Source organism: Equus asinus, chromosome 29, assembly GCF_041296235.1.
Source record: "Equus asinus isolate D_3611 breed Donkey chromosome 29, EquAss-T2T_v2, whole genome shotgun sequence".
Classification (NCBI taxonomy): Eukaryota; Metazoa; Chordata; class Mammalia; order Perissodactyla; family Equidae; genus Equus; species Equus asinus.
In genome coordinates, this window is record NC_091818.1 from 32,271,468 (window position 1) to 32,517,724 (window position 246,257).

The following is a 246,257-nucleotide window of genomic DNA, read 5'->3' on the forward strand; positions in this document are numbered from 1 at the left end:
AAGACATTGCTGTGGAAAAGATATCATTCTCAGATTTGCAGGTAAATTATTTTGAGTTTATTTTAGATGACTGAAGGATGCCCTTTTTTGAGAGGAAGATTCAGGAGAGTTATTGCATATATAAACCTTTACCCTAAATACTGATGTCAGAACTCAGGCGTACTTTCAGAGGTCAAAAGTTCACACAAACATTCTCAGATAACAGCACCAGATGTTATGGTTTTGACTGTTACAGACAGACTGTGTGCATTTTGGGCCACGCAGACCCAACTCACTTTAGAATTTGGCTCTTCATCTTTTCTGGACGCGCTCTAACCTAAACATATAAAGCAGTTGTTTCCAACATGTGGAAACATGTAATTATAATCATAACTAACTCTATAAAGTAGTTCCCGAATGGAGTGAAATTTACCTGCCAGAGAGCACTGAGGGCTTTCAGATCACAGCAGAGGTGTGACTTGAACCACACCTTGAAGGACAGGAAGGAATGGGAGGGTCAGCATCAGCAAAGGTCCTGGGGAAGAAAGGTTCAAGTTCTGTCCAGGGTCTGGAGAGTGCCTCGGGCTTGTCTCTGTAGTGGGATCTCTGAAGAGTAGTCATGAGAGGGAAGTTCAGAAAGGTGGGGGAGGGTCCGACTGCAGAGGGTCTGGAGTTACCTTCTTAAATTTTGGGCCCTTGGTAAGGACTCAATAAATACTTGCTAATTCAACTATCAATCCAGCGTAGCAGAGATCTATTTAGACTAAGTGGAAGGAAATAGTTCTTCAAGAGAAGACATGATTTTTCACATTGGCCAATAGTTATTGAGCACTTCCTTTGTTCCAAACATTTTGTCTAGATGCCAGGAAGATATGGCATCGAGCTAGACAACAGCCTTATTCTCTAGAGCTTATATTTTAGAGAAAGTGAGGGTAACAGACAGTAAGAAGCTGAATAACTAAATTACTATTAAGACCATCTTAGATAGTGATAGGTGTTAGGAAGACAAGAAAATGATGGACAGTAACTTGGAGGACCAGGGATGTTTTAGACACGGTACTCAGAGGATCTTTGAGGAGGTGACATGACCAAGTTGATGCTCTGAAGGAACCTCAAACAGAATTATTCCTACACAGAAGGGTCCACAGGTTTCTTCAGTTCTCCATGAGCTTCTCCTGTCTGACCACACCTTCAACGCTAGCCCTGGAGGTAGCTTTGCTTGGGCCTTCCTCACTTCTGCAAGGGTAACCTGTCTTACGTAGTCTAGTTGGGTGACTTTAGGCTGGCCCATCATCCTGCTACAATTTTCTTCTTTTTTATTTCTGAAACAGAGAGGATGGACCAGTTCTTTCAAGTTCCTTTGAGTTCTAGCATCTGATAATTTCTACCGCTGCATCTCATGTTCAAAAATGCAGAAAAGATACTGGAACTATTGTCAAGGGGCCACTGGATACTTTTAGTTATCCTAGAATTTAGAATTTGGGTGATATCCCAGGTAGAATATCCAACAGCTAGGTTCTAGGGCTCTGTGGTGATATGGTAAACTGGCCGTCAGCGTCTATGCCATCTCCTCCTGGAATGCTGATGGTACACTCCAGAAGTTGGATTTTTTTTTTTCCTTTAATGATACTTCCAGACTTCCTCACAGCCAGGCTTCTGGGTGGGAGTTCGGTTCTGCCAATTAGATGCCGTTGGTAGAGATTTGGAAGGCGAAAGTGAGACATGGCTGTCTCCCGGCTGTGACCAGCACTGGCCTGGAAGTTCTGGGCTTTTCTGCAGAGGCAGCTTCCTTGTGTCTAGCAAGGACACTGGCGTGAGGTCAGAGAGAAGCGCTGCTTCCTGATCCCTGGCCCCAGCAACAGTGCAGCTTCGTGTCCAACAGCAGCTCCCCAGGGGGCAGTGCTGCTATGGAAAGCTGTCCCAAGGCCTCGCCTGGAGCCCCCTCCTCCAGCCCTTACACGGGTTTCCTGAGCACCTAATTCCCGTCGAACATCTCCTTAAAGAGCTGGAGACATTTCTCTTTCCATCAACTGAGCCCTTACTGATGGAGGCTCTAACCTATGTTCAGAAAAAGGAAAAACCCTTTCTCACCATGGCTATTCAAGTTTTTAATCTATTACTTCTTTATTTCCAAATCAGTGGAAGACCCATAGTTCCCAAGTGTGTTAGTCAGGGTTCTCCAGAGAAATAGCACTGAGGGCTTGGAGGTCACCTTAGAGGTGTGACTCTATTTATATCTATATATAACATATAGAATGAAAGATATAAATAGACATTTATTATGAGGAATTGGCTCATACGATTATGGAACTGGGGTGATAGCTGAGAAATCCCATGATCTGCCATCTGGAAGCTGGAGGCCCAGGAAAGCCAGTGGTGTAGTTCTGGTTCGAACCTGAAGGCCTGAGGACCAGGGGAGCCAATGGTAGTCCCAATCTAGAGTCCCCTCCATCACCAGAAGCGCTGATGTCTGAGGGCGGGAGAAGAGGGATGTTTCAGCTCAGAGAGAGCAAATTCACCCTTCCTCTACATTTTTGTTCTGTTCATGCTCAAAGGATTGGATGATGCCCACCCACATTGGTGAGGGATGCTGCTTTACTCAGTTCACCAATTCAGATGCTAATCTCTTCTGGAAACACCCTCACAGACACACCCAGAAACAGCATTTTATCAGCTGTCTGGGCATCCCTTAGCCCAGTCAAGTTGACACGTAAAATTAGCCATCACATCAAGAACTACCGCTCCCTACATGAAGAACTTCTGTCTGTCCACCCCATGACTCTCAGAAATAAATATCCATTTAGCAAAAGCATAAACAGAGTTCAGGCATATTTATATTGGAACTGTTTGCCCTGCATTCAGACACATTACTGGGCAGAGGGGTTAACAACCAGAATTTATAACATTAGCTGAGAAATGCCACTGACTGACAAATAAACATTTGAGACACAAAATGCATTTTGTGAAACCAATGACTCCCATATTTAGACATAAAACCAGGCCTTTCAAGGATTATGAAGGAATGATTTTTTTCCCCTCTTCTTCCCTTTTTGAAGAAAACCATTGGTTTTCACCCAGCTTGGGCTGATGTTTACTTGGTCTTTTTTCTTTTCTCATTTACTTTCTGAAGATTTCAGAAGAATACAACCATAACATATTTACTAAAATTTTCATGAAACTTTAAAATATATACCAATGAATTTTCTTTTGGCCACAAAAGTCTCCATCTCTTTAGAAGGTGATAATAGAAGAGAATACCAGAAGCCAAATGCATTCTTGTTAAGACTCATCAGAGAGAAGCTTCAGAGGGTACGGGGCAATACAGTCCATTCAACTCTTCCATTTTATACAGAAAACGGTCTCCTAAGACCATATACATTCAAAATCAATGCATCTAAACTGACTGCATTATTTACGCAGACAGATCACTTCCTCACCCCCATTTCCATGTTTATGCGGCCTGTAATGAAGGGACCTTTTGGAGGGCAAGACCCTTTGTTTAATAATTACACAGGACTAGGACATTAAGAGAAATGTGGTAGCATCATGTAGCTTTGGGTCAAGAGCCTCGAAATTAAATGGAAGGGAAATGAACACAAAGGAAAAGAAAAGAATAAGAAAGTGTCACTCAAAGAGTTCACCTGGAAATTTACTGTAGATGAGAGGAATTTAGGGCCTCTGGCACAGCAAAGCTTTCTTCTCTGTTTTAGGTACAAAATGAGCCACAGAGCAAGAGTTCAATGAATGCTAATACCCTTCTCCATTTTCTCCATTATCTTCCTGTCTTTTCCCTAACTCTTTAAGCTTTCTATGAAACAAAAATTTGTATTTTCTGCTTGGCTTGATGTCCCTTCTAAGTCTCTGAAGGCAGATCCAGTAGTCACAGACAGACATTTCTTCCAGTTAGAGAGTAGAAGCTTCGATGCCCACTCTCCTTGAGCTCTCCTTGACCGCATGACTGTAGACCAATGGCCAGCAAAGGGCTGAGCTGAAACTTCTTGTTCTAATGGAACAGGCTCACCAAAAGAGAACAATGACCTAAGATGTATTGCCAGGCAACCGGATTCTTGGTTAGTCGCTAGCCTCTGAATATTCTTTCCAACGGCCAAGAGCTGTTGTGTCCTGGACTCCTGAAGTAGAACAGTCATAGGGTGAAATTACACCACCAGGGCTTCACTCCTGTAGGCTAACGTACATTTGCAACTTCCCACATGAGGCTCACATCAGACATCCACTCTCTGAATTACTTCCTTAAGAAGATGCCTCTCCTGGCCGAGAACCTGAATGAGAGAAAGGAGGATCCAGGGGAAAAAAACCCTAGGAAGAATGTTTTTGAAAGATCTTGTTGGAAAGTCATGTGGCTTGGCATATGGGTGCTGAGCCACAGTAGAGGAGAAAGTGCTGGAGTGTCAGGGTTAAATGAAACACATCGGTTCTGTTTCAGTAATTTCTTCACCTTTTTTTTTTCTTTTTCAAATGGATATGGCAAATGGGTTCTGAAGAAATGCTGAGCCCTTGCAATTTCCACCTATGGCTACATTTTATCTAACTTTAATAAAAGCATCAGCAAATAAGTAGGAATGTCCATGACACTTCCTCGTCTATGCAAACCTCATAAAAAGTTTGTTGTTCACAGACAGCTTCTTACTGAGGAGTGGATGGGGGGATGCGGGAGACGGAAGGACAGGAGGAGAAAGGGCAGAAAGAAGGACAAAACCTCTTGAAGTAAATTCAGACAATTAAAACTCCCCCACATGGGCACCAACATTAGGAAAGATTTCAATCGAATAAATTAATAATCTTAAGCTAATAAACCTTGACACAGAGCCTCTGAAATCAAGGTCTCTGGAAAATTCAGACAGGAAAAGTTCTGGAGATGGCATCACTGCTTTTGGCAGAGGGCTGGAAAATTGAAATCAAATGCTGCCCAGCCAGGCAACTTCTAAGCAATTTCAAATAAGTACAGTCATAATTCATCTCCAGTCAAACAATGGGAGACTTTAATAAGAGCAACAGGAAAAGTTCTAGAAGGAAAGAACACTTCTAATTTCCATTGTTCTGCAAACACTCCCTCTCCAGCAGTGATTTTTTTTCCCCCACAGTTACTAAGTGGGAGTCTGATTATTGGAACATGAGAAAAGGTAAACCACGTTCTTTTATTCCAGAAGAGGAGAAAAGTGATTATTTAATTCTTACATAATTCTGGGCAGATGTTATGCAGGTGAACTTGTTTGGGTGATTTAGCAGAATTCACACTTTGTCAGCCTCCTACCGAAGCAGTTGGAAAACATCCATGTGATGAGAGAATGCTCGCGGGAGCCCCAGCTCTCGTCTTGGCTTTGAGACTTGCTTGCAGGATGTACTGTGCAAAGCATTTAACCTCTTCATGTTGCAAAAGGGGCATCTGCAAAATGGGCCTGGTGGGGGGGGGTTCTGAAACTATTTATACAAGCCTCAATGTTGCTACAAAGGTACTAAACGTCTAAAATGCTATGTCACCCACAGAAATTTTGTTACACACACAATAACAACCATTATACCTGAGCATCTACAGTCATGATTGCAACCCGGACTTGATCTGACTAATCACTTAATGTTTACTAAGACTTCTCCCTCTCTTAAAAGTTCTAGGACTCTACTAGGACACTGAGAGCTGTCTGAGAAAAAATGGTATAGAATAGGGCTTTTTGCTTTTTTATGCTTTTTAGTTTGAAATAATTATAGACTCACAAGAAATTAGAAAAATACTAGAGAGGCTCCTTACACCCAGCTCCCCTCAGCGTTCCCCACTTGTAACACGTTATATAACTATAGTACATTATCAAAACCAGGAAACAGACATTGGCATGATACCATTCACTAGATACTATTAACTAGATTCAGACCTTACTGGGATTAGAACAGATTTTAAAAAACAATTTGGACACAATAAGAGGCAACTTGAATGATTTGCATGAAATTTATTCTTGGAGGTAACTTGGTAGAGGGAATTTGACTTTGCTGTCATCAGATCTAGATATTTTGGGCAAATTATTTGTCACCGACCCTCAGTTTGATCTGATCTGTAAAATAGGAATAATAATGCTACCCAGGTAAATTCTGGCTTATTTTTTTTTTGCTTGGGCTAGTCCTATCTCATAACCAACATCCCTGACAAAGCCACATCCTCAAAAGCTAGGAAGTGAGGAGTTTCAACTCGGGGATGGTCTTAACGCTACTTCTCGTAGAAGCAGCTCCCTACCCCAAGAAAGTGACTTGAAAACTTTCAGGCCACACTGCTCCATGAAGCCATGTTCCACCCAGCAATCTAGCTGGCCTGGACTCTGCTCCTGTGGGCTGATGCCCAGGCTGGAGTTGAGGGCTGAGCGAGACTGACATCCCTTTTGCTTCCCTCCCCTGGCTCTGAGGTGGACCCTGGAACCACCCTAAGGCTTTGACGCTGGAAGTCAAAGAGGAGGAGTGATCAGGCAGTCCCTAATTGTAGGTTTTCTTCCTGCCTTCCTGACTACCTGCCACCCTGTGCAGGTGCACAATTTGCACTAATTGTAGCATTGGTCTGGAGGGTAACAATAAAACCCATATGGGCTTCTCCACCTCCTGGTTCTTATTGTGTCTCACAATAATTTGTCTATTATAAGCCAACTGGGCAAGAGCCATCCTTCATTCTCTTTTTGGTACAGTGCCTGCCATGCTTTAATGCCCAATTAATAAAATTACAGTAATAACCCTCCTCTGGCCCAATGTTCTGGAGGCAGCACCGGGCATACCAGGGATTCTGCGTCCCCTGCAGAGGTCCCAGGGTCACTGCAGTGCTGGTTGGGACGTGGGGTGGAGAGAGTCAGAGGGACGTGAGGGTTGTATGGAGGAAGGCACACATACAGGGGCAAGTTGGGGTGGGGATGGGTACACCTCCGCTTAAGGGCAGCCTGAGGGTTTTGCAAAAAGATTCGACCTTGGGGCCAGATTGATTGTTTTATTCAAACCTTGACTCTGCCACTGACCAGCTGCGTGCTAAGGACAAATTCTTTAACTCTCTTTGGCCTCTACGTTCCCATCTGCAAATGCGGATAACACTACCCACCCCTTAGATCATATATCGTGATTACCAAAGGGAAAAAAAAAGTACTTAGGGCCTCAGTATAAATGTACACTTCTTCCCCACCCTAACCTTCTAGAGCTATCCATGCACAATTCACCCTGGAGATGTTCGTTGGTCAACAGTGCCACACTGAGGGCCTACTATAGTTTGTACAGGCTTAGGATTCTGTCCCGCTGACCTTCAACGTTGGGTGTCAAATCGACCCTGGGGAACATAGATGGATGGGGACAGGAATAGCTGTAGGGTGGCGCTACACTGAAGAAAAGCAGGGAGGTCCCCCCCGAGACACAAATTAGCCAGATGCCAAGGCCACAGTCCTGAATGGCAGGTGTTTTTCCTCCAAAGCAGCGGGGAATCGGGGGACGCTGCGGCTGTCTCGGTGCCAAAGGTCGCGTTCACGGCTCTCTTTGGGGTGGCGCGCGGGGTGGCAACGAGGGGCTCGGGGCGCGCGGCCGCCAGGTGGCACCACGGCCCGGGGCTGGGCGCCGCCCGCGGCGGGGCGGGGACACGAAGGGGTTAAGGAGTTGGCGGCGGCGCGGCGGCGGCGCTTCGGGGAAACCCACCGGGGCGCGCGGAGGAGGGAGCGGCCGGGGGCTGCGGAGCCCGGCGCCGCGCCGGGCGGGGGCGCGGCCAATCGGGCGGCGGGCCCGGCGCGCGCGGAGCCAGGCGACATGGAGGGAGGCGCGGCGCCCGGCCGCCCCTGACGCGCCGCTCGTCCCGGTGCTCGGCCAGCCCGAGCCGCCCGGGGCCCCGCGGCGCGGAGATGAGCAGGTCCGCGGCGCTCCTGCTCTGCTTGCTGGGCTGCCACGTCTGGAAGGCGGTGACCAAGACGCTGCGGGAGCCGGGCGCCGGAGCCCAAGGTCGGTGCGCGGGGCCGGCGGCGGCGGGCTTTGTGTCGGCCGGGGCCTGCCGCAGAGGCGGCGGCGGGCGGGAGGCTCCCGGGCCGCATTGTGTCGCGGCGGCCGGAGCCCGACCGTAGTCGCCGGGCCTGCAGCCCACGCGCCGCGCTCCCGAGGGGGCAGCGCCGCCCGCGGCGCCCAGAGGCCGGGGAGATGCTCCCGAGAGGCCGGAGGGGGTGCGGGTGGCACCAGCTGTTGCTGCTTCGGTGGCGCGTTTGGCTGCACCCGAAGATCCTTTCCTTTATGCCGCGGCACCGACACGCGGCTGCATCTCCCCCTTCGCCCCGGCGAGAGGGGCGCCCCGGGGTCGCCGCCGCCCGCTGTCCCCTCGGGGCTCGGGTCCTGGAAGCCCGAGCGCGAAGGCTGCTGCGCTCGGCCCTTTTGTTGTGGCCGGCGAGCGGGTGGCTGCCGCCCCTGGGGTGCCCCCTGCGCCCCGGGACCCCGAGGTCCCCGGCCGCTGCCCGCCACCAGCCTGCCGCAGTTTGGGAAACTTTCGGGGTCTCTGCCTCCTCTCCATCAGACGTCTTTTTCAGGCCTTAAGGCATTTGCTCAGCGACCCAGGAATCACCCCGGAAGGGGAGAAAGCATTGGAACTGAGAGGCCCTAATCACTTAAAAAAAAAAAATAATCATTTCCAGGTCTGTATGTCTCCAGCTCATGCCTTTTGTCTAATCTTTGGCCTCTGCAAATCTGCTTACCAGCCTTGGGAGTAATGTGGTCGCCACTGAGAATGGCCTCAAGCCTGTCTTTTGTTTTTAAAATAAGAATTTATTTGGGGGGAACCCCGAAGCTTCCTTTGCACGCGTTTGTGGAGACAAAATCCAGTGGTTCTGTATTGCCTGCCTTTTCCAAAGGGTGAGTGAGGCGGCCACAGATGAGCATCTGCATCCACCCGGGACACTGCTGCCAGGCCTCCCTCCAGCCTCTCAGGTCCCCTGCGAGGGCTTCCCTGCAGCCCTGTAGACCCCAGACTCCTTACCCGTGTCCACTCCTCTTAAAGTCGGCCCTGCCGATGGAAGGAACCAGGAGCGCTCCATCCCAGCGTCTTCTTGCTCGCCCCAACTTAGGCCCTTTCCTCGTGCCAGCCCCCTCCCCTTCCATCAATGTTCAGAACCCCGGGGGGTACCCAGGAGCAGAGAAGCCTGGATGGACTTCCACCCCTGATGTTGTGACAGGAAAGGGACGTTTTACCCACAGTCTGCGGGGTTTGGTTTGTTACCTACATGTTGAATTGAAGGTTTTCATCTCCATCGCTTGCTGTATCATATGCTGGCATCTCTTTAATGCGTTGGTTTTTTATAGCTCTGGTATAATATGACTATTCTGAATTGTGCATAAATTTAGTAATGTGTGTTATAGAAGGGGGGACACTGAGAAGGTACAAAAGGACCCATATGTCTCTTCATGTAGGAAACAAATGTTTAGGACATTAGATCATCGGTGTTGGATTGAAGCGTCTTTCATTAATACCGGGGCTGCTCTTTGAATCAGCTATTTTAATGAATATGACATTTGTGTTTGAGCAAAGCCACTAATTCCGAAGAACAGTTGAATTTTTTGTTTGGCACTTGAAATAGCAATATATGGAAACATTAAGTTCATACATTTATAAAACAGTGAACGCCTTGGCCTCAACTGAAAAAAAAAAGTTGTGAAAAAACCTACTGGCTTTAGGTTGAAGACCACGCTTTACAGGGATCTTTCTGCTAAAAATCAGATCGGGTAACTGAACTCTCAGAAATGGAGTAATCTGGGAAGTGGTTGAGAAGTGGTCAACCTGTGAGGATTTTTAGGCCATGGCTAGGAGTATTGTGGCATATGGTATGGCTTGAGTGGAAGATCAAATATCTTGAAATAGTCATTCCCCCTAGATTACTTCCTTGATTGGGTAGGATGGCTTTTTAAACAGTTGAATCCAGGAGCGCTACCAGAAGTCAGGGTCTCACTACCTGGCATCTGGGTTTTGAGCTAGTACCATTTTTAAGGGAATGGACAATTGCTCTTTTGACAGTCGAAGGTCGCCCTCACTTCCCTGATTTCTTTAAATCATCTTGACACTTACTGTGTGATGTAGTGTTTTAATTCACGTCTTCTCTACCCCCCTGGATCACGTGCACAATGAAGACAAATGCTATCTCTGATTTCACTTTCCATTTTCCGCAGCAGGTTGTACATTATTTTGCACATAGTCAGTGCTGAGCCGGTGAAGGACTGCAGGTGGGCTAATACTAATAATATGCTATAGTGCAACATGTGGTCTTCATTGTTAGCATGCATTTAATTTAATTTAAGAAAACTTCAGTGATTACCTTCTCCGAAACCCGATTTATAAGAGTTTTGCTTTTCTATGGGAACTGTTGCTTGAATCATACTTTGAATGTGCGTTGTGCACACACAGACATTGTGCGCCCACAGAGTTTAGAAATTACTTAGGAAAAACCGCTTGGAGACCTCAGACACACCAATCATATAGTCTGGTAATCGAATTGGATTCCTGTGACTAGATGACAACTTCTTTATGAAATGAATCTTGATTATGTCTTCTGAGGAAATTAACATCTGCAAAATTTCTTGGCGTTAGTTTGCTCTTTATATATTCAAGATAAAATTTAATGTTTGGCTTCAGATTCTCTCTTCTTACTGTAGCTGCTTTGAATCAGCAAAGGGATTTCAAAGGCAACAGTTTGTTGTCACAGCGAGGCTTGACTTTGTGAATCATGAATTTGGACTTGCTCTAGAATATGATTGCATGTTTTTTTTTTGTTTTTACGATGATTGCATGCTTTTATCAAGTGTTTTTAATCTAAGTTTCTCTAAAATGCTTATAGGATCTAATTTATTCCTGGGAATTTTACAGAAACTTTTATTCAGAAGTATTGCCTAATTTTGACTTTCTCCACCTCTTACAAGCTGTGCGTTGAGGCCAGCCTGATGGGGAGGGGGGGCTCTCCTTGAAGAGCAGTAAGCTGTGCAGATGTATTCTATGGAGATGTATTTGTAAAGACCAGCACTCTCTTTATGTGCCAAAAGAAGGGTGAGAGCTAGGTTAAGGACTTGATGCTCAGACTTCTAGTGTATGATCTTTACTTTGCTGCTCATTATCTAATAGGAAAGTATTTTCCAACGATGTGCTAACTTTGTGTTCATCTCAGAAAAGCTGCAATCTGTCATAACATGGGAGGTGAATGGTTGGCTGTCTCCCTTCTCTCTGAGAGGTCTGTTCTCTGCTAAACTCAAATTTCAGTTATTGGAACGCCGGGGTCAGTTGAAAGACCGTGAAGCGATGTAAGATATCAGGAGGATCAGCCAACAAGCATGACTTATGCTGACAGAATATTAAGAGCATTAACATCTAAATAAACTCATGGGCGCACATCCTGGGAAACCAGAAGACTTGGACTTCCAGAGGCCGCTGGGCTTCACTGCAAGCCAGGTGTGGGAACTCCATGCAAAAGCAACAGCAATGCCTGGGGAATTTCTGGCAAAGTCTTTGAAATGACTTTATGAACTATTTTTTGTATCCTATTTGTACTTGTCCTATAATACTTTGTAATTTACAGCTTATTAGCGTAAAATCCTAACCAAAAGAAGAAAGATACTGCATGGATTTCTAAACTAATGGCTTGCAAATGAGAGTGCTTTCTGAATTTTAATCAACTCTTCATTTTGAACAAATTACTGATACCTCTCTAAATCTAACTGTGTATCTTTGTTATTGTTGGTAAATACTAATTTAGTAACTTTACTAAATACTGCTTAGTGAGAAAGCACATGGAAATAAGTTGGACAGACAACAGACATGTATAATACTGTATATTGAAGGAAAAGTTGGATAAAAAAATATTTCAGAAATCTAGATGGAAGAATTTGTCCTGTGATGAAACCTACCTTTTGTACTTTTTATGAAACATGTCTGATGGAAATTATCATATAGTTCATTAGTGCTATTATAGTTTATATGTCTATATCCTATATCAAGTTACATATTATTTGTTTATATCCAGTTATAGACTAATATTGTAAACAAGTCATTTTCACTTGATTTCACCAAATATGACATCAGACCTTTTAAAGACCATAGTTCTGGCTAAATTGTTCAGTTCCAGCAAACATGGAACTGAATGTATTTTAAATGTATTTTTAAAAGTTAAGCTTCAGCACTCCAGATAGACTATTAATTGTATGGAATAATTATTTTTTAAAGAAATTCTACAGTGTGACCCAGTAGTATGCCCTACATTAAGAAAAGCATTATTTTTGTAAAGTCAGACTTGTAGATAGGAAGAATTTGAGGCAATTACCTACTTTGGAGAGGGCTTTGTGTAAGAAGTTCTCATGAAACAAACAGTTCCATCAGCATATTTAAGATGACCCCACTTTCCTCTGATCGAGCCTCTGAAATTATTTGCCAGCTCCTGTTCCTCTTGGATTCAAGTTAGTCTGCGAACATTTGCTCTTTTTTCTTTAATTTACTCCCTGCAGAATTCATTAATCTCTGCAGATTCCAGTAATTAAACCCTTTTATGTGGAGGACGCCACCTTTTCCATCTCTTGCCTTGACCTGGTGTCTTAGCTCTATTTCTTTGTATCCAACAAGCTACTGGACATCTCCGTTTCAAGCTCCTCATCTTCCACACTCCTTCCCCAACTCAGCATACCTCAAGTTCTCTGTCAACTGGACTCAAAATCTGGGTATCCGCTTAGGTCCTTTCTCTACCGTATAATCCATACAGTCAGAAGTCTTACGGGTGCATTGATAGAGCACATGTATATAGATGTCTTTAGGTCAAAATAGATGCATTTGTATCTGTCAGAAGGATCTTAGAGGTCAAGTTTATACTCCTTGTCCTGGAGAAGAGGAAGCCCAGCTGAAAGAAGTTAAATGACCTGAGGTCATGGTGCTCTCTAGCCACACAGGCCCCGTGGTAAGTATAATAATGGCCCCCAAAGATGTCCATGTCCTAATCCTTTGAATCTATGAATATATTACTTCACGTGGCAGATGGGACTTTGCAGAGGTAATTAAGTTAGGGATCTTCAGATGGGAAGATTATTCTGGATTATCCAGGTGGGCCCAACATAATCACAAGGATCTTTGTAAAACAGAGTCAGGAAGATCGGAGTCAGAAGAGATGTGACAATGGAAGCAGAGAGGGAGAGATTGAAGGTGTTAGACTGATGGCTGTGAAGTCGGAAGAAGGGCCGTGAGCCAAGGAATGCAAGCAGCCTCTAGAAGCTGGACAAGACAAGGAAACGGATTCATCCCTAGAGCTTCCAGAAGGAATGCTGCCTTGTGGACATCTTGACTTTAGTCCAATGATACTGATTTTGGGCTTCTGACCTCCCGAACTGTGAGAAGAGTAAATCTGTGTTGTTTTAAGCTAGAGTCGTGGTAATGTGATAGTAACAATAGAAAACTAACACAGACCCTGACCCCCAAGAACTGTGAAAAGAGATGCTCCCATACCGTCAGGGTCATGGTACAGTCTGGACCACTTTGGGGAACCAAGCTACTGAATTTTTTTTTTTTTTTTAAAGATTTTATTTTTTCCTTTTTCTCCCCAAAGCCCCCTGGTATATAGCTGTGTATTCTTCGTTGTGGGTTCTTCTAGTTGTGGCATGTGGGACGCTGCCTCAGCGTGGTCTGATGAGCAGTGCCATGTCCGCGCCCAGGATTCGAACTAACGAAACACTGGGCCGCCTGCAGCGGAGCGCGCGAACTTAACCACTCGGCCACGGGGCCAGCCCCCCAAGCTACTGAATTTAACATCTGGAGAAATGCATGGAGTTTTTGCATCTGTGTAACAAAATTTTGCAAATTGGAGCCATGTTGGGGATCCTTGGGGAAGGCCTCAGAGAGCTCCACTACCACCACCAAAAAAGCTGTTTGTTTTTCCAGATGAGCCCAGTGGGCTGTGACTTTTATTCGTAAAATAAAACTCTGTGCCTTCCAGAGCTGGGGTTCTTCACACCTGCAGGGACCTGTGGAGCCTACCAAACCTCTCCCAAAAGCCACTTTTAGAAACCTCGCTTTCAAGCTTTGCTCTGACTTTTGTAGAAACATAAATTTTTGTTGTTGTTAGTGCTGCAGAGTTGGTTCTAACTCCCAGCGACCCTGTGCACAGCAGAGCGGAGCCCTGCCCGGTCTTTTTGCGCCATCCCTTCACCTTTGGGCTCTGTATCAGACAATGCCCCGCTGCTGTTCATAGGGTTTTCATGGCCAATTTTTTTGGAAGTGGGTGGCCAGGTCCTTCTTCCTAATCAGTCTGGACACTCTGCTGAAACCTGTCCACCATGGGTGACCCTGCTGGTATTTGAAATACCAGTGGCAGAGCTTTCAGCATCACAGCAACACACAGCCACCACAGTATGACAACTGACAGACAGGTGGTGGGGTTCCCTGACCAGGAAATGAACCCATGCTGTGGGGGTGAGATTGCCAGATGCTAACCTTTAGGCCACCAGGGCTGGCTAGACACGTATCTGTTTGTAACTAGATGAGGTAAAAGAAAGTTGTGATTGGATGTCATCATAAGCCCCCAGTGCCTTGATATAATAAAATGATAAGGGCCCCCCACTCCCCAACTTTGAATGGCCTCCCAGGTGTGAGAGGCTCAACACGCCCTCTGATATTTCTCTGCCTCTCTTAGGCAAATGAGCCCCACCATCTCCAGGTAGGGCTTGTGAACTACTGAAGTCCCCATGCAGTCAGAAGGCAGAAACAGCTTGGAAACACCTGGATAATCCTTGACATTGCACCTGTTGGGGAATACAGGCAGAGTGAAACTACTTGGTCTCCTGCAGTCTCCATGTCACTGGGAGAAAGAGAATTAAGTTCACTGTAGCCCCAGGAGGGAGGGCATGTGACCTTTGGGCAGGTCCCAGGACGGGAGCCGAAGGGGTCACTGGTGATTTGGTGGCGTGACGTGGAATTCAAACCTCACGGGCTGGGAGAAGAAGAAGGTTAATGAAATGTTCTGGCAGGGGTATCCTCCCAAAGAACCGAAATAAAAAGTGGAGAGAAGCTTGAACCTTGTTGATTTCAAGGCTTTGGCCAAAAGGTAGATAAATAATGGAGAAAGGAAGGGAATCACTTAGTTGTGTTAAGGCTGAAGACATTGCCTTGTGTTAAGGTATCATTGGTTGTCACATCTCCTCTGACTTTGAGCTTCCTGCCTCCCTCTTATAAGGATCCTTTTTATGACAGTGGGCTCACCTCCTTAATCCAGAATGATCATCCCATGATATGTCGTAAACATCCATTCATTCATTTCTCTTCATTCTCACTACCATGCATACCTTAGCCCTCATAGGGTGCTTGCTGAAGGCGGCTTGTCTTTATCTCTCTCTGTTATAGTCTTTTCTTTGAACCCAGGCTCTCTTCTATGATGTCCCTCTTCAAACACCATTTTATTCATGTTTCTCTTCTGCAGAAAAATGTTTACTATTTTCCTGTTGCCCCGAGTATGGAGTCGAAATTTACTGAGTCTGGCCCTTACAACCTTCCTGCCTCCCTCGCGTGCCTGTTCCAAGGTTATCTCCTATTCTTCAACAGTTTAAATCATTTTCTCCAGCTAGAACATTCCATCCATCGTCCCCTGGATGACCATTGTACCTCCTCACTTCCCTTCATCTACAGCTATGTGCCTCTTTTCCGCTCTTGAAATCCTAAATATTGAGCATCAGATGTATAAAGACAGTATGCTGAGCACTTATTAGACAAAAACAGTTGGTGTGGAGGGGGACAATATATGTTTGGGTAAACTTGATTACTTAGAAGTCCTTACCCTCTGATATTTTACAATTCAATTGGAAATGAAATGGAAAAAAATAAAGTAGGAAGGACATCACTAAGGTACTTTTTTATGTAGTTCGGCAAGAGTCTCTTGGAGTAAGATGAAACCCACTAACACTTGTATGACTACAAGTCCAGCTGTCAGTTGTCTGTGATGTTAATTTCTAGATATTTCTAGGATTTATCCACAGTGGGACACAGGAGGTTTTATTTCAGAGGGCAGCGCTCCTAGAAAGTTGTAAGTTAAGTAAGAGACGTCCTTTTGGGCATCAAATACTTAAGCAGTGACAGCATTGATTGGACAGTATTGGTGCTACAGTGATTTCCAGTGTCAGGTGAGGCTCTGAATGATGACTACAGAAACAGTTAAGTAAAACTCATAGTACTTAAATAGCACGGGGAGAGAAGATGAGCAAATAGTGACGTAATACGTTCAGCAAATATTTTGAACCTTTAATTTTATATAAAACATATAAACACATACTCAAATATGAGAACTGGCAAGATCTTTTAGGATTGTGGGAAGTCGCAAATGTCATAGGAAGCTGGCTTAGGAAAAGACACCTTGGAAGTGAGTATTGAGTTTATAAAAGATTGGTTTGTTTGATTATTTTATTCCTTTTGTTTTGAGCTGTACCCCACAGGGATACAGAAATGTAAGTTGAATGAGGAAAGACAGCTCTTTCCAAGTCAGATGACCATTTCATTTGCTTGCTTACTTTTTTGAGCTCAGAATTTGAATTGAAAAATTATTGGAATCGTATCAGGGAAAGATTTTTTAATATGATCTTAACGTAATTTTTGACAGAGCTGAACTAAAGACACTGAACACTTTGCTTAAAGCTATCCTCAATCCATAAGGTAAGTCATAGTAGTAAGACTTCTGATTTCAAAACAGTAGTTAGTAGCACAGCCTCAGTGGGTGAGGTTCGCTCTCTTCCTCTTTGTGCTGGTGGGTCTAGAGCTGGTAGTGGTTGGTTTCCTTTGCACCGTACTTATAGCTTTTCTCTCTCCTCTCGGAGAGAAGGGTAGACAGGAAGCATTTTCAAATGGAAATTTATCTTAACAGAATTAAAGCACATGTAACTTGGGTCTTAATGTTTGATTATTAACGACATTTTATTTGCTTATTCTTAATTGTTTGATCATTTATTAATTATTATTTATAGTTTATAGTTGATTTTTAATATCTTATTAACGATTTGGGTGAAAACATTTCAGGGATATTGATCATACTTTCTTATGAAATAAAGCTGAAAAGAGGGGGTGTCTTAGTCCGTTTGGGCTGCGATAAGGGAATACCATAGACTGGGTGGCTTATAAACAACAGATATTTATTTCTCACAGTTCTGGAGGCTTGGAAGTCCAAGATCAAGGTGCCAGCAGATTTGGTGTCTGGTGAGAGGCTGCTTCCTGGGTCATAGATGGCCTCCTTTTTGCTGTGGCTTCACACGGCAGAAAGGGCAGGAGAGCTCTTTTGGGTCTCTTCTTCTTAAGGCACTAATCCCATTCATGAGGGCTCCACCCTTGTGACCCAATCACCTCCCAGGGTTCCACGTCAAATACCATCACATCAGGGATTAGTTTTCAACGTAGGAATTTTGGGGGGGGGACACATTCAGTCTATAGCAGGGGGACCTGCAAATTTTAGATTAAAAAAAATATCTGTGGGTGGTAACTATGAGTTAAAGTTAACAAAATTGCAGAACAGAAGGGAAGGACCCCCCCCTTTTTTTTTAATCAATGGGAAAAAAGACTTAGATCTTTCGGGTGACTATAAGATTAGTCAAGTGAAGAGTGAATAGAGGGGTTGGCCCTGTGGCCAAGTGGTTAAGTCTGTGCACTCCACTTCGGTGGCCCAGGGTTTCACCGGTTTGGATCCTGGGCATGGACATGGCATCACTCATCAGGCCGCACTGAGGCGGCGTCCCACATGCCGCAACTAGAAGGACCCACAACTAAAATATACAACTATGTACCGGGGGGATTTGGGGAGAAAAAGCAGAAAGGAAAAAAAAAAGCTTAGCAGCAGTTGTTAGCTCAGGTGCCAATCTTAAAAAAAAAAAAAGAAAAAGAAAAAGAAAAAGTGAGTAGAAAGTGTGACTTGGTTATCAAAACTGCCAGAGTGATCTGGGGCTGCCTTGATGAATGTGTGGTTTCTAGAAAGCAGATTAGGACATAATCCTGCTGTGTCATGTGCTGGTCTGACCGTACCTGGAGGATTGTATTTGGTTCTAGATACCAGATTTAAGGTTATTCTTGACTCTCTGGAACACATTCCGAGGAGAGCTTGAAATCTTGATGCACGGCTGCAGATTCTGTGGTTATCCATATCGTATGGTTATCCATTCACAACCTTAGCGAGTGCTGGGCTGGACCTGCACGTTCTTATGTTCCCACAGCCTTGGACAGAACCTCATCCTGGCTGGTCATCACAGGCTCAGCCCCACAGTAGCTGAACTGAGTTCCTCAGACGGAGGATCTCCAGGCACTTTGTTGTTTCTTAAAGCAAGGCAGCTAAACGGGTAGCTTCAAAGTCTTGTTTGTGAAAGGTGGTCCAGTTCCAGAGAAAATTTAATCTAGAGGAAAAAAAGATACAGGGAAACCTGTTAGGGAATTTCCAATATTTTAACGGCCCTTGCATTAGTTTTCTATCGCTGCCTTCACAAAATACCCCAAATATAGCAGCTTGAAGCAGCACCCATTATTACCCTACAGTTTCCGTGGGTGGGGTATTTGAGCACAGCATGGCTCTGCTCATCCTCTGCTTAGGGTCTCATGAGGCCCAAATCAAAGCATCTGCAGGGCCATGCTCCTTTTTGGAGGCTCCAGGGAAGAATTCACTTCCAAACTCATTCAAGTTGTAGTCAGAATTCAGTTCCGTGTAGATATAAGGCCGAGGTCCCTGTTTCTTTGCCGGCTGTCTGCCTGGAGTCTTTCTTTTCTCCTTAAGGCCACGTATATTCTTTGTCACCTTATCCCTTCCATTGCTAAACCAGCAACAGCACGTGGATCCTTCTCACACATCACATCTTGCGTTTCTCCGCCTGCTGCATCTCTCTGACCACAACCAGACAAAGTCCTCTGCTTTTAAGGGCTCATGAGATGAGATTGGGGGAAAACCTCCCTGTCTTAAAGCCCATAACCTTAATTACCACTGCAGTCCCTTTTGCCACTTAATGTAACCGTATCTGCAGGTTCCAGGGGTGAGGGCGTGGACATCTTTGGGGGGCTCATTCTGCCTGCCGCAGCCGTAATGTAGAGGATGGGTCACACTGTCTCCCGTGGGCAGAGAGGATGGGGAGGCAGATCTGTCTGCCATGGGGGACGTTGAGGGTGATGCTAAGGGTGTATTCTCTTGGCGAGTACCAAGAAGTGTTCTGGATAAGTGACTTCTCTGTCCCTTCCGTGCCCTGAGACTTTAGAACTCCCTCATGGACTCACATGCGAGGAAAACCTAAGGCAGCTTGTGTGACAACAAGTGCTATATTTAAAGTGGTCCTGAGTTTTAGTATTTGGACCCCGAGAACCTGAAAGTTAAGATTATTTCCATAACTAAGTCCTGTGATTTACTAACTTCTTTGAGTGGTAAGTATTTATGATATCCCTGTTATACGTTATGTTAAATCAGTGTAATAGTGACAGGCACACTCAGCTTCATTCACTTAGACGTGAAGAAAGAAGCATAATGATTAGCTAACATGCATTGGGTGCTTAGTACCTGCCAGGCATGATGCTAAGTATCTCGATGGATTATCTTACTGGATCTTCGCATCAATCCCGCGAGGTGTAAATATGTCTCATTTTATAGAAGAGGAACGTGAGGCACCAAGAAGTTAAGCCATTTACACAAAGTCACAGTCACATCATAAGTGGCAGAGTCCACCGTGTGACAGGAGACAGCCCGGCCCTCACCCTCAGACTATGCTGCCTTGTGACTTGGAGGATTAAGTTATAATTTCATACTATTTTCATCCTCGTGGCATTTTACCAGCATCAATAAAGGGTTTTTAATGGGCCTCATCATTTTTATGAAGAAAGACAAAAATACTCCCTTGTGTGGTCCCTGTTTGCCTTCGAACCCTGGAAAGCAACCCTAAACAGTTATTTACCGAGCGGCTCCAAAGAGCAAAGCTGTGTGCTCGGCGCTCGGCGTTGTGTGGGATCCAGATGTGTAGAAGCGATAAGAAGCTCGCACAAATAACTCTCCTGCCCTCCAGAAGGAGGTCCAGGCAAGCAGGGTGGGGTCTGGGGTTACGCCCAGCTGGATCTTGGGGGAATCTTCTGGCTTGTGTTCAAAGCCCATTAGTATTTGGCAAACTGTGTATGTAACAAGAAAAACTTGTTACAGCCCGGAGAATTGGGGGTAGGGAAGGATGTGGTTATTTGTGAAACAGTCCTGCAGGTCTGTTTGGATTCGTGAAGCCTAATAAGATGCCCTTGTTCTCCTATGGCATCAGGGGAGGGTTTCCTTTACTCTGAAGTAAGTGTGAAATACCAGTATTTATTTGGTATTTGAATTTACTTGCAAAAAAACAACACTGCTTAATTCCTCTTTGCTTATACAATGATCCTGAAAAATCAGTTTTTAAATGGTGTTATTGTGGGACTGTAACATTTTTTCCTGTTGTTTCATGAAGATGTTCAATCATACAAGAAAATTGAAAGAATTCTACAGTGAATGCCTATGCTTACCACTTACATTCTATAATTATTTTACTGTACTTGCTTTATTACTTATCTGTCAGTTCTTTCATCTTCTAGCCAGCCATTAATCCCTCTTATTTTTTGATGCACTTTAAAGTTTGTATCAGATACCAGTGCCGTTTTATCCTAATACTACAGCATGCATATCATTAGTGTTCAATATTTGCATATTGTTTTTCTCATAGGAAAATTTACATACAGGGAAGTACATAAATCTTAAGTGTTGACATATGCATACACCTGTGCAACCCCAGATCCCATCAGGATACAGAATATTACCATGATTCCAGAAAGTTCTCTCATGCCTCTTCTCAGTAAATCTCTGCCCCTACCCTTAAGAGGCAACTGCTGTTCTGATTTTTTCCACCACAGATTACTTTTCTGCCTGTTCTAGAACTTCATATAAATGGAATCATACAGTAAGTACTGCAGCTTTTTTATTCAAGCTAGCATTTTTTGAGTTCCATCCAGTTGTTACTTGTATCAGTAGATTGCTTATTTTTATTGCTAAACAGTATTCCACTGGAGGAATATTCTACACTTTGTTTATCTGTTCTCCTGTTAATAGACACATGTGTTGTTTCTGGTTTTGGCTATTGTAAATTTAGTTACTGTACACGTTTTTATACAGTTGTTGTTTTCGTTGCTCTTGGGCAGATACCTAGGAGCAGAATTGCTGTGTCATAGGATAGGCAAATGTTTAGTTTCATAAGAAACTTGTAGACCTTTTTCCAAATTGGTTGTGTCTTTCTACACTCCCACCAAAGCGTATATGAGAATTTCTGTTGCTCCATATTCTCACCAACATTTGGTGGTGCTAGTCTTTTTAATTTTAGCCATTTTGATGGGCAGATTTATATATATTAGATAGATAGACAGACAGACAACATAGTGCGTACATTTCATTTTCCAGCTATAAATGGCTTTAGTTTTTGGAGAGTGTTGGAGCACTTTTAGAAATCAAAAATGAGGTTTCACCACTATGTTTTTGTTTATTTTCAACCACGTTTTCATGCAGACTGTTATTTGTCTTTGGTATTTTATTAAAATCTATCACGTGATCAGATTATCTCCTCAATGAATATATCATCTCATCATGTAGAACCACTTTATCACATACCTCCCGGATAAACCGTGGTGCCTCTGTGCGTGTGCACATGTGTATTGTATGTTGGGGTGGAGAAGGAATCGGAGAGAAAAAGAAAATAAAAATAACCCTTCTAGAGTCTAATATTTGCATACTGCCAGTGCAAAGCTAGAGGTTGTATAAGACTGTTTCCATGCTTATTCTCTTCTTTCAAGGAAACTTAAATGTATATGCCAGTTGGAAGGTGCAGGAGTTGATACAGTCAAACACGTGCCAGGATCACTTAATGACTTAGCTGCTTCTAAAAGTTGCTTGGGACACTTCATTAACCCTTTTGAACCATTAGTGTGTTGAGTCAGATCTTCAAAGTGTTCTAATAGCCTTTTTAAAAGAAGTTAAGATAAAGTTCTAAACATGTCTATTTACAGAAGTCAGAGTACCAAGAGATGACCTACTGTAAACAGTGAAATTCCTTGAGATTTAAAAAGCTCCCCTAAAGACTGACTATATTGTTTGGAAATTTAGACAAGATATGATTGTTTCCTTATTTCCTCTGCTTGTGCCATTAACCTACACAAAAATACATTTAGCATTTCAAATGAATGTGTGTGTCCATGTGCAAATTTGATGGGACTGAGCTGTTCCAGAGATCGGCGTCTACGATTGGGGAACAAGTGGGTGTTGGAGTCAGGTCCTCTTTTCTCCGTTCTATTTCTTCTCTCATGTGGCCTTTCCTAAACTTTGTTCTATTTTGGAGCCGCCTACTTTTTGAAACTGTATTCATGCAAAGAAGAATGGCACCTGTGTATGGTTTCCCTGCTGTATACAATGTTACCATTTTAGTGAAACTGCTTTCTCCAAGCCCCTTGTCCGGCTTCTTTGGACTTCTACATGGACAGAATTAGTGGCATAAATAGTCCTTCTGCTGTTTATATTAAAATAGAGATTTTATAAAAGGAGAGGATTTTTCCCGAACTTAGAACGTTTGCTTGCTTTGATGCCCATGAGATACGTTTGTTCAGTCTGATTCCTGAATGTGGAACCTCAGAGCCCCACATATATTCAGTGTTGAACGTGACAGAAAGTGCTCCTCTGGGAATTACTGAGCGTTCTATTATTGTGTCGATATTTTTTGATACTAAAGAAATGTAAGAGCCAGCCCAGTGGTGTAGGGGTTAAGTTTGCGTACTCCGCTTTGGCGGCCCGGAGTTCACGGGTTTGTATCCTGGGCAGGGACCTACACACCACTCATCAAGCCATGCTGTGGTGGCATCCCCCATACAAAAGATTGGCACAGATGTTAGCTCAGTGACAGTCTTTCTCAAGCGAAAAGAACATTGGTAACAGATGTTCGCTGAGGGCCAGTCTTCCTTACCAAAAAAAAAAAAGAAAAAAGAAAAGAAAAAAGAAAATCTGTGGTTATTCCTATTTAGGAAAACAGAAGAGCATTAGATAAATGCAAGACTATTATTCTAAATATTGTAATACAGAAGGGTGATATCTGCTTCTTAAGGATGGCATGAAAGAAGTTTCTTGTGTTTAGTGTCCTTTGATTATTTAAAGTATTCCCATCTAGTCAGAGGTTGGAGGTGGTTGCCATTAGATCCCTCCTTTAGAACAAGGTTTTTCACTTTTTGCTTGGCTGATCGAGTTCTTTCTTTGTTACCTACCATCTGCTGTGCATGTTTTTGAATGTGTGATAAAGCATATGGGAAAGGGATAGAAAAGTTAATGCATTCAACTGGTGAGAGTGGAGGACACGGTGTCTGCAGTCTGGTCAAGTTGACAGCCCATCTGCTGGAGCACAGGGAGCCCTTTTAAAATGTGGCTTTTCTCCCCAGGCTCTCTGGGCAGAGCCCCTCAGTCCACGGATTGTCCAAATGTTACTAGTGAGGCTGCAGCAAAATTCAGTCTCTCCTTCTTAAATGACTTCCCGTGGCACACACAGCACAGACTCAGTGCACAGTTTTATGGATACATTTTTTCCTTTACTATAAACCTAGAGACTGCCAATGAAATTAAACTCGGAAAGTGATCCTTTTAGCTCCCTCACCTCTTGGCAGAGCCAACTGTTAAAGTGACTTTTAACGCACACTTTGTATTTTCTTTAGAACTGATCCCTGTGCTGTGACTTAGGTTTTTACTTAGAGTTAAAATTGATAAAAGACTCCTCCTGTGTACTTTCCCCACTACTTTTTGAAACTTTTTTTTCTTAACTATCTTGAACGTTATTTGCCTTTTCAAATTTAAAAATAAAATCATTGCCTGTAATGATGTTTCAGTGTCTTGATGGAGATGTTAGATGTCACATTAAATATTAAACTTATGCATTCTAAATCAATGGATGTTAAAGTACTACGTAAATGCTAAGTAAACGTGAGAAAGGAGTTACTAGCGTTTGGACCAGAGATATTGTTTATGTGCACTCATTAGATAACATTTTGTTAATTAGGTGGGGCTATTCCCTGTTCATAGCTTCCCATTTCTGAGCTCAGAATCCTTAGATGTTTACATGAAAGAATGGACTGGCAAGACTTGAAGTTAGACACTTTTTTTTTTTAAAGGTTGCAGCTTCTTTTAAAGATTTTTATTTTTCCTTTTTCTCCCCAAAGACCCCCAGTACATAGTTGTGTACTTTTAATTGTGGGTCCTTCTAGTTGTGGCGTGTGGGATGCCGCCTCAGTGTGGCATGATGAGCGGTGCCATGTCCGCACTCAGGATCCAAACCAGTGAAACCCTGGGCCATTGAAGCAGAGCGCGGGAACTTAACCGCTTGGCCATGGGGCCGGTCCCAAAGTTAGACACTTCTTAACTTTGTTTTCCTGTTAGCTGCTTCATGGCTGATGAACCACTTTTTATCCATCTATTCACCCATTCATCCATCCATCCAGCCACCCTCCCATCTATCTGTTCATCCATCCTTGCATCCGTCTATCCACCCATCCATCCATCCATCCATCCTTGCATCCATCCATCTGTCCATCCACCCACCCATCTAAGCCATCTACGCACCCACCTATCCATCCATCCATCTACTCACCCACACATCCATCAATTCAACAGAGTCTCTGCTTTCCTTACCTTTCACCACTGAAATGTTGATATTGTTATCTTAAATTTGTATGATCTATCATAGATTTTTAAGTGCTTTCAGATCCATTATCTCTTTTGCTCCTTATAATCCTGAGAGGTATTTGGGAGAGATGTTACTCCTTTTTATACATGAGAACAGAAAAAAGTGGCTCGAAGTTACTTGCTGGTACAGCGTGGAGGTGGTAATCCCACACACCTCCTCCTCTCTGCTCTTAGCACATCTCTCGGTTGCTTTAGGGGCTCACACTCACTGTTTCAGTTGTGATTTCTGCACAGGAACTCTCCATCCGAGCCACCCAGTTCCTGGACAGCCGTCGTGCTGCCCACCAAGCCTAGCTCACATATTTATAGTGAAAGTAGGCATTATCATCACTTAGGGTTCCAAGCTCTGGGGATCCAAAGATAATTAAGACCTAGTCTCTGCTTTTCAAGAACTCAAGCTCCTCTGGGAGAATCACAGATGAACAGAAAGCACTGTAGGTAGGAGCAAAGCCTGCAGGGGTGCAGAGGAGGGAAGGACCGACGGGGCAGCCAGGAGGCTTCACAGGGAAGTGGCTTTTGAGCTGGGGTTTGAAGACTAAGAATTAATCATGCAGTGAAGGGGAGGGAGGCACTCCCTGAGCCACACCACCATCCCTGTGAATCATAGCTTTTTAGGGGACAAGAGAATAATGACGTCACCCACAACCAAGCTTCCTGAGTTTATTTATAAAGCAATAAAGAAAGAACAACAACTTTTTTTTTTTTTTTTTATTGGCAAAATTATCAGTGGAGTTCCTCAGCTTGTTAATAAACTCATGTTTCATACCACGGGGGCATAATGAGTAGTGGGTATTAGTCTAAGTCTGTGAACTGGTTACCATGTCTGATCCATCTAAGTCTCCCAGATCATTATAAATCCTCTTTTCCCATTTATTCTGCTGTTAGTTTAATCTTCAACCAGCTATTCCAACATCAAAGGGTCTGGCTTTTCCAGCGTAACTTTCCTTAACCTCCTCTGCTAATCTCATGTAATTTATATAGGACACAATTAGCTGTCTCGGTTACTGATCTCCTTTACTTTCCTCGTTCCTATTCTTGCTTTTTCATTTGAGTTAATGGAAAGTGTCCACATCACAGCGACCAAAAGGGTACAGAAAGTTCAACCTCTTTAAAGTCAATTTCAGCAGCAAAAGAAATTGTTGGAAATAGCCACTTACACCCACATCTTAGTTTATATAAAGGCTATTGAATGTGCAGTGTTTATCTTTCCAAGTCCTAGAAATGTTCAAGATAAGGAAGCTGATGCTCACTTTGGTCATGATGGGGCCAGGGCGGGGGAAGCGGGGAGCAGGTTTGCTCCCCACTGAAGGAACTAAGGGAAAAGGCTCCTCCAGTGGTCCTCGTGGAGGCCATGGTAGAGACATCTCAGTGTGGGGAGTGACATCTAAGCCATCAGGAGCATCCTTTCCTCCTCTTGTCTTGCAGGAATCAGAAGGGGCAGTGTTGCAGGGAGACCTGAGTTTAAGTGCTATTCATTTATGCACTCACGCATTCATGGATATTTATTGAACCCCTCCTACTACTTGTCAGGCAGTACGAAATAGATCCCTGAGCCCTATTCTTCTAGAGTTTACAATGTGGTAGATGCAGCGGCTATTCAGTTAGCAGGACTGCCGACCCAGATGGAAACAGATGTACTTGGCCCCTTGTGGAACACCTGTCCGTAGCGTGGACTGTGTGCATGCAGTTCTTGTTCTGTGGTTTACACGGCACCAGTCCTGGCCCCTTCTGTCTGGTTCTAATTACATGTCGTTCTTCTAGGTAACGCTCTAAGTGACTTCCTAGCTTGCTATGAAAACACTGGTTTGCTAACGAGTCAATTAACACTTGTCACACAAAAAAAGAAAAAGGCAAAAAATTTTATGATTATATCTAAAATTGAACTTAAGAAATATTTTCTGTTTCCTCCTACCTTATTAGTGTACCTAATTTAAAGTTGACATTCCTTTAGATGGTACATGAAACCAAACTACTTCAAAAAATTAAGGCGTGTAAATAAAGAAGAGGAAAACAGCTCTGTTACTTTAGAGAAAAGGTAAATAAAACCAAAAAATGTTATAAAATGCAATGTAATATAATGAAAGTAGTAGTTGATCACTACCCACCTGAGGCTACTTGCTCATTCTCTGTATTACCTTTGGGTGTGTGGCACCCATGCAGAAAGCCAGCCCATCTTGCTGTTCTGACCACTGCTTCCCAAGCGTCAATGTGGGTATTAACCCCCTGAAGGTCTTGTTAAATGCAGATTCTGGTTTACCTGGCCTGGTGTGGCCCCTCAGATGCTGTAGCTCTTACCAGGCGGTCGGTGGACCACATTGGAAATGGCGAGGCTCTCCCCTGCCCATCGGATCCTCATGTTCAGAGACAGGCGGAGGCAGCCCCAGGAAGCAGAATCTGGCTCCTTTCATATGCCCTCTTATGCTGCCACTTTTTCCTTAGATTTTGAACTTCCCAGTTTGAGAAAGCTACCTAAAAAAATTCATCTGCAACTTATTCAAAGCCTCGCATCAAAGGACATAGCTGGTTTTGTGCATTCCAGTGTTGCGGGGGGACCCAAATGACTTGGAAGGAATTGCATGTCTTTTTCTAGTGTTCACTTGGTTGCTTCATTCATACATTTAAAATGTTTATTATGTACATAATAGAAACTCTCCCTACCCTCAGGGATCCTAATTGTAGGCTTTCGGTTTGGTTATCTGTAATCTGCCTGAAGGCCAGCCCCAGTCGTACTGCATGTATTTCTGACCTGATGAGAACTGTTTCAGGGAGCAGCTGATATTGTCCTGGTTCCAGTTTGCACATGACATTGAGCCACCTTTTTATACTGTTTCTTTTTATTTTATTTTGTTTCAGTTTTTTTGCTGAGGAAGATTCATGCTGAGCTAACATCTGTTGCCAGTCTTTCTCCTTTTGTATGTGAGCCACCACCACAGCATGGCCACTGACAGACGAGTGGTGTATGTCCACGCCTGGGAACTGAACCTGGGCCGCCGAAGTGGTGCACACTGAACTTAACCACTGGGCCACGGGGGCTGGCCCTATACTGTTTCTTTTTAAATGGAGTGTGACTGTGACAAACTGTAAAGCTTGCACATTTGTTTTTTCCTTTTTCTCCCCAAAGCCCCCCAGTACATAGTTGTATATTCTTCGTTGTGGGTCCTTCTAGTTGTGGCATGTGGCACGCTGCCTCAGCTTGGTTTGATGAGCAGTGCCATGTCCGCGCCCAGAATTTGAACTAACGAAACACTGGGCCGCCTGCAGCAAAGCACGCGAACTTAACCACTCGGCCACGGGGCCAGCCCCAAGCTTACACATTTTTATCGGTTTTGTGTTAGTGTGGTTTTTAGTATTGTGCAAATGGAATGTTTATTGCCTGCTTTTGGGGCTTGTTTAAAGAAATAATAGTTGGCTGTTGCTACTCAGAGATGTAGAGTCTCCGAATTTTTTCCATAATTTTTAAATTTTTTAAGGCGTGAAGAATGACTGGCTCTTTGAGTTGCTTTATTCAAAAGCCATGGTGTTTGCACCACACCCTGATAACAGCACAGGCTCTGCCAGCTGCCCCTCGCTGCCTTTCCTCCTTTTCCTGTGTAGAAGATGGTTCCAGCACTGCTGAGGCCGCAGAATTCCTGAGTGACCTTTCTGTAGTTTATCTCCCTGGAGATTCTTGGCTGCCTGCAGGGGCCCAGAAGACCTTAGAGGAGCCAGTAGCATGAGAGGTGTGCGAGTGCTTGTTTTTCTAGATCACAAGGTTTTTATTTTTGTTTTGTGTGTTTAAATGAATAGAGCTGAGAACTCTGGTACCTTATGTCTTGAAGTGTTCATTTCCTCGCCTTCAGAAGGAGCACCACTCGCCCAGAGAAGAGCCAGGGCGCTCAGGAGCAGCTTCATACCCCCTGGGCTGTGGCTCGTTGGTGCTGTAGGGAATCTGGGCTGATGGAGGGAGAAGGAGGGAGAAGAAGTTGGGAAAAGCATCCATTAGTCCTGGCACATAGCATCCAACTTTCAGTCGCGGGCTGTGTAGTCAGCATCTGCTTGCCTGCGGCTTCACCTCGTCATCTTACGCAGATCTTGAGGCCCCTCCCCCCATAAGAACACACCGTGAAATAGCCCCCATGGCCTCATAGCCCCCTCAAACTATTCATTTCTTCCATTCCATTGCCAAAAAAGCTACTCTTTACACTCAGTCTCTCCACTTGATCACTCCCCCATTCATCCCTTTTCTCTGGGCTCTCTCCTTTGGCACCGGTCACCCCATCTCTGTGACATGCTGTCCCAGGTTCTGTGGCCAATAGCCTCTTCTGGCTTGGCTCCTCCTGCTAGGGCTGCCCTTTCTTAGTCTCCTTTGGGTCCCTCCTTTGCTTCCCCTGAGAGGAAGATGAGACCTAAGATTCCACTTCTGGACGACCCCGAGCATCCTCTCTACAGTGGGGCTTCAGTTTCCAGCTGTCTTCTTTCTGGACTCCCAGGTCTCCATCCCCAGTCCAGACCTGTCTCCTGAACACTGGCCTCTGCTTGAGCTGTTTGTTGATGTCTTCACTCGTGGAGTCTAGCACTCTGGGTTTGCAGTGCCTTTGCACGAGCCACTCCTCCTGCCTAGAACACTTTTGCCCAACTAACTCATCTTCACTCTTTCTAAAGGAGCAGGCGTCATCCCCTTTGGGAATTCATCTCTGGTCCCCCTCTTCCTCCCCAGGTCTGTGTATGCTATTTATTTAACAAATATTTATGGAGTGCTTCCGTATTCCAGGCATTGGTCGAGGTGCTGAGGGGACAGCAGAAAACTCTGTCCCAATACTTCTTGCCTTGTATGGAGCAGTTGTGTGCACACGTCCGTAATCCATCTGCCTCTCCCTGAGGCCGAGCTGCCTCCCACACCTCTGGTCCGCAGTCAGTGTTTGCTGAAAGAGCAAATCCGATTATGCCAATTTCCCTCCTTCTCTTTGCTCCCTTTTCTTCTGTGCGTCTTTCCTCCCTCTCTCGCAGGAGCAAAACCAGGAAATAGAACTTCATAATTACAAGATTAGCCAGATAAAATTTCATCACTGTTTCTGCTTTCTACATAGAGTTGGTTGAAGTTTTGTGTGTGTGAGTGTGCTGCAAAGTGTGAGGTGAATGCTTCCTTTGTTTGATAAATTTGCTCAGCTGCGCCCAACGACACAAGTTGCACTTCTGCTGTGTCCTTTGTTCAGAGCCCAAGAACGCGGATCTTTGAAAAGTCACTGGGAGAGAGGGATATTCTGCTTATATCTTATTCTAGGAGCCCCTATGCCGATGGATACAAAGCACTTTGTTGGGAAACAAACACAGGGTTTTCAAATGTCTTTATCTTGTAATACTACCATCCCTTTCTCCTGAAAATAAACAACACAGAGCAACAGAACTAGATAATTTTTGCAGGGGGCTATTACTGGTAGAGTTACCAGATAAAATACAAGACACTCAGTTAAGTGGCATTTCAGATAAACAATGAATAAAGTTTTAGTACAAGTATTCCCGAATATTGCACGGGACATAATGACACTAAATAGTTATTTGTCGTTCATCTGAAATTCAAACGTAACTGAGCGTCTGGTGATGTTTCAGAGGGACACCCCAGTAGATGGTGAGAGCTGCTACCTCTGCCAGCTTTCATCTCAGCCCCACTTTTGGACGCTCCTCAACCATAAGCTGGAGGCAAAATGGGAAGAAAAGGCTCGCTTCTTCCTTGTACCTCCTTCAACCTGGAAGTGGGACACCAGGTGTTAAAATATCCAGTTGGAAAGATGAGATCACAAATGGCAGCCCAGCCTTCCATCCCTGAGGTTGCTTGCCTGAAATGGAAGTTGTCTGATAGGTAAATATATTCAGTTTCATTCAGCGGTAAATTATTGAGTATTCCATTTGTAAGGCAGAGTTGGGGGAATCATGTCCTCCTTCAAGATTCTCACAGTCTTGGGAGGAACAAAAGCATTCCCAGTGGGGCTCAACCCTGGATGGACCTTGTAATTACCTGGGAGCATTTTAAAGCAACACCGATGGTCAGGATGCGTGGCAGAGGTTCTGACTCGGGTCTGGTGGGGCCTGACCATGGGTCATTTTTCCAAAGCTCTTCCTCTGATTCTGGTATGCAGCCAGCATGGAGACCTGCTGAGTTTCAGCACTGTGTATTATCTTGAAGTATTCTGAGTGCCACTGGGGAGGAGGTATGGTCAGTGAGGGAACCTTTGCTTATGGAGTAAATACAGGGCAGGTTTCCTTCTGGGCCAGGACTCAAAGGGGGGCTTCTAAGCTCTTTCAGTAGTGGCCCAAATGATCAGAATCCCATGCATGTGCCAATTGCATTTTTAAAAGCACTGGTAAGAGGGACTGGAGAGGGTCAGACTTGGCATACTGGAGTGCCTCAAATTGGAGTTAAAACTTGGGAGCTGTATTCCTGCTTATTTTCCATTCACCCTTCATGCTTTGCAGCGTGTTGATGTAGTTTTAGTGTAATAGTTAAAATGGTGAATGTGAAACGGAGTATAATTAGCTGTAAGTACTGACTGATAGAAGCCTGTCCCAGTGACACTTGCTCCCAGTTGCACAACAAAAGGCAGCGCCAGGCAGCGATCAGACCCTTTTCCAATCAGGGTGCCACCTGATTAGGTTAACAAATTGGTCCTGTTGCTCAGTCTCGAGGCGCGACTCCCAGGGCAGAGCGGGCTGGTGTGGCTTGGAGATCACCTACGTTTGTAGCCCCAAGTCAGTGTCTCAAAGTGTCATGAGGACCTCCTGCATCTGAATCCTGGGGTGCTTGTTGAATATGCAGATTCCTGGGCCCTGCCTCCTAACTAGGGGATCAGGATCTCTAGGGGTGGGCCCACGAATCCAGTCAGTGACCCCTGTGGTTCAGATACTGGGGTCAAGGGGTTAGTCCAAGCAGCATTTTGACAGTGGCAGACTCTGAAGTCAGATGGGGATAGAAGCCGACCCTTATTATTATTATTGTTACTGTTATTGTTATTTGTGCAGACCTCCCTCTGTTTGGGGCAGTGGTGTCTGACCTCGTCACCTTTGCAGAAGGGTCCCTCTGCTGCTGTGATGTGCCTGGGGATACCACGGGCATCCTCAAGTTCCAGGTGTCTCCTGGGTCTGATTATCTCCAGCTCTGCGCGGTAGCTAATGACTTGGGCACAGCTTGCGTTTCTGCTCTGTTACAGTGGTATCACTTTCCTCTCTTTGATACTTTCTTCCTATTGCTTTGAAAGCATTTTCTTTTTTCTCATGAGCAGACTCTTCCACCTTTAACTCATAAGTAGTTTGGATCTTCCGATAAATCTTCCTTAATGTATACTAAACTAAAAATAGAACAGTGGCTAGGGCCAGCAAGAGAAAAAAATGAAGGAAACTCTTGAAGAAAGTTTTTAAAATTTATCTTGTGAAGCCTCTTTCTTTTTTGCTAATTTGGATTTTGTAGTGATTTAGGCAGAGAATGGCCTCTAAAATATATCCTCCAGTCAGCAGAAAACAGGATTTATTACACGAAGTAGCAGGGTAAACCAGCAGTTCTCAATTAGGACTTTTTCTGAGCTAACCAGAGGTGTTTTGATACCAAAAATGGAATATTTGGAGATTTTCCCCAGTTGGTACTGGAAAATATTATCGTTTAAAATTTTTCCTTCAATGAATTTTCTAGTCCATGCTTCTTATCTCTACTAGAAGTTTTCATAAGATGAGTTCTATCTTACGCCAAATTGTAAATTTATTTTAAGTTCGATACACCTAGATATCAGTGTAGATTTCACTATTGCTTCTAGGTGTTCTGCCACCTGGGAAGTTTGTGCTCTACTAGGATAAGCAAGCTTGCAGATTTGAAAGCATTAGGCTTTATTTTTGAGTGCCTTTTTTCACACTGAAAATATTGATATGGTTATGAATTAGATCCACCCCCCTCCTTCTCCAACTCATAATCCTCCTCGTTATTTTAGCCCCATCTCAGCTGTCATCTCCTCTGAATGGCATTCTCTTGGCTCGCTTTATCACTTTGGACAACCTCCATTGTCTCGCCTGCCATGCTTTCTTAGGTAGGTGCTCATCCAAGTATACTTACTATTAAGACTTGCGGAAAAGTTTACCCTAACTTCACTGTCCGGACTGAAAACCCGTTTATTGCGTGCACAACTGTGTACACGAGTCTGTGCAAGAGGCTGTAGAGAGGCTCACCGGTCCTAGCCGTCTTCCTGATAGGGTACCGACTCACGCTGTTGAGGTACGTCCCATGTGTGATTTGCTGGTTGCTACATGTGGGGGTTGGGGACGAAGGCAAGGATGGGCACTAACGTGGGCGGCCGGGCCTTGGGTACGGCGGGTTCAGCATTTGCACTCTGCTTGCCCAGACCGAGTTCCAAGTTCTGCAGCACATAGGACTTCGTGGTGTTACTGAGGCAGAAAGTTCAGTATTATGGGCCTTGAGCCTGGCAGCTGAGCGAGGCCTCCTTCTTAGCTTTGAGGGAGGCCAGTGCCTCTCCTGTGTCCGCATCCTTCTGTCCTTCCTGGCCTTTGCTTATGTACAAGCAGCAACAGTATCCCTTCCTGCCTCTAACTGAAAATTAACTCTTGAGTATCCAGGAGTCTGTACTGATATGAATGAATGAGTGAGTAAGTGAATGAAAGGAGAAGAGACAAATCTCCTATACAGAAAAATCCCAAATAACTGATGTGGATACTCAGCCCTCAAGGAGGGGGAACTTGACCCCAACCCCTTAAGTGTGGGCTGTGCATAGTGAACTTCCTTTCAAAGAGGCTCGTGTGGAAAGAGGGGAAAAGTAACTTGGCAGTGGAGAAACTTGACAAACAGGCAGGGAATCAAGGTCAACATCAACAATAATAAGCCACGTTGATAGTACGTCCTGGCAGCATTTCGTCTTGTTCTAACTCAGAACAAGACGTGACAAGAATGGCGCTCTACCTCTGGGGTCTTCCTCCCCAAACCCATCATCCCGGTCTAACCATGAGGAAAACATCAGAAAAACCCAAATTGAGGGGCATTCTACAAAATACCTGACCTGTACTCCTCAAAACTGTCAAAATCATCAAGAACAAGGAAAGTGTGAGGAACCATCGCAGCCAACAGGAGCCTGAGGAGATATGACAATGAAGTGTGACGTGGTTTCCTGGATGGCATCCTGGGACAGAAAAGGACATTAGGACTAAGGACATCTAAATAAACCGTGGGCTTTGGTTAATGATGTATCAATATTGGTTCATTACTTGTAACAAATATACCATTCTAATATAAGACGTTAATAATAAGAAAACTGGGTGGGGAGTAGATGGGAACACCCTGCACTATCTTTGCAACTTTTCTGTAAATCTAAAACTGTTCTAGGGGCCGGCCCCGTGGCGCAGCGGTTAAGTGCACACATTCCGCTTCAGTGGCCCAGGGTTCCCTGGTTTGGATCCGGGGTGAGGACATGGCACTGTTTGGCACGCCATGCTGTGGTAGGCGTCCCACATATAAAGTAGAGGAAGATGGGCATGGATGTTAGCTCAGGGCCGGTCTTCCTCAGCAAAAAGAGGAGGATTGGCAGCAGATGTTAGCTCAGGGCTAATCTTCCTAAAAAAAAAAAATTAAAACTGTTCTAAAATTAAAGCTTCGTTAAAACGGTCCCAGGGAGGGAGGTACCTGTTGGTGCCAGGAATGGAAGTGAAGCGGTTTTAAAAGGTGATACTTATTAGCTAAAAATATAAGTTTTATAGGAGAAAATATATGCCATATTTGAATTTGAGGGCTCAATACTATCAGAGTATATTCTCCACAAATGTCATTGGTCTCCTTTATTTTGATTTCAGGTAAAATGTTTATAAAATATTAGGTCTCTATTGTGAATTTATTCATTTATGGGCATTGACAAATATAATAAAGGCAAAAAATGTTGAAACATCATTAGTCAACAGAAGCAAAAGCAGTACCATAATTAGTGACTTTGCTAATTGCTGTTTATTAACTGGCATTCATTTTTTAGTCTGATGCACACATCATAAGTACTTTTTATTTTTATGCCTATTGTGAAAGAGCATACAAAATAGTGCCTTTTCTCCTCAACTCTTCCCCGTCTGAATTAGAACAAGATGAAAATACTAGTGTTTGGAGAGAGACCAGTTTTAAGAATACAGAACTATTAACATTTCCCCTGTTCTAAGTTTGTTTATTTGTTTGTTTGTTTATTTATTTTAAGGATGACTGGCCCTGAACTAACATCTGTTGCCAATCTTCCTCTTTTTGCTTGAGGAAGATTGTCCCTGAGCTAACATCTGTGCCCATCTTCCTCTATTTTACGTGGGATGCCGCCACAACATGGCTCGATGAGCGGTGCTAGGTCCGCACCCGGGATCCGAACCTGTGAACCCTGGGCCGCCAAAGCGGACTTCGTGAACTTAACCACTATGCCACCGGGCTGGCCCCCTATTTATTTTTTGAGTATGTGACGTCTAGGTGAGCACTTAGTTTCTGGAGCTCTGATGCTTTCAGGATCAGAACTTACTCTTCTGAATCAGAACTCAGGATCAATTCCAAAGTGACTGTTTCAATGAATTTGTTTAATTGGACTGTTTATATGATAGGCCTACTAAAACAAAGTGTTTTGTTTTTTAAATAGAAGTTTATTTAAAGCCAGGATAAGTGAGCCATAACAATCTTGGAAGAGGGTTTTCGTTTGTTTGGTTTTTTTCCGTACTGCTAATTAAAGTGCTGTTTTTTGGGTTTTCTTTTTTCCTATTTTCCAAAGGCCTTTGATGTATTTAAACTAAAGATACTCTTTGGATACCCTGTTCAGTTGAAGCCACCAAAAAAGGGAGCTGGTGATAGGAACTATCGTTTAGAAATACCGGCAAAGTTTAAGATTCTAGTACGAAGCTGTAGCTCGAATGTCATTTGCTTGCATCTCTTCCTTAGGAGTTCATCCTCTAATTATTCCTACTCTGACTCCCTGAAACACAGACCTGAATTTTTTGTGTAGAGACCACATCAAGTAATCTCACTGAAGGAAATGTACTGTATCAGATAACTCTGGATTCTAGGAAAAGAAGAAAATTAACTTTATTAATAGTCGACATTTACTGTGTTAAGCGTATTACATGTAGCTTTTTGCTTCAAATACTAATGAAAGTCTACCCTGCCCCTCTTTCTGCTGGAAGAACCCTGGTTTTGTTCAGGCATTAGGGTAAGTGGGCTCAGCCTCAGGGCTGGGGTTGTTCTGGCACAGGACCCAGTTCTGGGGGTGAGAGGACGTCCCGGGCTGCTGGGGGCTTCTGGGAAGTTTTTGCTTCCTGAAAAGTGGTAGGCACGTGAGGAGGGGGAGCCGTGTCGCCCCTTCCCTTCCTTTCTGCTTGGACACTGTGGTGATGACCCATGCTCCAGCTATGAGACTTTTGACTAGGAAGTGACAAAAAGCCAGTGTGCTGAGGATGGTTCAGAGAACCCCTGGAAAGAACCCGAGTTGGGTACGACACCACTGAACGGCTGAGCCCGGCCAGCAACTGCTGCCTCCAGACTTCCTGTGCCTTGAGAAATATAAACCCCTATTCATCAAACCACGCTAGCCAGGTTTTCTACTTGCAACCAAAAGCATTCTTACCTGATGCTGCTATGTGACCCCAATTTTACACGTGAGCAAAGGAAGAGGGGAAGCAAATTTCTTAGGGTTGTGTGACCCTAAGTGTCAGAGGTGACACTTGAACACAAGTACTTAACCGTGCATGGGTGCCTTTACTCCAAGACAGGGCTTCGAACCTTTCTCAAGATGGGTGTACCTGGAGCACACCTGATCATAAATGTATCTGGGAAATTTCTTCTGGAACCTGAGCTCTCTCCTGTCCAGGGCTGTGGCGGCAGCTTTCCAAATCATTGATGTTCTGCTAGCACACTGAACGAATCTGCTCGGGCTGCTGTGACAAAATACCGTATGCTGAGTCGCTTAAACAACAGAAATTTGTTTCTCACAGCTTCGGAGACTGGAAGTCCAAGATCAAGAGGCTGGCTATTCGTCCTGTAGACAGCTGTCTTCTCACTGTCCTCACCTGGTGGAGAGGGAAGCAGGGGAAGACAGAGAGCTGTGTCTCTCTTCCTTTTCTTATAAAACCACCAATCCTGTCAGATTAGGACCCACCCTTAAGACCTCATTTAAATGTGGCCGGCCTTGGAGGTGAGGTCTCCAACGTACGAATTTGGGGGGACATGATTCAGTCCATAGCACACACCCATATGATGACCCTACAGAAAAACGGCAAGAATTCTAGCCAAGCCCAGTGCTGGCAGGTTGTCTCTGAGCTTAACATTTTGAAATCCAGCTGTGGTCCTGCACCCAGACTCAGACTTTTTCGGAGCAGCTCGGCCACCCCTCTGGAACATCCCTCTTCAGATTGCCCAGTGCTGGGACCCCAGGACTTCAGCTCTCAGGGTAGCTGGCACAGGGGGTTAAAAATTGTGTCTTCATGAAGAAAAATCAAGGGGAGGTTTTATTTCCAGTGTTAATTTCCCGCCTTGCCCGTGGGTGTGGGGCGTAGACCTTTCGAGCAGTTAGTCTGAGGGTGTCCCTGGAGGAGACGGCATGGTCTGTTCAGAGAGAACCCGGGGCAGAGCTCAGGTGCATTGTAGGAGAGAATAAGTAGACATGATTCCGTCAATCTCCACCATCATTGGAAAATTCAGCCCCAGACAGTGATCCCCAAACAGTGAACTTGAGAGCTGGTTTCTTATCCAGTTTATGTATCCCCCCATAATCATTGCATACATAGTATCTTTGAGTAGAGAAAGTATGTTGGTCCTGTGAGCGTTCTAACACTTTACATTTAATGGGCATTTCATTAACTGAAACCATGTTTTTATAGAGCTGAACATAATGGGAGGGCATGGACAGTGTGTCCTTGATTCTGGTCAGACCCAAGCACATCATGGGCCCACGTTGATTATAAAACGTGTCCATTTCAGAAATATTAAAATGGAGTAGAAAAGCTACATCTTAAAATCAAAGAAATACACGTGACACAGGTGTTTTCAGTCCGCAGAAAATGTTTCTGCATGTGGCTCTGCCCTCTTGCAGACTCCACAGTCCCCATATGCTGGCAACCGCTGGTCTTCGCCTGTTGGGTCCAAGTCTTCTCCTTGCACGTGGAGGGCAAATGTATTTTACTGATAAATTACCTTCTTTGATCCTCCTTTTCTTTTTTTGGGGCAGGGAGGTGGTTCTTTTTCAGCCCAGCCTTGTCTCACAAGGGACATACACAAAACGCCAGTGACCCCAGTCAATGTGGCTGACAAATGCTCCCCAGGTGCTGGCCTCGTATCCTTGTTTGTTTCTGTGGTTTTCCGTCTCTCTCAACTCTGTTTTGGGGGTACCACGCTCTGAGCAATATCCTCTTCATGATTACTCCCTTCTTCCTCGGAATACTGCATTGTTGACACGTGTAAATCTAAGATGTCACAGTTGTCACTCGTCAGGGCCTCTGACACCAGATGCTGTATCATGTTCCGATTCTTGAGTTAGAATCTGAGGGCAATTGCAGAGATTGAAAGAATTTCTCTCTATCACCAGTCAAGGTAAATAAAGTTTAAACAAGTCAGAAACTTGAGTCTAGTAGAAGATAAAAATGAACCTAGACCTTTATTAGCAATCATAGGAGTTTATTCTTAATTGCCTCCTTCACTTTTTAATCTATATTAGAGAAAAAACCAGTATATCTATATAAACACACTTCTACTCCATCTTGATGGAGGCAAAAATAAAGTGTAGTTGTATACACTGTTTGCTTTTGTTGAAAATTAACACACAAAGAATGTGTTCTGGAGTCTAAGACAAATGAAAAAAGGTTGACAATACCCTGTCACTTTCAGGCTATGAATCAAACAAGTTTAGCATTTTATTTTTCAAATCTCAACATTATTGTCATATAGAAGCACACATCTTATAAATATTTAATTGCTGTTTACAGTTGAATAATCTCCTTTGGTCCACGTTTTGTTTTCCTTTTGTTTGAAAATCCTGATGAGATATTTTAGGATCATGATTTTTTGTTTATATTTTTTCAGCAGCAAAACCTTTCCATTAAGCAAATAGATTTTTTAAAGCAGCGTTTTTTACTGTAAGTCTGTTATTATTTTTTCTTTTTACCTGCTGACCCCCTTTACCTGTTTCACTCACCCCTGCCTCTGGCGACCACCAGTCTGTTCTCTGTATCTATGAGCTTGGTTTGTTTTGTTTTGTTTTATTTCTTCAGATTCCACATATAAGTGACATCATATGGTATTTGTCTTTCTGTCTGACTTATTTCACTTAGCATAATGCCCTCAAGGTCCATCCACATTGTCACAAATGGCAAGATTTCATTGTTTTTATATGGCTGAGTAATATTCCATTTGTGTGTGTTGTGTGTATGTATGTATGTTTTTATATATATATATATATGTATATATATCTCCACAATTTTTTATCCATTCGTTCATTGATGGACACTTAGATTGTGTAAGCTTATTATTGTTTAACTTATTTTGCAATTGATGTATAATTGAAATATAACATTTTATTAGTTATAGGTGTACAACCTAATGATTTGATACATGTATACATTGCGAAATGATTACCACAATAAATTTAGTTGACATCCGTCATCACATATAGTTACAAGTTTTTTTTCTTGTGATGAGAACTTTTGAGATTTACTCTCTTAGCAGCTTTCGAATATACACTGCAGTCTTGTTAACTATAGTCACCATGTGTACATTACGTCCCCAGGACTCACGCATCTTATAACTGGAAGTTGTACCATTTGACCACCTTCACCCATTTTGCCCCCCTCCCCCTGGCAATCACCAGACTGGTTTATTATTGGTTTAAATTTACATTATTTTCTCCTTTTAAAATAAATGAGAGCACTGTTGTCGCCATGTGAAAGCTTCAATCTATTTTTATGCGTATCCTGAAGCAGGATTTTGCAGAATCCCTGATGTGCCACGGAAGGCACTTTGGGAAGCCATGTTCCTGGGCAGTGGGTTCTGAATTATACAGGCTTCTAGGAACGGTTCTGTGGCATAAATGTATTCAGCCATTTTCGGAAGGCAGACAGCACATTCAAAAGTGTTTTGAACAAACGCATAAAGATACATGCACCCCTATGTTCATTGCAGCATTATTCAAAATAGCCAAGACTTGGAAGCAACCTAGGTGCCCATCAAGGGACGAATGGATAAAGAAGCTGTGGTATTTACACATGATGCACTACTACTCAGCCATAAGAAATGATGAAATCCAGCCATTTGTGACAACATGGATGGACCTTGAGGGTATTATGCTGAGTGAAATAAGTCAGAGGGAGAAAGGTCAAATATATGATCTCACTCATAAGTAGAAGATAAAAACAATGACAAACAAACACATAGCAACAGAGATTGGATTAGTGGTTACAGAGGGTAAGACGGGAGGGAGGAAGGCAAAAGGGGTGATTAGCCACGAATGTGTGGTGATGGATTGTAATTAGTCTTTGGGTGGTGAACATGATGTAATCTACAAAGAACTTGAAATATATTTTGATGTACACCTGAAAGTTATGTGATATTATAATCCAATGTGACTGCAATATAAAAAAAAAATGTTTTGAAAACACAAGATGACATGGTAGAAATGGCTTCAGACCTGCATTAGAAGGCCTGGGTTTTCACAGCTCCAGTTAGGTGCCACCATCAAGAAAATGACCTGTGTTTAACCCCCAGTTCCCGAGGTGTATTTGCGCACCACTTTTCCCCAACCCAAAGAGCTGTGATGTCCAATGAACACAGTTTGGGAAACACCATTTTGAGGATTTAAAGTCTTACTTTTGTTTGGCCTCTTTAAATATATCTTGAGTGTTCTATAAATGCACTGTTGCACTTGGTTAATCTTAGTTCCCTCTTCCAGTAGATTATAAACGAAAGTAAGGTTAATAACTTTAATAGTTAACCACCAAAAGTTTCATGCATTGAAGTTTTTGTAAATCAGTTATTTAAGGTTTACGAGATGCTAGCCCCAGATCTGATTTCTAGAGCAATGTTGATGCTAGGAGTATTTACCAGCCAGTAAATAGCATGCAAGGAAATGATCGTGTCTCCTCTTTGATCACAGAACCAAGTTCTAAAACCCAAGGTGAAAGGATATTTCCCATTTTTCTAGAGCTGTATTTCTCATTAAAAGTAGGGAGAGGGGGCTGGCCTGGTGGTGCAGCGGTTAAGTTGGCACGTTCCGCTTCAGTGGCCCGGGGATCTCTGGTGCAGCCATGGCACCACTTCGCAAGCCATGCTGTAGTAGGTGTCCCACATATAAAGTAGAGGAAGATGGGCATGGATGTTAGCTCAGGGCCGGTCTTCCTCAGCAAAAAGAGGAGGATTGGCAGCAGATGTTAGCTCAGGGCTAATCTTCAAAAAAAAAAAAGTGGGGAGGGGCTATAGAAAAATCTTATTGCTGTGAAACCACTCCTCAAAAGCTCCTACCAAGAGAAACCTTAGTCTTGCTGAGGCCAAAATAATGGAGCTGTAACATCTGGGTGAGTTAATTTGTATGGCTGTGTTTAGGACTGGGAACATACTGGAAAATCAGGAGCTGTAGATCTGGGAGGAGGGACTCCCCGAGAGAAGGGGCTTTCGATATTCAGGAGGCAGATTTGAAAACCTGGCTCAGGACTCTGGTAAGAAGGCTGATGATGAAAACTTGAGCTTTGAGATGGAGACCCCAGAAAGCAGAAGAACAGTGACCGGAGAGGTTGATAAGCTGTATGAGGAGCCAAGGCAGAGAGTTTTAAAAGCATGTGGCCCCCAGTCCCAGACCCCAGGAGCCGCGAGCCCCAGAAGGAAGGTGATGCCTACCACTCGTGGACAGAGTTCTCCCGGGAGCTGAGGATGGAGTTTAGGGGCTGTCAGGAGAGCGGTGGGGACTGCTGGAAGGAGATTTATATGGTGACTGGCCCTCCTTGTCTTATGGGGTGGTTGTGAGGACAAAATGACAAATGTGTGGTGTGTAGCTCTGTGGTCAGCTCTGTGTTGAGGATGTTCATGGGAGAGTTTGATGCGTTGCTTGGAATATCCCCTAATAGATTCTGTTCACTTTTTCTAGCCATAAGTACTGTAAGGTTGCAGAATGACTCCCAACTGTTGCTTCCTACCCAGACCCAGGCAGGTCAGCTGAAACTCGTTGCTCCCAGCCTGCTCGTTCCTCAGATGAACTTTGAAGAAGCCCTTGTGAAGGAGAGCAGGGGGAGGGGACAAATGGAGTCAAATCGCAGAGGAGACTGAACGGAGCAGTTGGGATGCTGAGGACCCACTGCAAGCCTGGGCAGTGAGTCCCTGGGACTGGGTTGGTACTGGAAAGGCGAGAGTTATGAGTTAGTTAATGACACAGCTATTTCAGGTTAAGTTCTGTCTAGCACAGGAAGATTTTACGCAGCCGTGGACCCCATAATGACATTTCAGTCAATGACAGACCGCATGTACAACGCTGGTCCCCTAAGATTAGGACCGTAGAGCCTAGGTGTGTGGTAGCCTGTGCCATTTGGTTTGTGTAAATACACTCTGATGTTCGCACAACGAAATCGCCTACTGACCTATTCCTCAGAATGTGTCCCCAATCGTTTGGCAACCCATGAGGACTGTATTTGTATCATCACTTCCATGCGATAAGATTGGGAAACCATTTATATATCATACAACAGAGAGCTGTGTGCTAGCAGCCCCCACATCGCGATCTGTCCTTCTGTGGGAGAATGTCGCCCTATCTCTACTGGAGCCCAGCCGGCATTGAGAAATATAAAAACTCTCTGGCTTAAAAAGAATAAAAGGGAACCGTTGGGAACCCCTGAAACTGAGGAAATCCCAGGTAAACCAACTTTTATCTCTCATGTCCTGGAAAGGAAAATACCAGATTAATGCTTGGTTATGTCTCTAAAACGTTGGGCTTAAAATACGTATTTATACACAATGGACTACTACTCAGCCATAAGAGATGATGAAATCCAGCCATTTGTGACAACATGGATGGACCTTGAGAGTATTATGCTGAGTGAAATAAGTCAGAGGGAGAAAGTCAAATACCTTATGATCTCACTCATCAGTAGAAGATAAAAACGACAAAAAACAAAAAAACCCACATAGCATTGGAGATTGGACTGGTGGTTACCATTGGGGAAAGGGGGGAGGGCAAAAGGGGTGATTAGGCTCACATGTGAGGGGATGCACTATAATTAGTGTTCGGGTGGTGAACATGATATAATGTATCCAGAATTTGAAATATGATGTACATCTGAAAAAAATAAAAATTAAAAAAAAAATACACATGCCTCAAAAATGCTAGGACTAGTTTTTAGGTGTTCTAGATACTAACACTTGAGCACTTGAATCTTAATTGTGTTTTTTAAAAGTATAAAATCAGTGCTGTAATGAGTATATATTTGGTTTTTGAGTGTGGGGTATTCCAGGTACCAACCAAAGCCTCGTGCCCCGTGGGGATACGGAATGGCTCCTGGAAGCAGGAGACGATGGAGGAGTGTGTTTCTAGAGCTGTTTTATAATATTCAGATGTTGGTGGTTCCATGTTTAGGTGGTCTGGAGTGCCTGTTTCTTAGTCTTTTGCTCTTATACGACATCTGAGGATGACTTCTTTGGTGTCTACCTGCTCCCTTTCATAGGCGGGAGATACTTCCAGGACTGTCTGGGAGGGACAAGGTGACTTGGTAGAAGGGCCCTCTGGATTTGCGTTAGAAGACCTGAGACTTCCAACTTCTGGCTCCTCCAACTTTCTAGTCCTGTGAACTTGAGGCGAGTACTCACCTTTTGCAGACCTCGGTTCTTCGTTTGCAGGTCGGGCCTGATAACGCTTCCTAGTCCACAGGAATATCGTTCTGTTCCAGGGAGGTCGTGCGTGTGAAAACAGGCTTTACACACCGCCACGGGTTCTTAATGAGTGCTTCTCGGGCATCAGTGGAGAAGGTTAATAAAAGATTGCCTGTGGGTGGCATTTACATTTGTGCCAGAAGGAATTAACAAAAAGCTTTTGATTGGTGTGCTGCTCTTGTTCGTTATTAGGGTGATCTAATTAATAATGACTGAAAGAAGTTTTTGTGCTAATCTGTGGAATCTGAATGTCTGTCAACTCTCTCCCCTGGACTATTATGTAGAAGCTTTTCTGCTTTTTCTCTTTCACCTCCCTTTGCCCATTCCATGGCTCCCAAAGAAAGGGCTTTGCGTACCTTTAAAAATATTAGGGAATCGTGATTCTGACAATATAGTAAAATAATTCAATTTGGAATAGACTGAAGTTTATTGTTTATACCAACCATCCCTGACGGGAAACATGTTTACCAAGCAGATTAAACCTATGACACTATGTTTAGTGAGTTGCGTTGCCATCCTGTGCAATAAAGAAAGTGCTTGTCGGGGCTGGCCCTGTGGCCGAGTGGTTAAGTTCGCGTGGTCCGCTGCAGGCGGCCCAGTGTTTCATTGGTTCGAATCCTGGGCGTGGACATGGCACTGCTCATCAAGCCACGCTGAGGCAGCGTCCCACATGCCACAACTAGAAGGACCCACAACGAAGAATATACAACTATGTACTGGGGGGCTTTGGGGAGAAAAAGGAAAACAATAAAATCTTTTTTAAAAAAAAAAAAGAAAGTGCTTGTCTTCAATGCATCCTGCAACAGAACTCTTTAGATTGCAAGTAAAAAGAAACACGTCTCAAAGTTGGCTTAAAAGACAAAGGGAGTATTGGTTTATGAAACTAAAAAGCCAAAAGGTGCAGTGCTGGCATCAGGCAAATCTTGATCTGACTTAGCAATACCACTAAAGGTCCTGGTTTCTTTTCTGCATCTGCTTGGCTTCCCATGATGCCAACGCCGTCCTAGGGATCTCCCCTTGTGATCCTCAGATGGCTTCTAGTAGGTCATATGGCCGTATGTACCCCCGTTCCCAGCATCCCCAGAAAAAGCTCTGCCATTGTTCTTACTGGATCTGCTCAGCTCACGTGCCCGGGAAGAAATCACAGTGGCAAAAACAAATGAGCTGTGCTGATTGCGTTAATCCACATCATGGATATCACCCCTGGAGCCAGATTGAACCCCCACTGGAAATCAGGGGCTCTCAGTCAACAGAGGGCTCCCTGTAGCCCCCATCTGTTCATTATGGCCAGTTGGTCAGGATGCCCATTGATAAACTCTCAGTTATTAGTTCCAATTAGTATACCTATTTTAAACTCATAAATGAATATCTGTTAAAAAAATAATAGAATCTGTACTTGGCTTTCGGCATTGCTCTGTCCTCTAGCATCAAGATTCCCAGCCTCTCTTTCCGCATTGCTGCACTCCAGGGCTTCCTTCCACCTGGAACCGTGTCGGAATCTCTCGGGTGCTGTGACTCATGGCAGCAGTGGTTCTGCCAATGCTCCTTATTTGTTACATGACCAAGGGCAAAATTACTTAACCTCTGAGCCACTGGTTCTTTGTGTAATTTACCCTCTTTACAGGGTTGTTTTGACTATTTTCCGAGATAACGTATCTGTCACAAGGAGCAGCTCCGTGATAGACATGTGGTTTCTGATCTCTACCCTGATAGAGGCCAAGACTGCTGGTGCCCTGGGGGATACCTGCAGTTGCTAGATAACTAAAATTTGGGGTGGCAATGCTTGCCAAAGTCTGAGCTGTTGGAAAACCAGGTTGCCAAATCCCCGGGGCTAGATAGCGATTGGAGACAAAAATTGGTGAGAAATCAAGGAAGCTGATGAAGGAAGAGTAATGACCTGAACCGAGAGGGAGCAGCCAGACTTCTGCACTACCGCTGCGCCAGAAGAGCCCAGCTCAGGCTCATTCTGTTCCATGAGAGGGGAAAGGTCCTTAAAGAGCAAGTGGCTCCAGCCGTGCTCGGGGCATCCGTGTTCCTGTACTGAGAGGGTTGAACTCCAGGGTATCTGCTTAGTCTTGTTCAGAAAAGCTCAGTTCCTGATGAAACCAGTAACTTAATATCTGTTTTTTAAAAGATTTTTCTTTTTTTTTTTTGCTTTAAAGTTTGGCCCTGAGCTAACGTCTGTTGCCAATTTTCTTTTTCTTCTCCTTCTTCTCCTCAAAGCCGCCCAGTGCATAGTTGGATATTCTAGTTGTGGGTCCTTCCAGTTGTACTATTGTGGGATGCTGCCTCAGCATGGCTTGATGAGCGGTGCTGGGTCCACGCCCAGGATCTGATCTGGCAAAACCCCGGGTTGCTGAAGCGGAGCATGTGGACTTAACCACTGGGCCACGGGGCTGGTCCCTAAAAGATTTTCTTCAAGGGTGCAAAAGTATTGGTTGATTTAAGCAGTGTATACATAGGCATCCCTATCTGGCAGTTCTGAGGCAAGTTTTCTTACTGAGATAGAGAGAATGGTCAATTAGGTCATCCTTGCTATCCTCATAGAAATAATAATAGTGGCTAGCACCTGATGAGTACTTAGCGTATGCCAGGCACCGCTCTAAGCATGGTGTGTGCATTGACTTGTTACTGCCTTAACACCCTGTGAAACAAGTGGCCTAGGAAGGAGAGGGAACTTGCTCCAGGTTACTCAGCTGGCAAGGGGCACAGCTGGGATTTGAAGCTGAGTATTCTGGTTCCAGAGCTTTCGGCCACCATACTATACAGCCATGTGCTGCATAACAACATTTGCATCAGTGACAGACCGCATATATGACAGTGGTCCCCTCAGATTAGTACCATAGAGTCTAGGTGTATAGTAGGCTGTCCCATCTAGGTTTGTGTAAGGATACCCTATGATGTTCACACAATAATGGAATTGCCTAGCGACGCATTTCTCAGAACGTATCCCCGTCGTTAAGCGACGCACAACTGTGCTACTTTATAGTGATTTAATCTCAATTTTTTCAAGGCAATGCTGAAACTTAGAGCTCGCGTTGATTTTTGATGGGAACTCGAGAGAGATGGTTGATCATTTCATAGACATTTGTTGCCACATTTTAGTGGTGGAAAAAACCACCATGTGTGGCTGTGTCCTCCTGACCGAAAAAACCAAGAATAGTAGGATGCTCTCCCTCCCCACCGAGGCAGCCGTTGGAGACCTATTTTTAGTTACTTTCAGAGCCTGTTTCAACAAACGAACTATGAATGAAGCCGCGGGTTACGCGGGAGGCAGGAAGAACAGAAGTAAGTCCAGTTGACTCATATGCGTTATTAATGGAAGAATCTCATCCTGCCCAGCAGATAAATGAAAGGGTAATTAGCTGCAGTGGAAAACGATGCTTTTACTGAACAGTTCATCATAGATTTCCTAATCCTGAGCCTCCTTAGAGTATTTACAATAGGATTTGATCTAGGTATGACTAATTGGTACTAGATTGAAGTCAGAAATGTGGTTTACGTGTAGTAAATAATAATTGTGTAAAAACGAATATGCGAAGATAGAATGATGGGACTGTGGGAGCAATTTCTCCGTACTTTCTGTGACTCATCTTCACGCAGGTCAGAGTGAAACAGCATTTACCTACAGCGTTCACACTCAGCATCCGCCCCTGTCATTCCCTTGCTGGCCTGATTGGGCACAGAAGCAGAGCTCTGCCATGAGTGAAGATGAGCATGTCGTTTGGAGATGAGAAGAAGAAACAGGATACCCGTTCAGGGATTTAGCTAGTCTTAAAGTTTAATTCTGCTCAGTGGCTCCCACAGAACCCAGTAAGCTTTTGGAAACTCTGAGTTCCAGCAGAGTATAGAAAACCCCTGACATAGGCTAGAAGTGTTTGGGGTACACAGTGTTGAGGGTGGAAGGGCCTGGAAATGGGGCAAAGAGAAGATGGAACTGAGCCAGGCTTGGAAGGGCGGTGGGGTTTGGATGGACGGAACAGAGAGGGAAAGACAGGAGGAGGCTGGAGCCAATGCACAGCCGCACCAGGGAGTGTCTGGGCCCCTGAAATGGAGATGGAGGGAGGGGAATGCCCCAAGAGGAGTAGGGAATGAGGCTGGCTGGGTCAGAGTCTGCAGGGTCTGCAAGCCAAAGGAAGCAGCTGAGACTCAATGCAGGCCAGTTAACTCCTGCAGGATCTTGAGCAGAGAGGTGATCTGGTGAGACCTCTTGAAAGAAATAAAAGGCAGTTTCTGTTATGAATCAGACAGGCATCCTTAGTTGACCTGCTGTAGATTTGGGCCTCATAAGCGCTCCAAGCTTGCCAGCTTCACGGTGTCCTGTATGGAACACGGGTTGGTGCCCGAGGCTGGGTGCCGATGCACAGCTGGCACGCTCCCCTAGTCCGCTGCCCGGTGCTGCCCTGGGAGCTGAGCGCTGGTTTAGAGAATTTCCTTCTCCAACTGTTATCACCAGTTGAACTTGGTTGTAATCAGGTGATTTTAATCAAATATTCCATAAGCCATGTAAGTGTGAAAAGAGAGCTATCTCTTTGTGAGACTCAATTGAAGTTTTGAAAAGATTCAATAACGGCCAGCTACTGAAGAACGATTTGAGTGTAACAACTGTAAAAAAGATGGGAAGGAGTCAGTCCTTAAAAGTTAGAAGGATTCTGCCTGATTGCTTTTCAGCTGTCTTTAAAAGTTCTCTCTCTGCTTAAAGAGAAGCTAGAAATCATAGCCAGTGCTTTAAGTGTGTAGATTTCGCAAGAGAGGCGACATGGGACTCCGAAAGCTGTTGGGGAAGGAGGAAAAGAGTGGAGAACACATCTTGTCACTTAGTTTTAACCAGTTTCTTCCTTTTCGTTATTGGTCCTTAGACAGATGTGTTATGTGATGTGCCTCCTGGTTTTCTCAAGTCTCATCGCTTCCATTGCCTTCCCGTGGTGTTCTGAGTCCCCGGATTCAGGGACAAGTGCTGGAGGGAAGAAATCAGCACAGGTGTTTTTACTCACAGAGTGATTCAAAGTGTAAAGCCCTTTATTTAGTCCGGGTTGGTCTGCCTGCGATTCGTTATTAAATCCATGACTAAATTGTGGTTCCTGTCCTGACAGCGAGGATATTGATGGGCTGGTTTTGGTTTTTGTTCTTTTCTGTGGACTCCTTTTTTTTTCCCCTCACCCTCACATCTAAGGCTTTAATAGCCAGTGGTGGTTAAGTAGATTTTAAGATTGTCGATAGGAAACCTCTTAACCGTTCCTTGGGTAGAGCTGTGTGTAATGTGAGCAAAACCACCACTGAAAACAAACCGTAAATCTCAACTGGGTGTGCATGATAGATGGGTAATGCGTGAGGCCAGAGGTTGACCAGAGTTAATGCCCCCAGAAATGCTTTAATGCAGTGCAAAGATTGCTGATCGCCAGGAGACTAGGATTAAGATTTGGAATATTAACAGTATGTTATGCTATCTCAATAAAATATATTTGGTTACAATATATAAAGAAAGTTTCCCCCAAAGAAGAGAGAGGATGGATCTCTTATAGAGTGTGTCATTTGAAGACTGGAGAAGGCTCTGTGTTGCACTGGGATGGTTTACCATTCTCGCCCTGCTTGGGGTAGATGCCTCTGCTTAAATAACTTGATCTTCTCTGAGAAAAAGATGGAGAAGAAGAGGAAGTTGGGTCCCAGCTGGGCATGTAACAAGTAGATGCCTAGGTGTTAAATTCCTTGTTAATCCGAATCAGACGTTATGCATGTCAATTTCCTTCCCAAATCTTACACATTTGGATCTGGAGATTAAGACTCAGATTTATCTTGCTGTCAGTCGCTGGGCTTGCCACCCATTTATGAGTTTCAAGAATTCTAGCTAAAAGTTACGTAGTAGTGCTCTTGCAAGATTGACTAACCACCAGCCTTCCCATTTTTGGTGTCCATTTTGAAATGGTTTCTGTGCTCTGTGGACTTTTTCATTGTTATATTTTTAGTAGTATTGAAAGTAGGGGCTTTTCCTGGCAAGTAGGTGGCTGTTACTTTTAAAATGCACTGTTTAAGGATTTTTTTAAACTGTGGAAACTAGACTAGGTACTGTATCACACTGGAATCTTAGTACCATGTTTTTACTACCACCTATATTAGTTCCCACTTACTTTAAGTAAAAGGGTAGAAGATATCATGGTCCCTTTCACAAGACTGTTCTGATTATGGAGGTGTGTGCATTGGGTTGTTTTAGCCTGATACTGTTATGCATTTGAATCCTATAGTTAGCTCTCCTTTTTCTAGTTCTATATGGCCCACCAGGTAAATTTCTGATTGTAAGTTAGCTTCTTGGGTTGGTCTGCTTTCAAAGGAGAGAACGTACTGGTTATCTGATGAGGGTATTACCATCTTAAGGTGAGGTGTATTTTTTCTTTTTTTGAGGAAGATTAGCCCTGAGCTAACATCTGCTGCCAATCCTCCTCTTTTTGCTGAGGAAGACTGGCCCTGAGCTAACATCCGTGCCCATCTTCCTCTACTTTATATGTGGGACGCCTACCACAGCATGGCTTGCCAAGTGGTACCATGTCCGCACCGGGATCCGAACTGGCAAACCCCTGGCCGCCGAAGCAGAACATGCGAACTTAAGCGCTGCACCACGGGCCGGCCCCAGGAGAGGTGTATTTTTCATTGCAAACGAAGACTTTGCATTTTGTTTTCAATGTTAAACAATGGCTTTGTTTATCAGTCTCTATCAGCCTGGTAAAGGTGAGTCTGTCTGGAGGCAAGATCTCCATCAGGGCTGAAGACCAGATCCAGACACTGAGATGAATATACTACCAGAATGACCTCCCTCTGGGAGACCACTTGGTGGACAGCTTACTTGCTACTTCTGGAAGGCTCTACCATCCTCATGCTTTTCGTCTGAAACATTAGTAGTTACTATTAAACGGTTTTGGTAATGGTGACTGATAGTATGAACTAGGGATCAGTGCATTTGAGTGAATACGGTATGCTATTGGATAACTTAAAGGTAATCAGCCGTATCTCCAAGTTTAGGTGAATAAATAGCCTTAATCTTAAGGCTCTCCCCTTTAAATCGACAGTTCACCTTATCTAACATGGATGGAACATGATGGAAGAAAATTAAAATAAGCGTCCTCTTTTTTAATGCACTTAAACTAAGTAAGACTAGTTTGAGTGTTGGAAAGCATTCTGGAAAAGAAAACCTGGTAGCGAACCAAATAGAAATCTCTTGGCAGCTGACTCTCCCTCCAGCTGTATTCAGTTATTGAACAGCTGTCAAAGAAAGCAAAGCATTATTTGTCCATTTAGAACAATTTCAGAAAGCTGTTTTTAACCCCCAGTGGTATTTTTCTGCAGCCTTCTAATCTCTGCAAAGGTTTTAAAAGATCTAAAAACCCACGCTTGTATCAGGCCTGAGGTTACCGCTGGAGCATAAAGAGAGACAGTTAGTGTTCATGTGAAAAGAATTATAACCATTAGAGTTTTATTTCCTGCAAAATTTTGCACCATGGCACATAATCATATGTAGCTGTCTTGGCTCATAGTCAGCAACAGTATCTACTATTTGTTTCGCAACCTCATAATAAATAAGATAAGATAAAAATCAGAGCTATATTTATTCCTTGCATAACTACAGAGCTGGAAACAACTATCTGGTCAATTTCTATTCTAACCATTTCATCTTATAGAGGGGCTGGGTCTGTGTTGTTTTATGAGCCTGTAATGATTTGAAATGTAGTCGACATGGTCTTTCTTTTAGACTCGCACAAACTTCTGATATTGAAGCATCAATTTTTTTCTCTCTGTTTTCATTAAAGAGTTTAGGGAGGATGGGGCTGGCCCGGTGGTGTAGTGGTTAAGTTCACGTGCTCTGCTTCGGCGGCCCAGGGTTCACATGTTCGGATTGCGGGCACGGACCTACGCACTGCTTATAAAGCCATGCTGTGGCAAGGGTTCCAGGTATAAAGTAGAGGAAGATGGGCACAGATGTTAGCTCAGGGCCTATCTTCCTCAAAAAAAAAGCAGGTTTAGGTTTCTGACTAGGAACGTTAGTGTTTGAATATATTGAAATTTTAGACTTAGAAAAATTCAAAATGTTTGCATTTTCGGTTTTCTTTGTGGTTTAATGTTTGCCAAGAGGGTTTTTATTTTAGTAACAGTTGTACAAAATTGTGAATCTGCTATTTGTGAAACTGGGTCATAGTTTTAGTGGAAAAAGAGTAAAGCAGACGTGTTAGGTGGCCTCTAAGACTCAAAGCTGAAACTGTGGCTTTCTCATTGTTCAGTGTTTGTAAGAAGTCATTGTGACAAGTGTCCTTTTAGGAAGATGAGAGGGCAGACAGCCCCCCTGGAAAGAAGACCTTGTTTATTAAGCCCCTTGGACATAGGTTTCTGTGTATTTTCATTAAATCACGACCTGGGTTCTGCCAGAGTTTCAGATGACCCTAAAGAATAAATTGTCCTACAGGTAAAAATATGAGCTACTTTATCTCTCATTTAAGGCATTTGCTATTGTATTTTGAATATTCTAAAGAGTATATATTAATCTGCATTACCTTTGCCAAATAGCAAAGGAAGCTACAGCGATAAGGAGATGCTTTTACATGGTGGCCTTCTTGAGTCAGGCCACAAAATCATCAATTGTAAAATAAACCAGTATGATTGTGACAGGGCCGTGACTTCGGACGCCAAGATCAACACAAATATCTGCCCACGTTCCATCACCATTAAACTCTCTTTTTAAACACATTATCTAGAAACCATTGGATTTAGACAAAAGTTGGCTGACTTACCTAAACTCTTTCATACCTTTCACTGATAATTTTCGGTGCATCCACTGCACAATAGTATTCTAAGTATTTAGGTGGAACAAGGAGGAGATGATTGCTTATGGGCATAATTGCTGTATGGCCTAAAATGGTCTATCTAAAATAAAAGTGTGAGTATGTTTACCTGCTGTTTTCATTTCTTTAATTAAAAGGGCGACAGATGGTGAAGAATGTTATAAAAAAAATTCTTATGTGTGTTCTGTGCCTTCCTTGAGTTCTTGGATTAAGGAATTGTTTTGCTTTTATTGGTTTTCCCACTCCCACTCCCCTTTGGAGAAAGGGTCTTCTCCACATGAGTTCCAAATCCCTGGCCATGTCTTAATTTTTTTTTTTTGAGGAAGATTAGCCCTGAGCTAACTGCTGCCAATCCTCCCCTTTTTGCTAAGGAAGACTGGCCCTGAGCTAACATCCGTGCCCATCTTCCTCTACTTTATACACAGGACGCCTATCACAGCATGGCTTTTGCCAAGCGGTGCCATGTCCACACCCGGGATCCGAACCGGCGAACCCCAGGCCGCAGAGGAGCGGAACGTGGGAACTTAACCACTGCGCCACGGGGCTGGCCCCTTAATTTTTAAGTAGGGGAGATGCATCTTATTTCTTTTGTGGCGAACATGGGCTTTCCATTGGAATGAACAAGAGGTGGAAGAGAGAGGCCGAGATTCTGTGACTCAGTTAAATACACCTCCCATCGACAGGCTTGAATATAGAAATGGGCATGTGTGCTGTGCTTCCAGAAGTCTCTTCACCATCCTTTTGAGTCTGGCTATATCCCTCTGGACATGTGACTCACACATCAGCCTTCCTGGTGGTTCTCTGAACCCCCTGAGGGTCTCCTTTGTGCTGAAGTGAGAGTGGGAGTGGACATCCCACTGGTGACTTAATGGCTCTCCTTGTTCTTCTCTCCCTTTCATCCCCTCGGAAGCCTTTCATGGCTCTCAAACCACCGAGAGACCTCTGCCTTTTCCTCTTCTGACTGTCGAAATCAGAATGCCCCTCCTTTCCCAGGAGCAGTCTGGGACTGCTTCACCTTTTGCTTTTTTGCACGAGAGACAGTCCGCGCATGACCCTGAAATAGTAAGAGTTTCTAGAAACCTGCAGTGTGTGGGCGGGATGCTGCGCTCCCACGGTGGCCACGCGCAGACCGCTGGAAAGTCTTCAAGGGATGGGAAGAGAATTACAATATTAAGCACACCTACAGGGGTGTGAAGGAAGGGAAATGAAGCACTCGAACACAGGAAAAAGAAGACTGCATACACCTCCCAACTCCTAAAAGATAACTGACCACATTGCTACTCTGAAACCCCCGAGAGGAGGCAGCTGTGGTACTGGATGGGGGTTTGGCCTGAGATTCCTGTCCTCCAGGGTCCTGGGGGAGCTTCTTGGGTGACACGGACTGTTTGGAAAAAGGGGAATGGAGTTCTCTGCAAGAGGCCGGAGTTAACTCCCTTTTTCGTGTTTCGACCTGCTACCCACAGAGAGGCAACCTGTTTTATGACCCTTTTCTGTGTGGCAGTGGGACCTGGTCCCTGATCTGAGTAGCTGCTCCCATCCCGGAAGGACCGAGCTAGACCTCAGCTTCACCCGCAGGACGCCCTCATCCCTTTCCTCCTCCAGATTCATTAGCTCTGGGAATTGAGGAGGGGGAGTCTCGAGCTCCCAGTGTCCTACCTAAAACAAATTTACTCATGTCGCTTTCCTGCTAAGAAAGCTTCAGTGTCCCCCCTCACGGAGATCATTTGTCTTAGACTGCATACCTCTAGCAATAAAATGGAGCATATGCCCCTAGTATGTGTATATTTATTTATAAATTACATTATGTCATATGTATCCGTATAAAATATTAGTACAACCAGATTTCCGTTTTGGATAGAAACGTATATAAGTGGTTTTCACACCTCACTTTAGTGACCACAGACTTGCGGGATAAATGCAGACCTTATCTAAGGCTTTGGGGTCCTCTGCTGCAGACAACCCTGGCTCTCTCGCCCTACGCTTTTGCTCTGCTCTCCTCCTCCAGATAATTCGTGCAGCTCTCTTCTGGTCTCCCCCAGCCCTGCCTGCCCTTGGGCCTCCCCGTTTCCCATGTGCCTTTCTCTCTCCACACCCTTCGCTTTATCTGGCATAACCTTCCTCTCTCCTGCTTCCTTGAATCTTCCGGGCCTGTTTTCCGTCCCTGCACAACTGTCGACACCTTCTTATTTTTCGTCAGCTTCCCCCAGAAGATATCTATTTAGACGGCCCTCCTGCTAGACACCGAGTATCCCAAGGGTTGGTTGAATGTTTCCTCCCTGTGTCACCCAGGCCTACTTCAGGACCCCTGATGGGCAGAACATCTTTGCTTTTACATGGTGTCAGAATGCATGAGTCTGTCTGCAGAATAAATTCCTAAAAGTCGAATTGCTTGTCAAAGCCTATATGCGTTTGTGACTTTGATGGATTTTGCCAAATTGCCCTCCGGAGGGGTTATGCTAATTTGTGCCCCCACCAGGAATGGATGTTGAGGGCCCATTTTGACACAGTTATGTCAACACATTGTATCATCAAGCATTTCGATTTTTGCCAGTCAGATAGGTGACAAGTGGTATCTCACAGATAGAGCTTTCTCTGTCATTCTGCTTAAACCTTCCCTCTTGTTGGGGATTGGAAAGGAAAGTCTTTGTGTCTTAGGAAGTGAAAAGGCCCCTTTGGATGGAGATGTCCATCCTGCCTCCGTTACTATGTCAGCACCTAGAAGGCTGGTCCTAAGAGCTGACATGCTGCTTAGAATTGAAGGAGCCAAATGCAGCGGATCATGTAGAGGATGCTCTTGTCATGAGAGCAGGGCCTGGGAGACATTCACTTAACAAATGCTAGCTTTGCAGTTCGGAAGGAGCCCAAAGCATGTCCTTGCAACGCATGGAGAGTAAATGACCTGGTGAGGAAGGAAGTCATCCTCTGGGGTGGTGCCTGTGCATTCCAGAGGCAGCCCAGATGGTCTAAACAGAAAATATGGCTTCTCAATAAACCAAGGAGTACCTGTCATTCAAAACTGGCAAATACTTGTGCAATGATACTCATAGCATTATTTATAGTAATAAAAAACTGGAAACAGAGGCCCCATGGCCCAGTGGTTAAGTTTGGCATGCTCCACTTCAGCTCGAGGGGTTCAGATCCTGGATGTGGATCTACACTGCTTGTTTAGCCATGCTGTGCCAGCAACCCATGTACAAAATAGAAGAGGATTGGCACAGATGTTAGCATAGGGCGAATCTTCCTCATCAAAAAAAAAAAAAAAACCAAATTGGATATAGCTTACAAGTCCAAAATAGGAATAATTATATGACATATCCATAAGATGGAATGTTATGTAATCTTTAGCATAAGTTTTTTGTGACAAGGAAAAATATTTATATGCTAAATTTAAGTTAAAAGTGTAAAAAAGGTACATGTAATATAACCTTCTTTCTATATAAAGAAAAGTAGCAAAAAAAAAAAAACCAAAACCTGAAGGGAGTTATGCCAAAATGTTAGATTTAGTTGCCTCTGGGAGGTGGAGTTGTATGTGTGTGGGGTTTTTCTCTTTCTGCTTTTTGATATTTTTTCTGTATTCGTTTCCTACTTTACATTGATGGTCAAGGGGGAAAAAGGTTAAAATTTCAGCTAGCTCCAGCCCCTCCGTGTCCCCAGTAAAAAGGACATCAGACCTTCTTAAGGCCTAAGCTTGGGACTGAGGGGGACACCAGGTTAGTCTCCGGGAAATAGAGACGGGTGGCCAGTATGAGCAGGGGCTCAGCAATCCTGATTAGTTAGAATAAACTCTTTTAGTTGAGAGGGGTGTTTCCTGAGACCTTTGTGAATAGTCTTTGCAGGAAGTCTGTTAGGATAATGGGATAATGTGGTATTAAAAGGTGATTTCTCCAGGGCTCTGTCACGAGCGCTCTCTACAGAGGAGAAATTCAGTCACAGAGAAGGAAGCCCTGCCATTTCGTATAATGATGACGGGAACACCAGCTGACACATTGGCAGGCAGGCTGTGTGCCAGGCATGAATCCAAACGCTCTGTGCTTAGCACACCGTATAATTCACATGCGAAGTACCATGTTTTAAATATTGTTACTGTTCCCATTTTGCAGATGGAGAAACTGAGACAGAGATTAGATAACTAATTCACCCTGGTCACACAGCTAGTAAATGGCAGAGCCGCATAGCTCCAGAGTAGAAACCACTCTGCCTTTCTTTGTTAAGTGGGTCTGATGGATCAGAACAGACCGAAGGGCAGGGGCACCTTAGGAGGCGATGGAAATGTTCTTTATTTCTATGATTGTGGTGGTGGTTACATGGGTGCATACATTTGTCACAGTTCATCCAACTACACTTGTGATGAGTGAACTTTTTTCATCTAAAGTATACCTCAATAAAATTAATTTAAAAAAGGGGGGGGGCCCTGTGGGTGACTTCTTTCCCTAATTCCATAGTAGAGCTGAGAATTTATCATTGTGATGTGAGGAAGACAAGGCCAATCGTCAGCACATCTGCTGATTCCAGAAGAAGAGGGGAGAGGGAGAGGGGCCCAGACGCAGCTGGTGCAGCCTCTTCCTGCGCTGCAGCCTTGCAGGCTGGGCGGTGGGGCAGCTGCTGGGAGCAGTGAGCCTGCTTCTGTCCTGTCCTGTCCTATCTGGGCTCATTAGGGAGGAGAGGAGCATCACACAGGTGCTTGTGAGGAAGGCGGGCCATTCCGGGGCCACGCTCCCCCTATGTGGGGTTGGGATGAAGCGTCTTGATCTTCCCCAGGGGTGAGGAGAGCTGCCAGGTCCCTTGAACTCTTTCCCCAGAAATCCCTTGATCCTCACAGACAGCTCCCGGCCATGTGAAGCCTGTGGTAGTTGGCCTGATGGGCCCAGGAACAGTCCTCCTTGCACAGTGAGCACAATTCACAGCCCAGACAAATTTCGGTTCTCTCCACGTCACTGGCCCTAGAAAGCCTTGCAAATAGACAAAACTACAGAAGTCACAGTCTGCAAATATCCAGGTTGACTATATTTTTAAAAACGAGCGTTTGGTTAATCAGCTGAATTAAAGAATTCTAAAACATGCCAACTAGATTTCACTCCTCTTTTTTTTTTTGGCCAATCACATCAAGATCTGAGCGATGATGATGGTGTGCATTCAGGCCTTGTTTATATACCCTTGGATGTGGCCTCCTGTTTTGAAATCCTTTGCAATCACAGGGCGGTGGTTTGTCCTGCCATACACCCTCCGATCAGACTCTTGGCAGCCGCCCCTCCACATCGTTGGATTTTGGCAGCGGCTTCTCTGAGTCTGATCAGGGAAGCACATTGTCAACAGGAAATATCTGCCAGAGAGACAGAGAAGACTCAGGAAAGACAATGGGAAGAGAGGTCAGATCCTGCCGTGTCGCCGTGTTCAGCTCTGTGGACCGAAGATAGAGGATGGGAGCAATTCCTACTTGCTCCGAGTGTGGACTCTCCGAAGTTCGGCTGTGTTCTGACAGGAAACGAATCGTCGGTTCTTGGACAATGAGGAGGCTGGCTCTCCTCGGACCACACGCTCCTGCAGGTCCTGAAGTGCCTCCCATGAAGACATCGCATTTTATTTTTTCCAAATGAAGGATGGCCTTGTGAATAGGGAATGGGGTTATGCACCGGGAGGGCCGTATTTTTCTTTACCTTTGGAATGTTTATTTACACCCCTTCATTTTCCTTTAAGTTTGGACATGCTTTATTATAAAAGACGTGGGAATAGACGAAAGCACAGAAGTTAAAATCGACAAACGCCCAGGTCTCCTGTGTTTTAAAAATGGTCAGTTCCTTTATTATAATAAAGTTAACTTGTTAATGTGTTATCTAGTTGTTTTAGAGGCAGGCTATGGTTCAGATATGGTCGTCTCCAAATTCTTGCTAGGCTGGGTCTTTAGGAAGGATGCTAAATGTTAATCTTTGACTCCCAAGGCCCCAGTTACGACAGCGAGGAGAGAGAAGTTACAGAAGGGACATTTTAGGTCAAGGGAAGGAGAGATCTAACATCCAGAGCTGTCCAGTCATGGAATAAGCTGCTGCCCGCACAGGGAAGTTAGTGGTGGACACTGGAGGCATCTCAGCCGCAGAGGCTGGACTTCTCCCTCCTGAGGCTGCTGGGATCTCCCCGATTCCCTCCAGTTGCTGAGACCTGGAACAGAGAGAAGGTGCTACCGCTTCAGAGCAGTGTGGTGGAGCTGCTCCCGCAGTTCAGAGTAGGAATTCCAAATGTGTTTCCACGGAGCAAGAAACTCGTTCTAATCCAGAGCTGCTAGACTCCAGGAGGCTGGAGCTGGTTCCTGAGACCAGTATTCTGTTCCTGGCATGCCGGCAGAGGCAGAGCTCACGCCAGGATGAAATCAGAGCTCTGCTTACCTCATCAAGAACGTCTCGTTCGAATATAATAAAAGTACTGAACTCAGAACAGGCGTTGATGGACGTTCTGGTGCCAAATTTAAAAGAAAAAGTCAAAGTCCAATTTGCAGAGGCCACTTCTGTGAACCTCGGCCTGAGTGGCACAGCCCTCCAGGTGTGGAGAGGCAGGTGAGAGTCTCAGAGGAGATGGAGCTCCAGGCCACCCTGCTGTCCCGGACCAGAGCAGGCTCCACGTTCACCTGGCTCTAGCATAGCATTTTAAAGAGGGTGCTAAGGCCAAAAAGGTACTGGAAACCTCCCCACATCCCTACAGCAGACTAATTTCCTAGCTCAGTGCCAAGGTGGCAGTGAGGCACTTTGGGGTGACGGTGACATGTGGTTAAGAGCATCGCCTCCTTACCTAACCTTGCTGCTTTGGAACTTGGAGCATACTCTCTTTTTCATTCTTCTTTCAAGCTCACTGTTCTAAGCAGGGGACTCTCTCTCTCCTCTTTTGGTGACCTTCTCATCTGCTCAGATTTGAAAGGCAGTGTCTGGAACGTGACACGCAGGCAGCTTTGGTATAATAGCAAGTGTACCAGGCTTAGCAGACACGAGCCAAGGTTTCAGTCTGAGCCCCCAGAGCAGCGTTTTAGAGCTTGTTTAACAGGAGTCCCCGGATGAATGGAGACTAAGCCGTATTTACTACTCATTTTTAATGGCAGGAGGGAGATGGCATCTATTTCGAGGAGGAAACAGAAGCATTTGCACAGAGAAGGCCAAGGTGACTTCACACAGACTGGAGCCTTTAAATGCCATTACCTACTTTTCCAGCAAATGGGTCAAAACTAATTAAAAAGGAATGCAAATTTAATTCTTTTCTATCTTCTCCCTCCATTCCAATTCATTGTGGTGTTAAAGGCAAATGGAAATGTTGGAAACGATACATTGAGATTTTATCTGCACTGGCAGAAAGCGTGCACGTGTCCCGTATAGTGCTTGTAAAAATGCAGTGCCTGCTCCATCTTTTCCAACGGAAATGCTTAGACTCCGAGTGTAAAATAAGTGGCCCGTCTTTGAAAAGGCAGGCAATAACTGGAAACACGTGTTGTTTGGGGGAGTGGGGAGAACGCTGGGGGATGTGATGGCAGGACGAGCAGAGAGGAGGCTCAGGACAGAAGTGGGTCCAGGCAGCCCTTCCTCCCGTCCTCCTCCCTGGGCCCTGCCCCTCCTCTGGGACTCTCCCCTCCCTCGTTCCGATGGTGACAGTGCATCCTGCACAAAGCTGCTTTCCAGACACAGGCAGGTGGAGAGGGAGGGAGAATCTGTGGATGGTCGATGCTTTATAGCAGATCTTTATATAAGAAGAAAGTTTTGTTTTAAAAACAGGCCACTTGGGGAGAACTTGTAGTGTGGGGTTGTAGCTGAGAAGGCGCTGGCTGCCTCTTCTCTGCAGAGCCAGCCCAGGCAGGTCACCGTGTGCTGCACTGCTGGGTCGCAAGACCAGACCAGTTTGCACCTCCACTCTGCCATTTCATGGCATTTGTAAGCTCGTTAGATCTCACTTCCCTTTACTATAAACTGAGGACATTGCCTGCTCTTTGTCATGAGATTGCTCCTAAGATCAGATAATAGAGGGGCCGGCCTGGTGGCGTAGCGGTTAAGTTTGCAGGCTTTGCTTAGGTGCTCTGGCGTTTTCGGATTCAGATCCCGGGTGCAGATCTACACACCACTCATCAAGCCATGCTGTGGCAGTGTCCCACATACAAAATAGAGGAAGATTGGTACAGATGTTAGCTCAGCAACAATCTTCCGCAAGCAAAAAGAGGAAGATTGGCAACAGATGTTAGCTCAGAGCCAATCTTCCTCACCAAAAAAAATAATAATAAATAATAGAACCTATGTGGTCATGTTTTGGAAACTGTAATACCCAGTACATATGTAAGATTTTGTTTTTTTTAAAGATTGGCACCTGGGCTAACAACTGTTGCCAATCTTTTTTTTTTTTTTCTGCTTTATCTCCTCAAACCCCCCCTGTACACAGTTGTATATTTTAGTTGCAGGTCCTTCTGGTTGTGGGATGTGGGACGCCGCCTCAACGTGGCCTGATGAGCGGTGCCATGTCCGTGCCCACGATCCGAACCCTGGGCCGCCGCAGCGGAGCGCTCGAACTTAACCACTCAGCCACGGAGCCGGCCCCAAGATTTTTTTTTAAAAAATCAGTTTTGTGTTACTCTTTCTTACCCAATTTCTCCCTCACCAGATTCTTTCCCTCAGTCCACATCCACCCCTATGCAGGCGTGGCAACAGAAATTGGAAACAGGTCATTCTTTTACATATTTGGTCCTTCAAGGCCAGAAAGAAAGTTTAACTATCCAGTACAATGGCTAGTGAAGTTCAGGTCCCTCTTTGCGTCAAACTGGTGAGTCCTCAACCCAAAGACAACTTATATCTGTTGCTTAAGAATAAACCTCACAGACATGCCAAAATTAGAGATCAGAGTTTAGAAAGTAAACATACCTTGATGTTTTTCTTTACTCCTCATTGCAGATTTACCCTATATTTAAGCAAAGGTGATTTAATAACCAATGAAAGTTTTCTACATTAAACTGTTAGTAGCATTTTCCTGTGTTTTTAATTAATAAAAGCATAGAGAAATACAGATTTCCTTTAAATCCTAAAGCAAGCACTCAAAAATTAGATTCTGCACCTCTAAATATTTTGTTTTTTTATGTGGCTTTAAATTCACACGCTATTGAGTACGTGTCTCATTTTAAACTTGGGCCGTTGTCAGCCATGACTGGGAATACTGTGGTTTGCTTTAGGTAGCTTTTAAATCGTGAATTGCAAGCACATGTTTAGCTTACGTGAATATTGGTAAATATATGCATTAGAAAATAAGATAAACTGGGTTTCTGCTTGCCCTTAATTTGTATTACATTCATGTTTAAGATTTCTATGCCCATTAATTTATTGTTTACAAATTAGATAACAATAAAAAGTGAGCGAGAAGACAGAATGTTCAAGGTTTAAATTAGGACCAGGTTTGCAATAAGAAATAATTGTTCATGTTAAGATTATATTTGTTCTTTTTAAAGTTGAAAAACCAGAGCAGTTATTTATGGAAATATTGTTCAAAATTGACTTTGTCTCGATTACATGTCTGAGCTGTTCTATATCTTTAAAACCTAACTTTCTGCTTTTAGAAACTAAATGTTAGCAGGGGCTGGCCCAGTGGCTTAGTGGTAAAGTTCACGTGCTCCGCAGGTTCGGATCCTGGCGGTGGACCTACGCACCGCTCATCAAGCTATACTGAGGCAGCATCCCAGATGAAACAGAGGAAGACGGGCACAGATGTTAGCTCAGGGACAATGTTCCTCACAAAAAGACCCCCCCAAAAAAAACAAACAAAAAACCTAAATTTGAGCAGATGTTTGGCTATTTACAAGACTTTCTCTTTAGAGCATCTCCCTAACATTTATTAACTTTCACAATGAGGTGACCATTTTGCTTTCTGCTAATTACGGTACATGCCCCTTCTAAGTAAATCCTGTGTACTCTGATTGTGTACTTGAACGTGGAGTACAGTGTGTTGCATTTGGATTGTGTAGGTAACAACCAATGATTCTGAAAGATAAATGCGTGAGTATGGACAGCGTGAGAAAGACAAAAATGTCTAATGCTTTCCAATAATTCCGAGTTTTCATTTGCCTCCATGCTCCTAAGTAAGCACTAAATCTTCTCTGGCTGATTGGGAAGGAAACATCACAGTGTTGGAAGAATATATTCATATTTTTGTGGTGGTGGATGATACTGTTTTGGGGTCTTCCTCAAGTCCTTTCCTCTTTTAGGGTGAAATCTTAGCTATTTAATCCTGTGTATGAGCCATTAGCTCAAAGCTTTTTTGAGCCCCACATGTGTCCCACCAAGGTCGTGGGTTCAGCCCCCATATGGCCCGTTTCTATGGCATCCCACCAAACCAGGCAGGCGAGTGGGAAGTTGAAGAATTTGTGCTGATTCACAACTTCCTGAAAAACAGGCCAAAGTATTTGCCTGTTGAGAATGTGTGGGTGGTGTCATCCTTACGCTCCTGGATCAGCACATGGAAGCAGGAAACAAGATTCCCCAACTGAGACCACCCCAACAGTCCCTGGATTGGAGTTTGTGTCTGCACCCAGAGAATGTCACACCCCAGGCCTTGAAAGGATCCTGAGGCTCACTCCAGGATTTCTGTGACCTGATGGAAGGTCTTGTTCTGCGAAGCTTGACCTGGCAGAGTGTTAGCCGTGATGGATGTTTGCTGAATTTAGTTCCCATGAGAAGTAGATATGACCTAATTGAGCAGAAGAGTGGGAATCAGAAGTAATGGCTGGTTCTGTATGTGCAGTTTATTATGTTAAGGATGCAGGTTTCTGCCGCTGCCCTCATTTCTGTTTTCTGGGTCATCCTTGAAAGTCTTCACCCCAAATCGGATGGTCTTGACAATCAACTTCGAAAGAACATATCCTAAAAAAGCTACATAAATTACTCTAAATTTACTCATCTTGCTGACAGGATGATTTAAACCTTTTTCCTCTGCATGGTTTTAATATTTTAATGTGACTTTTTCAAAGGAGAAGTAAGAATACTTTACCTGTCGTAGCCTCAGTGAAACCCCTAAACTTAAATCCTTAACTTGAAATCTTTTTGAATCAAATGATTTGGGTAAATGTGCTTCTGAGTAGGAAGAGAGGAGCCAGCCCCAGCAAGAAATGTACAGTCAAGTTTCACACTCAGGTGATACCCATGATGTATTCATCATTTTATCCGTGGACTGTGCTCCGCTTGGGTGGGTCCTTTGCAGGCTAATGTCCTTGCTGTCAGACCCTTCCCTTGTGATGTTTTAGTATCCGTTCCACTAAGCCTCTGCCCAGGCCGCTGTCTTTACCTGTGTTGAGAGGGGGTCAGTTCAAGTTCAGGTTTACCCTTCTTCCTCTTTCTCTCCCCACTCTCATGCACACGCATACGTGCACCAGCCAGCCTGTCTCTGTGATCTTCGGACTGGACTTCACAAGGAGTCTCTTCATTATTCCTTCTGCCTATGGTCTCCCTCTGTTGCAGTCCATTTTGTATATTGTTTTAGGATTCACTCTTCTGCTCAGAAATCTTCAGTGATCCTCAATTGTTGAAAGTCTGCAATTTCTCATTCGCTGCCCTGATCCGTTTGGTCCTTTTACAGCTGTCACAGAGTCTGGAAGGTAACTCAGGTTCATCAGGTCCAATGCTGAGTCCTCTATTATGGCTCCCTGATGCGTCATTTTCCCCTCGCACTGCTTAGTATATTCTGTGATGTGGAACCTACTGTTTGTTCATGCAGCCGAGACATTTAGGAAGTTCTTCCTCATAGCAGGTGTAACTATAACTAGTTCTGTACCAGTACTCTGCTCACGGCTTATCCTCAGCCAGGAAAAGCCTTGAGTTGTCTACAGTTTTAAGACGTAGATTTTATTATTATTCAGGTGTGGTGAGGCCAGCAGGTCAAGAGGTGATTGCTATTGAAAAGATAATTTGTTATACTCACAGTTCGCAAGAGGAAGGGGCATGGCATGCCATGGGGGGCCACATGGGGAGGCACCAGGGTCAGTTAGGAGGCAGAGGGAGTGAGGGGAAAATGTGGGCAAGAGCCTTTGTTGTGGTTTTCTTGGGAAGGAATGGGTGGGGAAGAGTAAGCAAGCTAGGCAGCGTTAGGATTGGCTGGTTTGAATAATTTCAGTGGTCTCTGGGGCATAGGGGCTGTCCCTGGTTGTCTGATATCTGGTCCTGGGGTGATTAGGGCAGGTGGACAGTAGCCTGGAATGTGAGGGCCCCAGAAGGTTGGGGCTGTGAGCTCTGGATCAACTCGTCTGCATGTGAAGATGTGCTCACAGGTGAGCCCTCACACATAATAGTTTGCTGTCTCTAGAAATTAACTAGCTCTAGGACCGACAGTGCCTACAGGGTCAGCAAATGCCCAAGATATCAAAGCATCAGAAATACAGAATAAAAAGCCATGATTCATACACCTACTCACCCTTCCAGTCCCATCTCTGTTACAAACTAGCTATGTAACCTTGAATGAGAACCTCAGGTTCCTTAACTGTAAAGAAAGATTAAAGATTACAGTACAGCCAGGAGCCCACTGTTTCTTCTTTGTGGGGATGAAGCCTCTGACACATTCTCCTACTTTCCCCCCGTTCCCAGGTCCTTTTGGTTCGTAGTCCCAGTGGGAAGGTACACTGTCAGCCCTAGGAGCTGCCCGGGTCCGTGTGGAGTAAGCCAGCACTCTCTTCCTGGCTGGTGTGCGAGGAAGGCTGGTGAGCAGAGGGCCACCCTGGAACTTTACTTTTAATCTCTTTCACATGTGGGCTTTTCTGCCCACACTTGTATTCCCAACTCCTTTGGCCGGTGGACTCTCTTTGGGATGTCATTGTTGGCCCTGCCACTCTAGTAACTTGAGTTCTTGGTCTGAGCCAGATGATTGCTCGGTATAGCATATATGTCTGTGACCCATTTGACAGGTGACATTTACTAACGCCTTTGTGAAGGAGAGCTAAAAATAGGATTGACTTCTAAGTATAAGACAAAATATGGCAGACCTTCTGTACTGCAACTTGGAAAAATAAATTTCCATTTTATGTTGCAGAATTATTAATCCAGTTGGCAGTAAAGAGGAGTATGGAACTGTTATTTTTCAAGGCAAGAGAGGAAAATAAAATCCCTTTGTTGACATCGATCCCAGTACATGAGCTTATTTATAAGGTTGAAAGGCGAAATGTTAATCTATTTGGCACAAATTAAGAACCATTCTATAGACTTAAACGGTGTGGAAAATACTGTATGTTAGTGTTCACTATAGAGGCGAATCACAAGGACTAGTACTTTTTTGTTCAGAATAGTCATATTTTTTTCCCCTTGGATGAAGCAGGAAATTTACATTGTGTTGTGAAAAGTTTTAAATTTCTTAGAAAACCCCTATAAATTGGATTTCGTAAATATTGGTGTTAATCAGAACAATGTAAGGCTTTGTTACATGTAGGAGTGAGCATAGTTTATAGTGCTGTTTCATGAATACAGAATTAATTCAAACAGATGTAAAAAGCAGAAATGGTATTTCACTAAACAAATGTACATTTTCAAATGTTAAATGAATAGCAACTAGCAACCTAATTAGCATATAATTTTAATTCTAATCATCAGTTATTGCATGTGATGAACTAAATATGGCTTTTCAACTCTTAATTTAAAAGGGAACTAAAATGATCAGTGCTGTAAAAACAAACAAAACGCCTACTAATGCTTGGAGTAGAAAACCCTCGGGTTCTGCTTCTCCCTGTTGTCCTGTGGGGAGGGCCGGGCCCATGTGGAACATACTGGAATGGCCATGTGACACTAGTGCAGCAGAGTGGCTGGTAGGTGGGATGTGAAGAATGAGAGTGATAAGAATTTGCCAAAGGAAAAGGGCAACTTTGGTCATCTCTGATCAAGGGTTCTTTAAGAATTTGAAAATCTGGGGTAAAAAAGAACCTTCATAAACCAAAAGGCATTACGCAAAACTTGAGATTGTCTTGTCTCTGTTGCTTTTTTCTCTGACTCTCCTGGCCCTTCTCCCAGGACCCTAGCCCACTCCTTTCCTGCCTCAGTACCTTCATAAATCCTGGACTTCCTTGGGTTTGTTGGTGGCTGTCAAGAACTGTGAAGGGTCTTATATTCTGCCCTACTTGTAAGCTAGTAAGTCAGCCTGCTAGGTTTTATAGATGCTAGTAGAAGACATGATACTTCCGGGTCAGAGATGAAGGACTGTTTATTACTCACAGCAGTAGCAGTAGCCAGAGTATCAGCATTCTTGCCCTAGTTCCCTGCACCCCATTTGCCACAGGGCAACTCAGAGAGGGCCAGATGATACCCGCACATGCAATGGGAAGTTACAGGAGAGAAACCCTAAACTTAGGGAGCCCAAATCTTTTATAATGGGCAATACGCATGCCTGCCTGTGATGTTGCAATTTATAAGGAGAAATAATATGGTTTGGTCTTGTCCTGTTTCTTGCATAGAGCTCCTAAAACCCTTGGAAGATCCCAAACAATGAGAGTGATAAAAGTTTTTCTTGTAATGTTAATGAGGGGACTTTTGGGTGGGGGCTGGTCACCAGAGGAACCAGCTGCCTCATGAGAGGGTTGAAACTTTCAGTCCTACCCTCTGACCTCCAGGGAGGGGAGGGAGAAGGGCTGGAGGTTGAATCCATCACCAATGGCCAATGATTTGCTCAGTCATGACTGTGAGATGACCCTTCCATAAAAAACCCAAAAGGCAGGGTTTGGAGAGCTTCCAGGTTGGTGAACACATGGAGGTGCTGAGAGAATGGTGCACCCGGGAAGGGCATGGAAGCTCCGTGCCCTTTCCCCATGCCTTTCCCTGTGCATCTCTTCCATCTAGCTGTTCCTGAGTTACATTCCTTTATAATAAACCAGTAATCTGGTAAGTAAAATGTTTCTCTGAGTTCTGTGAGCCACTCTAGCAAATTAAATCCAAAGAGGGGATCCTAGGAACCTCCTCTCTAGCGAGTTGGTCAGAAGCACAGGTGACAACCTGGACTTGCAACTGGCATTTGCAGTGGGAGGGGGGGAGTCTTGTAAGACTGAGCCCTTAGCCCGTGGCATCTGATACTCTCTCCAGGTAGAGAGTGTCACAATTGAGTTGAATTGTAGGACACCCAGCTGGTATCTGAGAATTTCTGGGTGGTATGGGAAACCCCCCCACGCCCCCACCCCGCACACGCTCATTGGAATTGTGGTCAGACTTTTACTGCCCTTCGCTTCAGAGGGAGACACTATCTGTCTTGCATGGCTGTTCACTAAACAAACATCCTTGAAGAGATAGTCGCCTACAAAGGGTAGTCAGCGCCTCGCTCACAAGGTGTGCAGAAATACAGGAGACTCGTGGACAGTTCTCTCCTAACGGTGACTGCTCCTATTCGTCCAGCTCCCGACGTCCTTGGGAATTGTCAGTGGTGGATGTGAAAGCGAAACGAGACTCTTCCATGACCTGTGGTCAGGTGTGGTCAGCTCCTCCGCTGGACCTTTTCAGGAGGTCTTTTGTAAACTTTCTGAAGACCCTTGGTGATCTTCATTTAAGAGTCAAATGTTGGGAAACTATAGGCTAATTATAAAAATGGCAACAGTTATTAAACCTCACTGTGTGCTGTGCTTTATGCTAAGCACTTACACTGGTCATCTCACGATAGCTGTCTGAGATGATTATGGGGGTCATCACCTCCATTTTTTACAGACGAGAAACTCTAGTGAAGAGCATTAAGCAGTTAGTGGAGAAATGAGACTCAAAGCCTTGTGCTCTGAAAAGCGTATTGTCTTTCCTTTTTAATTTCTCTTTCCATTGAGAGGCTTTTGGAGGGGGGAGTGTTTTGAGATTTTGTTTCACCAGGTAAATTTAGAGGAATGCTGGCAAGGAGGCAAGATCGAGAAAGACCTTGTGCCAGCAGACCCCTTACGTCATTGCCAGTCCTCCAGCAAATCTTACAGTGTTTTCAAAGCAATTGGTGTCCCTCTTTGACGGATGAAGAAATGGAGGCTCAAGGAGACTGATGGACTTGACTGAGACCACACAACAAATAAGTGAGGAGCCTGGAAGCCAACCCCAGACTATTTGGCCATGAAAGTGCATTCTGTACACACTCCCCAGTGGTCATGGGTGTCGTATCAAAGACCCTAAAATGCCCTAAAGTATTTAAGCTTCTTCTGAAATAGAAAAGAAAAAAAAAAGTTTTTTTTAAAGATTTTATTTTTCCTTTTTCTCCCCGAAGCCCCCCGGTACATAGTTGTGTATTTCTAGTTGCGGGTCCTTCTAGTTGTGGCATGTGGGATGCCGCCTCAGCACGGCTTGATGAGCAGTGCCATGTCTGCACCCAGGATCCGAACCGGCGAAACCCTGGGCCACCCAAGCGGAGCGCGCGAACTTAACCACTGGGCCATAGTGCCGGCCCTGAAAAGAAAAATTTAATAATAGATTCCATGTAGCTTGTTAAAAATCTCTGTCTCTCTGAAAAGATAAGCAGATATGTGTAATTTAATCACTGCATTGATTAAACTTCAGCTGCTTCAAGGAGCTTTATCTTTCTTTCATAAAACTTGAAGTGCCAGCGATCCTCAGACACTTAGGCCATTCACAGACTTCCAGCAAGCCACTTCAGCTCGCCTTTTCTCCTCCTTTCTTGAATTCTAAAAGTCATTGAGTCAGCTTCCTCTCCTGCTTAGCACTTTCCAACTGGTCTCTTCCTAGGGAAAGGAATGACTTGCTAAAAAAAATTTTTTTAAATAATAAACATCTAAGGCTTCTTTATTCAAAATAAGTGTTGTGTATTTTTGCTCTCGACCTGGCCCTAGACAAAAAACTATTAAAAATGCATATCCGCAGATATAAGGAGATCCAGAAACACACACACACAGAATTTTTCCTCCATCAGGTTCCTTTGGCAACCATTCCATTAGCATCTTCCAACAGATCTTTAAAGCTTGGCTAAGGTGTGTATGTTAATTTTATAGACGTGCTTAATATTGCTCATTAACTTCACAGTTCCCAGATTCTTCCAGATTCTCTCAAGGGGACTTTGCGCCTTTGTAAAAATTTTAAAACACCAACAAAATGGGGCCAGCCCAGTGGCACAACGGTTAAGTTTGCACGTTCCACTTCAGCAGGCTGGGGTTCTCTGGTTTGGATCCAAGGTGTGGACCTACACACTGCTTGGCAAGCCATGCTGTGGCAGGCGTCCCATATATAAAGTAGAGGAAGATGGGCACAGATGTTAGCTCAGGGCCAGTCTTCCTCAGCAAAAAGAGGAGGGTTGGCAGATGTTAGCTCAGGGCTAATCTTCCTCAAAAAAAAAAAAAAAACTACCAACAAAACATCAGCCTTTTAAAGCGATTTCTTATAGTGATTTCCTTAGAAATACTTGTGGGTCCTCTCGTTGCCAGTGTTGCATCATCATAATTCTCTTGTTTAATTGTGAAGGATACTGTGTGAAGCTTATAAACACATTTACCGTGTTTACATTTCCATGTTATAGTCATTATATACTTTATCTGAATAACAGGATGATATTGTTAGATTTACATATATGCATTGATTTCTATGGAAAAGTTCTTAAGAGTTGGAACCACAGCTTTCGTTTCCTTAAAGCTGTATTTAGCATCATTTTGGTGTTCAGTAACTCCTTCAATACTTATTTCTTTTGAACGTTAAAGCATTCTTTTATTTTAAATTGGTTTGAATTTTGGGGGGAAGTTACCCCCAAGATAAGTAATCATATTTTCATATATTACTTTAAAGCTGCATCTCAGCGACTTGTGCTGCCACATAATGAGGGTTGGCATTGGGTCACTTTAGTTTGCTGTCAGGTAACTTTTTTAGATGAGATCATAGGAACATTCTGCCATTCATTTTGCTTGAGAACACTTGATTATGTATGCAAATTGTACAGTTGCATCAGGTAAATCCAGCAATAGTTTTCAGATTGTCCGGGGATGTTTACCTAAATAGCCCCTGATTAGTCACAGGAACGTAGCCACTTTATAGTTTCTTTTAAAGCCTGTGGAACCAGCCCCCAAAAGTCTCATTTTGTACCCAGTGCAATAACAGAGAGTGACTTCTGCCGGTTAACTTACGGGTGAATGGATGGACTTAACAGGATCCGTATCCAAAAGTTGTAGGGGGTTTTGGTATTTGGCTATTAACATCTTCTGTTTCCATTATAGAGTGTTTCAAGTAGGGGGGAAAGGCATGTGGTTACTGGAAAAAAAGTAGAAAGTCAGTGTGATACGTGTCTATATCATGTATTCTATATGTATATACACATATATATGTATATCTCATAGCTTCTTTAATTGCGGTACTTCTGTGAATGTTTATTGTCTATTTCAACATTCTTGGCAACTTGGTGATGTTGGTTAGAAAGTATTGTTAATAGAGGATTATGAGTGTGATCCTCGTACAAATTTCTTATGGAGGAGGGAGGAATCCAGTGATTTATGGCCCAGAGATATCCTAGTGGCCCTTCCAAGACAGAAGTTTGTGTATGGGAGGGACAGACCGATGAGGGAGTTGAGGTGAGAGAATGTTCTGTGTGCCGAGCCTGTCGAGACGGTATGATGGGGAAGAAGCTCATCGCACATCCCTACAGAAGGTGGACAGTCAGCAGGAGCAGCTCCAGGAAACAGCGCTCGTTGGCTGCCTGCAAAGGTCTCCTCTCCTCCTCGTTCCAAACTGAAGCTGTAACTGTTGAGCGTGCCACACAGCTGTCTATTCATGAGGTTCAGAGTGTGAGTCAGTGGCCAGAGACTGTAGAACACAAAAAGGCACAAAATGGGATTCTAAGTCCTCAGGAGCTACAGCAGCAGACTTAACTCATGTACCTTTTCAAGTGAGTAGAATTTCAAGTGGAAATACAGAGATCGTAATCCTCCACTGAAAATGAAGGGACACGTTTACAAGCCGAACCCCGCATGGGTGGGAATTCCGTATCAGATATCGTGACCTCAGAGGAACAGGGAGGTTTTAGTCCAGCTTTTGGTACAATTGAGAGCAAAAGTGGTCTAAGTAGAGACTGGCTGCCAAGGGGACCATCGGTGGAACCAGGAGGGACTAGGCCAGCAGCTTGTCCTTCTGAAGTGTGCCTACATTGTCCCTTCTCTTGGTGACAGGACAGAAGTCTTGGTCATTGCGGAAGAACACCAAACTGAATATTACTTTTAGAAAAAATACACACAAGGATTGCCAAATGCTTTAGTGCAGCTAGAAACTGGATGGAAGGGAGTTCTGGAAAGTACAATTTGTAGCAGATTTTATTGAGCTATATTATATATTATATGTAATATAATTATAGTATATAACAAAGTTATATGATATGTAATATAATTTTAATGTATAACATTGCATATTTATATATAATATATTAATTAATACATAATATAATTATATATAATTAACATAGTATATAACCAGCCCTGGTGGTGTAGAGGTTAAGATCCTGCACTTTTACTGTTTTCACGGGTTTCTCAGGGAACCACACCACCCGTCTGTCGGCTGTCATACCACAGTGGCTGCGTGTTGCTGTGATGCTGAAAGCTTTGCCACTGGTATTTCCAATACCAACAGGGTCACCCATGGTGGACAGACTAAGACAGACTAGGAAGAAGGACCTGACCACCCACGTCCAAAAAAATTGGCTATGAAACCCCTAGGAATAGCAGTGGAGCATTGTCTGATACAGTGCCAGAAGGTGAGGGGATGGCGCAGAAAGACCAGGCAGGGTTCCGCTTTCCTGTACGCAGAACTATTAGGAGACAGAATCCACTCCACGGCACCGCCAACAAATATAGTGCATATTAATAGATTATATAATGTATAATATTATATAAGATATCTGCTATTATGCAATGTATCATATAGAGAGATCTTTTAAAATATATATGTATAATCTGCTTGAAGGACATGATTCACTAAATTTTGAGAGAAAATAAAATTGAATAATATAAGATACGTATGTACCATGTGAGACTCGAGAAAATACATTACAAGAAAACTCTAGTGTAACAAAGTCATTCTAATTTCATCATATTGCAAAGTAAAATAAACCTTTCATGTTTATAAAAGAAATAAAGTAAATGGATAGAAAGCTGCCCTGTAGCACGTTGGGCATCCTAGAATGTGCCTGCAGTTGCTGTATAAAGACGTGGGAATTCTGTGAATGTACTGATATTGTAAAATGTCAGCACCAAATACCATGGGGCAAAATCTCTTGGAGCAAGGGTCTAGTAACATTTTTAAAATAACCTCCCATCTGGAAATGTTTTTAAATGATCAAGTAATTTTTTAGCATTTTATTTAAGAGATGGAAAGCCATTGTGATGCTCCTGAATTTGGGGTAAATATAGGTAATCATAGTGCTGGAGGCTGAGTAGATTGAGTCCCTTGTCCGCTGTGTTCCCTGGCAGTGGGCAGCCACAGGGGTTCCTGGCAACGCGGGATAAGTTCCTTTGCTTGATCTGCTGGTGGAAATGGACTTTCTTTCTGCAGGGCCTCTATGGGCAACTCAGCCAATACTGGTTTCCCAACTGGGTGGGTTGCTGTGGAAACCAACAGCTCTAAAAGCCAAAAGGAAAGAAAAAAATTAAAATCCCAGAACAAAGGCCAATTTGAGAGATTATAAAAGGGAATGAAAAACGGTCAGAGGACGCCAAAAACTTCACCGGAACAAACCAAAAAATAAAAAAAGATGGCGACCACAAACTTTACTTTCCCTTCCAAGATGAAGCCAGAGTTTGTCACAATAGCTGTGAAAACGGAGAGGTGGAGTCTGTTCCAGGAGCAGGTGGGAGCTGTTCTAGCTCTGTTCCCAGTGAAAACCACAAAGGACTCCACGATCTGGCGATCCACGTCAGCTCGTGAGTGTAAGAGGGAATTGGAGAATGTTGGTTTTGGAATTTGGATGAGAAGTTATAAAATAAATGCTTTCTGTCATTTGTAGAAATATAACTAAAGGTATAAATTATTACTGGAAGATGAAGGGGGAGAAGAAAGAACAAAACATGCTTTCCACGTGGCCTCTCGGTGTTGGCAGGCAGTTCTGTTAAATCCTGATTGGGGTTCCCGGTGTCCCCATGAAGGATGTACTGTGACTTCTTCCTCTTGTCCCTGCCATTTGCTTGCTCTAAACTTGCTACTTAGTGGTGCCTTTTCTCAAGCCAACAATTTGAAACAGCCTTGTTGCATTTAGTTCTAAATCTGTGCCAGATAGAAAGGAAATGACTAAAAGATAATGCTGGGCTGAAAGATAATGTTTAGTTTGCTACCCACAAAGCAGAAGCTCTCTTTGTACTACTTAAAATGGGCTAGCTCGTGCCCACAGAACCAACTCTTCGTGTTTGCCAAGAGCAAAGGAGCTCTGAATCCTAGCAGAGGAATAATGCCTGAGCACTCGTTTCTTCCTTCTTGACTCTACCGCTGGCTGATGAAAATTTGAGGAGAATGCTTTAGAGGCCGTGGCTGAATTCCTGATCGTGAAATAATTCACTGAGTAAGAGTGTGTAGCACACTCCCGGGGTCTACTCACCATGAGCAGGCAGAATTGGAACCCATGGTAGGTACTGTGTTCATCAGGATTCCCCAGAGAAGCAAAACCAAGAGGATATACAGTCATGCACAGCCTAACAATGTTTCAGTCAACAATGAACCACATAAACAACGATAGTCCCATAAGATCAGTACTATATAACCTAGGTGTGTAGTGGACTATACTATGATGTTCACACAACAATGGAATCGCCTAAAGTCGCATTTCTCAGAATGTATCCGTATCGTTAAGCAGGGAATGACTGCAAATGTATATATAGAAAGAGTTATTGTGAGGAATTGACTCATCGATTATGGAAGCTGACAAGTCTCAAGATCTGCCGGTTGAGTCAGCAAGCTGGAGACCCAGGAGAGCCGATGGTGTAGTTCCAGTCCAAAGGCTGGCAAGCTTGAGACCCAGGAAGGGCCAGTGCTTCAGTGCAAGTGTGAAAGCAGAAAAAAGCTGATGTTCAAAGGCTGTCAGGCAGGAGGAATTCTCTTACCGAGAGAAAGGATAGCCTTTTTGTTCTGTTCACACCTTCAACTGATTGGATGAGGCCCACCCACATTGGCAAGGGTGATCTTTACCCAAAGTCTACTGATTTAAATGTTAATCTTATCCAAAAACACTCTCACAGAAATGCCCAGAATAGTGTTTGACCAAATACCTGGGCATCTCGTGGCCCAGTGAGGTTGACACATAAAATTAGCCATCACAGATACTGAAAAGGAAGGCCAGGGGGTGGGAGGAGAGGCAGGTGGGTGTAATTTTAAGGAGATGGTCCTCAGCCATGTAGTGTCATGCCAGGAAGCAGAGAAACTGAGGAGTGCAGACGCCACTACCCACTCTAGGTAGTTTACCCAGAAAAGACATTTATTAAAGCTTTTAGGTAGCTCACAGCACTCCCGGGAGGACGAGGCTGGCAGCCAGAACAACACTGGGCCACAGGATGAGACTGAGCCCAGAACACCGTCTCCCTCCCCCGCCCTGAGACAGGGCAGCTTGCCCTGCCGCCTCCCAAACCAGATGCCTCCTCCGTGGCCCCAGTGGTCAGAAAAAGCCCCGGCTGCTTTCTGTGGCTGTATTCCAATTCAGAATCCAGCATGAAGGCATCAGGTTAGCAGAGCCAAGGCCCCTTCTGCATCTTAGCTACCAGGGAGGCTGGGAAAACAAGTTTCTGGCTACTGCTTTAGGCCAAACGTGATGTGAGAACATACTCACATGGAGGAAGGCTGTTCAGAAGATGCTGTGTTGGCCACAAGACCCATCTTCCCAAGCTACCCGACCCTCCAGTCTCAGCTTCAATTTTCATCTCTTCCAAGAAGCCTCCTCCAACTTGATAAACCGGAATCAAGGCCAGTATTCCTGCAGCACGTACCCACATAGCCAACCCATTCCAGTTCAACAGTATGGGTACCCCTTTTTAAATCTTTTACTGTCACCTCTGCATCACCTCTATGTCTATAGATACTTCCAGATCTTTTTTCTTTGCTTGTTTTTGTTTTCATTTGTAAACTCCAGAACTCATAAGTCTCTTCTTAGCTATATTTTTTACTCTGTCTTACCCAGTTTCATCCTTTTTGTTCTCTGGCATATGGGTGGGTCTCACCTTCCCCCACCCTGTCCCTCCCCCAAAAACCGGTAAACTCCTTAAAAACTGGAGTCATATCTTTTTTTCTTCTTCTTTTTTGAATCTCCCACAGTACCTACTGTCACACTATACAGTAGCTGATCAATAAATATTTTCTGATCAAGTACAACTGATTAGTTATCTGAATTGATGAGTGCTTCTCAGATGAATTTGGATGGTATCTATTTAAAACAATAATGAATAAGAAGTAAATGGAACAACAATAAAAACCAGGAATGTTTAGGCCATGTACCAGAGGATGTCCAGAAATGCCTGGTAGTCTCAGGGATTCATTCAACATACATTGAGTGGCGGCCCTGTGGCAGACACTGTTCTCTGTCCTTGGGACGCAGGAATAAGGAAGATGAAAGAAACAGACAAAACAGCTCGTTCAAAGCTTCCGTTCTGGAAGAGTCAGACAGTTAATAAACATGTAAATTGTAACATATTAGAATGGATAAGTGTAATACGCGAAAGAAAAAGCAGAGCAAGATAACATCAGAAGTGCAGAGTGAGGTCGCGATGGACATTTTAGGTAGGATGGTCAGAATTGTAAAAAAATTGTTTTTAGATAATCAGAGAAAATTGAATACTTTCTGGGTATGAGATGATATAAAGAGATTGTGATAGGAATTGGGTATGATGATGGCATTTTGGATATGTTTTTTAAAATTCCTTATCTGTTGTAAGCTGAAATATTTGTAGGGAAATAATGTGACCTAATATGATGTCTAGGGTTTGTTTCAGAATGTTCCAGCAAAAAAAGAGAAGGGAGGGAGGGAGGAAGGAAGGGAGGAAGGGATGAAAGCAGGAAGGAAGGAGGAAGGAAGGAAGGAAGAATCAGCTAGTAGGCCAATAATTGAGAAAAGTATGGTAGAAAGTTGATATTTGAAACTTGTTTATTAGTGCAGGGAGTTCCTCATACTGTTCTTTCTACTTTTCTATGTTTTCTAAAATTTCTGTAAGAAAAATTTTTTTAAAATAGCCCGTGGTCAGTAAGGCCGCATTCAGGCGATGACGTCTAAGCAGAGCCTGAAGGAGGTGCAGGAGTGAACTGTGGGGATGGGTATGAGGGGAGAGTGAGCCCAGCAAGGAAACAGTCGGTGCAAAGCATGTTCAGAGCATGCTGGCCTCTCCGTCCCTGAGTGGGGGAAGATGCAGGAAAGGAGGGCAGGGACGTCATTTGGTTGAGGGGAGGAGAACACAGAGAGCCTTTGAAGTCACTATGAGGACCTCACGTGAAGGTCAGATCCATCCGTGAGGCCTGCTGAGACACTGCTTTAGCATTGCACTCGGATGTATTTCCCTTAGGGGTTCCTGGAACCATTTGGATACCCTGGAGTTCTCTACTCAGATTCTGAGACGAGAGTTTGTGATACATTATCCACACTGTCCAATAGCACTTTCTGAGATGATGGCAGTGTTCTCTCTGTGCTGTCCAATACAGCAGCTGCTAGCCACATGTGGCTGCTAGTACTTGAAATGAGCCCAGTGTAACCAAGGAGCTCAATTTCTAATTTAATTTAATTTTAGTTAATTTAAACACAAATGTATGTTCCCACCTGTGGCTAGCGGCTCCTGTACTGGACAGCACAGTGTTGGGGGATGGTTGGCTGTGCTCTGACATCTCCCTCCACGCTGGGTTTCATTCAGGTCAAGCAACCAGGGCATTCCCACCTCAGGGCCTTTGACCCTCTGCCTGCGCCTCTGTGCCTGGCTGGTTCCTGTGTGTCCTCAGGCTTGAGCTTAATGACACCGCCTCAAAAGGCCTTCCCTGACCACCCAGTTGAAAGTAGGTCTCCCCTGCACTGGGCTGTCCTGTGGTACCCAGTTTTCCTTGGAGGCATTCTCCCAGTTCCTAATTAAACTTGGTACTTACTGAATCTTGAAAGCTCCTCAAGGTCGGGGGTCGGATCACCGTTGTCTGTTGTCTACCACATAGTCAGCCTACAATGAGTACCGACTGAAATGGAAATGGAGAAGGAGCAGTGTCAGTATATACAGTTTTCCGTGTTGGGGAGATGAGGGCCCCTCCAACCCATTGTCCCAAGAGGTTGGTGAGTGGGGAATAATTTCTTGAATAAACCTTAACTCGGGTTTTCCAAAAGATGAATAGGAATTAGCAACGTGACAGTCAAGTTGGAGAAAGAAATTTCCTACAAAGATGAGAAGCAGCAGCAGGAAGGAAGAAGGAAATGGGAAAACAAAGGGATGGTGTCTGGGGGCCTGCGGGTGGTGTGTGGGGATCAGATGGGGCCTGATGGTGGAGGACAGTGGACGCCTTAAACTGTGTGCTGCAGGTCAGAGGTGGGCAGATATTTTCTTTAAAGAGCCAAAAATGAATAGTTTAGGCTTTGCAGGCCATATGCTCTCTGTCAAAACTTCTGGATTCCACCATTGTAACGCAAAAACTGCCTTAGACAATATGTGAATGTGTGTGGCTGTGTGCCGATCAAACTTTATTTACGGACACAGAAGTTTGAGTTCCAGGTAATGCTCCTGTGACATGAACTGTTGCTCTTTGCATTTCTTTTTCAATCATTTAAAAGTGTAAAAAGCATTCTTAGCTCCTGGACCATCCAAAAACAGGCAGCCAGCCATGTTGGGTGCTTGGCCATGTTTGGTGGGGGGGCCCTAAAGGGTTCGAAGGGGGACAGGAGGTGGTCAGATGGGTATTTCAGATGGCTCCCTCTGGCTTTAGTGGGATTTCGGGGCAGGCCTGAAGACAGTGGCAGTTTCTGTGAAGAGGCTGAGTAGGGGTCTGGGTGGAAGATGGCAAGGGCCTGAAATAGGGCAGCGTTAACAGGGATGGGAAAGAAAGGCCTGCTCTGAGATACATATTCTGGAATCAAAATGAGCAGAAGTTGGTGATGGATGTGCAGGGTGAGGAGTAAAAGAACGAGGTCCCAGTTTCGATTTAGTGATCAGATGCCCCAGCCTGGCAGGATCTCTAAGCTCTCGCTGGCCAAAGGTAGGTGGCGCATCTTCATGCCTGTTTAGGTCTGGGGCCATTTTTAGGGTCTTCCTTTTACCAGCAAAATGAGAGCAGCCGTTAGTAAGGAGTGCCTTACCTAGTCATAAGATTACTCCCCTGGTAGGAATAATTTTGTTTGCTGGTTGAATGGATAACCTAATTCTAGATGTTAGTCTATAAAAATGATACCGCAGTGGTCTGTGATAATTACCTAACCATACTGTCATCTTCTCCCATCCTATCCTATCCAAAGAAGCAGCTGATTATCTCTTTCAAAGTATACAATTGCAGACCATAAACTAGGCTTTCCGTATTAGAGGAAATTCAAGCGGTAGAATCTAGGATGTTGATTATGGTAAAACTCTCTCTTTCTCTTTTTATTCCAAAATTCTTTAGCTTTCTCCCAGTCTCAACTGCTTTTGGCTCCTCAGAACACAGTGAAGTGAGAGCAGAAACCTTGTAATCCCAACTGTTAATAAATGTTGCATTACCTTAAAATGACACAAATCATCGACGCAGCCCTCCAAAGCTGCTTTCCCACTTGCCCTATCCCAGTGGATTTCTGCTGTGTGAATATAATGAAAGATGAGTTCGTTTATGTTAGAGCTTTGCACACCACCTGGGGACGAGGAAGACCGGGTTAAATAAGAAAACACGTGTGTGGCGTGCGTCCTGCAAATGTGCACTAAGATAACACTAAGATTGGGGGAATAGACTAAATATATTTTGTAATGTCATATCCTTGGTTTTCAGGATGTTGATTTTCTCCCTCTTTTGGCGTTAGTTTTTGCTTCTATAGTATGAGTAGCCAGGTTCCATTTTTGTAGCATTTCTCTTTCTTCTCTGTATGGGGTTTTGAGAGATTTGTTTGGTACAGATCTATAGTACCTACGTGTAAGATTCTTTAGCTGTTCTTTATGGTCATCTAGTCCAGAAATGTATTAAGTCAGTATGTGAAAAAATGGGGGAGAAAATGATTGACCGACTGAACTTTGCTTTAGTATCATAAGATAGCTGGCAAGTTACCAAGACAGAGGTTCTTGAACCAAAAGAAGTTCTTCTCGATGTGGTTGCCCCAATGAAGGAAGAGCTTTCGACATAAAGTTATTACCCCCTGAGAGGGGCGTCCCATCCCTCCACTGTGTTTTATTCCTTTCTCCCCTCCAGCTCCCTTCCTGGCCCCTCCTGGCACCTCGGACCCTATGACCAAATGCTTTCAAGCACAGTCATTGGAATAGTGTAATGGTCATAGCCTGTGTTTGGTTTCCTCTGTCAAGCATTACACCAGATATCTCTGCCTGGATGTTGAGACCTGTTGAGGTCATCCCCAGTTTGTAGATGAGGAAACTGAGACCTGGAGAGGACCAGTAACTTGCCCAAGGCCACATGGCTAGAACTTGATGGAGCTGAGGTTGAAACTTAGGACTCTAGAGGAGGAGCTAGTGGGCAGTTCCCACACGGCCAGCTCTGCCACCTCCTCCCCTCACTGTCGGGCACTCCCCCAGCCAGCCTTGGCCAGCCTCATTGGTGGTCTGTCCTCTGAGCCAGACCACTGTAGCTTCTGTACATGAGCCTCTGTAGGTTCTGTAGACATGAGCCCCCCTTGTCACCTGGTAGTTCTTTGCTATTCCTTGCCCCAAATCCTTCTCCCAAGTCACCAATAGGGCTTTCAGATCTGAGGCGGCTCAAAATGTATGACAAGGAGAGCCTATGAGTGGCCAAGTGGACTTATGTCACTGGGCATCATGCACTCCCTTCACACCTAAGCAAAAGGGGTTTATTGGAGCATGATACACTTCTGATTGTTTTGGAACATCGTTCTGGAGTTGGCGTCCTTTAATTGATATCCACCGTGATGCTGGAGCCAGGTCCACCACCATCTCTTCTTGGGTTATTACAGAGACCTCTTAATTGGATGTGCAGTCTCCAGTCTTGCCTCTCCTGGGTTGGTCCTTCACCCAGAGCCAAATGTTCCTATAGCAAATTGGGTTTCTGTTCCTCTCTGACTTCCCATTGCCCTTGGAATAAAGAGTGATCCTTTAGGTCACTTCTAAAGCCGTGAATGATCTGGCCCCTACTTGCCCCTCTAGCCTTGTCTCTCACTGAGCCTCATATCCCTCACACTCTCTATCCAGCTTTCAGAACCTGTTTCTGTTTCTCCAGGAAGCAAGGCTTTTTCTTGCCCCTGAGCCTTTGCACATGCTGTTCCGTAAGTGCTCCCCTCCTGCCTGCACCAAATGTACCCCAGGCATGGCACTTGCCTGTCCACGCACTTTTCTTTACCACTGTAGTTTGCACAGTTACTCACAATTCTAGGCACAGAGTTACAGCTCAGTCAACATCTCTTTCATGAATAAATGAAAATTATCCATTCCATTTTAATTTTTTACCTTTAATTTGGATCTGTCGCTTTCCCACATTCATTATCTGTTTTTGCCAATATTACTAACTCAACTTCATCAATCTTTTCAAATGTCTACTTTTATTTTTTTCTTCCTCTCACCTTCTCATCTCCCACTCTTTGGGTCCTCCCTTTTAAAGGTATTTTGGACCACTTTTCGGTCTAGTCTTCATAATTACCAGCACAGCGAGCCTGGGTTGCCCATATCCATGTTCGCCAGGACTGTTGAAGAATATGGCTGCAAATCTTAGAGCCTGCAGGCTCTTCTGGGGCAGCCCAGCCTTGTTTGGGCTGTGTTTGCCAGTAATGCTCAGAGGAATAAAAAAAGTATTGTGTGTGTTGCATAATGTCTTAAAGGGATAGAATTCTTCTCTCAATTATGTGTCGGTGTGAGCAAGGAAGAGCCAGAGGAAAGCAGTTTGGGACCAGCAGTGGTTCTGAAGAAAACAGGAAATTGTGTAAAGTTTTCCCTGGTTAAAATGATTCCCATTTTGGATGTAGATTAGATTTTCTTAACCCATACCGCTTTCCACCTCCTATCACAGTTAAAATGGAATCGCTCTTGAAGTGGCCCAATTAATTAACAGTAGTTGTTCTGTGTTGCTTTCTCCTTCTTGCAGAGGTCACGCTGAAGGTCCACATCAGTGACGCCAGCACACATCAGCCTGTCCCAGATGCGCTCATTGAAATTTTCACCAATCAGGTCTCCATTGCCTCTGGTACCTCAGGGACAGATGGCGTCGCCTTCATCAAGTTCCAGTATAAGCTGGGCAGTCAGTTGATTGTCACTGCCACGAAGCATGCCTACGTGCCAAACTCTGCCCCATGGAAGCCAATCCGATTACCTGGTAAGGCGGTCTTTTTTCTCAAAACAGAGCTCGTGGTCGGGCTAGTGGTGGAGTCAGACACAGAAACAATTTTGAAAGTGGAAGTCAGACAATCAGGAAAATACTGGTTTAGTCTGCTTTTGGGGCCTCTTATGTAAAGGAATGGTGGGATCTGGCATGAAGCTGGTCGGGGCTGCACGTTATTCTGCACACACAACGGAATCAAAGGCTTAGAGTGTCTGCTCGCTTCCCCAGTGTTCCGTTTTGTATCTTGTTGATTGTAAGTAGCAGCATGGCATCAGACAGTGCTCTGGAATGGAGCTTCCTCCTTCTGCTTCACGGGCCTGAGATCAGGGCTGTCCGAAGAGGTGGCGGGTGATGGCGAGACTATCTTCCTCTTTTCCCCTTCTTACCTCCTCTCAATTCTTCACTTCCTGCACCTCTGATCACCTGAGGTATGGGTTTTTTTCCAAACACCAAGCAGTTCTCAGATTCTCCAACACTAGCTGGGCATCCTACAGTTTAATTCAGTTCTGAGCCTACCTACCTGGAGGTAGCGTCAGCTCACACAGGTTAGGGGCTCAATTCCACAAGACTGCCTCCCCCACCCCAATTCAGATGCCAATCACAAGTCCAGGTTGGCACCTGTGCTTCTGATTGACCACCTATGGAGCAGAAGTGTCCATGACTTCCTCCTTGGGGTCGATTAAGTTGCTAGAGTGGCTCATAGAACTCAGAGAAACAGTTTACTTATTAGATTACCACTTTATTACAAAGGCTATTCAAAGGAAGAGATGTGTGGTATGTGGGAAAGGGCACACACAGCTTCTGTGTCCTCTCCAGGTGCGCCACCCTCCCAGCACCTCCATGGGTTCACCAACCTGGAAGCTCTCTGAACCCCTCCCTTTTGATTTTTTATAGAGGCTTCATTACATAGGCATGATTGATTAAATCATTGGCCATCGGCATTTGATTCAACCTCCAGCCCCTCTTCCCTCCTCAGTGGTCAGGAGATGGGACCAAAAGTTCTAACCCTCTGATCACATGGTTGACTCCCCTGGCGACCAGCCCCCATCCTTCCATGCTGTCTGAAAATCGCTACATTAACATAACCTCTGGTGTGGTTGAAAGGGGCTTGGTATGAATAACAAAAGACACCTTTATTCCTCTCATCACTGAGGAAATTCCAAGGGTTTTAGGAACTCTGAGCCAGGAATGGGACCAAGACCAAATAGATATATCTTATTATAAATGACATCACATGATCGTGACCATTCACAGCTACAAAGCAGTCTGTCCACAACAAGGGGCAAGGATGGTGCCTGATGTAGATTCAGCTTGGGACGGGGTAGGTAAGTGGGCAGCAGATGGTCCTCTCACCTCACGCACCATCTGGTGCCTGGACCACATCATCTGTCGGCACCAAGGTTGGGTGAGTGGCAAGGATGGGCTTAGAGCTGGAGGAGATGCTGCCTGGGGAGTGGGGGCAGCGTGGGTTTTAGAAACCGACTGACATAGGTTCTGCCTCCCAGTCTGTTCTTGAGTCCCTCTAGCTTCGATGCCAATCTCTAAAAGGGAGCTGATACCACCTCGTAGAGTGGTTCTGATTAAAAAGTAGTTAACATATGTAAACGGCCTTACGAAGCCTAAAACACAGTAGGTGCTCAAGAGATATGTAGCACCTGGCACAGTATTTGTCAAAATCCCAAAGTTAGTGCTCATCTCTGTGCCACTGCATGCTAGACACACCCCATCAGGGTCCCTGCTGTCTTATGAAGCCCCAGCATCTACCCTCATTCACAAAACTCTCTTTACTTCAATGTATAGTTATTAAGTATCTACTGTGTGCCATCACTGCCCTGGGCACTGAGAATACAGCTCTAGAGACACAGAACTTGCCCCTAGGGAGTTTACAGTTTAGTTATAAAGTCAGCCACAGAAGCCTTTTCCATCTAACGGGATAAATGCTCTGATGGATTTCAGTGTCTGTGTATGCAGGGAAGGCTGGAGAGGAACGTTAACCAGTCTAGGTGAGTGAATGGAGGCTTCTTGGAGGGGACAGGGGGAGCTGGGTCTTGAGGATGAATAGATGTTAGCATCAGGAGGTGCTTGTAAAAACATACAGATTCTAGGACTCAACCATTCAATCCGGCTAGGGGGACTCAGGAATCTGCATATTAACGAGCAATTCCACCTTCTCATGGACAAAAGTGTTCACCAAAGTTTGAGACCACTGCTTTATGAGCTATGGAAAGTAGAGTTGATATAGATACAACTAAGGAGATCATTTACAGAAATTTTAGAGAAAGGGGGATAAACCTGGGAGGTATTTAGCAGGCAAAATCCAGAAAGTCTTGAGGAGTGGATGGGAGCAAGGTAAGGGAAAAGATGAGTTAGAAGAAATGTGAACTGAATCTTGGGTTTCTGGCTGGTGATAGAGTGAATAGAACAGAGAGGTGATGGAATTGGGAGACCTGCCACGCTACGGTTCCCTGAAGTTGACCCAACGGATACAGTAGGTTAAAAGAAACCCCCTTCCTCCTCCCTGTGCGCACCCCTCTTCCCAAGCTTGGGGCTCAGGCGAGATGGATGCAGATGCTGAGGAGGTAGAGAAGATGGGAGGAAAGGCATGAGTGTTGGGTCATAGTTGATAACGAGCTTAGGGTAGGGTAGACTGGATTTGAACTGCCTCTGGGACACCACGTGCATTTGGCCTTTAGTTTGAAATGATTTGGGGGTTCAGGGGGTTTCGAGAGGTGTAGTTCAGGGGTCATTAGCAGTGTTGAGGTGAGAATCAAAACCATGCCCTCATCCAAAGAGTGGAGGGAAGTGGGCCTGACACAGAACCCTGAGAAGGCCAACAAAGTAGGAGAGGTGATCTTTATTAGGTTATATCTAAAGAAAATATTTGACCTCCTCTATTTTTCACCTTGAGAAATCACTGGAAACAACCCAGAGATGTTTAAATGGTATCTGGAGACCATAACTCCGCCTTTGCTAGGAGAGTGGCAGTGCAAAGTGTAGTCGATTCTCACTATTCACAGTAGTTATGTTCTATAAAGTCACCGCGACATTGAATTAGTGAATACTGAGTTGATGCTTCTAGGGGAAATGTAGGGTTGTGTTCCTGTGAGCCTCTGGTCACATTTTGTCAACTGATCAATAGATCACCTTGTTTTCTGTGTGCTTCTGTTTAAAGACACTTTATTTAATATGTATTTTTGGTTCATTGACATTGAACTCACAGCTACCAGCACTGTAACTCCTGCCTGAGTGAAGCTGACCTAGCATATGTATTTTCTCCAGAAGGCCCATCCCAGCCTTTCTTCTCTTGGGAACACCAGACAGCTCTCCACTTGGGGGCCATTTTACACAGTGAAATCACCAACAGAAAGCGCAAGGATGCAAGAAACTTGGAGCTAAATAGATCGCACAGAGCACGCGTATAAGATGAGAGCTGAAACAAGAAGGCAGAGCATCGCCTTGGTCAACCTCAGCTGGGAACGTGTGCATCAGAAAACTCAAATTTTTGACCACTCTTTACATACGCATTTAAAGCATCACGAGTATTGATTTGGGGGTTACAAATAAATTTTAGTGAGTAGGCACATTCGCAAATACTGAATCCACAAATAATGAAGATCAACTTTACTTTAATTACATTCACTTCACTGTGTTAACATGATCATTTGATAAAAAGCAACGATTTCCATAATGTCCATTTTCTTAAAGGAGTCAAAAAATGGAAATAATGTGGTTTAATTGAAAGAGTTTTGGATGAGGTGTGAAGACACCTGGGTTCTAGGCCTGCCTGCCCCCAGATAGCCCCACATATGTGGGCCCATCAAGCCTTTCTGGGCCCATTTTTCTCAATTCTAAAACTAAATTAATTAGACTGAATAATTTTCAGGGACCCTCCTGTGTCTTTGAGTATTTTTGTCTGCTCACCTTTTCAACACAACAAAGGTACTCTTAAGTAGACTCTAACAGAAAATGTGACCAAAAGTTAGACTGGTCTGTTGTGAAAAGCAGAGTAAACTATTATTTTCATGCGTATTTTTGGCGGTCAAGACTAACACTTGGTCTTTTGGTGATAATTGGGCAAGGAAGAGAGAAGAGTGGAGAGCCTCTTCTAAAATATGTTAAAAATTTAAAACTAAAAAATCCTTTCTTTACTACACATGCATACATGGTTTTGTTTGCATAAGCATTCTTACAAGATTTTGGAATGGATCTCTTTTTTTTCATCCCTAACAATAGTTCCTGGAAGATGTGCATCCTTTTTCCCTTTCAAGGAAGGAGGTATAGATTGGGGAGGGGAGAACCCCACATAAGGAGAGCGCCCTTTACCTTTGGCAAACAGATAAAACAAATTTAGCTATAGAAAATATAATCCATCCACTGAAGACTATAGTTCCACACCTTAATTATTTCCATCTCCTAGCCATTGCCCTAGCCCAGGCCTTTTGCAATGGGCCAGGACTATTGGAGCAGCCCCTGGCCAGATCAGTCTGCCCCTTCAGAACAGCCTCCATGTGTCTTAAAGACAAACAGTGTCTTAAATACACACACACACACACACACATACAGACACACACAAAACACAACAACCACTCTCCTCCCCTAGCTGCTTCTCCCTTACATATCTCATGATCTAGTCATCCTGGGCAATTCGTCATTCTCTGGAGGAATCTGACATTTCTCCCACTCTGTGTGTGTCCGCACTATTTTTCCTTTACCGTTGTTCTCTTTGCAAGCTTGTCCTCTCTCCTTTAATGTCCAGCGTGGCTGTTTACTGCTCCCTGAAGTCTTCCTGCCTCTCTCAGATGGAGTTAAATGTTCCTTTCTCTCTACTTATCAAAAAAAATAAACACCTGTTTGGTGTGAGGAGACCTGCTCGGTTTGAGGTCTGTGGTACCTCTCACTCCAGGAAGCCCCCCCTGGTGCCTCTGCTGCCACACAGCATACTCTTACAAGAAATCCTTTTTCCTCCTATACAAAATAAAGTTTGAGAAACAGTTTGCTAGCGCCGATGCCTTATGTATGGAAGTCCCAAATGTTGTAGGTGAGAAATGTTTACAAATCACCCTACGATGGTCAGACACATCTCGAGAGACTGATCACAGGTGACGTCAGAGCTCAGAGTCCCCAGACCAGTCAGCGAAAGTTTTCAGGGCCCAGGAAATGCCATTCAGGATCTGTGTGAGCTCTCTAATGGACCAGGGTGGTCCAGGCGTCTGCACTCGGAGAGGCAGAGGGCGAAACACTAGCCTGAGATTGGAGGTGAGGTGTTTCCTGCAGGCAACATTGTTACAACAATCAGTCCTTTCTTCCTGACCATTAGGCACCCAGGGCCATTGGGTGAAGGGATCATTGTTAAAGAAGGTTATGGTTACCTTTGAAATGGTCATGCAGGAGTTCCAGTTCCTCCCTGTAGTCCTGGCTCATGCTCCATATCTGATGCTCCCTCCCCAACCTGCTGTGGATTTCTCTCCCAACTTTGAACACACAAGATGAATTCTTTTTTTATTCTTTTCCTTTTTTTTGTATTTGAGATATAATTCATATACCATAAAATTCACCATTTTAAAGTATGTAATTCATAAGGTTGTACAACCATCACCACTATCTAATCCCAGAATATTTTCTTCACCCCAAAAAACCCCATACCCATGAGCTTTGACTCGCTATATCCCACTCCCCTTAGTCCCTGGCATCCACTCATTTCCTCTCTTTCTTTATGGATTTGCCTGTTTTGGACCCTGCAGATAAGGAGAATCCTACGAAATGTGGCCTTTGTGTCTGGTGTCTTTCAGTTAGCATAATGTTTTCAAGGTGCCTCCATGTGGCAGCATGAATCAATGCTTGATTCCTTTTTATGAGTAAACCATATACTGCTGTATGGATAGACCACATTTTATTTATCTGTTATCAGTTGATGTCTATTGACTTGTTTGCACTTTTTGGCTATTCTGACTGCTGCTGCTATGGACATTTGTGTACAAGCTTTTGTGTGAATATGATTTTCAGTTCTCTCGGAGTGGAATTGCTGGGTCATCTGGTAACTGTTTTTAATATTTTGAGGAACCACCAGATGGTTTTCCATAGCACCAAGGTGATCTTCCTCATGGTGCTGGCCACATTCTACTTCTCATATGACTATTTGTTGTGTGTCCGAGTCCCCTTCTAATGTGGAACCCTTGAAGGCACAGACTGCCTCCAACGCTGATCTTTTCCACAGGATCCAGCAGTGAGCGTGCATAGAGTGGCAGCTCAATAAATTGACCATGTAAGGAGTCTGTGAAAAGAGGGGTCATGTCCAAGGCCAGCTCTCTGGTCTTCTCTGGCACTATGAAGAGCCAGCAGCGCTAAGCAATTGATATTCTTAGCACTTGATATTTCTGGTTCCTGATATCTTCCCAGAAGGCCACTTCACCTCTCTAGCCCTCACTTTCCTCCTGTTTAAAGTTAGAGGCTTGAGTTGGATAAAGTCTAAGGAGCCTTAGAATTTGAGTCTGTGGGGCATAGCAGTGGAGGGCAGACCCCAGAGTTCAAATCCTGGCTCCTTATTCACCAGCTGTGGGACCTTAGACAGGTTAATTCCTTATATATAGACCTGTTTCCTTACCTGTCAAGTGGGCATGTTAATAATACCTATTTCATAGAGTTGTTTTGAGATTTAAATAAATTGCCAAATTAAGGCACTTAGAATAATGTCTGACATGTTAGGAAGGGTTCAGTAATGTTAGAGATTATTATTCCATACTACTTTTATTTGTTTTGTCTTAAATCCATGTTCTACCCAGAAACTTGTAGGTTTTGTGAGTTTTTTAGTCAAAAATCCTCAGGTCCTTAAGTGAGAATTTTAAAATAGCACCAGTTCTGTCATCTTATTGGTTTCCAGAATAGGGCAGAATATTCTTTTATAATGAGGAACACGTTAACCTAAGCACGTATTTTTAAAGTATTTTTTAATGTTAATATCTAACTTTATGTATTACACTCATATAGTGTGTACCTTGATATATTCCTAGTATGAAGAGATTCAGATACTTGTAAAAATTTCTAACAAATGAAAAATGGTTGCCCATTGTAGGGTTAGCCGTTGTTATGAGAGACTGCGGTACTGTGGTGGCATTTTGAAAGTCTTTTGCTAATCCTACTAAAAGGAGAAACTGTTTCCCTTTTCTCTACTCACAGCGCTTCTGACACCAAATAAGTGGAGATTTTTCCTCAAACCAACCAATTCTCCAACTCCCTGGACACCAGCTGAACATCCTACAATTCAAGTCAGTTCTGATACTAACTACCCAGAGTTAGTGTAGAATCCACAGGTTAAGGGCTCAGTCTCACGAGACTGTCCCCCACATCAGACGCAGGTCCCAGGTTGTCACCTGTACTTCTGACCGACTGGCTATAAATCAGGTGTTCCCACGACTCCCTCCTTGGGTTTGATAATTTGCTGTAAGAGCTCACAGAACTCAGGGAAACACTTACATTTTCCAGTTTATTATAAAGGATATTGTAAATGACACAGATGAACAACCAGATGAAGAGGTACACAGGTTGAGATCTGGAAGGGTCCTGAGTGGAGGAGCTTCTGTGCCCATGGAGTTGGGGTGTGCACCCTCCAAGCATGTTGATGTGTTCACCAACCCAGAAGCTCCCCGAACCCCATACTTTTGGGAGGCTCCATCATGTTGGTACAATCGATCATTAACTCAATCTCCAGCCCCTCTCTCCTTCCCAGAGCTCCAAGGAGTTCCAAGCTTCTAATCATGGCTTGGTCTTTCTGGTGACCAAGCCCCAACCTGAAGCCATCCAGGAATCTACCAAGAGTCACCTCATTAGAGAAAAAGATGCTCTGATCCCCCATCACTCATGAAATTACAAGGAATTTAGGAGCTCTGTGTCAGGAACCAGGGGCAGAGACCAAATACACATTTCTTCTTATGTCACAGTACCAAAAATCGATATTGTTGATTGCGTTGAAATCAGAGAAAACAAAGAAGGCAGAGTACTCCCAAAATTAGAGTGGGTATTTGAATTTACCTAACAGAATTCCCTTATATCCATTTTTGTTTCTGCAGTGTTTTCTTCACTGAGCCTTGGCCTGCTTCCAGAACGATCTGCGACCCTAATGGTGTATGAAGATGTGGTCCAAATAGTATCAGGATTCCAAGGTATGTTGAATATTTAAAAAGAGAAGCAACAGTGACTTTTGGGCCGGCTACTAAAATCCTATGAGGGATGGTTTATTGTCAGATGGTGTTGGCAATGAATTTACCCAGAGCTGAACATAACATCTTTTGTCCCTGTGAATGTGCAACACGTTTGAATTTTGGTTAAACTCTCCATTGGCCATGATCTTGTTTCTTACAGGCCCACTTAGCCTTTAAGTGTGTGACAAAGAAGAAGATGCTTCACTGCTCTGTCTGTACCACTTCTCTCTCTTCTCCAAAGGAGAGAATATTCACCTCATGGCCTCAGGGCCAGGACCCTGCCTGGGCCTCACTGACCGGTGGACAGGGTCGCTCTTCAAGGTTCATAAGCATTTGAGGGTATACAATTTCAGTTTTGCGAGATAAAAAGATTCCAGAGATCTGTTGCACAATAACGTAAATATACTTAACACGACCAAACGGTACACTTAAAAATGGTTAAGATCGGGGGCTGGCCCAGTAGCACAGTGGTTCAACTGCTCACGTTCCACTTCTCAGCAGCCTGGGGTTCGCCAGTTCGGATCCCAGGTGCAGACATGGCACTGCTTGACAAAAACCATGCTGTGGTAGGCGTCCCACATATAAAGTAGAGGAACATGGGCACGGATGTTAGCTCAGGGCCAGTCTTCTTCAGCAAAAAGAGGAAGATTGGCAGTAGTTAGCTCAGGGCTAATCTTCCTGAAAAAAAAAAAATGGTTAAGATGGTAAATTTAATATTTTGTGCTTTTTACTACAATAAAAAAAAAAAACACCCTAAAAAAAAAAGGTTCATGGCAATCGAATGTGGCTTTTTCTTCTCTCATCCCAACGCATCTCACGTGCAGTGAGGTGTATAAATGTGACTTCGCCCGCTAACCTCTCTTGCAGAGATACTAGTACAGAAGGCCTCAGGGACCTCCCCTATTTTATGTGGGATGCCACCACAGTGTGGCTTGACTAGTGGTGCTAGGTCTGTACCTGGGATCCAAACCTGCAAAACCCCCAGCTGCCAAAGTAGAGTGAGTGCACTTAACCGCTACACCACTGGGCTGGCCCCTATTCCTTTATTTTAATACCTTTTTACACTAATTGTTCTCTGCGTGTGCCGTCTGCAAAAGAGGTGAACTCCTTCATTCCTTTTTTATTGAGTAGCTGCGGGAACATGCAGAGGTGTACATGCGGCCACTGCTCTTAGAAGATGTGTTTGAAGAGAAAATAAGTAGAAGTGTCTAGCAAAATGTGTGACTCAAGTTGGGGAGAGAAAGCAGGAATAGAAATCCAGATTTTTCTGTCGTCCACACAGTGAAAGCCATAAGCTATCATCTTTTTTCTCCCCCGAGAGAGAGCAGAGCTAGCCGTGAGTCCTCTGCATCCTTTCATACTAGAATCACACCCCAGCCCAAGCCCGTTGGCCTTGGTACTTTCCAATTTTTCTTTGATTAGCTTTGCTATTATTGTTTCACAACTAAATGATAATCATTTCCCCCCCAGTTTTATTGAGGTATAATTGACATGCAAAATATTAGTTTCAGGTGTACAACATAATGATTTGATATCTGTATCTATTGCAAAATGATCATCTCAGTAAGTCTAGGTAACGTCCATCACCACACTTATGAGTTTTTTTCTTATGATAAGAACTTTTAAGATCTACCTCTTAGCAATTTTCAAATATACAATACAGTATTGTTAACTATACTCTCTATGCCGCACATTACATCCCCAGGACTTCTAACTGGAAGTGTGTATCTTTGATCACCTCCACCCATGTCCTCCAGCCCTCACCACCTGCCTCTGGCAACCATCAATCTGTTCAGTTTCTGAGTTCAGTTTCTTTTTGGATTCCACATATAAGAGAGATCATACAGTATTTGTCTTTCTCTATCTGACTTATTTCACTTAATGTCATGCCCTCAACATCCATGTTGTCACAAATGGCTGGATCTCCTTCTTTTTTATGGCTGAATAATATTCCATTGTATATATATATATATATATATATACACATATATATATATATATATACACATATATATATATATATACGTTCCATTGTGTGTGTATATATATATATATATATATATACATTTTCTTTATCCATTCATCCATTGATGGACACTTAGGTTGTTTCCATGTCTTTGCTGTTATAAATAATGCTGCAGTCAACACGGGGGTACAATGATGATTTTCTTGAAATGAGGGAATGATTATGCTTCCTTCTCATGTTCTTCACTAAGCCAGGAACCTTTAGTCTCTTGCTGTTGTTCCACTGGGCTAAATTCTCATAAAGACCTTTGGTTGAAATGATAGATAGCAAGGAACTAACAGTTGTAATGAATGTCCCTGATACCGACAGACTATGCTGGCCCGTTTGTGTCAGGATGTAGATGAGGATGGTCAGAGTATAATTTAGAGCTGACAGCAGCTCTTCAAATATCAGATGGAAACTACGACTCACCTGGCTCACTTCTTGTTGGGTTTGATACCTGCTTTGCATTTCCTGAGGCCTGAGCACGTGGAGCCTGCCAGCTGCTCAGACCTGGCCGGCTTGGAACTCTGCTTGTTCTGCTCACGTCTGTTGTTGCTGTGCCCATGCCCACGTGGCAGGGGGCTGGTGGATATAAAACAGGGAGTTTCACAAACATGTTCCAGCCACTGTATATTGTGTATTCTTTTTCAGTAAGCCTTAAGAACCATTTTTTTTCACAGCCTTGAGGGTTTTGATTTTTTAGTTAAAAAACTGACCACCTACTATGTTACGTGTTGTTGTCAGGGCTGCAGCCGCCGTAATTTTCATCACCTGCTCAGGAATTAGAAATTTCTCTCTTCCTTTTAACTGGTCCTTGCCCTCTGCCTGCCTTTTCCTCAGAGTTAGTCGTCATCTGCCGTCTTACTAGTCGTCCTCATCCTTTGTCTTAGTTTTCTTCTCCTTTCTCCGAATTGCCCATCCTTTCCTCCAGATGTTGGTCCACCAGCATACCTTTTGGTAGAAAGTTCTCAAGTAGCTGGGCAGCTGGGCTTCTGTGGTGTGGGCCTGCCACTGGGTCTTGAAAAACAGAGAAGAGTGAGGCCATAGGGTACAGACCAGAAAGGGACATTGTCCAGTAGAACCCAACCCCCACCTTCCTAGACCCTGACCTTGTGTCCTCTGGGCCTCAGATACACCTTCAGCGAACTCCCTTCCACCTCTTTCCTGAACATTGCCCGCCTTCCTGGTCTGAAATGTCCCTGAGGACACGGCCTTCCCTGCAGTCTTCTCAAGTAGGGAGCTGGGTTTCCATGCAGTGGTCTCTCATTGCTCTGCAGTAACATTTAAATTACTCTGCCTCCTTCCTCCCTCCATCACTGTAGCTCCTTAGAAGGTGGTCGGACCACTTGACACCCGTCTCTTGGTCAACTTTCCTCCTGGACTCAGACTTTAGCTTCTGCTTCCCTGGTTCACGCTGCTCCTGTAATTGTTTATTGAGAATGATAGCATCCACCTGGGTGATGCCCTGCTGGTCCCCTGGCTGCTGTTCCACTCCAGGGGTGCTTTCCCTGTACCCCACCTCAGTCACCCACTTCCAAGTCACTCCGTAGACCTCATCATCCCAGCAAATGCACCCTCCAAATGCAGCCACCACGTTCCCTCATTCCACCCGCTGCCACGGCACACACACTTCTGAGGGCTCCAGTGCCCTGTCCCACCACATCCTTGCCTTCAGGATTGCCCCCCTCCCGTGCCTGAGCACCACAGATACCCTGAACAATCCTCCTCCCCTCTCCCTCTGCCATTTTTGCCTGACTAAAGAACTTCTGACCCTGGTTGACCTCAGCCACTCATGGCCACACCAGAACAGCTGCATGTGGCTGGAGGAAACCTCACAGTTGCATCGACTGGTTGTACATCTGGTCATGACCACGGACCTCAAGGGGGCATCAGCCCTGCGGGATAGAGGACACTTCCTGGTCGTTTGTTTTCTGACTCTTCATACCCGCTCTCCCATCTTCTGACTTCCTGTGTGCACACGCACACACTCACATTCTCTCTCTCTCAGCTAATACATTTCTGCCTGTTTCACTGAGAAACTGACAACCTTCACCTTCTTGTCACCAAGCCCCCAGCCTGTCCTCCACTCCTCGCTGCATTGCAACAAGGTCCTGTTCATTACATGCCCGTCCTTCTATTTGTGCTCCGCATCCCATCTCTCCATTTCCATGATTTTCCCCCTCTCTCCTGCACCACCATTTCCTCCCACTCTGCTGGGGGCAAATGTAAAAGTTCGTGCATCTCTAGAAAATGCTTCCGTGACCGTACTTTGCTCCAGCCACTGCCCTGTCCTCTGCTGTCCTTGTCGGGGCTTGTCTGCACTCCTGTCTCTGCTTGCTCGCCTCTCATTCCCTGCCCCACAAACTCCAGCCCCATTTCCTTCCTCATCGCTGTGTCCAGACTGCCTCGTCAGAGGCTCTTACCACCCTGTGTGGCCAAACCCAAGGACATTTCTCTCTTCATCTCCCTGGACCTCTCCACAGCATTCAGCAGACACCACTGGTCCCTCTTTCATGAGACTGTCCTCCCTTCACTTCTGTGACAGCATGTCCTGATTTTCTCCCTATCTCGTGGTCGCTTCTCTGAACACTCCAATGACTGTCCTGGGCTTATGTTCTTCTTTCCAGTACTCTTGCTAGAAGACCTCGTGGACCCAGGGCTGTAATGCTCCTTAGACGCCGATTACTCCCAATTTCTTACCTCCAGCCCAGACTCTCCACCTGTGGTGGAGGCTCAGAGCTGACTGCTGATTTGATGTCTCCACTTGGATGTCTGATGGGCATCTCAGACTTATGGTATATGCACCGAACTCTTGAGGTCTTTACCCTTCCATCTCGATAAATGATATAAGAACATAGACCTGAGTGCTCCCTCCAACACCCTGGGAGTTATCCTTGATTCTTCTCTGCTCACGTCTACTTCTCTGGCAGAGCCTCTTCTCTCCATCCGTGTGGCCTCCTCATGAATCCAGGATGCCACCATTTCCCCCAAGAGACCTGCAGGAGGTTTTAACTGGTTGTCCCATTCCTGCTCTTGCCAACCCCTCATCGAGACTTCACAAAGTAAAAGCTTTCGAGTTGCCTTGTTTCTGTTCTTCAGTGGTTTCCCCATTGTCCTTGGAATAAAAGCCCAGCTCCTTACACTCAGGGCTGGACAGTCCCCTGGCCCTGAGCCTCTGGTGGCTGCTGCAGTCATCTGGAAAGTAGCTGTTGGTAAGAAGGGACGGAGGTGGCAGTATTTTTAGGCACAGTTTCCCACAGAGCAGATTCCCTGCACCCCCTACCATACGTGACTTTTAGGCCCCACAGTTCTCATTGTCGACTTCCTCCTTCTCCTTCACAGCGCCTTTGACATCCGTTGCACCCACATGTGGATCCCTTCCCAGTCGCTCTCACCCTTGGAGTGATGCTAACCTTAATGAGGTGTTTGTGACGAAAGCTCAAACTACAGCCCACAGCGTCCATTGCTATGGCCACACTTTACCCCATGGTAGCTGCCAGACCTCTTTCTCGCTGTCTGCTCTGCTCCTCACTGTCCCCCCACAAGCGCTGACCCTTAATTATCTCCTCTGGTGGCTCTGAGGGGGTTCGTGAAGGATCTCAGGATCTGTGTTAAACACCTTCTGTAAGTGGTCACCTTCTCCCCGTGGAGCCATTGTGTGTGACCTTCATCTCCCCTTCTTAGACTCCGTGGGTCCAATCGAGCCACAGTGGGCCTGGCCCTCCTAGCCAGGTCATCTGACAGTGATGCACCGTGCACACGTGCGTTCTTTTCTGCTGCCCACGTACTGCCCATTTGTGTTGCCATGGCCCCTGCACTTACTCGGGCCCTGGTGAGTCTCGACTCAGACGACTGCAGTGGCCCCCAACTGGTGCGCTTGTCTCCAGTCTTTGAGTTAGGATTGGAGCTGGACTTGAGAAATTAATCGGACTTCCCACCTCTTGTAGCTCCTCTCCAAAACACGTTGCACTAAACTGCCCGAGCGGCCTTCCTGGAGCAGAACTGTGGTTCCTTCACTCCCTTCAGTGGCTCTCCTTTGCCCGTAGAATAAAACCCAGTCTCCTTACGACGCAGTGCGCACTGGCCTGGTGATCTGGCGTCATCTTCCCTTGTCAGTGTTCTTCCCCTTCAGGTATTGTGTTCCAGCCTAACCGAATTTCTTTTTCTGTTTTCCGTCTGGGATATCCGCCCCATCTTCCAATCTGTCTTCAAGGCCTACTTGGACGTCAAGACCAGCTTCAAGGCCACATCCTCCAGGAGTCTTTTCTGTGTCTTCCCTGGAGATGTGAGTCATGCTGGTGCCTTGCCCTTCAACCTCAGCTGCCAAGGGGCTTAGATCATGTGACTCTCAACTCAGGGGTGACCAGTCCATAGTGTGGCCAGGGGCTGGGACCCACCTGGAAGAGCAAAGCTGAACCCGTCAGCTCTTCTTTTTCTTCCTTTTACTAGGATTCAACTAAGAAAAAGAGGTGAGAATCTCAGCTGAATGGTCATGAAGTACAGCTGGGTCTGTGACCGTGCCAGGCCACCTAGGAGCCCAAGTTAGAAGGGAACAGAAAGTATGAGTAAGAAAAGGGAGCCAGTGATGGCAGGTCAGAGAGAAGCAGACTGGGGAATAGTGGAGTCATGTCGATGGCACAGGATGCAAGTGAAATCCACAAACTCCTGCCGTGTCGTCCCAGAGCTGCCCTGAACCCAGAACCAGGCGCTCCTGTGCCTTCCATGCGCCCTGGCTCCTGTCTTTGGATTCCAGCACATCCCTGTCTCTCTTATGGCCCCTTGGGTCCTTATTAATAACCAGAAGAGGTGCATTAAAACAGCTCTCCAGCTGGGGTCTGTATCTTTTTATGATACCTCCCTTTCTACGAAATTTGCTAGTGTACCTTCTCTCTCCAACTAAAATTTCAAAACCTGAAGGGCAAGGACTATGTCATTTTCACCTTAGCACACCCAAGGCCTGGTCCCACACCTGCCTTATGATAGGTACCCAATGAGCAATTCATTGAATGATTGACTAAACTAATACAAAAAGACGGTCCAAATCCCACCGCTTTTTGCACTTCCCATATAGATTACTCACGCCATGGTCAATTATTTTCTTTGTTGTGGCTGCTAAGAAGAGAACAGTTCACACACACAATGCACACACATACACACAGAGAGAGTAGCTGAATAGCTCTTTCTTCCTCTAAGGAGCAAGAAGCATGGTCATATTATAAGCCCAAGGATGTAAATCATCCAGGTAGTTTTTATTACAGCTAGTGTATCCAATCTATTATATCACTCCCTTCTGTATATAACCAGAAACTAGCTGAGATCCATTTCTCCCTTTCTAAAAAATCACTTGCATTCCAGCTTTTAAAAATTACAGAAATCTTGCTAATTTTGTAACTTCTCCTACTTCATGAGTTTAATAACTGTTAGTGGTACTCTTCCTTGTCTCAGTAGAGTTGAGGCATGGCACTGATAATGCTGGGTGATCTTGTTTCAGAGTTTTCTCACCAGTTGGAAAGAAAGCCATCTGGAGATAATTTTTGGTCTTTGCAGTTCTGTTCAATAAAACCAATATAACACTGCATTTATAAATGATACATTAAATTTTTATTCTCAAACCAGTCAAGTGTATGTGCATTAATTTTTTTCAAGTGGATTCAGAAGAGAAAAATAAATAAATTCTTGTCTGATCGGAAATGTAAGTACTGTAAGCCATTTGAATGTTGCTGTGTTGTTCAGATGTTGTAATATATGAAACTCTCCCGAGAAAAGGTAGGTCCTATGATGACAGTTCAGTGATGAAGCTTAACATGTGTGTTGTCATAGTTTTGGGTGATGCCACTGGTTTCATGTGACACTAAAGTGAAAGATTTGAAAGAATGAAGGCCACGGGTGGGAGACGGAGACCAGGAGAGGATGGGAAGGAGGCCATTGTTCTCGTTAGTTAGACGCTTAAGGCCTCAGTTGAAGTTTTTGTTTTGAAATATTTATAACTAAATAAAATAGAATCGACTCATGGTTAATGAGAGTTTTCCTTGAAAAATGCAAATCCTGCCCACTTGTTTTCTTCCCTGTGGGTAGGGTGTGTATTTTCAATTCTGACCACATACAGCATAATACTATTCTCTCATCAGATAGTGGGATTATGTAGAGTGCCATCAGACATACGAGGTGTACAATAAATGCAAGTTTCCAATGGAACCAGCCTTAGCAGTCAACGATCCTTTCCATTTAAAATAAGGAAAGCAATCATGTTGCTATTGTTGACATTGTTGTATAAAGAAAGTCTGGAACAGCCATATGGTAACAGCATGGCAAAGGGGAAGGGCCAGCTTAGTCATTGGTTAACTACTGAGATTCTTCCCGACATCGGCTGTATCTGAAAATGTGCTCGTTGTCCCAGAATGCTCGCAAATTGCTCTTAAACTTTTCAATAAGATGGTAAGACAGAACGCTTGTCAATTATTTTATAAGAATCATTTCTTTGAGAGTGTTTTGTACTTCGCTGAAGATTACATTCACACCAAAACCTTGTCGGAAGGAATTTGGTGGTGATTCCAAAGTTTACATCTCAAGATGAGGAATTATAAGGTATGGATGGTAATGCTGGAGTTCTTGGAATGTTGGGGACTAGACTGTGGCAGCCAGCCTGCAGCCCTGGCTCCCAAACCACCTAGCAGACCTTCTTGCTGTTTCTGGAGAAACAGGGCATTTTATTGACTAAGAACAACGTGACAGTAAATAGGAAGGTACCATAAAGATGCTCCAGGCTGCTCATGGCCGCACTGTCGTCAGACTAACGAGCACCAGCCAAGTCGGTAGTCTCCATCTTCTGCTGGGCCCCTTTGCTGTTTTCTTCCCTGTCCCCTAGACGGTCCTTTTTCTGTTCCCCAGGGCACCTGCTGTAAGCTCTCCACTGCACCCTTCACACCCCACCCAACCTTCATGCCCTCCTCTTAGTAATGACCTTGCCAGTTGTTTCACAGGGAAAATAGATGCCAGCAGGGAAGGATGCCTCCAGTGGCCTTCTTCCTGCCCCTTTTCTAAGATGATGTTGTGATGTCCCTCCCTCTGGTTCCTCCCCCCCGGCCATGTGCCCCTTCCAGTCACACTCCATCCCATTCTTCATCTCTTCCTCTCCTGGCTCCCTCCATTTGTGCCAAGTCTTCCATCATTCTCTTCTAGTTCTTTCTCGGCTCTCAAAATTATGACATCTTTGCCATTCCAAGAGAAATCCTTCTTAATCCCTATTTCTCCTTCAAGTTCCAGTCTTCTCATTTCCTTTCCCTCCCAAACATTGGAGATGTTGCACGCAGCTTGCATGCCTTCAACTCCTTTTTCCATTGCCTCACGTGTCCTTCAGTTCTCCTGCTGAGTTCGACAGAGACCAAGTTGCCACCTCCTGCACCCAGTGTCCGATCCTTGTCCTCTCTGGCTTCTCCCCAGCCGTGCAAACCTAACCCTTCCTCCTTCTCAAATCTCTCTCTTCCCCATCACTCTTGCCTCCCTTCCCTTATTCATTGCTTCTCAGTCTCCTTCACAGGTTCTTACTTCCCTGCCTTTCTTGAATTCCAAAAATGGCTTTCAACTCCAGCCACCTCTTTTGTTTTGATCCCCTGGGCCACTGTCACTATTTGGAAGCTTATCATTTCTCGCTTGAACCTTTCCTAACAGCCTCCTGGCTGATCACTGTGCCTCTCTGCACCGACAGCTATTACCCCACCCACCCGCTATCAGAACTGGGTAAAAACAAACGTGATGATTTCATTTCCATGCCAGTAATCCCCGTCGACGCCCCTCTGCCGGCTTCCTCAAGTCCAGACTCCTGAGTGGGACACACCATCCCCTTCACAAGCCTCCTCCTCTGGCCCCAGGGCCCATGCAGGCTGCACTGACACACAGGGAAGTCCTCAAGCTTCTCGCACATGCTTGACCTGCTTTCAGATGTGCTGTCTCTTCCCATCTCCCTCCACATGGCCTCAAGACACAGTTCACAGATATCCCCTCTGGAGTTTCTTTTCTCCTGGGCAGGTGGTGGCTCTCTCCTGAAGTTCCTCCCGTACTTTTTAGCATAGCTGTCTTATTTTGGCACTTAAAACACTGTGATAATTAAGCCATTTCCATGACTACTTTCTCTACTCTTGAGTTCCAGGATGCAGAGCCTTTGTCCTTTTCCTCTCCACGTGCTCTGCACCTGTTACAAAGGAGACTTCTGGTACATGTCGCTGGGATCATTGTGAGGATGCTCACAGTATCTTGGGCAATGGTTCTCAGCCAGGGGCAGTTTTGCCCCTCAGGGACATTGGGTAATGTCTGGTGATGTTTTTGGTTGTCACAACTTGAGGGCTGCTACTGGCATCGAGTGGGTGGAGGCCAGGGATGCTGTTAGACATGGCCATGCCACGCCCAGGACAGCCCTCCTCCCCCAACAAAGAATTACCTGGCCCAAAATGTTAAGAGGAACATTCCTGAGATTTGAGGAAACCCTGGTCAGAATTAAGACAGACCATTATTGGGACATAGTGAGTTGCCCAGTATGGCTCATCTTTACATTTAATTCTATAAATATTGTTGAGCACCAACTGTCTACAGGACATGGTGTGATGTGTTTCACAGAATACCTGCTTTCAAGGAGCTTCCGTCTAAAAGGGAGAAGAGGTGGAAAATTATTGCTTGTGCTGCACCTGTTGTGTGCAGGAGGCACTGTGAGGCATCATGCATGTGTGTTCTGATCTAGCATCACAACCACCGCATGATGAGACAAGCATGATCTGTACCCATTTTAAAGGTAAAGAACCTGAAGCCCAAAGTCGGTCAACTAGAAGGTAGCAGAGGAAAGCTTTAAACATCGAGCTAAGTGGCTCCACCGCCCATGTTCTCTTCTCAAGGCGTCTCTGATTAGGGTGTTGTGCAGATATACAGATAAACGTAACAGGCACAGAAGATCAGTGCTGTAAGAGAGATACAGAGACAGCTTGAGGTGGGATCAACAAAGGCTACCTAGAAGAGGGGGCATTTGAGCTGCATCTTGCATGGTGTGTAGGATATGCAAATAGAGATGATGGGGAGATGCTCAGACGTGGAAAAGAGCAGGAGAGCATACGCAGAAGCAGAGAGTCATGCAGACATTCAGAGCCGACTGGCAATAAGTACAACCTCTCTTCTGAGGTGGGCTTGGTGTACGAAGAAGGGATACAGAGGTTAGAACTAAAAGAATTCATTTCTGCCTCTTACAAGCAGAATGACTTTGGGAAAATCACTTAACCTCTCTGGGCCTCAGTTTTCTCCCCCATAAAGAGAGGAGAGAGGTCCTCCTTCACAGGATTGTTGTAAATATTAAGTGAAATAATATGTATGTAAGAACTTTGTCAATTCTAAAGCTCTGAGCTGCACCTCTCACAGGACAGATGGGGTAGTAGTTTGAGGCTATATTGGCCTATAATTGTTGCCGCCGTTGTTAATTTGGTAAGTGGTGGAGCTCCAGTGAAGGCTTCTGGGCAGGGAAAGTGGAATTTTAGAACAATGTGTTGATAGATGAAAAGGAGTAAAGTGAAGCCCAGCGGCCGGTTAGGAGACTTTGCCATAGTTGAGAGAAGGAGTGATGTAGGTAATGCAAGGTGGAGGCAGAAAGGGAGGAAAAGATGCTGCTAGAAATGCTGATGAGGGAAGACTGGCCAGTCCTGGCACCTGAGCGAAGGGAAACTGATGATGACACCCTGGAATCAAACGTGGATGTTCGGGAGAATGGGGTTTTGTTAAGTGGGAGAGAAGGGAGATAATGTCTAAAGTCAGAGTGCCTGATGGGCATCCAAGTCGAGGTGTCTAGAAGGCAGAGGAAATGCAGACATGGAGCTTGGCAGAGAGTCCTGGGCTGGACAGGGAGGTCACAGCTGAGTGGAGGGGAGTCAATAAGGAGAGTCCGGAAACAGCAGAGGCACCTAAAGGCAGCCATTCAGGAGCTGTCGCATCCAGAGGTGGGAAGAAAAAAAGAGTACTGGCAGAGGAGAAAGCGGGCTGACTCTGGAGAGAGCAGAATGCAAGACCACAAATGCCACGAAGGAGGGCATCCTGGGCGGGGGCGGTGAACACTGTGGACCATTGTGACGAGGTCTGCGAGATGAAGGCTGAGAAGTGGTCACGAGGTTTGCAGATTCTGCACTTGCCAGTTAACATTTCCGAGGGCAGCGTGTGTTGTGGGTAAAAAGCCACATCTCGGGGGGTTGGGTGGAAGGAGAGAAGGCATTCGCTTATGGGAATGACAGAGTTAAAGTGATGTTTTCTTGTTATTTTTCTAGATGAGGAAGAAAACGAGTCTATTTGTTGGTTGGGGAGGAAAAGCCTGTAGAGAAAGATTATTGACCAAGGCAAGAAGAGTTGCTTGAGCCGAGTCTTGCAATAAGATAAGCAAACGTTAGGGTGCTTGGGTTGACCTTGGAGGAGAGCAGAGATAGAAGAGATGGAAGAGGGAAGAAAGAGTTTAAAGTGTAGGGAGAGGAAGTGGTGGCCCCAGTGTTTTCAGTCGAGTAGGGTCTGAGCATTTTTGGGATGGCGCTGGAGCCCTGAGTTTGAAAAGAACAGAGAAATTTGAAGCAGCTGCTTTGCGGAATGTGGGAGAGAGGCATCTAGAGGGGACCAACAGACGTGTCCACGCCATCCTCCCATCCCCACCAATCACGTCCCTTTCTGAAATGTGTGGCAATTCAGCATCTTTAGTTCATGAAGATAGGCTTCATGTACCCAGAACATGACCGCTCCCCCAACTCTCACATACACCCACGTTAGATATTATTTACACTGTGGCTTAGAATAGCTTCGACCCTTACACTCCTCTGATGTTTCTTTGGTCATCTCAGCAGGCAGAGGTGTTACCTGTGCTCAGTGCGTGTTTGGTCCCTCAGCAGACAGGTATCCTCGTCATGCTGTCACAGCGTGTGTCACATCAGTTGGGTAGGCCTCATCCCCTTCTAGTAAACCTGCCATGGCATTGCCCGCTGCCACCCACCCCCCACCCACCAGCCATCGCAGGTAGACCCCAGTTGTCTGGCCAGGGACCAAGTTCTCCTGCACAAAAAGGGAAGAGAAGCAGCAGGGGGAGAGAGAGGGCAGGGGCGGGGAGGGAAGAGATGCATCTCCCACTGAAATGCACTATGTGCTAGAAATAAGAGAAGGTGAGAGAGACAGACAAGTGGGCAGACACAGAGGCAGGATGAGACGCCTCGTGGCCCCTGAGAGCTGGGGCGCCGTCTTGGTCTGTCATCCCCAGGTCCAAGACCGGTCCCAAGGAGGCCTAGCCGGGCTGCTATCCTTGAGTTCACTACAAGTCCCCCTTCACCTTTCACAGCCTCCCTTCTCCCTTGGTCAAGTTTGAGTAGGTCTCTGTTCCTTAGAGCCAAAGATCACAGAGATCCCAACTTTCCCATCCCACAGGGCGCTGCTCCGAAGGCTTGGAAGGGCACACGTATCCTGCCCTGTTCAGGGGTAACCAGCCTGGGCTCTGCTTTCTGCCTTCAATGTGCAAGGACAACTGTCACCCTTCAGACACACCATCTTTTCCTTCGTATTAGCACGTTCGTTGTTTCCGCACCATGTGAAACCAGGCCCCACGCGGGGGCCTGTAACTGAAGAACTTCAGTAGCATTGTTTAGACTGAAGAACAGGAAAAATGGAAATAAAATCTCAGAAAGTTCACTGTTGGGCCGGCCCAGTGGGGTTGTGGTTAAGTTCGCACGTCCTGCTTCTACGGCCCAGGGTTTGTGGATTCATATCCTGGGTCGGGACCTACACACCACTCATCAGCCATACTGTGGTGGCATCCCACATACAAAATAGAGGTCGATTGGCACAGATGTTAGCTCAGGGCCAATCTTCCTCACAAAAAAATAAAAATAAAAAAAAGAAAGTTCACTGTTGTTGGAAAAAAATAGGAGCAGTGAATGTTGTTATGGAGTTGGGGTGAGGAGACGACAAAGAAAAGGTTGACTTTGACTTTCTATCTCTGAGGGCAGCATGGAAAAGGAGACCAAAAGAAGCAAACAGCATGTGTGGGGAGAGGCGGGAGGAATCAGGCTAGGGGAGCACGCTGCCCCTAGCCAGGCACGGAGCTCCTGGGAGCACGGGGCGTGTGAACTCTGCAGGCTGAGGGGCTAACAGGAGGAAGACATCAGCATTCTGTGCAGTCACAGGAAGAGAAGGCCAGACTAAGGAGAGCTGGGAGTTAAAAGATACAGATCTGTGGATGCTAGTCCACTTGTTTTAGGGATAAACACAGGACACTGATGGTCTGGAAGGATGGGAGTGGCTAGGTAGTTTCAGTGGAGGTGAGCAGAGTTAGAGTGGTCGGCCATGACTTTGGGCACCTGGCTCCCATGGGCCCTGAAGCTGGGCCTGTGTTTCGTGGAGTAGAGAACCAGTCATTTGAGATCTCTAATAGTGATTTTTAGGAGGTAGGGGTAGCATCGTGACTCTCTACCACCTCGGTTGGACGAGGTCAAGCCAGCCTCCCCCAGACTCAACTCTGTGTTGGCGGTCAGTCCACTGGGCTTCCGTGGCCTCACCTATAGGAAGAGAGATGTGGGCTACTTGATCCTTTAAGCTCTAAAACTGTCTTATTCCAGAACAATTCTAGATAGGCGTATTCCCCCTTAAAAGTTTCTGATCCAGGGTTAAAAGGAACCCTGGAGCAGGCCCGGTGGTATAGCAGTTAAGATCACACGGTTCCACTTCAGTGGACCAGGGTTCGCTGGTTCGGATCCCGGGTGCAGACCTACGCACTGCTTGTCAGGCCATGCTGTGGCAGGTGTCCCACATATAAAGTAGAGGAACACAGGCACAGATGTTAGCTCAGGGCCAATCTTCCTGAAAAAAAACAAAAAAAACCCTGGAGTAGGTATAAAGACTATCAACTCTGCACAGGGCTGTTGTGCCCAGACAGCCGTGGATGGGGGAGAAGGAGCCCCCAGCTGACCGCAGGGAAAACGTGGTCTGCCTCAAGCCTGGCTTAGGAGATGCCGTGACCAGAACATCAGGGCAGACCATCACTTTAGAGGAAACGCTTTAGTTTAATAGGGAGAAAAGTGTACTTTCGTTGGTCCCATTTCTGTTCATTTTTGTCTGTTTTTGCTGGGTTTGTGCAAAAAGGACTTAGCACCTTCACGTCTTGTGACTGTCGCCACAGCCTTAGGTAAAAACAGGCTCAGGTTTTACAATCAAAACAACATCTGGAGCAAAGTGAAACTGTGGATGACGCCACCCGGTAACTGTGCCATGGGGCCCATCAGCTCAGAAGTCCCTCTGCACGGAGGAGTTGAGGTGGGCAAGAGAGCATCACTTCACATCAGCCTCAGGGTCTCAACAGAAAATTGGCGACATAGTATGTCACGAATAGGATGCACCCGCCAGAAGAGACTGGATGCCAGTGGCAGCTTCCACAGAAAGAAAAGAGTTCATTACTGTCGGGCTCTCGTTTGTAATTCTTGTCCAGCCTGCGCCTTATTCTCCTTGCTCTGCTTCCATGTGGTCTGTGGACTTTAACCAGGGCTTATGGACGCGTTTGTTACAGTATCAAAGGGTATCTCTTGCCTTGTTTGTGTAAAACATTAATTGTCATCTACTTGTTTCCCTCACATGGACTTTCTTTCCCAAAATGTTGCCCCTTTTTCATAGGCAAATGCCGTGCAGTGAAAAGACCACTCACAAATAGAACTTGGAAAGCTTTTTGTTAAAAACCTAAATAACATCCTGTGTCAAAACAAAGGCGACAATGGGCTATTATTTCTATCCTCATAATAGCATGTTGTCACATCTCTGTGTCCTGCTGGAATGGGGGCTGGGAGGAGATGGGGGCAGGAGTGGGGGTGGGGGAGGCACGCCGAAACCTTGGAGAAGCACTTCCTGGTTTTGCATTTTCTAAAAACAGAAACTGCTCCTGCTGGAGGTAACTCCGAGGTTGGTTTCTGCAGGTGCCCGGCCGCAGCCCCGCGTTCATTTCCAGAGGAGAGCCCTGAGGCTGCCCGAGAACACGAGCTACAGTGACCTGACGGCTTTTCTCACCGCCGCCAGCTCCCCCGCGGAGGTGGACAGCTTTCCTTATCTGCGAGGCTCAGATGGAAATGGAACAGGTAATGTGAGTCTCTGCCCTGTGCCCCAGAGAAGCAGAGGCTTCTGTGTTTGAATCTTTCCATGTGGCTGGATGTGTTGGTACCAAATGAGAGAGCTGGACTGAAGTTGCAGAAGGGGGTTCTTTCCTCCAAGTTCAGGTGCCTCGAAAGGGTTTTTTTTTAAGGAATTCAGTCTGCACCGCTGCTGAGCTGAATTTTAGTGAATTTGTCTCTTTGAGCCTTTCTGCTAGTGCCAACTGCCTTAAGCACCTGCTCTGAGCTCTCCTTAGGGGAGCTACATATATTCAATTCAGAAAAGTTCTTATAAGTGAAATTGTATTAAGAGTGTAAGATCAGAGTTCAAGCGTTTCTGTGCCTCTGTCCTCAGCCTGGTCCCACTTGCCCCAGAACGTGTGTTTGGTGGAGCAGCCTTCCCAGCTGCCCTTGCCGAGATGCACTGCCCCACCCACCCACGTGTCACGGCTGGGAGGGCAGGGGTGGCACTGGGTCTGATTCCAAGATAGCAAACTGGGGCCGCCCACCCCACCGGCACACGGAGCATGCAGGATGGGGGCTTCTGCTCTCTACATCTGTGTCCATCCTGCATTTTCTCACGTTTTTCCTTGCTCTGATCTCTCTCTCTGCCTTCCACTCAGCAAAGAGTGGTCAGCCTTTGAAGTTGAGTTTGAATCCTCTCCTGGCAGACCTCTGGGTCAGCTCGGTCATTATCACCCTATTCTGGCATGACACACATTGCTCAAAGGTCAGAGAAACTAAAAGCCACCAGCCAGAAGATATATAATAATTCCTTATCAGGAAAGACTGGAGACATGCGCCTTCTGCCTCTGTTCACGTCCAACAGCGCAGTTCATCCGGGTGCTCCACGCTAACGTGGCCCCTGGTCCCTCTGGTGAATGGACAGTGGGATTCTGAAGTTCTGAAGCACTTACTTGTCTCCCCTCCTCTTTTCCCCGACACTGTAGACTAGTCACAACATACACGTGAAATCCAGAGGCTGTTCTGGGTTCACTTCTGCTAGGTGAGTAAGTTATTGCATGTCCCAGGGACACTTTGATTGAATTTCACCTAATTGTCCAGTATTTTACATAAACTGATCATTCCGAAAAAGCTTTGAAACCTGAAACACCTGATCCGTTTTGCAGAATGTTGATCCATGTCTGGTTATGGATCAGGGTGACCTGGTGACCTGTCATTTGCTTTTCTTCTCTCTGTGGTACCTGTTTTCAGAAGTGTTTCTTCTTCCTTTAATTTTTGTGTGATGATGATGTGATTAATATGCCACTCGTTGACCATCGGACAGATGCATGGGAGACATCGTAATTAAACATTACTGGGGAAAAAATATTGGCTTTTAGTTGATATGTACTAGCCTGGGAGAAAAGCACTGTGGTGGGGAAACATGGTAAATGACAATCTGAGACCGTCAGGAAATCTCCATCTAGTCTCCCCAACAAAATGGTGCACCACCATGGAAGTCTAACTTGGAGGAACAACCTCGTTCCTCAGAGCTCGTTAATCTTTCTGTGCCCCACTTCCAAGAGCTCTTGAATAAATTATGAAACCCGAGACGATGGAGAAGAGAACACAAAGACATAGGACTATTGATTTTAGAGGACTTTGTTTTATTTTCAAATCACTCTCTTATTTCAGATGGAAGAGGTAAGGTCTTTGGAAAGTTACATTCAACTTCTTTTCCACTGAAGTAACGGATAAGTTGACCTAGGGAGAATCAGACCTTCTTTGAGTGCTGCCAGGCAAGGTGGCCACCCAGAGGTGCGTTCGCTGGAACCCACGAGGCCGTGGGGGAGTGGCTTCCGTTCCACACCCCAACTTCTCATCGGCTAGGTATCTATCCTGAGTTCCGCTTTGTGCACAGCTTCTCTCCTGCCCCCCACAGATGTTTGCCTCTTGTTTTATAAGGTGCACCCTGAGCTGAGAGCCTGGACCACATGGACCTGTGTGAGATGACAGGTCGTAATTGGAGTTCAAGGACGCTGAACAGAGGCCTCAGATGTGATTGGAAAGTGCTCCGAAGGCTGGTTTCCTTGGAGTGTCCTAAGAGGAGTAGTGTCCGGTTTAGAGGGAGCCTCCAGAGTTGTAAATAGAGGGCCACGTGGAGCATTGGCTGCTTCCTCACTTGCTCGTTCCTGTCCACCCCATGGTTTCCTGGCGTCACGTGGGACAGCCTTCTCACATACACAGGCCAGGGACGCGGTGCCTTCACAGCGTCACACTCTCCCTCTGGTTGCTAAGGAAGCAGAGAACGGTTCTGTGATATTTTCTAGGAGTTTTCAAGGAATTACTTCTCCTAGAAACACCAGGAAGACAGAGGAATCTGTAAAATGACTAAAGTGAGAAATTTCCCTGCAGTCCAGAAAAGTCGGTAGTAGAATACAAAGCCGAACAGAATCCTGGATGCGATCTGAGCAAAACCCCTCCCATTACGAGGGACGAGTCAGAGGCCTCCTAGCGTGGTCCAGCAGGGCTGCCCCCTCATCCTGCTGCTTTTGCTTGACACCTGTCTTTCTTCAGACATCCTGGGAGCCAGGTAACATCAAGAGGGAACAGGCAGGAGAGGCCTCCTTCTGTCTAGAACTCAGCATTTTGTGTGGAGGTACAGTCTCATAACAAGGACTGGAAGGAAAATGATTTAGCCCTTCCAAGCATGACTCATTCCAGAATAAAGAAAGTGGGAGGGTAGAGGGAGAGTCATTTGGAAGCATGGAGGAGGAGCAGGCACTCAGTGGAACACTGAGAAGGGAAAGAGGCCTCAAGAAAGCAGATATAATTGCCTGCAGTGTCTGCAGACAGAACTTTTAAAAGAACGTTACATCTCACGTTCTAAGCTAAGGCATATTGCTTTAAATTAATATACTTTTTTCTGCAATGCTGTGCTTACTTCTGGATGTTTATATCTGAGTCTGTTTCTTTCTGGAGACTTACAGGAAAGCATCTAGTCCAACCTCGATAAGGTTGCAGACAAGAAAAACAGACCCCAGAGGAGTGAAGTCACTTGCCCGAGTATGCCTAAGCAGTTAGTGGCAGATCTCGTCTTCCTGGGCCAGGATGTGCAAGATAATAGGAAGGGAGAATAGAAAGATGATGAGTGGGGACAGTGGAGATGCCGTTTCTAGGAATCAAGAGGCAGAGTTAAGTGGGAGGAAAGGATGGATGATGAGTCTGGAGTGCTTCTCTGTTCCACCCGCTGCCTCCCTGTTCAGACATCCTGCTTCAGGTTAGATGAAAGAAGCAGTGTTACCTAACTGAAAACATGACCTCTAAGTTGTTTATACCAAGTCTAATAATTTCTCTGTAGTTTTAAGTTGTATCTCATCAAGAGAGTCTAACAGAACCTAGAGAGGTACATTGTGGACCTGGCTTTGCTTCCGTGTCACCTTTGGGCAACTGGCACATTTAGGTGTCCATCCGCAAGATATTTTGGCCAGAAATATGCTACATTCTGAGTTTTGGTCTTCTTTACCCTAAAACGAAATAGTCGGACTAAAAGATTTCAGGACTCGAATCTGTGATTTCAACATGGACCTTTTGATGAAATTCCAATCTCCATGCCTTTCCTTTCATTGAAAAACAGAGATGGGTACAAATGATAAAAGGCAGTGCTGTCATTAGCTGCATTTGCTCTGAAGGGTTTAGCTCTAACTTGTTGAAACTTATTCCCTAGATTTGCTTAAATGTTTAAATTTAGTCCTAGATGGAGATTTCCATTAGCTCAGGTAGTTGATGGGTGAGTAAGTAAGTAGCTTAACAAGAAATCCTATAGATTGTGTTCTAATGTAGCTTAAATTTTTTTATCACTGTGTTTTCGTCGTTGTGTTCAAGCAAGGATTTAAAATTATGATGGAATACATTTTGTGGTATTATATTTCACTGGAGAAAAATCTTTCTAAAATGGATTGCTTAAGCATATAAATATAATATCGCTCTCCTAAGCATTCCCTAATTTATCTGTAAAGTAGACAGTCATTAAAGCATTGGCTTAGATAAAAGGCCTCTAATGTAGAATAATTGGTATATTAAATTCCTTTTAAACAGATCAAAGTAACAGTGGCAACTAAAATAACTCATAAATATTTCAAGTCCAACTTTTCAATCGTGTACCTCTAGTAGAAGTACGTTAATATTTTGAAGCCCTCCTTGAAGAAATTCACCTTTCTTTTTTTTTAAGCAGTCTCTAATTTAAAGCATTTGTTTCATTATGGTGATGGGCCAAGAAATTAACACATGCACGGGGCTCACTCTGTATAGGAGTCCATTTCGAGGATTTCCGCATGCCGTTTGGAGGCCCTTTGTGAAAGCACAGTAGTTAGAATTGGCAAACCTGAGCTTGGATCCCAACCCCACCTCACACTGGAGTATGCCCTTAGGCAGCTCCCATTACTGCCCTTTCTGAGCATCAGTTTCTTTGTGTGTGAAATGGGGATTTTACTAGCTTAGAAGGTCGTGGTGAGGACTGTGTGTTTACAGTGCTTTATCCAGCCCCTGGCATAGAAGAGGTACAGTACTCAGTCAATGGTAACTGTTACTATTTTCTTGCAAACGGTTTCCCCAGCCCCACCTAAGTAAGTCCCTTGTGTGCAAGTGATGGAGAATGCTTCTTGCTTGCAGGAAACGGCACCAGGTACGAGCTGACCCCGGTCACAGCTGTCAGCGTCCACTTGCTCAGCAGTGATGGAACCCCGGTGCTGGTGGATGGTCCCATTTATGTCACCGTGCCCCTGGCCACACAGAGCAGTCTGAGGCACAATGCCTATGTCGCAGCGTGGCGGTTTGACCAGAAGCTGGGTAAGCAAGACTAATGTGCTGGCGATCGACTAACAGATGACTTCTTTACTGTTGAATTTTCCTTTCAAGAAGCTTGTGCAGGTCTCTCTTCTGTGAAATTACTAAATGCTGCTGAGGTTTCTGGTGGGTAAAGCTTACTCCGCTGTGCCATTCAGGCACGCTCTTTGGAGTTACTTTTTTTTTCCTTGCACGTTTAAGCTAATTTACTTGAAAAGAATCTTAAAAGGTTATTAGAGCTAAAATGGACTCTCCTAATCTTAATCCTTTTATTCTTAGAATGAATATATGATCTCTCTTAGGCGTGTGGTTTTCTTTTGCTGTTTTCTGAGAAAGGAACAACATGGCCAACATTGTACAAAAAAAGAAAATAAAAATTACCCATAGTCCCACCACCTAGAGAAAATCACTAATAATATTTTGGATTATATCTGGTCATTTTACTCTGCAAGTATGTATTAGCTATCTAGTGCTGTGTAACAAATTGCCCTAAAACTGAGCAGCTTTAGACAACGAGGAATGTCTGTTGTCTCTCTGTTTGGGAGGGTCAGGAATCCAGGCACAGCCTCACTGGGTGGTCTGGCTCAGGGTCTCCAGCAAGGGTGCAGTCGGGCTGTTGGCCAGGGCTCTGCTCGTCTCCAGGTTCAGCCGGGGCTGGTGAGCACGCCTCAGTCCTACTCACACGGCTCTAGGAGGCCGCAGCTCCCTGCTGGCTTTTGGCCAGAGGCCTCAGCTCCTTGCCACATGGGCCTCTCCACGGGGCTGCTCACAACCTGGCAGCTTGTTTCCCCTGGAGCAAGTGATCCAAGAGAAAATAAAAAATAAACTACAAATACAAAAGCCCAAGTGGGCAAAATGAAAGTCACGGTCTTTTATAACCTAACGTCCAAGTGGCACACCATCACTTCTTTCCATTTGCTGTGGTCACAGAGCCCAGCACTGGTACAGTGTGGGGAGGAATCGCACAGGTGTGTGAACACCAGGCAATCATCAGGGCCTTCCACAAAATATATATTTAACAGAAATGGGATTATATGCTATGCACTGTTCTATAACTTGCTTTTAAAAATCATTCATATATCATGAACGTCTTTCCATAGCATTAACTCTTATTAACCACAATGTCAATATTAATGAGTACAAAGGATTCCATTCTTTGGATAGGTCATGATTCAGTTGCTCAGTCAGTCCCCTACAATTAGGAAAACAGTACTGTGCTCACCAATGCTATGATAAATATCTTTGTAGCTAAATCTTTATACACGGCCATGATTATTTCCTGAGGATAAAATTTTAGAAGTGGAATTGCTGAGCTAAAAATGTTCAAAAGTCTAAAGCTTTTAACACGTATTTCCAAATCATCCCCTGGGACATTTTAGAGTTGACACTCATAATAATAACATGGGAGCACACGCCCGTGCTTAGGATTCTGAAGGCACATTGGGTCCTGCATCCCTTTGGTTCCGAGTTCCGTGAAAGTCCAGTCTGAAAATACCGGTTTTCAAAGGACCCAATTCAGAATTTTAAACTGTTAGGCCATGCATAAAGATTATTCAGAGATTTTTGATATCAAATGTGTTTTCAAAGAGACCTAATTCTTTGAGTAGTCAAATTGCAGTTCTAGGAATTTATATTTGGAAATAAATACCTGTAGGGATTTCCGGGGTTTGTGGGGTTTTTGTTTTGTTTGATTTTCCAAATAATTTCTAAGAGACTCCAGAATTATTTGTGTGGAATTCACTGATGTGATCAGATGTACTGCGCTTGGCGATGCGAGCTGGCTCGTGCTGTGGCATTAACATACCCCACGCTGAGTAGACGGGCACTTGATTGCTGGGTGTGTTCTCTACGACTCGGTGGTTTCCTGAGACGTTGTGGTCCTGGTCAGGACAGAGGGAGCCCTGGTCTCCCAGGAGAAAGCAGCTTGAGAGCGTGTGACCGAGAGTGTCTCTGAAGAACGCGGGAATTCTGAAGGGAGGAGAGGACGTGGATAAAGAAGCATGGAGACAAAGTAGGAAGGAGAAGGGAGAAGCTTAAACCTGGGTCTGCAACTTGTACAACTGTAAGTCCCACCTTGGGCAAATCGCTCGTACCTGTTTTCTCTTGTGTACAAGACATGCACTTGCTGAGTCTCCTGTTCTCTTCGTTATTCTTCCTCTCTCCGTTGGCCCTCCTGACTGGCCCCAAACACACCCGGATCAGTGCTCCGGAAATGGCAGCATAGCATGTGGTTAAGAGCAGGGACTCTGGGGCCACACTGGATTGAAATTCCAGCTCTGCTATCCAGAGGCTGTTTAGCCTTGGCCAAGTTACATAACCTCTCTGTGCCATAGTTTTTTCAGCTGTGAAATGGAGGATATTGTTGTTCTGAACAGTGTATTTCTCTGGAGAAACAGAACCAATAGTGTGTGTGTGTGTGTGTGTGTGTGTAGAGAAAGAGAGAGAGAGAGATTTAAGGAATTGGCTTGTGCAGTTGTGGAGGATGGCAAGTCCAAAGTCTACAGGGCAGGCCAGCAGGCTGGAGACCCAGAGAAGAGCTGATGTTGCAGTTTGAGTCCAACGGCAGTCTGCTGGCAGAATTTCCTCTTCCTTGGGGGAGGTCAGCCTTTTTCTTAAGGCCATCAACTGATTAGATGAGGCCCACCCACATTAGGGGGGGTCATCTGCTTTACTCAGGCTACTGATTTAAATGTTAATCTCATCTTAAAAATATCTTCACAGCAACATGCAGACGTGTTTGACCAAATATCTGAGGACCACGGCCTAGCCAGGTTGACGCATAAAATTAACCACCCCAAGGAGTAAACGAATTAATATTTGTTAGAAGCCAAGTGCAGTGCCTGGCACAAACCAGTACACCCTAAGAGTCTATTAATTCAACAAAGGTCTCCCCGTTTCTGTAGGTTTTCCCAGACCGTGCCATCCAAACCACTTTCCCAGCTTCCCCTTAGCCTGGACTTCTTGAAGGGTTATTCTCCATGTGCTGCTTCTATTTCTTGACCCACTGCAGTGCTGTTTCTGCCTCCCACTCTCCCGAAACAAACATCGCTAAGTTCACCAGCGGCTGTGTGATGGTGAAACGGGCGACCTCCTCATCCTCTTCCGTGTCTTTGCAGCCTTTGATGGTTTTCCTTCCTCTGTAGAGTGCCCTCCTTCCGTGGCTCTCTGACTCAGTGTCCCCCTGGGTCCTGCTGTCTGCCCGTCCTTGGCTCTGCCCTCTGCCAGCTCCTGACTTACTTTGCGCGCAGTGTCGGGGGCATCTGTCCCCCTCCCACGCTCCCACAGCTGCCTGTGCGCCCGAGTCTCATTCTCTGATGTGTGTCTCACTGTCTGTTAGACATCTGCTTCCGGATGTTCTCCCGGAAACTCCAGTCCAACGGGCCTAAAACCGAGACTCCTCGACGGCCCTCACCCCAACCTCTCAACCTGTTCAGTTCTGTGTTTCCTCTCTTGGCTGAGGGTATCGTCTACCGGGCCGCTGAAGCAGGAAACTCAGTTATCCCCAGTTTATCCTTTTGCTTCACCTCCCCACCCCGGCCGTGTCTGCTCCCCTGCAAAGCTGTGTTGATGGCAGGTCAGCATTTCTCAAACTCACCCTCTCCTCTCCTTTTCTGTGTTCCCTCTGGCTCAGTTCAGACTCTTCCCTCTTTTCTGGACAATTCCAGCAGCTGACTGCCTCCCGCCTCTCCTTCCCTCCACTAGGTCTTCGGTGTTGCTGCCTGGACTGTCTTTCAAAACCACAGACCGCTTTCCCACGTGAGAATGCCTCAGGGCCACGCGTCGTGAGGCAGTCTACACTCTGCACAGCACACAGGTCTCCTCAGAGCTGGCCCCTGCCTCTCTCTCCTCCTCGTTTGCAGCCACTGTCTCCTGCACACCCTCTGTTGCTGCCACACCACATCGTTTACCCTTCCCTGGATGTCTCCCTCGTAGCTTGTCACACTGTGTAGCAGGACCTCTCCTTTCAAATCCTCTCTCCGTCCCCCGAACAGTCATTTAGCCCCTCCTGGGCCCATCGTACATATTGCAGGGGTACTAAAAGGATGTGAGGACTTGGCCGTGCATATTCATCTTTGCATATTGAACAAGAACAGTTAATACTCAAGAACAGTTCCTGGCACAGGCTAGATGCCGAGCTGAAATGTTTGTTGAATGACTGAATCAGATAAGGATCATTTAGATGTTTTAACAGTCAGGGTCATTTAAGATATTATAATATAACGTTTGTACTTAAGGTGACTATATACATAGAATGTCCCTTTACATATCTGCGTATATGTACGTTTAATAAGAGGATGAGGCTTTGAGCTCTTGTTTGGAGAGAACAATTATACTGGATTTTCTCCATCCTGGAGCTTCCGTCCCTACTGCTGTCACTCTTCCCCTTTTTCCCGCCTCCTCTTTTTTGAAGGAGTGTGTTGGAATATGGATGGATAGGGCTGGGAGTATGAAAGGTTATATTTCTAAAACGATGAAGCTTTCTCCAGGATTCGTGCACATGTATGTCATCACAATATGGCGCAGGTCTACAGAAGCAGCATCCTTGCTCTCCTTTGTTTATTTTGTCTACAGCTCACCAACAACAAAATTTATTTTAAAAAAATTTTTGATGTATGTGGCAGGCTGAGTAATGGCCCCCTAAATATCGCCACATCCTAATGCCCTGGACCCTGGGAATATTACCTTACGTGGTAAAGGGACTCTGCAGATGTGGTGAAGTTAAGAATCTAGAGATGGGGAAATTCTCCTGGATTATCCAGATGGGCCCACTGCATTCACAGTGGTCTTTATAAGAGGGACGCGGGAAGAGTCAGAATCAGAGGAGATGCCCATGTGATGTCAGAAGCAGAGACTGGAGTGATGCACTTAGAAAATGGAGGAAGGGCCGCAAGCCAAGGACTGCAGGCAGCCACTCAAAGCTGAAAAGGGCAAGAGAACAGATTCTCCCTCCAGAGCCTCCAGAAGGAACCGGCCCTGCCGACACCTTGACTTTCGCCCACTGACGCTAATTTTGGACTTTGGACCTCCAGAACAGTAAGAGAATAAATCTGTGTTGTTTTAAGCCCCGAAGTTTGTGGCAATTTATTACAGTAATAGGAAACGAATACAATATAGAAAACCTCTCCAACGGAAGTTATCCAATTCTCTGTTTCCTCTCTGAAAAGAATCCACAGGGCATTGAGCCTTTTGCCATTGGGAATCTTCATTGTGGAATGGATCTACTTCCATTTCAATGGTCTTTTTAATTTAGCATCTACTGTCAAAAATGTAACTGTCAGGGGCCGGCCCAGTGGTGCAGCGGTTAAGTTCACACGTTAAGTTCACACGTTCCTTCACACATTTCTTCGCACCTTCGGCTTTGGCGGCCAATTCGGATCCTGGGTGGGGACATGGCACCGCTTGGCACGCCATGCTGTGGTAGGCGTCCCACATATAAAGTAGAGGAAGATGGACACGGATGTTAGCTCAGGACCAGTCTTCCTCAGCAAAAAAAAAGAGGAAGACTGGCAGCAGATGTTAGCTCAGGGCCAGTCTTCCTCAGCAAAAAGAGGAGGATTGCAGCAGATGTTAGCTCAGGGCTAATTTTCCTCAAAATAAAAAGAAAAAGTAACTGCCAGATTCCTGGTTATAACAGATTGTATGTGTACAGAGAAAAGCCAGCATTTGGATAGACATTCAAAAATAATCAAATGACTTAAAATATGTTTTGTGAAAGCTTTATCTTTAAGATTGGATGGACATTTTAAAGAAACCGTATGTTCTTTAATTTCTTAAACTCACTGGAAACCTACATACTTCATAAGGGTTTCTTTTTTTTATTATATTTAATCAATAATATTATTATTTAAGTAGAAAATTAAATTATTTCAGTTAAGTGAAAAGCTCTAAGACAGTATCATCAGAGCAGGGAAACAAAAGTAGGAACACATGTTAAACATATAACACTGTTTACTAATTAGCTGCTATTTACGATTGATTCGAATATGATAATCACTTCAAAGCAGTTTAACACTTTAAATTATCTACTTTTGGGTTAAATCAAAGTACTTGCAATTCCAAAGTGTTGAACTGCCAGAAAGAGCAATTTGTGACTCCATTAAGAATTTTTCACCTAAATCAGGGTTGGCAAACTACGGCCTGAACGCTGAGAATGGTTTTTACGTTTTTAAATGGTTGAAGAAAGAATCAAAAGAAGAAAAGTATCTCACGACACATGAAAATTATATGAAATTCAAAGGTGGAGTGTCCCTAAATAAAGTTTTGTTGGATGCTATGAACTGAATGTTTGTATCCCTCCCCCCTGCCCCCCCACCAAAATTCCCGTGTGGAAATCCTACCCGCCAGTATGATGGTATTAGGAGGTGTGGCCTTTGGAGGTGACGGGGCCATAAGGGCTCTGGGGTTAGTGCCCTTATGAAAGGGGCCCCAGAGAGCTCCCTTGCCCCTTCCACATCCGTGAACCAAGAAGTGAGCCCTCACCGGACACTGGATTTCTTGGCACCTTGATCTTGGATTTTCCAGCCTCCAGAACTGTGAGAAATAAATTTCTGCTGTTTGTAAGCCACCCAGTCTAGGTTATTTTGTTATCACAGCCAGAACGGACTACGACATTGGAACACACCCACGCCCATTTCTTTTGTATCATCGATGAGTGTTTCTGTGCTACACCGGCGGAGCTGAGTAATTACAACAGAGACTGTATCCCCCAAACTGAAAATACATACTATCTGGCCTATTAGAGGAAGATTTTGTGATCCTGATCTAAAATGGCTTCAAAGGGGAAGCTCTTACCATTCTAGTGTTAGAATGCAAGTATATTCTGCACTCTGCAGGGCCAGCCAGGGGCCGAATCAGTCACAGTCCGTCTTGCTGTCATCCGGGGAGCCCTCGGGCACTTGGCCGGGAGTCACAATTGATGCTCAGGTGATAGCACTTGTTAAAGGGCAGGATTGCAAACTCTGTAAAGAAAGGTGAAACTCTCTTTTAGTTCCAGGACTTCTATTTGAAAGATAAAACCACATTTTAATGATACTTTGAATACTTTTCATCCATGACTGCTGGAAACTGAAAGGTTCCTCTCAGGAGAGAGCCTTCGAGCTGCTCCGTTTCAGACACCATTAGAGGGGGCTCAGCATTTGATGCTGCTGTTTACCACTGTTGTCTCTCTCTCTCTCTCTCTCTTTTTTTTAATGGCTACAAGTGTCTCTTCATTTTTTCTTTAGGAACAGGTGAGGAATTTCCCAGTATAAAAATTAGCATCTCTGTATTTCAACCCACATGGTCACAGAAGGATGACCTACAAGAGTAACATTCTTAGAACATGAGTAAAGCAGGGTTTGTTTAGTATGTTAGAACAGTATGAATTGGCTACTTGTTATGTATGCTTTCAGTAAAGATGATTTTTTTTTTTTAAAGCACAACTTGCATATACTAGAATAGAAACTTTTGCTGCGTTTACATGTCGTGCTGAAACTACCGGGTTAAAATCCCACTTGATTTATGGTGCCAGGGAGGACTCTGTTTAGGGAGTGTAAGCCTTTTCCTTTGAGGAATTAGCAGATTTTTTTTACCTTATGGTCTTCTAATGATGCTGTCTCTTCTGAAAAGTAGTACGGTGCCAGTGCCTGTGTCCCAGGTGTCAAGGTGTGTCTGAGAGGATGAGATTAAGTAGATGTACACTCCTTCCTATCAATCATGTGCAGGGGGCCTGGCTGACCTTTGAAAGAAGCGATTCTCCATCCCCAGTCTGGCAAATGAAGTTCCGTTGGTCCTGGTGAATGCATCTTAGCTGAGGCTTTCTAGAAATAAGAGACGATCATGTCAGCTCACTTTTACAGGCATTTACTCCCTTTAGCCTGTAACTGGGACAGCAGATGGCTGGCTGATATTCCGGGTTGTCAGCCTGCGATCTGACTTGTTGCCCTGGGGAATGGTCACTTGCGAACAAGGAAACCAGGTCAGTGGTTTGAATTTAAAGTGACTGACTGACATTGAGTGGCAAAGAAATCAAGACTTGAGATTCTGTATTTGGTAAGTTTCTGCTGTTGAACAATAACTTATATCGTTCCTTGACTTGAGTACTCTCATTCTAATGAGGTGACTGAAATAAAAGCGTATTCTGAGTGAAGCTACATTGTAGAATCCAGTTTTAACTGCCTTCCTAAAACACAGCCTGCAGAGTGTGTGTGGGTTGCTATAGAAATGGTGGTTACTGAACCAGCTTTTTGTCATGTATGGTGCATATGTATACCCACTCATAATGGCCCGTAGTAGATTTGTCTCCGCTTCCGAGGTTGAACATTGCTGCTGATGCTGTGCTCATTGATCTGGTCCTTTTTGGGTAAGTCATGGCCAGCCTGCCCTTGAACGTGGAGCTTGATTTAAAATAGAGATCTAAGATTTTGTTCCATTTCATTGTTTTTTGTGGGGAGGAAGCGGTGGGAGTTCTTAAAGCACTAAATTATGTTTGTAACTTTAAGAAAATGAAAATAATAATATTATTGGCCTATCTTTTTCTCTATACGTTATCAGCCGCATGTCCAGATGGAAGGTGACATATTGGAATACTGAGGTGGAGTGATTGAATGAACTATATTACATTCTGTGGGGAAAAGTTAGAAGAAAAGAAGGGAATTCATTTCTCTAACAATTAAGTATGTATTTATATATGTGATATTAATTTTAGAACCACATGCATCATCTTTAATTTTTTCAAAAAGAACAGACTCAGTGGTTAAGGGTCTTCAACAAGGAAGGAAGCAGACTTACCTATCTAGTGTCCTGTCAATATATCCTTAAGAAAGATGTTATCTGAAATTGGTCTTCTCGCAGTGAAAGCTGTTTCTTAGAAACAAAGAAATAACTCTCAGGAAAAGAGTCTCTACTTTCTCAGATGTCAAAATTGCCTAGAAAAGTGAATGGGGCTTCTATTAGCTATGTAGGAGGAAAAGAAGGTAATTTACCTGCAAAGAAAGCTGATGGAAGTGATGTAACAGAAAGAAAAGAACACCAAAGGCATAGACTTAATTTTGGTAAATGATGACAGTCCTTGAAAACTTTATCTTGCCAGAGATCTTGGCTGCCAGGTGGCCAACAGACTGTGATTTGTTTTTGCGACACAGATCTGTATCTTTCTGCCACTATGGACCATTTAGCATCACAGTTGCGATGTTCCGCTCTTGTTGTCTGAGTGGAGTGGAGGAGGGCCCGGAACACACGCGTTGCCCATGGGGAGAATGAAGGCAGAGTGATCTCAGAACATGGACATTTGTTTTTCGATGTCGCCTAGCAACTCAAAAAACAATCTTGTAATATCAGTCCATTCCTAAGAATTGGTAAACCCTTTGTGTTGTAGCCCCCTCCAAAAATGAGCATTTTCAGTGAATAAAACCATCTCGTTCGCTCTATCGTAGTTGTGGTTCAGGGCCACTTTTGTTTTGAAACGCTATTCTTGGAGACTTAATTTTGCTGAAGTGTCATTTTATATAGAGCTAGAACTTCCCATGCTGGAGTTTAACTGAAACAATTTTTGGCAGGCTTTACAAATGACTGCTGCCCACTTTGTGGTCTTGAGTGTATAGATCAATATGTTCCTCCCGAAAGAGAATGTGTCTTATGTTACAGTGAACTCTTAAGCGCTTCTGGAGGATTCACTTTGCGGATTATCTGTGGCCAGTTTGTATCCTCCTGCTGGCTTCTCCCATCACCTAGAAGCCTCTGTACCCTCTTGCTTTGCTGCCACTTGGCCTGGATTTTAAGCACCGCATCTAACATGCTCCTTCTAATATCAGCCTGGGTGAAAAATAATTAGAAAGATAAAGCTGCCGTAATTTATTTCGAAACCAAGTACAGTCGTCTCTCTGTATCTGCGGGGGGTTGGTTCCAGGACCCGCTGGGGTACCAGAATCCTCAGATGCTCACGTCCCTTTCTATAAAATGGTGTAATATTTGCATCTAACCTATACACATCCTCCCCTATACTTTAAATCATCTCTAGATGACTTATAATACCTAATACAATGTAAATGCTATGTAAATAGTTGTTACACTGTACTGTTTAGGGAATAAAGACAAGAAAATAAAATCTGTGCATGTTCAGTACAGACCCAACCATCACAGGCCTTTTGATCCCCAGTTGCTTGAATCCATGGATGCAAACCCATGGATACAGACAGCCAACTATATTTTTTAAATGTCTTGTTTTCAGTTACCTCCACTGAAATAGGTAATTAAAAGGTAAAAATATTTTTGATAGATTTGAATATTGCACTGGATGCTATACAGCCAATAATAGGAGTGTGTGGAATATAGGTGGCATGTTGCCCAGCAACTGAGACAGCTTGGACTTGTATCCTGGCTCCTCCTCAAGTTACTAGTTGTGTGATCTTGAGCAAGTCCTTTAGCCTCTCAGGGCCTCAGTTTTCTCATCTATAAAATGGGAATAATAATAGTCATCGTCCCTACGTCAGAGAATTGTTGTGAATGGGGAGCACTTGCAGCAGTGCAAGGGGCTCTGTAAATGTTAGCCATCGTTATTATAATCATCACCGCCCATGTTTAGTTTGTGAATTTTTGGTGGAGCATGATATAAGAGAGAAGGACAGGTATAGTGAAGTCCTCGGGTCTTTAAATTTAATATCCCAGCCTCAGCCAAGGCTGCCACATTGCTGCTATGTGCCAGGTCCCCAATCTGATTGCTCAGTTCCGTGCCCTACTGGTTTGTCCCTATTTTGAATGTTATTGCTGTTCTCTTATTTCCAGATGACCCTCACAGTTCAGAATAGGTAATGCCTTTTAACTGGAGTAGAGTAGGAATCTGAGTCCCTTGGTCTGCAGAGTAAGGGCTGACCAGGGGGCGAGCCCAGCTGGCTGCCTGGCATCTGAACTTGAGTGTCGCTCTGCTCTTCTCCTTTCTTGCAACTCAGCGCCCTTGGTCTTTACGGCGACCTGTGATGTTGTCCTCACTTCACAGGCGAATAAACCAAGGACCGGAACTCGGGATGGACGAAGATCCCAGATGTCCAGGCTTTCCTGAGCAAGATCCCATGTTTCTCAAACCAGGGTCTGTAGACCCGGAGGGCTTCTTCGGGCTCTGGGAATTGTCTGCAAGGATTTTAAAACCTGGGGTTTTGCTTTTGATGATAATCTTCTAAAACTTAACATGAAAAATATTCTGCATCGTCTGGATTCAATACAGAATTATTTTCCAGTTTTACTGAAATATAATTGACGTACTAAGTTTAAGGTGTACAACATAATGGTTTGACTTACATATATTGTGAAATGATTGCCACTTTAGTTAAATGATTTAGTTAAATGATTTAGTTAAATGAGTGTGATTTTAGTTAATATCCATCATCTCACATAAATACAAAAAAAAAGAAAAAAATTTTTTTCCGTTGTGTTGAGAACTCTTAGCATCTACTCTCTTAACAACTTTCATATATACCATTCAGCCGTGTTAACTATAGTCCCCATGTTGTACGTCACATCCCCAGGACTTAGTTATCTTATAACTGGAAGTTTGTACCTTTTGATCACCTTCCTCCAGTTTCCCCTCCCCCCACCCTCTCAATACAGAATTTAAAACCATCAGATCCTTTTATTGCCTGAATTTGCATTTATAGACTATTTGATAGAATAGGACTAAAGGGAACTGAACAGCAGTAGAGGTCGCACATAAAGGACACAACTTCATCACATTGAGGAAAAGTGAAATTGAAGGATGTTGAAAGAGGAACATTTCGTAAGTTCAGCTCGAGAAAGGTCATAGGAGATCCGACTCAGCCATGCTCAGCTCAAAAGAAACCTCAGCCTGGCCATCAATGTCATGTTTATGTTGCAAGGGACAAGTTCCCTTCAGTAATATGTCATCAGGTATGGCATTAAATTGATGTTTTTAATTTGAATATTATTTTGAAATTTTACAGCCTGTTTCTTTTATAAATTCGTTTTGTTTTATAAAGTTAACACATTGTGTGGGAATTTCTTTTTCTTTCTTTCTTTCTTTTTTTTTTTTTTAAAGATTGGCACCTGAGCTAACAACTGTTGCCAATCTTTTTTTATTTCTGCTTTTTTTTTACTCCCCAGATCCCCCCAGTGTATAGTTGTATATTTTAGTTGTGGGTCCTTCTAGTTGTGGCATGTGGGATGCTGCCTCAACGTGGCCTGATGAGCGGTGCCGTGTCCGTGCCCAGGATCTGAACCGGTGAAACCCTGGGCCGCCGAAGCAGAGCGCAAGAACTTAACCACTCAGCCATGGGGCCGGCCTCTGTTTTTCTTTTTAAAGTGGTTTTATACGTTAATCAGGCCTGGAAATCATTGGTATGGAAGATAATCCTGGCCTGGTATCTACTTTAGGCAAAGCCTCATCAATACTCGAGATTTATTTCTGGAAAAATATCCATCACTGGGAAAACCTTTCAGATAGGTCATTTTATCTTTTGGAATAAAATTCTGCCTCTTAGTAGCTCTGCCTCTTGGCCAGTATCACCCTGAGACTGAGCAAGAGGGGCCCCTGCCCTAAGCCCCACAGGTAGAGGGCCTCGCTCTGACGCTCACCCAGCTGTACACTTTCCCCATAGGATCAGGCCTCACTGACCCAAAGGGATGTGGCTCCCTGAAAGCTAAGCTCCCCTCTCTAGAATACCGTCCTGGAATTCCCTGCCCAAATGGGCCTAAGCTGGCTTCCAGGCCCTTTCCTGCAGGTCCATCTCCTGGGGGCAGACCTCTCTGCCCATAACACAGGCCACCTGCACACCCCCAGGCCATAGAAGTGGCCAAGGAGAGGCTGCTGGCTGGGGCCTGAGCTTGGATATGTGAGTTAGCAGTCCACGTCCATGTGCACAAGGCTGAGGATGAGTTGAGAAGGGGGTGGGTCGCAAACCAACAATCCTTGTGCCTCTGTGTTCCAGCAAGTGCTCTGAGGAATCTAAGAACTCTATATTCGACCTCGGTCTTTAGGTTATTATAAAGCTATGACGGGAGAATAGGCACATTTATTTAACAATGCGATCGCTTGCCTTATAACTTTTAAACATTTAGATGTATTGTATCTGGATCTCCATTTATATTCTGGTCTTGGGTTCTGAGAATGTTAGGGGTCGCCCTGTCCTTGGGCAAATCACTGACCTCTGAACCTAATGTTTCTTGCCTCAAAAATGAGATACAGGAGACCTGCCTTTCCAGGCCGTGTAAGACTGAAGAGAGAGAATGCACATAAAGCCCCAGCACATTGCCAGGCGTGTATGAAGTTCTTCACGTCTTGTTCTTTTTGCCCCTTCTCTTGAATCATGCCTTTAAAATTATTTCTATGCAGACACGTGCTTGTAAATACCCAGAACACACACACACAACAAAGCCAGTACACACAACGCAGTTCGTTAGAGGTTCCCACAGAGGCAGCCTTGCTCGCTCTGCAATACAACACAGAGAGGTAGCTGTACCTGGCAGCCCAGCCATTTCTGATGCGCAGTCTGAAGTGTACCTAAATTTCAGGTGAAGAAACATAGGATCACTTGGGAAAAGATTTTTTTGCCTATTCCTTCTCAGCTGAGCTTATTCATTAGCAAAGCAGGTATTACTAGAAACCAGCATTTTTCATCACTCTTCTCAAAGCAACCCCGGAGGTGGGGGGCTACCATCTTTCTTAATGAGAAAGAAGCCCAAACTCAGCACAGGTAAGTGCTCGGGGCACACACATGGCCTCATAGGGAGTGTAGAAGGGGGATGCGAAACACCATTTCCTTCAGACCGCAAATCCCCTTCTTGTCCGAGGATCTCAGATTTTTGTGAATTCCTGCTTCTGTGCCAAGACTTAATGTGGCTTAATAGAATAATGGACTAAATCTGGGAATCCAAAACAACTCATTCTCAGATGTGACTGGTTTGGCCCATACAGTCGATTTGGGGGCATTTGTTTGTTTGTCGTGTTTTAATTTACTGCCAACACTTAAAAATTGAAAGATTTCCCACGGAATTCTGTCTTGGCTTCTCTTTTAAAAATTGAACAGTTTATTCGTTTCAGCAAATATTTATTGGACATCTTCTTTGTGCCAGACTTTACTCTGTTCTAGGCTCTTGGGATAAAGCAGTGAGAAAACAAGTCAGAGAAGGTCACTGTAATTATGAAGCTTTTCTCTAAATGAAGGAGACAGACAGCGAGTCAGTTTACTTCAAATGGCATAGTCCTATAAGGCGATTGAGCAGAGTGATGTCAGAGAGAATGTTTGGCTGGTCAGAGCCTTTGGAGAAGTGACATTTGAGCTGAGATCCTAAAGTCACCTAGGAGCCTAACATGGGAATGTCTCCGGGGCAGAATAACAGTCAAGGCAAAAGTCTTAGGGTTGGAACCAGTTTGGCCACACCGCAGCAGCCAGTTCACTAACCAGCACTGCCCCTTCAAGCAAGGACGCGCAGCATCTGTAAGCATATGAGTTTGCCAACTCTTGGCCTGTAGTCTGACCAGTGACTAGGTTATTTCTTAAATATAGTAGAAATATTTCCAAAGTTGTTTCAGGCACTGGCTGCCCAGTGGATACACCACAGCAACATTGTGGGAAATGACATCAGGGTTTTCTGAAAGAATTGCCACACCCACAACAGTGCAAATCATTGAGAGCTTTGCTACTCGAAGCGTGGTCCGAAGCTGGGGAGTTTGTGGGCACTGCAGAACTGCATGCATCAGAATCCGCATTTCAACAATATCTCTATTGGAACAGGCTCGCTAACAAGCCCTGGATTAAAGCATCCTACCACATCTGTCCAGATGTTTATAAACTTCTCTGTTACGCTATCCTTCACTTGGAGTGAGTTTTCTAATGCGGGGGATTACTGGCTGTGTCACCCCCAATCCTGGCCTGCTTCCCCGACCCAGTCCCTTCTGACATGTAATTACAAGATGGATATTGGATTTAGCGGGTAATGAACAAAACTTCTCTCCGTATGGGCCTAATTAGCCTGAACTCTGATACTACTTTCTGGAAATTTATATATACCTCTTAGAAATTCAAAATTCTCTCATTAAATTTTATTAATGCTATTATGCATCCTAATACTTCTGCCTACTTATTTAAGGCATAAGCTTATAACGCTGCCGGAATCTTTATGGTTTCCCATTATTGCTCTTTCCTGACACTTGTTTCAGTAAGCATTTCATTGCTCAGCTAAAGCTTAAAGGAAAGAAAAAAAATCAGTTGCTTAGAATAAATTTATTTTTAAGAATCTATTTCCCCAAAATTACCCTAAAAATACCCAGGGAACATGTTGGAGCTGAATACAGATTCATTTCTTGTTTTAATTTCTAATAATTCAACATATCTGTGATTTTATGCTTTGAACAGCAGGAGGTCAGTTATAGTGAGCTGCCTTCATTTTATTCTTCTTTAAACTGGCCCTGAAATGTACTTGCCCGAAGCAATAAGAATTCCACCATCTGCACCTAACTCTTGCTCTTCAGTTTGATTGCTTTCAACAAGCATGGTTAGATCATTGACCATCAGGTAAATACTTGGCTATGTAATTAACAAAGAATGTTTCCTCCTCATGGATTTCATGGAAAAAAGAAGGCTACTCCACAATATCATAAAAGTAGAATTTGTCACTGGTGCTGCTATACTGATGAATGTGACTTAGGGCTGATGGGGTCTTATACTGAGATTTCAGGGAGTGACCCCATCCCAGGATCTTGATGCTTCTGTATGTACAGCTGGTAGAAAAGTATGGTGGAGGTGACAGCTTAAGACAATGCAGACAAAAGCCCTGAAAAGTGAGTCATCTGGTTTCTAGAGAAATACAGCATATTCAGGGATCGGGAGAGACCCTCTGATTAAAACTAGCGAGAAGCAGCAGCAGCACTTGCTATGGATCTGAGAGGTGCAGACCTCTTAGGAAGACTGTTCCTCAAACGAGCCAATGCCATGCCATGGTGGTTATTCAGCAAGGTCACCCCAGCCCCAGGCAGGAGATGGTGGTTTTCCATAGTCAACAGCTGAGAAGCAAGACAGTCATCGGTTCCTGCCGTCCACATTCATGCCCACGTCATGCAAATATGTGTCTTACCTCTCCCTGTAAATGTTCCCAAACGTTTCACAGTGAAAATTTAGGTGTAGGAGTAGAAATGGCTGTATTTCACAGTGTGAATATTCAATATTCACCTTTTGATCGGTAGAACTTTTTGGAGATGGGTTTTCTGAGTAGCTATGGAATTTCTTCATGAGTCCCAGCTTACAGACCCAGGAGAACTCACTTCAGCCTCTTTCAGGAAAAATATATGTTAGAAGATGTTAGCTGAGTGAAGTAGAACTCCCAACTTAAGTGCTTAACCAATGAGGCCGTTTATTGTTTACATGACAAAAGAAATGTCAAACAGCCAGCTCTAGGATTGCTCCCATGGCTCCATGAGATCACCAAGGACCTTCAGTTCCTCTGCTGGGCCGTGTCCTCAGTTCACACAGCTAGAACATGGCAAAGCTGGAATTCACGTTCAGGGCTGCCTTATGCTGGGGAAGTTGTTCATGCGGTCCGTTGGCCCTCTATAATGCGGGGCTTTAACCTGCCCACTGTTCTCACGTCTGACATGGTAAGAGATCTCAATGTAAGAGCAGTGACTCATGTCCCTGTACACTGGCCAATGTGCAAGGTGCCAGCTTCAATTTGTAATCTGTTAAAGTGTGAGTTTTCACATACAGTTTCCTTTTCAAAATCAGTAGTGCTCCTGATATCAGGTTTTTCTGCTTGGTGCCAAATGCCAGGATGAGCTAGCGTGGCTGCTGAAATAGGGGATTCCGGGCAGAGTAAGTGTGCCAGGCAGGAACAGCAAGGTGAATCTGAACCTATAGGTCGTATGCGAATTAGATATGTGTTTTGGGCCCGTTTCCATATTTTAGAGTTCTTTCATTTGTTACATTTTTGAACTCACTTTTCTTTATATTTTGCAAATAAAAAGCTGATTTCCTTACTGCTTGGTAACCAGCAAGAAAATGGCACCCTTGGTGATTGCTAAGAGACCCCATCAGATCTCATAGGCGAGCAGAAGGCCTAGCTTGTTCGGCCTGTCAGTTATTGTATGTAACAATCCTGGTAGTTAAATGTGGCTTCCCAGTTAAGAACTCGGGGTACTTCATACACAATGAGACTCGCCAGCTGAATACATAACTTTTCAAAAGATGAGGATGATTTTTCAACAAAGTATTTATTCTTGAAAATATCTCTGAATCTTTCCATTGTGTAAGGTTTAACTCCAGAGAATGAGAATTCAGAGAAAAACTGATCTGAGGGTGTAGGGTTGCAGAAAAAACATACTGAACTTGGGTTCAGGATACCACGGTTCGATATCTGCTTTTGTTCCCCAGTCCCTCACACTGCCTGTGGACGTTATTCCAGACACAGTTCTAATAAGGTAGGTTGTCTAGTTCCCAACAGCAGACTGCCCCAGGGGGGGAGCTGGGGGTTGGTGGCGCTGAGGGAGCAGAGCTGATAACAGAAACACTGCTAACAGCACAGGGGAGGGAGAGAAGAAAGAAGAGAGAAAGGAAGGAAGGGAGGGAGAAGAGACAGAGGAAGGGGGCAGGGAGAAACAAACACGGGTGTCGGTGGGAGTATTTGGTTTAAGAGCAAACAGCTCTGTGTTCCCCAGCAAGGACCTAAGGGCATCAATATTTTAGAACCTGACATTGTAGTTGATCATAATCATGCCCTTGAGTCATCATGAAAAATCAAAATTATACTCAATCTTATAAGGCAGGAGTAAAGGATACTTTTTAGAATTCTAATACTGCCTTTTCAACCTTTGGCGAATAAGACCCAAGTTATATAGACGAAGAGGAGCTTCCGAACGATGTTAGGGAAATGTCCTTGGGGTTCAAAGGCTTTAAAAACTATTTGAAAATGGATGATCTAAAAATTTCGGTAATGTGGAATTTCATTCCCCGTGATGCCAGAGGAACCACTGTGTAACCGTCACACACAGAGTCCCAGGCATAGACACACCACCGGCCTTGGTCAGCCGCCAGTCTACCTCTGATGGAGCTTAACAGCTGGCGCCGCCCCCTGCAGCAGCAGCAGCTGTGCGTGAAGAAGGTGGCAGCCTGGCTGGGCCAGTGGGGCGGGGCACGAGGAAGCACAGGGTCCTGCCTGCACACCTTCACCAGGGGACCCGCCTTGAGACTCTGCATGTCCCAGCAGCTGCCTCGACTGCCTGCTTGTCAAAAGGACCCCAAGAGAGTCAGTATCTCGCCCTCCAAAGGAAGTGATAGGAAGAGGCCGAGAGGGAGTAGTGTGGAGCAAGGAGGGAGGGAAGCACAGGAGAGAAGTGGGTCTGAGGAGGCAGCTGTGCCAGCTGCTCTGCCCTTAGGGGCTGCTGTGTGTCTGCGCGCAGAGGAGACAGGCTTACCAGGACAGCCCTCCAGGCAGCTGTACTGACCCAGGAGGAGGCCAGAGGCCTTGCAGTTGGAGCTTTCCTTGGTCCACACTGCAGGAGCAAGCTGGTCCCTCCCCTGTTCTCCCTGAGCAGTGCCTGAGGCCCCCACTGGGCTGCGAGGGTCCCCCCTCTTGGCACCCTGGTCACAGGCCTGGTGGTCACAGAACCTTAGTCAACAGAAGAGACTCTGCAGGGGTCTGTTTGTTGTGCTGTCTGGATGACCAGGGAAGATTCTCGGCACTAGTTCCCCACCCACGAGTCCAAGGATCTCTTACACGCGCCAGCTCCTCAGGTGGGGGAAACATCCTCATCCCACAGTATCAGGATGTCAGTAATGAGAAGCATATGTTTCTAGTACACAATTCATTAATTCTTGTATTCCTTGTGGCTTATTTCCTCCCACAAAACACAGAAAGCCTGGAAATGACTTTTGCCAATAACAGCATGATTGTTGAAGCCCAAGACTGTGTCACCCTTTATTCACTGAAAATGTGTACATTTTACGGAAAACTTGGGCCAAAATAAATGCCTCTTTCCCAGCTGGCTCTGTTCCCTTGAGTGTGAAAGGGTAGCGTCCCGCTGTTAACCGCGCTTCCGGAAGATCTTTCCTGCCAGCCACACCCGGTTTTTCACACAAGGCCATCTGATATTATTTTTTGGGTTGCATGTCTGGCTTTCACTCCTTCTCAAGTACTGTTAAGTTCCTACGCCAGGGATATTTCTGGGTGCTGAGAAGCAGACAAAAGAAATAGAAGACACCCGGGCCCACACTCACGGAGGAAGTAGGACATAGGACAGCAGGGTGGCAACTTAGCAAGGTATGTTTCTGGAACTCTGATGATGCAGTAACACGTGCCCTGGGAGCGCCAAGACAGGAAGATCCCCGAGTGCTGGCGGAACTCGGGATGAACACGTGATGTGACTTGAATTTTGAAAGATGGGTAGATTTTGGGAAGAGAGAAAAACCATGTGAGGTTGGAGCATCAGTTGCAGGCAGAGTCACAGAGTTGGGTCAAAGTGTGCATTATGAGGACCAACCTGGGAAGAACCAATGTGGGCGAGGGGTGGGGGGTGGGGTTAGGTGCCGAAAAGCTCTAACCAGGCCATGCTTCCATTTACAGGCTTCAGTGGCCCCCATTGTAATGGCATTGGGAGCCCTTCCCAGGCAGATGCTAAACTCCACTCCAGCCCCTGCCCAGCTTCTCCCTCCCTCCTGCCTCCCTGTGCCTCCATCCCTTCCCCAGACATCTTCCATGCCCGATACACTTTGCATGCTTTTGTGCACACTATTTCCGTATGCCCTCCTTCTCTTTCTCTCTGCTCTCTGCTGCCCTCCCACAACCCCCCCCCCCCCCCCCGCCGGGCTGACAGTCCTGCTTGCTCATCAAAGCTCAACTCACCCCGAAGCCTTCTCCGCCCACCCCAGGTGGCAGTCCTTCCTCACCAGCTCCCAAAGCAGCTGTGTGTTCGTGAGCCACCGGCCTTTGTGGCTTCCACCAGCATCACTGCCATGACTGCCTGACCGTGGGCCCTCCAGGCTGGACCTGGCGACTTGTTAGCTGGGTGGTGTGTGTGTGTTCACCCCCCACTAGGCTTGCCCCAGATGTAACTGGGAGGTATTTTCAAAGTCTCTTTCCACTTGATGTGCTGTGTTGTAGAAGGCAGAGGCAACTCAGGCATCGGAGTAGTGTGCTTTACCCTTGAGTGAGCAGGAATCAGGACTCCTACCGGCTTTTTTTCCTCTCTGGGTCCCCGTCAGCCTAACCTAGTATCTGCTCCATTTGAAGAGCAGTGACTCAAGAATCTAATCTGGGGAAAACCGTGAACCAAGGAATGCGTGGCCATTTCCTGGCTGATAGGGGTTGCTATTTGGGAGAGCGTGTGTGGGCGTGGGGTGTGGCGTAAATCGTGAGCTCAACAGGATGGGATCCCCCGGGGGAAAACTGGAAGGCGGTCGCAAACAATCCGTTCTCCACCTTCAGGGAAACTTTCTTGTCAAACATAGAAACCCTTCGGCCGCCTGTGTCAGATGGCCTCTGTTCCTGCTTCCTTGGTAGCCCAGGAGAAGTAAGTGATGCTCTGAATGCCTACATCCTCTCTGGGTTGTTGTTCTTCCGCAGATGAGTCTGAGTTGGGCATCCTTGTTCTCAAACTCATTCTAGAAGCCTTCCAGCTTCTCGGCTAACTTACAGTGAGATCCTCTGGGGCCCGTTGCATGGGAAGCTCAGACCATGCAAGGCGCCTGCTGACGCCCAGCCTCTCCCAGCTTCCTCCTTTGTTCCACGGCTGTCTGAGGAGAGGAGGAGGTGGGCGATGGGAGGCATTGCCTCGGGCACCTTTCCACCCACTATATTTGAATGTTGCTATGGCAACCCATAGGCCCTAGAAGCAGCCCGAAGTATTGTTTCTTGCTTTAGGGGAAAAAAGAAATCCACTGTTGCCACCTCAGCAATGTGTGTGTACGGGAAAGGCGAGTGTAGACTATTTGGTGCACTGTTGCTGGGTTTCGGCCTCCAGTGGGCAGGGGTACACACGTGGCCACTTAGGGGATGGATGATTAGGCAGGGAGCCGAGCAGTGCAGCCCTGTGGGCAGAGCCGGAGCCCTGCGTAAGTGATCGATGTCTCTGTGCTGGGGGACCGCGGCAGGTGTGCCCGCGCCCCTAGAAGGCCTGGCCGGCGCTCTCCCCGGCCTTCTGCTGCCGTCATGGGCCGCAAAGCGGATTCTGTGCAGGTGAGACACGTGACAGCCAAGCGACCTTGGGCAATGGCTCTGCTCCTGGAAACGTCACAAAGAGAAAAGGATCAAACTCTGGAAGATTGATAGGAAATGTGGCAGGGTGGAACGGAAGAAGTAGCATGGGCCTTGAGGACAGACAGACAGACAGACAGACCTAGGTCTGCTCTCGACCACTGGGAGGCCTTGGGAGAGTTACGTAGCTCCCCAGTCTTCAGTGTCCTCATCCAAAAAGGCAAAATAAGTCCGACTTCTAGCGTTGTTGTGAGAATTAAAGATAATGTATATAAACACATCTACTGTGGCTAGCCAGGCGTAGGTTCTCATTGATGTTAAAAACTAGTTGAAAGTAAAACTGAAGGAGAGCGCAGACCTGGACTTATTCGGTGTTTCCTAGCATCGGAACCAACTGGAAGCTCTTTAAAGTAGTCACCTAGGCCAGGCTTATTGGGTCAGAATTTGCAAAGGTGGGACCAGAGAATCTATATGTTTTTTAAAAACTTCCCTAAGTAATTCTGATGTAACCAGGTTCTGATTCCAGATAGGAAATTCATATATTTGCTTAAGGATAAAGAATATAAACAGCACTGAATTTCCCCCCTTTTTTCCACTTCCACCAGCCCTTATCATGCTATCTGTATTCCACATCTAAAGTCCAAATGCTTCTGCTAAAATTATGTGTGTTTGGAAGCAGGGACATTTGATAAAAGTGGTTGGAAGTAGTTTAATCACCAAGGCAAAGGAAAACTAAAGTTGTTCGGCTCTTTCCTGCAGGGAGTTGAAAAGAACCTACAGAGAGCTGTATGCAGGCTCAGATGACAGGTGGACCATCTAGCCTATCTAATGGGTCATAAACATGACATTTAGAGTGACTTGTGCAATACATGTAAGCCTTAAATAGGGGTTTAGCATGCACACAGCTGAAGTTGTTTTCTGCATCCCACAGGAACGTGGCTGAAGAGTGGGCTCGGCCTGGTGCACCAGGAAGGCAGCCAGCTGGTGTGGACATACATCGCCCCTCAGTTGGGGTTCTGGGTGGCAGCCATGTCTCCTCCCAACCCAGGTAACACGAAGCCAGCACCTTTGATGATGGCGTTGATGTCTTTGAGGCTTCAGGCTAAGGATGCTTTTGAGAAAAACTTCCTCAAAACCATCACATCTTACTCCAAAAAGGTGGAAAGGCTAAAAAACCCAAATGATGAAACTAAGGTATTTCCTGGGGGTGGGGGAGTTCTGGTTGGAACTCTCCCATCTAGGACAAGAATAATGCATAGAAAATAGTCTTATCTTATGTCTCTCTTTTGCTCAGACAGCTGCCATAGGAAATGCTTAATCTAAAGCGCTCAGAGGCGGTGCGGACCTCCTCCCTAATTCCTGAAACAGCTGTGGCTTGGCATAGGAGAACGTGTAGGGAAAGGCACTCCACAGAGGGTCCAGCGGAAAGTCACCGTGGGAGGCTTCTTGGGGCAAAAACCTTGATTTGGCATTTCTGAAAGGCTTAAAAGCAAACCAGTTGCTTTGTGTCTAAAAGAGTATTCATCTCCATTTAAGATCTGTGAATTAGCTCATATTCTCCAAAGGGCAACTCAAAGTTTATTTTTTTTAACCTATGTGCCTTAATTTATCCCAGCGACTATTCTAGAATTGTTTTTCAAAATAGTCATCGTAGGAGACTTATTTCTAGTGATGGCTTCGGTTGCTCAAAATGCCTTAGAATCTGCATCACCTGGCCTGCCTTCATGAGTGGAGCTCTTTGTTGGTGGCAAAGCTTTATAATCAGAGAAAAATCTTTGATTTTTCATAGACACAGCTAAAAGTCATGCACATCTGAGTCTGGTGAGTAAAGTAGGTGACTGAGCGAGGTCAAAAAATGTGCTGATTAAAAGGTATCTCTTGTCAACCATGAAGGCAGTTCCAAAATGGGAGTCCAGAATGTTTTACCAACAGAATTGTCACTGGAAGGAACACTGAGACTCCCAAAGTCACTAATTTGATGGAGTCCATTCCTAGAGGGGCGTTGAAAAATCTGTCACATTTACTTTATACTCCCATACTGAGGAAATTTACACTTCACGTCTGTGTTTTAAGAGCATCTATTTCCCTTTATGATATTGTTCCTGAAGCCACATAGGCCTGAGCCGGGTACAGAAATGCCTCAGTCTCCAAATCTGAAATATCTAGAATATGATTAAGAGTAAGGAAGGAGGGAAAAGAAATTCCTGACGTTCCAAAGTCAAGGCCACAAAGCCCATACATTAAAGTTAACTTTGATTTTAGGTATGTTTCAAACAACAATGGCTATCAGTTTTCCCATCGTGTGACAGATTAATAGATACTTTTGTAAAGAGAAGAGAAAGAATTGCTGGGTGTAGGTTCACCGTAGCTTCCTGGCAGTGAGGGAAGAGAGAGAAAAACTATCAAAAGCATACATAGCCAGCTCTGATGGCATTTAACGTAGAAACAGATCTGCTGGTAACCTCACAGCCGTCACTTTTGTCAAACGAATTACAGCGATGCTGTGCTTTCATGAGCCCAAAACCAACAAGAAAGTAATTAGAGTTTTTCTCTTTAATTCCCTGTTTAAGAAGGAAATGAAGTATGGCTGTGAATTTTATAAAGATTTCCGTTGGCAGAAGTTGGAAATAATAACATTTTAAGTACTTAAAGGACCAAACTTCAGTTATTTGGAAATGATTTTTATGTGACTCAGTGACTTCTGCCAAAGCCTTGCCTGTGTCTGACAGGGTTCTCTTTGTATAAAAAATGGTTTCTCTGAACGATTAAGGCAGGATAGAGTTGGCTGTTATTTTTTCAACTTTTGTAAATATTATTTCCACCCTCCTACCTCCTTGAAGTGAATTATATTTGGGAAAGAATGGTGTTATCTTTTGAACTTAAGTAATGTCACTGTTTTAAAAAACTAGTAAACTTCCTCGAATTTATCTAGCTCTTAAGAGATCTTCCTTCAGAAGATTTTTGAAGACCCTTAGAATATCAAAAATCAATAAGTATGTGGGTATATATAGTGTTTAATAATCATATCCATGCTACTCTCACATAATGTAAAACCACATTTCTTCCTTCACAGCTATCAGTGCACTGTCCTAGACACCAATAAGTGCCCCAAAATTATAATTTGGTGAGGTTTTCTTTGTTGCTGTAGACCTGTTGTCAGTGACATTAAGATAGATGCTCACTACTGTTCAACATAAAGAGTCTGTTCCCCCACCTCTTGGAATTCTTTACAATGTGAATTAAAAAGAAATTTTTTTAATTTATCTCTGACCACCTTGTCTGTAAGTTCTGGAGAGGTCTGTGGCCACATAAGATAAGCCATTTTGAAAAGCTATTGTAGAGAAAGATTTTATTTATAAAAACGGAACGGATTTTAGAAACGCTTGACACTTCTGTAGTAAGCTGTGGACTTTGGTTAAGTCATAGTACATTTCTGTCCTATAGCTCAGCTGATTGATTTCGACAGAGTCCTCTCTACGCGGTAATTGACTGCCCAGGGAAAGCGAGAATAAAATGTCGCGATTGTTTTTCCTCCTGCCATAGGAAATTCCCAGATATTCAGTCCATCTCTCTGCTAAGAGTCCCACTCATTATATGATCATGCATCCATTTTCTTTTTAAAAGATCGCATTGAGAATGCTAAACGTGCCACCGAATGCAGCTCTCGTCCTGGCTGAGGAGGGACCCTTGACCCCCTGCATTTAGGGTTTGAGTTTTCAGAGTGCTCCTGGCCACAGCTGCTTCAGTAACGGGCGTGGTGATCCCTTTTCATTGAGTGAAATTATGGTGATGCTACTAGCATATCTCTAAAGGCTGTTTTCATCTGGCCCCTGCTCCACGCCCCGGCCATTAAGAGTAAGAAAAAGATGTTATGTTCTCAGTTAATTATCCCTCTTCTGATTTAAAGGTTTTCACGAATCTAAAATGTCCTTTTCTGACCTTCTAGGTCCCGTTGTCACACAGGACATCACCACGTACCACACGGTGTTCCTTTTGGCCATTTTAGGAGGAATGGCTTTCATTCTTTTGGTTCTGCTGTGTCTCCTTTTGTATTATTGCAGGTAAAGTTTTACTGTTTTGGCAGTATCTTTTTTTAGTTAGGAATTTCTTGTGCAAGCACAGCTGTGGAGGTCCTTTTTTTCTCATGCAACTGTATCTAAGAACTGAACATTGGTCATCTAGGTTGCAAACAAACAAGCAGGATGTCGAAGTCTGCTGTGTATGACCTTTCTTAGAAGGGAAGTTATAAAACACAGTTTGACAGTTGTTATATGATTCATTCAGACTGTTCCTAAGTGCTGATTAAGAAATGATATCTTTAAGACTGGCCCAGTGGCATAGTGGTTAAGTTCTCGGGTTCGGGTCCCGGGCTTGGACCTACACACCACTTGTCCAGCCATGCAGTGGCAGTGTCCCACATACAAAGTAGAGGAAGATTGTCACAGATGTTAGCTCGGGGCCAATCTTCCTCAGCACAAAAAGAGAGAGAGAGAGATGATATTCTCAAGGACAAAGCAGAACTATTCTTCTGTGATGCCTCATCTCTATTGTAGACTCTTGGGTAACCGCTTTTGAATGAGTAACTTGGATGTACTTAGGAAAGCCTGGGGGTGAAATCTGCCGATGGTGCTGCGCGGAATTAAAATGAGGACAAGGGTGTGGAGTGAGGAGGCTTGTGGCTGCCGATGAGTTGTTTTATCTTGTTTCTTCATATGGAAATTGAGAATTAGGATTTTACTGGAAAATTTACTGTTATGAGAATCTTTAACATTTGGGTTTGATTTGTGTCTTTGATCACAGGCGGAAGTGCTTAAAACCTCGTCAACACCATAGAAAACTGCAGCTTCCCACAGCCCTCGAGAGTTCCAAAAGAGATCAGTCAACTTCCATGTCGCACATCAACTTGCTGTTTTCACGTCGGGAGTCGGAATTCCCTGGCCCGCTCTCTGTCACCAGTCATGGCCGCCCGGACGCCCCGGGCAAGAAGGAGCTGATGAGCGGGGTCCATTTAGAAATGATGTCTTCCAACGGCGAGGTGGACATGCACACCCCGATGCTGAAGCTTTCCTACAGTACCTCACAGGAATTCAGCTCTCGGGAGGAACTTCTCTCTCATAAGGAAGAGGACAAAAGCCAAATCTCCTTTGATAACCTGACACCGAGTGGGACGTTGGGAAAAGACTACCGTAAGTCCGTGGAGATCTTTCCCTTAAAGTCCAGGAAATCCATGGAAAGAGAAGGCTATGAGTCCCCTGGCAACAGTGACTACAGGAGGAGTTACAATGCCATGCTCTCACAGCCTTTGTTTGAAAAGCAAGACAGAGATGGTCAGGCCTCCATCAACCACATTTCCACGGGAAGCAAGCTCACCATTCAGGAACATATGTACCCCGCGCCTTCATCTCCTGAAAAAGAACAGCTGCTGGACCGCAGACCTACCGAATGTATGATGTCGCGGTCAGTAGACCACCTGGAAAGACCAACATCTTTCCCTCGGCCCGGCCAGTTGATCTGCTGTAGTTCCGTGGACCAGGTCAACGACAGCGTTTACAGGAAAGTATTACCTGCCTTGGTCATCCCCGCTCACTATATGAAACTCCCAGGGGACCATTCCTATGTGGGCCAGCCCCTGGTCGTTCCAGCTGACCAGCAGCTCGAAATAGAGAGACTGCAGGCTGAGCTCTCCAGTCCTCACGCCGGGATCTTCCCACACCCCTCCTCGCAGATCCAAGCCCAGCCCTTATCTTGCCAGGCAATCTCTCAGCAGCACTTGCAGGATGCAGGGGCACGGGAGTGGAGCCCGCAGAACGCATCCATGTCAGAGTCTCTCTCCATCCCAGCATCCCTGAACGATGCGGCCTTGGCTCAGATGAACAGTGAGGTCCAGCTCCTGACCGAAAAGGCTCTGATGGAACTTGGGGGTGGGAAGCCGCTCCCACACCCCCGGGCCTGGTTCGTCTCCCTGGACGGCAGGTCCAACGCGCACGTTAGACATTCCTACATTGACCTCCAAAGAGCTGGAAGGAACGGAAGTAACGATGCCAGTTTGGATTCTGGTGTGGATATGAATGAACCAAAATCTGCCCGGAAGGGAAGAGGAGACCCCTTGTCTCTCCCGCAGAACCACCCACCCGTCCAGGAGCATCCGCAGAAAGAGCCGAGGGCCACTGACGGCACCGCCTACACGCAGCTCGTGTACCTGGACGACATGGACCAAAGCGGAAGTGAGTGTGGTACCACCGTCTGTACCCCCGACGACAGTGCCCTGCGATGCTTGTTGGACAGCTCCAGCCGGAGGAGCGGCAGCCAGCTGCCCAGCCTGCAGGAGGAGACGACCAAACGAACTGCAGATGTCCCCCCGGAACCATTAGCCAGTCCCGAACAGAGCCGATCTGCTCACGAGGACGAGGAGGACGAAGACGATGACGACGACCAAGGAGAAGACAAGAAGAGCCCCTGGCAGAAGCGGGAGGAGAGACCCCTGATGGCATTTAACATTAAATGAGCTATCGCACAGCCACCCAACAGTGGAATATAACAAAATTGCCAAAAATTCTTTCTTAAGGAAGCGCTTACCTGTTTGCAGAGGAAGTCCAGCAACGGCGACCGTGGGAAGTGGACTTTTCCTGCATTACCATTTGCTGTGTAAATGTTAGAAAGGAGTTCAAGTTATTACTCAGATAAAGGATGTGTTCATGGAGGCCTCACCTCCAGGGAGGTGGCGAACGTAGGTGAACCTAGTGTCTGAATGTCATTCCACGTACTTGACATGCCCACCCCCCCAGGACACTGAAAAACCACAAGTGATGTTGCTGGGTTCTGATGATAACCTCAATTCTCCCTCAGATCCTGGGAACAGACGAAACTCTTTTTGCATTGCTTGAATCGATTTTATCACGATGATGCTCCTGTGAAGTTATTATTGAGAAATTAGCTTGGCACCTAGTGTCTCGAGGTATGCGTTATCTCAACGGAAAGCTATGCATTGCTGCTTCGTGGTCTGTCTTTGCTTCGATTTTCGCTTTGGTTAGGTTGCGTTTGGGGTTTGCTTTTTTAAAAACAGTTTGGTTGTAAAGATTTTCTTCCTTTCTTTTCATCTGTCCTGCTTCTCAGTGGTTTATTTCGGTGTCTCCTTTCAGGAATTCCTAAGTGTCATCTCTTCACATCCAAGCCTTGTAATGAAATCGTACTGAAGTTTTTCTCAGCTAAGAGTCCTTCAATTCTGGTCCCATTAACTCCAAGTGCCTTTTTTACAGTGACAACAGACAGTCCCTCACTTTGTTTTGCTCTGTTTGTTTTTCTTAACTCCTTTAATTGAACTGCCTGGATTTTATAAAGTTATGAGATGATACCCCTTTTTCTTTATATTGCATGCTGCCAAGTGCCCATTTGTGCTCAGAATTCTCATTTTGACGCGGTGTACTCTCTAGTTCTCCTGTGTGACGTGGATTCTGTTTAGCTGAGTAGACTAGAGGACACTTAGAGATGACCGTCCCCTCTCCATCCCTTTGGCCACTAGCCACCATTATGGTTTCATTGGCTGTTTGTATATACGGTTACATATTAACTCTGGAATCCTATGGGCTGACCTTTGCTCACCAGATATGGAGTATGGAGTGAGCAAGTGCACCGAATGTGACTATTAAATAAATCCTATGTACTATCCGAAAGTGCCAGAATGACTCTTCTGTGCATTCTCCTTAAAGAGCTGCTTGGTTATCCAAAAAGGAAAATTCAAAATAAACTCTGAAGAAGAAAAAAACCTGTTTTGTGGTCCTTGTCATTCATTCTGAGCCATTTTTTGTTTCAAAGTTGTTAGTAAGAAGTTCTTATTCATTCCTTAGCAGTCTGAAATGCTGGTTGTTGGGCTTAGATTTAAAGACTGCCACCTAGACACCTAGGAATTTCCAGTAGGGTTAAAATTGTTAAAATCCACCTTCGTGTTTAATTTCATTCAAGAACACGAGGTAGCATTTTGTGGTGTTTCAGAGAGGGAGAAATGTCTGCATTTACAAGAAACTGATGTTTCTTTTATGTTCAGTATTGATCCACCTTGGACCAGCTTCAAAAAAATTTCATTAAAATGACCAGAATCATCCCAGAGGTGTAAAACTGGGCATCGACGTCCTTAATGGAGATGTCAGGACATAGAACAGATTGGTGGAAATAAATTAAGCTGGTGTGTTTACAGCTTCCTTACAAAATCTTTATTTGTGAATTCCATGCAGGCAGAAAACCTATCAAGCTGATTTTTTCGTATTCTAATTTCTCGAATGTTGATGTATTCTGCTTTTAAGCAGGAAAACAGTTGCGAGACACCCCAACAGTGCTGGGGCATCTCAGTGGATGGCAGTCTGGTTTAACAAGTGAGGGACCATTTGGGAGTGAACATTATCACCAACAGGTGGCAGGCGAGCCCTTGCAGACTTCACTAGAGTCCAGGTGAGGGCCATTGGTCAGTTACCCTCCAAAGAAAAAGTAAGTGGCCTCTCCAAGAATACCCAGAGCCAGACATAGGTGACTGGAGGATGCTGGGAGATCCCAGCCCTTACAGCCCTGCCTAAGGTTGCTGCCAATTAAATCACCTCCTTAAAGCATCGGTGTCCAAAAGAGCTTGCGTTACAGTGCTCGTTAGCGGTGAAAAGTAGGTAACAACTTAACTGTCAATACTGATCATGGGAGATTTGGCAGGAAGATTGGGAGGGGGCAGTCTGACTCCTCCTCTTCAAGTGGGACATACCTGGAAAGGACCGAGTAGCCAGCAGTGGTCATAAGACACTGTGTGCCTAGGAAGACAAGGGTTTGTCAAAGGGAAATTGGTTCTGCCAGAGACGAAGCTTAACTCGTTTTACACTCATCCAAAATGAGGCTCAGAGGTTAACATTTTTGCTCACGGTGCCGACGCTGATCACCAGGCTAGAACTGTCTGGAGAGAGCACCGTGACTGCGGATTTTAAACATTTCATTTCTCTTCTCTCTAGCCTAATGAGGGTAAGATATGTCACAGTGGTCCAAATCCAAAGGCATCTTGCTTACGCCACCTAGTGGTGAGCTCCCATCTGCCTAGTAAGGAGACTGATCTGGACCAAAGCTGTTCAGGGCTAGCGCAGGGAAGAGGGGGTGGGTGCCCAGGGATGACTCGGAACTGGTTCTGCCCTCCAGGTGGGATGAGTGAGGAGACGGGGACTGACGTTTGTTGAGTCTCTACCGTGGAAACGATCTATTAGGAACAGTAGTGCATTCAATCCTCAAAATTCATTCTCCTTTGTTTTGCACCTGACTAAACTGAGGCTGAGCGGTTAAGTAATTGAGGTCACTCAGAAGCGGTGCTCTTCTGCTTAAACAACCAGCTCCCTGGCGATGAGTGCATTTAAGTTATAAACGTTCCTGATAAGGGATGTGTAGGACACAACTTAGAAATCATAATAAAATACATGATACTCCACTGTAAGTTCCATTTGACAATTGGTTCCCACAGAATTCTTTCGTTGGCTGTTGTCATAGCCAACCTGTTATTGCAATTGACAGAAGGGTGTAGTTCTGACATGAACATTGATTGATCTTTTTTATATTAATGATTAAGGTGAAACAACGAAGATACATGTCAGAACTTGCAGGCGTTTGTCAATCACGGAGTGACTTCTTTGCTGAATCAGATGATAGTTTTGGAATACAGGAAGAATATTTTCTCAATTTTTTGTGCTATTTGCAATGCAGTGGCTCCAGACATGATATAGTTTTAAGTTTAATCTGCATGATTAACATTTTCTGTCACTTTCTTAAATCTAGACATTCAACAAATCAAGCCTCAATTTGTAGCATGTGCCCATTTCCATGGTATAAATACTCCTGGCATGGCCAATTTCAAGCAACCAGTGTGACATCATTGCACACAAGAGTTGTGAAGAGAGGCACAGTGGCACACAGTTCTATTTCCACCAGATACAATAAAGGTAAGGAACCTCAAGAGCATTGTCAGACTTACAGTTGATCCTCATTATTTATGGATTCCATATTTGTGTATCCGCCTACTTGCTAAAATTTGTAACCCCAAATCAATCATCACTGTGCCTTTGCGGTCATTCACAGACGCCTGCAGAGCAACGTGAAATTTGAGTTGCCCAACAGGCGTGTTCCCAGCTGGGTCTGAACCAGCAATGCTCTGCCTTCTTGTTTCAGCTCTCAAACTGCACACATGTCCCTTTTTTGCTGCCTTTTGAGTGGCACATTTTCTGCATTTTTGTGCTTTTTGTTGTTTAAAATGGCCCCCAAGAGTGAGGCTGCAGTGCTGTGTAGTGTTCCGAAGCGCTGGAAAGCTGTACATGCCTAATGGAGGGACTGTGTGTGTTAGATCAACTTTGTGCAGTCATGAGTTCCGCTGTTGGTGTGAGTGCACTGTTAATGTATCGACAATATGTATTAAATGTCTTTGAACAGAAACACACAAAACAAGGTGATACATTGATCGCTTGATGAAAATGCCATGACCAGAGGCTTGCAGGAACCCAAGGCTGTATTTCTCCTAGAAGCAGCGGTTCTAGCATCGTATTCGCCAATTCACTGCTCAAAGCCACCTTATAGAACATAACTCCAGCAAATAACAAGAACGGACCGTGATAAAAAATTAGGAAGCGATGAGCTTGCAGTAATTCTTAGCTTTGTTTTTTACAGTACTTTTTAAGATTAAACTATTATTAATTTATTTATTTACTATGTTTTTAAACTAAATTATTTAATTGTAAACTTGTAAAATATAATTTTTAATAATGGCTTTGCCTGGCAACTGACTTGCAAAATTCCTGACATTCTGCGTCATCTCTCGTAAGTCCACTCTGGGGTGCCACGAGCTAGAAGGAGGCAGCGTAGGAACAAGGTCTGCCCGACTCTAAACCTGGCCTCTTGCTTTTTGAAGCCTCACGTGGAAACCCTTAATTAGGATAGAAAAATCTAGGTGCAACAGCTCGCCAGGCTTTAGTGTCACTTGGGGTGCAAGATGGGCAGTGTTCGCTGGGGAAAGAACCGTGTACTTTCCCATGGTTCAGGTCTGGCTGCGGAAGTTGGGAGAGTTCCCTAAACCATGTCAGGAGATAAGCAACGTCATTTAAATGACAGAGACCCTGTGCTTTTGGAACTTTACTGAGTATAAACTAATGAGAGAAATGCTAAAACAGTGAGGCAAAGTGTCCAAGAGAATGAGACCAGTACCAAAAAAACCCCATAAAACCTAAAAATAATCAGGCCACAAGTATGATAAACTCTATGATGTCTTGTGTTCATCCTCTCTTAAATTTTACTTTTGCAGACCTATATTTGGAGGACAGGGGGACAAAAATGAGTGCGGTTATAGATAGAAATGTGTGGTGATTTTTCAGCTATTTTGAAATTCCATGATTTCTTTTCTTTTTTGTCTTTAGATTTTTTTTAATTGAGGTATCATTGACATACAACATTATATTAGTTTCAGGTGTACAACATAATGATTCAATATTTGTATATATTGTAAAATGATCACCACAGTCAGTCTAGTCAACATCCATCACCATACATAGTTACAGAATTCTTTTTCTTGTGATAAGAACTTTTAAGATTGACTCTCTTAGCCACTTTCAAACATGCAGTACGATATTATTCACTACAGTCACCATGCTGTACGTTACATCCCCACGACTTATTTATTTTACAACTGGAAGTTTATACCTTTTCCATGACTTTTCGTTTGCTATCTTGACATTATAATTAAGGCAAGTTGCAGATATGTTCTGGGACTTTGATGACACCCCTTGATGTCATGGAGAAGCTGCTGAAGTGGGCGTGATGGTTGTCAAGATCCGCGGAATAGGAGAAGGTGGGCCGTGGAGGGAGAGGAAGCAGTTGACGTAAGAGATGGGGGAGAGATCCAGTGAGCTCTTGAGGTGAAGTAGAAATTGCAAGCTTTTTTTTTTCCTGAAAACCGTATTTTCAAAGCTGTGGGTATAAACACACACCAGGATCCCTGGTAAATGTTTTTGTCGTTCTTTACAGTGATGGTGACTTTTTTAATGCTGATAATCATTCCTAGGAGACCATTTACACCCCATCAGGACGTGTAACATGAAAGAGCCTTAAATGTCACAGGGGAGGAAATTGAAGCCAAAAATGTGAAGACCTCCATACTGCAGGCAGTGAGTGACCACATAGTGTATCTTAAGTCTGTTCGGGCTGTGTAACAAAAATACCGTAGACTCAGTGGCTTATAAACAACAAATGTTTATTTCTCACAGTTATGGAGGCCAGGAGTTTGAGATCGGGGCGCCAGCATGACCCAGTGAGGGCCCTTTTTCTGGTTCTTAGCTGGCACCTTCTCTCTGTGTGCTCAAATGGTGAAAGAGGTGAGGGATCTCTGTGGGTCTCTCTTATAATGGCAAGAATCCCATTCCTGAGGGCAGAGCCCCCGTGACCTAACCGCCTCCCAAAAGCTCCAGCTCCTGATAGCATCACTTTGAGCATCAGGATTCCAACATCTGAATTTGGGGGGATGTCATGCAATGACATGGGACAGGGCCCCATCTCCTGCCACCTGGCCCTGTGTGCGTCCACCTCCTCAGGCCACTTCTCCATCCCCTGTGCTTTCTGGCCAGCCCTTCTGCACCCTCTGCCGTCCGTTCACATTCCGTAGACAGTAGATAGTCAATAATCTGAGTAAAGGCATTGTAAGCCACCCTAATCAGTGAAATCCTAGGACTGTGGGAAGAATTCTGAACTGGGACTCAGAACACCTGGGTGCCAGACCCGACTCCGGGATCAGACAGGTGGTATCTGCTCTGCTCACCTCTCTGACGGGGTTGAGTTCAAATGAAACAATGAATATTAAAGTTCCTTGTAAACTGTTAATTATGGTACAAATATAAGTTGTTACTCTTCTTTGAATCTTGTAGTTCCCTAATCTTGTTGTTACAGTGTAGCAATGATCATTTCTTGTTACACCAGCTGCTTTTCAGCTGCTTTTTTAGGAAAATGGTAGGCAAAACAACAGGATCTCTTCTTTCCCATGCTCACTGCTTTCTAGAAGCTTCAGCTGCGTGATCTTTCCCTTTACACAGCACTAGAATGCTTTGCCAAGTGTTTGACATTGACCAGGGACTCAGTGAAGGTGCAACCTCTTTCCACGTTGATCTAGAAACGTGTATGAGACACTGCTTACAAAGCAATAACGTTGAGCTAGCTGCCCAAGAACCACAATTGATTTGCTGCTGGCCACACAGATAATACACGACAGCAGCCTATTCATGCTTCAATCTAGTTGCTCTTGGAGGAAGATCACGTGCTTGTAACTTCAGAACAGCGGTGCCCAAACCCGGATGCACACTAGCATCACCTGGGAGCTGGAAAAAATACTGAAATATTTGGTCCCCACCACAGACCAATCAGAATCAGAACATGGGCACTGGGATTAAAAAAAAAAAAACACTCCCCAGCCGATTCTGATGATAGTCAGGTTTGCAGACCACTGCTTTAGAGATTCTGAAGATACTTTACAGTGTGCTCGCACCTTCCATTGGGTACCTCAGGGAATATTTCTAGGGTAGGTTAGCCGGGCTGCCCTACATTTGCATTTGGGGAGGGCAGACATGTCCAACAGCAATCCCCCAAGCCAAGCGGATGTGCCTAACAGATGTGAACAGGGCTCTCCACTGCTTCGTTCACGTTGCCTGTTGAAAACCTGTGTGCTGGCAAACCCTGGCTTCTGTCCTCTGTGCCGTTCATGGTTATCACACCCACAGCCATTTCCCAGCACTGCCTGTGAAGGACTCCATGGCTGTATCTGCAGCCCACACCTGCTATTGGAATTCAGACTCCAGTTCTAACTGCTGCCTGGGCATCTCCATCCAGATCACCCCCAAGCACCTCAGTGTCAACTTGTCCCAAGATGGCCTCGTCCTACATCATCCTGTGAGCCTGCCTGCTCCCCCCTCAACAAAGCCCAATTCCCGTCAGAATGGCTATAATTAACAAAACAAGAAATAACAAAGGTTGGAGAGGATGTGGAGAAAAGGGAATCCTCTAATACTGCTGGTGGGAGTGCAAACTCGTGCAGCCACTGTGGAAAACAGTATGGAGATTTCTCAAAAAATTAAAAATACAAGTACCATACAATCCAGCTATCTCACTACTGGGTATTTATCCAAAGAATGTGAAATCAATAATTCAAAGAGATTTATGCACCCCTATGTCCATTATAGCATTACTCACAATAGCCAGGACGTGGAAGCAACCCAAGTGCCCACCAATGGATGAATGAATTAAGATGTGTGTATATACACAATGGAATACTACCCAGCCATAAAAAAGACAACATGGATGGACCTTGAAGGTATTATGTTGAGCGAAATAAGCCAGACAAAGACAAAACTGTATGATTTCACTCGTATGTGTAAGATAAACAAAACCATGGATAAACAGAACAGATTAGTGGTTACCAGAGGGGGAGGGGGTGGGGGGAGGAGGAAAGGGTAAAGGGGTGCATCTGTATGGTGATGCATAAAAACTAGACTATTGTTGGTGAACACGATGCAGTCTATACAGAAACATATATAATAATGCACACCTGAAATTACACAGTTATAAGCCAATATGACCTCAAATAATTTTTTAAAAACCCCACAATTCTGTATTCTCTCCTTCAACATAGTATACAGATTTGGCTGTATTTTAGTATGCATTTATTTTGTTTACTCTCCTTCAATGATAAAGAACTTTCATAAAAATTTGTCTTTTGATACCCCTTGATCCAAATAAAATTTTTCTTAAAAAAAAAACAATCCTAGCTTCCTCCCACACCTCCTACCCCAGTAAATAGCCTCACCATCCACAGTTTCCCGAGCCAGAAACCTAGGGTCAGCCTCTGTCAACCTCACCACCCGGATTCAGGCACCACATCCTCTCGGTTCCACCTGCTGTCAGGAAACAGTGTGAATGTTTCATGTTTCTGGCTGGCCAGGGCTCTCTGAGCAAACTTCACTGGATCCCAGGTTTAGGGATGAATGAAGGTAACCAGCCCTTGGAAGACAGAGGGAGGCAATTACTCCCGAGATGTACAGGCTGGTCTCCCCTGGAGCCGTTCGTGGATCTTCACTCACGTTCGCTGTACCACATAGCGACCCCCTTCTTTTCCCACAGAGGATTTGCTCCCGTTAGAAAGTTGTCTTCTCTCCCTCTGGAGGAGATGGGGCAGCTGTGAAGTAGTTCCTTTGCAAGCTCCAAAACTCATCATTTGGGGGTTCCTCTCCTACAGTACAGACCCCCTTAAATGTGCAGTGTGACGTCTGCGCTTGTCACATCGCCCCAAGGGGTAAAGTGGCGCAGAGAGTAAAGATATTTTTTAAGTAAATAATCAGTCTGCCTCTGATCCAGAAACCTCGTTTTTGCTGTCAGGATAAAATAAATACTTGTATAAAGACTTATCATATGCTGAGTATCTCCCAGATGTTTCCCTCCTGTCCCCACCCCATTTCTAAGCAACACCTGCTGTAAGGGCCCCTCTGTCCCCCCTCAGTCTCACCATTGAAGCCCATGGTGCCGCAAGGGGGATGGACAATCGGATCACGTCACTGCTTATGTTTGACAGTGTTCTTGCGGTTGCAAATGGCAGAAACCAAACTCCAAGTGGCATAAATTAAATGAAGGACTTCATTGGGAAGGGAGATTCAGCAGGCGGGTGAAACAAGGTGTGATACTGTGATTTATAATAAGAAATATATAATTGGTCTTCATCCCCATACCTGGCAGAGAACTCCTAAAAGCCTTCAAATTTCCCAAGTGATGAGAGTGATAAAGGGTCTTGATATTCATAACAAACCCCTTCGAACCACACCAGAGTTGATGTTAATGAGGTGACTTTTGGAAAGCACCCCAGGATGGGGGCTGGTTGCCAGGGGAGCCAACCATGTGATTAGACAATTGGAACTTTCAATTCCACCCCCTGACCTCCGGGGGGAGCGGAGGGGGCTGGAGGTTGCATTGATCTCCAATGGCCAATGATTTAATGAATCATGCCTATGTAGTGAAGCCTCCATAAAAAACCCAAAAGGGCAGGGTTTGGATAGCTTCCGGGCTGATCAACATGTGAAGCTCTGGGGAGAGTGGGGCCCCTGGAGAGGGCAGGGAAGCTCTGTGCCGCTTGCCCTATGCATCTCTTCCATCTGGCTGTTCCTGAGTTATATCCTTTTATAATAAACCAGGAATCTAGTGAGTAAACTGTGTCTCAGAGTTCTGTGAGCCACTCTAGCGAATTAATGGAACCCAAAGAAGGGGTTCCTTCAATTTATAGCCATTTGGTCAGAAGCACAGGTGACAACCTGGACTTATGATTGGCTTCTGAAGTGGGGACAGTCTTGTGGAACTGAGCCCTTAACCTGTGATGTCCAGGTAGACAGTGTGGAATTGCGTTAAACTGTAGGACACCCAGCTGGTGTTGGAGAATTGCTTGGTGGTGTTGGAAAACCCCCATACACCCGCTGTGGTATCAGAATAGTACAAGGGAACCAAACCACAAGAGACAGAGGTGTAATTATAACCCCATGAAGCATTTCGTGTTTATAGACTGCTTTCATAACGTGTTATCTCGTCTTGATTCTCACAACTTCCCTGTCATATAGCTAAAGCAGGTGATGTTAACCCACTTTTGCATCCAAAGATACTGAAATTAAGTGTATTGCCCAGACAGTGGTACAGACCCAGGATTTGAACAGAAACTCAGATGCTTTGCCCAGAAGTGTGATAATCTCCCCACCGCACCCACCTGCCTCACAGAGATTAATTCCAGGGCTGGTAACAGCCTAACACTGACTATTTCCCATGTCTCAAGCAAGGTTCTAAGCACTTCCCATGGATCAACTCATTCAATCATTTGATCTCACCATAGCCTGTGAGGTCAATGCTTCTGTCATTTCACAGACAAGGAAAGTGGAGAAGTAGAGTCACTTACCTTATGGACCGATGCTCTCTGCAGTGCTTGTGAAACAGTGTTGTTTTCTTATGGAAGGCTCAAAATTTTGTTTCCCAGAATGCTAACAATTTGACAAATAGTATAACATAATTATAAATTCCTTCAGGAAACATGGTGGTGATGACTGATCCTGTGAGCCTTAGAAAGATAACTTGGTACTGACTCCCCAGTGTGGGAAGTTCTGGAGTGCTTTGACATCAGTCTCTCCTTCAAGGCCACAGAAGGTAGGAAAGTAGGTTCAAGTACGATCGAATGCCAGTGGTGGGAAGTGTCATGTTCCAGATCAGGAGACACACAAAAGGGGTGTGTTGATGATGAATATAAAAAAAACTACTTGGGGGCTGGCCTGGTGGTGTAGTGGTTAAGTTTGCATGCTCTGCTTTGGTGGCCTAGGGTTCATGGATTCAGATCCTGGGTGCAGACCTACACACCGCTCATCAAGCCATGCTGTGGCAGTGTCCCACATACTAAATAGAGGAAGACTGGCACAGATGTTGGCTCAGGGCTAATCTTCCTCACCAAAAGTAAATGAATAAAAATAAAAGAACTACTTGGAAATAGAACAGAACTCAAACTGCATTGGAGATCAATTCCATTTTCCTTTCAAAGAGGCGGGAAAGACATATTTTCATTTTCTTGAGTGAGAGCAGAGGAAGGTCAACTGTTTCTCAGGGAGGAAGTTTGCCTTTTCCTGGATTGGAGGGTGAAAGAAAGCTGGAGAGAGGCATCTTCAGAGAAGGAGCATCAGAGAGCAGAGATGATCCTTGGCCAGAGAGCCTTTGGAGAGCTCATATGAAAGACAGCTGTTTTATAAGAGATTATTATTCTGCAATACTGAAGCTAGCTCCTCTCCAATCAGTATTGAAATGAGACATAGGATCAAAAAATAAAGAGCCAAAGATGTCATCGTGAACTGCAATGAAGTATGAAGTTACGTGAGCATCAGCTGTCTCTCAATATGAACTAGCGCTATAGTCGTTCCTTCTGGTCTATTAAGAATACAACACACTGTTTTAGACTTAACTTTTTCATTGAGCTAACAGAACAAAATTTGGACCTTCGGGAAAATCTTATGGTTGGAAAAGGCACGTATACATCCAGAAACACATTTACTGAATTAATGATATGGGCTATTTATTCAACTAAAATTTTAACGCAGTGAAGGTGCAAATCAAGAGGGAAAGAGGAAATGCAATCGCCTCTAAGAACAGAAATCTCATCTTTCATTCATTTTATATCTTGAGACTTGCACAATGGGGTGTGTGTGAGTGTGTGTGTGTGTGTAAAAGAGAAGAAAGACTGTGTAAGAGCTCAAAAGAAACACTGGCTGATAGGGGGCCGGCCCTGTGGCACAGTGGTTAAGTGCGCACGTTCTGCATCAGTAGCCTGGGGTTTGCTAGTTCGGATCCCGGGTGCGGACATGGCACCGCTTAGCAAGCCATGCTGTGGTAGGCGTCCCACATATAAAGTAGAGGAAGACGGGCATGGATGTTAGCTCACGGCCAGTCTTCCTCAGCAAAAAGAGGAGGATTGGCAGCAGATCTTAGCTCAGAGCTAATCTTCCTCAATTAAAAAAAAAAAAAAACTGGCTGATCAATGAATTTACTAAAAAATGATGAAAACAAAGTTACTGAATCATGTAGTAACTTTGGTCTTTCCTCTATTTATAAAACATGTAAGTTATTTGGCAGACGAAAAGCCATTTGCTAAATTTTCTCAATAATCCTTCTTCCTCTAAATTCCTAGACATAATACCCAAATGACAATTCTTTACACGTGTTCAAAGATGAATTTTCTGTGCCTCTTTTTGGCTAATAACTCTTTCTCTGGGAATGACGCCAATAGACAGGGTGGAGCCCAGTGGCCCCTTTACTATGGGAGTAAAGTGATTGGTCCACATCCCCAGTGATTGATCCAGATAGGGGCCAATCAGAGTTCTTCTTGGGTCTTTTTTTTTTTTTTTTTTTTTTTTCCCTAGAGCTGGGAAAGGGAGGGCTGGAGCTTGAGCTGCATATGTGAGACTCTGACGTTGTTAACAGTCACATCCCTTTAATTATCTGAGCCACTCCACTAACTTTCCAGTCAAGTTCCCATTTTGCCTAAGACAGCCAGGCCACACACAATAAGAGAGAATGAACTTACACACAGAGAAGAGCTGAGAGGAGCGTCCTGGCAGTGTTCGAGACTCTGGTTCTAGTTGCTTCCAAAACTCGACTGTGTCACTGCCATTTCCATCATTTTATTATTCATCCCCTTCCTTCCATTATTTAAAATGTTCCAATAACCTTCCAATAAATTCCCCTTTGTTTTCAGCTAGTTCAAGTTTGTCACTAGTAGCTAACCGAACCCCCAAATAAAACATGCTAGAGCCCAGATGTAGCCCAATAAACTGAGGAGTCGCGCTCCTGGTTAAAAACCTGTGCGTGATTTTTCAGGTCCAACCACAGGCAATTGCAAAGCTTCACCTGGCACGCCTCTCGGGGGAAGTCGCCCTCCCCGCCCCAGACTTGGTGCCCTGGCTGTGGACGCAGTCTCTGAGGGGACTCGCAGCCCAGGACGCAGGCGTCCCCTGCCCCGGGGCCATGAAATGGCAGGAGCCTGTTGAGGCCTGCTCTGCAGTCAGGCTTGATCCTGGCGTCTGCGCTCATCCTCGCCTGGCGCCATTCCACAGGGAAAACGGAGCGTTGGGGGAGCTGGCACTGTTTCCCGTGTAACCTCTGGCTCATACTAAGTGATAAGTGATTAAAGCCTTGACTGTTACTTCCAGTTTGGCGTGTGGTCTTAATTGAGCACCTCCACAGCTGGCAGCTCAGCTCTTGAAACAGTGAGAATAGGATGTCTATTTGCCTTAAGTTATGCAAACACGTTACAACTTACACGTTTGAAGGCATGCTGTGTTTAAAAAGGTAAATCAACTGGAATATATACTTCTAGAAGTTTTTAACGTGACTTCTATGGAAGTATATGCAAATTTTCATGGGATGGCCTGGTGGCCTAGTGGTTGGGTTCCTGGGCTTGGATCCCTTGCACTGACCTAGCACCCGTCAACAAGCCCCCCTGTGGTGGCATCCCACATAAAATAGAGGAAGATTGGCATAGATGTTAGCTCACTGACAATCTTCCTCACCAAAAAAAAAGAAAACAGAATTTTCATCATAAAATCATAAAATCCTAGATAACTCATACCACCCAATTATTGCATCCATAAATCACCATGACAAAAAAACAGATTCTCATTTTGCTACATTTCAGATGCTCTCCATTCTATAAATGAGAACTCAGGAGCATTCTTGACTTCCCCTGCCTTTGAATTATAGTATTTTCCCATGATAGATACAAAGGTACATAAAAATCATGAGTTTTGTGAATGGTAATCAAAATCATTCTCTAATTCGGTTCACAAAAACACAGCCTCCACCCTTGACATTAAGGAGGTAGTGAGAACAAAGATTGTCATCAGAGCTAGGATGCAGAAAGTGTCTGATTAACAGTGGGTGAGTTTTTAAATTAATTTACTTGTCTTTTAAATCCTGTGTTTGGGTTGACTTAATTGTTTATAATTAATTTTAAAAGTCTTCTCTTCCTCCTTTTCTTCTTAACTAACTCGGCGTCTCTGTTCCTTTTAGCCCTCCATCAAAGTTTCCATCCACCTTGGCAGGGCCATCTACGAACTTGCTTAGGGTCAAATCTATTTGTGACTGACTTTATGATTGCACGTTGCCTTAACTGTATTATAAGCTCATGGGACAGAAAATAAACATATGAGCCACTCCCCGACCGAGGCTTCTATGTCAATGTCCATCACAGCTGTCATTTTAGGAATAGGTGCCTTTTCTGCCAAGACAAAGCCTGGTAGACTTAACCAAAGTCCAAAGGTAAAATCGGTAAGGACTAAGATGATAAGGATAAGAGGGGAAGATCCGAGGAGGAGGTGAGACTCACACTCAGTTTAGAAAGTCAAGTGAGAACGTTTTCAGAGAAAGGGGGGAAGAGGAGGCCATGGGAGCCAAGAGTAGGATGAGGTCAACTTCCAGTCTGATTTGCCAGGACTCAGCTATCTGATTCCCCAGTTGTGTTTCTCTGAACGTTTATTCTTTGTGTCTAAGACTCTAGATCGATGTGCCTAGAAGGTGTAGGGCTGAACTTGCCACCACGCAACATCTTCAACTTCTCAACTGTACCTTAATTATTTATTTTAATTGAATTAAAAATTTTTAATCCTGCTATTTGTGACAACATGGATGGAGCTTGAGGGCATTGTGCTAAGGGAAATAAGCCAGATAGAGACAGACAAATACTGCATGGTATCACTTATATGTGGAATTTTTTTAAAATGTCAAATTCATAGAAATAGAGAGCAGAAAAGTCGTTGCCAGGGGCCGGGGGTGGGGGAAATGGGGGAGGTTGGTAAATGGGTACAAACTTTCAGGTATAAGATGAATAAGGTCTGAGGATTTAATAAAATATAGTGACTTTAGTTAACACTGTATTGTATAATGGAAATTTGCTAAGAGTGTAGAATTTAAATGCTCTCACCCAAAAAAGGGTAAATATGTGAGATGACGGATGTGTTAATTAAATGGTAGGAATCCTTTCACACACACAAGAATTTAGCTTTATCCTTGGGGACGTTAGCTGTCAGATGATGGCATCTGTGGTGAGTCAGAATCTCTTGGTTTTTAGGAATACCATAGTAACCATGATGTTTTTTTATTTGAGAATAACCTTTGGAATAATTAGAAAAATGCCTTAGCATGACTCAATATTTTTTCTTCCTCTGTCCTCTGAGGCCCGTAACATTGACCTGCCCTAGGAATTCAGGATTCCAGAAACCCTTGATGGATTAAGTCACCACATTCTCGGTAGGATCACTCACAAGGATGATTATCCTTTATCTGTTTCCTTTGATAAAGTCACTCCCGATGCTTTCGGTATGTGAATTTTCCGATAAAATCCTATCCTTGTGCTTCTGTCATCTGTTCCTGTGCTAGTGTGCTGACAGCTGAGACAATAGCGGGGAGATGATTCCATCTGGCTCCTCCTTCCAAGGGTCGTCAGCTCCTGTATAAGAAGTTTTCAAGTTGTTTAAAATGGATAGGAATAGGACATTCACATTCTTGCTGCAATTGTGGAACTCCTGACCAGTCGAAGGTCCCCCATATCCTGTGGCCACAGCATTTGCTTCTGTGGAATGTGCTCCAACCCCTTTCCCCAATAAACCGCTGTGATCCAAGAGGCGTGGGCTCCTTCCCATGGGATGCAGGGCCCTCACCCTTGGTTCTCCTAAGAAACTTACAGTTTTGCTGGGGAAACAAATACTCATATTTCAGAAATTAACAATGCAAGTAGACAGGATGTAAGACTTTGACGTCTGTATAGGAAACTGTCACAACCCAAAGGATGACTGAGTTTAGGCTAATTCACCCAGAAAAACTAAAGGGAAAGAGCGGTGTAGGTTTCACGCAGGACTGAAGCCCTGAAACCCCAGAAGATTGTGGGAATAGTTAATTAACAGCTATAGTCAACACACTTCTCCCTTAGAACTGGTCGAGCTCTTAAAATTGTGATCAAAGTGAGCATCCCTGAAAGACAAGTTCTGACCGTTAGAGAAAATGATGCCATGGAATTATTTAAAGTGGAGCCTCAGCTGCCTCTATGTGGAAGCACAGAGGAGGGTTGCCTCTTGTTAAACAACTTTTACAGGCACGCGTGGCACAGAGTTCAGAGACGTCGGCTAGGTCAGGCGCAGATTAATCTATAAACTTCAGCCTTTATTCCCTTAAGAATGAATTTGTCTTGCAAAGAATGCTTTGAATGAATCAGAAAGAGAAAGGACTTGGCCGGAAGTTGACACTGGTATAGCAGAGCATTGGTGCGCAGAACTGACAGAGGAAATGTCTGGTAACTAGTCCCACAACTCTTAGCTCACTTGTTAAAGGGTCATGAGGGAGGGTGGGAGCATTTCGGAGGATTTCTTCAGACAAAACGGTACCGTGATCTCCAGCCACCTGCCCCCGGGCCCAGGGCCAGACCCTGGGGAGTGGGCAGAGAGCCCTGTGGGTAAAGAGGCTGGAGTCACAGGAAGAGAGACATAACCACAACCCTCGTCTCTGACCACATGTTCTCCATTATTGCCGGCCCCACCTGGGAAGAAGAGCAAAGATTTAACACCAAAACAAGCAAAAGATTAGTCATGGGACTGAGCATTCTGATTAATGGAACTCATGTTGTCAGCTAATGGTCTGTAAGACTGCTATTCCTTGTGAGTGACCAGAAATGTCACCGACCTGACAGTTAATAGATGGACGGAAGAAACTTCCCCCACCTCCACCGAAAGACAGCAGGAGAAAAACAAAGTTTAAGTCGTGTTTGATTGTGACAAGTCAGACTTCTCTGATATCCTGGTTATGCTGGTGTGACCTATATTTTCTCCTCCAAGAATGTAGCAGGGTCTATTCCATTTCTTTGGAGCATCTAGGTTCACATCTTGTGTAAAAGCATCGGCTAATTTAAGGAAAGCGTGTTAAGAAAGCCTTTGACAATCGTAAGAAAGAGGAATCCTATTTTTAGGGATTAAAAGATTGACAGTAGAGAGAAGAGGTGGAGGAGGCTGAAAATGTGTGGCAGGACGAGGATGGCTGGAGGTATGTGGAGAGATGCTGGGCCCTGGGCTCTGAGTGGCCAGTCTTTCTCAAGATGCCCCTGTCCTAGCATGGCTCAGAGGCAGCAGAGCTGCTGGACCAAGAGGAGCTGTATAGACCTGGACCACAAAGGTCCAGCGGAAACCCATGAGGAAAGACTACTCCACAGGAGTCCCCAGTTGCCACCCCAATGCACTGGTGCCACTTAAGACCCCTGGGCATGTCTCTACAATCTTGGGGGGGGTGGGTGGTCCCATAATGACTAAGATGGAATTTCCCACTAATCCAGGGGCCTGGGTCTCAGATTCACATCTAGGAGCCCTTAAAAACAAATAAATAGATATTCCTTCTTTAAGTTTGTGGATTGAGAGCCATACCCATCACAATAGCAAGAAAAACTTTGGCCTTAAGATGGGGTGGTCAATCAAAGAAATGATCTGCAGGCAGGCAACAGACTGAGATTTTCACCAATTTATGATTTCCAACTTCCAAGATTTAGTTTTTTGTGCCATTAAAAACATTTTTTCTTCCCAAGTTTGTTTCCACGGTAATAACAAGTACATACTGGGTTGGCAGACATGGTATTTTAAGGTGTCCTTGAGAAGAAGCAGGAGAATGTGGGTTTCTCCTAGTGTAGTAGATACCTCTGGGATTGCCTACCAGGCCCCCCTCTCTGGAAACTGCTCTCCCATCCCACCTCATCCCTAGGCCAGAGGAGTGGGCTGCTGGCAGCCACTTGTGTAGAACACGACACCGTTCCCTGCTATTGATCAGGCCATGGATTCTCCAAGTGCACATGGTTGGTGGTCTTCCAGCTTCCATTCCTTCTTGACCATATCACATAGCAGCTGTGCAGCTTGGGCAGGACTGACTGTAGAGCTGGGCCCTGATTTGGCCAAAGATAATAAATATAAACACATCCTGCTCACCCAGTGATTGGTTGAGGAATGAGCACACGGTCTAAGTTGGTCTAGTTAAAATGAAAGTAAAGACACTTTTGTTCAACCACTGGAGGTGAAAGAAACTCTCTCTTTCTGCACAGTAAAAACTGAAACTCGTAGAGTCATATTGCTAGCAGTAATGAAGTCAGAGGATGCAACTGAAGCAGGAGGGCAAGCCAAAAGAATTACAGAGAACCTATTGGAGCCCTGATCAAACCAAACCTGAAGCCTTCCAATGCCATTGGACTTTTGGAATGTGATCTAATAAATTCCTTTTATTATTTGTCTGTTTGAATTGTGTTTTTTTGCTCCATCCAACATGCAAAATTTGGTTCCATGAAGAGGGAAATCACATGTAACAGACCCTAAAATGTGAAATAAGTAGGGTGGAAAATAGTGAGAACAACTCTATCTAAACTGGGCTAGGAAGTTGGCAGTCCTTTGTTTTTTTTTAAAGATTGGCCCTGAGCTAACATTTGTTGCCAATCTTCCTCTCTCTTTTTTCTCCCCTCCCCAAAGCCCCAGAACACAGTTGGATATTCTAGTTGTAGGTCCTCCTAGTTTTTCTAGGTGAGCTGCCACCACAGCATGGCTACTGACAGATGAGTGGTGTGGTTCCACACTCAGGAACCCAACCCGGGCCACCAAAGCTGAGTGCGCCAAACTTTAACCACTAGGCCATCAGGGCTGGCTGGGCAGTCTTTTTATGTAGCAGCAATAAATTGGAACTCAGTAGATATGCCTGCCAAGATCTAACACCAGATTTGGTAGAAACATTCAAGACGTTGGGGTGTGTTGACCACTTATGGCAGCTCTCCCTAAGATCAGAAAAGATTATTCTGCTCAAATATGATGTTAGCAAATGTCTTAACAGAGCCTGCAATTCATCATACCTGAAAGTATCAAAATCTGGAGGCTGATATGGTTAAAAAAGCCAAACTCTTTCCTTCACATCAGCAGAAGAACATCTCGCAGGAGAGATAAGCAGGGTTCAAGGGAGGCATGACTCCCTTGCTAAAAATAGAGACGGTGCCTCTGGTTGTGTGGATGGTGGACTGCCGTGTGGAAGCAGAGGACAGAATAACTGTGCTTCCCTATCCTAAGTCATTACTTTGAATTCCCTGGGGCAGAAACCTAGAAAGCACGGCTGTTAACCAAGGGCTAGGAATGGCTCGAGACAGCTAACAGAAAGCTAGCTCCAGACGGAAAGGCCGTGCTAGGCTTGCTCTCTGGCTTGGTTACAAGCCCATGAAGTTGATTATATTCTTGCTATACTTAAGTAGAGTTTGTTTCCTTAACTTCAACCTCATGCTACGATATTGGACATTTCCTGTCCATCCTTCTTTTAATTGGATCGAGTTCTGGTAAAGAGATCATTCTGGATGACTCACCGTCGTTGGCTTCCTCCTCCAGTTTTTTTTTTTTTTTCTTTATTTGGTTGACCCAGGTCATCAGGCCTCCATAAATATGAACGGGAAAATGAAAGAACCCAAAGAACGCTCTCTTAAAAGTAGGCCTGAGTTGGTCTTACTTCCTTTTGTTGTACATGTGTATCAGCCAAGAGAGCAGGAAGAGTTGTTACTGATGCTTATTTCTTTCATAATTTCTGTTTCTTCAGTACTCAGTAATTAGTTTCTCAATTAGGCTGAAGTGTACCTGGGTTCTATGAGGGAGGAGCCAAACAAGCCAGACAAGATCTTCTGATCGTTATTAATTTATGTAGTAGAGGTCTTGTACAATTACATTTTCTAAAAGGATTCCATTTTTAAAAAACAATAACGTTTAGAAACCATTGCCCTAGGCAGTGGCAACAAGGATTTGTTCTTAGCTAGTAATTGTGCTGTTATGCTTTTAAAAAAAGTATGAGAAGGAGAGAGCTGGATAGAAGCAGGTGGCAGCGCAGGTGACAGCAGCACTCCATAATGGAGGGTATGTCCCCGCACGTGGAGCGGGGGCTCCCAGGAAGAAGAGGGAAGTTGGGGGAGCCTGTCCACTCAGCGTCCTCTGGGGTAGCCGCAAGATTTCTGCAGTGGCTCTCAAGGGAAGGATTAGGGCGAGCAGGAGTTACTCAAATGGAGCCATTTAAGGGATTTTAAAAAACTCACCTCAGCAACTGCTCTCAAAGCTGTAGCTCAGAGGAATAAGGAGAAAGGCAGAGAGAGAGGGTCGCTACTCCCAGGTCTTGCTGATGGTTTGGCGTCCTCACAGAACGAGAAGCCAGAAGGCCCTCAGAGGTCACCTGGTCCAGTCTCTTCACTTGCAGATCTAATGAAAGGTAGACCGAGGCTGGTTTCCCTGCCCACGTACAGGTGACCTGCAGCTGTGAAAGGCAATCATAGCCACGGAGCCCACAGTGAGCCCTTTGAAAATGGATCCTCTACTCTAAAGACGGAATTAGATGAGGACCTTCAAAGACAACACATCAGGAACGTGGTATAACTGGCGCGTTATTTCCCGTGCTATTTGCCCTACATATGGATTCCCTGGCATAGTGTATCCAAAGCATTCCACACCAGAAATATCTGGGGGAGTAATGTCTGAAAAATATCTATGCATAAATTACACGTTGCTATTTTTAAAGTGAAATTGCATTAACTATTCCCTGTTCCCTTCTTTATTGGAGAAGCTGGCTCAATTCTGTTAAGCAATAACTCCTGTTGAATGAGAAATTTAGTCCGTCTTTATCTTTCCCATTTTTCTGACTCCCCTTGCACGTGTCTCCATCCTGGAAAGCTGAAGCAATAGAGGACGAGTTCTCTAATAATAGCGTGTGTTTCGTTCATGCGATATCATTCGATATTCAGCAGTTATTTCTCCAGTACTAACCATGCAACAAGCACCAAACGAAGTGCTGGGGATCCAGAGATAAATACGACCGCATTCTGTCTGCAAAGCTCACTCAGAAAAGCGGTCCTTGGGTCAAGTGTAACGGATCGTTTTCAAGTTCTGTTTGTGATTATCTCACCTTGTTAGAAACAGGACAAGTAAAGCAGTTTTCCTGTGTGTTGGGGCTTTCCCTGTTGTAAATTGTTATGGCCATGCTGATGTTCAGGGTTCAGATAGGAATGTTTTAAGATGTTCCACAGAAGGTCCAGGTCAGCACAAGATGTGCAGAGAAACACATGGAGGTCTGGTATCGATAAATAGTGCATACCTATGTAAAAATAAATGGGGCAATGCAAGATAAGCCATTTCCGTCTGCTGTGCCAGCCTTAGCAAGGCAGAACAGTGGGAGGCTTTGAAGCACTTGGGCTGGGGAAGAGCTCTATAAGAGGGCTGAGCCATGCAGGGCCGCTGCAAAGACATCTTGCATATTCAGATGACATCTTGAGAGCCAACTTGGCCCTTTCCAACCTTCCACAAGAACCAAGAAAGTAACTGACAGGGGAGACCCAGGGCCAGCCAAGTCCTGGCTTGAGGAAGTCATTGACATCATTGCGCCCTTCTCCCACCAAATCTTTCCTGAGGAGAAATGTCTAGCCTTTGAGAACCTTCCACCACGGGACCAGGGTTATGAATTAGAATTGGGCCAAGGCTTTCGTTGGCAATTTTTATCTTTTCCTTTTGTTCGCTTATTCATGAATAGGATTTTTAGTTTTCTAAAGCCCAGTGTTAAAGAACGCTGCGTTAGATTCAGTCGCTTCGATTATGAGAGAGAACGGAAATGGAATGTCTGTAGCTTCTTCATGTGAGCTCGCAGAAGTCACCCGTAATGCATGACAACTTGGAGAAATGCCGCAGCAGAGGGGTGCAGAGTGTGCTGTGTGACAGCTCACACCGTCACAGTTATTAAAAAAGAAAGTGAGGTTGGATGTGAGGTCTCAGGACAGCGGGGAATTTAGAAAATTTTGTTGGAAGTAAACCTTCTTTCCTCACCTCTAATGACCCACAGCACAAAGGATTTATTCTGCTCACAGGCAGACATGAGGAACACTCTCTACCTCGTAAAAGAGAGAGGAATTGAAAATAAGACGTAGGAATAGAGAGCTCACGGACACTGGAGGCGAGCCTCTGATATTCCTCCCCTGGTAATGAGCAGAAAATTTGGGGTATAAAAATTTTATACCCCAATTTTTTTTTTAAGATTTTATTTTTTCCTTTTTCTCCCCAAAGCCCCTCAGTACATAGTTGTATATTCTTCGTTGTGGGTCCTTCTGGTTGTGGCATGTGGGACACTGCCTCAGTGTGGTTTGATGAGCAGTGCCATGTCCACGCCCAGGATTCAAACCAACGAAACACTGGGCCGCCTGCAGCGGAGTGCGCGAACTTAACCACTCGGCCATGGGGCCAGCCCCTATACCCAAATTTTTATAAAGGCGGAAGCTGCTGTTTCAGTTTCCTGCTTACTGGTAATGACGAGTGGTGGAACCCCAGCTGGACCTTTTGAATTCTTGGAAGAATCATTTAAGCTGCATGAATGCGAGGCAAGCAGCCTCCCCTGACCTGAGAGAAAGGTCTAGAAGGACCTTTTATCTTTGGTTTGGCAAAATTCTCTTCCTGAGGAGTGGGCCCACTTACCTCAGGTGCTTAGGGCCATTTGGGAGGGAGTCACATCTCAATCCCTTCTCTGCAGGACTCAAAGTCAGGGAAACCTGTGGAGGGACCCGTTAACTATGAAAAAACTAAATAAAAATCTATAAGTTCCCTGAAATAAGATGACCGTGAGGACTGAAAGAAATGAGACCAGTGAGTAGGAGGAGCAATCAAGGCAGGAATAGCTCCGTCCATGAAGTGGCAGAACCTCTGGGGGCAGGCTGACACCCCAGGGAAGGACTTGTCTGAGAGAACACCTAGTGGAGACCTTTCCTGTCAACAGCGGAGTGGACAGCAGAGTTCCCTCAGGCCACGTGTGGGAGCAGAGAGGCCTGTTCTGAAGTAACCAACTTCCAGGAGATGTTGAAACTTTCTCCAGTTCCATGACTGAACACCTCTTCGGTGTGATGGGGAGGGGCAGCCACGTCCGGGCCCTGAGACTCCGCGCTACAGTGGGTCATAGAGCGTTAGACCTGCTCCTGCTTATCATGTCACGTGGAGGTGGAGATGGAGCATGAGGATGCCCTGGGGCTGGAGGTCTGATTTTATAAAGCTAAGTTGAATGAAAGCCTTTCGGGACTCTAGAGACGTCGGGGTGGGATGGTGGACTGTCTCTGATGGAGTCCAAAGATGGAAATCTGGGATGCCAGGAGTGGGAAGGGGCCAATGCAGGTTCAAGCTGTCCCTTCTTTCCATAAGCCTAAGGCCAGGGGGGGCCACAAGCAAGGAGAGCCACTGTTTACAACTCACCCCCAATCAGAAAGAAGGCCTTCGCAGCTGATGCCATCAGGCAAGCTGCAGGCTTTCTACCGCCTGCTTCACACTTTCTCTCTTCCCAGAGAGAAATGCTGGACTTTCAAATTCCCATCCAGGGGCTCATTTGAGACCTTATACAGCCTGTGACGAAGTAGAGCCACTTGTGGGGCGACTTACCTGGAGGACCTGAGGAGACTGGAGCCTCAGAGCCAGATAGCATCTGCTTATCTGTACCCAATAGCTGATTGCACAAAGAGCCGAGGACCCACTCCGCCCCTGAGGACCCAGTGATGTTTCTCAGCGCTGTGTTGTCAGAAACCAAGGGGGAATAAACCTAGGCTGGAGGATCAGAAGGGAGGACGTAGCATCAGTTCCGAAATCCAGGATCAAAGCCAGACGCAAGACGCCACACAAGGGTAAACAGAAGCAGGCAGTTCACAGCTGGGAATCAAGCGGACCCCACTTACCAGGCCAGGTTCAAGGCGTCAGGTCAGAGCCAGGGCCTGGTCAGGAAAGGGAGCGCTCAGGCAGGAGGCAGGAGGGAAATGGGAGCTGGCATCTCTGTCCACCCTCAGCCTCTCAGTATCCATACTCAACTCATCTAAGAATAAAGGGTGGCTCAGCAGAAGTTTGAAAGGCAACTGGAAATTCAGCTTCTCTGAAACCGAAACACGCTCTTCTTTGTCCTTCCATCAGGCTAGTCTGTGTTGAAAGCAAAGCAGGCTTGTGAGGACCAGGCTGTTCCTCCTCTGCTAAAATTGTGGCAGTCAGGGGCCCACCCACTGTGTAGGGGTTAAGTGTGCATGCTCCACTTCCCCAGGGTTTGTGTGCAGGAATCCCAGCTGTGGACCTATGCTGCGCTTATTAAGCCATGCTGTGGCGGTGTCCCACATACAAACTAGAGGAAGACTGCCACAGATGTTAGCTCAGCAACAATCTTCCTCAAGCAAAAAGAGGAAGAGAGTCAACAGATGTTATCTCATGGCCACTCTTCCTCGCCAAAAAAAAAAAAAAAAACCACTGTGTCATTCAAAGGCTCAGGCCATGGTAGAACCCACAGGGCTCAGGCGCTCTAAAGCCCATAGGACAGCTGAACAAAGGCCTGAGCTTCACAGTCAGTCAACTTGGCCTTTACTTTCTTTCAGACTGCGTTTGCCCTCCAGGGAGGTCTGGTTCCTGAAGAATCTCCAAGAAGTAGAGTGACACATGCCATCATTTCTTTTCACTTTACCTGAAGGAAGAGACAGAAAGAAGCAAGAGGCTAAGGGCAGAGACTGGCAGGGCAACTATATGCTGATCTGAAGAGGAATGAAAGCCAGAAAGGGCTTGATGTAAAATAGTGGGATGTGGAACATTCGATCCACAATTGACTGCTAAACTTAACGCTTCGGGGGATTTAGCGAGACTCTTAAAGTCCCGATAGTTATGCTCCTAAGCCCCAAATATGCCCAAAGTCGGGGGGATGGTATGCATTCTAATGTTGAAAGATTAAATAGAAGAATAAATGTACCAATCAATTAACTAAATATGAACAGCAGCGAAAAGGATAATCCTAAAGCAACATAAAAGTTAGAAAGCTGACTTCTCTTCATGTTAGAACGTTAAGTCACAGATGTACACACACCCACCTTGGAAGGAGCTTTCTCAAATGCCCACACTTCCTAAAACCTTCTGGCTTATTTAAATCTTTATTAAAGACTCTAAATGTCTCAACAATAATTTTCAAACATCACTGTCTCTACGGGCCGCCCCATGGGGGACAGAGATGATGGCATATTGTAAATAGTGGAGATGGAGAGCGCAGTGGCCTTCAAGCTTGGAATTTCTTAATATTTAGAGAGCAGTTCATTTTATCACACTGCCTGAATATTTTCCCAAGGGTAGGTGTGGTTTCCAATAGTTTTATAAGGAGCTGCATGTAGTTGAACGTGCAACCTTGCATGATAGTGTTTTGAAAAATATAGTATGATCAGAGTTTTCTCTTGGAAACTCTGAATAACATATATATGAACATTCTGGAGTTGGACTTGATCTCTGAAAGCTTTCCATGAGTTCGCTTGTCCCAAACAATAAATAATTTTAGAAAAACAAAGTTATGCAAGTTAAAGCACGAAGCATGATTGCAGGCGTTATACAGTGCTATACACTGGTTGAAAAAATATATGAAATGATATACTTCATTGCATAAAGAATTCACTTTAAATTTCATCGTGAATATTGGATGCCCTTCTAACTTTAAAATGGTGGCACCTTCTGCACAACCACATTGATTACCCACATGACCGACAAAATCTTTCCCAAGGTGTTCACTGTTAATTATCATGGCCGTGAAATAGTTCCTTTTATGGAGGAAAGGATTACATTTTCTAGAAACTTTTAAATGTTTGGTCAAAATGTCAGAACTATAGTTCTGAGAGGAGAGGTTAACTTTAGACTTTCAATGTCATCCTTTTGGTCAGAATCCTCCAAAACTCGCCAGATCTTTGTCCTGCTGTCGGGTCCCTCCTGCCCCAATTGTACTTGAACTGTCACCCCACATTGCTCTTCTGTTCCAGCCCAGCTGGTCTCTTCGCTGCATCCTGGAATCTCAGACCTTGATCTCAGATCTCACATCCCAAGGTCTTCCAGCTGGAGTGTCCTTCCTTCCCCTCCCACGAACTCCCCAAAGTCCCAGAGCAAACCAGCCTCTTAGGGCCAGCTCATGTCCCACGCCTTCTAGAACCTCTTCCACACTTCCCAACGGGCCCACTCACTGTGGCGTGACGCTTCACAGTAACATGTATTTCAGTTGCCTGGCTTGCTACCATAACAAGACTAAGCTCCTGGAGAGCAAGCCATGTGTCACTCCTCCTTTAACTCCCCGTGGGCGTCCAGGTACGAAGCCCAGCATGTGACTTGGTGCTTAGCAGACCTGAGTTAAAATGCCAGCTCTGTCATTTCACTTGTGACTTCCCTGAACTGGCGTTTATTGACACGATGGTATGTCAAGCCGGTGCTCTGAGAGGTGATTAAAAGTTGAATCAGGCTTGGCTCCCACTTTCAGAGCACTTTGGCCTGAATTGTGCCCCCTTTTCCCCAAATTCATACATTGAAGCCCTCATGTACAATCTGGCTGTACGTGGAGGTGGGGGCTGTAAGGAAGTAACTAAGGTTAAACGAGGTCATAAAGGTGCAGCGAGGAGACAGTGTGGTCCTGATGTTGTAGAGGAAGGCGTAGCCTGCTCTGCGCTCCTGAGTCCCTGGCCTGGGTTGCACTGGCCTCAGCATCAGTTGGATCTCAGGGCTTTAATGCAGGGCGGTGTAATAGTCCGGCCAGCCCCCAGCAGGCTGCCCTGGTCTCCCTGGCGGTGACCTTTGGACAGGGCCCTCTCCCTCCACGCAGATGGTGAGAATTCACACATACTGAGGCAAGCCTGCCCTGCTTCTTTTGGTGGAATGCTCTAGGCTGCAAGCAACAGAATATCCAAATGCAGGGAACACTAGGAGATATTTTCCTCCCCTAACAAGAAGCCTGCAGGTGATGGTCCTTGAGTTGTGACTCTGCTGAGAACCAGGCTCTTCACATCTTTCCCCTCTGCCAAGTGGCTGGACAGAGTTGCAGCAGTTCAATGCATGCATCACACGTTAAGATTCCCCCAACAGCCTGCAGGAGGTGTCTTTCAGTCTCATTGGCAAAATGGGTCATAGTGCCACCTCTCTGAGAGGGGCAGCAAGAGTGAGTAGCTGGCATTTACAATGTCAACAGGGGCAAGTGGATGCTGATGACAGGTAGAGGGTAGCACATTGTGTAGGTAAGTTTCTGCTCTAACAAGAAAACAGGCAACTGCGACGTATTGCTGTAAGAGTTGTAAGAATTTGCTGAGACACTATCGTGGAGAAGTTACATAACCTCTTTTTTTTTTTTTTTTCCAGGAAGATTAGCCCTGAGCTAACATCTGCTGCCAATCCTCCTCTTTTTGCTGAGGAAGACTGGCCCTGAGCTAACATCCGTGCCCATCTTCCTCTACTTTATATGTGGGACGCCTACCACAGCAGGGTTTGCCAAGTGCTACCGTGTCCGCACCTGGGACCTGAACCAGCAAACGTGCAAACTTAACCACTGCCCCACCGGGCCGGCCCCTACATAACCTCTTTGAGGCTTAGATTCCTAAATGGAAAATAAGAATAATACCTACATCACACGGCTGTTGTAGAGATTAAGGAAATAATATATAAGAAAGTCTCTGCTTTGATACCTGACATACAGCAAATACATATTTGTTTTATCCTCTATCACCTACAGGGGAAATACACAATAAATGCTTATAAATACAATATACAATAAATACAAATAAAACATCACTTACCTAGAACATTATCCTCTTGAATTTTGTTGGATATTTGTTGTAAAAAACATCCATTTGACATGCAAGGTCAAAGTAAATATAAAAAATTCAAAGGCTGGCAGGCGATGAATTAATTTCAAATGCAATCATGCCTCATTGTATTTACAAGAAAGCTCAGTAACTATGTGTAAGCTCCTAACACATTTCCCCTAGATCATCTGATTGTCATTGTCACCCTCCCTCAGGCATGGAAAGGCTGAATAATCTTCCATTCCTTCCTGAAACTGGCTCATTGCTAAAGTGCTGGGGATTTTGGTTGTTTTTTTAATTTGTTGTACATTTGGATTTTTTCCTCCACTGCGGAGTCTCTGGGAAAGTCTGGGGTCATTTCTCATCTGAAATAAATCCCACTAACTGGCAATTTTGCCTCCAGATCCTGCTTCTTACAGGAGATTCAAGACACTGGAGTTAAATCTATTTCTCCCACCTGCATCTTTGACAGCATAATCAGTGGATGCTTCTGCAGTGCATTCGATTTATTCACATTTGATTTCGAGACTCTTTATCAAATTATCCTAATTATATCACCTTGCAGTTTCACTCACGGATCCTTTCCCTGCCAACTATGCAAAAGATGTTTCGTTTCCTTCCTTCTCCTCCGACGTGTCATCAGAGGCTCCTGTTCTCTATCCAAGATCCAGGCATTCCTCCTTTTATTCGCAATTTATCTCAAAACCCAACTTCTCAGGAAACTGGTACCAGCAATGCTGTGAAGTCATATCTGTCCCCCTAAACAAGACCATTTGAATCTTTGGTCTTCAACAAGGTGGAAAAACCAATAGACTCTAATAAACCAACAGTCTTTTTGCCTGTAATGTAAGCTCTGCCACACTCAATATGATGCCTTGCCTGTAGTAATTCTATACGTCTATGTTGTGCTTGATAAATCCTCAAAGAACTCACTCTTGCACCACTTCTTGTATGAGCTGGACAATGTTACAACAACCATGTGGTACAGATAGGGTGGATCATATTGTCCCAGTTTATACCTAAAATAACTAGCACTCTTTGGGGTTAAGAAGCTTGCAAAGGTCCCACGCCTAGTAGGGGCTGATCCTTGAATGCCCCTTGACCTCCCACCACGCAGTCCAGCACTCTTTCTATCCAGCCCAGCTGCCCCCTGTGGTATATACATGGCCCATGGAAGGATCTGCCAAGTCATTGTATCCCATTGGGTTTATTATTTACTTTCCTGAGAATGGCTTATCAACCATGGGAGGGATGAGAAGCAACACTTGCATTCTTTAACTCTTCTTTTCTAGGGCCCGTTATAATGATTTGCCCTCCCACATACTTACTGACCAGCACCCTGCAAAGTGTGATGCTGTATTCATTTCCTAGGGCTGCCATGACAAATTACTCAAACTGCGTGCCTTAAAACAACAGAAATTCATTCTCTCACAGTTCTGGAGGGCAGAAATCCAAAATCAAGGTGTCATCAGGGCCACACTCCTGAAACTTCTAGGGGAGAACCCTTCCTAGCCTCTTCTGGCTTCTGCCATTCCCTCGGCTTGGCGACCCCTGGCGTGCGACTGTGTAACTCCAGTCCGCACCGTCGTCCTCGCACGGCCTTTTCTGTGTGCCTGTGTGTCCTCTCTTCTGTCTGTCTATTCTCCTCTCCTTCACTCTTAGAAGGACCACCTGCCATTGGATTTAGGGTCTACCTGGGTAATCAAGGATGATCTCATCTTGAGATCCTTAAGTTAACTAGATCTGCAAAGACCCTTTGTCCAAATAAGGGCACATTTACAGGTTCTGGGGGTTAGGACAATGGGCAGACGTGCTTATTTCCCACTACAAAAGATTTGGTCCCCTCCTCGTGCACTGTTGGTGAGATTGTAAAATAGTGCAGCTACTATGGAAAATGGTACGGCGGTTCCTCAAAGAATTGAAAATGGAATTACCATGTGACCCGGCCGTTCCACTTCTGGGTATATGCCCAAAAGAATGGAAATCTGGAATACGAGAGATTTTGTACACCCATCTTCACAGCAGCATTATTCACAAGAGCCAAAAGGTGGAAGAAACTCAAGTGTCCCTCAAGGGATGAATGGATAAACAAAACGGGGTATAGCCATAAAACAGAATATTATTCAGCCTTAAAAAGAAATGAACTTCTGACACATGCTACAGCATAGAGGAACGTGGAAGACATTATGTTGAGTGAGATCAGCCAGACACAAAAGGACAAATACTGTATGATGCCTCTTCTGTGAGGCATCAGGAGTGGTCAAAATCACACAGACAGAAAGTGGAGTAGAGGTTGCCGGGGGGTGAGGGGAGGGAGAAGGGAGAGTTCATGTTTAATGGGGACAGGGTTCCAGTTTTGCAAGATGGAAGGAGTTCTGGAGACGGATGCTGGTGATGGCTGCACAACGACGTGAATGTGCTTAACATCATTGAACCGTACACTTAAACGTGGCTAAAATGGCAAATTGTGTTATGTATATTTTACCATAATTAAAACATTTTTTAACAAAAAAAAACAGAAAAAAGAATTGGTTCCCTAAGCTCAGGGTTCTTCCCCTGCGCAGCGCGCTCCTGAGAGAGCAGCCGTGTACCCACATCACCTCTGTGGGACTTGGGGACAAGGGGGATAGACGCAAACACTCTGATGCTCTTGCTGCTTGTTGTATGGTGACACAAAGGCCTTTCCCTCTGACTTGGGAATCTCGTCTTCTAGAAGCTGTAAAACTGTGACAAGCTAACTTGTTAGCTTGAGACTCAGGTAACATCTCAGACCCCTCCCTGTCTTCGACACGTACTATTGCATTTCACTCATCAAGTGGAAGTAAAACCGTGTGTGCCGAGCCCCAGAGCCTTGGACGGGGCCTTGCAGAAGAGAGAAACATACTCTCTCCTGTGCACAACACAGCATTTACAAAATATATCCACTAATAGGGAATTTATGATAATGTGACCCAACACCACTCATGTTAAGCTTTGTCTGTTCAATGAAGGATTGCCAAGAAAAAAAATATATTGCAGATGAGGAAGAGCCAAGAAGAGGAAAGTATGTATTACTTTATTTTGGAAACAAGCTTTTAAGGTTTTTCCTCATTCGCTTCTTTCTTTCTTTCTTCTTTCTTTGGTTCTTTCTCTTTTTTTTTTTTTGATGAGGAACATTGGCCCTGAGCTAACATCTGTTGCCAATCCTCCTCTTTTTGCTGGAAGAAGATTGTCACTGGGCTGACATCTGTGCCAATCTTCCTCTATTTTGTATGTGGGATGCCGCCACAGCATGGCTTGATGGGCGGCGTGTAGGTCCACGCCTGGGACCCAGCCTGTGAACTCTGGGCCACTGAAGCAGAGCATGTGAACTTAACCACTATGCCACTGGACCAGCCCCTGTTTCTTTTTCTAAAAGCCAGGCTATGGAGGCAGAACAGCTCCAACATTACGGAGTGGCTTCTTTCAAGGGTCAAGTCAGTTCACTCTGTTGATGGCTATAAGCTACACCTCCAATAGGCACAATTCCTGTTACGGGAAGGGGAGAAGATTGAGGCAAATGAGTTTGAGAGGATGTGGTTGGCTCAGCAGCAACTCCTCATGTGCCGAGCAAACAGGGAAGCGCCTGTCCTTCTGGGTGGGGCAAGAAGGATCACATTCAGAAATCTCTGTGGGAGAATGGATGTCTCTAATGAAATAATATGAAACAAATCCCTTTCCACAAATTTCTGTGAAAACATTCTCTGTGTCAGAGTCTTTACAAATTCAGCCAGCCTATAACTCGCCACCAATTTTCATACTAAGGTTTACTTCATGTAGCACACATGAATCTTCCTTGTCTATTAATGCAAATAAGAACGTTCAAGATGCTGAGTCAATCTACAGTTTCTTCTCAAAAGAATGATACTGTTTTTGCCTGGAGTTACTACTTCCAAATAAATAAAATGATACATAGAGTCTTTCGGCTTCGTTTTTGTTTTTATAAAATAAGATGGTGTTATTTGATCTTTAATCACTGCTTTCAATCATGTTCTTTCAAATCTCCCTTCCCCCACCCTTGGTGATATCTTGGGCAGATTCCAGAGCTTTCAGCACTTTAGGTATTAAAAAACTCACCCTCTGGTCACGTTCTGTTTAAATCTTCAATTTCCTGTTCAATGCCAAGCGCTCTCCCTCGCCCGCCACCGTTTCCCGAGGTTCACAGGATCTCCCCACACCCTGGGGCTCCTCCGGAGTCCGGATGGTAGGGAAGAGGGATTAGGATAAAATGGTGTCACCTGTTTTATTTAATTGCTGCCCAAATAATCTTCTCTTGGTTGTCGATGCTCGCCATGTGGCAGGTGTCCAGATGTCGGTTCTCTCCAGGTGCTTTTGCACAAGCCTTTTGGACAGCCCGAAAGTTTCCTACCTAGCCGATTTCTAATCTCTTCCCCCAGCCCCTGCACCTGATCATACACCCTGCCCTTCTTATTGCTGAGGTCCCTCTAGCTAGACAGCTGTCCTTTGGGGCAGGGTGCCAGCAAGTCAGCTCAAACCCAGCTATTGTTCCAGGTTTCTGCTTGAACGCTTGGGACGTGCACACAACTCTGATTGCTCCCGCAAGTTTTTCATTTCAAAATTAGCCAGGCAAGAAGGACTGGTCTCTATCTTCATGTCTGTTCCCAAACCTCCCAGGAAATATCGCTGGCTTTCACAAGAACTCTCTCACCAAGCTCTGCACCAATGGGAATGCCCGGGCGCGCCCATGCATTTCTGCATCTTAGTAAGCCCAGGGCAAGAGGGCAGCCTTCCCTTCTTGCAGGGAATCTCACTGGAGGTTCTCCGGAGCCTCACTCATTTGGCTTCAGGGGAGGGAAAGGGGTAGCTCACACCTTGAACACTGCACTCCAGTGGTCTTCTAACTCCCGCACTTCGGTTCGTATAAGAAGGAGGGGGTGGGACAGCATTGGCCACTGAATGTGCCCTGCCACCTCTTAGCTGGTCCCTTAGATACAGGGATTATCATCTCTTATTCTCAGTTTTGGGGCTGTAGCCTCACTTCTCGGTCAAGATGAGATGTCCCTTTAACCTCCTGTCACTCAAACAGTATTGCGGGTCATATCCTTGCACATATGTCTTTGTGAGCTTTTGAGAGTATGTCCATAGAGTAAATTTCCAGCAGGAGATTTTGTATTTTAATAGCTATTTCCAACTTTTTCCCCAGAAATTTTGCACCAACTGGTACTTCCACCTGTAGTGCAGGAGCGCATCTGCTTCCTTACATCCTCACCAGCTCCGGTTACGTATTTCTCAACCTTTAAAAAAACTTTATTGAGGAATAATTGACAAATATAATTCACAAGAGAGCAGAATGTTGTCTCCGCACTGCTGTTCTTCTCCGCCCAGGGAGAGATACCCTTTGATCAGAGTATGTGTGCAGAATCGGTTGACATGGATCTGTGACATCCTCTAAGCCCCTGGGCACCTTCCTGCCTCCATAACTGCTCATTCATGGAAACTTGTCCTGTGTCTTCATCAACTGACAATGTGCCAAGTCCCCAGGGCCCCCCACCTCCAACCAGCACCAGCAATACCTGCAAGGGGACCCGTGTTTCTCCATTCCAAGTGCATTTTTATTCCCTGTGGGGGTTTCTTTTTTCTTTTTTATTCAAGTCCCTGGAAAGGATCATTAGAATATATTTGAACTTCTAGCTAGTCAGACTAAGCACTATGATATTCGTTGTGTATTCAAGATTAAGAATCATAGAACTTGGGACACATTTTCTCTGTCACTGCCTTTGTTAGCAAATGCTGGCAGGAGAGATGATGAGGACACGGAAGACCACCCACACAGATAGGTGGACCCCAGTTCATAAACGTGAGGGCTCCAAATAGCACACTGGGCTGGTGGAGAGAGTGCTGCGCTGGGAGTCAGGATGCCAGAGTCTGGATCGGGTCTCACCAATGATGTGTCTGTGTTTATCGTAGGTGAGGGATGTAACTTTCCCCAAGCCTTGCATTGTCACCTATTAGGGGAAACCTTAATAACTTAATATAGTGACATAAGAGAGGAGCTATAAGAATAAAGCAAAAGGAGGGAAAGTGTTTTGAAAAAAGTGCACAATAATAATATAATTATTATATATTAGCATATACACAATTTAATTATTGATAGAATAATTATAAATATAATTATTGCTATTATTGTATTGTTATACAATATTGTTTTGTGCCCATCTCAGCCTATCAATAACCAATGTTGTGGTTGGACAGGCCCTTTGAGGTTTTTATTATAATTGCAAGATGTCCTTCAGCAATAACCATCAAGAAACTTCAAAAAAATAAAGATTGGTTACTTACAGGACCTGGAAATTACACGGCACACCTGGGGCCACACAGCAAGGTTGCAGGGACGAGGGTGGCAGAGGTGGGGGAGAGCACGGGCCTGCGGCTCTGCTTTTATTGGAGTCAAGACTGGGGGGCCAAGGGTTTGGGGCTCACTCTTTATTGGTTAACTTAAAACACAGGAATGGGAATTTAAAGTGCAGAAAGAGAAAAAAAGCAATTGCTAAGTGAAATAAGCCAATCACAAGAAGCCTGTATGATTCTATGAAGTTCCTAGAGGAGTGACATTCATAGGTTCAGAAAGTAGGATGGTGGTTGCTGGGGGGCTGGAGAGAGGGGGAAGTCGGGAGTTAGTGTTTAATGGGTACAGTTTCAGTTTTGCCAGATAAAAAAGCTCTGCAGATTGCTTGCACAACAATGTGAATGTACTTAACACTTGTGAACTGTACTTAGAAACGGTTCAGATGGTAAATTTTGTCTTATGTGTATTTTACCATAATTTTTTAAAAATTTTTCCTTCTACTCTCCAAGGTCCCCCAGTACATAGTTGTGTATTCTAGTTGTGGGTCCTTCTAGTTGTGGCATGTGGAACGCCGCCTGACCACCACCCCACCAGCAGTGGCATGTCCGTGCCCAGGATCCAAATGGGTGAAACGCCAGGCTGCCGAAGCAGAGCGTGCAAACGTAACCACTTGGCCCCGGGGCCGGCCCCACCATAATTTCTCAGAAAGCAAAAAAGTTATAATAATTTAAATCAAACAAGACCAATAATACAACTAAGGTCTTACGTCTGTAATAGGAGATGAGTCAGACGAGATAGGAAATTCCCAGAGGCCTCTTTGAACATACTGGTAGCCACTCTACAGTACTTTCTGCCCCCAAATAAATCTTGGATCTGAGATTCGAGAAGACACCACTTGGTTTCAATTCCCCAAATGCTGGGATCAAACCAGGGAAAAAAGCAAACATTTTTAGAAACATAGTGAGTCTCTATACATGACAAAAGGCTTTAGGAGTCTCCCGGGTCATCTGCGAACTTGGTCCCCCTTCCAACAATTAATGATGACAAACATTTGTGTTATATAATACCCCACTGCAGTCTTGAACAGACGTCTGGGCAACTTCGTTCCATTCTGGGGAACAGATGTTCCCTGTTTGTCATCATTTTCTTGTGTTTAACTGGCTTTTGAAGCCCTCATTTTATTTCTCCAGGATTATTTGTTTTCTTATTCTTTTTTGAGAGGACCTTAGTCAAAGCTTCTTGAAAATTCAAATAAACATATGCCTGCTGAGTTTCCTTTGCTTTGTGTTTTAAAAATCTTTCAGAGAACTCTTTCAATAGGTTATAGTGACTGGTCGGATAGACTTGCTTCTGGTCATCCAAGCAGGTTATTTACCCAACTCTTCATGTTCGTAGGGATGAATTGCAAGAAACTCACTCATCTCTATCTGCCTTTATCCTAAAGTCTGAAGCCAGAAGCCACACATGACTTTCTGCCTCAGAAAGTCATTGCGAGTTTGAAAGTATTGTAATTCCTTCGTGTTTTGGCCCCACTTTGCACTTCTTACAGGAACTTAGCTGGCTCAACATCAGTCAGTGATAAAGGCGGGTGAACTTTGAAATCGTTCCGCAATTTTTGTCTTCAGATACTTCGATCTCATTGCATTTTTAAGGGCACAAAACCCCACAAAATGCTCCCAACACCTTCTGCAAAAATAGGACCCACACCCACAATTTTAGGTGGATTTTTCAAGTCTCATGTTCCTCACTGAGCAGTTTCTGATAGCTATCTTTCTGCTACCTTTGTAAAACTTTCCCAGGACCTGGCGGGACCTTTGAACACCACCCATTACAGGACAGCAAAGGAAGTGCTGTTGTGCACAGGCTGCGGCAGCCGATAAGAGCCTGAACTTGCCTGCCTTTTATTTGGCAACCCATAGAGTGCCTCCTTCCCCTCCTTCATTCACCGGAAGACACGGGATTCCAGCCTGCAAGGCCACCGGTTGCTGGAGGTCCAGGTCACGACTTTCACTTGCGGAAGCTGGAGTGGCCTACCAGACCCTGTGAAATCCCCCAGCATCGTGGACAACGCCCCCATTTCCCTCAAGACGGTTGTTCTAGTCTGAGCCGACTGTCTGTGGTGTCCATCGAAAACTGGGGCAGCTCCAGCGTCTTTCTGTCAAGAGTTTTGGGGCCGCGAGTCCGGTTGGAAGGGGGAGATGGGAAGGCTGGAAATACTCTGTTTTGACTTTGACTTTGATTTCATCGTGTACTGGAAATAGAGATACGTGAAATGGAATTTTTCAAAAGTGTACATATGTGTGTTTGTGTGTGTGGGAGGCTTCTGGAAAAAAAATCTCTGCACTGGTTGAAAGCGCTTCCTAACATGTAAGGATGTAAAATCGCGTGGTCTGTGTTCCAAAACTGAAGACTCGGGATTCGGAGCCCGCACGTTGTGGCATTCAGAGCAGAGCCCAGGGCCGAGGCACAGGGCAGGCTGCGGGGTCCAGGGCTCGGCCCCCGCGCTCTGCTGCGGCTCGAGACCACCCCTCATTGCCACCCGCACCCCCAGCCCCCGGCGATCGCGAACGCGCGGCCGCCTCCCGGTCCCAGTCCCCGTCTCCGCCCCGATCGCGGTGGGCGGGCCCAGGCCGGGCCGGGTGGGCGGGCGGCGCGGCGCCCCGGGCTCCGGGCTCGGAGGAGACGGCGGGCGGCACTAGAGGGAGCTGCTCGCGCCGCCGCCGCCGCCTCCCGGCCCCACGCCCGGCCCCGAGCGCCGCCTCCCGGGTCCGCGCCGCCGCGATGGCGGAGGACAGCGAGTCTGCGGCCAGCCAGCAGAGCCTGGAGCTGGACGACCAGGACACGTGCGGGATAGACGGGGACAATGAGGAGGAGACGGAGCACGCCAAAGGGTAAGCGCGCGGGCGCCACAGGGCGCGACAGGGCGCGGGGACCGCGCGCATCTCGGGCTCCACTCGGACCCGGGTCAGGGGGCGCGGGCTGGTGGCCCCCGCGTGGGGTTCGCTCGGCCCCGAGACCGTGGGGAGGTCCAGGTCGCGCGGCTCGCGGACGGAGCGGCGTGGTGCGGTGCAGCGAGGCCCTGGGGTGGGCGGGGAGGCGCGGGGACTGGCGACGCCGCTGTCACCTGCCGCGGGGCCGCCCGCCCGGCCCCGGCCCGCGTGTGACTCAGGGGGCCGAGCGGGGGCGCGGCGCCCTTCCCTTTGTGGCGGCTGCGGTGGTGGGAAGTCGTCCTCCTCGCCTCTCCTTGTCATCCTCTCCTTAAGTCCTTCCAGACTCCCACCCCTCCCCCAGCCTCCGCCGCCACCAGAAAAAAAGAAGAGCTGATGGTGGGGGGTGGTTTGAGATCTGTCCCTCCTGGTTTCGGTGCTGTTGGCCCGGACCTGCGGAAAGTTGTGCTTCCCGGGCCGCGGCCCCCACCCCGCCCCGCGCCAGCTGGGCAGGGGGCGCCCAGGGGCTCCCCGGCCGGCCGTTCCCGGGGACGCGCAGGGTTGCCACCGCCGACTGTGACTGCAGAGCTCTCTAGGGCAGATTCGATCCCCTGAATTTAGGCTCAGTCGTGGGGGGCAGCTCCCGCAGACCTGTCCAGATCCTGCTTGCAAAGCTGGTGTTTCGTCTCCAAAGCCGAATGCACCATGCGTTTTAACATCTGATCCGGTTTCTGACTCCTTTCACTGGCTCCCTGTCTCCCCCGCACACTTGATTTGCTCTCCCGTTGGAGAAAAGATTGCTTCCGGTTAAGGGTGGTATTGAAGTTCTGTTTTTAGAGGCGAGGGGGTCATTTTAAATAAAGACGGGTGTTTACATTATGTTTTCACCTGGTTGGATTCCAGCTATGCGCTGGCGCTGTGCACTTAATGCTGCCCCTTAGAAGTGAGATTTTGCAAACCATGGTGATGGATGAAGTGGGTCAGCTTAAAAACATGATAGGGAGGCCTTAGTCACAGAGGGCTTATTTATTCAGTTCATGGAGAGGATTCTTTAAATGATTGATGATTTAAAGTGTAAAGCGTTTGCATTCTATTTAACGTCTGTTTGAAGCTTTAAGAAAGGAACTTTTATTGCACTTTAACGTGTTATAAAATATTAAAAGAGATCAAGAAAAAAGCTGACTAGATGTATCTCCCATTTGCGAGTTGCTTCTTTTATTTTTGCAGTGAATATGTACTTCGGTGGCAGCTGCAAGCACTGAATGTTATAATTCAAGTCTGGAATATTTTTTAAAAGAGAGGAAAGGAAATTCTACAGAAATCGGAGCCTGAGTTCTGTTTATGCAGTGATAAAAACTTGCCTATGATAGGTAGCTAAATATAGATATGTTTTTGAAACAATAGCACCAGTGCCAGAAATGAGCCCAGATGCAAATGTGATGGATTACCCAGATAACTTCAACATCTGTCCATTATCTTTCTGGCGAGACCCTGCACTTCTCTCTTCACTGTAATTTCTGTTGATTGTTCTTCGTTCTTTTGAAGATCTGGTTAGTACTTCTTTGCTTACACAGTCAAGAATGTCCATGGTACAAAGAATTAGTCATCTCTGGGCCGGTTGATCGGGGCCTGTCCCCAGGAGTCTCGCTGTAGGCTGTGTGAAGTTCCAAGATTGGCAAAGGCATCTTCTTCCCCTCTTCAGAGGTCTTCGGTTTCATGCATCTGCACATTAATTATATGTTAGCACGGTTACTCAACATTTAGAGAAGCCCAGTGGACTGAAATGTTTTAACCAAGAGCAGAAACATGATAACAGCTTCTGGTGGGAAGAGCCTGATATAATGGATTTCCTGTAGTCTATCAAAATGTAAGGAGATCAGTAAAAATGCAAGTTGCTGCCATTGTTGGATGGCGTTTTTTTGGATTCGAATTGAGATGATGTGTGCCAAATGGGGGGAGTGTGTTTCCTTTGGCTTGTGTACTGATGGGGTGGCTCAGTAGAAACCTAGATTTCTTCTCATAAGTGGCTCAAGTTTATAAATGTTAAAATTTGAAAGACTCTTCTTTTCTATGCCCGGCTTCTTCATTCTCCACTAATTTAAATTGAATGACGAATAATGAGCCTTTGGAGAATGAGAAGGTAAATGCTTTACCTTTTGAAGGTGAATTATCACTTTGAGGCCACTAGGTATTGATCAGTGCACACAGCAATAATTTACTAAATATACCCTTGTGGGCTGAAAGAACTAATTTACCCCTGCAGTTGAGTCTAATGTATTTACTAGTTGTTTTAGACCTGTTAAATTAAAACCAGAGCCTTGGATAGAAAGAAAATACCAAATTAGCTTATTTCCCCCCACAATGTAAGTATTACTCTATATGCTTTTCTTTCATTTTCATAGAATTTCCTTTATGGACTTGGTATTTCATTTTGTGGATAATACCAAAAGACCGTGAATGAAATATTTATGTTCAATTAAAAGCAGTGGCTTAAGTATTATAAAATACTTGCATCTCACTATCTTTATATCTTATTTTTCATAGCAGATGTGCTCTTGATTTAGCTTTTTGGTCCACCGAAGTATGAAAGTGGAATACCACTGTAAAAATTTCATAAATTCCAAAAAAACATCAAGGAGGGGAGGGATTGTCCGTTTTAATCAGTGAAACTATATTTAAAGAAGTGTAGTTTTATTATCTTCAAACAATATGGAGCAATTAGAACTAGACTAATAGAGGATTACCCAGAAATATTCTTTAAATAACTTGTTTTAACACCTGATTTACAATTGGGGGAAGTAAGTCGATATTTGTAAAAAGCTTGAACCATCTGGAAAACTTCAAGCAAACTAAAAGTTCTAAGACAGTCTTGTTGATACTGTTATATTCTTGGCAAAGACTTTCTACCTAGATAAAAGTTAACTTCAACTATCTTCTTATCCTTGCCCCATTGAGGTGCATCTTCTCCGTTTGTGAAATACCTGGGAGAGTGGTCATAGCTCTTATTCAGTCTACCACCCCACCTTAAGCATAGTTACTGTCCAGTGTTGGAAACAGGGTCACACAGCTGGCCCCGAATAAAATTACCCTTCAAATTGGCAACAAAATCAATTTCTCTCCTTGCTTTACCAGCTCTGACTTTCAGAATGTGTATTTCCTAGACAGATTGACGTTATTCATCTCCTTTCCGCTAAGAAAACTTTATCCTCAGTATTCACTGTGGTGGAATAGGAGGCAGCTACCAAGAATATTTATATAGGGAATAAAATAAGCATATATGAATATGCTTTTGTTGGCAGATAAATGACTGAATTATTCCCTGGGGTAGACATGAAGTAGTTTTAATATTTGAGGGTTATTCCCAGACATTTTTAATAAATTTTTTTCTTAGAAAAATTAAAGTTCTGGTATTTGGCAAAAATTAAAACTTTGGAATTCTTTTAACAAGGAACAGAACCTCTCTTCTCCCACCCCCAATTTAGGAAAAAAACTGAAGTTATTTTCTGTGCAGTATGTTATTATTTTTGACTTTGAGTATTGTTGAGATTGGCTCTGGGAACTTCTTAGTCAACTGTGTGGAATCAGTGGGAAGATGCAAAAAATTGCCATAACTCTCAATAGATTTTTCTTGTCATGGAAAATTTAAGGGATAATTCAAAGCTGCCCTTTCTGAAACTTGATCTCTTATCAACTATATAAATCTCCGCGTAATGGTGTGTCAACAGCTTGTGCCCAAGGAAGCTTCTCAATTCGAGAAATACAGTTTGAAATTATCAAATGTCTGCTCAGACTTGCTTCTGAGATGGTGATATCACCCTTGGGCCCAGAACAAACTTTTTCCAGACCTTAGCTAAACTATAGAAAAGTTGTAAGTACAGGACACTGACGGTGCCATCTTGAAATTGTTGATTAACACAAGAAGTACATAGTAAATAGATACGAGTTAAAGTCAGTTGGTTACCTCAGGAATTGGAACCAAGTTCCATACCAAGTTCAAGAAGGACGTTGGTTGATTGGTTTGTTATCCCATTTGAAAATATGTTAATGCCTTTTACTCGTTATAAGAGTAAAATATGCTTATTAAAAATTCAAACAATAAAGTGTATAGAGAGTGAAAGATCCTTGGTCATCTTATTTCTTAGAGATACCACCACTGACAGTTCAGTCGAGTTGTGTGTGTGTGTGTATCTGACATAAATAGGGTCATCTGTTACATAGACTCATTTATTACCTTGTATTTTTCACTATTAGTGTCGTCTGCTACAACTTTCTGCCATGAGGGAAAGGTCCAATACAGAGGTCATTAGCCACTGGAAGTGTGGCTGGCGTGACTAAAGAATTGAATTGTAAATTTTATTTACTTTTAATTAATTTAAATTTAAATAGCCCGGTGTGGGTCGTGGCTGTTGTATTGGATGGCACACGTCATATCCTGCCTTTGAATTTTATAAGCTTTCGTGGTACTCAGAATATTTCCTTATTCTTTCCTTGTTTTTTGCAGAATATGTCAAGTTTTCATTCTTCCTTTTTTTTTTTTTCCTAGTAGTTTAGAAGCTCTATATCCTTTTTTATTCTTCTGGGAATTATCTTTAAGTTTTGAATAAACATGGTTTTCTCTGTATTTCTCTATCAATGTCAAAACTTAACCATTGTCCAAAATAGTCTACTGCCAAACAAGACAAAATGTGTCGGATGTTTTGACTTCTTCCTTTACATTTCCTAGGTTTCGTTGAAATAATCTGGAATTTTAATTCCATGTGGCTTCTTTTATTTTTGCCCTTGTTAAAACTTTTTTTCTTAACTATTACATTATATTCAAATCCATAGTATCACAAACTTCTTAGACTTTGCTTTTCTCACACTTTACTGTTTTTATTACTTACCACTGTTCCTTATAAACTCCACGCTCTCCTTTCTTCTTTGAGTACTTTCTCTTTTAATTTTTTTTTCTTTTTTGGTGAGGAAGATTGGCCCTGAGCTAACATCTGTTGCCAATCTTCCTCTTTTTGCTTAAGGAAGATTGTCACTGAGCTAACATCTGTGCCAATCTTCCTCTATTTTACGTGGGATGCTGCCAGTGTGGCTTGACGAGAGGTGCTAGGTCTGCAACAGGGTTACAAACCTGCGAACCCTGGGCTGCCAAAGTGGAGCATGCAAACTTTACTACAACCTTGGGCTGGCCCCCTAATTTTTTTCAGTTGAGCATGTGGATGATATATTTTCTTAATTCTTGTATGTCTGAAGCTGTCTTCCTTTTGCCCTCACGCAGAAACCATAGTCTGGGTGTGCATGTAATTCTATGATAATTATTTTCCTTCAAACTCTATAAACAATGTTTTATTTCTTCTAGCAATTTAGTGGTCAGATGTTGTTTCACTGCCAGTCTGCTTCTCTTTCTTTTATAGGTAACCAGATTCTTTTTCTTTATTTTGACTTGTTTCCAGTCTAGAAGCCTATAGGATTTTTCTCCCTGTCTTTTTATAATCCAAGGGTTTCCACATCCTTTACCTTCTAAAATCACTGTTTTCTTTAATATCTAAACACAACAGCCCAAGCTCATACACACTGATGGGGTTTCTTGGAGACTGAGGTTTTCATGGTCCTCCAGTGTGTCCATGCTGCCGCCAGCTCCCCCATCACTAGCTCCTAACGCATTGGGTCCTTCAGCGTCTCTCCTTAGACGTCTGACACTGGGTGGAATACAGTTAGCTGTCTTTCCTCTCTCTGATCATTGCGTAGGGCCGAAAACAACTTCAAATTCAGCGTCACACGTCACTGTTCAAAGGGATTTACCACAGTACACGCCCTCCATAAGCCTCAGCTGCCCACATCGTCCTTGGGAGTCCCCTCTCCCTCTGAGAGTGGTCACGTCATTGTCCCACCCCTGCCTCTTCTCCAAATTCAAGGTCCAGCTCCAATGTCCTTTTCTTTCATGAGGCCTCCTGTGGTCATTATAACCGAGAGTGATAACCCCTGTCAAAGACCTGTGGCCCTTACTGAACGTATCCTTCATGTGGCGCCTTTCCACCAGTCGCCCCCACTCCCCATCTCCCCTCTCATCTTCTCAGGCAGACCTTTGTTGACCGCGAAGGAAGCTGTGGCTCAGAGAGATAAGTGGCTTGTCTAGAGTCACGTGACTGGCAAGTGGGGAACGGAGTTCTTTGTGTCTGTTGTTCAACGTGTCTTTGTAACGTCTTCTACAGACTGGCTCAAATAAAAGAAGGTTTTATTTTAAACATACAGTAGATTCTCTCAAAATAAAGTATGGCTGAGCTTTATTAGCCTTGGGGACCAGAAGGCCAGGAGCGCAAAGTCTCTCTATTCCTTCCTCTCTTCTCTCTCTGTCAGTCAACTACTAACTGCCTGGAGAATCTGTTTCTTAGTTCAGATTCTCCAGAGAGGATCTCACTGGCTTCTGGCCAGCAAGCCTGGTCCAGTCAGCTGGGGCAGAGGCTGGGAAGGCAGAACGGGAAGATTGTCATGGGTACAACGTGGCCACCCAGGGCCCCACCTTTAGTGCGGTCTGTGGTCGAAGCCGTTTTCAGAGGAGATGGTGAACAAGGTTGGTACCTCCAGACATGTCTACAGAACATGGACATGTGTCTGCCTGTCTACCCACAGGTGGACTGAGCACAGAGACAGCACTTGCGGTCTCCGACCCTTGCAACAGCTGGTACATTGCACACGTTGGTGGTTTAATAAAGATTTGTTGAGTGGATTCCAGTGGTTCTTAATCTCCATTGACAAATTAACTTCTAATTTAAAAAATTTTCCGGTGTACATTAGGAATAGGTGAAAGATTTTCTTTTTTTAATTGTAATTGAAAGAGTTTGGATTATAGAATCTTTAGTTGCGTTCTCTGCCGTCTAGGACCCAACATGGTAGAATAATAGTTAATTTTCTGAAGGCCACTGAGACTTATCCAAGTTTAAGTAACTTGCCCAGGCCACATCTCAGATTTGGACTTAGGTCTTGGGCCTCTCGCTGTCCGACTCTAAACTCTTGCCTTTGGATTAAATTGTATGATCTCATTGACCATAGATAAATCAAAAAGAGTAATTTGTTTGATAATGTTTCAAGCTTATCTCCGTGTAAGTCATAGATCACCAACTTCAGTGCCTCTGGGGCCAAAATTCACCAGTGTCCTGGGCATGTAACGTACAGCATGGGGACTCTAGTTAATAATAGTATATTGTATATTTGAAAGTTGCTAAGAGAGTAGATCTTAGATATTCTCATCACAAGAAAAGAAATTTGTAACTATGGGTGGTGATGGACGATACCTAGCCTTACTGTGGTGATCATTTCACAGTATATACATGTATCAAATAATGATGTTGTATACCTGAAACTAATACAATGTTATATGTCAATTATATCTCAATTGAGAAAAAGAAATACAGTGGGAATTGGCATTTAAGTATTTAAGAAATTTTCAGTTTGATGTTGCTGCTATTAGTAAAAGTTTATATTTCCAAAATATTTTTCCTTCTGCCCTCCTTGTGCGTCTTCTATTGTTCTTTCATACATTAAGAATGGATGGGACGACCCAAAATTGACTTGCTATGTACTATGAAATCTGGAAGAGGATTTGTGTTCTGTTAGGCTCAGCAGCCCTGAAATAATTGAATAGCCATATTTTTTTAAAAATATGTTTTCCCCAGTCTCTGACTCTTCCTTGCTTAATCATCATATTCTTTGATACATGTTAAAGAAAGTAAATAAATCCATACATTGCCTTGTTTAAGAAAATAATGCAATTTGATTATAGAGAACCCTTTCGAGTTTTGCTCGAGGAAGATTAGCCCTGAGCTGACATCTGTGCCAGTCTTCCTCTATTTTGTATGTGGGACGCCACCACAGCTTGGCTGATGAGTGGCATATGTCTCTGAACTCAGTATGGGTCTGAGCTGGTGAACCTGGGCCACTGAAGTGGAGCACGCGGAACTTTAACCGCTCAGCCACAGGGCGGCCCCTTAAAGGACTTCTTTGAATTGTAGCATCAATATAATTTGCAATAAGAGTTTTTTCTTTTATGTTTCTTTCTTAGCCGTCTCATCTCCTTTCTGGTTCAAGTTCTATAGCTGCCCCACTATAGCCTCAATCATATCAGCATCCTTTCCCTGTGCCCCTGCCCTGCCCTCCCCCCAAGCACTGCCGTGGTTCAGGCCTCCAGAGTCACTTTCCTGTAAGAAGCAGAAGGGGCGCAGGAACCTGGTACTGAGCATCTCTGGATGCTGAGCTGGAGGAATCCACTGCAGCGTGCTGGTACTTCGGCTCCACAGCCCTGCTACTTAGCACTTGAGGCCAGTAGTGCTTTCTCTCTGCCTCAGTCACCAGGTGGGGGTCGAAAACTGAGCTGGGATTTCAACTAAACAGCTTCTCTTTTGTTAGCACATTGTGCTTCTATTACTGCCTTAAACACGCACACACACACCTAGGAAACACGGGCTCCTTTATTCCCACAGCCGTGTTCACTGAGTGTTTCAAGTTCATATAGTACTTTCCTGGAGAAAGATGGCGACTCAGTTAATATGATAATTTCCCGAAGTTTCTTCTCTTTTTTTTGGAGTGAAGGGGTACTTGTTCTTCACTACCTTTTGTGTATTTATTAACATTTTAAAGATTTTATTTTTTTCCTTTTTCTCCCCAAAGCCCCCCTGGTACATAGTTGTATATTCTTCATTGTGGGTCCTTCTAGTTGTGGCATGTGGGACGCTGCCTCAGCGTGGTTTGATGAGCAGTACCATGTCCGGGCCCGGGATTCGAACCAGCGAAACACTGGGCCGCCTGCAGCAGAACGCGTGAGCTTAACCACTCGGCCACGGGGCCAGCCCCTTATTAACATTTTAAAGAAACGGAAGAGAAAACTAGGGGAAGCAGAGTTCTTTTTTGTTTTTCCAAGTGAAGTCTTTAAAAAAATTCTTTTTTCTGCAAACTGGTGCAGCCACTATGGAAAACAGTATGGAGATTCCTCAAAAAATTAAAAATAGAACTACCATACGATCCAGCCATCCCACTACTGGGTATTTATCTAAAGAGCTTGAAGTCAACAATCCCAAAAGTCCTATGCACCCCAATGTTTATTGCAGCACTGTTTACAATAGCCAAGACGTGGAAGCAACCTAAGTGTCCAGCAACAGACGGATGGATAAAGAAGATGTGGTACATATATACAATGGAATACTACTCAGCTGCAAAACAGAACAAAATCATTCCGTTTGCAATAACATGGATGGACCTTGAGAGAATTATGTTAAGTGAAATAAGCCAGCGAGAGAAAGATAATCTGTGTATGACTCCACTCATATGAGGAATTTAAAATTATGGACTAAGAACAGTTTAGTGGATACCAGGGGAAAGGTGGGGTGGGGGGTGGGCACAAAGGATGAAGTGGTGCACCTACAACATGACTGACAAACATTAATGTACAACTGAAATTTCACAAGATTGTAACCTATCAATAACTCAATAAAAAAAAAAAATTCTTTTTTCTTCTCTGTCTTTCCTCCTGTTCTCCTCCCCCCAAAAAAAGAAAAATAAATTAAAAGTTTAAAAACTAAAAAGTTCTTTTTGCAAAAGCACTTCATTTTTAATGTAGAACATTAGAATGTATCATCAAGCAAAAAGACAATGCTGTGCTATATTCACAAATACATTTTCCTATTCGTATATATTTATCAGAATGCAAGTATACTTTTCCTGTTGTCCTGGAAATTCCTGTTTGTCATTCGATATGCCAGGAGCATCTTTCCAGGGCATTGCACAGCCCTCCCCTGAGTCCTGTGAGATGGCTGGCCAGTCCAGTGCACGGCTCCGTGTCTGGCACCATGATCTAGTCCCCTCTTGTTGGGCCCTGGGTCGAGGCTGCTAATGGGCTCCTTCTGCCAAAGCCACACTGTTTTTCCTTGGCACTCAAGTGTCTTCCTCCTCCCTCCCACTGGCCGGGGTGACCATGTGATGGGAAGTCACCTGGGACCACAGCAACCCAGCAGACACCCTGGGGATGGCCGAGAACAAGGCAGAGGGAGGCTGGCCCATCTTCTTCCAGCAGAACTCGCATGCAGGCAGCTGAGATGGCCATGAGAGAGAGGTGAGCTCCTGTGTCGACGCTGCCGTTACTTTGGGCCTCTATCCCGCAAGCTCAACCTGTACGCTAACTAATAGAACACCTGTGTGGTAGCTTTGGCTGTGTAGACATTGCTGTTTTTTAATTATTATTTTTTGAATAGGTGGTGTGAGCATATGGTACAAAATTCAAAAGGCACCCAAGGGTATCCAGTGAAAAGTAAGTCTCATTCTCCCAACACTGAGTTTCGCTCCCCAGAAACGGCTACTGTTGCCCGTCCTTGGCGTTGTCTTCCAGTGGTGTTCCAGACACATATACAGATGCGTGTGTGTGCACGGGCATGCTTGTGCTGGGTACATACATTCAGCACAAATGGTAGTGAAGCTGGGTACCTGAGGGTTACTGTAAATATTCAATAAGATTACCTTGTTAGGAAAAGAAGTTAATCTCGTCACTTTGCTGTTTTCTTGTTTAACCTGAGGGGTAACTCAAGGGTCTCACAGATTTGTGAGCTTGTTTTACAGAAGAAAGAGAATGCCTTCAAGGATCACCAGATAACCAGCCCCCAGCTGCTGTTGCTGCCCAGAAGTCAGATTGCCCCGGGCTTATGGGGAATGACCCCTTTGTGTCTCCAAAACTCCTCCTGCCAAGCCCCTTAGCTCTATAAACCCCCTGCTTGCTTCTCTTGTTAAGGTGGATTTGGGAGAACCCATGCTCCCACCTTCCCGTCTTGGCCACTTTGAATAAACCTTTCTCTATCTCCAAGCAGATGTCTCAGTGTTTGGCTTACTGTCCAGGTGTATCTTGGGAATCATTATATATATCAAAACACAAAGACCAGCCTCATTTGTTAAAGGCTGTATGGCACATTGTTGAATGGATGTACCATTATTCACTTAATCTGTCCTCTGTTAGTAGATCATGAGGTTGTTTCCAATCTTTTGTGCTAATAAACAGTGCTGAAATTAATATCCTTGTATACATATTACTTCTCCAGAATATTTCTTAATGAATATTTAAAAATCCTTCTTAGCTAACAAGTTTTAGAGAATCAGTGTGGTGTGTGAAAATGGGTATTAAACCAGGGATCAAGAAACTTCCGTCACTAACCCTCAGTTTGATTTTGGAATAGTCGGTTAACCTCTCGGGATGTGTGTCTTCATCAGGAAATTGAAGAGTTTGGCTCTCGAAGTCTTATGATTTAGCAGGGATGCACTTTGTCCTGGGCCCTGTCCCTACCCTCAGGGATAATGGAGCATAGACCTTGTGCCTCAGGCGCCCGGCAGGCCCCAGTGCATTCCTTGGATTAATTTTTTGCTGTCCCCAGCCCAAGGGGAAGGGGAAAGGAGAAATTTTGGCAAAAGAGTAACCCCAGTCCTGGCTCCTCTCCTGGCTTATCCCAACTGTAAGCTGTTCCTTCTAGGTTCCACCAGGTGTTCCTTTTCTTTCAGACAGTTTCTCTGAGCTCGGGGGTGTTTCTGTGCTTTTAAAAATGTCCTTTTCTCTTTCCTCTACCATCCCAAAGTGGACCGTGTCCTTTAGCTTCCTTCTGGATTTGGGAGGTCCTACCCTTTTGTGTTTGAGAATTCTAGGTTCACCTTGGTGGTTTCCGGTGACAAGTGCCCCAGCACAGCCTCACCTTGGCCCGTGCTGGCCTTGACTCTGTCCCTTGCAGTCCTGTTTTCTCTCTCTTTTGCTTCCAGCCTTTGCTCTTGGTCGCATGTCACAGACTCATCTCTCAGCCCTTCTCCTCTGGATTGAGCTGTTGTGTCTTCTCTAGTCCAGGCTTTTTCTACTCCTTCTGAGCCATCCGTCTCCTGGAGTCCCGTAACCCGCATCCGCCATGGGTCTTTCCTGGTTAGGAATTGACGATTGATCCCCTTATTGCTGGTGCAGCTTCCTTGCCCCTCCTCCCAGATGTAACTACCTGAGACGGCAGTTTTCCTTCCACACCTTGAGATCTCAACCCTTCTTCACAAGATTTTTCTGGGAGAAAAAAGCATCATATTTTGCCACATGCTGTAACTACAAGGATTTCATCTAAATATGGAACATTCCTTTGATGACAGACTTGACTAGGTCGGTGATCAGCATTGGGATATAGAAAAGAGAAAGTCAAAACTGAAGATTTGAGGGCCAGCCTCAGTGGCCTAGAGGTTAAGTTCAGTGCACTCTGCTTCAGTGGCCCGGGTTTGGTTCCCAGGCACGGACCTACACCACTTGTCTATCAACAGCCATGCTGTGGCAGCGGCTCACATACAAAATAGAAGAAGATTGGCAAGAGATGTCAGCTCAGGGCGACTCTTCCTCAGCAAAAAGAGGAAGATTGGCAAGAGATGTCAGCTCAGGGTGAAACTTTCCCAGCAAAAACAAAAAACAAAAAAAACCCTGAAAATATGATATGCAAGGGAATTCAGAAATAGGAATATAATTTGAAATAGGAATATATATATATAAAAACTTCAAATTAACTTTACTGACATTAATATTCTTAAATATAATAATGCTAAGTAGAGTACTGAGTTGCTAATATTGAAATGAATCAGCCAGAAAACAGATTTTTTGACCTCTTAACTATCTACCTTTAGTAAACTCTGAAAGACCTAGAAATGAGAAAAATCATATAAGTAGGAGTTAGTGTATATCTGTTGTTTTATCAGAAAATCATTTGTGAGCATGGGTGAGCAAAGGCTGGAGGAAATAGGATAATTTTTCACTAATTTCAACAGTCTTAAACGATATACTTTGCCAGCTCCCTCAAGCCTTTTTTAAAAATTTGATTTTTCTTCTTGTTTTGTTCATCATTTCATCTTTAGGAACAGTTTTTACCTAAGATGCAAAGAAATAAGTCTTTAAGAAATTTGTTTGCTGAAAAGCTGAGCAATTTACATTTAGTCTTTCAATTATATGTAATGATCTTAAAGATATATAAAAAAAGTTTCATTTTGCATTTTAAATATGTCCTCCTTGATTCTGATCTTGGGCTATTTGCCACGACAGGTCTTACTTCACAAACTAAAATTCACACTAGGCTTGTTTCTGGCCAACGAGTATTGATAAAATTTTATCATATCTTAATATTAACTCTTATCAGAATTAGGTTTTTATGGGAAGTAGGCACCAAAATTGTTTGATAATAATGAAATAATTGTGGAAAGGGAAGCCTAATGAGATAGGACACATTTTCCCACATTTAGATTATGGTAAGAGTTGAAAGAAGTAAAAGCTTGGAAACAACCCAATATCTAAAAAAGGGTGGCTGCTTAGCAAACTAGAGACCAGAAACTGGCCAAGGGAGTCGTCCGGGTTCTTCCACTCCAGCTGGCCTGGCCTGAATCCAGGGCTCATCGAACCCACTGCCCAGAGCCAGCCACCATTTGCTGCAGACACTCATGTAAATATTGAAATTGTTGGCTGGTCCCACCGTGACCTCTGTCCAGCGCTTGGGTCTCAGTAGCTGCAGCCACTTGCCCCCTTGGCTGACCTTTATAATGATCTCTGCTCCTTGCTGGCCATAAACTTCAGGAGTGGCTTTGACCTCTGAGCCATTCAAGGGCTTCTCTGTGACTTGCTGCTTTGACCAAGGATGATGTGGCTTTGAAGAACCTCTGATATTTTCTACGTCAGTCCCAAAGGGAGAAGGAACGTGCTGAGAAAGGGATGGAGCTACTGAACCGATGAAGCGACTGGAATCTTCGTTTCGATCAGACCATAAAGAAGCCAGATGATGACAGCTGGAAGGTTGGCTTCTTGCTCTGGATGGTGCATCACACTTGGGGAGAAAAAGGATGAAGAAGTCATTACTGGAACTGCATGGTTGAGCCGCTGACGAAACCAGGCTCACTCACGTGACTTCTTCAAGAGTCTGAACTGCAGGCAAAATCCACTATGGAACTGGGTGGCCACGTGATGGGCCATGTACCATGGGTGCCCCGCATCCACCATGAGGACGGGCTTGTGGCCAGTACCCCCGGAGAATCTGACTCTGCCTTCGCCGACTTCCCACAGCTGTGGTGTGAATTCTCTTCCGTCAGCAGGACACCATGATGCACCGTGGGTTACCCTTCCTTTTTTTCATAAACTGCACCAAAACCTCCTCATTTTCTCCCTTGAGGTGCCATTCCTTCTAGGAAAGTGGTTTTGTATCCCAAACAGCACACACACACACACACACACACACACACAGAGTACCAAAGATATGTTACACTTCATTAAAAAATAGGCTAACAAAAAATGTTCAAAGATCATGACTAGAATGAAGACCTAAATATTGCCAATAAATATCTAAAAAGATGTTCAGCCAGTGGAAATGCATCAGCAAGAGGCCATACAGTGTAGTAGTTACGTAGATTCTGCAGCCAGACTGGCTGGATTCTAGACCTGGCTCTGCCGTTATCAGCCATGTGACTTCCAGCAAGTTACTTAAGCTTTCTATATTTCAGTGTCCTCTTCTGTACAAGGGGAACAAGAATAGTAGGACTTACCTCCCAAAGCTGTTGTGACAGTGCACAAGGTTGAAATCTGTAAGGTGCCTAGAAGTGCCTGACGTGTAGGAAGTACGCTGCAGTGTTACCTGCTATGATGATGATGGTGATGATGGCGATGACCATGATGCTGGTGGTGGTGGTGGCGGTGGTGGCAATGCCAGATTGTTCTCCAAAGTGGTCATATCAGTTTACATTTCACCAGCAGCATACGAGCATTCCTTTTATTCACATTCTTCCAGTATTATCAGACTTTAAAATGTTCAGCAAATCAATGGATGGAAGTTGAATCTGAGGTGGTTTTATTTCCATTTTCCTTGCTTCCGGTGAGGAGGAGCGTCTTTTCCTTTTTTGGCCATTAGGGTTTCCTCTGTTGTGAAGCCTTTTTCATATCCTCAGCCCCTTGTTCTGTCAGTCCTTTGTCTTTTTCTTATTGATTTTTTTTATTGATTTCTCATTCATCCAGCAAATATTTATTGAGGACCTTTTATATGTCAGACACTGTTTTAGGTGCTAAGAATACAAAGGAAAACACTGTTTTATGGATCTTATGTTCTAGTTAGAGGAAGACAAACAAATAAATAATACAATTTTAGCTAGCAATAAGTTAGATGAAAAAAAGTAAAGCAGGACAGTCATCATAATAGCTAACATTGACGGAGTGATTTCTGTGTGCCAACTACTATACTAAGTTCTTGTATATATTAACTCATTTTATCCTCACAATTTTTCTAATACTATTTATTGAAAACGTCATCCTTTACAGCTATGGAAACTGAAGCACAGAGAGGTTAAGTAACATACTCCAAGTCACACAGCGAGAAAGTAGTGGAGCCAGAAATTCAAAGCCAGGTGGTCAGACCCTAGCTAATGCCTGTGTTCCTGGCCAGGATATTATGTTTTCTTTCTCTACTAAACTGGAGATAAAATGTGAAGGGAAAAAGAACTTTTTGTATATTCTGGCTATTAATGATACTTTATCATGTGTTTTATAAATATCTTGTCTGTTTCTGTAGTTTTCAAATTTTGTTTATAATTACTTTGCCACAAATAGATAACTTCGATGTACTCAAGTTATTGCATCTTATTTGTGGTTTGTGCCTTTGGGTCCTTGTTTAAGGAATTCTTTCCTTTATGGAGTCCTTGTCTTATTCTTTCAGTTATTCATTCAACAGACTTGTACTCGGCATCTGCCTTATGCCAGACGCTGTTCTAGGCTCTGGATAGACGTTAACGAAACCGACAAAAATTACTGCCTTCTGTTTTAAGGTTTTATTTTCTAAGTTTGGGTTTTAACTCATTCGGATTTTGTTTTTGTCATTTGTGGGAAGCAGCAAACTAATTTTGTTTTTCTCCATACAGGGAGTCAGTTTTTCTGATCCTATTTATTAAAATAAGTTCAGTTTTTCACCGCTGTTCGTGATGTCACTGTTATCATGTCTCACGCTCCTGGATACTATGGGCTGTTCCTGGTCTGTCTGTTCTGTTTCATTGATCTATTTGTCCGTTCTTGAGCTCTGGTTTTTTTTTTGTTATTGTTGTTATTGTTTTTTTTTGAGGAAGATTAGCCCTAGCTAACTATTAGCAATCCTCCTCTTTTTTCTGAGGAAGACTGGCCCTGAGCTAACATCTGTGCCCATCTTCCTCTACTTTATATGTGGGATGCCTACCACAGCATGGCGTGCCAAGCGGTGCCGTGTCCGCAGCCGGGATCCAAACCGGCGAACCCCGGGGCTGCCGAGCAGCTGAACGTGCATACTTAACACTGCACCACCGGGCTGGCCCGTCTGTTGTATTTTAATAATGTTTTAGTTGCAAAGGTGTTGTGATTATTGTAGACAATTTAGAAAATGCATGAAAATACGATGAGAGTTACAATCACTATAATCCCACCATTTTCAGTGCAGGAAATTGGAACTCAAGGGGAAAAATCATAAAATAATTGTAATATCAAACTGCTAATGGTTCTTACGGGGAGGAGCTAAGTGATGTCTCTGGTGGAATCCCATGAAATCTAAAATTGTTTCTCATCTCGGGATTCACATGCCATAAATTGAGCTCTTTTGATGTTGCTCTTAAAATTAATGTATTAGTTATAATAGGCTAAGCTGCTATAACAAATAGACTCGAATGTGTAATTGCTCAATTCAATGGAAGTTCCCTTCTTATCCCTTTGACAGTCCTGGGTGGGTGTTCAGATGGATGGCAAGGGGACTGTCAATCAGAGACATATAGGCTTCTCCCGTCACGTGGCTCTGCCGTCCCTCTAGTGTCTCACCCTACACCTGCGTCCAGTCGGCACAGAGGAAGGAAGAGCATGGAGGATGACCCCCGAGAGGGTCTCTGGGTCAGCAGAAGTGGCAGACATCACCTCCGCTCCCGTCCCACTTCCTAGAGCTGAGTCACACGGTCATACCTGACTGCAAGGAGCTGGGAAATAGAGTCCAGCTGCGAGCCTAGGGAGGCAGCGGGGGTGGATGTTGAGAGCTGGCAGAGTCTGCTGTGCCTGTTTCTCCTGGAGCACCGGTAGAATGTTTACGTGGCTGGGGGCCTTCATTCATTCCGTCAAGTGCTGTCTGTGAAATCCTTGAATACTTCTTCAAAGAGATTTGCTGGATGTGCTTTTTAAATATCTAGCATTTCCACGGCTGAGAAGGAGTTCATTGGTTTATACTTGGCCTTTGAATACACCAGAGATTCTCTCTAGACACAGACGGAAGTGTCTGTCCTTCCTGGGGTAGCAAAATTGGGAGGCTCTTCGTACGAATTCTTGGGGAAGCAGGAAGTGGACTTCTGTTGTTAGAGATCCAAGAGATCTCTGTGAAAGGGCTGTGTGGTTTCCATGGCCAGAGTTCTGTGATTCAGTAAACAACCTCAGCAACTGAGGGTCTGAGTCAGTTTTTCTTCATTGGATTTCCAAGAAGAGTCCTCGAGAGGGACTTGCGCGAGGCAGCCATAGCCAACTCTCCATCTACTCAGGCTAACGTCATCCTACCAGCCCCAGGGACAGGATTTTCACCTGTCCGTTCTCTTACCAGCTTCGTTGAGATGTAACGCACAGACCCTACCATCCACCCGTTTGAAGTGTACAGGTAGTCATTCACAGAGTTACACAGCCATCACCACAATCAATTTTAGAACATTTTCATCACCCCAAAAAGAAACCCCGCATTTCTTACATGTCCCTCCCAACCTTTCTCACCTTCCCGGTCCCTGACAACCACGAATCTATTTTCTGTCTCTATGGTTTTTGCCTGTTCTGGACATTTTATATAAATGGAATCATACACTGTGTGGTCCTTTGTGATGGCTGCTTTCATTGAGCATAATGTTTTCCTGGTTCATCCGTGTGGTAGCGTGTGTCAGTACTTCATCTTTTTCTTTGCTGAATAATATTCCATTGTATAGATATACCACATTGTCTTGATTCATTCATCAGTTGATGGGCATCTGGGTTTTTCCCACTTTTGGGCCTATTATGAATAATGCTGCTGTCAGCAGTCACGTCCAAGTTTCTTTGTAGATGTCTGTGTTCCTTTCTCCTGGGTAGATACCTAGGAGTGGAATTGCTGGGTCCCATGGTAACTCTACGTCTAGCATTTTGAGGAATTGCCCGACTGTTTTCAAAGCAGCTGAACCATTTTCCCTTCCCGTCAGCACGAGATGAGGGTGCTGATTTCCCCACATCCTGGCCAACCTTGCCATTACCTTTCTTGATTGTCGTTACCCTCATGAGTGTGAAGTGGGACCCCTATCAGCTCCCATTCCCAAATTCTAGTCTCCTAGGCTTCTGGGAAATGGACCAGTAGCTCTTCCTCGTTCAAGGGTTGGGGAGTTCTGCTTCTCATCACTATGTAATGATCACCTGTTGCTGGGAGTTTGAAGGAAGAGATGGGTAATTTAGTGCCAATTTCTGTAGGTCTCTGTCAGTTTATTTTTAAAGTTCAGATGAGAGAGAGAGAGAGAGTGAAAACCTTGGCAAATTAGAGTTAACAAAAATGATTGCAGTTTCTCCATTTTACCAAAATAAGATGGTGTAATTTTAACAACACAGTTTGGGGGAGAGATTGGGGCACAGTATCAATTAACTCCCCAAATGTAACTTAACAGAAGCTTCATTGCACGAGTGTCCTCTAAGTTATCGAATAGATGATATAAACGTATTTAAGGAATTTTGGTGAGATAGTCTGGTGTTTTTATTTTTTTATGCCTCTATATCCACTCCCATGAGTTTCCATGAGTTTAGTTTGTCTCTTTTAGGAGAAAATGGATTCACACTCAGGACAAAAATTCCTGGGCTCTTCATTGGTGGAGATATTTCCATTCAGCTGGAGAGACATCCATCCCAGTCATGACCTCTCAGTCTGTATCCCTCTGGATGGAAGCTTCTTGGGAATTTGGAGATATTTTGAACTGAATGTATTGGACCCAAAAGCCATGAGGTCAAGTGGTTCCTGGAAAAGCCACAACCAGCAGCAGTGAAAGGATTGAGGCAGGAGGGGGGTAAATCCTTGGGTGGCGAACCCAAAGGCATGTCCTGAGTGACGTCAGTTACTGCCACCTCCCTGCTCCCAGCACTCTGCTGAGCACTAGCAGATGTTCACTGAATACATAATAGGCCGCAGTAGGCTTTCCCACTCAGGTAGGGAGAATTGTAGCTCTCCAAGGTACTTCACCTCCTGGCAATACGTGATTGGACCCGTCTCAAAAGCCAGAATCATTGACTCATTCATTCAACAAGCCTTGTTATAGAAATCTACTGGTGGCAGGCATGGAAGAGTGAGAGACCTTAGGGATACCAGTATGAATGGCTTTCTTCCGTACCTCCCACACCCCGCCACAAATGCCTATGTAAATCATGTGATCACAGTACAGCAAGTGCCCCACTTTACAAGGTGCCAGCCATGGGAACATGGAGGGAGGAAAGCCTGAAATAGTCAGACTCCCAAAGCAGAGAGTGTACAAACCATACTATCCAGGGCATATTTCGAGCTCTAGTATCTGGCTGTGATATGTTTGTTGAAGCCCAATTGCCAGTCAGATATTTATGGGCCACCAGATGATTTTAAATATGAGCTCCACGGTAGTACAAACTGGATTCTACTGAGATTTGGTGAATATAAACTGCTCATTTTGGGGGGTGGGAAGGCCTTACTATTTGTAGACCTCAGGGGTACCATTTGGCGGGGTCTTAACGTGTCTCTAAAGATGAGCACGACTTTCTATTTTCAGATGAGGAACAGAGAACTATGAATCTGTACCTCAAGCGCCTCTTAGACAGTTTTTCTCACTATTGAACGTACCTTTCCTATTTTGACTTTCCAGAGAAATGAATGATCCGTATTGGATTTGAAAGTTTGTGATTTCAATATATGAATAAGGGACAGAAAGAGGAGTCCCTTGATGACCTAGATATGGAATGCTAAGGCCAGCACTTGTGTGGTAGGATACTCCATGTTATGACATGGTAGAAAACACCCCCACACTTGTGTTGCGTAAGTCAGCGAAGGTTCATCTCCCACCTACGCTGCATGTGTGGAGAGGCACTTGGGCCCATGTGGAATGGGGCTCCCTCACCTCCCAATGCCATCCTCTTGCAAGGCTGCAGGGCTTGGCTGGAAGGGGAGGTCAGCAGGGAGGAGAGCGTAAGGGCTCGCCAATGCTTTCCCCTGAGAGGAACACCTGTGCCTTCCACGCATCTCCCCTTGCTGGGCATCGCTCTGCCTGCCCGGGCCTGACTTCAGGGGGCCGAAGAAGGGTATGCCTTCCACTCTCAAGTGTCCGAAGGAGAGGAAATTCAGAAATACTGGTGAGCATGACTGCTTCCCACACATCTCAGAAGTAAACACCCGGGTCTCCTCCTGTGTTTCTCCTCTACGCTCACACGGCTACCACATTCCCAGCACTTCTGACGCCAGATGTGGGGGTTTTCCTCACACCAGGCAATTCTGCGACACCAGCTGTGTGTCCTGCAGTTTAACTCGATTCTGACACTGTCTACTTGGAGATAGTGTCAGATCCACAGATTGTGTTCAGTCCTAAAACACTACCCCCTCCCCCCCACCTTCAGATGCCAATCACAAGTCCAGGTTGTCCCCTGTGCTTCTGATCGACTGGCTATAAATTGGAGGTTCCCGTGCCCCGCTCCTCAGGTCGATTAATCTGAATTCACAGAACTCAGGAAAACAGTTTACTTACGGTTTACCAGTTTATTATAAAAGGGTATGATAAAGGATACAGATAAACAACCAGATGGGAGAGATGCATGGGGCAAGTTATGTGGGAAGAGGCGCAGAGCTTTCCTGCTCTTTCCAGGCGTGCCCCCCTCCCAGCACCTCCATGTGTTCACTAGCCCAGAAGCTCTCTGAACCCTGTACTTTTGGGATTGTTACGGAGGCTTCCTCACGTAGGCAGGATCAATGATTGACTCCATTTCCAGCCCCTCGCCCCTCTCTGGAGGATGGGGGCTGGGGCTGAAAATTCCAAGCTTCTAATCATGGCTTGGTCTTTCTGGTGACTCGCTGCCATCCAGGAGCCACCTCAAAGTCACAAAGAGTCACCTCTTTAGAACAAAAGACAGTCCTATCACCCAGGAAATCCCAAGGGTTTTAGGAGCTCTGTGCCAGGAACTGGGGGGCAGAGACCAATATATATTTTTTATATTATTTCACACATTTTATAGAGAAATGAGACACATTCTGTTCTTAAGAAGCTTACGCTCCAGTGGGAAAAGCAGATAAGAATACCAAGTTTAGAATGTGCTAGATGGAAGGATGCTTAGATGGCAGGGGGATCATTGAGTTAGGGGCGCCTTATTCAGATTAGAGGAGGAGCAAGAAGGTTTCTCAGGGGAGGTGATTCTTGGCCTGAATCTTGAATGACAAGCAATTCACCAGGGAGTGAAGAAGACAGGTGTCCTGGCAGAGGAAGCAACATGCTGAAATGGGTAATAATAACAGTACGTGTTATTTATTGAGTGGCTTGCTCCATGCCAGCCACTAGGCCACGCACTTACAGGCCGTGTCTCATTTAATTTCCCGTCGGCCTCCCATCTTTGTATAATCTGTTGCCTTAAGAGCATATGCTCCGCAGGACGGGACTTTGCTTTGTTCAGTGTTGTATCTGTATGTTCCAGTAACTAATGCTGTATAACAAACCACCAACCACTTTATTGCTCACAAATCCTGTGGCTTAGGAATTTGGAAAGGGCACCGTTGGAGGGGGTTCTCGCTGGGAGTCTCTTATGAGGTCATGGTCAGATTTTGGCTGGGGCTGCAGTCAGACAATGGCTCTGCTGGAGTGGATGCCCAAGGTGGCTCACTCACAGGGCTGGCCATTGGCCGGAGCTCAGCTTGGTTCTTACCCAGCATGTGGCCTCACCAGCATGGCAGGTCTCAAGATCGTCTGACAGAGAGAACATTCTATGAGAAGTGGGTGGCAGCTGTGTGGCCTTTTCTCACCTAGACTTAGAAGTCACATATTGACACATTTGTTGTGAATGATTGGTTGTAAGAGAGTCACAAGCCTGGCCACATTCAAGAGGAGGAGAGCTAGATTCTATCTTTCATTGGGAGGAGGCTTGGAAAATGAGGTCACATTGAAAACTACTACAGTCCATCTTCTGGCCAAAAATTACTTACATTGTCCCACATGCAGAATACATTTACCCGCCCTAAGACCCTCCCCGAAATCATTTCGTGTTTTGGCTTATGTCTTAGGCTCAGGCTTGAAGTCCAGAATCTCATCATCTAAACCAAGTCTAGGTATGGATGACGCCCCTCAAGGTTGACCTGAATATGTGTGGACTGAGCAGATATGTTATCTGCTCCCCACACACATTTGTGGAGTGGTGGACAGATGTAGCAGAGCCACTATAGATATTTCCAAAGAGAAGGAAAGAGACAGTGCACGGCAGTCAGTGGTCCACGGCACTTCTGAAATCCAACCCGTAACGTGTCGCCAGTTCCCTGACTTGAGTTCATCACTCTCTTTGGGAGCTGTTCTCCGTGGCTCTTGCCTCTGGCCTTTGGGCTCTTGGTTCCACCTTTTAAGCCCCTGAGTCACCTCCATCTGCTTCCTGCCTCTGAAAGGCTGAGGGTCCACAGGCTTCTTTTTGTTTTGTTCTGCTGTCTCTTTTAAGCTAATTCTTAAAAAAAATGTCATGGGTTTACTTTGTCAATTTATAATCCACTCCATTAGGCAAAAGGCCCAGCCACAAATGTCTTCGAGATAAGCTTTTCTCTAGCTTGGGTTCTCTGTGAGCCTGAATGCCCTGGGGATCCTTAGAAGCCATGTTTAGAGAGCGGATGTAGAAGGCACGTCCTTCAGAAACTTAGAAGGCCTTTGTCTGTTTGGAATGTTCAGTGAGGCCCCGCCTTGGATCTTGCTGAGGTCCTAACAAAGGGTCTTACAGCTCCACCCCAGATTTGACTTTTTGTCTTGAGTCCATTTCTTAATATTGCAAATCCTTTGCCTTCTGGAGATGTTGGGGATGAGGAACACTTTTATTTTGGAATCCAGCAAGTCCTGGCTGGGTTTATATTTTCTCTAAATTCCACTCAAAAACTGAATAGCTCATTCCTTAATCTCTTCTCTTTCATTTTATTTCAGACAGCTGGGAGAAGCCAACACTTTCAACCCTGTGCCCAGAAATCTTTTTAATTAGATCATCAAGCTCATTAGGTACATTTTCTCCTTTCCACAAACTGTTCCTCTGTTACATAACGAGAGTCTCTTTCCTCTGATCTTCCAATATCATTTGATTCATTTTCCTTCGAGTCCCTCACCAAGAGCCTCCTCCAGGCCATCAGCCTTCTGCTAAGTCTCCTCAGGGTCTTTCCACCTGGTCTTGAAGCCACCTGTTTTAGGTGTTTGTCACAGCCGCCTTCCATTTTCAGATACTAAATTTCGGTTGCAGTCTTTATTCCTGCATACAAATCATCACAAACTTGGTGACATGAAACAGCAGTCACTCTATTGTGTTTGCAGATTCTGTGGGTCGGGAAGTTGGAAAAGGCAGTTTCTCACTTTGGGGTTGAAGACGGGTACCTGAGGGTTACTGTAAATATTCAATAAGAACATGATTAACCTTTGACCTTGTTCCCAATACAGACACAGATGAAACGAAGTTCATGTTGTTAATTTGCTGTTTTCTTGTTTAACCTGAGGGCTAACTCAAGGGTCACAAGGATTTATGAGCTTGTCTTGCAGAAGAAAAAGAATGCCTTTAACAAGTTACAACTACGAGATAACGGCCCCCAGCTGCTGCGTTTCACACCAGAAGTCTGATTGCCCAAGGGCGTATCTGGAGTGAAAGAAACACGGATTTCCCCTCTTTCTTCAAAACTCCTCTTTGCAAGCCACTTAGCTCTATGAAAACCCCCTGCTTTCTTCTTTGGTTAAGGTGGATTTGAGAGACCCTATCCTCCACCTTCTCATTTTGGCCAGTTCCAATAAACCTTTCTCCATCTCCAAGCACTGCTGTCTTGGTGATTGTGCATTGGGTGCACAAACTTGCAATTAGGAGCTTTGGGGTCATGGTCTCTCATGCAGTGCAGCCAGAGGCTGCCTCGGGTTCAGCTGCACTGTCTCTTGCAGTGCCTGCAAGCCATGGTCTCAGGGCAATCAGACCTCCTCCGTGGCTCCTGGCTGCCCCCAAAGTGAGAATCCCAAGGGAGCCAGGTAGAAACCACATGGCCTTTTGTGACCTAGACTCAGAAGTCACATAGTGTCACCTCTGCTGCATTAAAAGCAGGGGACAAGCTGCTCAGATTCAAGCGGAGGGGAAGAGACCCCACTTCTCGATGGGAGAAGTATCAACAAGTTTTTGGACTGCTTGCTTTTGGAGCAGTGTCTGGCAAAAAGAGGACCTCACTATGTAATTGCATCTAATAAGCAGGTGTGTCTGCCTCTCTGCTTATATCATCTTGTCAGTCTTTGGACAATAGTGTGACCCCTGTAATCATCATGTTATAATGGGGCTTTCTTGTATTTATAATGTATTTTTGAAAAGTTAGGACATGGTACTTCACATGGTACACATTTTATTCTAAATGAATTAGAAGACTAAATATTTTATTCCCAAAAGCCATAAAATGAGTAGAGGAAAAAAAGCATAGAAAGATATTTATGTAATTTTGGAATAGGGAAGGCCTTTCTAAGCAAGATTTAAAAGCCAAGAAGCCACAAGGGAAAAATTTAAAATATTAGAGTCCATAAAAATTTTAAATGTCTGTACAGGAAAAGAGACCATAAATAAAGCTGAGAGCTAAAAAATAAACTGGGTAAAGTATTTGCAATGTAAATAATAGACAACAAACGAGACAGTGTAATATAAGCACAAAGTAGAATCTCTGTCATAGGGCTGTTGTGAGGATTAAATGAAATTGAAGTGCCCAAAGTAAATACTTAATAAATGACAAGTTCTATCCATGGTTTTATAAAGAGCACTGACAAATCGATTTTTTTAAAGACAGCTACTAGAAAAAGGATATGAATGAGCAATTCATGGGAAAATATAAATAGTCAATAAACATAAGAAAAGATGTGTAGCCCCACTCCAGATTAAATAAAGAAAAATTAAACATACAATGAGACTTTTTCTACCCGTAAGACTGTCAGAGATGAAAAAAATGGTAGTATTTCAGTGCTGGCAAAGATGTAGGGAAATTGATGTTCTCGTTTACTGTTCTGTGTTCCTCTTTAGATATGGTGTTCCCCACCCCCCCAGCTTCTTTCAGGATCTCTTCTTTATTTTTGATTTTGTGTAGTTTGAGAATGATATGCCTAGGTGTAGTGTTTTTGGCATTGATCCTGCTTGGTCTTCTCTGAGCTTCTTGGATCTGTGGTTTGCTGTCTGACATTAATTTGGGGGAAAATCTGAGTCATTATTGTTTCAAATATTTCTTATGTTCTTTCTCCTTCTGGTTTTCCTTTTATGCACATGTTACATCTTTTGTCATCATCCCACAGTCCTTGGATATTCTCTTCTGTTTCTTCAGTCTTTGTTCTCTTTGCTTTTCAGTTTTGGAGGTTTCTATTCAGGTTTCCATTGCTGTATCCTCAAGCTCAGAAATTCTTTGCTCAGCCATGTCCAGTCTACCAATAAGCCCATCAAATGCAGTCTTCATCTCTGTTAGAATGTTTTTTATGTCTAGCATTTATTTTTGGTTCTTTCTTAGGATTTCCATCTCTCTGCTTACATTCCCCATCTGTTCTTGTATGCTGTCTACTTTATCCATTTGAGCCCTTAGCATCATAATCATAGTTGTTTTAAATTCCTGGTGTGATCATTCCAGCGTCCCTGCCATGTCTGGCTCTGATGCTTGCTCTTATCTTTTCCAACTGTGTTTTTTGCCTTTTGGTATGTCTTATAATTTTTTCTTGATAGTCAGGCATGATGTCCCAGGTGAAAGGAACTTCTGCAAACAGGCCTTTAGTCATGTGTTGGAGCTGTTGGAGGGAGGGGAAGTGTTCCATAGTTTGTGATAAGGTCCCAGCCTTTAATGAGCCTGTGCCTCTGGACCATGAACTTCACAAGAGTGTCTCAATTTTCTTCTCCCCCATACATGGGACAGGATGGTTAGAGCTGGCTAGAGTTGGGTATTTCCCTTCCCCAGGTCAGTTAGGCTCTGATAATACCCCAGCAGGTTAGGCTCTGGTTAACTAGTTTCTCCTGAGAGCAGACCTTGTTAGGAAGAACTGAATACTCTGGCGTATTTCAAAATGATTCCTCCTCCCCTCCCACTGCCGGAAGCGCAAAGGGATATTTCTCCAATATTTACTCTGAGGACATGGTTGAGCTCCCAGAGGTAAAACTCACAAAAGTGTGGGAGACCCTGTGACCAGGTGCCCCTGGAGTTTTTACCTCTCAGACTTGCCCACCCTCAACTTGCAGCAATTCATCAGTTACAGTCCAGGTGTTTCTACCCCGGCACTGGATCTCGTGGAGGTTTCCACTCGTGAGTCTCTGCTCCGGGAAGCTGGGACTCTCTGCATTCACTCCTCTTTCTCTCTAGTCCTGGAGGCAGTGGTTGCCCCGTGTCCTCCTCTCTCTACAGATCCAAGAAGAGTTTTTGACTTTTCAGTCTGTTCTGCTTTTTACTTGTTGTTGGCATGGAGTGGCAACTTCCACGCTCCTTACCATGTGGAACTGGAAACCGATTTACTGTTGGTAGAGTGGAAATTGGTACAATATTTAGTAAAGTAGTCTTAATTATCTAGTAAAACTAAAAATGTGCATGCCTTTTGACCTACATTTCCACCTTTGGACCTATTAGCATGAGTGCACAAAGATGTATCAGAATATTTTTTTTTTTGCAGCAGCATTTTTAATATAGAAAGGGTTCAATAAAATATCATATATTTACACAATGGAATGCTATCCGGTTGCTAAAAAGAAATGAGATCACTCAATATATCCTGACATGGAAAGAAGTCCAAGACATGTTGTTAAGTGGAAGGAGAAAAGAAGCAAGTTTTAAAATGGTGTGCTTAAGATTCAGTTTTTGTTTAAAACTGATTCATAGTAAAAACAAGGGCATGCTTAGAGAAAAAGACAATTTTGGAAGAATATAAACAAGGAAAACTGTTGGCTGCCTTTGAGGGACAATGTTGTAAGACTTTTAATATAAATTAATGACATCTGTGTCTTGTGTGACCAATATGTATTTGATAATTAAGTAAAAATTCAAGAAAGAAAGTAGGACAGATAGCGCTGATTGAGAACAATAGAACGGAACTGATCCTTTCCATCACTTTCCCCCACTTCAGGCAATAACGTAATAATAATCTCTAACTCTAAATTTTAATTGACCTTCTGGGACTATTGTGGTAGAGTAGGCCCAAATAAATGGAAAATTTAGGTCTCCTCATGTCGTTTTTTTGCCTTTCACTCTTTCAGAAGACGATAGTCATAAGACAACAAGGGTTCCAAACAGAAATGTTTTACCAGTAAATGTTTTTTTCACGTAGAGTTTTTTGTTCTTGTTGTCAATCCTTCTAGTAAAAATCTTTGTCGGGAAGAATTCCCCCTCTGCAGAGAAGCATTTTCTTTGTTTTTGTGGTGTCAAGATTAGTGATTTGTTGTACCCAAGAGATGATTATAATGGAGGTTGGTTGGTTTTTATTTTTTTTTTGGTGAGGAAGATTGGCCCTGAGCTAACATCTGTTGCCAAATCTTCCTCATTTTGCTTGAGGTAGATAGTCCCTGAGCTAACATCCTTGCCAATCTTCCTCTACTTTCTATGTGGGGTGCCACCACACCATGGCTTGATGAGTCACCCGTGTGTAGGTCTGCTCTGGGAACTGAACCTGCAAACCCTGGGCTGCTGATATGGAGCACGTGAACTTAACCACTATACCACCGGCTGGACTGTAAAATGGAATTTTTGCAACATGTATCTCTCCCTTAGAAGGCTGACCGAGAAGTAGATTCATGGAGCAATGATAACTGAAGGCTGTCTGATGTCCGTTATAAGATATGGTTTCTATCTGCAGTTTTTCTGCTTAGATACCATCTAAGCACCGTGTGGTGTGACTGAGTGTAGTCATATCCTTCTGAGTTACTTGTCCTGCCAAATTCCTAATCTGACTGAATTTCATTCCCCCTTCACATCCTGTTTTGGGCTCCTGGGCCCAATTCCAACGTATGTGTGTTTGGAGGGGGGATTTCCACAAAACACCAAGCAATCCTCAGACACCAGCAGGGTGTCCAGGAATTCAACTCATTTCTGACGCTATCTACCCAGAAGGTAGCATCAGATTCCACAGGTTAAGGACTCAGTCCTACACCTTTTCCAGCCCCGCCACGTCAGGCACCAGTCACAAGCCCAGATTGTTACCTGTGCTTCTGACCGACTGTCTTAGATCAGAGGTTCCCACGACCCCAGCCTCCGGATCGGTTAATTTGCTAAAGCAGCTCACAGAACTCAGAGAAACATTTTACTTACTAGAGCACCAGTTTATTATAAAAGGACATAACTCAGGACCAGCCGGGTAGAAGAGATGCAGAGGGCAAGGCATGGGGCAAGGGCACGGGGCTTCCATTTTCCCTGCAGATGCACCTCTCTCCCAGCACCTCCTCATGGTCACCAACCCAGAAGCTCTCTGAACCCCTGTCCTTTTGGGTTTCCATGGAGGCTTCATTACATAGGTGTGACTGATTAACTCGTTGGCCATTCTCCTGCCCCTCTCTCTTCCCTGGAGGTTGGGGGCTGGGACTGAAAGTTCCAACCTTCTGATCACATGGTTGGCTCCCCTGGCAATAGCCCCCATCTTCCCAAAAGTCACCTCATTACCATAACATGAGACAGCTTTAAGCTCTCATCACTTAGGAAATTCCGAGAATTTGGGGAGCTGTAAGCCAGGAACCATGGATGAAGAGCAAATATGTGAGAAATATGTATGAGAAATACCTATTTGGTCATCCGAGTGATCAAATATATATATATATTTCTTGTAAGTCGCAGCATCGCACATCCTAACATTGCCTTTTCTCCTGTGTATAACGTGTATTGTTCTAAACCATAAGTTTTATATGCTGATTTTTTTGTTGTTGTTTTACCCTCTGTGAATTTCCTAACAGAAGTCCCGGAGGGGATTTGGGTGCCAAAAAGAAAAAGAAGAAACAGAAGAGAAAAAAGGAGAAACCAAATTCCGGAGGCGCCAAGTCAGACTCAGCATCTGATTCCCAGGAGATTAAAATTCAGCAGCCTTCAAAAGTGAGAGGCCCGGTTTATTTTTACCTCTGTGGTTTCTCGTGTGTGTGAGAGCGGGTTTGTTGGCTCAGAGATGTCCTTAGGGTCGTGTTTGTGTACTCGATGCCACTCTAACTGGAGGTATTTACGGCCTTCCTAAAACTGACACTGGCACCCAAGTAACCAAGAGGCACACACTGTGCTTCTGTGTGTGTGTGGATTCCGCCTTCCTTTTTGCCCTTTCTTGGTGAATTACTATGTCGATTGTAGTGCTAGAAGAAAGTCTCAATGTGAGCTTGTCAGGTTTTTTTTTTTTTTGAAGTTACACTTAATCTTTGATTACTTTTAGTTCAGAAGATATTCACGTTTTAATTTTTCTGGGTGTCTGTCTAATTACCTGAATAGCACAACATCATCTGGCAGCAGATGTCGGCTGGAGCAGCCCCAGGTAAGTCTTTCGTTGACTTTCAATCGGACCAGTCTTCAGGGGCCGATCTTAATTCCATTGTCAAGGGTGGGAAATAGCTCTCAAGGATCCCTCTGAAGAAACACCCATTTTAGACCAAACCAGAGTTGTCCGGCTGGGCCCTTTGTTGGCAGGTTGCTGGCCTCGTGTGCGTCTGGTGGTACAGATGGCAGGTGCCCCTGTCTGTGGACCAACCCCAGTCACCCTGGCTGTGAACACGGCCTTGTGTGCTGGGCCCAGGGAAGCATAGAGCCCTCTGGATGCAAGAAACTCACAGCGAAAGGGGGAGAATTAGAAGGATAACAACATGATGTTTTGATGGTTGTAGCTCTAAATAAGCCAGCCACCACCACCTTGTCCTGGGTCTGTTTCCCGGTCAGGAGACCGACCCTCCATCTGTCAGGTGTCACACTGTGGCAGCTGCATGTTGCCGTGATTCTGGAAGCTCTGCCACTGGGATTTCAAATATCAGCACCCAGGGGGGACAGGTTTCAGCGGAGCTTTCAGACTAAGACAGAGTAGGAAGAAGGACCTGGCTGCCCACTTCCAAGAAAATTGGCCATGAAAACCCTGTGAATAGCCATGGAGCATTGTCTGATACAGCGCCCAAAGGTGAGAGGATGGCGCAGAAAGACCGGGCAGGGTTCTGCTCTGCTGTCCACAGGGAGCTGAGTTGGAATCTGAGTGCTGAGCACTAACAGCAAAGCTCCAAATAAGTTGTCCTGGGGTCCTGGATAGCGGGTGATGTAGTGGAAGGGGCTCAGGAAGTGGAGTGGGGACCTGGGCTCGGCCTGGCCCCATGGCTCTGGAGCTGTGTGCCTTTGCACAAGGTTCTGTGCCCTCGGAAGCCCATCTCCTCATCTGCAAAATGGGGAGGATGCCTTCTCCCCAACTCACAGGGCTGTTAGGAGGTTACAATTAGGTCATTTTTATTAAATGGTTTTTATATTACAAGCCAGTGTCTGCAAGGCGGTTATTCGCCTGATGCAGGTTTTGCAGAGTTTTAAGTTTTCTTCTTGTGCAAAGTTTACTAGTATCACACGAAGTGAGCCTTGCAGTAGTTTTGTTGGTGTTCCCTGTTTATACATAAGGACCAGCAGTCACTGAGAAGGAACATTGCCTGCCCCCATTTTTCCCTGCCTGCCTCTGCGGGGTGAGAAGAAAGTGGAATCTTCTTCCCTAGCTTTTCAGCTTGGTTCTCAGGTACTAAATATTGTATCCACCAGACAGCCTTTCCAAGGTGACTCAGACAAGGTACACCATAAGCTTGCCAGATATTTCCTCCATTTCTGAACGCTGCTCCGTCAGGTAAATGCGGCCTTACCTACGTGCACTTGTGACATCTCCTTATTGCTTCTGTCATCTCCATCAGCTTCCACCCATCTCTATACCCCTCGTCATTTTGAGCCCTTCTCCCACCTCTGGTCACTTAGAAGAAACTAGAGCCAGCCCAGGCAGGAGGAACTGTTAGCGTTATACGGTAGAAAAATGCTTTTCTTTTTTAATTAAGAATAAGTCCAAATTGTTTTAATGTGGACTTTTCTGCATTGCGTTTTTTACAACTGAGGCGTCTTTCCCTTAAGCTGATGCCAGATCTAGATGACACCGTAAATTATAGTGGACTGTGTTTAGAGACTATTCCGCTTTATACTCAACAAAATAAAATATTTCTTTGGATTCTTGTAGACTTCTTAGTGGTAGGGGACTTGGACGTTTTTCCAAGGTGTTAAATTAGGAAAATAATGGGTATAGAGTACAGGTGATGTTTAGTATTTCACAAGCAGCGGATGTGGAGGAAAAGAAGTGTGCATGACTCTTCCATTGGCATATAATAGTGGGATCCTAAATTGGCGTTGATAGACATGCTCGCCTTTCCTAACACTAATTCATTTCTCCCCAGGTAGTGCTACTATGGAAGGTGAATGGATAGGTTTAAGAGTTTATCATAGCTGAGTTTTCCTTACTGCTTTGTCACCACGGATTTGAAAATTGTGCTTCGTTGAATCTACTGTAAGAGAGCACTGGAATAGGGAGCATTGGGATAAACTGTTTCACAATGGTGATTTCGTGTGAAGACTACTGGTCAACCTGATGAGGCCAATTTGGTCAAGTGGAAACCACACCAGGGCTTCCAGTGGAGCTGGGTGTCATTAGCTCCTTTGGAACAAAGATGCTGATTCATGTGTGTTACAAAATCATTTGAGTTTGATATTTCAGTGTTAGGGGATTTAACTCCAATATCAGGAAAGAAGAATTACCATGACAAATTCAGTGCAGACACTGTAGGTATATTTTTATGAGCCTGGGTTCTACTTTGACTTTTTAAAGATAAAAGGATGCATTTTCAGGCATTATTAGTTCAAATATGCTGTGCTCTGAGTTCCTATTTAAGTTGTTGGTCTCCTCATAGATTCTGTCATTGGGGGTTCAAATGGATGTAAATTTCATTTTGCTGGAAATCAATTACTTTTATGTTGGATGTCTAAAAGAGACCCGAAGAAGAAAAATCTAAAAATGCAATGAATTAGAACAGCGAAAGTATTTTGTTAAATTAGTATGTGTGACTGAGGTATGACCTTATGATTTAGACCTCAATCAAAATATAAGATCAACAGCTTACAAAAAGTGTGGAATTGTGGCAGTCCTGGGCGATGCTGTTAGACTTATAGGTGGAGACAGTAAGACTTTCACCTGCCTCTGGTTAGGTACTTGGTTTCCTTCAATCATTTTAGTGGCAAGATTCTTAAGGAAAGCTGGTGAGTAATGCAACCACAGGTTGGGCTGTATTAATTAGATCCTGTTTTGTACTGTGAAACGAGTAAGCTTCCCAGGGTAAAGGATTTGCCACAGACCACTGACTTGAGATTCAAAGTTGAGCAGAAGTTCAGAGCTGCTGTGTATAACCCAGCGAGGGTCGATGGTACCTTTCCTTGGTGCCCATGGTATGTTGACACACAGGAAACCCAAGGGCTCTGAAATTCCTTCTAACCACTTCTGAACGACAGAGAAGAGCATTCTTTATATGGCATCACAATTCTAAAATGAATCAGTTATCTCACATATTGAAAAAACTCACTGGTTTCCACATCCAGTCCTACATACTGTACCACTCTCTCATTTCAAGTATAGTCTCATTTTCCATGTAGCGTTACATTATTTGAGAGATTTTCCAAAAAAAATAAAAGAGCTGGGGAATCTTCAGAGATGACAGGACTATTGGCTTTGAGGACGGAACTTTAGAATTTAAAGGTATTGTCAATTTTATAAACTGAGAATAGGTTTTACTTAAAAAGAGGGTCAGTTTCCAACACTTGGGTTGGGGAGGCTGTGATTGCCAAGGATCTGAACTCAGAGTGGAAGCTGCTCATTCTTGTTGTTGGAAGGTTTGTGTCTGGATCAGCATCCGCGTTAGGAGAGGGCATCCTTGTGGTTCAGGAGGAGGGCATCCTTGGAGTTTCCTTTCTTGATTAACTTCCTTCCCAGCTCAGCACTACATTCAGATTTTTCTTTCTTTCTTCTTTTTTTTTTTAATGAACTAAAATTCCCCTTGTCTGCCTGGTTTCCATTCTAGAAGTTATTTCCTTTGTCCCCACATTGCTGCCGCAGAGCATTAACCATAACAGTGAAACCAAGGCTAATGGCTGGCTGGCTGCTGTGTGATAGTCATACATGCATTCTGTGTCACTCCTCTTTGCTGGTCTGCAGGATGAGTAACGGTGACGACCATTGGCAGGTGGGTGGGAGACTGAAGCAAAGGGTGGTTCGATTTACTTTAGATTTCCCCAACTATCAGAGCCCCAATACAACTACAGAGCTACTGTGATCTTTAACATCATGTGTTTGCTAATATTTTCATCTGTTAGCATACTGGAGCCCAAGGCCCTGACCAGGCTTAGAGGAGGATTGCCCGTTTTGCGATGTTGTAGTCTCCAACGCAGATGCACCTGTACCTGCCCCAGGTTTTGGAGGAGCGGCAGCTTCCTCATATTTTGTGTCTGTGTGTCTTTTCTGTTGTAGAACCCCAGCCTTCCAATGCAGAAGTTGCAGGATATCCAGAGAGCAATGGAGCTGTTATCCGCATGCCAGGGCCCCGCCAGGAATATCGATGAGGCCGCCAAACACAGATACCAGTTTTGGGATACACAGCCGGTACCCAAACTAAGTAAGCTTTTCTGCCTTTTTTTTTCCCCCAAAACAAAACTGGATTGACGACAAACGAAAAACACAAAGGACACTCTTCCTCACTTGTATAAGTTGTTTCATACCACAGATGAGAAATTTACACAAAAGTAACATTTTTTTCCTTAAAATATAAATATGGGGTAGTGACTTTGGCTTTTGGTAACAACAATGTTAGTCTAATTCCTATCCTTATTAAAAATTCCACTTTTCAGGCTGGCCCCGCGGCCGAGTGGTTAAGTTCTCACACTCTACTTCAGTGGTCCAGGGTTTCGCCAGTTTGAATCCTGGGCGCGGACATGGCACCGCTCATCAAGCCATGCTGTGGCGGCGTCCCACATGCCACAATCAGAAGGACCTACAACTAGAATATATAACTTGGGGGTGAAGGGGTGAAGAAGAAGAAAAAAGAAAAAAAGAAGATAGGCAACAGATGTTAGCTTAGGTGCCAATCTTTAAAAAAATAAAATAAAAATCCAATTGCCCACTCTCGAAACATTAGCATATTAAAAATATATATAAAAGAGGGACTCTCGGGGCTCACCTGGTCGTGTAGTGGGTAAGTTCCTGTGCTCCACTTTCTCGGCCCAGGGTTCGCTGGATCAGATCCCAGGCACGGACCCACCCACTGCGCATCAAGCCATGCTGTGGCGGGATTCCGCATGCAAAGTAGAGGGAGATTGGCACAGATGTTAGCTCAGCAGCAATCTTCCTCACCAAAAAAAAAACAGAGGGACTCTCCCTTAGCCCCTATTTTTTGGTTCCAAGCTTCATAGAGTTCTGTTTTCTATACACAAGTGTTTAGCTGTCTCACATCTCAGTTGTTCCAAAAGACACAGAAAATTTGCCCTATTAAATCTCACTGAAATGGAAAATTTTGCACTATTTAACAATAGGATTCTGAACGCTCACCAATGGTGTCAATTATTACCCATGCAATAACATTCCAGTATGTAAGGGAATTGGGTCACTTTGTAAGGGCTTTGGGTCATGTAAGAATCTTTCTGATAGGCCTCTTCCCTGAGCACTTGGCCTGCTCCATCACATTTCAATAACAATTTTACCCCTTAAGTTTTCCATAAACATCATTTAATTGTTCCGCTTTCATGTTATGCAAAAAAAAGATGCTGATATAAAAAAACATAAAATGTTTTAAATGTATTACAGGCTAAACTTGGTGGTTGTATTATGTTTGCATGAAGATAGATGATCATATAGTTATTTTTATGTTTTTCTTTCTTGATTGTTCAAGTTCCAGAATCTGTATAATATGAAGGATTAATTGCCATCCAAAACTCTTTAATAGCCCACTTATGTACAAGTAATCAGTTTTATCACATAGAAGTCAGGGAACAAGCTTTCTCTCTGCCTTCAAATAATGCTTTTCAAACTTTTTTGAAGTTACTGCTCATCTCCCACCCACGCGCGACCCAAGCAGCTTAAAAAGCATGAGCTTCAGAGTGGGAAAGAAGAAAGACTTTATCCTTACTTGGGTTTTCTTTCAGCCTCTAGAAATATATTTGGTGGTGAAGGAAGACTCTCTAGAATGAACTTCAGGATTTTAAATGACAGTGAATTGAGTGATGCTTAGCTGAAGGGATGTAGAGTTATTGATCTGGGTGTGTCGGGTTTAGCTGAATGCTGCTTGCCAAGCTGCCATGGCTTTCAGGTCCCTGCCCCGGGGAGAAGAGAGGCGCCTCCAGCCGGCACTAACCCCAGTGCACGTTTTTGGAAGACAGCCCAGGTGCTCAGCACATTTCGGCCCCTCCCCTAAATCCTTGCAGGATTCCCCAGCTCGTAGGACGCCTGGTATGCACCTCCGCTAAGGCAGCGTCCAGGTTAGTCGGGGAAGAGGGAGACTGAAGTGAGGGGAATGTTGGAGAGTCAGGGGGACTCTGCTCCTCCATTTCTCTCTGGAGTGGTTGGTGCCTGAACACACCCAGCCTTTGAAAGCTGCTTGAATGGGAGGGTCCCCTGATGTTGTGGGACAGCCAAGCCCCAAGCAAAGGTCTGAAGGGACTCTAAGGGGGCAGCTGGGAATCTGGCCCCTTGGGCTGACTTGAGAAAGCCTACGGTGTTCACATGGAGATGAGCTGGTGGAGGGGAGATGGGACAAAGTACCAAAGCCAGGGAGTAGAAAGGTGAGAAAATGAAACCCTTGGCGCTGGTACAGACCCTGTGACTCCACCTGTAAAAGGTCTGTGATGGTAAAAACCTGTCCCTGAGGGTCACGTATTCAACGGATGTTCGTTTGTTTGTCTGTCTGTCTTCTGGTTCTATCTGTCTATTTATTTTATTTCTTTATGGCATAATTGACATATAACATTATATTGGTTTCAAGTATACAACATAATGATTCGATAATTACATACATTGCAAAGTGATCACCACAATAAGTCTGATTAACATCCGTCACCACACAGTTACAGAATTTTTTTTCTCGTGATGAGAACTTTTAAGATCCACTCTATTAGCAACTTTCAAATAGGTAATACAGTATTTTTTCTCTTTTTGTGTGTGTGGTTTTTTTTTTGAGGAAGATTAGCCCTGAGCTAACATTCGCTGCCAATCCTCATCTTTTTGCTGAGGAAGATTGACCCTGAGCTAACATCCATGCCCATCTTCCTCTATTTTATACATGGCTTGATAAGCAGTGTGTAGGTCCGCTCCTGGGATCTGAACCAGGGAATCCCGGGCCACCAAAGCAGAACACGTGAACTTAACCAGTGCACCACCGGGCCAGCCCCGATAATACAGTATTTTTAACCGTAATCACCATGCTGTACGTTACATCCCTGGGACGTATTTATAACTGGAAGTCTGTAACTTCTGACCCCTTCCCATTTTCCCCATCCCCTGCCTCTGACTCCCACCGATCTGTTTCTGTATCCATGAGTTCTTTCTTTTTGTTGTTTAGTTTGTTTTAGATTCCACATATAAGTGAGAGCACATGGTATTTGGTTTTCTCTATCTGACTTATTTCATTTAGCATAATGCCCTCAAGGACTCTCCATGTTGCAAATAGCAAGACTTCCTGCTTTCTTATGGCTGAATAATATTTAGCAGATATTTGCTGAGTGTCTGCTATCAAATGCCAGGCACTGGGGTACATCCCGGGGAAACAGTGGTGGGAAAGTAGGATAAATGGTGGCCAGATGGGGGTTTTCAGGAGGACATACTCCAGGTAGGAAAAAACTTTCATCAGGGAAAGATGCTATGAGAAAGTGATGTGTAAGCTTCTATCTGAGAAAACTCAAGTGGCCAGCCATGCAAAGAGCAGGAAGGGCCTTGGGGGCAGAGGAGAGCCCTGATAGGCCTGAGCTGGAGCTAGCCGGAGGCAGGTCCTGTGGCTGAAACCTGGGAGCAGGGCAGGTGGGTGTGCCGAGGGTGGCCAGGCAGGCAGCCACCTCGGTCAGGAGCCTGGGTTCTGTCCCAACTCTATTGGGAAGCTGCGGAGAAGGAATCGGAAAAGGGCAGCTTTGTGGAAATGGCCAGAGACGTTGGTGACTGGAACCGCACAGCCAGCAGTCTGGGGAGGAGGAGTAAACGGTCCTGAAGTTCATGTTAGATTTTGCTGGGCCAGGTCAGAGGTCAGTGCAGCCCCTTCTCCTGTTTGTTGAAATGCAGAGTCAAAGAGAACGTGTCCAAGGCTGTCATCAAAGCCACGTTGTCTGCAATGGCACTGCACCATAAACCTTTAACCTAGGGACTGAGACGGAGAAATCACTATCGTTTCATTATATACCCTTTGTCTTCGGTTGACACAGGATTTCTCCTTTTATTTAATTGGCAAAATAGCAGCTCTTCTCCACCAGTATTTCACTCCCGAGCTGGCTGAAACGATAGCACGTTTTTAAAGATTGTTACACCCAAACATGATTTTCTTTTATGTAACGGACCATTTTGGATGGTCAGAATACCTTGTAATTGGATACTCTCTCTTTTTATCTTTCTCTTTCTGGCCCTCTCCAGATGAGGTCATAACGTCTCACGGTGCAATTGAAGCAGACAAAGACAACGTGCGTCAAGAGCCGTATTCCCTGCCGCAGGGTTTTATGTGGGACACGTTAGATTTGGGTAATGCCGAAGTGGTGAGTAGGTCTCTTACATTCAGCACCTGCGTTCACACGCGTTGCTTCTGAGTTGATCTGAGCACCACAGACGGGACACTTGTTTGGTCTTGCAGCTCAAGGAGTTGTACACGTTGTTGAATGAGAACTACGTGGAGGATGACGACAACATGTTCCGCTTTGACTATTCGCCCGAGTTCCTGCTATGGTGAGTCCGGCTGCTCACGTGAGCCATGGGTGGCGCGGTTGGGGTGGTGTATCCCTGTGTTCTTGGACGCTAACTGGCGCCTGTTTTCCTTGCCCACGTTGACTTCAGGGCCCTGCGTCCTCCAGGCTGGCTCCTTCAGTGGCACTGTGGGGTCAGAGTGTCTTCGAACAAAAAACTAGTCGGGTTCATAAGTGCCATCCCAGCAAACATTCGGATTTATGACAGGTACATCTTCAAGCTTGCCCGGGTCAGTTTTGTTGCTTTTCCAAGAATTGCAGCTATAATGGGCTGTTAAAATGGCTTCGTGCAGGCTGTTGGTGGTGGAGGAGCTTGTATGTGTGGGGGCGGGAGTGTACGGGAGCTCTCTGTATTTTCTGCTTAGTTTTGCTGTGAACTTAAAACTGCTTTAAAAAACAGTTTATTAATTAATAAAAAAAAGGTCTTGGACTGTGAACAACAACAACAAAAGGACCACTCTCTTTTTCTCTCTCTCTTTTTCTCGTCTCCTTCAATCTCATACATGCATGCACACAGATATGTATTGTGTACATATACACATATATGTCCGTATATATGCAGCAGAATAAACAAAGCATAACCAGGTATTTCAGGTTTCTTTCTGGGAGAAAAAGTACTTGAAAAGATTTTAGGAAGGATAAAAACTTTCTATCCATAAGATAAGTATGTAGCATTTTTGCTCCTGGTCTCCAGCCCAGAAAGTCAAAGATGCAGCTATGAAAGTCAAAGATTTAATGCATAAGAGGTCTGTTTACTTTTTGGTGTATTAGGTTAGCTTATTTACTGCTAAAAGCATTTGATCCCAATGGGTTTTGTGCGCCAAACAAAAAGCCTGCATATCTGGAACCAGAGCAGGGGGTGGGCTTATTTTAGCTCAGAACAGCACCTGCTGGTCTGGTCCAGGCACCTCTCAGGGATCCAGGCAACTGCATTATACTACAAAGCAACATCTTACCAGATTCTGCATCTGGGTGGCCCAGTTATTGCCATCATTATATGCAGGACAGGAAAACAGATATAGAAAGTTTAAGAAGCACATCTGATCCCATTTCTAAACTGAAAACTTAGAAAAGACCAAAGTCCTAAAATTTATTTAGAACGTGGGGGTGTGCATCTCCATGGCCTAGAGTTTTAACCATTCTGGCAGAAGAGTATGGGGAGGAGTGTGGCAAGCTGAGTTTATGAAATGTCTAAATGATGGGATGTTTTTCTTAAATATTGTGTCAAAAGAGGTCTTCCAGTTTCTTAGTCTTTGAAATTTGATGGGTGTTGTCTTATTTTTTTAAATGTTTTCATCTTAACGTTTGTCCTGATTTTTGACATCTTTCTTAGTGTGAAGAAGATGGTTGAAATCAACTTTCTTTGTGTTCATAAGAAGTTGAGATCAAAACGGGTAGCTCCAGTGTTAATTCGAGAAATAACTAGAAGAGTGAACCTGGAAGGGATTTTCCAGGCCGTCTACACCGCTGGAGTGGTTCTTCCCAAGCCAGTGGCCACGTGCAGGTAATAGCACCACACCCTTACCTGTCCTTCGTGCATCGAGCCCCCCTGCCGTGTTGCTAGAGGTGTTATTCTCCTCGCATGTAACTCACAGGGATTCTGGCTTACCCGTGATTATGCAGTTGGTCGGTAGCAGAGATGGAGACTAGCATCTAGAGCCACGGAGCCCGGGATTCCTTCTAGTGTACCAGACAGCCACGTGTATGCTAATGACACGGGATCTCCATTTCTGTGTCTCTTCCATTGGAAAGACGAGTGCTGTCTCTGCCTTGGAGGAGCCCAGGGCATCATGATCGTGAACTGTCGTGTGTGTACCATCTTCCTTCCTCCTCTGATGCTCAGTTTTATATGTGCTCTACAGCGCTATCAGGAACTATTCCAAAAGCTTGATAAATATCAGTTAAAAAACCCAGAGGTACTTGTTTGCTAAGAGTAAGACGGCTTCAGCTCTGTTTTTATGACCTCATCTGATCTTATCAAGCTTTCAAAGGTTAATCCAGCGAGAAAATCGTTTATCAGACTGTCACTTGACTAGCCTGTTTGTAAAGCATCAGAAAGAGTTGGTCTCACTCCACTATTTCTATTGACTCAAATAAGATGAATCTTCAGATAAACATAGTATAAAAGAGCAAACTATAAAATTACTATCTCCTGTTAAATTATTCATAAATAAACAGAATAAATAAAACTTCACAGGTGTATTTTCGTGCAAATCATTCACCCCAGTACCTAAACTGGAATCACATAAGAAATTCAAGCTAGTTTCTCAAAAAGTCATTTTCTTTGGTGTGCATTATATAAACGTGTAGGCTGCTAATTTAGGGGGAATATTTTCATGTTTTTAAACTTTCTCCTTTGCTTTCTGTAGAATCAACAGTGGTCATTAAATACTTGCAAACTGGGCATTATTAATATTTCTTTTGCAATTTTAAGGTTTCTTTTTACTGAAAGAGATGAAAAGAGGCATGTAATAACTAGGAATACAGAACATATTTTAGAGATGAAAAATGAGTGATAAAATAATTGCATACGAGGAAGACCAGCATCCAGCACTGTGCCAGCCACAACATAAGCGTTCACTGAATGCTGCTGAAGCGTTCGCCGAACAGCTGAGCTGAAACAGAGAGTAAAAATGTGGAGAGTCAGAAATCAATCCGATTTTAAAACCTTTGTTGTGTTCCAGATACTGGCATCGATCGCTAAACCCCAGAAAATTGGTCGAAGTGAAATTTTCTCACTTGAGTAGAAATATGACTTTACAGAGAACAATGAAGCTATACAGGCTTCCAGATGTAAGTAAGAAATGATTTGCAGTTTTTTGAAGCTGGAACAACTGAAGCTTTTAATGTAGAGAAGAATTATTTGCAGGAGTCTAAAAACTGGCCCATGTGTCTGAAGATATGACTGTAGCTAAAGACTGCGTGGAACTCAGGGGCTAGGAAATAGGGAGGGTCCTTTGGAAATATCAGGTGTTTTTAAGTTCTTCATTTTGTGGTTGGATGGATTGAACTCAAGACATATGAGTGTTGAAATTTTGAGTATTTATAGTCTGTTAATAAGAGGGAAGAAAAGTTCAGGTTTCTGATGATATCTTAACACAATGGAACTAAGGAAGGAGGTTTAGAGGAGAGATCTTGGGAGAGTAAATAATGTCTCATTAAATTATCCTCTTTTTAAACCAGCAAATTCCCAATTCGAAAAGTTGTCTCTTAATAGGGGAAAATTTTAACGTGCTCACCAGTCTTGGCTTTATTTGGGGCTTGGCTGGTATATTAGTTATCTATTGCTATGTAACAAGTTACTGCAAACATACTGGCTTAAAACAACACATCTACTATCTCTCAGGTTCTGTGGGTCAGGAATCAAGACACGGCTTAGCTGAGGCCTCTGCTTCAGGGCCTCTCATGAAGCTGCCATCAAGGTGTCAGCCAGGGCTGAGGTCTCATCTGAAGACTGGACTGGGGATAGAGCTGCTTCCAAGCTCACCTGACTGTTGGCAGGCATGAGTTCCTTGCAGGCAGTTGGATCGAGGGCCTCAGTTCCTCACTGGCTGTCAGCTAGAGGCTGCCTCAGTTCTTTGCCACATGGGATTCTCCGTAGGGTGGCTTACAACATGGCGGCTTACTTCATCAGAGCCAGTGAAGACAGAGAATCGGCTAGCAAGATGGAAGTTAGAACCGTATGTAATCAATCACAAAAGTGACATCCAGTCACCATTGCCATACGTCATTGGTTAGAAGAAAGTCACAAGTCCGACCTACCCTCAAGAGGAGTGGACCACAAGAGTATGAACACCAGGAGGCAGGCATCGTTGGGGGCCATCTTAGAATCTGTCAGCCACAGATGGGCTCTTTGGTTTGAAGTTTTGATTTTGTCAGAGCTGTTCTTTCTTTTGGATTCTTACAGAGTGGTTTAGTTAGATATTGTAACTTGACTGAAGGATTCACATGGAATGGAGCCATGTTCCTCTAAAAGCGGTGAGGACTGTAGTGGCCTTTCTAGGGGCAGCCGACTCCAGTTCCTTTTGTCTTTTGGCCAGTTGTGTGTTTACTAAACACATGTCGTCAGTGGCTGCATAACTGATGTCTTTTTCCTGATGATAGACGAGACTCAACTAATTTCTGACCTGAGGCAGAATGTAATAACGAGGGACGTGGAGGTGGAGGAAACCAATGTGGGAAACGTCACGCTCATCCTTCTTGGGCTTCACAGCCTGGCACAAGGATTGGAAGGCATGTTCTTCCGTCTGTCTTAAATGTTCTTGCAGACAGTGGGGGCTCAAACTGATGAACTCACCACCTCTCCACGAGGCCAAGGAGGGAGGGGGAACATAGATCAGAACAGAAGGAAGTAAGAACCGCAGGCCCCATGACGGAGGGTCCACGTGACCTGGGGAAGTGGGAGCTGGCCTCCCAAGCTGGGGTGACAGAAATGAAGGTAAGAGCATGGCGGTGTGTGCCCTGAAATGGAGAAACAGGAAGATGTTCAGAGAAGTCACACCCTCATTGTGACAATTAATAGTTACTGATCAGTATTCTTTTGAAGCTAGAGACGATTTCTGCTAATGGCTAAGACCCAGAGCGACTGAGAGGGACAGAGTCACACAGAGCACAAACGGCAGTGAGAAAAAAGGGGACAGTACACAGCAAAGATGAAACGCCCCCTCTGCAGGCACCTTTTGTCCTCAGTGTCCTCCTTGCCAGTAGTTAAATACTCTGCTATATGCGCGTTGAAATAAAAACTTCAAGAGTGCCTGCTTTTTTCACTAGGGGCTAATTCTGTTCTACTTTGGTCTGCCCAGATTTCAGTTTATTGAACCTAAAACAGCTCGCGTGTGAGGAGAGCGCCCACTTACATGTAGGTTGCCTAAAATGAAATGAAGAATAGGAGTTTTTAGTACCTATCATTGGTTTATTCAGGATGCTTAGAACTTAAGGGGCTAAAAGTACTTTTAACTTGACTTTGTCCATCAGCCTTTCTATTTTTGCACAAGAGTCAATCAAGTCACAGATAACGAAGTTTCAGCGAGTTGGTAGTAATTCACTGGGAGGCATTGGCTGTAAAGCCACACTTTGGTATCTTAGTTACAGTGGACTTAGGTCCCTTGCGTACGGCAGTCCTATCCAGCCATGGTGTTATGGTGACTGCCTTTTTCTTCCCCAATAAACTGACATTTATAAAGTGCTCTCACACGAAATATTCAATATATTCTTATGACAACCTAAGATAAGATAAGAAGTTGGCACTCTTATCTCCATTTTACAGATGAAAAGACCGAGGCTGCCATTTAGACAAGGGCCTGTCACTAATAAGTGGAGGACTTGGGATGCAGGCCCCAGTCTTCCATGTTCCCCCCATTAGATCTCTCTGCTTCTGCCATCACCTCTCACACACCCTTGGTGGGGGCACCGTGGGCCAGTCCCAACAGACGTCTCGCTATGTGGTCATTAGAGCGTAGGTTCAGACAGGGAAGGACAATTGTCAAGGTCCAAACGGCTCTTGTTGGCATGTTCCAGTCGTCTTCCCCCTTTTAAGTCATAAGGAAGGAAAGAAAAATGAACAGCAAATTAATGAAAAAGAGAGTGGGTAGAGGAGACGAAAGTACCGAGATCAGGAAATTGGAAGGTGCCGACAGCACTCTCCTGGCTGTCTGTCTCCTGAGCTGGAAGCTGGACAAGGCAGCCTGTACCAGAGCACCTCCTCCCACAAGGGCCCAGATGGATGATGCCACCACTGGCCATCACATCACTGAAGGACAGTTTATACCATTCAGCATAAAATGAAGAACCGTACTGAATACGACTTCTGCTCCATGGATCAGTCTCATTTCCTGATTCATCATTACTGTTGCTGCTTCCAGTGCCTGCTTTCTCTCCTCTTCACGGACTTCTGAAGATGAGAGTTAACATATACTGGGGCCAGAATTATGCTGGCCTTGGAACATCCGTGTTCTCGTTTATCATTTATAACAGTCATAGGAGGGTGGGTCTTTGACCCCATTTTGTAGAAGAGGACATTGAAAGACGAGATTGATTTGCCCAGAGTCTTCTAGTCGGACAGAACCATCCCAGAGCCCATGTCATTAGCCACTAGTATCTCAAATACTAAGGTTTCTCCAAGAATAACGTTTCCCTCCCTTTAAACATTGGTTTGGGGCCAGGCCTGTGGCTGAGTGGTTAAGTTCATGCGCTCCGCTTGGGTGGCCTAGGGTTTCACCAGTTTGGGTCCTGGGCGCTGACATGGCACCGCTCATCAGGCCACGCTGAGGTGGCGTCCCACAGAGTACAACCAGAGGTATTCACAACTAGAATATAAAACTATGTACTGGGGGAATTTGTGGAGAAAAAGCTGAAAAAAAGAAAAAAAAGATTGGCAACGGTTGTTCAGGTGCCATCTAAAAAAATAAATAAATAAACATTGGTTTGTTTTTAATTTGGTGTTGAGCATTTCCAAACAAGTTGGAAATTTTCTTTTTTGGTCAATACTCTTAAAGATGAAAGAATGTGAAGCAGATGAAAAGCAGCAGTCAGGTTAACCTCCCAGCATCTTTCTCTTGTGTTGCAAGAAAAACATGCTTGTGAAGACAGGCAAACACGTGTGAGACATTCTAGATTTAGCAGCAGTGGCCAATTTTTTTAGTGTTTAGTGCCCTACTGCTCCTTTTGAATAAACAGCCATAATCATTGCCTACCTCTCTACTCTGGAATCTTGGCTCTAAAACAGTTCACACCACATAGTCTGACAGAGAACAGTGCTGCCTCTGTTTTCCAGTAGAGCTCTGAGCTTGACTTCTGTAGGCCCTGATAAGCAGGTTTTACACAGATTGCAGTGTAGACACAGTACAACGAGTGATGCATTTTAGTTGCATCGTGGGAACGTGTATCTGAATGAGATACAGAGTTTGCTTAGGAAATTTAAGATTTTTCTCAGTTACTGGAAATGCTTTTTAGCTTTTTATTGAACTCTCAGAAGACTTTGCTCTTCTGGACTTTGCCACAGCTTATCATTTTTATCTTGGCTTCACATTCTTCCCACCTCTTCCTGAAGACAACAGCTATAACTTGAGTGTTTATTTTACATTTTAACATTTATGTCATGCTTCCCTAGGTTTTTGGGAGAGTATGTGACTTCACGATGTTAGAAAGAAGCAGGTTTAGGCTCTGAGATACTGTTTTAGTCACCAAAAGTAAATATTCTCCTCCTGTTTTCTGGAACCTTATATTTTTTATAGCTTATATAGTCTGATGCTCTCTTTTGCTTTAATGCTTCTGTAAAAACTTATTTGAAGTGCTTATAAATGGCCGGGTTTATATACTTTCTCCCTTCCTCTTTGTCCAAACAGCCTGTTTCACTGGTCTTCCTTATCTGAGTTCTACTACCCGTTTTTCTGACCTTCAGAGACTTGAGAAAGCAGTTCTCAAAGTGTGATGCAGGGACCCCTGGAAGTCCTCAAGACCCTTTCAGGGGATCCGTGAAGTCAACGCTATTTTCATAATAACACTAAAACAGAATTTGCATTTTTTTTACTTTCACTGTCTTATGAGTCTACTGTGAAGTCTTCCAGAGGCTATGGAATGTGTACATATATATTTTTTGTTTTAAAATTTCTAACTTAATTTCTATCATGATAAATATGGATAGATAAAACCCACATAAGCAAAGCTCTTTGGGAGTATGAAATAATTCTTAAGAGCATAATGGGGGATCCCAGACCAAAATATTTGAGAACTGCTGCTTTAAGGCTGTCTTCTGGGCAAAAGATGTTGATTTGGGTGATTTCACAGTATGAACACTCAGTGAATGAGAATTGTGCTGCAGAGGAATGCCTTGCTCTAGAAAGAAGTTGGCAAGCTTTTTCTTCATTTCTGAATATTCTCTATTAACAGATATCATGTATTCTGTTGCTTTCATCAATTAATTGCTTGGTATTATTGATTATTACTGAACCAGTAACAAAAGAAAAAACAGTCTAATATTGTGAAAGGCTATTTAAAATTTATAAAGATCATCCTCATAGCAGAAAATAATCTTTTTTTAATGACTTCGTATACATTCTATATGGTTCTGGTCTTCCTACTAGTATTTAGAAATGCATATTTGTTATATTTACCAGTATTTGGAAATCACATAGGTTCCCTTTTCCCATCAATTGCAGCATAGAAATGCTACCAGATACTAAAATTGGCTCAGGGGAGACAGAAGGAAAATACAGTTTCATGCCTGGCTGGCACATAAATGCCAGGCCGTAGAAGTGTCATCTCTCCAGAGCTGACAGTGACTGTTTCCATGCCTGCAGCCTTCACCTTGCCTTATTGGGTAAATGACTGTGGTACCAAACATAGGAACTCATTCAGTCATTCCACAGTCATTCAGTATCCAGGCTGCTGTTGCCATGCTGGTCTGAAGAGTGAAGCCTTGGATGGAAGCTGCAACCTGGGGATTTCTGGTCCTTTGCCTTTGAGATCCACAGAAAGACTAGATGTAGGACTCTATTAGATGTTGAAGACTTAAGTTCTCTCAATGTAGACTCTTAAGCTATATTTTAGCTGCATCACTATGTCTTTATAGATTACACAAGTCATAACTGAGTGGCACATAGTAAATACTCAGCTGTCGGGTCTCTAAATACAAAGAACGCCCCTCCCATCTCCCTCTCCCCCGCTAATCAACAATCAGTCACACGCTTTGCCACAGAACCTTAGAAACCTCTGCACAACCACTAACATCGATCAGAGCCGGCACTTAGATAAAATCCTCTTTTCTGCCTTGGGCTCCTGCCATACTGCTGGTCTGAGGATGCAGGAAACTGTAATGAGCTAATTTTAGAGGCAGTTTTTTTATTTTAGAACATTTAGAAATAATTGAGGATAGAAAAGGTAGAGTAGCAATATTTATATACATTATTTTATTTCTTCAAGAAAAAAGGTACAGTTAACTGGAGAAATGAAGTTGTATTTCAAAGTTTTTCATTTTCTGTTTGTAAAACAGGTGAATGTACTGGGCTTTCTCACTTCTGGTCTCAGGGCCCTGGTGTCTGGTCGGTTCCTAGAGAGCTGAGTGAGGTCTGGAGCTCGTTTGAAGACAGGCACTGGAACAAGTCCAAATGGGGACCTGTCCTGAACTTTAGGTTCTTGTATTCCTGGGGCCTAACGTAAAAATTGCGATGTTCTGGAATGATGGATTCAAATACCTATTCTGATCCCTTTTAATCGAAAGATAGTATGAGAGGCCAGGGCCAGTCCTTTGCAGCCAGCCATTCGCCTTTAGAAAATACTCTAGCTGTTAAAATGCCTGCCTTCCCGTTCTCACCAATGTGATTCACTTTTATTTCATTGTTGACAAGAATAAAATAGCTGCATCCTTTTCACGGGCTATTGAATAAAATAAGTTTCTCAACTGTTTTCAACTGTGTTTTCAACACGTCAGGCAGGGCAGTTTTAAAGCACAGTACTCCAGAAACCATGCTAAGATTCTTCTGTCCTGTCATGCAGGCTGCTAAAGTTCTTGGCATTGGTCTAGAGATGAACTTGGACTGTTCCGTTTGATTTTGTTTGGGTCACAAGCGATGTCAACCACAGACCTGGCACAGAGATGAGAAGATACACTGTCCAGCATATATTCTAACTCAGTGCTTCTCAAACTTTAACGTGTATGCACATCACCAGGGGTTCTTGTTAAACTGCAGATTCTGACATGGTAGGTCGGGGGTGGGGCCAGGTTTCTGTAGTTCCGACAAGCTCCCGGGTGATGCTGGTCCAGCTGGTCCGCAGACCACACTCTAGTGCAAAGTACTTTTACTTCTCTTAGATTTAAACTTTCCAATGTGTTTTGTTTTCACTCTAACAAGGTTACAAAGACTTCAGGCTTGAGACCGATGGAACCACGAGATATCAAAGCAGTTCGAGAATTAACCAACACTTACCTGAAGCAGTTTCATCTAGCCCCGGTGATGGATGAAGAGGAAGTTGCCCACTGGTTCCTCCCCCAGGAGCACATTATTGACACGTTTGTAGTGGAGGTAAAGATGAGGTGATAAGCCAGTACAGAGAAGTATGGAAATACTGTACAGTTGAGTCTGTTTTCCAGAAAGCTCATAGAGTGCCCATTTCTTTCCTTCCTCTGTGACTTACTGCTTCTATACCAGATTTCTGCTCACCTTGATAGAACCAGAGTTGCATCTTATGGTTTCCATTCTGGGAAAGAGCACACTTTTACTACTTATTAATGGGAAATAAGGATACTTTTCTGTTGTTACCTGTGTGATGACTGCTTTTCTCAGTTTTGAAAAAGCCAATTTTGATGACCTCATCTGAGATAGATCAAAGTTTAACGTTCCTTTAGTTTTGCAAAACTGTTTGGAACTGAACTGCCTTTGGTTGAGATGGCATAATTCAACCGCTTCACTCAACCCTTGTTCAAGGGAAGGAAGGAAAAGTGTCTAGATCTTCTGATTATTGGTTAGATGAATTTGAGAGAGTGCTTTTTAAACTTTTTTTTAAAGCTTAGAATCTGCTGCTCAAATGACATCTCACGTAGAGGCTTAATTTTAGGTTGGAGTGGAATTGGGTTGAGAAGTTGGGATTTAATCTGCTAAGTACCTGGAGGAGAGAAAAGAGTGGGGAGGCCAGTTAGAAGCTACTGTAGTGGTCCTTCCGCCATTCATTTGTAAGCACTGAGCCGGAAGTGTATTTTCAGCATTGTCAGGCCTTGTCTGGATGTAGGATTACGGCCGAGTTAAGGCAGTACTGGTGGGAGTGGACAAGGTAGATTGAAAGGACATTTCTGGAGAACAACTGAACAGTCTTTGTTTTTAAACTTTTATTTCTAACACAGTGCTCGAGTGGACATCTTTGTGCACAAATTTTTATGCACGTGTGTAAGTTTCTCCAGGGCAGCAGTTCTCAAAGTTTTGATTTTAGGACTCTTACTCTCTTAAGAATTGCTGAGGACCCCAAAGAGCTTTTAGTTTTTTGGAGCATATCTACAGATATTTACTGTATTCAAAATTAAAACAAAAAATTTTAAATATTATTTCATTTAATAATATAGCAATAATAAACCCATTACATCTTACCCAAATAACATATTTTGTATGAAAAGTAACTATTTTCCAAAATAAAATTAGTGAATAGTATTATTTGATATTTTGGTGAATCTCTGTAATGTCTGACTTGAGACAACTGGTTCCCACATCTGCCTCTGCATTCTGTGATATGTTGTTTTGGTTGAAGTATGTGAAAAAAAAATCCCGTGAAGTATTAAAGATGTGGAAAAGAATGAGTATTTTAATAGCCGTTGTGGATAATTGTGGATATTCTTTATCTGAAATCTTATTAATGAACTTTTCATACTCTGTTAGATTAAAACCCACTGGTCTCTCTGGTCCTTGGAATGAATCTTTTACCAGTGTACGAGTTTGCGACATCATACATTGATCATTTAGAAAATACTGGTTCAGTGAGTTACAAGATCTTCCAAATATTGATATTCCATTATATAATATCAAAAAAATCACATTCATCGATATCACCACCACTGTCCTCAGAGAAGTATATGATATAACTCTGAGTGGAGGACACAGGTTTTTCCAAACTTTAACTTGCACCTGAAAGCTCACATTTCATCACTGGCAACAAATCCTGCCAGTTTTTTCTGTAGCAACAGGCTCACATCATTCATTTTCTAGAAAATGCACCAGATACCCCAATCTGAGCAACCGTCATGTGCCGCTCCTGCTTTAGCGTGGTGTTCCACGAAGAAAGCAGCTGGTTCAGCTCACAGCTCAGTCGCCTGAGAGCTTCTCCTTGAGACAGCCCTCATGTCTCAGGCTGCAGCAGGAGCGCGTTGTGTGTACTTCCTGTTTCATCACACAGAATATTAAAAAGATGTGTTCTTAAGGGTGGAGAGTTGTTAAAATTAATCATTCTTAAGCAAGGACGTGCCTAAGTGAAACCCGTTTGAACCATGGTGGTGTGGTGATGAATAAAACAGCCACTGTACAGTTGGGTGCCACTGCCTCATTTTGTGCTGTGGCACCAGCCGTGGTACCCACTGTTGCGTCTGCGCTCTCAGTGCGGATGTCCATGTGGTGGCCGAGGCAGGCACCTTCTCAGTGCTCTTATGGAAATGCTTTTGACTTCACAGACTTCTGAAGGGGTCTCAGGGACCCACAGGGGTTCACAGACCACATTTTGAGAACTGCTGCCCTAGGGTGTAGACTTTAGAAGTCGAACTGCTGAATGTGAGGGTCAGACACATCTTTAACATTGCTGAAGGTTGCCAGTTAGCTTGCCAGAGTATCTCTTCGCAGTGCCTAAGAGGGCTGGTTCCTCCCAGCCTCACTAGCACTGGGGTATTACCAGACTTTAACTTTAGGCCAGTCTGATGGTATCAAATGGTATCTTCTTTTTATTTGTTCTTATTATTAGTGAATGTGAACACGTCATAGACCTGTCAGCCGTTTTTATTTCTTTTGGATGAATTTGCTGTTCCTGTACTTTACAGTAAAAAAAAACAACAGACAATCTTCTCTTTTGTGAACGTTTTTCTGTTTGCTGAATATGAACACCTTTTCTTGTGGTCTGTTTCTGGGTTCTTTATTCTGTTCCACTGATCTCTGTGTCTGTTCCTCCACCACTACCACGCTATCTCGATTATTATAGCTCTATGTTATGCCTTGATATCAGGTAGAGTGATTCCTCCCACTTCATTTTTCTTTCTCAAGATTGTTTTAGCTGATCTATTTCCTTCTCCTCTCCATAGAAATTTTGGAATAAGCTTGTCTTTGTCTACAAAACACCTTGCTGTGATTTTGATAAGAATTATGTTAAATGTATAGATTAATTTGGGGAGAACTGATAAGTCTTCCAATCTATGACCACGGTATGCCTCCATTATTTAGATGTTTTAAAATTTCTATTATCAGCATTCTGTAATTGTCAGCATCCACATCCTGTACATGTCTTCTTAAGTGTATACCTAAATACTGCATTTTCCTTGGAGTGATTAGAAATGGTGTTTAATTTTGGTTTCTGCATGTTCACTGTTAAGTATATAGGAATGCAATTGCTTTTTCCGTGTTTATCTTACATCCTGCAACCTTGCTGAAATCACTACCAGTTCCAGGAGTTTATTTTTAGATTTCTTGGGATTTCTACATAGACGATCATGTCATGTGCAAACAGGGACAGTTTGGTTTCTTTCCTTCCCGTCCATAGGCCTTTTATTTCGTTGTCTTGCCTTACTGCAGGGGCTCCATCTAGATCTTCCAATACTCTGTTGAATGAGAGTGGTCAACATCCTCACCTTGTTCTTGATGTTAGGGGGAAAGCAGTCAGTCTTCCACGGTCAGTCTTACACCATAATATCAGTTGTGAGTTTCTTGTAGATACGTCTTATCAATTTTAGATAATTCCCAACTTGCTGAGAGTTATCATAAATGGGCATTGGATTTTGTCTAGTGCTTTTTCTGCTTCAATTGATATGACCATATGATTTTTCTTCTTTAGTCTGTTGATATGGTTTATTCATTGATCTTTGAATGTTTGACCACCCTTGCGTCTTGCATACATAGAAAAAATCCACTTGGGTGTGTAATTCTTTTCATACATTGTTGGATTTGGAGTGCTAATAGTTTGTTGAGTGTTTGTTGAGTTCTTGAGAGATACTGGTCTGCAGTTTCTTTCTTTTTTTTTTGTACTGTCTTTATCTGGTTTTTGGCCTCTTAAAATGACTTGGGAAGTGTTACTTCCTCTTATATTTTCTAGAAGAAATTGTACAGCACTGGTGTTAATTCTTTAAATGTTGCTAGAATTCTCCATTTGAAACCATCTAACCTTAGAGAATTCTTTATTATTAAAATAATGAATTCAGTTTCTTAAATGGTTATAGGACTATTCAGATGATCTATCTCATCTTGATTGACTTTTAATAGTTTGTGGGTTTTGAGGAATTGGTCCACTTCTTAATTGTCAAATTTATAAGAGTAAAGCTGTTCATAGTATTGCCTTTTAATGGCAGCAGGATCTCTCTCTTATTTCATTCCTCATGTTGATGATTTGTATCTTCTCTCCTTGTATTTTTAGCAGTTTTGCCAGCATTGTATCGATTTTATTGATTTTTTCCCCAAAGAACAAAGCGTTTGTTTCATTGATTTTTCTCTGTTTTCCTATTTTCAGTGTCATTGATTTCTGCACTTATTTTTATTAATTCCTTCCTTCTGCTTGCTTTGGGCTTATTTTGCTCTTCTTTTTCTCATTCCTTGAGGGAGGAACTTAGATTATTAATTTAAGACCTTTCCTTTTACAGTGTAAGCATTTAGTTCTGTAAATGTCCTTCTCCACACTGCTTTAGCTGCATCCTACATAATTTGGTAAGTCGTATTTTCATTTTCATTCAGTTCTATACAATTTTTAATTTCCTTTGAGACTTCTTTGACCCAGGAAGTATTTAGAATTCTGTTGTTCAATTTTGGTGTGCTTACTGATTTCCTATTGATTTGTAGTTTGACTTCATTATGTTTGGAGAACACACTCTGAATGATTTCAATTTAGTTCTTGAGGTTTGTTTTAGGTCTATATGGTCTATCTTGGTGAATGTCCAATGTGCTTGTGAAATGTGTATCCTGCTGTTTTGGTGTGGAGTGTTCTATTTATGCTAATTAGATTCTATTGATTACATTATTCAGATTTCCTACATCCTTGCTGGTTTTCTTTCTAGTAGTTCTCAGCTGATGAGAGGGGTGTGGAAGTCCCCAACTGTAATTGTGGGTTTGTCTGTTTCTCCTTCTAGCTATATCAGTTTTTCGTGTATTTTGAGGATCTTCTTTAGTACTTGCACATTTAACCTTAATGTCTTCCTAGTGGATTGATCTTTACCATCATGTAAGACCCATCTTTGTCTCTAGTAATTTTCTTTGCTCTGAAGTCTACTTTATCAGCTATAATACAGCCCCTCCTAAAATTAATGTTTGCATCATACATCTTTTTCAGTCCTTTTACTTTCAACCTATCTGTGTCAATGAATTTGAAGTGAGTTTCTTGTAAACAGCATAGAGTTGGGCCACATTTCTTTATCCATTCTGCCAGTATTTCTTTTGATTGGTGTATTTAGACCATTTACATCTGATAATTATTGATATGTTAGAGCTTAAGTCTGCCATTTTATTATTGGTTTTCTGTTTGTTTCCTCTGGTTCTTGTTCCTCAATTTTTTTTTCCTTCTCTTCATGTGGGTTACTTGACCATTTTTTAGGATTATGTCTTGACTTATTTATAGCGCATTTGAGTGTAGCTGTGTGGTTTTCATAAGGGTTGCTCTGGGTCCTACAATATCCATATGGGATTCATCACAGTCCACTGGTACCCACATTTTACCACTACAAGTGCCCTCACTTATATTTAGGTCCCTTTTCCTTCTCGACTTTTAAATATCCTTGTCTTAAGTATCAGATGGTGTTATAATTTTTATTTCAATCACCAAGTAGATTTATAAAACTTATGAGAAGCATAGTTTATAGTATGTGCCAAAATTTCTGCTTTTTTAACTGTTCTTTGTTCCTGATGCTCCAAGACTTCTGTTTTTTTAAATTTCCTTTGTGTTTGGAGAATTCTTTTGGCCAATTTGAAAGGTATGTCCACTAACAACAAATTCTTGCAGTTTTCATTGGTCTAAGAATGTCCTTATTTCCCGTTCATTTCTGAAGGACAGTTGCACCAGATATAGAATTCACAGTTGAATGTTCTTTTCTCTCAGCACTTAAGAAATGTTATGCCACTTCCCTCTGGCCTTGTGGTTTCAGATGAGGAGTCTGCTGTCATTCTCACTGCTGTTACCCCATAGGTAATGCATTGTTTCTCTATGGCTACTGTCAAGATTTTTCTTTGTCTTTAGTTTTCAGAAATTTAATTATGACATGTCTTGGTGTGGATTTCCTTGGGTTTATCCTTTTAGGGTTCACTCAGCATCTTGAATCTATTGCATGTGTTTTGCCAGATTTGGGGAGTTTTCAGCCATTGTTTCTTCAAGTTCTTTCAGCCCCATGTTTTCTCCTTTCTTTCTGGGACTCCAGTGATGTGAATATTGGATCTTTTGTTACTGTCTCACAGATCCCTGAGACTTAATTATTTTTTTCAATCAGTTTTCTCTCTGTTGTTCATATGGGTAAATTCTACTGAATTCTTCAAGTTCAGTGATTCTGCCCTCTGTCCTCTCCACTCTACTACTGAGCCCATCCGCTGGCTTCCGTTTTTGTTTGTAATTTCTCTTATGGTATTTTTCAAGTTGAAAATCCTTATTAAAGCTGAAAGTGTAGGTCTTTACTTCATTTCTGATACTGAGCTGCTAATACAGAGCAATAGAGAATCACTTCAGCTTAATGTCTTCCTTGATGTCTGAAAAAAGGTTTAATGAATCAGAAACACTCAAAAACCAGATAATCCATCCCTCTGGAATTCTCCTTTCTGCTGAAAGAAATACTATCACTGGCATGCATGTGGTCTAACCTCCTCAGCTATATAATTCAAAGGTGTCATAGTTTGGATTATATGCAGACTGCATAGGCCACCACAGCTAATTAAAACACTCCAAACAGTCCTGAGTTTCTTGTATTGAAGGGTATACCAGTGACGATGACATGAATACCATGTTTTGTGTCCCTTTTGATTTTTGAAAGCTTCAGATTTTCTCATTCACACATGTATATTTTAGTGCAGTACCAATGCTTTTCACAAGTTTCTCAAAAACAGCTTCCAAACTTTACCCAGCTTCACTTCAACTTGATAAAATTCTTGCCTTGTGCCGAGATGTTACATATTACACAGTATCTTTTAGTTGGAGAAGGCAGCCTTCAATCTGTAGCGCGCTTATTTCCACAGAAACAACCACCTGCTTTTATCACTGTTCCCGAAGTCTCGAGAGACTCATTAGTCAATCTGAGGGATGCTTTCCTTTTAGAACATTCTACTTAAGAACTTTACTCGAACTGCCGACCTGCACCTGGGCTAAGGTGCAACTCCATGCTCCCCTCAGGCTCTACGCTGCATACGCTGAGGGGCTCCGAATCAGACTGCCGAGAGAGAAGTATGAGTTGTTGATTTTCCTTCTAACAGAAAGTTACAGTGTGAGTCGAAGATCAGAGAGTTAGCTTAAACGCATGGATGAAATTTGTTTAAGGAGGTATTTACCTGACATTACCTTTGTTCTTTAGAACTCCAGTGGTAAACTAACTGACTTCCTGAGCTTCTACACACTCCCCTCCACAGTCATGCACCACCCTGCTCACAAGAGCCTGAAGGCTGCTTATTCCTTCTACAACATTCACACGGAGACGCCGCTGCTGGACCTCATGAGTGATGCGCTCATTATAGCCAAACTGGTGAGAGACTCGCTCCTTTTTGTCCTACATGTTTCTCCAAAGATGAATGTCAACGTATATAAAACATCTTATTGTATTTTCTTCCACACAGGTGGGATTCATTTGAGATATTTTTTTTGATTGACTGTTAGCCATCAATCAAAGGAAGAATTTTGATAAGAGTTTCTTTTAAAACATTAATGGCTGTTTTCATCATTAATTCTATTGCAATGTAACCAAAAAGACATTTTACACAAATTAGAAACTTGTTTTTAAACCTTATATAAGAATACATATAAGGAAAATACACAATCCCACGATATAAGGAAAATACATCAGTGTGTGTGTAACAGGGAATAATTAGCAACAATAAGTTTTTTGACAACTAAAAACAGTTTCTGAATTCTAAAGCTAAGAAATTTTATTTTTAAAATTAAAGGGATTGTTATTAAAGGAGTTTAAAATGAAAGGAATTAAATTCAAATTGTGCCTTACTATATCTGCATTATTTATTTCCTCAGTGTAGTAGTTAATTGTTAAATTCTTGCTACAAATAAACATTTTCAACTCTTCCCAAAAAGGCCAGTAAGAAGTTAAGGTAAAAACCCTGAGAAATAGAAATTTAGCTGCTTCATCTATATCACATTTTGTATATTATTATCTAACATTTTAAAGAAATTCAATTTTTACTTTTAAAATTTTACTAATTTATTTCACAGTTATCAGTCCAAAAGAAATATACAACTTAAAGTCTTTAAAACTTTGGCTTTTTAGCTGTAGCTTCAGCTAAGTCAGAACTTAGAAAGGCCAAGAACTAACAATTCTGGAGATGGAGCCAACTGCTCCTTCTAAAACAGGGACAAAGTATTTTCTGAAATCTTTATGGATTATTTTATGTCAGTGTTAGCCAGCATACTACATTTTTTGATTCAGCATTTCTGGCTAATCTTGCTGACTCCATCAGATCCCTGCTAGTTTTCTAAGACAGTTTTGAACTGAATTCTTAACCTATGCTATATATGGCAGACATTAAACCTTATTATACATGCATATTCAAACTACTAGTAGAGGAATTAAACGTTATACTGAAATACATGATAGAGAAAACGTGCTAGTCCTTTGAAATTTTAAATTTTAAATCCTTTTTACATTGGCAGAAAGGATTTGATGTATTCAATGCACTAGATTTGATGGAAAATAAGACATTCTTGGAAAAACTCAAGTTTGGTATAGGAGATGGCAATTTACAATATTACTTGTACAACTGGCGGTGTCCAGGAACAGACTCTGAAAAGGTAAGAGAAGTTGATATGCCCTCTGTAAACTGAATAAATTTACCAAGAAACCTCATGCTTGCTTCCTTTCGGATTAGTAAGTTTTAGTAGCTTTTTAAAAATACAGATCTATTCTACTATAATTTAATTTTCTTGCTTACCTGTTCTTACTATTCCATTTCTTCCCTCCCTGTAGGTTGGACTTGTATTACAATAGATGGATATTTCTATTTGTAGAACTCTGAAACCATCATGTGTTAATATTCCATTTAATGATTCCTGGAACTGCCATTCCAAAGAAGAAAAAAGCACAACTTAAGTGAAATCGATGTAGTTGGTAACAATCAGAAAAGATGAAAAAACATCGCTATGTGACCAGTAGTCCACATTTCTAGCTAGAACATTAAGATTCATCCTTTTTTTCACTGTTTACTTATTTGTAGGAGGGACGAAAGGGTACAAGGAGCACATTCCTCTAATTTTCAACTTTTCGCTGTCCCTTGATGAAGAGAAGGTATTTTTCCACTCTCTAGAAAAGGGACTGTTTTTCTTGGGACTGAACAGACGTCACAGAATCGTGACTGTTGCGTGGAGATAAACTGCTGCATTTTTATTTATTAAGTGGTGGTCCTTTTGTCTGTGTAACAGAATGAAGCATCCATTTGGAAACTTTTCTTGAATCACCTTACATGATGTCATTGAGAACGTTTATGGAATCAGCACTTCTGTCACTCAGTGATGAGTGGTGGATGTTTAAGTGCAGAGCAAGGTGGAAATGTACTAGTGACTAGTACATTCATTTCTCCCGAAGCAAAGTTGCCAAATGAATAAACACACAGATTTGTACTTTGATCTTCAACAGGTCAGTGGATTGGTTCAAGAGCAAACTTTTGTGCAAACATCAAGTGTGCTCTCTCACAGAGTACACGCCTGTGACAGACTTTGCTGCTGCTGCACAGACTCATTTCTTCTCGGCAACAGCAAGGATATGTGAGGAAAAGAAAATAAAAAGTTCTAAAGTCAAAAGAAATGCCCGGTGGAATTTATTAGTTCTATCAGGACATTGATAGTTCGAATGTTTTTTATTACTTATGCGAAATTGCACATATTCCTTTATGCTGACTTTAATTTATCATGAAACTTGTCATGCTAATGGAAGATGTCTTATTTGTAAATAAGTATTCATAATTTTGTTACTGATTGTTTTTATCTAGAATTTGAAAAACTACGTTTCTCAGTGTACATAGAGATGTATATATTGCCAATAGTCCAAGGGGAAAAAGATGCTGGATGTGGCCACATCAGCTGGCCTTGACTCAAATTCCACAGAGTAGATACTTCTTCCTGCCTTTACTGTACCAGGGCCTCAGCTGTTCAGTCCAGAAAAACTGAAGTATTTCAGACGACATGATGGCCTTTCCTTCATGTTACAAGTGTCAAATGAAATCAACCATATCTTATCCCAGGCAGGAGCTAGCAAACTATGGCCCACAAGCCAAATCCAGCCCATTGCCTGTTTTTGTACAGCCCACCAGCTAAGGATGGTTTTTACATTTTTGAATGGGTGGGGGGAGAAAAAACAAAAGATGAACATTTTGTGATGTGTGAAAATTAAACAAAATTCAAATCTCAGCTTCCATAAATAAAGTTGTATTCGAACACAGCTGCACTCATTCGTTTGTGTATTGCCTGTGGTTGCTTCATGCTATAAAAGGCAGAGTTGAGTTGTCCCGATGGAGATTGTAGGGCCTGAAGACCTACTTACTATCTTGCCCTTTACAGAAAAAATCTGACCAGTTTACACCAAGGAGCTGTAAGCCACTCTGCAGCTTGCCGTTGTCCCAGAAACCAACCCCCAGCTGTGGCATCCCTGAGACCACCACTAGAGGGTGTGCGTGGGCCCCACAGTGGTGCGTAATTAGGACAGGGCTGTTTACTTTGCTGAAGACACAAAGGAAGACTTCTCACAGGGGAGGGTCAAGTCCAGTTGCATGACCCTTCTCTCTTCACAGGAGAATGGCTTCAGAAGCAAACCTGTACCAATTCACCGGAACATTTTTTGAGACACCAGCAGTAAGTAAACGAGATTTTAACATAATCTGGAGTCAAGGTTGTAGTTGGGAATTATGTTCCACTCATTTTTATGGCACAAAGTCTTATATGAAGTAGGTTTTCAAATAATTGCCAGTCATAAACTTTGCCACAAGATTACCTCATTATGAAAATGTGACATTGTTCCTTTACCCATTTACATAATTCTGATTGTTATGGAATTCATATTCTTTTACTGTCATTTTAAAATAGTTATTAATAACTAGCACATTTGCCTCTTTATAATTTAAGATTACCAATGGAAATTTTAAAATAGACCATTGGTAAAACTGTTTACAAAGTAGCTATTAGAACTAAATTTCAACGCAATAGTGTTTTATAGATTCAAAAAAACTAGAATGTCCTGCATCCTTTGTCAATAATGGAAATGCTCTATTCCATGAGGCAGCCTCTCACCCCTTCTTTTTTTGCCAAGAAAGCACTCACTAAGATTTAAATGAAAGGGAAGTGGTATAATTTATGAGTCAACCAGAAAATAGGCTGAAAATAAACTCTGGCAATCCAAAACCTTCCCCCTAAATTACAGAAAGTAACTTTTCCAAACACACACTGTCAAGAGCAGACACTTTCACAGAAACACAGAGCATTGATTATGCTCCATTTCCTAACATGGAGGACCCCAGTCATTGCAGACTCACCTCTGCGCATCCAAGCCCCTCAGTTTTTTCTTCTCTTCCCGCCACATTTCACCTAATTAGCATCTTATACACGTTAAATTTCCAAGGAAATAAATTAACCATGTAAAGGGATGAATTCTAACTAGTCAAAATACCTTATCTATTTATCTACGGCTTTTTCTCTAAGTATCAAGCCGTTCTCCCAAGCCCATACTTATGCCTACCTACAGAGAAACTAACATTGACAGGAAGTAAAAAGGATGAATTGTTTCTGAAGACAATATATTGCTTGGTGTTTAGTATCTTTCCTTTAAAACTGATAATACATCCACAATCTGGTTTCATCCACTCCACTAACCAGAACCATGTGTAGTGTGGCACATTTTCCAAGTTTGATAGAAAGATGTTAAGGGCTGTGGGATACAGATGTTCTTGCTTACAAGCATCATACCAGCCTTTTAAAAAGTGAATTAATGCAAGCATGGACATGTTTCAATCAACTTCTGTTTGATATTCATACTTCTGAGTAATTTTTGTACTTAGTGTTTTTAAACTACAGCATAGCTGTGCTGTACAAAAAGTCTTACACAACTGAAAAGAACATTACCAAACAATATCCCAACAATATGTGTAAAAGTAACTCATTTTAATAGTTTCGAGGTTCTTTCACAAGGTCTCATTTTACAACTGTAAGAAATGTCAAGTTTAAACGGGATTACTTTGAAGTCTTTTTTTACTCTTGGGGGGTTTCCTTATCTTATTGGGGTTTGGAATCAGTTTCTTTATCTTAAGCGGTTGTAACACCACAGCCTGCTGTCCTTCAACAGGCTTTCTCTTACATTTAGAGACGTCTTCAAAGGAAGTTTCCAAAAGCTCTTTGTCTTGACTTTCCAAAGATTCAGGCTCTAAGTTGTCCCTGGAGGCTTCGAGGCTGTCTTGAAGCCACGCTACATTTAATCTGGGCACTCTGGGAATTATAGCTTCTACCTCATCCACAAAGGCAGTGGTGTTCTTTTTGAAACCCAAAGCCAGGACACATTTTAAGCCGATGACAGGGGCAACCCTCTCACTGAGCCGGGGAACCTGGCAGGCAGGAACGGTTCTGCTCACGCTTAACTGAATCAGGTGGGAGGTGATGATGGCAGGCTGCACTGACTTGCACACCAGGACTAAGAGCAGCTCGCTCCTCTCCAGAGCTCTGGTGACCTCATTAACACCGATGGCCAGCTGCTTCCTGACGTGGACAGGGGTCCACCCTGATACTTGGTGCTCACCTTCTGGCTGCTTCTCCTTCTCCTCATTGATATCAACATCTATGCTACATTTGTCTCTGCTTTGTTTTTTTAAAAAAGGCTGCTTTTTCTTTCTCTTCTTATCCTCGATCTTCTGCAGTCCAACAGACCGAAATCTGTCTTCGAGTGTCTGTAATATGAAGAGCATATCCTCTCTCTCCAGAGGGCTCCAGCAGAGAGTGTACGGATTGTTCAACGATGTCTTTACCGTTAAAGGTCTCGTCTTCCGAACAGAGCCCCTCGCTGGTGCCTGCGGAGCTGCGGCCATTCTGAACACCCTTCACAGAGAGGGAACAACAAAGGGAACCCCTGTGAGCTCTCAGCGTGTCACTTCAGACGACCTGGGTGGTATCTCTGATTCTCGAAAGCCTGATCATATAGGACCAATTATCGGAGCAGACACATAACCTTTCTTTAAGTAATTTATTTTCTCCATTTTTTCATGACACTGTCTTTACTCACATACAGGCAATATATGAATGTTTTGCCTTACTGCATTCACAGTGAAATTCTATTTCTTTATTTCATTTATTTAAAATGTTCCATGTTTCTACTGGTTCATTAATTATTTATCCATTGAATGACTGGATGGTATTAACCTTAGAGGTTTGGCACCATTTTCTAAACTGCTTTCCAGTTAGGCTTCCAGTCATCCATAAATACATACTCGCTGACACCTCCAATGTGCAGGCCGTGGTCTCGGCACGGGAGTTCAGCAGGGAGCGGTCCCCACGTCCACCCACACAAGTCCCCGTATCCGCCTGCACTGGGGAGCTGGGGAGCGGGGGCCATTCATGGTTAAACAGGTGTGACTCTCTGAATGGGAACCGTAATATACGCACATCATTAAAAATTCAAATGATCCTTTCATTCCATGCCCTTCCGTAAGTCTCCCTACCTCCCAGACCCTAGCCTTTTGTATCTCTCTCCTAAAACATCTGATACACAGGCAGGAGTGTATGCCCCTTCCTATGGCTATTCCAAGCAAACTCCTCCTCCAGTTGGCAATTTGATGAAAACTAGGGAAATTTTGTACTGAAATTTAAAGATAGTAACCCATTGAGGAAAAATAGTAAGAAGGATCCTTACTGGGAAATATTATAAAGTACTGGTCTATGGAGCATGTGCTGTTTCTCCTTCCCAGAGGCAACTGCATTTCTCTCTCCTCCCTTTTCTTCCTCACCTTATTCCTGAGGCTCAGCTAAGAACACAGGGACCCACGTGGCAAAACTAAAGGAAGTGAAACAAGCCAGGCCTGGAGCAGTCTGGAGTTTGGAAGTGTCCCTACTACCAGGTAACCAGACTTTCTCCTTCCAGGTCATTTATCCCGCCGAGGCCAGCCTCTCCTGAACTGCCCCAACGAGGATTAAGAATCAAGTCCTCTCCAGTTAAACTTCCATTGACTAGGCTGGCTGCTGACAGAGAGGAGCAAGCGACTTTGGGGGCTGTGCTGGAATTTATGAGGCACCTTCTCCATGTATTAATTGACTCACAAAATTCCTGTATAATTGTCCAACACGTGGACGAGGGCACAGACTCAGGTTAAATACCTTGCCCAAAGTCAACAATCGGTTTCCCACATTCAAATTATATGCTCTTTCCATCATGGCTGCAGCTCAAAACCAACCCATGGCCTTTTTTTTTTTTTTTTATAACTTTATTTATTTATTTATTTTTTAAGATTTCCTTTTTCTCCCCAAAGCCCCCCGGTACATAGTTGTGTATTCTTCGTTGTGGGTTCTTCTAGTTGTGGCATGTGGGACGCTGCCTCAGCGTGGTCTGATGAGCAGTGCCATGTCCGCGCCCAGGATTCGAACTAACGAAACACTGGGCCGCCTGCAGCGGAGCGCGCGAACTTAACCACTCGGCCACGGGGCCAGCCCCAACCCATGGCCTTTTAAAACATACAGGTGGCTGGTCCTTACCCCAGAAATACTGAACTGGGATCCCTGGGAATAGGCCCAAAGCATCTGTATGTGTAAAAAGCTGCCCAGGTGACTCTGATGCAAAAGCAGAATTAGGAACGGCTGGTAGAGGACAGGCAGCCTTTCCACACTGGCAGCACTGGGAATGGTCTCGTGACCTCTACTGGTCTCCAGTGTTCCTCCTCAGTCACCTTCTAACAGAAGACCAAAATTGAGCCCCTCGGGGTAAAGAAGTCAGGCCTTGTTCATGTCAGTGTCACCTACTGCTAGACACTCAGGGTCTGCGGCCTAAGCCTCTTTCTTCACACCACCCCCCCGAGCAGCGCTCCCAGCCCCCATCCACTCCATGCTCCCCTTAAGCTCAGGGAATCAGGAAGGAGCTCACAATCCAGTGATGACTGGCAGAGGCTGGCACCACGTTTACGGTAGCCAGGAAGACGAGCAAGGCAAATAGGAGCCGACAGAGCTCTTGCCAAAATGCCAGTCAGTTAATGAGTCTGAGCATTCAAACAACACGGAATCCTTAGATAAATACTTACAGTTAAGTGCCCTGGAGGGAGAGCAAGGTCAACCTTAATGCCTCCTGTCTTCAGAACCTGCTGGGGGAGAGGAGAGCCAGTTTGGATAAGCAGAACCTTATGTCTTTGAATCCAAAAACTAAGTACTGACTGATAAGGAGAAAGAAGAGTGAACTCTCTAAGGCCCTCCACACCCTGGCCCCCATCCTCCCATCAGCCTTCTCCTTACCTGCCACACCATGCCTGTTACACCCCTCCACTGAACCACAGACTACTGAAGGAGGCCACCAGTTTCTCACCTCCATGTCTTCATACAAACAACTCCCTCTGCCCCAACACCATCTTTCTTACTTCAGCAAGTATTTCTGGATTAGCCACAATGCACCAAGCCATAAAGTATTAAAGTAAAAACAGTCAGTGGCCTCCCCGAGCTTAGAATCTATGAGGAAGACGTATCAGGAATTAATAATACAATACGATGTGGTGCACATTAAGGTCAAGAAACTACAGGACACTAGGGAAACGTACAGCAGTTGAGGGGTCAGGACTTAGTTGAGGGGTCAGGAAGCGTCTCCTGTAGGAAGTGACTCTGAACCTTTATCTGAATAATGCCTACTAAAGGGAGAATGAAGGAGAAAGAGAGTATCCCAGGGAACAGCATTAAGGAAAAGGAAAAGAGCTGAACGTCGCCAGGACAGATGCTAGAGAGAGGTGAGACATCAGGCAAGGTAGGTAAAGACGAGACGGGGAAGGTCCTTGCAAGCTTTTAGTGGCAAGCGACTGTAACGTTGAAAGCACAGGGGCACGATTAGAAAGGCACTGCGGAAAGATCTTCGCGAAGTCGGGCCTGGAAGGGTCCTCTGCCGAGACGGGAAGCAGCAAACGGCTCCTGGAGTCGTCCTGGGAAGACAGGACGGTGGCCCGCAGTAGAGTCGCCGCAGAATGGACGGACAGAAGTACATGCTAGTTTAAATAGTTGAGAGAAAATCCTGGACTTGTGATCAACGAGGGGTAAAGCTGAGAGAGGACTGAGGGAATCCTCCTGGGCTGTGGATCTGGTTGCGGGGGAAGGGGAGCCCCAGGTCCCAGGGGCTGCATTCCTGACCCTGAGTTAACCCCTCCCCGGGACGCCGCCCCTGTATCTCCAGGCTTCGATTTACTCTTTAGCGTTCGCGGTTCTCTTCGGTTGTCGCCCGAAAGTTCTAGAGTCCCGAAGGGCCAGGACGGGGCTTTATCCTAGTAATTCTCGGACCCAACACACATTCAACACAGGCGGGGTGCAGAGCGCCAGCCAAGGCCCGGAGGCAGGAAAATACAGGCGTCGGGGCGGGTGCGGCCAGGCGGGGTGGGCGGAGGCCCTAGAGACCCGCGCGCCGGCTCTGCGAGTACCGACCGGACCCACCCAGGCGACCCTCCGGCCCGGCGGCCCCGGCCGGGCTCCAGCTCCCGAGCGCGGCGGCGCCGGCTCCACGTGCAACGCGCGTGCGCAGAGCCCTCGCCCTCCCGACTCCGCCCTCCACGCGCTCAGAGAACCTCACATTTCCTCCTTCTGCATTATAACGGTCACTCCGGATGGAAAAGGTCGGCGCACGGCGTCGCCAAGCCTGGGAGCCACACAGCGAGGCCGGACGTCTGGAAACCCTGAGCTGGGGAGCGGGGGATGGAGGCGGAGGCTCGGGAAAGTGCCTTCGGGCGGCAGTGCGCAGGCGCAGTGTCTGTCTCGCGAGACCGCACGGTTGCCCTGGTAACCGTCTGCTCGCGTCTCCCCAACCTGCTCTGAGGGCCTGTGTACTGCCCGTAACGTCCTGCAGGCCGTTCCTGTCACCTGGCATCCTCTCCTTTCCAACCCAGTTTCTCCCTTTCCGCGCCTGGCAGCCTCAGCCCTCTCGCTCCTCCCCCTTCTGTGTCGGACTTGCCCCAGGGACGCAGATCCGCGTCCCAGCGCCGCCGTCTCCATCGAATCCCCGCCGAATCCCCAGCAGCAGGAAAAGCAAGACAAACGGGAGACGAAGGGTGGATTGAGGGGAAACAACGTGCTGACAGGCGACAGTGTGGGCGATCTTGAGCCCCCTAAAGAGGAGGAGAGTAAAGGCTGCTCTGAGCGCTGCGACTGCAGTTCAGAAACTCCGCATGTCCGCCCCAACCGGTGGAGACGAGCGGTGACAGCGGAGTCGCTGCGAACTCGCGCACAATTGCACGACAGCTGAAGACCATTTTCAAGGTCAGGCAGCTGAGTCTGTTGCTTTGCCCTTGGCAAGAACTTAGACGACAGTGGATTGCTTCTGACCTCAGGAGCCGCGTCGCTCCATGCCTCCTTTCCGGTTCTTTTCCAGTCTGACTGAGCTGCTCTTCCTTTTCCTCTTCTAATCATCTTCTTCCCTTTCTGAGTCACTTCGCTGCTCGTTTTGTTTCCCATTTTTTGGTCTAGTTTCTATCTTTTCAATTTTCATCAACTACATAGTAGCTAACTGGCCATAAGGTAAAAAACCATAAAGCAAAAAACCATGTTGCTTTTTGTCCAAGATTATTGCAGGTTACACAGGGTAAAGTTCAGTGTGATTTTTAAAATCACAATTAGAAAGATTAAAAATAAAGTTAGAGGGGTCCCGCCTGTGACTGAGTGGTTAAAGAGTTCCCTGCTCCACTTCCTCAGCCTGGTGTTCTTGGCTTGGGATCCCAGGTACAGACCTACTCCGCTCTCAGCCATGCTGTGGAGGCATCCCACATACAAAACAGAGGAAGATTGGCACAGATGTTCGCTCAGGGCCAATCTTCCTGACTTAAAAAAAGAAAGAAAGAAAGAAAGAAATTTACAATGAGTTTGAGTGTAACAACAGACTTTATTTCATAAAATGAATCCTGTTGTTTCATTGTGATGAACTGCAAACATATGATTCTAAATTAGTCTTAGAGCTAGCTTTTAAGCTGTAAGACGAAGAGAGACACACATGTATAATGGAAATACTACAATAATGAGAAGGAAATGTGTATAAGGTTTTGGTCCCCTAAGGTTTCAGATTTATGGTTCCAGTCTGTATAGTTAGATTTATAGCATCATCTCAATTTACATTTGTTCTCTGAAGATTGCCTGCCATTACATTGCCTGGCTCTGGAGCCAGGCTGCTGAGGTTGAAAGCCTAACTTCATCACTGACCAGGCTTGTGACCTAAACCAAGCTACATAACCCTCTCTAGGAAGGGATAATAATGGTCCCTGTTGTGAGGATTAGAAGAGATCATCTGTGTAAGGTGCTTGGCACAGTTCCTGGCCCGCAGAAAGTGCTTGATAACGGTAACTGTGTTGAATGCGGTGAGACGCTGAATTAAGAATTCAGTTAACAGGAGCAGGACCCAGTGGCGCAGCAGTTAAGTTTATGCGTTCCACTTTGGCAGCCTGGGTTTGCCGGTTTGGATCCAGGAATGGACCTACATCCCACTTATCAAGCCATGCTGTAGCAGGCGTCCCACATGTAAAATAGACAAAGATGGGCACAGATGTTAGCTCAGAGCTAATCTTCCTCAAAAAAAAAATAAATTAGTAATTAAAAAAAGAATTCAGTTAATCAAAATTAACTGTAGCCTCTATAATTTTAGCACTTGTGGTCTGTTTTAAGACTAGCAATAAAATTTCCACAAGAATGTTGCTAAAATGAAAAACTACATTTCAAAGGTCATTTCTCACCCATTTGTATCACACAAACATGACAACAAAAAAGTGAGAAGAAAAAACGTTTGTCATGACTCAATTACCTCAAAACACGTTTCCTCTCTGTGTTCACTTCTAATTTGTTTCACATTTATGTGTCCACTGACATTGTTAAAATAACATAAATTAAATTTGGAGTTCTGGTTTTCATTCAATATAACATTTTCCCATGTTTTCCAAGCATGGTTTTCAAATTATCACTTTAACACGTATATTGCATATCCTCTACTGAATGATCAGTTTCACTTTTTAATGACAGCTGTTAGTTATTTTATTGTAGAAACTCAGCGTAACACACCATCATCTCCGCCACCACCTCTCAGCCCTCCTGTGTGCTCAGCAGAAACTGAGAAATGGGAGGAGAAACACATCCCACACGACAGGGAGGCCTCATTCCAGGAGGAATTGCAGGGCGTGCCACCAAGGCTAGGGCAGATTCAGTCAAGCCTTGCCTACATGGCTACAGGGGGACATAAAAGGGTGCCGGGGCCTTGGCAGAGCTGTCTTTTCAAGGAGGAATTTGAAAGACCTTAAATCAGATGGTAACAAGTTTTTAATAGACTAACTTTTAGAGTTGTTTTTTTCTTAAGGGAAAGGCCCAACGTGATGTGATGCTAGCCTTTTGATTTTCCATAGATCCTAAAGAGCCAGCACCAATTTTGGGAGTAAAGTATCCATGTGATATAAAATATAGGCTGCAAGTAACTGTTCAAAATATGCCAGAGATGTACTTGAACAACCCCTATAGTTTTAAAATTAAAGTACAGATATTTTTATGAATTAAAGTATCACAGAATACTTTCTAAAGCAGTATGAGAATAAGTGATTGAGAAGTACTTTTAAGATAGAAATGTGTACGTATGTCTGTGTATATGTATTAAGTAAAAAATATAAATAACATTTTACTTTGTTCAATATCTATTTATTTACTTGCTTATGTTTTGCTGAGGGAAATTGGCCCTGAGCTAATGTCTTCTCCTTTTTGCTTGAGGAAGATGGTCCCTGAGCTAACATCTGTGCCATCTCCCTCTACTTTGTATATGGGACACTGGCACAGCATCACTTGATGAGCAGTGTGTAGGTCTGTGCCCAGGATCCAAACCTGTGACCCCTGGGCCACTGAAGCACAGCACAAGACCTTAACCACTACTCCACCAGGCTGGCCCTGGTTGAATAGTGAGTGAGCATCTTTTATGTGCTAGATGCTACATACATAAGGAGGAGGCAACTGTTTTTCTTTCTTCCCTCCCTCTCTCCCTCTATCCCTTCCATCCTTCTTCTTCCCTTCTTTCCTTTCTTCCTTCCTTTTTTCTTTCATTTTTTCAACAGATGACAGTATTTATTGAATTCTAAGTGTTGTGGATAAAGCAGTCAACCAAAAAAAGTTCTAATGGAGGAGACAGACAAACAGAAAAAGTAAAAGATATTATGTCAGATGATGAAAACTGCTGTGGACAAAAACAAAGCCAAGCAGAGAGGAAATGGGTGATGGGATGGGTGACAAAAACCTGAGAGGTGACATCGGAACAAAGACCTGGAAGAGGTGAGGGAGTGAGCAGAGCAGACCCCCCGGGAAGGGTGTTCAGGGGTGAGGGCCCTTAGGCAGGAGTGCGCTGAGCCTGTTAGAACACCAGGGAGGCCCATGGAGCCAGAGCCTTTGAAGAAAGGGGAGGATAGGAGGAGGGGGGGAGGGAGGGCTACGGGCTTGTAGACCGGGCTAAAGATACTTTTTGTCCTGAAGGCCTCCTGGAGGAGGTGCCATCTAGGCTGAGTCTTGAAAGAGGACTCAGCGGGTGAAGAAGGCAGGAGAAGGGCATTCCGGACAGTGGAGCTGCAGCGGCCATCTATAAGCCTGGAAAACAGGGAAGTTACGTAGCTGAGTATTCCTGGGGCAGAGTGTGTCTGCGTGCAGGAAGGAGAGGCATGAGACTGTGGACCACCACTTATGTTATTCAGGGACTCTTCTGAGAAAGAGAGCTAAGCTGTCATATCAGATACTAGATCTCAGCCCTGGCTGCATCATTCCTGATGTTTGCTCCCTACCCCACAACCTTGCACTCAGAATCTCTGGAGCTGGGAATCTGGTTTGTGTTTGTGTTTTTCCTTCCAGATGATTGGATGGGCAGGCAGAGTTAAGAAGTGCTCATCTTGACACGACTAGCCAAAGCAATCTAAAGATTCAGTACCATTCCTATCAAAATCCTAAGGGACTTTTTTTTGCTGAAATAGAGAAAACCCATACTAAAATTCATATAGAATCTCAAGGGGCCTCATGCAGCCAAAATAATCTTGAAAAGAACAGCATCAGAAGACCCAACTTCCTGATTTTAAAAACGTACTACAAAGCTACAGTAATCAAAAGAGTACGGTACTGACATCAAGACAGACACAGAGGCCAATGGGATCGAATAGAGAGCCCTGAAACAAACCCTCACATATGTGGTCAATTAAGTTTTGAGAAAGGGGCCAAGACCATTCAGTGGGGAAAGGACTATCTTTTCATCAAATGGTGCTGGGAAAACTGGGTATCTACATGGGAAAGAATGAAGTTGGACCCTTCTACAAAAATGAACTCAAAATGGATCAAAGATCTAACCTTAAGAGCTAAAAGTATAAAACTCTTGAAAGAAAACATAGGGGAAGATTTTCATGGCATTGAATTTGGCAATGCTTCCTTGGATATGACAGCAAGAGCATAAGCAACAAAACCAAAAATCGGTAAGTGGATCTTCATCAAAATTAAACCTTCTGTGAATCAAAGGACACTATCAAGAGAGTAAAAAGACAACCCACAGAAAGGAGGAAATATATTTGCAAGACACATACCCGATTTGCAATATTACTTTACACCCACGAGGATGGCTATTATTTAAAAAACCAGAAAAGAACAAGTGTTCGTGACTATATTGAGAAACTGGAACCCTCTGACATTATAGGTAGGAATGTAAAATGGTAGTGCTGCTGTGGGAAACAGTTTGGCAGTTCCTCAAAATAAAGGAAACACAGAAGGACAATATGACCCAGCAATTCCACTCCCAGGAATATACTCAAAAGAACTGAAAACAGGGACTTGACAGATACTTTTACGCCAATGTTCATAGCAGCATTTTCCATAATAGCCAAAAGGTGGAAACAATCCAAATGCCCATCAACAGATGAATGGATAAAATGTGTTCTATACATGCAATGGAATGTTACTCAGCCATTAAAGGAATGAAGTGCTGATACATGCTACAACATGGATGAACCTTGAAAAACATTATGCTAAGTGAAATGAGCCAGTCACCAAAGGAGAAATACTGTGTGATTATTACATTTACCTGAGGTACCTTGAATAGGCAAATTCATAGAGACAGAAAGTAGAGTAGAGCTTAGCAGGGCTGGAGGAGGAGGGGATGGGAAGTTATTGTTCAATGGGTATGGAGGCTTTGTTTGGGAGAATGAAAACATTTTGGAGACAGTAGGGGTGGTTACACAGCATTGTGAATGTACTTCATGCCACTGAATTGTACACTTGAAAACGGTTAAAATAGTAAACTTCATGCTATGTATATTTTACTATACACACAAAAAAGTACTTGTCTGTGGTCCCTCACTCGACAAGAAGCCTTGGGCTAGAGCGCCGCAAAGAGCAAACTGGCCTAAAAGGAAGGCGGGGACACCGTTGCACAAGGATATGCTTCGTCTTTGCACCCACAGATGCCATTTGCATTCACTATGGTCTAAAGGTGCATGTATTTTCCTCCAGTTTCAGGGATGCTGACCCTTTCAGTCTGCAGGTCA

The 246,257-nt window shown here is 44.3% G+C and overlaps 3 protein-coding genes and 1 non-coding gene across 6 annotated transcripts; 2 read left to right on the plus strand and 2 right to left on the minus strand.

Moving 5' to 3' along the window:
* Positions 1-7,617: 7,617 nt before the first annotated feature.
* On the plus strand, positions 7,618-139,793 carry FAM171A1 (family with sequence similarity 171 member A1). The gene is made up of 8 exons (XM_044762108.2): positions 7,618-7,938; positions 81,512-81,739; positions 89,809-89,901; positions 105,901-106,059; positions 110,686-110,862; positions 132,959-133,075; positions 135,974-136,088; positions 136,828-139,793. The coding sequence occupies exons 1-8, from the start codon at positions 7,842-7,844 to the stop codon at positions 138,530-138,532; spliced, it is 2,691 nt and encodes an 896-aa protein (XP_044618043.1). The 5' UTR covers positions 7,618-7,841; the 3' UTR covers positions 138,533-139,793.
* Positions 139,794-175,199: 35,406 nt separating this feature from the next.
* On the plus strand, positions 175,200-233,968 carry NMT2 (N-myristoyltransferase 2). 2 transcript variants are annotated; one of them, XM_014855907.3, is made up of 13 exons: positions 175,244-175,453; positions 204,627-204,762; positions 205,144-205,186; positions 209,222-209,366; positions 213,356-213,474; positions 213,570-213,661; positions 213,770-213,886; positions 215,012-215,182; positions 216,363-216,471; positions 223,527-223,697; positions 230,885-231,052; positions 232,189-232,326; positions 232,502-233,968. In XM_014855907.3, the coding sequence occupies exons 1-13, from the start codon at positions 175,426-175,428 to the stop codon at positions 232,520-232,522; spliced, it is 1,458 nt and encodes a 485-aa protein (XP_014711393.1). In that variant the 5' UTR covers positions 175,244-175,425; the 3' UTR covers positions 232,523-233,968. The 2 variants fall into 2 exon arrangements, with proteins under 2 accessions (XP_044617888.1, XP_014711393.1); XM_044761953.2 differs by lacking the exon at positions 205,144-205,186 and having other exon boundaries at positions 175,200-175,453.
* On the minus strand, positions 209,447-240,466 carry LOC106840450 (uncharacterized). Of its 2 annotated transcripts, XR_011499215.1 has the most exons (5): positions 240,308-240,466; positions 238,791-238,847; positions 219,074-219,206; positions 209,928-210,028; positions 209,447-209,760 (listed from the first exon to the last, which is right to left on the minus strand). It is a non-coding gene; the product is annotated as an uncharacterized protein (transcript). The 2 variants fall into 2 exon arrangements; XR_011499214.1 differs by lacking the exons at positions 209,447-209,760; positions 209,928-210,028 and having other exon boundaries at positions 218,575-219,206.
* On the minus strand, positions 235,662-236,594 carry RPP38 (ribonuclease P/MRP subunit p38). Its single transcript, XM_070500875.1, has one exon. It carries the CDS (start codon positions 236,592-236,594, stop codon positions 235,740-235,742), a length of 855 nt encoding a protein of 284 aa, XP_070356976.1. The 3' UTR covers positions 235,662-235,739.
* Positions 240,467-246,257: the final 5,791 nt, after the last annotated feature.

Bases quoted from the DNA above. Each gene is read 5' to 3' on its own strand.
- NMT2 (XM_044761953.2), top strand. From the start codon at position 175,344: ATGGCGGAGGACAGCGAGTCTGCGGCCAGCCAGCAGAGCCTGGAGCTG. The intron at 213,475-213,569 runs GTGAGTAGGTCT...TTGGTCTTGCAG, and splicing joins ATTTGGGTAATGCCGAAGTG to CTCAAGGAGTTGTACACGTT. The intron at 216,472-223,526 runs GTAAGTAAGAAA...CACTCTAACAAG, and splicing joins AGCTATACAGGCTTCCAGAT to GTTACAAAGACTTCAGGCTT.
- RPP38 (XM_070500875.1), bottom strand. From the start codon at position 236,594: ATGGCCGCAGCTCCGCAGGCACCAGCGAGGGGCTCTGTTCGGAAGACG.
- FAM171A1 (XM_044762108.2), top strand. From the start codon at position 7,842: ATGAGCAGGTCCGCGGCGCTCCTGCTCTGCTTGCTGGGCTGCCACGTC. The intron at 7,939-81,511 runs GTCGGTGCGCGG...TCCTTCTTGCAG, and splicing joins GCCGGGCGCCGGAGCCCAAG to AGGTCACGCTGAAGGTCCAC. The intron at 89,902-105,900 runs GTATGTTGAATA...TGGTTTCTGCAG, and splicing joins AATAGTATCAGGATTCCAAG to GTGCCCGGCCGCAGCCCCGC.